Below are 232,050 nucleotides of genomic sequence, written 5' to 3'. Positions count from 1 at the left end.
CATATTTAAACAGGCAACTAATTTATGCTCATTTACAATGAAGCGTCCTCCAGGAATTTAAGGATATTCCTACAGAGTATTACTGTAGAACTTGTACAGAACAGGGGATAGAGCCTTAGGCTAAAAGTATGTCCACCTCTGCAACCAATTTAGGATTGCACCAATGCATCTAAAAGAATGAAGCAACTTTGCTTATAGCCTTGATCAGAGGCGTAACTTGAAGATTCGAGGCCCCGATGCAAAATCTGTAACAGCGCCTCCCAACTGTAATGCGTTATTCATATTACTAGGCTCCCTATATGGAGAAAGGGAGGCCTTATTGGCCACCTAAGGGTCCAGGGCCTGGGTGCAACCGCATCCCCTATAGTCACGCCCCTGGTCTTGATAAAAAAAAACTACTACTTTGTGTATCCAGTCCCTATGCAAACGTGGGTGTTACTATAATAACACATTACAAAAAATATATTTTTGTGTAATGTGGTCTTCTAGTCACGTGTTACTCTCTTCCATCTGTCTCTCTTCTTCTAACCAGCAGACAGCCTGAATAAACAAGCATTATATGAATGAGGTAATAAAAAATAAATTACAGTACTAATTTAGATATTAATTATTAAATGGGACACATCGGTCAATTAGAAATGGGCACATATAGCCTCAGTATTACAGCTGTTGTATAATATACCTGGTGCAACACCTTAAAGCTTGAAAGGCCTCTACACTTTGGGAAAAAAATGTCATGGTGCACAAAAAAAAAAAAGTTTCCTTCTCATTAGAGCTTCTTCACATCAGTGTCAGGATTCCGTTCGGAACCTTAATCGCTGAATTCCGCTAGAAAACAGGACAAAATAGCGCAGCAAGCTTTGCTATTTCATCATGTAAAATGCTGGACTGCAGGCTGGAAATCGAACAGACCCCATTATAATCAATGTGGTGTCCATTCAGTGTCTGTTGGGTCATAAGACGGTTCTATTTGGCCAGGGAGTGACGTTTTCATGCTCCCCGAACAGAGCAGGAAAACAGAACTCTCTAGCGCTAATGTGAACAAGCCCTTAGTTATGTTAGCTGAATGGTTAATACATCTGTCATTTTAAAACTTCATATGCTGATACTGAAATAATGTGGTGATTAGGGTAATAAATATGTTTACCCAACCACTTGGGTAAACAATTTTTCGCCATATTCCCTGACTTTGGAGCACAGAATTTGGACTTTTTTTGCTTCCTTCCGTGTTGTTTCCTGGGGGCCCTTTCAAACGAGCGTATATCGGCCGCCGTTTTCACAGCCACCTGAAATACACTACGATGTGAGGTGTAAAAACTCGTGAATGGGCGCACAAATCTAACTTTCAGACGGCATGGGCCACAGCGCATATACGCCAAGGCCACCATGCTGTTGCCCCTTCCCTCCTCCTTGCCGGCTCACCTCCTCTCTCCTCCCCTCCGGCTGATTGCAATGGGCAGGGGCAGAGCTAAGCAGCGCCCCATCCTGCCCCCTCCCATTGCTGGCTGTAGACAAAGGGCAGGAGCTTAGCTACACCCCTGTTCTGCCCCTTGTCCACAGCCAGCAATGCAAGGAGGCGGGATGGGGCACGGCTTAGCTCCGTCCCCATCACACGCCTTCTCATTGCAATCAGCCGGGGGAGAGGAGGGAAGGAGTTTAGCACCACCTCCCTTCTCCGGACGCTGTCATTGGCTCACATATGAGCCCATGCAGTGGCCGACGTATTCCGGCCCAAAAGATAGTTTCAGGACTATCTTTCAGGCCTGACGTAAAATCGCCCAGCACTATATAAGCCGGCCAGGCGCTTTTACGTCGCGGGAATACGGCCATTTGATCTGATGCTTTGTAATCCAATACATCAGATCATAGCATATATCGTCCGACCGTGAAAACAGCGGCCGATATACGCTCGTGTGAAAGAGCCCTCAAGGTGAGAAATGCACTTTATGTAACACACCAAGGCAACAGCTGCTCTAGTTACATTTTGGGCTCAGATTTGTTTTTTTTTACCATTGGCCTGATAAACTAAGTAGCACATATATTTTTACGCAGAAAGCTGTAAAAATTTGATTCAACATATAAAATGTACAATTAAAATGAGGCGAATTTGCAAGAGGTCTTGATTAGAAAGGTCTTCTATTGTTTATGTAGCTACTCTGCAGATCATGGAGGAGAATTATTAAGACTGGCGTTTAATTCAAAGTGAACTGAAGTAAAATGCGCCAAATTTGTTAAGAGGCATATTCCTATTAATACATTTTGGACATCTTTGGCTGTCATTGTGGCGAAAATTAAAATGTACACCTGCTGACATTTGCGCTATAATTTGCAATTGCTTGTACAAAACAATGCCACTCTGTCCTTGGGCTACAACTGGCATTTGACACTTTTGCCTATTTCTGGATAACCCTGTTTAACGTAAATATGTGATTAGCACTTCAAATAGGACCTGTACTTTAAAATTTCTTTATGAAATAATGCTGGAGCATCTTTTCTTATAACCCTGAATACTGTCATTCCTCTGTTATTCCTACTAGAAATTATTAAATAAATTAACATATGGGGGTTACCAGCTGGGGGGGGGGGGGTCTCCCACACAGGCTGACATTGCCCAGTCAGAGTTGCCAGTGTCAGACTGTGTAGGGAAACACCCATTTGAGAAGGGAATGGTAGCGCCTAGTTGTCAATTTATTCATATATCCAATATAGTAGAGTTTGACTTATGTTAACACATTATGATAACTTTCTGTGCCATAGTTTATTTACCTTTTCAGTTTGTTTTTCAATGGCTTTTCTTGTGCTAACAGAAAAATAGCATTTTTATGGCTTACGAAAAGATAACTTGTCAAAGAAAGTTAGAATACTCAATACAAACTTTGCTACATCAGTATATTCAGGAGAAATAGCAGGAATACCGTTAGGAGAAAAACATTCCAGCATTATAATTTTATAGGGAATCCAAATACACAGCCTGGCAGAGAAAATGCCACCCCGTTAAGATTGTGTCGCAACATTATGCAGTTTCTGGGGTCTGTACAGACAAGGAAAAAGAGAGTTGTTCAGCTCCACCTTTATGCAAATTGATGCTGTTTTGGGCCAATCACATGATCGGGCAAGATGATAAAAGGGGAAAACTAGTCTGTGAAGCTATGTTTGGAGACACTGTCAAGCCTATGGAAACTGTTCTTTGTCATTTTGTTTTAATATGGATTGAAGATTAAGGAGTGAAGATGTCTCTGACGGTACCCTTACATGATATGACTGTTGCGCGCATAAGCGTCGGACAGCCATCGAATGAACTACCGTCCGACTATTACTCTTTTACTCTTGTTCAAGTGATCGGAGGCGGATTGTGTCAGGGATCGATCCGGCCCACCTGCCTCCATTCACATTAAACAGTCGCTCATAGAATGTTCAACTTCTGTCTACACTGAGAGAGAAGCCACTCAGCAGTCATTCTGTTTTAGTGAGCTGAAACGGAACAACCAGGAACTACTCAGCAACGTCTCAGTCAGTGCCCTGTCGAGAGCCGTGTGTGCATGGGTCAGCACTCACCTAAAATGGCTCACTTGAATGATTAGTGGACGACAGCCTGTGTAAAGGTATCTTAAGATGCCATCAAGAGTGATTTCATCAAGTAGACAAGTTTACTAAAGGTTTCACCATAGGGCTGAGTACAGCTGTTTGGCCTTTGCAATGTACTGTGGCAGAAGCTTAATGGGATGCCACAAGCATGGGTCAAATTTGGTGATGGTGGTTAGAACGAAATTTGCATAATTGTAATGGGACTGCAGCACTGAGATGTACGTCACAATGCACAGATCAACACATCCAGAGTTATGTAGTTGTGGCTCCGATATCAACAATGACCATTCCTCAAAGATTGGCTGAGGCAGGCTTGCAGTAAAGCCGTCCATTGGAAAGATTCCATCTCACACCATCCCATTGACATGAATACTTGCAGAGGTGTTGCTCCAGAGCTGCCTGGCATGACAGGTGGCAAAGTGTGGTGTTAAGCGACAAATTAAGATTCTGTTTCAGCAATGATGATTGCCAAGTGAGGGTCTAGAGATGACATGGCAATCAGGCTGATACCTCTGCCGTTTTGAAGTACCACACAGCACATCAGTGTTGAGTGATGGTTGGAGGTACCATTAGCATCAACAGCCTTTAGTACACATCAGGAGCACATTAAAGGCACGCCGTTATGTTGATAAGGTGCTGCAGTCCGTTGAACTACCATATCTTCGGGGCCTACCCAACGCCATTTTCCAGCAGGATAACACATGGCTCCACACAGCAAGCATGCTTTTCAAGGTGTTCAGCCAGCATGATCGTCAAATCTCTCTCCAATCAAAAATCTGTGGGATACGATTGGACATCAAATGAATGCTGTCCCACAGCCTTCTAATGAAGTTGAACTGTGGTCTATGCTATGGCCAATTCGACATGGTCAACACTAGCCCAGGACAATATTCGAGCACTCATTGAAAAGATGCCATGTCGCATTAATGATTATCTCCCAACATGGTGGCCCCTCTACGTACTGATCTCTTAATTGGGCCACAGAAGACGTGTAATTGTTTGAAATTAAAATCAATTGTTCAGAACCTAATTCTCTTGTCTGTTGAGTTTTTGTCTCCTTTTGAATGTTTCTTCATGGTGTGGCATTTTCTCTCTGAGGCAATGTGTATATACTATAGCAGGCATGTCAGGACAGCTGAAAGATCCTCTTTAAACATAGCTTATTGCAAGTCTTCCACAAAAGAGCTTTCTCTACAATGATCACTGTGTATTGCTATTAAATGTACAAATCATAAATTATATCTCCTCCTGTGCATATCAGTCATAGGTGTGACTTGAAGCTCCTTGAACCCCAATGCAAAATCTGTAACCGAGCCCGTAACTATCACAGATCAAGTCCTAGTCTGGAGCAGTGGACCTTTTGGCCCCTCTCCGGTACCAGAGCCTAGGTACGACTGTAACCTCTGCACCACCTATAGTTATTCCCAAGAGGCCAGTTGTTTCTTTCTTTACTATCTTTCTCAGTGTTTAGCAGATAACATTAGAGATAGAAGTCGTATTGCTAAATGCTTGATGTGATGTTCCTGCTATAAGCACATTTTCTTTATTGCTACGAACTAGAATACTGAGCATCTCTGTGTTTATTTTAGACAACTGTTTCTTGAATAGTAGCGAACCCGAAGGACAGCTAATTGCCACAAGAATGGTTTCCCTAATCCCAATCGGTCAGATGTTATCACCCGGGGAAACCACATTTGGCCATACATATCAAATGTGTGTCCTACCTTGCATGGACGGGCCAGGTCTACCAGAGTGGAAGCTGCTCTCATAGATCCACTCTCGGCTCACAGAATGGGGTCCCAAGCAAAGGACATATGGATTAGGTTGTAATCCTAATCGGATCTCTTTAATGAGTAATTACTGTATATTCTGACAGCTAATTAAGAACCCAACAAATACTACAACAATAAATAATCCTGCTGTGTTCCTTGCTTGGCCGTTCTTAAATTTCTGACTCGCCTGATGCTGTAGGCTCCTAGTACTGGAAGAGCATTCTTAGAAAATGAATGCGATACAACATACATTGCATAATAGCATCACCAAAAGGAAATCCACAAAGCTGTGCATTATCCGGATCTTAGGTCAACTTGTATAGTAGGACATAGCCATTCTTAAGAACGCTTGACAGAGGGAGGAGACAACATATTTTATAGTATTAGACCTCATTCACACTTCAGTATTTGATCAGTATTTTTTATAGCCAAAACCAACTGAAAACACAAAAATCTAATGGAAAAATGTATTCTCTTTTTTTGAACCCACTCTTGGCTCTGATCTTGGCTTAAAGAAAACCTGTCATCATGTTTGAACCCTATAAACTACATCATGGGCTCAAAGGTGAGGAAACGAGGAGTCCTGGGAGCCGTGTTTCATACTCACCCGGTGCCCCTTTCCTACACTGTGTCCCCACAAAGTCGGAGCACCCATACAGCTTGACTCTTTTTTCAGATGGTTGTGTGCATGCGCTCTTTCATTCATCTCCTATGGGAGAGCATGCGCACAGAGCCGCCTGAAAAGAGTCATGTTGTGTGTGCATGCCAACTTCGCAGGGATAAGAGTGGGCAGGGACACAGCGCTGGAACGGCACCCAGTGAGTATGAAACACAGCTCCCTGGACTTCCCATTCCATCACCTTTGATGCCCATTATGTAGTTTATAGGGCACAACAGAGACAACAGGTTCATTTTTAAAAACAGGAGGAAAAATACTGATTAAATACTATAGTGTGATTGAGGTCTTACACAGCTGGCCATATCCATAATGCTTTTCTTCGAAGCGAAATAAAGGTGCAATATGGATATGTGTGATCGGTGATTTGATGCAGAATGTTTCATCAAAACTTAAAAGTACTTCTCTAAAGAAAGTGTTGCCAGGTCATTCTATTTTTATTGTACACATCATTTATGGTAACGCAGGAAAAAATAATTTTATATGAAAATAAAATTTCCGCAAATTTGTAATAAGTGTAATAAATACACTTCATATGCAATGTTCTCCTGGCACAATAATGTGCCGTCTAACATATAATATAAAAATATATTGATAAACTTGTGAGATATTACATATACTTTTTATGCTACTTTATAATACTTTTTTTTTTTTACTATGACCCGGTTCAAAGCAGGCCAGTTATAAATGTCACTCATGGTTCCATACAACCTGCAAGTTGTACAGAGCAGTAATAGGGTTCCTATAGAAATCTACTCCGTATGTCCCGTGTTACGGTGTAAAGGGTTAATTCATTTAATGGACACTGTACGCATTATTGAAAAAGTCGGCTGAAATTGTCATTTCCGACTCTTCCCTGACAGATGATATTGGGGGAAAGAATGATCAGACATTCAATTTCAATGCACAATCCTTTCCTTCTTCCTGGAATTAAGTCACTGTCAGAGGTGTTTGGCAACAGTTTAGTCCTCGTGGCTGAAGCAAGTGTATGGGAGAAATAGCTGTTGGCTGAACAGTTATAGAATGTGTATGAGCACTAGAGATGAGCGAGTACCCAAATGCTCAGGTCCTCGTTATTCGAGTCGAGCTTTTCGTAAAATATGAGAGCTCTATTCAAGTAACGAACCCCGTTGACTTCCATGGGAGACTCGAGCACTTTTGTATTTGACCTGACGGTTGCCGAGCTTTTTTTTTTTTTCCCCTCTCTCCCTCCCTCCCTCCTTCCATCTCTCTCTCTCTCCCCCTTCCTCTCCCTCCCTCCCTCTCTCTCCCTCTCCCTCTCCCTCCCTCTCTCTCTCCCTCCCCCTCTCTTCTTCCCTCTCTCTCCCTCCATCTCTCTTCTTCCCTCTCTCTCCCTCCATCTCTCTTCTTCCCTCTCTCTCCCTCCCTCTCTCTCCCGCCCTCTCTCCCTCCGTCTCTCTCTCCCTCTCTTCCTCCCTCTCTCCATCCCTCTCTCCCTCCCTCCTTCCCCCAAGCCAGCCACAAACTACCATTGACCTGCGCAGCGGGGAGGGGCCAAAACTGGAGCAGGGTCGAACACGTTGTGATGCTCGTTCGAGTAGCGAGCACGATCGATAATAAACAAATCGCATCTGCAAGAGATATGATATGTGGGTGCAAATACACACATTCATGCGATTTTTCTACACGCGGTGTACGATTTTTTTTAGTGTGGCTATTTACGCGCTAAAAAAACCCTCATCTGACCGAGCCCTAAAGGTATGTACACTGATGGATGGCATTTTCTTCCCCTTCATTGCATCTACTTTGGGCTGACAATTGTCTTTACAGTAAGGTTTAATGAAGCAGTTTGCAGTGTTTGTGTTTTGCAGTTTCTTCATATCACAGGATATAGAAACTGCAGTCTAAGTTTTAATAGGAGATCTGGACTGATGGCTTGGATTTCAGCCCTTATCTCTCCTCTCCTACTTTATGACCACAACAAAGATTATATATTTTGTTGTGGTCATAACTTAGCAGTGAGAAGGTCCAGGAAAGTTGTCAGTCCAACACACTGATGGATCTCCTCTTGGGTCTTAGACTGCAGTGTCCATATACAGTGATATGTAGAAGCTGCAGAAGACAAATATTGCAAATTTGTTTATTGCAAAAAATGCTTGTTAGCCCAAACTACATGCATTTAAGTAAAACAAAAAATGTCCTCCAAAAGGTATACATAGCCTTTAATTGTCCCTTCCAGAACTAATCTTCCTTTATTATACCAGCTATAAGAATATTGAGCATTTTGTGTGATTGACTAATATAACTGAGATTGGCACAAAATCTGGAAGTTGCATGCAAATGCTACTTAAATTCATAAGCACTGTTCATAGGCAAGTGCTTTGTGACGGGGCCAGTATCAGGGGATGTAATGAGTCTGATACTGTCAGTACTATTAATAAGAGAACTAATACAAAACTGGAATTATGGGTGTTACTTGCACGAGACACACTACTAAGAGTATTGTCAGTATTCTCTTGAAGGTGTGACTAGAAGTGGTTTGGAAGGTGTTTAACATCTTAAAAACTCCACTTATACCTGTCCCCTTTTCCCACCTGCAGTTTGGATAGTAGAAGGGTCAGGAGCACATCATGATAGGGTGCACTAAATACCTCAACATGCAAAAAATAAATTATAATACAGGTAGCCATCAACCTTAAAGGGGTTGTCCCACTTTTAGACGATTTGCTGCAGGAAGCATACAGCTGTATACATTATGTAGTGGCTCGGGTTGGTACTGCAGGCTGATTCCTACTGTGACTCAGCCTGCAGTACCAATCTTGACCACTGCACAATGTACGGAGCTGCCTGCTTCCTGCAGCAAAACAGCTAGTATTTGGACAACCCGTTTAAAGCTGAAGATGAGCAAACGTGCAAAAATAATAAAGCCACAGATCTATACAAAAAAAACCTTAATTAGATTTAGGAAATCAGTGGAATTAATCCAAGTAAAGGTTTCCAAAAGGGTTGGTACTTATCAAGGTGGTTATTTTAGAATGTAGCGGCAGCCCTTCAGGGCATATACAGAATAAGGGTCAACTTACAGTGGCCCCATGAATCTAAGACGCTAGACATACGGCTCCATTGATATGATTATCTCTGGCCTTATGACTTGGACACATTTCTATATAGAGCATATGGCTAGTAGCACATAAAGCTATCATATGTAAACATCATTAATGGTAAGTCCACCTTTCATTTGTGGTTTCATATTTTTTACAGATCTGCTTCTGTATTGTTTTGACTGGCTTTATCGAGCTTCATGGTTAGTTATCCGTTTTATTACTTCCGTGTACTTGTATTTCTATGTACTTTGTTGGAGTCTAGTATTGTGCTCCTGCCTTCAGTGCCACATGGAGCTCTGGCGTGTCTGTTCCTAATAAAAGGTCAGTGTTAATGATTAGTTTGATCTCATGTCAGAGAATATTGTGGCGACTATCAAAATTAAACCATGTTCTAAACATCATAAGACACATGCATACTGCCATTCAGTCATGGACATTTAGTATTCTCAAATCGGACCCTGTACTTGTCGGGGCAATAACTGTAGGGACGTAAGCTGTGCCCAGTCTGCCTCTCTGGCATGACCCAGAGGAGTGTGGGTAGTTGAACCATAGACAGTCTGAGGTTTAAAAAGTTTTCCTTAGGCACAGAATGGGGTGCGTTGCTTGCAAACAGGAAAGGACAATGTTTTGTTTCCAGGTTACACAGCATTCATGTGAATACCTCCCAGTGGCATTTCTGTTCTGGTTTCTGGGGTTATACTCTTGATGAAGCGCTATCAGGAGACAACAAGATAACAGATAACAATTAGCAGAATATTTGGATGTTTATTATTACATTAGTCAGACTATCGTTTTTGGGTATCTCAATGTTAGATAAAATAATTGCTTGACAAGTTTCATTATGTAATTAGCCCATCCACAGTATATATAAGTCAGCTAGTACTACCTTGTTTAGTTACTTCTTTCTATTTGAAACTTCCTGGAATCCTTATCTTCAGGTGGATCATGTGACCTCATGCTGACCACCTGAGAATTACTTGGCTTCATGTTCTTTCAAAGAGTCAGTTTTTAATCAGTATAATTCCTGTGTGATGGACCCTACCATACAAGCACTTTAGAGAGGAACACAAAAACCCCTCATCACAGTAACTGCTTATTACACTAGAGGCGCCTGTCACACAGTTATAATGAAGGAGATGATAGTTCAGCCTCCTGACTGTATACTTATGGTCTGTAGCTTATTTAGGTGAATATAGAAGATACAGTGTCCTCCCAGCAGGTAGAGATGGTACAGGCTCTATCCACACACGTGATGTGCTGACAGCACAGAATATTGAAAGAGAAAGTTGGGAGAAATCTCAGCATCAGGGCGCCTTCAGATGACCGTATCGGCCGGGTGACGATATACGGCGTCCCTCTCTGCAAGGGGAGTAGGCTGGAAGAGCCGAGAGCCCCTCGTCACTATTTGCAATGGGAGGAGGTGGGACAGGGGTGGAGCGAAGTTCCGGAACTTAGCTCTGCCCCCTCCTATTTCAAATATATATATATCGGCCGGGTATTCATGCTGGCCGATATACGGCATCCCTCTCTACAGAGGGAGGAGGCTGGAAGAGACGGGAGCAGTGCTCTGAGCTCTCACCCCCTCTCCGCCTCCTCTCCATCCCCTCTCCGCCCCTCTGCACTATTTGCAATGAGAGGAGGCTGGACGAGGTGGAGCTAAGGTTTTTAGGGGGGCTTAGCCCCGTCCCCATTACTAATAGCGTCGAGGGGCGGAGAGGGGGCGGGAGCTCATTGCACTGCTCCTGGCTCTTCCAGCCTTCTCCCACTGCAGAGAGGGACGCCGTATATAGACCGGCGTTAATACCCGGCCGATATATGGTTGTCTTAATAGGCCCTAAAGGTCAGCCTACAGCACTCCTATAAATCTAAGGCGCAGAACATACTGCCTCTTTTCGCATCTTGTTAATGATTCTGGCTGGGGGTTCTATCATGCTTTACATTTAAAATCCTGAAATCAGAACCCTTGGACACAACCTGGATGGAATCTATCTTTGCTAGAGATGAGCGAATATACTCCTTTCGAGTAATTACTCGATCGAGTGCTGCGATTTTCGAGTACTTCCGTACTCGGGTGAAAAGATTCGGGGGGCTCCGGGGGGCGGGGGGAGGCGTGGTGGAGCGGGGGTAGCAGCGGGGAACAGGGGGGGGAGCCCTCTCTCTCTCCCTCTCCCCCCCACTCCCCGCTGCAACCCCCCACTCACCCACGGCGCCCCCCCAAATCTTTTCACCCGAGTACGGAAGTACTCGAAAATCGCGGCGCTCGGGCGAAAAAGGGGCGTGGCCGAGTAGGTTCGCTCATCTCTAATCTTTACCATTTATAAAATGTACACACCAAAAGAGAAAAGTGATCCACAAAAAACTTTTATTAGTACAAAATAAATAAAAATATGACAGTTAAAATGTCGAGGACACAATCGTGATGACCACCAAACTGAGGACAAAAAAATGTAAATGCTTATATAAAATAAAGTTCCCACCAACCAAAAATAACCCCTGAATACAACATATTCATAGCTATTCATAACGCTAAAGGTGCCTCAATAGCAACTTAACATATACTGAGAACATGATCAATAATATATGTAAATCCAACATAGCTTCACGTCACTACCTTTCTAGGGGATGCAGAGGACTAGCCACACATAGTATTTAAGCCCTAGGCAACTACCTAATCAGGAACACCTGATGTAGAATAACCACCACCATGCAATGGGTAACTGATTAGGAAATTGCCTAGAGTGTAAACACCATGTGTGGCTAGTCCTCTGCATCCCTTGAGAAGGCAGTGAGGCGTAATATGTGTTGTTGGCTTGCCATTCTGAGGGTCTGTATGCACTATGCTGGATTTAGATCTCTACCCTTTAATGTTATATTATTAATTATGTTCCCTGCATATGTTAGTTGCCATTGTAGTACTTTTATAGTTTGCTGTATGTTATATTAAGGGGTGATTTGTTGGTGAGGACTTCTTTTTGTATAATTATTTACATTTTTTGCCCTCAGTTTGGCAACCATCATAAATGTGCCTTCGCAGTTTAACTTTAATATTTTTATCCATTTTCTACTAGTAAAATTATATTTTATTATACATTCATGCTTTATGTGGATCATTTTTCTTTTTTTGTGTGCGTTTCCCCATAAATAAGACCCTGTCTTCTTATAATCTTTGCCCTGAAAGAGGTGCTAGGTCTTATTTTCGGGGGAAGTCTTATTAAACTTACCTAGCAAGCTCAGTCCAGGTTTCTCCTGCTGATCTCCGGAGCTCCGACGCACTGAGCCATGGTATTGATTGACCAATTCATAACCCCTGCCTTCACAACACGATGGCTGTGATTAGTTCTTTGACTGCCGCTCAGCCAATCAATGATGAACCAATCACAGCCTTCACATTGGTTCATCGAGTGCTGCATTGATTGGCTGAGCAGTGTTTGAAAACCAGTCAGAACCATTACTTCCTGGAGGCGGGACATTGGGTACAGCCAACCGCCCCTTTTTCCCACCAATCTGCGCATGCAGTGATGGCAGCTGTTCTGTGTCAGTCTTGGACAATGCCTTTAAGCAACAGAAGCTATAGGAAGATTGCATAAGAATTCAATATTTAAGAGTATTCCCGGAGAAAGTAATCAATTGTGTCCATTCTTACCTCTTTTAATGTGCCAGGAGTGCTAGCCAGCTTATATACCATGTATGCTGGAACACAGATGAATGAAGATGTACCAATACAGTAACCAAGCACAACAGACCAGGTTGGGTATGTGTAGTTAAAAAGACGTAGCTCTGGAGGACTGGACATAAAGCTGCATATAATAAACTGGGGAGGAAAAAAACAAAATTAATTAAATGTAATTTTATGAAATTGGCCTTAGTATGAGAGTTGCATACAAAATATGAAAAAAGTGAATGGGTCTGAAGACTTTCCGGACCCTCTATATATGTCAACCAATAATGTTCTTAATTAAGGGCAATATCCTATGAAGACCAGACCTTCTAAAAAGTAGCCAACTATGCAAATCAACTATTCTTGACATGGAAGCCATGTTGAAATGTACTGTACATATAGAAATCTCTATTTAAGGGAAATAGTTGCTGCCTTTCGTACTTAAGTCTGGACATGGCACAATCTTGTATATGATGAACACTAAAATAAGAGTAAGAAATGTGATTAAGATCATAACTTGTGTACCTAATACTATTGCTCCTTCTATTCAGTTTAGTCTAATCTTCTACATCAATCTATTAACTGGACTGAAATGTGCCTTTTTGATGTTGCTTGTACTCAGATGAATCAATATCATCTATTTCCAACGACTGACCCATGAGATGTTCAACATATTGTAAAATAATTTCAACCGACATCTGCAATATCACGTATGGCCCTTAGGCTGCTCACAGCCTGGGATGATATTCTATCATGTTTGTTCCGAAGACTTATTTCAACAGTAAGCATTGAAAGGATATTCCAACTACTAATGTTTATGGCATATCAGGTGAATAGGAGTCCTGTTCCTCATGTTACTTCTCTAAAACTGGGGCAAAGAAACAATTTGAGCAATAGGGTTAAGGACCCTGCTCACAAGAGCCTACAAACTATGAAGAAACCAGGTTGACACAAGAGGTACAAGTACTTGTTCAGTACACTGGCGCAGCCATCTTTTATAGAAACAGGGTAGTCTACAAACATCTGTATGAGTGAATCACCAGCCAGTATGTACAGATGTAAAGTACTGTGGCATGAAGGGGTTGGGTTCCGAGGGGGAATGTAGATGGAGAAGAATTAGATTAGGGAGTGTGGTAGACTTCCATAAAGAGATGTGATTTTAGAGCACATTTGAACCCTTTCCAATCCAATTTGCATCCTGGTTTTCCTAGGGGGCTTAATCTCCTTTTGCTGTTATACAACGGCGCTGTATGCTGGCTAAAGCCAGTACTGCATGAGGTGACACGTTGGATAGGCTCCGACAGCAGAGAGGCTGGCAATATACAGTAAGAGAACCCCAACGGATGTCTTCCAACATCAAATCTGTACAGGCTTAAATCATAATGTCTTCAGACATCAGACAGTGGATTGGAAAGGGTTAAACTATGGACGTTGATGGCTAACCTAATTGCCTGGGGTAACACATTCAAGAGAACTGGTGAAGCTCTGCAAAAATCCTGGAGACAGGATTGGGAGGCTTGAATTAGGCAACAACTCAGTAAAAGGTCATTAGTATAATGAAGATCATGGGTAAGGTGATAGACAGATATGGGGAGGAGATATAGGGAGGTGCAGCACTGTGGAGAGCTGTATGGATGACCGTGATAAGTTTGAATTGCATTCCATAGTTGGAGGGCCAACCTGTGCAGTGACTGCATCATTGAAGCAGTTGGACAAAAAAGACGAGCGAACAGAGTTTAGTAAAGGGAAGACAGATCATTAGCGAGTTGTAGTAATCAAGGTGACAATGGATCAGGACAGCAATGACATTGTTTGATGTTTCCACAGAGGATAGGAACTGATATATATTTCAACTTCTTGTTCTTGACTTAACCCTTTTTCTTCACCTACCTATATCTTTAATTGTTTACCATTAGTTTCTATTGGTTTACTGCACTACTTTTTCCAAGTCCCTGTTAGTCCATATTATTTCTGCATTGCTGAATACAATATACGAGCTCGTACAAATCACAAGCTCCACCAGTCCTTCATGTCCACGAATATATTTATTATGAGTGAAAATAGTTAATGTCAATATAAAAAGATAATAAATGAAAGCAGAAATGAGTTTTTTTTTATTTAAAGAAACATTTATCAAATCAGAACAAAAAAACCCATAGAAAATGCACAGTGTCAGAGCCGTATCATATCACTACGACACATGGAAAGAAATGTTATAGCATTGTGCAAAACATTAAACTACTGTATTGGATTTTCTGAAAATAAATTCTCAATTTGTAGCAATCATTTCCATTACTGCTTTATATAATACAAAACAAAGGGAAAGTTCTTCCAACCAGAGATTCCAGGAGTCACCAGGAAAGAACAGAAGAAACCCTCACTGCGTAACTTAGGCTACCTCCACACGGGCAAGCACGATATCAGGCCGAGAAACCCGGTCTGATTTTGCGCTTTTCAACATGCGTTTTATCAGCGGACGCTAGGCGTTTTTCATGCAAAATTGGGTCGGGTTTCTGGCTCCGACACTGTGCAAAAACGCCTTGCATCTCTTCTGTGAAATTCTAATCCTCCGGCATTTGTTTCACACGCATCAGAGGATCGGTGAGTGTTTCCCATTGGTTTCAATGCGAAATATTACATCGCACTAGCGTGTACATTGCACGGCATGCAATGTATTTGACTGTCCCGGGATGTCCTTCACAAGCCCCCCCCCCCCCAAAAAAAAGACCTTGGGATGTATGAGTCTTGGGGCCCCTAAGTTGGATTCCATGAACGCAAGGACATCGTGCCAGTAATCCTGTAGAATACCACATTCCCAAAACATATGATCGTGGGCAAGTTGCTGAGGGAGACAAACCTGTGGCATGCAAACAAGGAGGAGTATAGTAGATTCTATATAAATATTTAACTTCTACTAGTTTATCTCTAAGACTGACCAGAGCTAGCCAGTATGTCTCCACCTTCCTCCAACTCCAGATTTGGAATATCATATATCGACTTCTGAAGGGCCTTCTCCTTTAACGGAGCAAAGTTTTGCACTAGCTGTAAATAGTAGAAAGGGATTTCACAATGTTAGACATTTGTGCCAAGCCCTCAGGGTGGGTTAAGAAAAGCGATATAGTCAGGCCATTGAACTGAGCTCTAACAGCATGACAAAGCTGACAGTATCGGAATTAGGAATTCTCTGCCATATTCTAAGTTTTTAAGCTCTAAGCAATAAGGGGTTGACACCAGAGGTAATGGAATGAGTAGTAGGTTTGTCAAGGTGAGGCAGTATTGGAATAGCAATAGAAGGAAGAGCTGGTCTGGTTGACTTGCTGGCAGATGTGAGGTTTTAGATTTTAGTGAGGACATTGTAAATAAATTAAGAAGAAAATTTTAGTCTTGGATATGGAGTGTGAGGAGGTCATGAAAGTAGTAGACAGGAGAGGAGGTAGACTCAGACGACTGGATGGAGGTGGTACCTGGAAATTACTGATGAAAAATGTGAACTCCTACAGAGTTTTGTAGGATGCGATTGGGACTTTGTATTGTACTTCCTGTGTAATGACAGATGAGGCAATATAGTCAATTATAGATAATCTAAAGAAATTGTGCCATTGTTGAAAGTTATTCTCTATTAGTTAGTGATAGTTGAGCGCTTAAACTCTGCCATCTCCAGAAGTGCGAATGAAATGAATGGAGTGGTGGTACGCCTCAGGGACCACCGCTGTCCTCACTTCAAGACACACTGGAACCTCATTCTCAGGATCGGTGGGTTTCACAGCAGTTGGACCCCACCAATCTGAAGGTTATCCCCTATCCTGAGAATAGGAGATAATTTTCAATAACTTATTGTTACGTGTGCTGCTGGGATCTGGAGTACTAAGGTTCCTAGCAGCACAGCTCCACAGGTGAGGGCTAATTGAGCTGGCTGGGCGTGGTATTCTCCAGCAGCCAATCCACTTTAGTATACAGCACATATAAACCCAGCTCCTTTCAGTAGCTGATGCTGGTCTTGTACTGTTTGGATGTATCTGTCTTGTTCCCACTCAGAGCCGTGTTTGCATGTAGGTTTGTTGTGTCTCTCTGCTTCCCAAAGACGGTTTGGACACCTGTAGTTCTAGTCTGTAGCACCTGCAGCTCCCCTTTTCCCTTCCCTTGAGAGGTGCGGCCTCCATACGTCTTATGTCTTGCTCTGTGTGTCAGTTGGTGGGCATTTGTATGTGTCCTGTTCTGGTGCGTGGTTCCTAGGATCAGTTAGGGCCCAGATCCGAAGACCGCTGGGCCGCCCTTTATCCGGGCGATGCCCCCGCTCAGATAGGACCTTGTCATTCTCCCTGTAGTTCAGGGCCAGTTGTCTGAAACCTGTGCGTACCCTTTGCTCACGATCGGGTGGGACCTGTGCTCAGTGTGCCCACACGATCATAACACTTATAGTTTTTTGTCAAAGGAGTTTACCAGAATTAATTTTTAGCATCTATCGATAAGATAGGTGATAAAAGTCTGATCGGTGGGGGTCTTACTACTGAAACTCCACCCAATCCTAAAAATGGGGGTCAAGTGTCCTCCCTCCCCCTCACTGCAGGCTTACTGCCCCCCCCCCTTGCAGTGAGAAGGAGACTGAATGGAGCAATAGCTATGCATGCCCAGTGCTGCTCCATTCTTTTTTAATGGGACTGCCGGAGATAGCCAGGTAGAAGCAGCCCCATTAAAAAGGAATGGAACAGAGTGGCCGTGCATGAGCAGCCAACACTCCATTCAGTGTGACATCATTGAGGATCAGAAAAGCACCCCAAAGTGACAAGAGCAGTTGTGCCTCCTGTTCTTCGGATTGGTGGAGGTCTCACTGGTGAGACACACTGATCAAACGTTTATCACCTATACTATGGATAAGTGATAAAAGTTCATTTCTGGTGTAATCCTTTTAATCTAGTGAGAATTGAACTATCTATAGCTGGTCCAATGTAAAGTTCATAGCACAAATTTGTCCAGTAGAGCCTTATATGACTTCCTGAATATAAAAATTATATATAACAAAGGTTGATGGCATCACAGCTCTGACATTTTCATTTCTATCTTTTCTCTGGAAGACCCTTATGCTTTTAGAATGGTTCCAGACTCCACAGATTGGGATCTCTTGAATATAATCCAAGTATGACCTACTTATTATTTCAATCATGAGCCCAGTATTTTTAATTATGATTAAATACATGTTGGTTTTGGATCATTGCTTGCTCCCAAAAATAATATCTATAAATTAAAATCTAAAGGTATCTTTGAAAAACTGACCAACAATACATCATTCACAATTTATAATCAGATGAAGTGCCTGACTAGTTTTTGGAAGGAGTCCATGTTTTTTTAATACAAAAACAGCAGCACCGGCCCCATTGAAAACATAGTGAGAACATCGTGATTCCTAAGGGAATTCCTTAACCTCCGCGGGAGTCCCCTCATCACTGAACACTGACAGCAGCGGCAGGGGATTCCTTCATCCCCGCGGGGATTCCCCTGATCACTGAACACCCTGCCGCAGAGTTAGGGGCCCCCACTGCACTTTATTAGCCACCTGAAGTAAAGTGCATGTGTATATGTTTGTTAAACTGTGTCTGGTTATGTGTATTGGCCTAGACAGGTCACCAAAAGGTCAATGTCTGCTATCTCTCTAGTTAACTTGTGAATGACTTTGCAGCATGTAACCTAACCTGCTCACTGTCTTGTCAGTTACTTCTAGCTAGCCCTGGGATTAGGTAGAGAGAATTTCCTCTAGCCCAGGATTGGTTAGTGGGGAGGTATAAAAGCTAGCACTTGGGTGTGGTTAGGCAGCCTAGTCCTGGAGCTCAGCTGTAGAGGAAGCTTAGTCTTGGAGATAGTGGAGAGAAGACTGGCAGAGATAGAGACTGGGTAGTTAAAAAGCGAACATCCACACAAAGTCTTCTAAGAAGTAGTCTAGTTCTGGAGCCTAGTCATGGAGTTACAAGCAGAACATCTAAGTGTGAGTACCTAACAAGAGAAGTGGTGCTGGAGTTTTAGCAGAGGAGAGAGACTGAGAGAGGAAAGACAGAGAAGAGGAGTACAGGTAAGGAACAAGTCAGCAAGTCAGTAATTTGTCTGCAAAGCATTAGTCAAATCCATGGATGAAAGCTGGAAGTGTTGTACTGCAACATCTTGCCACAGCCCCCCGAGAAAGTGTCTCAATGCAATGTCTACTAATGCAATGCCAAGTCGCCAAATATCTCAAGTCAATGTGATTTAACAGTTACTGAAAGTGAATGTAAATGCAAAGTCAAGTACCCTCTCTCACTGCCAATAAAAGGTTGAACTGTTTTCATCCGCTACAGTCTGTTTCCTGAAGTGTCTTCCCTTCATTGATACACTGCACTGAGGTACTACACTTAATGCTCCAGGGACAAGGACTACTACTCCCATTATTGTTGAGTTCTCCACTTTTTATATTTATGGCTTCTGCCTGGAATGGGTCCCTACCCGCAGACTGGCGTCATGACAAACTAACATCTTACTCTACCCGACTCCAGGGGTAGCAGGTTATAAGAACTGTTTGATTTTACCACTGTGTGCAGTCGAGCCAGGCCATGCTTTGCCTTCAGAGAGGAGCAGCAGAGCCACCATTGACTAACATTTTGTTTCTCTGCTCTCTCTCCCTCTAAGGTCTGTGCTTGGTCACCACATTGTCAACGTGTTCAGTGATGAGGGGACTCCTCAGGGGATGAATGAATCCCCTGCCGCTGCTGTCATGGCAGCTGCAGAGGATTGCGATGTGCTCACTACTTTTTCAATGCGGCCAGCGCTATATAAATTTGCTATCAATGTAATCTTACTGACCACAGGATACAGATAACGTCATTTTACTGTCCCTTGAACGCTGTAAAAATGTATCCCCCCAAAAAGGCATGGCTGCGTTTCTTTCCCATTTTGCCCCACTTAGAAATTTTTAGATTTTTTTCAATGGTACTTTAAATGGTACCATTAAAAAATACACCCGAACCTGTAAAAACAAATCCTCATGTAGCTATGTTGCTAGAAAAATAAAAGTTAGAATTTTTTTAAAGCGGGGAGGAAAAAATGAAAAAACAAAAGGGGCTGCAGCTCGAAATCAATGTTGTCCACTGTCATTGCAGCTGTAGTTCTACTATTTTGAATGTTTAGTGACCATAACATTGCAGTATTCGTCAGCCATACACCTTTCCACCCCAACTCTCTCTGGGAAGCGTATCTATATTTACATAGTCATAAAAGTGAAGAGAGTAAACAGGAGTCTCTGCAAAGTTTCACGTCATCATAAACTGGTTACCCTTGTTAATTAATCTGCGTTTACTGCAACCTGGGGAACACTCCAACACACGTCTTCCCCAAGGTTTACTAGGGTGAATAAGGCAAACTAGAGGTTAACAGTAATAATAAAACTGGCTAAAGAGGGTTAAGACACTATTTAAAGCCACAGATAGATGCCAGCTTTGTGTCAGCTTGCGGGATGATGTTGTTCAGACCGCTATATTTCAGCTCATGAGTTGAAGCTTTTATAACACATATATCTCTGGTGCCAAGTAGACTAAATGATCTTTGCGTTGTTATCGCAACCACTATGCGTAGTGAAGTTGTGCTGAAGTGAACTAGATGAATAAGATTTGGCTACAACTAACACAATCAGCGGTCTGTAGTGCAGAAAGCAATTAAACTGGTAGTAGTACGACTTAACTAGTCCCCAAAGCAGTCACTTCATCTCACAGGTGGAGTTATCTACATACAGATAGGACTCTAGGAAGCTGTTCTGCATTGCACTCACCTGAAGATCAACATAGATTTTAGAGCACAGGGCCGTGTGTTATCTATGTGTTCCACAGACAGAACACAGCCCCATTATACCTTATGAGACCATGTGCAGTGTCCGAGGCAAACTAATATGGGAGAGACCACAGGTAAACAAAATGGATGTCAAGGATCGCTCTGCAATCTCTCCCTGCAATGGCATCACAGGGCCTGGCACGGTTGCGCACCATGGCAAAAGGTTTACTACGGTTAGCAATTATCAATGGTGGTTTGTCACGTGACGCCAGTACCTCTTCCTTAATGGACTCAAGGATTAATGAAGAAATAAATGACACGAGTCCTTGTAGCTTTGCTTGCAAACTGGAGGTAGTCAGTTTACTTCAGCTTTTTGTAACATTTAGGAAAAAACATGTACAGTTCATCAGTAATGGCAGAGGTATTGCTTTGCCTTGACAATAACATAGCTCCAAGTTTCAATTTAGTACAATACAGTTTAAAGTTCAATGCTCTCTCTGTCTTTGAATTCAACGAATACTTGGTGAGAATTGCCACAGTCCTAGTTATCTGAGGGTTGATTTCTTGAAGATTACTAAGCAGTTAGTGAAGTTATTTGAGAAGTGGGCCTCTTTCACTTTTCCTGGCTTTACTTTTAACAGGGGCTTGTGCAACTCACTGTTGTGTAGATGGGTCCTAATCTTTCTCCTCCACACTGCGCTTGATTTGGAACCTTGTAGATGCTTGCTTCCTACTTTAGACAACGTTAGTCCTCTTTACACTGCTGTGCACCTCCTCCCACATCCTTCTCCGAAGACAACCTCCTCACTCCTCCCCCTAACTCCTCCTTCACTTCCTGTCTTCTCTTTACACTTTCTCTCCAAACTCCTCCCAACATCCTGAATCAGCACACCTAAAAATTGATAGGACATGTGAGTGCAAACTCGCATGTCGGCTCCAAGGTGCATGCAAAGATAGGACATGTCCTATCTTTACTGCGTGCTTTTCATAGGCTCTTATGGGAGCCTTGGAAGCATTCAGCATGCACCTCTGATCGTGTGAATGGGTAACTTCAAGTAGCTTGAAGTAGCCTGTTCATGTGATCTTTACAGCACTATAGCTGCAAGCTTTTCTCGCTGCTAACAGCTTTGAAACAGCACTCATCTGAACGAGGCCTAAGTGTGTATATGCACAATTACACACACGATACGGATTGATGCCCATTGGTCACACTATATTGCTACCACCATTTGCCCCTTTATTTTATAATAGGTTTTTTGATGTCCTTGTCTATATTTTTAAATATATAAAACAAATCTTGTTATTTGCATAGCGCCAATTTATTCCGCAGTGCTTTCAGGTAATTTATTTATTACCTTCCACATTTTACCGACCTCGGAAGGATGGAAGGCTGAGTCAACCTTGAGCTGGCTACCTGAACCATGGGGGAATTGAACTCGCAACCTTCAGGTCATGATCAAAAGCTTAGGACAACATTTCTGCTGTCTTAACACTCTGCACCACAAGAATATTGAATAAGAAACCATATATATTTTAGGGGATATTACCTATGGGCATTTTTTGCATTTGGAAATTAGAATTATATTTATATAACCCAGAGTATTCCTAGGGCAATCTTGCAATATATACACAGTAGCAATAATGTCCCCCATGGTGGCTCCAGTAGTAATAGTGTTCACCATTAGTTGCCCCAATAATAGTAGTGTCCCAGTAGACATAGGGAACCCTCTTTGTCAAAAAAGAGCTCAGCACCGTACGTGCAAAAACACACTTGTATGAAGGTCCATGCATTGCCTTCAAGGGAGCCGCGACTGCTGCTGGTGGCTCCATTAAAGACAATGGTCTACCAGCATCCCTGAACTGTTTTTCAGGGAAGAGCTTTACATATAAGCCCTTTCCTGAAAAATAAGAATTTTAGTGTAAAAAACAAAATACTTACCTGTCCGCCGCTGCCGTATCCCCGAGGTAATGAAGAACACATCTGCCGCATGCGGCAGATGTCTCCTTCATCTCCGCGAGGAGAAAGAATTCCCTGCTGCACCTGCCACATCTGTGACAGATGCAGCAGAGGAATTCTTCATCCCTGCGGGGAATAAAGAATTCCCTACCACAGCTGTCACAGATAACAGCTGCGTTAGGGGATTCAGCTGTTGGCATCCTGTAATTGTTTTTCAGGGAAGGGCTTTAAATATAAGCCCTTCCCTGAAAAACAAGAAGGCAATGCGTGCATTCCCTATGGTGCATGCATGTCCTATCTTTAAAGGCACACACCTGTAAAACATGGACATGTGAACACACCATAGGGAATGCATTGGTTCTAATAGAAGCGTGTTTTTGTGCACGCGTATGCATGCACAAAAACACGCCAGTGTGAAGCCACCCTAAAGCAGATGTCTCAAACTCGTTGCTCTCCAGCTTCTGCAAAACTACAACGCCTAGTCTTGTGGCTGTTGACATGCAGCAGCTAGAAACCACAGTTCTACAGTTAAGTGAGTATAGATGATACTGATTGACCAAGAAAACTTAGAAAATCATTAATTTATCAACTTTGCAGTGATGTTTTTTTAAAGTTAATCCCTTTTCTTTATTCATAATAATAAGGGCAGATACAAATCACCTATTCATATTATCCACTGTCCGGGTCTTCATTTTTAAGATTTAGACCTTTCTCACTTTGTAATTATAATTTCATTTTCTTCTTTATTTAATAAGACTATACAATATGAAAGGATCCTGTAAGGATGTGTACACCCATTGATTTGTAGCCAGAGGCCTAACTTGAAGCTCCTGGGCCCCAATGCAAAATCTGCAACGGGGACCCCAACTATAATGCTTTATTCATAGTACTGCGCTCCCTATATGGGAAAGAGAGGCCTTATGGGCCCCCTGAGGTTCCTGGGCTCGGGTGCAACTCAGAGGTGTACAGTTAGGGATAAATGTAGATGGTGGAGGGCAGGTTCAGACCCATTCACTTAGAGAAGACTCTACTATCCAGTGGGTGTTTCAGCTCTCACCCCCCCCCCCCCCCCCCAAACCCTACCCCTTGCCTGTTGCATGGAGACTTCTATCAATAGATAAGGGGTGAGCTTTGAGAGGAGTAAGAGGAGAAAGTCCGGACCAGTTTGAGCAAGCGGCATGCCCATCAGATGGTTTTCAGGCCACTAATATACAGTGTTCAGCGGTAAAACAGCTTCTCCGTGGCATGGTAATGTAGTATGAAGTGATAAATAAATATCTTTAGACTCCTCTTCTAAGAGCCAACCTAGGACAAGGTTCGGTTCATGTGCTTAGATTTTGATGACAGATCTTTATTTACAGCATACATTGCTACCACCTAAACTATAGAGAAACAGCTAACTTACCAGAAGGAAAAGTGGGCATATCGCCACCCAGCATATCTTCCAAAACCAGCCTGGAGTGAAACCCAACATTTCCCTTACATCACGACAGAACTGATTGATACCTGAAGCAAAACCAAAGAACATTATTCATGTTTGTTTCCAGTTAGCACTCCATGCTAACGATAATGCAGAAAAACAGCAATGTAAAAAAAATGGTACGTACCATAGAACCAAGACACTGCTATGGCTTCCAGGAATACCACAGTGAGTACCGCCGGGCCAGTGGCATACTCCTCAAACAACTTTACCATGTAAGCACCACCCTGGAATGACGAAAAACAGAAGTTCCAAAAAGTTAACTTGTAATGAAACCAGAAACATTATAAGAGAAAATAATAGATGGCGTAGTTATTCAACTATCAAGCTAAAATTACAACCTCACAAACGCGTTGTATTGCTCTCATCCATGACAACATGCTAATATTTTGTACAATATCAAGAGTGCTCTACCACGAGGGGTATTTGTCATCACCTTCTCATTCAGACGTGTACTTGTTGATATGTGTTGACTGCAACAAAAGTTTAAAAGTTTACGTTCTCCTGAAAGCACCCTGTAAATTATAGTTTGTGGTACATATACACACTGGTGGAAACTGAAAGTGTTACACACAGAATAAAGGTCCATTTACACACACAGATGATTGCTCAAAATTCATCAGAAACTGACAGTTTGAGTGATCATTTTGCATTAGCTACTTATGGGCTAATCAGCCCATTAGAAGCTAATTTGCTTCATTTGCATGTATTTAGAGAACAGCGGGTGGTCTGTTCTCTAAATATATCGCTATTGTTCTCCAGTGGGACAGCAGCTGAAAGAATGTTATCAGTCCCAATGGATTTCAAGCTGAATTAGACTTGGCCATGGACGAAAAGTGTTCGGTAAGTGCACAATGGGCACACATTTATACACAACTATTATTGCTCAAAAGATGGCTTTTGAGTAGAGATGAGTGAGCATACTCGTTAAGGCAAACTACTCGAGCGAGTAGTGCCTTATGCGAGTACCTGCCTGCTCATCTCTAAAGATTCGGGTGCCGGCGGGGGAGAGTGGTGAGTTGCAGACCTTACACAGATCCATGCAGAAGGACAATGCCATGTGACAACTGCCAAATTTTGCAAATAGCAGCTGCTAATAGACGTCCAACTGTAGCAAAGAGCTGAGCAGTAGTTGAAGTCATATTCACCCCATAAACAATTGCAAACCAATTGCTCGAAGCTGGGTTGCATTCTCAGACCCCCATGCAATGTGTTCCGTTAACCCAATTTCACTGCCAGCAATAATTAACCTGGTGTACTGCTAGATGTAACTGGACACATGAATGGAGAACAGTTAAGTGAAGAGTCCTAATTCTTTCTGAGGCAAAGTGATAATCGTCAGCAGATCCATTGGCATTTTGGAGCAAGGGCCACCCTTCTATGATTTCAGAGTGCCACACAGGTCCAATCCCTGGAGTCATGGTTGAGGGCAATCAATTATCACAGCAGGACTGGACTGAGTTGGTGGTTGTTAAAGACACAATGACTTCCTGCCAGCATGTGGACAGAGTGGTACACCCTGTTGTCATATCCTTCATGACCACCATCCAAAATGGTATCTTCCAACAGGATTATGCCTGTTCACAAAGTGCAGCCATCACAAGTCATGCCTTGCAAAAGGTGTCATGACCATGGATTGGTCCATGTGTTTCCCAGATTAATCCCAAATTTAGCATGTCTGGGATGCCATAGGTGGACGCATTACGTCACATTGCCAAGAGTCATGGAGGTATGGAGAGACCTACCTCAACAAGATCTCCAAATACTTATTGATTCAATGTCTGAAGGATCCAAGAATGTATGGGAGCTCATGGTGGGCACACGTCTTACTGCAACCTGTACCAAGCAGTTATAAACTTTGTCTGATTCATCTCAATTTTCTATTATTTATTCCGCATATGGCTATGTACATATCTACCAAATTTTTGGAAATTCCACCAATTCCTTCTGGGTGTAATACTTTTAATTTCCACCAGTGTATTTATTTACTAACCAAGAAACTAAATATGGGGTTAAGGATATACTTAAATCACCAACCTACAAACAAACCCAAGAAGGTTTTAGAAATTGTGTAATTGGTGTTGAGCAATACAAAACAATCAAACCTTGTTCCACATCAATCTTTGTTAAAGGTTTGGTTCAGCAAGAATCTGAACCATGGGTGGTTCATCTTGGCCAAACCCTCTGAAAGAAGAAGGAAAAAGTAGGACAAAGGAAGATGTAAAAAAAAAATTTTTCCTTTTTTCTCCTTTTTGCCACTTTTTCTTTTTTCCTTCTTCCCCTTTTACTTCCTCCTTTTCTTCCTTTTATCTTCTTTTTGTTCATTACATTGCCTTAAAAACAGCCCAAAGGTATGTGGATACACTCCTAGGTGATATAAGAGTGTAGTACAAGGCTTTTATGGCTCTTAGATAGTCTTACACACCAGTTTTAGGGTTATTGATGAAGTTCCAGTTTGGTTCAAACTAATTTGGTCCGAAGTTAACCTTATGCTGAAATTCGTGAAACCGGGCGAACTGAAGCTTTCAAAAGTTTGATCATCACTACTTGTAATATATCTTATTAGAAAGAAATTCTTCTTTGTCTACTTATAAGCCACCTCTTCTCCCCACCTTGCCTTCTGCACTGATCTCTCACACTGAATGTACTTTTAACATCTGTACACAGAAGTCTATACACAGAAGACTACATTGACAGGCCATAGAAGTCAAGAGAGGGGTGGAGGGAGCGGCTGGGGGTAGAGGGACACATATACAGACTTTTAGTTGCCTCCCCTCTCTTCTCATAGACTTCTATGAGCTTAAGCTGTAATCAGATGTGTTTGTGCATGGATGTCTGTATATGGATATTATCAGTACATGCAGAGTGTATGATCAGTGCAGTAAAGGGGAGGGGAAGAAGTTTCCTTTAAGTGAATATCTATTGCAAAGTTTCTGATATTCGTTTGTGCTATTGATTTATGGAAAAAAGTTTAAAAGTTTATTACCCTTTAAAGGGAACAAATATCTGCATCAATAACATAATGACAAGACAAAAACATCCATTCCTGTGGCCTCAAAAGTTTTCAAAAACAGGAATTAGAGAAAAAGGTATAAAGAGCAGAGTAGATTACCTGTTATGCTTTAGCCTAGGGCACTGAGCCATGTAGATTACACACTACCCCCCTAGCCTAGGACACTGAGCCACAGGCGAAACACATGTCAAGTGCGCACTCAGTCTGCTAGACCACGGGTAATATGTAATCCATCATGCTTTTATATCTTTTCTTTAGTTCTAGTTTATGCAAACACTTGGAGGGCACTAGGATACATTTTCTATCTTGTTTATCTGTTTATAGCCTTTATAGGTAGGTTGTATGTGGTAGATAGGGTCTTTCTACTAAGATAATAATAAACATATGTGCAAACAGCATTCAAAGTTTAACATTAGGTGAACAGGTCTGCTGAGATATTAGACCTGGGTCATTTTAAACTTCTGCTATTGGTGATGACAAGTTATCAATAGATGATCGGCGGGGACTTGCCACTCAGATCCCTGTCAATTAGCTGATTCTTGGGGGCTGCTATCGCTATGGTCAGCAGAGGAAGCCAAAATCACTGACCATAGCACAGCAGCCCATTTAATTAAATGGGAGCAGCACTTGCAATACCAATCCAGGCCAAAGCATTATGGTCAGCGCTTACTGCTTCCTCGCCTGCCCACTGAGCTCATTTCTGAAGGAAGCAGATGCTCTATTCTTACTGTAGTGGCCAAGCTTTGTATTGCAGGCTAAGTTCCCATTTAATTCAATGGGAACCTAGCCTGAAATACCAAACCTGGTCACGGCTATTAGAACAGAGCTGTCTGCTTCCTGCAGAAATCAGCTCAGTATATGAGTGCATCGGCCTGGCAAACAGCTGATTCCGACTGAGGGACCCCTGTCAATCTGCTATTGATGATGTGTTCAAGGATAGGCTGCCAATAGTTTGCAACTGAAAAAAAAAACTAAAGCTAAAAGGCCGATTAAATGTAATACAGCAAAGAACGCAGGTCACTATTTTGTAAGCCTGAGTTAAAATGAATGACCCCAATTTTTTTTTTCCTATCGCAGGTGAATATAAAGACAACTCCTCAATGTAAGCATAATCCTTTAATACAAAGACTCTATATGAAGCATAGGTGGACCTGGACCAATATATGACATAAAGGTCTTATGAGATGGCCCTAGCAGATGGCATCACTTTCGATCAGAAGGGCCTGAATGCTGGGATCTAACTCCACTGCACCTCAGCCAGTGGTATTATTTATGTGTATAGTATAGCAGTATTATTTATGTGTATGATATAACATTATTTTAATGCATACCATATAGTAATACCATTCATGTTTACGGTGTAACGGTACTACAGTATTTATGTATAAAGTTTAGCGTACCATTAACGTTTGAGAGATAGCCATTCGTTACAGCCATGTTCCTTTATTAGGGGGACACAAGGTCTGTGAGAACTAAAGTTGAATTGGTGGAACTCAAATGCTTGACCATCCCTGTTATACATAGAAACAATGGAACATATCTTGACACCATTATTATTCATTGAATGGTTAAACATAATATCGTATTGTTATGAATAACTCTGACTTTTGGCATCAAGCATGTGTGGGCATGAACGGGAACTTGGCAGTATTATACCAACCTAATCGGCTAAAATTGAATTTCAAGTGTTCTCTTTGAGAGAAAGTTCTCCGCAGTTATTTAAAAAAACCTAAAGTTCAGAAAGTTCATTTTCATTTCTCTAGTTATTGCAACAACTACATTGTTCTCGTCCCCCTGAGTAATCTAGGTTTAAAAATACACACTAATAAGTAGCAGAATCATATCTCTGTGGATCAGAGCATTTGTTATTCTTACTCACAAATGTCAGGGTGGATAGTGCCCCGAGGAAGCAGACGGAAATTAAAAGGAAGACAAAAAGTTCTCGTCTCTTGCCCCATGCATGTGGGAACTCATCCAGTACTGCAGTTATAACGCCTTCCAGTCCTGCAAACTACACAGAGAACATGAATATATCTAATACACAGTATTACATAAAAGTCATTCAACATTACTTGGTATTGCAGGAATCATAGAATGGTAGAGTTGGAAGGGACCTCCAGGGTCATCAGGTCCAACCCGCTGCCCAGTACTGGATTCACTAAGGCATCCCAGACAGATGTTTGTCAAGCCTTTGTTTGAACACTTCCATTGAAGGAGAACTCACCACCTCCTGTGGTAGTCTGTGCCCCATTGAAATGAACAGGAACTTGACCTGCAATACCAAGCTTGGTCACTGCAGTGAAAATGGAGCTGTATGCTTCCTGCAGAAATCTGCTCTGTACATGATCACACTGCTCTGGTAAAGAGCAGGTAGCGGGGGTTCTGGGTGATGAGGATAGGTTATAGTTTACAACTGGACAACCCCTTTAAGTAATAATTACTATTGAACAACTGCAATAACTTATTTTTTCTGAGGGTTCACTGAGGTGAGAGAAAAGGTCTTTTTTCTGGAAGCAGCACCACACTTCTTCATAGGCTTTAAGTGAATGAGCTGATAATACCAGGCACAGCTCATGGATAAGAGTGGTGCTGTTTCTTAGGCCCAGTGTCCACGGGCAGGCTTGAATTGCAGAATCTGCAGGGGGCACCTGCACGGACGATCTGCAGTGCAAGCTGCCCGTAAAGAAACATGAGGGTCCATAACTGAATTAAAGCATGCAGATTTGTTTTGTGGACTTTTTGAATTGCGGATGGGCCGCGGATTCCGCAGGAAAGCAGGAGTTTAAAGAAAAAACTCCACTGCGAATGTGCGGCGGCACGTCGGCCAGCGCTTCCGCACACATCCGCAGTGAAGCACGCTGCACTATTTTTTTTCCAGCAGGTATGACAGAATCTCCAACACAGAGATGAGTTTAGCTGCAGACAACCATTTTAAGCCCAATTCTTGTATCAATCCAAATTTTTAAGACCTCTAAATGTAGCATCTGTTGAAAAGTGCTACATTTTAACCTTTAAAGGGGTTGTCCAGTTGTAAATCATTGGTGGCCTATCCACAGGCCAGTGGGGGTCTGCAACGTGGGACCCCCACTGATAAGCTGTTTGCTGGGCAAATACACTTATGCACTGAGCTGAGCTGATTTTTGCAGGAAACACTCAGTTCCACTCCCACTCCAGTGGCCAGGCTTGGTATTACAGGTACTGAAGCCACTGGGAACTTTGCATGTAATACCAAGTCTGGCCACTGTACTGGGAGCGTAGCTGTTTGCTTCCTGCAGAAATCAAATCAATGCAGGAAGAACCGTTCTAGCAAACAGCTAATCAGCAGGAATCCCAGGTGGCAGACCATTGATCTACTATTGTTGGCGTATCCTAACTCCAGGCCATCAATACTTTACATTTGGACAGCCCCTTTAATAAAGCGGACAGAAGTGTACAAAGGAGCAAGGAAAAGCATCATTAAAAGGCAACTGGATCAAACGAGTTTACTGTGTTTGTAGCTTCATAAGCAAAATGTTCAAGTGCTGGTAGGTCTCTTACCGTACTGTCCAGTCCAAGTGTAATCAGCATTAAGAAAAAGACAATGGCGAAGAAGGTGGATGCTGGCATGTTAGCTATCGCCTCTGCATACGTGATGAATAGAAGACTGGGACCTAAAATAACAGATTTTACAAACTTACTAAGTTTAGCAAATAATAAATAGCTTTTCGTTTGAATTATTTTTTTCTAGGATGCTCCAATCCCCGTCAGTCTCCTAATACTTTGGCTATAGAACGTAATGTCCAGAGGTATGAGGAGAGCGGCAGGGACCAGAGTGGCCGGAAACTTGAAAAGATGTATATAGCTTATTATTTTATAGCTGTGCAAGGGAATAACTCCTCACCAGCATGGATTCATGAAGGGTCGCTCATGTCAGACAAATCTGATCAGTTTCTACGATGAAGTAAGCTCTAAGCTGGACCTGGGAAAGTCTATTGATCTTGTATATCTGGACTTCTCTAAAGCGTTTGACACTGTGCCACATAATAGGCTAATATACAAAATGAGGCAGATCGGATTGGGCGAAAACGTGCGTAAGTGGGTTAAAAACTGGCTCAATGATAGAAAGCAGAGGGTGGTAATAAATGGCTCATACTCCGATTGGGCCACAGTCACTAGTGGGGTGCCACAGGGTTCAGTATTGGGCCCCATTCTGTTCAATATATTTATCAACGACCTGATAGAAGGGCTGCACAGCAAAATATCAATATTTGCAGATGACACAAAATTATACAATATAATTAATGCAATGGAGGACAATGTGCGGCTACAAACGGACCTAAATAAGCTGGGGGCTTGGGCAGAAAAATGGCAAATGAAGTTCAATGTTGATAAATGTAAGGTTATGCACATGAGCAGCAAGAATGGTTGTTACCAATATTCACTTAATGGGGTACTGCTAGGGAAAAGTGATATGGAAAAAGACCTGGGGTACTAGTGGACTATAGACTAAACTGGAGTAACCAATGCCAATCAGCTGCTGCAAAGGCAAATACAGTTTTGGGATGCATTAAAAGAGGTATAGGGGTGAAGGACGAGAACATTATCCTTCCATTATATAAGGCACTTGTCAGGCCCCACATGGAATACTGCGCACAGTTCTGGTCACCGGTGCTCAGGAAAGATGCTACGGTATTGGAGGGGGTTCAAAGAAGAGCAACTAAACTAATACATGGAATGACGGGACTGGAATACCCAGAGAGGATATCCAAATTGGGACTATTTACTCTAGAAAAAAGAAGGTTAAGGGGCGACCAAATAACCATGTATAAGTACATGAGGGGACAATACAAGGATCTCTCCCAGGATCTGTTTATACCCAGGACTGCAACGGTAAAAAGAGGACATCCGCTACGTTTAGAGGAAAGTAGGTTTCATCACCAACATAGAAAGGGATTCTTTACTGTTAGAGCAGCTAGACTGAGGAACTCTCTGCCTGAGGACGTGGTGATGGCAAAATCCATAGAGGAGTTTAAAAGGGGACTTGATGTCTTTCTCGAGAGGAAGGATATTATAAGCTATAAATCTAAGATTATTTGTTAATCCGGGTATACAGGCAGGTAGGAACTATTAGGGGTTGATCCAGGGAACAGTCTAATTGCCATTAGGGAGTCGGGAAGGAATTTTTTCCCCAAAAGGGCTATTGGCTTCTGCTCTTGGGGTTTTTTGCCTTCCTCTGGATCAACAAAACAGGAGGCTAGACAGGCTGGACTAGATGGACATTGTCTTCATTCAGCCTTACGAACTATGTTACTATGTTACCTTGAAAAAAATAAAAAAAATCCACTAAAAAACGCCTTTAACAGAAGTATTTATATACAAATCTACACCTATTAGCCATAACGTTAAACGAGACCGGTGAAGTAAATAAGATTGCTTGATACAAGAAAGTGACTATATTAGGCAACAAGTAAACAGTCAGTTCTTGAAGTTGATGTGTTGGAAGCTGGAAAAATAAAGAAGTGTAAGGATATGAGTATCCTTGACGAAGGCCAAATGGATAGATCATTGGGTTAGAGGATCTCTAGAATGGTACACCTTTGGGGGGTTCCGAGTATGCAGCATTCACCACCTATCCAAAGTGACCCAAGGAAGGACAGCCAGTAAATGGGCAACACTGATGCACGTGTAAAGCAAAGGCTAGCCAGGTCTGATCCCACAGAAGAGCTATTGTAACACAAACTGCTGAAAAAGTTGATGTTGGCTATGATAGGAAGGTATCAGAGCACACACTCTATCACAGCTTGCTGTGTATGCAGCCAAAACCGGTCAGGGTGCCTATTACGAACCATGACTACTGGTGTAAGCACCTGCAGTGAACACATCAACATCAGAACTGGACCATGGAGCAATGGGAGAAGGTGGCCTGGTGTGATGAATTACAATTTTTTCTAATTCTTGCAGACCAGATATACCCCTTCATGGCAACCATATTGGCCAATTACAGTGGCCTCTTTAAGCAGGATAATGGACCCTGCCATACTGTAAAAATAGTTCAGGAATGAATGAGGAATAAGACTAATTCAAGGTAATGACTTGTCCTCCAATTCCCCCAGTTGTCGATCTGATTGAGCCTCTCCATGGATGCGCTGGAGTGAAAATTGGGATCCATTGAGACCTCAACTCTCAGCTTGCAGGACTTCAAGTATCTTGGCGCCCTTTGGGGGTCCTGAGGCGTTCATGCACTGACTAATTACATCTGTTTTAATGGCACCAGAGGAACCTTCTCAATATTAGACAGGTGGTTTAATATCATTGCCGATCGGTGTTTGTTGCAATAGGTTTTATAGACAAAGCTATCTATTCTCGTTAATTTGTTTATGATTGCATCACAGTTTATAATTGACTTTTTCTAGATATCTTGCCAGCCTTGTGGTGACGATACATGGTGATAAGATTATGGGAGCTCAGGAATGTTCTGCACATACATTGCATAGTAAATATCCTTCATACTGTCATGATTTCCTCTTCATAGAGACATAATCGCCTTCCCACGGAGGCTGCCTGACACGCTGTTTCTTTTCCGAACCAGAGCTTTGCAAAGGCGCCTTCAGCTGATAATATTGTCTGTTCACTAGAGGACACTTGGCAGATGTTCAGTGTCAAACAAGTTAATAGTATTTCCGCTTGAGGAAATGAAATTGTGATTTGAGCAATCGTAGTATTGGCTAACTAGAATACATTTCCATCACGTATACTTGGCCAACCTAGTATTCGTTGGACCCACTAAATGAAATCATTCTCAGGATCCACACTCCATCTATATAGAAAGTTCCCTTGTCCACCTATCACGTCCTATAGGCATACAAAGCAAAGTTGGGGCCGCTGTGGGGCGCACTATCATTGATGGGGGCCGCTATGTGGGGCGCTGTCACTGCTGGGGGCTGCTGTGGGAGGCACTGTCACTGCTAAGGGCTGCTGTGGTGGCCACTGACACTGCTGGGGGCCGTTGTTGGGGGCCACTGTCACTGCTGGGGGCCGCTGTGTGGGACGCTGTCACTGCTGGGGGCCGCTGTCACTGCTGGGGGCTGCTGTGGGGGGCGCTGTAACTGCTGGGGCCCGCTATGTGGGGCGCTGTCACTGCTAAGGGCTGCTGTGGGGGCCACTATCACTGCTGGGGGCCGTTGTGGGGGGCCACTGTCACTGCTGGGCGCCCTTGTGGGGGGCCACTGTCACTGCTAGGGGCCGCTGTGTGGGACGCTGTCACTGCTGGGGGCCGCTGTCACTGCTGGGGGCTGCTGTGGGGGGCGCTGTCACTGCTGGGGGCTTATCATTACTGAGATAAGTGAGGGGGAGGCTGGGAGGGGCGAGGGCCTGTGCTCTGGGTGTTTTGGGTTTATTAAATACAGTTATATATTACAATTTTACATTTTTGTTATTTAAACTATAAATATCATGAATTTATGTTTTTTTTCTCGAAGTGACACACCACCCCAGTTATGCTCGGTTTTTGGGCGAATTTTGACGCACCGAGCTCAAAAGGTTGCCTATCACCGGTCTAAGTTCACCTATTAGTATGTGTTTTTTTTGGAGAGGGGGGGAAACAAGAGTACCTGTACGGCAACAGTGCTAGCCACTGAGCCACCATGCTGCCCATGCAAATACACTTCTTTGGAGGTTGTGCCATGTGTCGGACCTTTTATCCAATGTTCTATAGTGCATCTTATGCCTTTAATTCTGGATGAGGTTGGCAGAACCTAACTTCCATCTTTCTGTACGCTCTCAACATTTGCTCCATCCATTTCTCTTTCTGGTTCTATAGGCACCATAAGTTAGTTTATGGTGCTTACAGGATGTGACTGATTCCCTTTAATTGCAGCATAAACGTGCTGCTATTATTTTACATACAGGACGCATCACCAATAAGGTCTACTAGGTTATTTGTAAGTGTTCCCATAAATAATAGACAAGTGGAAAGTGGCAAGCTCAAAGGTCACCCTCATATAAATTATTCTTCTATGGACCTTTGGGACCCATTGTTGTGTTAAAGCCTCGATGTTTGCAAGCAAAGTAAAATCTGATATAACATCTACAAGAAATTTTTCAAGAGAGTAAAGCATCCTGCACAATTTTCACATTTTGCCCTAAATTCTATGCTGATGTTTATTTCTGCTGCATATCGTCGGGGGTGGGGTGGGGTGGGGTGGGGGTGGGGGTGTTGGGGGGTGGCGGGCATAAATACCCAGCTGCCTTGTATTTATTGTACCTTTGGTGAAGAACACAACAAATAGACTGCTGAGATGTCTCAAATATAAAGGGTATAAAAAGGAAAGAAATAGATACAATTTGGGACAATGGACCGATTTCCAGATTAGCCTTACACTTATCCAGGACAAAAGGTTTGTTTTTTTCTTGATAAAGCAAAATATAGCGAGCCAGGATTGTTAAAAAAACACTTGTCTATCAAAAAGACACACGTCCATCAAGTTCTACCTTTCCCAGATCTAGCTTTTTGATACAGTGAGTGGTGAGCCACCAAAGGAGACAGACCATGTAGCTGCTACTGGACTAATGGGTAGCAGGCTTGTGGATACATGGCGCCACTACGCATTCCACCCAATGAACCACTAGCCGCTGCTCCTGTCACTAGTACAACAACCTTCATCATAAGTCACACACTACTGTAGCTTGATGACCTGAGAGCAGGAGATGCGAGAGGAGTCAGCTTTTGTGCAGAGCGTATGGCCAGCATCACAATATAGTAGTGTGACTTATGCTGAAGATAGCTGTGTGGTGGCTGGAGGTTCGTGAGCGGGTCTGATGGTTCATTGGTTGGGAGGAGGAGGCAGTATTACTAAGTGGAACTACAGAGTGGACACTATTACTAAGTAAGTGAACTGTTATTAAGTGGGTACTATTATTAATTAGGGTCAGAGAGGTGGTAGTGTTTCTTTGTAGGGTGACAGAGATGAACTAGTACTATGGGGCAGAACACTGAGAGGGGCAGTGGAAGGATAAAGAGAGTGTGCACGAACTGTGGCTGGAAGAAGTCTTCATGGTGGTCTGGACCCAGATAGAGAAGAAAAAGGAAGTCGTATGACTCCAATCAGAAAGGATGTTCCCTGTAGTCACTATTGCTCTGTAGACCTGGTGCTTATTATTTAGCGACAATGTTATTTAGAACAATACTAGATACAGAGCTGCTGTACCTGAGGCCCCTAGATACAGAAGAGGCAAAGCACCCCCTATCCTCTGCACACTCAGTACATGTGGTCAATTTTGTCTCATGAGGGAAACAAATCCCATCTTGACATAGAGGGGGTTACGTTTCTGGCTCTTAGGACTATGAATATATAGTTTGCTATTACAGTTAATCACTTGACAATAACTCTTCTAAGAAGACCAGAAGAGCAGATGGGAGGCAATTCCTTCTAGCACATAGTCCGGATTTTGGGTTGTGAAGTTACAGAACCAGGGGCATAACTATAGAGGATGCAGGGGATGCGGTTTCACCCGGGCCCAGGAGCCTTGGGGGGCCCATAAGGCCTCTCTTCTCCATATAGGGAGCCCAGTACTATGAATAAAGCATTATAGTTGGGGGCCCATTACAGATTTTGCATTGGGGCCCAGGAGCTTGAAGTTACGCCCCTGTACAGAACATAGAAGTTTTGGTGCACATTTTCATTTCTGTCATTTCCTACAATGTCAAAAGCAATCAACAAAGTGGTGCCTACAGACATACTGCATCTTACATACATACCCTACACCCCATACATCCTATAATATACACTGCTTCAGATTGCTGTTGGCTATGGAATTAGTTCAGTTGCATAGATGGAGAATGTGGATGTCCTCATTAAGGCGTGCTGGGTGTTTACACTGTCCTCCTAGATCAGTCAGATATCTGGAATAGTTTGCAGTTCACTGGATGATTTGATGGTCAACGACTCTGACAGTGAAATGTGCAGACTAAGCCATCGGTAATCTCTGTACTGACCAATGCCTTGGACCGGCTTAAATACTTTCCTTCTTTCAGAAAAGTGAAAAATCAGTAACATGTGACAATCTATCATGCAGGACTAATGTGGCAGCCTGTAAGTTCTCATGTATTACTGCTTGATGGTTTCATAGATTGACTGCCTTAAGAAAAAAATAAGGGGCTCACATCAGCCAAATTCAGTACATGCCCTTCCCTCGCAAGAGGAAATCATGTTATAAGTTACACAATGGCAACATGTTGATGATTATGGGGATTTAATGCAAGACAGATACCTATTGAAGGGTATGTTCACAAGCAGCAAATCTGTTGCAGAAACTTCTGTGACTGATCCGTTTCATGGGCCAAGAGGGGTATTGTCTCTCCTTAAGGAGAGCACCCAAAAAGTATGTGGAGACACCTGGGGGGGGAAATTGGTCAGGGGATGGCATTGTCTCTCCCCAAAGAGAGCACCCAGAAAGGGTGTGAGTACACCTAAAAGGTGAATGAGGAGACTTATATGGCCATTCATGCTCCTCTGAGTAATTTATGCAAATAAGGAAGATGGAACAATGCCTCTTCAGTGCCACCTACTGGATGGCAGCATTCCTTTAAATTAAGGGCGCCTACCCACTGGCGTTGCCGATTTTCGTGCGTGAAAAACGCCGCGTTTTTCACGCCTTTTTCGCGGCGTTTTTCGTTCATTTCCATTGACAATCATGGGTGCATTAAGAGAAAAATAAGGAGACATATGCAACTGACAGTTTCTATGTGAAAAATTGCAACGAAACAAAAAACCCCCCCAAATGGACAAGAACACATTCTATGCTAATTGCTCTTCAGAAAAAACGCAAAACGCAATTTAGCATCGCAGGAAAAAAAATCGCCAGTGGGTAGGCACCCTAATATACGACTTTTTAACAAGTCTGTAAAACAATGATTAGAAGTACAAAAACAAGTCAGAAAACCATATACAGACAACTGTGTCGGGGTGCTTGCCAATCATCAGTGTGCAGTAGGTTTCTGGCTTGGCACAGTTTCATACATCTGAATGGGGTTGTTTCTGCAGCATGTGCGTGGATTTCTTCAAATCCAACGTGGATTTATTGGACAGTCGCTATACTGTAACATGCAGGTGTGGCAATATTCCTAACTGATTAATGAGCCAGTGCACAAAAAGCTTCATTTATGGTACTAATGCAAATGGATGACTACAGCAAGATATACAAAGTTGGCTGATTATAACTAGCCTCATTAATGAAATAATTGTGACTAACCTCTTCATTGGAAGAATTATGGCTAAGGGTACTTTTACACGACTTTCAAGTGTTTAAGCACCTGGCAGTCTTCACAACGATCATCGCTGCTGTCCTTTCATACAGGATCGATAATTGTTCACTGAATGGAGGCAGAGAACGCTGGAGATCTTTTCCCGCCTCCATTGAGAGTAAACAGGCAGTCGTTCATAGATGAGCCACTGACAGCCTGTTTACTTGGGCCGACTATCTGCAGCTTTTTACCCCTGAATATACTGAGCGATAAGCAAACAAATTATCATTCGTCATTCAATCGTTGGCTGTGTTTATAGTGGATGATTATTATTCGTTTTGTAACAATTGCCTGAATGATAGTGGTTACGTGTAAAAGGGCCTTTACTTCTTCAAGGGAAATTTTAGGACTTCCCTCATCAGTAGAAGAATTATTGCTACCTGTAACAATGTACTTGTAATTATAAGTGTAACAGTCTATGACTTCGTCAGCAACTTCGAAAACATTTTTTACCTGTATCTTTGGCAACTTCTGAGACATCCAAGTTTCTCATTTCAGCCATATATCCCAAGACGGTGAATATGACAAAGCCGGACACAAAACTAGTCATGCAGTTGATTGTACTCGTCACCAACGCATCCCTGTAATGTACAGTGCACAGAGGTTAAAAGTTGGGAAAAGCAAAGTAATAATTATTACGGCCCATTGACAATAACTTATTTTCAGGCCATGTGTTGTCCATGTAGTCTATGGACAGCTCAAGGCCCCATTATAGCTTATAAGGCTATTCACATGAACCATTTTACACGCAGGACCATCAAAATCACTGCATGTCCTATTCTCATCTGTTTGCATAGGCGAGAATAAAACATGCAATGTGCAGGGTCCATAGAGATCAATTAGTAGACAGACCGATGTCCGTGTACTCACCAATGCAAGTCGCAACCAAGTTTCTTGGGTGCAACTTGTATGTAAATCTGGCCTAAATCACAAAGTTATAGTTCATGCACAAATTTGAATAAAGTCCAGTATCAAACATCCATGAAAGTCCATGAAACATGTAAAACTCCAAAACAGTCGACGGATGGCAGTATTTGGTTTGGTTGACAAGCCAAGTCATATTTTAAGGTCAGACGTTGACGTACAAGATAGCCATACATGACACTGGAGAGACAGTTACTTGCTCCTGGATGAGAGCTATTTTGCATACTTCTCCCAGCCAGCATTGTCTTAAAGGGGTTATCCAAGATAAAAAAAAAAAGCATAGCTGCTTTCTTAAAAAAATCAGCGCCACACCTGTCCATGTTTTGTATCTATTATTGCAGCTCAACTCCATTGCAGTGAGTGGGATTGCGCTACAGTACCACATACAACATGGGAACAGGTTTGGCGCTCTTTCTTGAAGAAAGAAGCCATGTTTTTCTACTTCTGCATGACCCCTTTAGAGATTGCCTACTAGCTAAAAGAGAATAAGTATCTTTTGTGTAGATGAAAAATCAAAATAGAGGATTGTTATTGGGTGGGTCATAGAAAGTAGTCACAGTCTGTTGCAGTTTAAAGCTTGTTCAGTCTATAGTAATATAGAAAACTCAAACATTAATCTTGTCGCTCAAGTCTAGACAGATCAGCCAGATAACTGGGTCTTTCTATGGATAGATGGCTAAACATAAGATTTGCTACAGTGTGAATATCAATCATATACCGGACTGTTTGTACAAACAAATCAGCCATCAACATGCAAGACTGGAATGGCAGGTCATGGTAAAAATAAAACCCTTCGCGCCAAGTGGCGATCCATTGAACATAATATGCTGATCACACCATACATCTACAGTTTTTATAAGAGGACCAGCTGAAAAAACTAATTTAATTTTTTTGTAGACATTAGTTGGTTGTCACCAATTATGTTTAAAAATGCTAAAGGGGTTCTCTCATCTCATAAAGAGATGGCTTTATGATCCTGAGAATGAAAGGGCACAGTGCTCGTTTCCCGCAAGATCTCCTTCATGATTTTCTTTGCACATTGGCCCCCAATCACCTGACTGTGCATGGCTCCTGTCAGGATCGGCGGCTCGGGGGTCCTCCGTGCCCTCACCGCCGCTACTGTCACTCAGGCGGCTGCCATGCAGCTCAGGGGAGCTTCAGTCCTCGTTACCTCCCCTTGTCTCCGGGCTCCTCCTCACCGTCAGGTTGCTAGAGACGTGGCAGGTGCCACCCCGTGTCTCGTCTTTGCTTGACCCTCTTGTACCGCGTACCCTCTCGTTGCCAACCCGGATAGTCTGACTTGCCTTGGTGTTGTTTGTTTCAGTGTCTGTCTGTTCGTTAGTCCCCCTGTCCCCCTTCCTTAGTCAGTGTAGGGACTGTCGCCCAGTTGTCGCCCTGGGCCTTAGCCCAGGGGGGCACGTAGGTAGGGACAGGGGTTGCGGGTTTTTCAGGGACCTCCAGTATCCCTGACCCCAGTCCTTACAGCTCCATTCAAATGGATATAGCCAGCCGAAGTTTCCTGAATGGACAGATGGCCGGGAGCTCCGCCATGCAGGAAAAAGTTAGAAGAGGACACCGTATTATACCAGAAATGCATCCCCCAGAATCAGTGGGGGTACCAGAAGTTGCCCTCCTCACCAATTATCACTTTATCAGATGGGAAATCCCCTTTAACCCCTTGAGTGGCACGACCGGAAATTTTCCGGTACGAGCTCCACTGCCCATAGCGATATAGCCCGGAAGATTTCCGGGCTATGTATCACTATGGGAGCTGCAGAGCACAATGCCATAAGCTGTGACAGTGTGCTCTGCCTGCACAGACCCACAGAGAACAAAGCAAGGGCTTTGAAAAACCAGCAGAAGATATTGCTGATATGCCGGCAATCTCCTGCTTCTAAGTCTCCTGCTTTGTTTATAGGTTGCCATAGAGACCATCGGCTTGTCAGAAGCAAGCCGATGGTCTCTGTGGCAGGGAGAGCTAGTGCTTGGCTGTCAGAGGACAGCTAGGTACTAGCTCTTACAGCAGAGATCAGAGAAAACCTCCGATCTCTGCTGTGTTAACCCTCTACATGCTGCAGTCTATGTGACTGCAGCATGTAAAGGGCTGTCACTGCAGCATGTAAAGGGCTGTCACCATCGGACCCCCTGAATGTGATCAGGGGGTCCTGATGCGTCCCTGTGGAAGTCCCTAAAGGGACAAAAAAAAAAACGTAAAAAAATTATTTAAAAAAATTATAAAAACACTTGTCTCCCTTTACTTGGTAAAAAATCAAAAATACAATCACATATGTGGTATCCATGCATCGTAAGGACCCAGAGAAGGAAGTTAATGCATTATTTAACCCCTTAATGACATGGCCCCTTTTTTTCTTTTTTCCCCATTTCTTTTTTTCCTCCCCCGTTTAAAAAATCACAACTTGTCCCGCAAAAAAACAAGCCCTTATATGGCCATGTCAATGGAAAAATGAAAAAGTTATGGCTCTTGAGACGCAACTGCAAAATTAGTTGAAATTCAATGATTGGACCATTTTAAAAAACCTGCCCTGGTGGGCACGACAGGGTGGTAGGAAACCCACCACTCAAGGGGTTAAATGATGAATGACTGAAATGGTCAAATTTGCTTATTTTGACCAACTTTCAATTTAATGCATATAGGCAGCCTTAGCAACAAGTAGGGACTTTGTACGGTTAGTTTTAGTCTTCTAAGAAAAAAACTTTTAAACTTTTTTTTATTGCCAGGTAACATTTGGAGTTGACATACTAGAAGCCAACAGGAAATGAAATCATCTGTTGACTGAGGAATAATGTAATTAAAATCAACAGTATAATTAACAGTGAATTTAATGAAAATGTTCATATAATACTAACTGGTAGCAGTTGTTGTGAAATTTATTGTAGCTCGCAAAGGCCAGTAAAACTCCAAACCCAGGGCCCAGGGAGAAGAAAATCTGCGCTGCTGCATCCACCCAGACCTGTAAGAACAAAGTACACGGATGAAAGGAGATTCAATTTCACAGTTGAAATCAAGTAATATTCATCTATGGATAGAAAAAAGTAATTAAATCACGGCGGGTCATAATTCATAGTCTAGTCAAGATGCTTGACATGTGCACCCAATATTGTTTTTTTCTGTTTCATACTGTACTGAAAACTTGATTTTAGCTGTTTTGCATGACTGACTGGGAGTCAGAGCTTCTCTTTCTAGAGAGCCCCAATTCTCAGTTCCAACAATCGTATAAAGCCGTATAAACTCATGAGATGGTCATCATGTCTTCGGAAAGGTGAAAAAAAAGTGGTGGAGCTACTCCGTGGGTGGATATACAACGTTCGTTAGTGAATAATGGTACAAGGCGGGGCGTAACTAAAGGCTCAGGGGGCCCTGATGCAAAAGGTGAGCTGGGGCCCCCCCTCTATCTGTATCTGTACCCGTACCCATACCTAAACCATGCTCCACGGAGGCATAACTTGAAGCTTCTGGGCCCCAATGCAAAACCTGTAACCGGGCCCCCAACTATAATGCTTTATTCATAGTACTGGGCTCCCTATATGGAGAAGAGAGGCCTTATGGGCCCCCTAAGGCTCCTGGGCCGGGGTGCAACCGCATCCCCTGCACCCTCTATAGTTACGCCCCTGGGTACAAGTGTATGTGGGAGGTGCAGCCAGCCAGACGTACACCTGTACAAGACGGGTCAAGGAGTGCACTGTGAAAGTTAAAAAAAGAAAACTGGCTCAAGACGCAACAACTCAAAAAATGGTGATGATGGTAGAATTTAATATGGAGTATAACACCCGCATTCTTCCTCCTGCATCTCAGTGACATCCCGGAGAATACCTACAGGCGCTCGGTGGTGAGACACCTGGTAAACTCAGCAAGGGCCTATGTCCCAAAACTTTGGAGACAAACACTACCACCCTCCATTTCATTGTGGTTTCATCTTATATGTGAGATCAGCGAGATGGAAGAGCTCACAGTATCACTCAAAGACGCTCATGAAAAATTTGTCAAAACGTGGCATCATTGGCTGGAGCTCCAAAACTCTGATGAATATAAGAATCTTTCTGGACAGAACGTTAGGTAGCTTCCCCAACAAGGGTTTTCAGCCAGTTATTAATTCCCTCACTTCCACGCCTTACATGTCTTCTTTTACGGAATATAGGGACCTGTATTTGTCTTTCTCCCCCCTCCCCTTTTTTTTGTCTTATCAGTCTTTGTTGTCTTTGTCTTGCTGCTTTTCCCTCCCCCTAAAACCTTCTATGTTCCCTTTCCTTACCCTTGCTGCAAGTCAAGGTACATATTGTCAGGACCTACCTGGTCCCATATAGTGACTGATACCTTGGAATGTTAAAGATGTATGTACACATATATTTTGTTTTTGTACTCGGTAAATGTTGAATTGCAGTTTTATATGGAAAACGTATAAATAAAGAATTAAAAAAATAATAATAATATGGAGTATGACCAGCAGAAAAACGCGTTTCAAGGATAGATCTGTTCTTCAGTAAATGCAGGGACATAACAAACTGGATGGATACGGTGAGTGTTTATGTTTCCATGCCAGCAACACATTTTAGGGATGATTTTCAGAGAAGGGCTTATATTTAAAGCCCTTTCCCGAAAATAACTGCAGCGCTTGCCGGCAGCCCATTGCTTTCAATGGAGCCGGCTGTAGCGCCGTCTCCATTGAATTCAATGGGAGAACATTGCGATCCTCTGCTACAGCTGTGACAGCTGTGGCAGAGGATTTCTTCATCTCCGCCGGGAGTCCCATTGTCACAGGACACTGTGACAATGCTGTCACAGTGTTCAGTACAAGGAGATGAAGAAATCCTCTGCCACAGCTGTCATAGCTGTAGCAGAGGATCGCAATGTTCTCTATATGTCAATGGGGCCGCTGCTGCTGCCACCGACCCCTGAGACAGCATCCAGGGGTTTCACATCCAAGGAATCCCCGCTGCAGCTGTCACAGCCGCAGCAGGGGATAGCGGGCAGTGCACTTCATGTGTGGAAAAACGCGGCCAAGTGCGTTTTTTCTGCGTGCCGCCCACTTCGGCCATGCGAATTTTTGTGCATTTGCGTTCTGTGCACAAAAAATTTGCTGGTTAAAACGCCCGTGTGACTGAGCTCTAAAAGGTAAATAAATGCACCAATCTATTAGTTATGATATGCCGATCTAGTATTGTTATATTCCAACTTCACAAATATCCTATAGTGATATACATACATTTCAAGCTAAAGCTGTTTATGGAATGATTATCTAAAAAGAAATATGCGTGTGCAGTTTGAGTTGGAGCTTCTTCACACTGGCGATCGCGATTTTGCCGCGAGAAAATCACGTCAAAATCGCGTCTTTTTTCCTATGATTTTTGAGCATCAGCACTGCTTTGTCTTGCTAAAATATCACTACCGCTCACGATTTTCTCAGATATTTTTAATCGCACGATTTTGTAGCGCGAAAGTCAATAGGACTTTCTAATGTTAAAAACGCATTGCATTAAAAATTCCAAGTTCGTGCTTTGCAAAGCAATAAAAAGGAGGCTCCATAGGGAAACATGGGAGATAAAAAAAAAAAAATCGCACATCGCAGAAAGAAAGGACATGCTGCAATTTTTTTTCTCGCAACATCGCGTGAGTGAAAACATCGCAAATGTGAAGAAAACCATTGAAAATCATTGGTTTCATAATTCCGCGTTTTTACTCACTATCGCATTTTGCGATTTTCTCGCCACTGTGAAGGCGCCCTTAATCAACTATTTGTCATTACAAAGCATGGCATAGAGCAGCAGACATGTTTGTAAACACACAAAAAAAACTTTGTGTTTTTTTTTTTGAATCACCTGAAGAAAAAAAAGTTTCATTTGTTCAGAACAAGAAAATACGAAATTATAGATAAGTCCAATTACTGTCAGGCTGCATTGTATCACTACTGAGAAGACTAAAGCAATCCTTTCATTAGGAGAACCTGAAAGAAAAGAGTTTCTAAGAAATACCCTCTATAGGTAAAGGATTTCTAACTAGGATTATAAGAATGACCATTATATCTTTTCCTGATAAGATTTTAACTAGATGTCTTTAATCAAAACACAAAATAATTGGCTGGTAAATTGCCCCTTGTATGTAAAGTCAATGTAAGGTCTGATAAAGGCCACAAAGGCCTTGGTAAGAAAGAGAACAGTCCTAAGAGGCAGCAGTGTGACAGAACTTATGATGGATTTTAAGCTCACCTTAAAATCATTGTTCAGCCGAAGAGTAAACAATGGCAGCGTTTACACGCAACGATTATTGCTCATATGTAGAGATGAGCAAGTATACTCGCTAAAGGCAATTGCTCAAGCGAGCATTGCCTTTAGCGAGTATCTCCCCGCTCGAGACTGAAGGTTCGGGTGCTGGCAGCAGGCAGGGAGCTGCGGGGGTGAGTGGGGCGGAACGGAGGGGAGATCTCTCTCTCCCTCTCCCCCCCCACGCTCCCTCCTGCTGACTGCTGCTACTCACCGCTCCCCCGTGTCGGCACCCAAACCTTCAGTCTCGAGTGGGGAGATACTGGCTAAAGGCAATGCTCGCTCGAGCAATTGCCTTTAGCGAGTATACTCGCTCATCTCTATTCATATGCCATAGTTTGAACGAATTTTGAGCAATAATCGTTGCGTGTAAATGGGGCTTTAAAGGCCATTCAATACTTCTCTGAGAAACCTTTATTTGCATACGATATAAAGCCCCATTTACACGCAACGATTACAGCTCAAAATTTGTTCAAACGATGGCATATGAGCGTTAATCATTGTGTGTAAACGCTGCCATCATTTACTCTTTGTCCGAACGATGATTTTAAGGTGAGCTTAAAATCCACGGTTCAGCCAGAAAGAGGATAACACAGACCGCACTCTCTGTTCTGCACCCGCGAGGACAATGGAACTGATTGCAGAGCTCAGACCACCTGCTGAGCTCTGTACACAGCTCCCAGAGGCTCATTTACACGCAAGTGAGCTGATAAAGTGCTAATAGACATTAGTGTCCATTAGCACTTTATGCAAAATGATCGCTAGAACTGTCAATCTTTCAATCGTTTGAGAGATTGTCTTTGCGGGTAAATGAGCCTTCGGTCTTCTCATACCTACTGGGTGATTATCCACAAGGAGAAACTGTACCCCTCACAACCCAGATCTCACATGTCCACATTTCAGACTTATAATGATTCCTAACCAAAGTTTCCCGAAACCAGTGCAGTTATATTAAATGGTGCATTGTGTCGTATCTTCTGTTTGTGACCAATGCCCGATATGGTCATACAGTATGAAAATACAACCCAAAGCAGTGCCTCATTATAAGCACCATAAAGTGCAGTGCCTGAATAACAGTGCTAATATGTTGGCCACTCCCAGTTGCTTAAATAGCATTGCTATAAATTGCCAGCATCATACACTGCAAAAATAATATACAAAATGGGGCCTAAGTAGCAGCGCTAAAGACTGTCACATAATGCACAAATACATGCAGAGTAAAGTAATCCAGTGTGAGTGTTATACACTTTGTAAATAATACTGTTGTATAATTAATAGATCCATGGTGGTCAAAAGCCTTGGATGTAAGGCCATCTGAGACAACCCCTTCAGTAGGAGCAGCTGATGCCGTATGTGTAAGTGCCTATAGTGTACATCCAAAGGCTGGCTTAACTAGAACCATTCGGTTCCATGGACGTTTGGCCAAAGTTGTGTATGATGTAATCTACATATTGTAGAGGTGCGCTACAGAGGATGGCCTGTAGGGGGCAACAGACAGTCAGTCTGGTGCTTGAGGCAAGAGAGAAAACACCCACAGCTGTGGTCAGTAAGATAAAAAGGCTTGTTCCTGCTGCAGTGGGAGAGTGTGTTGGCTGAGAGAGCCAGTGAGACAGCTCAGTGGAGCTGAGAGGGCTGCTCGCCCAGGGTCTGGTGCAGACCAAGAAGGCCAGAGGTTGACAGGGTGACGCCCCTAACCTCAACTTCCGAGAGGTGGGTGTGTGTCTGGCAGGACACTTGGAGGTCTCTGGCCCTGGAATACTCCTGTTGTAAGCAGAGAGAGACGCTGTCGCAGCAGGACGCTTGGAGAAGCCTGCCCTTGGACTAGGGTCTGGAGATACTACAGACTTAAGGACCAGCTGCGCTCTGGACATCCACAGGTCTGTGCAAAATCAACGGACGTATTATTGTCTCCTTAGCTGAGGATTTACTTGCTGTGTCCTTCAACCCTGTAGAGGATGATATTGAAGGGACTTTGAAAAGGACTGTGAAGGGACTTTGTGTTGAAAACGTTTATTGTTATTTCTCTGGAGACCCAGTCGTTTATGTTTCTGCTAAAGATTGTATGAATAAAGTAACCAAGAAGCGAAAGTGACCGTTCGGCGTGCTATTTAACCCCCGTGTTGTCACAATATGTATTATATTATATTCTTGTATCTCTTCAATTCAGTCCTACCTCAGTGGTCAACAACTTCTCGAAGTCAGGTTGCAGGTAGTATATAACTCCCCTCCAAGCACCAGGGAGTGTTGCCCCTCGGATTAACAGCATTGCAAGCACAACGTATGGGAATGTTGCAGTAACCCACACCACCTGTAAAGAAGATACAGAAACTCAATTATCTTTTTGCTAGATCATACAAAAAATTCAGTAATTGGCACAACAATGATTCCTTGAGTCACTCAAAAATCAGCTGAAATATGCAGAGAAATTTGATATAAAGAACATATAAAGAGTACACTAAAGTGTATTCACTTAACGTCTCCATTTATTTTAAAACCAACACATACACACGTTTCGAGGCTGCCAAGCCTCTTCCTCTGTATCTGCTAGGGGCATATGTCCATGGCAGAGAGTATTACTCTGAAGTCATGCCTGCAGAGAAGTTTAAACAATAAGATATACTAGCGTGACATGGGAGGCCTATGGGCTGCCCCTGGCTTAAGGGCCCGGTTGCAACTGCAACCCCTGCAAACCCTATAGCTACCCCACTGCATTACACATTTTCCAGAAAAATTAAAGGGCTGTTAGTGTAATATCTTAATTTCTGAACATGCCGCATCCTCCAAAGAGAGAGAGAGAGACTCTCTTTACAACCAGTTTCTAAACCAGCAAACTGATGGAGGTCTTAAAGCAGGAATCATCCTCTATTGACTTAGGCTGCCTTGTTGGGCTGTTTAAAAATGGCGCCAGACCATCTCTTTAACTGCAAATAAAAATATCTTGTTATCAATTAGAAAGAAAGGGGGAAAGTCTATAGTTGTATACTGACCTTTCCTGAAGTTTTGACCCCTTTCCATATGCTGAAGTACACAATAGTGAAGATGAGGAGTAGACAGAGACAAAGCTGCCAGCTGACGCCTCCAAGTTCCTGTAGACCTTTTGATTTGTGTATCTGCAGCACAAGTCGACTGGAAGCAAAAGTAAGACCATAAATCTAATCGTTTTCAGTAAGCTGTGAATAGCTGTGAAATGTAATAAATACTACAAACACAGATATGTGTCAAGAGATAAATGCTTGAAGTGGTTCTGTACTAATTATTCACGGAATATTACTAGGATATGCCATAAGTATATGACCATGGTGGGGTCTGACTGATGGGACCTCCACCAATCATCAAAGTAAATATGTTGGAATTGCACTGATTACATGTAAATATGTTTTTTACAGTATTTATACATTAAGTAATTGTAAGGGATTTTTTTAATTCTATACTCAAATATAATATGTCATATAATTATATTAGATTTAGACGGAGGCACATCCCAGGGGTCCTTTCAGGGCTCAAAACTGTATGAGAATACGTTATACCCACACGGATGACTTGGTTTTCTCTGTGAAATCAAAGCAGAAGTCCTCTATGATGTTAAAGGGGTTGTCCGGCCTTTTACTATTGATGTCCTGTCCTCAGGATAGATGGATTATTTGATCGTCAGAGGTATGCGTTATCTGCTATCAGACAGGCACAGATCCCATTGGTCATTAATAGTAGAAGGCCAGACAATTCCTGATAAATGTCCTGTTTTGCACTTTCATGTAATTTGTTTATTACCCCACAGCAAGCTGCATACTGAGTCAACCTTGAGCCAGCTACCTGAACCATGTGGGATTGAACTGGCAACTTTCAGGTCATAAGCGAGAGCTAACACTGCATTCTGCTGCCTTAACACTGCACCATTATTTCTGTTATCACCAGGAAAGCCACATCTAGTATTGCATGGAGGCTATTCAAATAAATGGCTGACCAGGCAACACATGAACATACCGCATTCACTATTGTGGAAAGTGCTCTTACAGAGGGGCTCTTCTTGTTGTTACATAGACACCAGTTTTAAGATAGGTCATCGATATCAGATTAATGAGGGTCCGCTGTTCAGGACCCTGTCGCTCAGCTTCTTCTCAGGCTCTTATCAGCAGTGAGGGGGAACGGACAAGCAGCTACTCACAGATGAGATAGCTGTGTAGTATTGAATGGGTGTGGTTATGTTACACAGCCTCTGAAAGAAGTGAGGGGGAGCTGAATTTGTCCACCTTCATGAGAGACCAGGTAATCAGTGCTGGGAAGACCCCCCCAGCCACAAACCTGCAAACCAAGTGTGAGGCTTCTAAATGCATGAGAACGAAAACTCAATTAAAAAAAACAGACAAGTACATAATTTTTTTCCCGGAGGAACTTAGTATATTATTTTTAATATACATATTTGTTGATGTTTCATGCACAAAGATTTCCATAGCCTTTAGCGATATTCTAACATCTGATCACTTTAAGAAAATGTCTCCTCATATTTTTCATGGTAAACATCTGTTATGTTGCAGTCAGTGATATTACTGCACGGCATGATATTAAGTCCTACTTAAGAGTGTACATACTATAGAGGCAAACCATGCAACTGCAATGGGGCCCTTGGAGAGAGGGGCCCCTAGTTATGAATGCATCATCCCTTTTGTGACTTGGTAGCGAGAACATATGCAGAATCCCCTCAACTGAAGAACCGTAAGTTGGAGAACTGGTCTAAGAGTCATTTTAAAGGGCAGAGGCGTAACTAGAAGCTCCTGGGCCCCAATGCAAAACCTGTAAAAGGGCCCCCAACTATAATGCTTTATTCATAGTACTGGGCTTCTTACATGAAGAAAAAAGGCCTTATGGGCCCCCTAAGGCTCCTGGACCCGGGTGCAACCGCATCCCCTGCATCACCTATAGTTACGCCAGTGTTAAAGGGTATGGAATGGGAAACAAACACCAGGCCATCCTGTCCTGGGTCGCCAAGCCTGACACCATAATGGGGGAAGTCATCCAAGCTTTTGCTATGTGGCCCTCTCTATTCTATGTACACCACTGGTCCTATTAAAGAAATAATATATTTTCTCTATTTATTCTTACAGTCTACTTACATCAGAACTGGAAAGCATAAAGTTGGTGTATCAATCATACTGACTCGTCATCCTGTCACTTATTTCCTGATACTTTTGATTGTGACACATTTTTAACTTTTTGGACTATTCCAATTCCCCTCATAGTCCCTTAGACTTCACCACACTTACATGCACTTACGTGTAAAACTCCTCTGCCGGTGATATAGAGCTGTTGATCCATGTCACACTACTATTGTGAAAATAGTTGGTGCAGTTTTCTGTGTTCCACTCATTTCGGCAGCTTGTCCAAGGCAACTCAGACCGGAATGAGAATATGAGGTAGTAGAGAGCCCAGGCCATTATGGTGTTATAATAAGATGCTACATAAAGTGCTATAATACAGATAGCATAGCCAATTCCTGGGGAGAGAAAAGACAGACTAGTTAACATTGTAAATCCAATAAGTCCAAACTTTCTTAGGTAACACTAATATATAACCATGTACACTGAATGGTCACTTTATTAGAGACACCCATGTAGAACCACGTTGGACCTCCTTTGGCCTTCTGCAATTTGTCATGGCATAGATCCCACAAATTTTTCTGCAGGAATATTGGCCAATGTGGACAGGATAGCTTCTGGCAGTTGCTACAAATTAGTTGGAGATACTGACATGCTCTTAACCCTTTCCAGTTCAGTGTCTGACGTCTAAAGACATTATGATTTAAGGCTGTACAGCTCCAAAGCTGGAAGACGTCCATCGGGGTTCTCTTACTGTATATTGCCAGCCTCTTTACTGTCGGAGCCTATTCAACGTGTCACCTCATGCAGTACCAGCTTTAGCCAGCATATAGCGCTGTTGTATAACAGCAGAAAAAGAGTAAGCTCCCTAGGAAAACCAGGATGCAAAATGGATTGGAAAGGGTTAACAGTTGATAAGAAGGGTTTATCAATTCATGCTGTTTGTGCCAAATGTTGACCTTCTCATCAGCATGATGCAACAGTAATCTGGATAAATCTGACCAGGTAATGTTTTTCCACTACTACTGTTCCGTTTTTTTGTGCTGCTTTGTCCAGTAGTCTTGCTTTCTCTTTCTTTTGGACAGCAGTGGCACACAAACTGGTCATCTGCATTTCAGCTCATCTGTGCTAATAAACGACAAACTGGGCATTTGGACTCACTAGTTGGACACCAACATTGTATTTGGTTGCAATTTCCTTGACCGTGTACCACCTGTTCGTTAGAATGATTCTTAACATTTTTCTGTTCCTCCTCTGACCTCTTTTGGCAATAGTAGTTTACATCCAAAGGATCCCCTTTTGCTGGATGTTTTTCCTCAATCACACCATTCTCAGTATAGTCTCCTCAACACAAGAAAAAAACACAAGGTTGACAGTGTATGAAATACTTGCCCCAGCTTGTCTAGCACCGATGACCAGGCCTGGTTCAAAGTCAATCAGATTGCTCCATTTTCCCATTCTAGTATAGATTCACACTGAAACTGTTTCCCGGAAAGCTTGTGCTCTTGATTATATGCTGCACTCCGGGGTAATGTGTCTAATTCTCATACAGTGAAGCTCCAATCGCGAAAGGGTCAATCAGTAACGTATCTATTCAGTGTATATCATGAAGGTTGTATTAGATACTACACTTCTAATGTCGGCACTAGGGAATAATCCTATAGAACTGTGCTCCTCCTGGTCCATAACAGGAGGCACTATAACGAAGATATAAATTGGTCCCTCCACTATGGTACCAGGTTTTGTCACCCATAACAAAGGTATAGTATTTGTCTCACCATTGCATTTCTATGAACCTTGGACCTATTGTCTTCTACCTTGTGTATGAACAATGTAGCTCTCCTGGAGAAAGTCCTATACCCAGGGAATGGGATGAGGTGAACCAGAGCTGGGCCCTCTCCTGAAGGGCTCCATAGCAGCCACATGGTCGACCCCAATGGTATGTACTCCCTTGGAACTAGACTATGGCCAAATCACTGTGATCGCTTTGCTTATTTTGTGCTTGTACTATACTATGCTAGAATAGTAATATTAGCATAAATGAAGAATAGATACTTCCTCCACATTCAGGCTTTAAATACAAAAATAGTGTATAAGGGATAAATTGTTGAACATGCTTGAGTACAAAAAACAAAAGTGTATTTGGCATTCATACTAGGTGATTGAGAAAAATATCTCTATCTGAGGTAAGACAAATAGATTCTTGGTCATTTATGACTCTACTTGGCTGTTACGTTACCATCTTACCTTTAAATAAGGGACATATTTTCCTCCATACAGAAATGCAGCCATTTCTGTGATATTGACCCAAGGCCAACTCCATATAGAAGAGAGGAATTCCACCAAACACAGCCATGATCACGTATGGGATGAGAAACGCTCCTAAAATTACAAAGGATTGTGGTCATTAAAATCTCAGATGGTACCAAGCTTACCATAATCAAGTTAAAAAAGAATTAATATTTGAAAGGGATTGTCTTATGAAGGCAAACCCTTTAAAACACAAGAGCAAGCACATTAATGGGAGTCTTTAGCAAGAGAAGCCCTCACTATGACATCTATATGAAACTCTGACAGGAAGAGGTCTGGCAGACCAAAGTACACTACAAAATCAGATGACAAGTTTTTGAAAGTCAACAGTTTGTGTGATCAACACCTTACAGCACAAAATCTTCAAGCAATACTCAAATATGGGAGGAAGCGTGATGATCTGGCCTTCTTTTGCTGGTTACAGAGTTGGCGACTTGCACAGGGTGATTGGTACACTGGCCAAAAAGGGCTAAAACAGCATTTTGATCCGCCATGCAATACCCTCTAGTATGCGCTTAGTTTGTCAGGTGTACATATTACAACAGCACAATAAACCAAAACGTACTTCTAGGTTATGTCAAAACTACTTAAGACAAGGAGAAGCTGGTAGACTTCAAAGAATGGAATGGCCTGCATAGTCTCCAGACTTAGGCAGCCTGCACACAACCAAGTTTGAATTGCGGACTCTGCGATCGTTGGCATTCCGCACCAATTCAAACCAATTTTTTTCTTTCTGATGATATTCGCAGGACGGGATAGATAATGTGTTACTTTGATAGATTGCACTTTTACGGACATGCAATACAAAATATGGTTTTGTTTAATTTTATTATTAATACGGGAAAATGTTTTTTTTTTACTTTTAGTATCCTATATTTTTTTCAACAATAAACTTTTTTTGTTACTTATCTTTACTTTTTTTTTTAGCCCCCTAAGTGAACTTGAACTTGCAATTGTTCCAGCATTCATACAGTGTAATGTAATACCTTAGTATTCTGACAAGCAGTCCATAAAGAAGTGCCACAGGGACGTCTTAATAGATGATCATTCATTGCAGCCCTGAGGGCCTTTAGAAGATCCCTGGCTACAATAACAACCAAACAGCACCTCAGGATCTCATCTCAAGGAGGCTGTTCTTGACCCCTGAACACTGATCAGGCATTTAAATGCTGCTGTCACAATTGGCAGTGACATTTTAAGGATTAAGAGCCACAATCAGCATGAACGCTGATCATGGCTGTTGCAGGAGGGTGTCAGCCGCTGTATACAAATCCTGTGCCCAGTACTGTAAATATATGTCCTTGGGTATTAAGGAATTAAGTGGGGCCACGCGGGGAAATGGGTCATTATTATTATTAAATGGTGCATTATTACTAAACGAGGTCATGAGGGGTATTATCACTTAATGAAGGCCATGAAAGGAATTATTACTTAATGGAGGCCATTAGGGGCCTTATTACTGAGTGAAGATACTAAAGAACTCATTATTACTAATTGGGTGTACTTTTACTGTGTGTGTTGGGGGCACTAAAATTGACACTTAATAGGTGGGGCCTACAGGGAGCAAAAAAAGGTGAATACTATCACTCTGTGGGGCACCATTGATGGCATTATTATTACCTTGAGCATTACGAATGGGGAGTTTGTGTAGAAGTTTGAAAAATGAAGGTAGATAGCTGAGAGGAGTCAAAGATGTGTGTGTGTCAAATTCTGCAGTGCCAAGTTGTGAACGGAAGAAGCTGTCATGCTGGTCTGTTCCGGATGGAGAAAAAAAGGGAAAGTGAATGACTCCAGTCAGGCAGGATGTCACCTGTAATCACCAGATAATAGTGGTATTTTAATCACTTATATGGTCTGCAGAGCATCTGCATAGAGCTGGTATCTACTGATATATGGTCACTGTATAGATAGTACATGAGGCAGTGCCACTGACATGCCATGCTTGATGTGAAACACACTATAATAGGTAAGATTAACACATGTGCATATGGGGCAGAATCAGTGAGACATAATGATAAATTGATGTTGCTAAGAGGATGGACTTACCAGCAAAATGCTGTGTGGGGAGAAGGGATAATAGCCTGTATTGAAAAGGTCCTCGGGCACCTGGAAATATGGGTAAAGACATGTGTATATCAGAGGAATGTCTACTGGGAGACAAGGAAACAGGGGGGAGCCGGCGGCGGGCAGGGAGCTGCAGGGGAGAGCAGGGAGGAACGGAGGGGAGATCTCTCTCTCCCTCTCTCCTCCCCGTTCCCCCCTGCTGACTGCCACTACTCACTGCTCCCCTGCGCCGTCACCCGAACCTTTTGTCTAGAGCGGACAGGTACTCGCTAAGGGCAATGCTTGCTTGAGCAATTGCCCTTAGCGAGTATGCTCGCTCATCTCTAATGCTAATCTATTCCATTCTGCCTAATTTTGACTCAGGGCTACTAATACATGCCAGTCAAATTGTGGTTTCTGTGTGGAGTTAATAAACACTTTGGTTTGAGCAATATAACTATGGTGTCTTGACTAATTACTTCCCCTCTTTACATCCCAGTGTTGATCCTCCTCTGTAACAGAGACTTTTTTTGGAGAAGAATCACACTGGGTCCTCAGTCCTGGGGATTTAATGTGAAAGATCTGGTGCTATCCCTTCAGTCCAGCTCAGCCCGAGAACCTGTAACAAATGGTGTCACGAACAGGATGAGCCCAATTCAGCAGGGGCTATTGAGGGCTAGCAGCCAGAACCAGAGGCTGGAAACAGCTGAAATAGACAAATCTGACCTGCGGAGAGTACATGGAGTTGGAAGTGGCGAACTGGTTGGTTAAGATGCAGCGGGTAGAGGTGCAGGCCATCAAGAGAGAGCGATTACAAACCTTCACCACAGTAGAACATAATTGCCTGAGAAGCTATGGCAAGGTGGTGTAGTTTGATATATCCTAACGTTTTGGATTTGCGTGTGATCTTAAAATTCGGAGTAGTATCAGGTTCAGGACTTTGTGGGCAATGATGTACTGTGGCTGTAAGAAGTCTTCATGGTGGTCTAGGTCCAGATTGAGAAGAAAAAAAAGCAGACTAACTAGAGAAGACATCACCCAAGTCATTGGTTGTAACTGTACTCTAGTCACTTTTCACTGTTTCAGAGAATAGCGTAAAAAGAGGGGCGTGGAGCAACCTACAGGAGGTTAATTTATTAGTTAATTTATGTACATGCACACGTCTATACATATATGCACACATTCACACACATGTGTCTTTTCCCAAGAGTATCTCTTAAGAGGTGCAGCAAACCCAATGAGCACTTCAACCCAAAAGGGAGACAAGTGTGAGGTATATCAGTGGAAAAAGAAGAGGGTAGGCGCGACCTTTTTGTAATAAATAGGCACAATACATCAAGATAGTAAGCTCAACTTCTCTGTTTTATTAAACCAGCATAAATAGATGCGCTTTGAGGCTTTTGCGGCACTTCCTCAGCATTTGCTATGAGCATGCCAGAACATATAAACTAGGAGATGGAGTAATATGCATATAAATTTTATGGAAATACAAGTAAAAAACTGATTAGAAAAAAAGAGGAAGAGAAAGTAAAAGGAAAATAGAAAAAAATGGAAATCAAAAGAGCATGTAAGTACATAAATCCATAAACAATGTTGCAGTAATGTCCATTATCTGGTGAAGGTGTGGCATCAGAGGCGTAACTATAGAGGGTGCAGGGGATGCGGTTGCACCCGGGCCCAGGAGCCTTAGGGAGCCCATAAGGCCTCTCTTCTCCATATAGGGAGCCCAGTACTATGAATAAAGCATTATAGTTGGGGGCCCTGTTACAGGTTTTGCATTGGGGCCCAGGAGCTTCACGTTATGTCTCTGTGCAGCATGGTTTAGGTATGGGTACGGGTACAGATACAGATAGAGGGGGGCCCCTAGCTCACCTTTTGCATCAGGGCTCCTGAGCCTTTAGTTACGCCCCTGTGTGGCATACTGCATGTTCAAAACAAAATGAACATGATATAGAGACCGTGGTTATATAAAAGCAGAGCGTAGTTGGCTAAAATAACATAAATAATAAAAAACATTTTATTAACTGAATTATTAAAAAAAGGAGACTAAGGGGTTCCACCCACGAGCGTTTTTTTTTACGCTTCGATATCGCAGCGTTTTTTTAATGGGATTTTCTAATGGTAAAATCACATCTCACAAAAATTGCAAGTTTGTGCTTTTGTGACTTTTGTGCGATGCGATTTTAACATTAAAAAGTCCCATTGAAAAAAATGCAGTGCTATCGCAGCGTTAAAAAAAGCGCTAGTGGGTAGAATCCCTAAAAGCTATAAAACACATTATCATAAAAGCAACTAAAACCAACGTTATTACCAAATATCACAATATAATGACCGCATAATCCATATATGAGTATGATAAAAAACATGTAGTTACTGAGCAAATCAAGGACAGAAGCCAAACAAATGAAAGTATGCAAATGGGGGTAGGCAAAGTTAGCAATTGTCCAGAGTTTACATTTATATGCTACGGTACAAATTAAGGCCTTAGTCAGACGGGCGTTTTTTCCCGTGATTTGCGGATCGCATGACGGATGCGCATCCGCAAATCGCGTGACTGGGGCCGAAAAATTGCCCGAAAATACTGCTCCTAGCCGCGTTTCAATAGAAACGGGCCGGAGCTGTCCAGCGCATTGAATTCAATGGAGCCGGCAATACAGCTGGCTCCATTGAAAGCAATGGGCTGCCGGCGAGCGCGGGATGAATTTTCGGGAAGGGCTTAAATATATAAGCCCTTCCCTGCAATTCATCCAGAAATGTGTAAAAAGCCCTGTGCTGAGCCAATCAGAGGCAGCACTCACTCACCCATTCATGAATTCATGAATGGGTGTGAGTGAGAGCTGCCTCTGATTGGTCAGGCTGTGACCAATCAGAGGAAGCTCATTCAGCAGGTGGGGATTTTAAATCCCCGGCTGCTGAATACTACAGAGAGCAGTTCAGGAGAACTGCCGCCGGCCGCGGCTGAACTCCGTCTGCCGGGACAAGGTGAGTATATATATATATTTTTTTTTTTACACATTTCTGGATGAATTGCAGGGAAGGGCTTATATATTTAAGCCCTTCCCGAAAATTCATCCCGCGCTCGCCGGCAGCCCATTGCTTTCAATGGAGCCGGCTGTATTGCCGGCTCCATTGAATTCAATGGGCAAACATCGTTCTTCTCTGCCACAGCTGTTACAGCTGTGGCAGAGGAGAATGATTTGTCTAGTATATGTTCTCAATGGGGTCGGCGCTGCTGCCGCCAGCCCCATTGAGCGCATGTAGAGAAGAGAACAGGAATCGCAGATCGCAGATAGGTGCGATCTGCGATTTCTGTTCTATAATTTATCGGACGAGCGCATAAACAGCGCTCATGTGTCCGATACCATTGCAAAGCAATGGTTTTATAAAATCGCCGGACGCATGCGCATGCGCAAATCGCGGGAAAGAACGCCCGTCTGACTAAGGCCTAAGGGGACCAGATTTTCCAAGGGTCAAAGCGGGACACGGGAGTGGTCAGGGGGCGAGGCTTATCACAACATATGATTTTACCTCCATTGTTATAAAAAGTACAAGGGCGGTTCAAAAAAAGACAGGGAGCAAATTTCGCAGCCTTTCTGCATCTAAAAAACAGTCAAAATGCATACCATTGCAGCAGATTTTGACTGGAAATCATCCACGTACCTGCAGCTAATTTCATACTATGCCCCTCACCTCCTCCGAAGGCATTGCACTGTCGGCACTCTCCGGCTTCGGGTTACCAGAGACCTGTAGTGGCCTTACCTGATCAGCATCACCTGACCAGAGGCACAGCACCTGACCAACATCACCTCAACAGCAGCGCCGCACCTGATCAGGCTGCGGGGAACAGGAAGCTATGGAGCGCTGACAATGGGAAGCCCTCGAGTGAGGTGAGGGGGAGCGCCGCATAGTATGAAATCAGCTGTGGATATGTGTACCAATGGTACAGATTTTGGCAGTTTTTTTAGATGATGAATTGTGTAAAATTAGAAATAAACACCATATAATAATAAAGTAATTCATTTACTTATTTTTTTATTTCCTATCAATTTTACACCGCCCTTCACTACCTGGATGAACACATTATTTTATAATCTCAAGATTATACATTCTATATCAGCTAATTTTTATTTAATATATCATATGTTATTTAATTACAGGTTATGCTTTTTATATCCATTCTCTTATTAATAAATATAATCAGGTCATTATATAACCTTGGTGATGTCATGCTGTACATTTTTTTAAATTATATATAATTATGTTTCATCCCTGCATTTCAATTTGTAATTTTATATCATTTTTATATGGTGTTTATTTCTCATTTTACACAATATTATTACCCAAATACACCCGTACCACTCCATGTTTAAATGTAAACTCTGGACAATCCCTAATTTTGTTTACATACATTATGCATACTTTAATTCTCTCCACTTCTGTCCTTGGTTTGTTCATTGGGCCGAATGCACATGGCTGGGATTCCGCATGTGCAGTACAGATGACGTCGTGCCATCGCTAGGCGATGACGCTGATTGCGCAGCCCGCCCACAGCTGTCACTGCGGAAGGGGCTGCGGATTGGACGGCTCCCATTGACTTCAATGGAAGGCGTCCGCACGGAATTCACGCTAAAATAGGATATGGTGCAATTTTCCCTCCTCGAGGGGAAAATCTCTATTGATTTCCGCTTGTGGATCTGGAAAAGCGTTTTTGCGTAGCATGTCTATGGGCAGTATTTGCTGTGGAATCTGGAGGTGGACGCCTGCTCTGGATTCCGCAATGCAAATATGTCTGTAATTACATATATTTTATCATACTCATATGGATTATGCGGTTATTATTTTTTATATTTTATCTTAATGTTGGTTTTAGTTGCTTTTTTAGAGATGAGCGAACCTACTCGTTTCGAGTAATTACTCGATCGAGCACCGCGATTTTCAAGTACTTCCGTACTCGGGTGAAAAGATTCGGGGGGCGGGGGGAGGCGTGGTGGAGCGGGGGGTAGCAGCGGGGAACAGGGGGGAGCCCTCTCTCTCTCCCTCTCCCCCCACTCCCCGCTGCAATCCCCCACTCACCCACGGCCCCCCCCGAATGTTTTTGCCCGAGTACGGAAGTACTCGAAAATCGCGGCGCTCGGGCGAAAAAGGGGCGTGGCCAAGTAGGTTCGCTCATCTCTAAGTGTGTTTTATAGCTTTTAGGGCGAGCACCCACTGGCGTTTGCGTTTTCCGCGGGAAAAAAACGCAGCGTTTTCGCCGCGTTTCCCGCGATGTTTCCGCGCGTTTTTCGCGGCGTTTTCGCGGCTTTTCCATTAATTTCCATGGAGAAAAATAAGGACACATATGCAACTGACAGTTCCTATGTTAAAAACGCAACGCAAAAAAAACGCCAGTGGACAGGAACACATGTTATCTCTATGCCTGTGCAGGAAAAACGCAAAACGCAAAACGCAGGTAAAAAAACGCCAGTGGGTGCTCGCCCTTAGTCTCCTTTTTTAATAATTCAGTTAATAACATGTTTTTTTATTATTTGTCATTTTAGTCATCTGTATATCATGTCCATTTAGTATGTCACAAAAGTTGTTTTAGAGATATCCAGTCTCCAATATTTATATATATTTTCTTGGGGGAGGGACAACAGCTTTTGGGGTCATGATCTTTTAAGACATTAACAATGCTCCTGGATTCTGGTGCTGCATTGATGGGTCACTTAAAAGTATTACTGTGTTGGGGGTACAAAGGCGAGCATTATTATTATGGGGCATACTATGAGACCTTTTTTTGTGGTAGACTCAATGTAGAAATCTTTACTGTGTGAGTGTACTATTACTATGTTGGTCACAAAAGCGGCCCCTACAGTGTGGGGCTCACTATTACTGTGTGGGGCAATGAGAGGAGCATTGGGAGTAGTAGCAGGATGAGGACTTTGTGGGCAAAGATGAGTTATGGCTGGAAGAAGTCTTCATGGTAGTCTGGGTTCAGATTGAGAAGAAAAAGCAAAGCAGAGGACAATTAGAGAAGACAGCACCTGAGTCGCTGTAACTGTACTCTGGTCACTTTTCACTGTGTAGAACTGGTATTCAACCATTATTTGGTGACTGTAATATTTAGGAGTTCTAGATCTGAGCTACTGTTATGAGACAATAGCAATGCCCTGGATTTTGGTGCTGCATCAATGGGTCACTTAAGAGACCCGATGATGCAGCTAAAAGTTACGGGCAGGCCCCGGCCGGCAGCCATGAAGTGAAGCTGTGTGTGGAGAAGAGTTGGAGAAGGGTTGATTTGGGTAGATAAGAGGCAAAACTGAACTTTTAAACCAGGGCCCATGAGCCTTCAAAAACACACCTGGATATCACTGAAGTCAGTCACAAGAAAACTCTTTGAAAGCCTTGTACCAGGGTCACAAGTTATTCCTTACCCACAGGATAGAGAATAACTTGCTGAGCAGTATGGGTCACCGCTGAGACCTCAATCGATCCCAAGAACCGTCATCCTGTATCCCCCGTCCTCCTCACTGTGCACTTACTGCACTCCCTCCACAACTGAGGACAAGACTAAATGGAGCACTGTTTGCCCAAAAGCGCTGATACTCCATTTATTTTCAATAGGACTCACTTCTGGATTTCTGTCAGCCCATTGAAATGAATGGAGCGCTGACCAAGCATGCTCACAATGATAAGCAGAGGGGAACATAGGACCCTGTTCTTGAGATTGGCAGTGAGAACCTCACCGATCGGCAAGTTATCCCCGTGTGGATAGGGGTAAACTTGTGATCCTAGTACAACCCCTTTAAGGGTGTATTCACACGGAGTAGTTGAGATGTAGTTAGAACTTCATCCCGAAAAGCAAAAAGGGAATATTACATACGCTTTAACTGCCTTATGTGAATACCGCCCAACTGTTTTCAAACTTTGGCACAGAAACACAAGTCGCGGTCTGCAAAGAGAAGTAGCACACCAATTACAGGCACTCTAAATCTAAAGCAAGGGTAATCGGACATGACAGCTGGGTTGGATGCTTATTACATGGCATAAAGTTATCCTCAACATGATCTGTTTTTCTATGAAATCCAGTCCTGCATTTCCTCAGCTTACTCACTATCGCAGCCCTCTAATCCTCCTCTTATTATTTATACAGCTCGTCTGTTGGTAAAAATAGATGCAGAAGTACAATGAGCAGGCAATCCCATCTCCAGTCACAGCACTACGCAACAGTCTATATTTACCTAGTTACCACGCGGTACCAAATGGCATCTGGCACTTGATCTCTGTAAACAACGAGTCGCTAGTCTTGCTGTCTTACACATTTAGGTAAGATAAACAGGAGAGATATTAGCAGCATGTTCCTGTAACTTAGGTCGTCACTAAAGTAAGTCTAAAATACAGTATTGCTTTCGAGTTTATAGGCGGAGTGCCCTAATCACAAGCGCAACCAGATGTAGAATACTTGAGCTGTGGCAGGACACCCAAGAATCCTCTCTATCTTGCCTCCAGCTGGGCTAGGGTGACTTGGAAACCTGCAGAACTGTCCTCCTCCACCATCGGGGAGCACTGCCGCTACAGCTTGCAGCCTGGTGGGGCCCTTGCATCCCCGGCTGCCCTCGTTGCCACCTACGTAGGGACTTTTGGGCTTACCTACTCACTTGCTTTGCTCAACGTCTCCTCCTTCCACTCTCCTCCTCACCTACGGCCCCTGGAGGTCTGCAATCATCAGCCAGGACACCACACTATGCATCTGTCCAGCACGACATCCTCTGCCCAGTGTGGACTCCCATCCTGTGGTGTGTGGTGCGCAGCTCGCCTGTGGGACCTAAGCCCCCAGATTTTTATCAGGTCTCCAACTTGGGGCCCTGTATCCTGATATGGGGTCTCACACCTCACCACAGCTTAAGCAGTACCTGAGGCTTGTTCCATCTGTGGCTGCCATCTTGGAAAGTGGCAGAGGGCACTGGATTGTACAACTGCCACCATATTTCTCTCGGAGGTCGGAGGGACATCAGGAGGAGAAGTTTCTCCCATATGCTCGTCAGAGGGGGCTACCATTGCTCTATTAATACTCCCATTACTTGCCCAAAGATCCCTGCAGCTAACATTGGATATAAATATTATCCTCCATTAAAACGTCAGCTCCAGACCCCACATCCGAATTGGAGCATTTTAAAGGATATCTTTACATTCTGGGGATTTATTTGCTCTTCTGTCTTAAAGGGACCTGCCCTACTTTTTTATAGACTGCCTGGTCCTCTACACCTCAATAAAAGAAAACTTTAGATTACATTGCAAATTTAAAGCTGCAAGAGAAAATACCCTACCTAAAATTCATACAATTTTTTTCTAAGGGTCCAATTTTTCTAAGGACCCTCAGTGTTGGGGGGCCTGCACTATTAATTTCATGACATGAACGAAGGAGCATAGCTCTCCATGGCTGTGATGTAACTGCTGAGTTGCATAACTCCTTACCATGCTACACGACTATTCTCAGCATCATCAACTACGCCCCTATTCCAGCCAGCATTTTAATGTAATTCAGATGTCAGCTGCAGGCAGATGGCCCGGAAGGCGGCAAGAGATCCAAGGTTTCTTTGGGTAGTGGTGAACAATCTGTCAAAGAACTCTTTGAAATGGCGCTAACCCATTCCCTAGCCCACGAGAAGATTCGACCTGCGGACAACCAGACTAGACCTTCTCTGCAGGGAGCCCCTCTTTCTCCGAACCATCATGCACCCGAACTGTCTCCTCAGCCTTCTGCCATTCCAGGTGTGGAATCCTTTTGCCAGAATTCCATATTCCCAGAGGGATATAGCATCCTGTCCAATGCTCTATTTACTTAGGACACTTCATCTTCTGGACCAGACATACCCCGCCAGGTTAATTATTCACCAGATGCCTTACTTTTATCTATATTTATACACTTGTACTAGCGAACTTTCAAAAACCACTGTGACTATAACAAATACCCCAAACAGGACTTCTCAGACATTGGCAGGCAATTGGACTCTCTGGACTCAAAAGTAGATAGCACAGTATCAAAAGTGAATCAGAACTCTCAAATGGTAGCTGACTTATAGGAAGGACTTGAAGCTGCTAATATGAAAATAGAGGACTTTGATTGATCTAGGAAGGAACATTTCAGGATCAGGGGGTTGCCTGAGAGTATAACAGACAGTCTGGGTTTGGTATTGGATCTTTTGCAACAGTTGATCCCAGATATTGATCCCCTCCATATGGAAATTAATTGAGTACACCGGGCCCTGGCAGCCCCTCGTAGCAAGCCTCTCAGATAGTCTTCAAACCATGTCTGTTGCAGATCGTGAGTTTAAAATATTCTAGGGCATCTCTCAGGGAACAATATAGAGGCGCAGGTCCCTGAAATCTCTATTGCAATGCCTGGCGAGCAAAAACATACACTATTGATGGTCTTTCTCCTGTTTCGTTTATGCTTTACTTTCAATTAGTAAGCAGCAGGATTGAGTTCTTTCGTGGAAGGTGAATCTCTACTACCATAGCCGAGCCTCTTTCCCTCCGTGCCTGGACCGGCAGGTTGTTCCAAGCCTATTTCACTTCTATGACATTTAGCAACTAATAATAAAGCCGACCCTCCAACCTGATGGATGATCTGCTAGGCCTCCCCTCTGGGGCGATCTTCCCGTTGGTATCAGTTTCTGATACCACCCTAAAGCCTCCACCCTTACGGCAGACATTATTTATTGTTTTCTATGCAATGGTATTTTCTTTCTTATAAATGCCTATAATTACCTTGTTATTTTACTGAATGGTTTATATTTCTATATAATAGGATTGTGTTGATGTCATGATGACATATGTGCTGATTGTGGGATGGCTAGTGCAGAAGCTCTTGCTCCCCACCCTAATAGAGTGGGAGTTTATATGTTTCTCTTCCGTCACTTTATTTAATGTCACTTATGTGACACTAGGTATGGGGCATTTTGCCCCCAATTTCCAGATTTGTTAATTTCTTCTTGTTACATCCCCTATCTCATGTCCTTTTCCAGTCCTCTTGTCCCATCACCCCTGAAAGGGTTGTCGGCAAAAAGCTGAGGGTTTTCTTCCAATATATTACCGATTGCCAAATTAGAGTATCAAGTCTGCTTGGAGAAATATCTTTATGACACAGCAATGAAGGCTGTATGATAGTAATTACTGGTTTATTGCAGAAGCTTTAGTCTTATATATTATTTCAAAGAAATGAAAGCGTTTTAGCAAAACAATGTACATGCGTTCTTGATAATCTAGACTTTCCCATACAGTCTTACCATAAGAATAGGTCCTTGAGTCTTACGGGAACCAGTGTTTAGCACAAGATACCACAAGATATAGATGTACATTGCTTGTAATCACAGACTAAACATTTTTTAGCTTCTACGCTGAATCATCATGTGAATGTTAGTTAAAATCAGGTTAGTATTGTCCATTAACTGTGTATATGAAAAGACAAGATGGAGGTACTTTGGTTCTTATAATCCCTCACAGAGTGCAAGGAGGGTCCTGTTTCCCAAAGAAAAATCTGAAGAGCTCCTTCCAGGGTGTTATTGCATTTATACTTTACTTTATAGATCAAACTTGCTTCCTAATTATTTATTGTGTAATGGTGGTTAAATCAGTATCCCTCACTCTCATAATGCCTAGGGTTTCAACTCCCCCATCAAGAGAAGAAAAGCCTTTGAATATTGTTATAAACTTCACACTGATGTGATTTTCCTCCAGGAGACACAATTTTTCCGTTCCTCTGTCCTGGCCTTCTTTCACCAAAATTACCCAACATATTTTCTGGCTTCTGCACAGGAGAAAAAAAGTGGTGTGGATATATGGATTTCCAGGCAAACATCATTTCTTCACAAGAGGTTCACCGAGATCCAGAGGGCAGGTTTTAGTAATTTCAGGTGTACTATATGGATTTCTGGTTATCTTTATTAACTTTATAACCTTTATTCTAGGCAACTTCCCTTTTCACATAACTTGTTATCCACATGGCTTCTGCGGTTTGAGGGCCCAGTGATAGGACTCCTTCACTTGATTGTGCAATGATAGCATATTACGTGCGTGTGTTTTGTGCACATAATATGCTGTACAAATCTGCCATAGGCTCCCATGTTGCCATTCACATACATTGCACAAAATACGTGAACAATAAAAATTGCAGCATGTTCTATCTTGGCGCGTATTACATAGTATGGCTTTGTGACACTTCTGCACACTTTCGACATAGTGGATATATGGTGAATTGTTACTCCATGGTTAGAGATTTTACATATTGTTCAGAGGCACATAATGTGCATACAAGAATTGATCAGGTATTTACTCCAACCAGATTAATTCATAAAGCACGCTCCCTCTGTGACATCATCGGACGCCTGCGATGTAATTGTGGAGACGGCATCTATGCTTGCCATCACCTATGATCGTTATTGTAAGAGGTAAGACATTGCAGTACAGAAGTCCTACAATGCACTATCATAGTGATAATCGCTGTTATGGTTCAAGTCCCCAACAGGGATATAAAAAATGTAAGAAAAAAAAAAAAGACAAACAGTGAAAAAAAAAAGGTAAAAATTGCGCTTTTCCCCCTATTTGCATAAAAAAATTTAAATGAAAACATCACACATATTTGGTATCATCATATCAGTAACAACCTGTGCGATAAATTGAACATGCTATTTAACCTGCACGCCAAAAACGTTAAAAAAAACTAAGGCAAAATGCTTATGTTGTTCATTTTGCTTCCACAAAAATGCAATAAAAGTTATAAAAAAGCTGTATATACCCCAAAATGATACAAATAAAAATGACAACTAATTACGCAAAAATCAAGTCCCACAGAGCTCCATCCATAGACAAAAAAGCTATGGGACGTTTAATGCAGCGATTTCCAATAAAGGGGTTTTATTGTGCAAAAGTGGAAAAACCTAAAAAAAAATTTTTTAATATTTTGGGTAATCGTACCGACCCACGGAAAAAAATGTATCATGTCATTTATGCTGCATGATAGACGCTGCAAAAAAAGACAAAAAACAATGGCAGAATTGATGTGTTTTCTCTCCCTGCTCTCAAAAAAAAATATTATAAAAGTTTTACAATACATTATATTCACCCAAAAAACAATTATATGTACTCAAAAAAACAAGCTCTCATATGGCCATGTTGACAGAAAAATAAAAAAGTTATGGCTTTTGAAAAGTTCAGAAGAAAATTCCCAAAAAATCGTTGAGTCCTCATGGCCAAAATAGGCAAGATTCGACAGAATCGAAACGCGTACTCTGTACTGCAAGCACATCGTGAATAAAGCAGGTTAAAATATACTGTTTGCGTCCATATTCCCTGAGAAACTTTTTACTAAAGACAAGTGTAACCATCCGGGCCGTATGGTAATGGACGTGAGTATATACCTGCAAACAAAAGTGTTATAACAAGCGCAGATAGAAGACAGCAAGGTGACAGTCTTTTTGTTTCATATTCATGTCCTTAAGGGTTTAATAACGAATCTATTCAGAGGTCCTTCATTCTATCAAGGATTTTTTCCCCATAATCATCCTGAGGATACCTCCTACTCAAATAACTGGGAGGCCCACAAGGTAGTAGTAAGAGGGAAACTCATTCAACTAGCCTCTAAAGCCAATACGTTAAGGGCCGTGGAACTAAAGGAAAAGGAAGCACTTTATATATCCTTACTGCAGCAATACAGGGCCAAACCGTCTATTGATCTTTTTTCATAAATTTCCAAAGCATGCACTTAATTAAACGTATGCCTTACCACTCAAGCTGAAAAACAATTGTGATGGTATAGATACTGGTTGTTTTCTCAGAGAGACAGACACGGTAAGCTCCTGGCACACTGCTTAACCCCTTTCCTCCCACGCCTTCCACAAAGCATAATCAGTACCTGAGGCCTGTTCCATGTGTGGCTGCCATCTTGGAGAGTGGCAGAGGGGACTGGATTCTACTACTGCCACCATCTTTCTCCCAGAGGGACATGAGGGGGAGAAGCTTCTCCTATATGCAAGTCAGTGGGGACTATCATTGCTCTATTAATACCGCCAAATACTTACCCAAAGCTCGTCTTCTGAATGGTATTTTGTATGCCAGGGAACACTTTTCCGACATTGGGATCTTCTGGAAAGGGAAATTACGCTAAGAAACCACAGGAAGCTAATAAGCTGGTCAAACCATCTATTGCACTCCAATATATACTATGAAAAGTTTTTTGTCTTTAGGTGAACCTCTGAATAGCTTTTTTTAAATTCCCTTTGTCAGGAATTGCGCCTCTCTCCCACAGCAGTTGCAGTTCCCTCAGGACATAGGCATCAGCCCACATCCTCAGCAATCGCGGGCATGAAGCAGACTTCAATGCTAGTTCAGCTGCGAAGGTCTCAGTAAATCAGTTACGTTTTCTTTCACCTCTCCAATGACTGGATTAGCCAGGAAAAAGTTCCACAGGCCCAACCTGGTGCAGTTGCAGTTCCCCCGGGACATAGGCCTCAGCCCACACCCTCAGCAATCGCGGGCATGAAGCGGACTTTGATGCTAGTTCAGCTGCGAAGGTCTCAGTAAATCAGTTACGTTTTCTTTCACCGCTCCAATGACTGTATTAGCCAGGAAAAAGTTCCACAGGCCCAACCTGGCGCAGTTACAGTTCCCCTGGGACATAGGCCTCAGCCCACACCCTTAGCAATCGAGGGCATGAAGCGGACTTCGATGCTAGTTCAGCTGCGAAGGTCTCAGTAAATCAGTTACGTTTTCTTTCACCGCTGCAATGACTGGATTAGCCAGGAAAAAGTTCTACAGGCCCAACCTGACGCAGTTGCAGTTCCCCCGGGACATAGGCCTCAGCCCACACCCTCAGCAATCGCGGGCATGAAGCGAACTTTGATGCTAGTACAGCATTGAACGTCTCATTAAAGGGGTTGTCCCGCGAAAGCAAGTGGGGTTCAGCACTTCTGTATGGCCATATTAATGCACTTTGTAATGTACATCGTGCATAAATTATGAGCCATACAGAAGTTATTCACTTACCTGTTCCGTTGCTAGCGTCCCCGTCGCCATGGAGCCGTCTAATTTCAGCGTCTAATCGCCCGATTAGACGCGCTTGCGCAGTCCGGTCTTCTCCCTTCTGAATGGGGCCGCTCGTGCCGGAGAGCTGCTCCTCATAGCTCCACCCCGTCACGTGTGCCGATTCCAGCCAATCAGGAGGCTGGAATCGGCAATGGAACGCACAGAGCCCACGGTGCACCATGGGAGAAGACCTGCGGTCCACCGTGGGTGAAGATCCCGGCGGCCATCTTCGCAAGGTAAGTAAGAAGTCACCGGAGCGCGGGGATTCGGGTAAGTACTATCCGTTTTTTTTTTAAACCCCTGCATCGGGTTTGTCTCGCGCCGAACGGGGGGGCTATTGAAAAAAAAAAACAGTTTCGGCGCGGGACAACCACTTTAATGCAGTAACGCTCCTCTTCTTTGGCCCAAACCAGTGTATCAGATAACTGTGGTAACACGAGAGCAAATACATGACGCCCAGTGCTGATCCCCTGACCCCAAGCAGGAGGAGGAGGTGGCCTTACAAGGCCAAGAAACCATGACCAGGACCCGCTGTAGCCTGTGTGGGAAGTATGCGAGCGGGCCCTTGGTCCGGCTCGGTCCCAGCAAACACGCTGTGGTACCCAAGGTGCCGCGAGTTACATAGCAATGGGGAATCCATGTGCCCACACACTATTAATTCTGTGTTGGTGTCGGATAGCTCAATCGACACCGCAAGGGGAAAGCCATCTGCAATCTGCACCCTACCCAAGTCAGTCAGTGACTTTGTGCCAGACAGGTAAAACACCGCTATGGGAAGTCTGTATGCACCCACAGCATAGGTGGGTCCTAGGCGACCCAAGACATGAACCATGAAGAAATCAGAGTGCCAAAACATGGCAGACTTTCACTGCGCCGAGGACACATGCTCTGCACAAACCTTCAGCAATCGGGGCATTAAGCAGACTTCGATGCTAGTTCAGCTGTGAACGTCTCATTAAGGCAGTAACGTTCCTCTTCTGTGGCCCAAACGAGTTTCTCAGATAACTGTGGTAAAATGAGAAAAAATACATATTGGCCTCGGCCCACAATTGATGCCCTAGTGAGTGAGTGTTTTGGGGCCAGATAGGTAAAACACCGCGATGGGAAGTCTGTGTCCACCCATAGTATAAACAGACCCCTGTAACATTCCAGTAGAAATGGTATAAGCAGACCCCAGTACCATTTCTGTAGTAGAAGTATAGGCAGACCCCTGTAACATTTTGGTAGCAGGAGTATAGGCAGACCCCTGTAACATTTCGGTAGCAGGAGTATAGGCAGACCCCAGTACCATTTCTGTTGTAGAAGTATAGGCAGACCCCTGTAACATTTAAGTGGCAGCAGTATAGGCAGACCCCTGTAACATTTATGTAGCAGCAGTATAGACAGACCCCTGGAAAAATTATGTGGCAGATGTATAGGCAGACCCCAGTAACATTTATGTAGCAGCAGTATAGGCAGACCCCAGTATCATTTCTGTAGCAGCAGTATAAGCAGACCCCAGCACCATTTCTGTAGTAGAAGTATAGGCAGACCCCAGTAACATTTCTGTAGCAGCAGTATAGGCAGACCCCTGTAACATTTACGTGGCAGCAGTATAGACAGACCCCTGTGTCATTTCTGTAGTAGCAGTATAGGCAGACCCCTGTAACATTAACGTGGCAGAAGTATAGGCCGACCCCTGTAATATTTATGTAGCAGCAGTATAGAGAGACCCCTGTAACATTTATGTGGCAGAAGTATAGGTAGACCCCTGTAACATTTTTGTAGCAGCAGTATAGGCAGACCCCTGCAACATTTACGTGGCAGAAGTATAGGCAGACCCCAGTAACATTCTTGTAGCAGAAGTATAGGCAGACCCCAGTAACATTCTTGTAGCAGAAGTATAGGCAGACCCCTGTAACATTTTTGTAGCAGCAGTATAGGCAGACCCCTGTAACATTTACGTGGCAGAAGTATAGGCAGACACCTGTAACATTTACGCGGCAGAAGTATAGGCAGACCCCTGTAACATTCTTGTAGCAGAAGTATAGGCAGACCCCTGTAACATTTCTGTAGGAGCAGTATAGGCAGACCCCTGTAACATTTACGTGGCAGAAGTATAGGCAGACCCCTGTAACATTTACGTAGCAGAAGTATAGGCAGACCCCTGTAACATTTACGGGGCAGAAGTATAGCCAGACCCCAGTAACATTCTTGTAGCAGAAGTATAGGCAGACCCCTGTAACATTTCTGTAGGAGCAGTATAGACAGACCCCTGTAACATTAACGTGACAGACATATAGGCAGACCCCTGTAACATTTCTGTAGGAGCAGTATAGACAGACCCCTGTAACATTAACGTGACAGACATATAGGCAGACCCCTGTAACATTTATGTAGCAGCAGTATAGGCAGACCCCTGTAACATTTATGTGGCAGAAGTATAGGCAGACCCCAGTAACAATTTTGTAGCAGAAGTATAGACAGACCCCAGTAACATTCCTGTAGCAGAAGTATAGGCAGACCCCTGTAATATTTACGTGGCAGAAGTATAGGCAGACCCCAGTAACAATTTTGTAGCAGAAGTATAGACAGACCCCAGTAACATTCCTGTAGCAGATGTATAGGCAGACCCCTGTAATATTTACATGGCAGAAGTATAGGCAGACCCCTGTAACATTTACGTGGCAGAAGTATAGGCAGACCCCAGTAACATTCTTGTAACAGAAGTATAGGCAGACCCCTGTAACATTTAAGTGGCAGCAGTATAAGCAGACCCCTGCACCATTTCTGTAGTAGAAGTATAGGCAGACCCCTGTAACATTTTTGTAGCAGCAGTATAGGCAGACCCCTGTAACATTTACGTGGCAGAAGTATAGGCAGACCCCCGTAACATTCTTTTAGCAGAAGTATAGGCAGACCCCTGTAACATTTAAGTGGCAGCAGTAAGGCAGACCCCTGTAACATTTATGTAGCAGCAGTATAGGCAGACCCCTGTAACATTTTTGTAGCAGCAGTATAGGCAGACCCCTGTAACATTTACGTGGCAGAAGTATAGGCAGACCCTGTAACATTTCGGTAGCAGGAGTATAGGCAGTCCCCAGTACCATTTCTGTTGTAGAAGTATAGGCAGACCCCTGTAACATTTATGTGGCAGAAGTATAGGCAGACCCCAGTAACAATCTTGTAGCAGAAGTATAGGCAGGCAGACCCCAGTAAAATTTCTGTAGTAATAGTATAGGCCAACCTCTGAAACATTGGGGTACCATGAGTGTAGGCGAAGGCCGGAAAAATTTGTTGGAAAAGAGTGTAGGCGTGGGCCCGAAATATTAGTGTACCAAGAGTACAAGTGTACCTCTGAAAAATTTATCAACCGAGAGGGCAGGTGAAACCCATAAATATTTTTTGAAAGATACAGTTGCTTAACTTGTAACAGAGCCCGGAGGCAGCCCTGTGAAAAAAATTGGTTCATGTTAAAGTATCAATACTTTTGAAACTTTAAAAAATTGTAAAAACATTGTTAGATGTAGATGAGCCTTTTGGTCCGCAGAAAAATTGGCAGTTCAGCGCAATGACATTCTGTTTCTGGAGGAGGAGTAGCAGGACTAATATCAGAGACGGATTGACAAAGCTAAATGCCCCGTTTTTCCGGAGATAGAGAAGAGGGCTTTTATCTGCAGTTGCAGCGAAAAGAATCTTTAGGTTCCGCTGCTCTCCGTCGGTGGAGAAGAGAAGTCTGGGGAAATCCAGGATTTGTTCATCTTTATGAGTGTAAGAATGTCGGCACTGGCAGATAACAGGCGGGTACGCTTATCCGTGATGATTCCCCCAGCTGCACTAAACACCCTCTCTGACAAGACGCTAGCGGCAGGGCAAGCCAGCACCTCCAGGGCATACAGTGCAAGTTCATGCCACGTGTCCAGCTTTGACACCCAATAGTTGTATGGAGCAGAGGCATCACGGAGGACGGTGGTATGATCGGCTACGTACTCCCTCACCATCTTTTTACAGTGCTCCCTCCGACTCAGCCTTGACTGGGGAGTGGTGACGCAGTCTTGCTGGGGAGCCATAAAACTGGCAAAGGCCTTGGAGAGTGTTCCCCTGCCTGTGCTGAAAATGCTGCCTGATCTCCGCACCTCCCCTGCTACTTGGCCCTCGGTACTGCGCCTTCTGCCGCTAGCACTGTCAGATGGGAAGTTTAGCATCACTCTCGTACCCCTTTCCTCTTCTGGAATGAGAGTGGAAAGGTTCTCCTTGTACCGTGGGTAATCAGTGTTGGCCAGAATGCATCTAACGCAAGGGTCACAAGAAAGGCAGCCTAACATGAAGTCAGCCATGTGTGCCAGGGTGCCAGTACGCAAGACATGGCTGTCCTCGCTAGGAAGATGACTTTCAGGATCCTCCTCCTCCACACCCCCTACACGCTGAACAGATGAGAGGCAAGCAGCATGGGTACCCTCTGCAGTGTACCCAGCTGTCTCTTTCCCCTCCTCCTGCTCCTCCTGCTGCTCCTCCCCCTCCTCCTCCTCCTCCAAAACGCACTGAGATATAGACATGAGGGTGGTCTGGCTATCAAGCAACATACTGTCATCCCCCGTCTCCTGTTCCAAGCGCAAAGCGTCAGCCTTTATGCCTTGCAGCGAACTTCTCAGCAGGCATAGCAGCGGGATGGTAACGCTAATGATTGCAGCGTCGCCGCTCACCATCTGGGTAGACTCCTCAAAGTTTCCGAGGACCTGGCAAATGTCTGCCATCCACGCCCACTCCTCGGTAAAGAATTGGGGAGGCTGACTACCACTACGCTGCCCATGTTGGAGTTGGTATTCCACTATTGCCCTACGTTGCTCATAGAGCCTGACCAACATGTGCAGCGTAGAATTCCACCATGTGGGCACGTCGCACAGCAGTCGGTGCTCTGGCAGATTAAACTGATGTTGCAGGGTCCTCAGGGTGGCAGCGTCTGTGGCGGACTTGCGGAAATGTGCGCAGACACCTTGCCAAGCAGGTCAGATAAGTTCGGATAGTTTTTCAGAAACCGCTGAACCACCAGATTGAAGATGTGGGCCAGGCATGGCACGTATGTGAGGCTGAGTAGTTTCAGCACGGCCTGCTGACGCTTGCCCACCGCTGTGCTGCCGCGCCGCGCCACACCGACTGCTGGCAACGTGCTGCTAACATTTCTTAATTGAGAGGTAGAGGTTGCGTAGGAGGAGGAGGAGGAGGGGGAAGGTTTAGAGGAGGTGGCATAGACCGCCACAGATACCAGAACCGAGGAAGGACCCGCTATTCTGGGTGTGGGTAGGACGTGTGCGGTCCCAGGCTCCACCAAATTCACCCAATGTGCCGTCAGGGAGATATAGTGGCCCTGCCCGCCAGTACTTGTCCACGTGTCCGTGGTTAAGTGAACCTTCCCAGTAACCGCGTTGGTGAAGGCACGATTGATGTTGCGGGAGACGTGCTGGTGTAGGGCTGGGACGGCACACCGGGAAAAATAGTGGCGACTGGGAACCGAGTAGCGTGGGACCGCCGCCGCCATCATGTTTTTGAAAGCCTCCGTTTCCACAAGCCTGTACGGCAGCATCTCCAGGCTGATTAATTTGGCAATGTGCACGTTTAAAGCTTGAGTGTGCGGGTGCGTGGCGGCGTATTCACGCTTTCGCTCCAACGCTTGTGCTAGCAACAGCTGGACGCTGCGCTGAGAGACATTGCTGGATGGGTTCGAGGACAGCAGAGGTGAGGGTGTGGGTGCCGGCCGGGAGGCGCTCGTGCCTGTGTGCTATGAGGGGGGTTGGATCTGAGTGGCAGGTTGGGGCACAGGGGAAGAGGCAGTGGTGCGACCCGGAGGCGGTGAATGGCCTTCGTCCCACCTTGTGGGGTGCTTGGCCATCATATGCTTGCGCATGCTGCTGGTGGTGAGGCTGATAGTGGTGGCTCCCCGGCTGATCTTGGCGCGACACAGGTTGCACACCACTGTTCGTCGGTCGTCCGCGCTCTCACTGAAAAACATCCACACTTTTGAACACCTAGGCTTCTGCATGGTGGCTTGACGCGAGGGGGTGTTTTGGGAAACAGTTGGGGGATTCTTCGCTCTGGCCCTGCCTCTACCCCTGGCCACCGCACTGCCTCTTCCAACCTGTCCTGCTGCTGCACTTGCCTCCCCCTCTGAAGACCTGTCCTCAGTTGGCTTAGCAAACCAGGTGGGGTCAGTCACCTCATCATCCAGCTGCTCTTCCTCCGAATCCTCTGTGAACTCCTCCCTCGGACTTACTGCCCTTACTACTACCTCACTGATAGACAACTGTGTCTCATCATCATCGTCCTCCTCACCCACTGAAAGGTCTTGAGACAGTTGCCAGAAGCCTTATCACCTGGACCCCAGGAACTTTTCAAAGGTTGGGCATCGGTCACGACAAACTCCTCCGGTGAGAGAGGAACCATTTTTTCCCAATCAAGGCAGGGACCGGAGAACAGTTCCTGGGAGTCTGCCTGCTCCTCAGAATGTGTCATTGTAATGGAGTGAGGAGGCTGGGAGGAAGGAGGCGCAGCCAGAGGATTCAGAGTTGCAGCAGTGGACTGTGTAGAAGACTGGGCGGTCGATACATTGCTGGATGCATTTTCTGCCATCAACAACAAGACCTGCTCACACTGCTCTGTTTGTAATAAAGGTCTACCACGTGGACCCATAAATTGTGATATGAAGCTGGGGACCCCAGAAACTTGCCTCTCTCCTAATCCCGCAGCAGCCGGCTGTGATTCACCTGGACCAGGAACTCGGCCTGTGCCCACACCCGCACTTGGACCTCTGCGTCCTCGCCTGCGTCCACGTCCACATTCTTAACCCCTACCCCTCAGCATGGTGGATTACGAATAGAGCAGACACAGAGCGGTGTAAATTATTATGGAATTATTTGCGTACACTTTCACGCTGACAGCGGTATTGTAATGCTAACTCCAGGCAGAAACAAAGAATACGGAAGGCTGCATTTTTTTGAAAAAGAATACAGGCTATATAGTGTGCAGATGACTTTCCCTCTATCAGTGGCTGTGCCCGTACGCTGAGCGTTAAGTTCACTGCAGACACAGACCGGTGTTAAAAATTATGGAATTATTGGCGTACAGTTTGACACTGAGAGCGGTATTGTAACGCAAACTGCAGCCAGAAAAAAATTATACGGAAGGCTGCAAAAAGGGCTAGCTGTGCAATAGTAATACACTACATCTCCCACCAGACACCCTGTAAAATGCAGACGGTCAAAGGTAGCCCTAACAAGGACCGTTGGGGTTCTTGTAGACAGGATCCTACACTACCACTGTCCCTATCTCAGCAGCACTTTCCCTATACTCTGTATAATAGCCTGCAGACTGAGAACGCTATAGCTGTAATAGCCTGCACAGCCCGAGATGAAAAAAAAAAAACATTGTGCAAAACCGCTCCCAGCCAGCCATACAATTATGCACACGGTCAGATGTGGCCCTAAGAAGGACCGTTGGGGTTCTTGAGGACAGGATCCTACACTAACACTATGCCTGAATAAGCAGCAGCACTTTCCCTAATCTCTCCTAGTGCGTGTCTGAGGCGAGCCACGGGCAGGATCGCTTTAAGTACTCGGCGGTCACTTGATCTTGCCAGCCACTCACTGCAGGGGAGTGGGATAGGGCTGGCACATCACAGGAGGAAGTGGTAATGCCTTCTCTGCATGTCTATTGGCTAAAAAATGCCGCTAAACATGCAGGGAAGGAAATGGAATTGACTCGAGTACCGCGTGGTGCTCGTCTTGAGTAACGAGCATCTCGTACACCCTAATGCTCGGACGAATGTGCTCGCTCATCTCTAATGGCTACCCAAAATTTTATATTTATTTTGTGTTCTACCTATTCCTGTCCCTGCCATAGTTTTGAAAAAGACTGAAAAAAGACATATGTCCATCCAGTTCAGTCTATTACCCCCCCATGTTGATCCAGAGCAAGAAAAAAAAAACTGTGAGGTAGAAGCCAATTTTCCCCATTTTAGGGAAAAAAATTCTTCCTGAATCCAATTTGGCAATCCAAGCTTTTGTCATTTATCTAACCAGTTTAGTTGCATTCAGCAATCTAAATTATATCCCCCCTCCCCGTAAGGAGGGTGGCTTGAGGGTCCCGACTCTTCTGAAGTACTACCATGAAGCCCAGCTGACACAATAAACCATTATATTTTTCCGTTATTATTGGCCTATGTGGTTTAATATCAAATCTCTCACAGTTATTCCTCGCCCCCTTAAACAAATTTTTTGGTGTGTGTCCAGGAACAGACTGGCAATTATGTGTCCTATCCCGTACTCTTCTTTGACACTGTAGGACAGACTGTCAAGGAAGTATGGCTTGTTTCCAAGCACCTACTCATGTGTTTGTTTGGTAATACCGCATTGATTGTTTGGTAAACTTTCCTATATGCGTAAATAAGAGGCACCTGGGTGAGGAGCTGCCAGTTTTGCAATGGCATAAAATGGACATTTTGACCACTAAGCTCAATGTCAATTATGGAAGAGGGCTACAGACTTTTAATGTACTGGTATTTGACCCCCAGAGATTGTCCTGTATGTTTCCTGGGGTATCTTTTCCTTAGGGGTTGTTGGGGTGAGGGCACCTTTTTACATATTTGGTGGAATTGCCCTAGACTTTGACACTTCCTCAATTCAAGTTTATTGTTTAATATTTACTATCAAAATTTTACATTTGCGTAAGTCTCCTTTGAAGTCACTCCTTAGTAGGCAGATTCCTGATATACCCAAAAAGTGGGTTTTCTTTCCGCTCGTTTAGCTATTGCTTGCTCCTGGAGGAAGTTATCCGTCAGCAATGATCTTATCAAAAAAATTTGTTCTTGATTATGATCAATGAGAAGCTGGCGGCCATTCTTCCAGACTTTTTGAGAGAACCTGGACATCCTGGTATCAATATTCCCTCACTATGCAGCTATGGAGTTCTTCAGTCCATCCCAGATTCTCCCGGTATATAGTAGTCAAGCTGTTAGTGTCTCTTCCACTCCCCCTATGTAATTTGTAGTCTGATGTTTTTAGGTTTCATTATCAGCGAAGGGGGAAGGGGGGCTAACAATCTCCCAATAACCATCTTTACTTAACTAGCCCATTACCTCGCCCCTCCCCCACATCTATCCTTTTCAGATCTGTTTTATCACCCTATGTATTTTTTTGTTAAGATAGTTACCTTTTAGGGAACCTTCTTCTACAATTTTTATAAGTTGCACCAGAATGGAACATTATATTTTGCAACTTATTATCTATTTAGTTTGATTGACTCGTATTGGTCCCTATCATTACTTTATGACATTAATATTCATACAGTTTTGTACTTGTTCTTTTAAAGAATGCTAGTGCTTGTGAGAACAGCACTTTTTAAATCCTTCAAGTAAATGGAGCATTGGCGCACTTGTGTGACCAATGCGCCACCATTCTTTAAAACTGATGGAGATGACTGTTGGATATCTCCATAAACATTGAATGTAACAGTGATCACGCATGCTCATTGCTGCTCCATTCATTTAAGGGGCTGCTATTCTTATAATCACTGGGAATCTCATGGATCAGCTATCCCATTGATAGGTAATACATTTATTTAGTAGGAAAACTCATTAAACTGTGGTCTGTTTGATTGCCTATTGTTATCACAGTCGCCCTTATGTTCAATGGCGCCTTGTGTGGTGCCTTTAGTTGGTGTTCCCATTATATGGCACTTTGTAACACAGTGTACAAATAACCATACAAAATAGTACCTAATTAAAAGTACCATACAGTGACATATAGTTGCTAGAAAAAGTAAGTGAATCCTTTGCAATTATCTGGATTTCTGCATTGATTACTAATAAAATGGGGTGTGATTATTATCTAAATCACATTTTCAGACAAATACAATCAATCTAAACTAGTAACACACAAGTAGTTGTACTGTTCATGTCTGTTAGAGAGCGTATTAAGGTCTCATGTCCATGGGCAAAATTGAATTGTGGAATCCGCGCAGATGATCCGCAGTTCAATGTGCTCATAGACATGCATTGGTCATCCGCAGGTAATTAAATACCTGCGGTTGTCATTTTATTCCGGCGTTTTTCCTGCACAGACTGCTTCCATGGCTTCCATTTGTGCCGCAGATCCGGGGGGAAGTAGAACATTTAAAAAAAAAAACAAATAACTCTAGCGTCCCAAACTCATCCCCCGTGCAGAAGAAAGAAGATCCAGACATCTGCTACGGGATTCTGCACTGTGCTCGTGGACATGAGGCCTAAAGGGTTTTCCGGGGTTAGAAAAACATGGATGCTTTCTTCCAAACGCAGTACCAATCTTGTCCGTGCGTTGTGTCTGGTTTTGGACCTCATCTCCTATTCACTTCATTGGAGCTGAGCTGCAATACCACACATAACCCTATGGACAAGGGTAGCACTGTGTTTGGAAGGAAGCAGCCATGTTTTTTTAACCTTGGACAACAATTTTAATTAAACAGTCTACAGAGAAAAAAAGTGAACTACTGAACTATTGATTTGAATAACCCTTTAAATCACCCTTTAGCAGCACTTAGCTTCACCAAATATTTCCTGTAACTGCAAATAATGTTGAGTAGGAATCTTGGACCATTCATCCTTAAGATATGCTTCAGTTCATCAATATTTCTGGGATACCTTGTGTGCACAGCCCTCTTCAGGTCATGCCACAGTATCTCAATAGGGTTAAGGGTTTTTACCCACTAGCGTTTTTTAACACTGCGATATTGCTGCGTTTTTTTTTTTTACTGCGAATGTCAATGGGACTTTCTAATGTTAAAATCGCATCGCACAAAAATCGCACGTTTGCGCTTCTGCGATTTTTGTGCAATGTAATTTTAACATTAGACAGTCCCATTGACATTTGCAGTAAAAAAAACGCAACGATTTTGCAGTGTTAAAAAAACGCTAGTGGGTAAAAGCCCTAGGGGGTTATTCAGACATGCGTATATTGGCTGGGTTTTCATGCCCGGCCAATATATGCTGTCCCTCCCACTCACCAGCTCTCTGCTTCTCTCCTCTCCAACGAGCGATTTGCAATGGGAGTGGGCAAGATGGGGCGGAGCTAAGCTCCCGCCCCCTTCCCTTGTCCATAGCCAGCAATGGGAGTGGGCAGGACAGAGTGGAGCCCCTGTCCCGCCCCCTCCCATTGCAAACGCAGGAGTGGAGGAGAGAGGCAGAGAGATTGTGAGGGGGAGGGAAGGGGGGGACTGCTTAGACAGAAGCGTAAATCGGGCGGCTGTGAAAACACCGGCCAATATACGCTCGTTGGAATAAGCCCTTAGGGTAAGGATTCTAACTTGACCATTCAAAAACATAATTCTTTTATTCTTAAGCCATTTTTATTTGATTTACTTGACGACTTTGGGTCATTGTCTTGTAGCAATTCTTTATTCTCTCGCAGCAGCCTTAATCTATGATGCTTTCTCCGTCATGCTTCGCAGTTGGGATGACGGTTTAGTGTTAGTGTGTAGTGTTTGTTTTCCTCCAAACAGTGGTTTTCATTTGTGCTAAAAAGTTTCACTTTTGTCTCATCTGTCCAAAGCATATTTTCCCAAATGCATTGTGGAATGTCCAGGTGGTTTCAGGCTGTAATCAGGGGCACAAATAATGTAGTCACCAAATAATAGATACCAGTTTTACACAGGTAATGTGTTCTTTGATTGAGTTATCCACTTTCCCTTTTCTTCTCTCAACCCAGATCGCTATGAATAAATAAAAATCTTGTTATTGTATAGCGCCAACTTATTCCGCAGCGCTGTCAGGTAATTATTATTTATTACCCCCCACCAAGCTGTGTTCTCATTTTACTCGGAAGGATGGAAGGCTGAGTCAACCTTAAGCCGGCTACCTGAATCATGCGGGGATTGCAACCTTCAGGTCGTAGGCGAGAGCTTACACTTAGCACCACATAAGGCTTTAAGTTAATAAGACTTCTTTCAACTTATCATTCAGCCAGGCTTTCCAAGCAACCTAAAGAACCTACCCCTCTTTGTGCCCCACACAAAATACTGTAGTGCCTAGTTTGTGCCACCTAAAATAATAGTGCCCCTCACACAATAAGACATTTTCCATTCTGCTAACCATAAAATAGTTTCTCCTTTGTGCCTTCACACAATAATTATTCCACCTTTGTGCCCCCATTCCCTTTTATGAGTCATTGCAAAGTAATAATGCCTCTTTAGTGTCCCACAGCAATAGCACCCTTCTTTGTGCCCTTGCAAATAGAAGTCCCTCAGTGTCCCTCAGAAATAGTGCCCCCCCTAAGTGCCTCCTGCAAAGTAATAATGCCCCTTTAGTCCTTTAGTTCCCTACAGTTGTAATGCCCTCTTTGTGCCTCCCATAAAGTAATAGTGCCTGCTGAGCGCCCCCCCCCCCCCCCCCCCCACAAAAATAGTGCTTCCTTAATGCTCTTACAAGCTAACAGTGCCTGATTCATGCCCCTACAAGTGGAGGTGTGGGCAGCAGGTTAGAGGAAACATGGCTGGGGATGTTGATTCATTAACATGCACTGTCATGAAGCTGCTGAAACTGTGTGGACAATGTAAGAGATTGGAGGATATGAAGCACATGTTAAAACCGAAACACTCTTGTCAGCTTTATTAGTGTGGCTTAGGGGCCCAGTCACAATTGCGACCCCTGCAACTCCTATAGCTATGCCATTGGTCGCAATGTTTTCTTCAACAGCAGTGGCTTCCTTTGTTGGGTGTCTTTCCATTACTACTATTCTTCTTCAGTGTTTTTGTAATAGAGCACACCTGAGCAGAGGTTTTTGCAGTTTGTAGAGTCTTCTGTAGTTTTCTTTATCCTTCAGTTCTTTCTCACCTCTTTCAGGATTGCTTGTTGTGCTCTTGGAATGAGATTAGTAGGACACCGACTGCTAGTGAGGGTAGCAACAGTACAGAATTTTCTCCATTTGCAGATAATTTAACTCACTGTGGATTGGTGTACACCCAGGTCTTTAGCAATGCTTCTGTAGTCTTTTCCAGCTTTATGCATCTCTATAACACGTCTTCTAACATTAGCTTACATCAAGGAACGGATCACACTAATGAATCTTTATTGAGAAGAACAGATTTGTCAGTAACCAGGCTTTGTGAGCCTTTATTTCAAGGGGTTGTCCAACACCAAAGTCATATTTCCAAATAGTCATAAATCATGACACAATACTATCGTAAATTTATCCAGTTGCTTTCCTCTTGAATTTCTGAAGTTTTCTTCATTTTGAACAATCCACTGTGCACTGTTTGTTTACATTTTGTATTTACTGTTCACGGACTTTCTGTCCTGCTCATACTATATTTTGCAAAATCCCCTCGGCTGCATCTTAGGCAGTTCAGTATTATCCTCCCACATCTCATAAATGCTAAATCCCATGCACTGCACCCACCATCATCTTATTCCCTTGACTGCTTCCCTAAGATGCCTTAGGGCTTAGTCACACGGGCGCATCCGGGCGCCGATACGCCCGTCTTCCTGCATGAAGATGACGGCCGCACTGCAGGTACAGATGACTCTCCGCAGCGCAGGCAATGGAGCCGGTCATGTGTTCTTTCTCCGCACCTACAGTGCGGCCGTCTTATCCTGCAGGAAGACGGGCGCATCGGCGCCCAGATGCGCCCATGTGACTAAGCCCTTAAAGTTGCAATTGGATCTCCAGATGCACTTGTTTGTTTGACTACAGTCTTCATTCGGTTGACATTTCTTTATGGTTCAAAATTGCAAGCTACGTACATGCTATCACGGGATCCAGAGACGTAACTGGAAGCTGCTGGACCCCAATGCAAAATTTGTAACAGGGCCCCCAAATATAATGTTTTATTCCTAGTACTGTGCTCACTATATGGAGAAGAGAGGTCTTATGGGCCCCCTAAGGCTCCCAGGCCTGGGTGCAACTGCATCCCTTATAGTTATGCCTCTGACGGCATCTATGTAATAGCTGATCCTTTTACACCATTACTTTAATAATACAGTATGGTATAATTCTACTTCCCCTGTATGACAGAAATAGTTGATTTGTTTTAGATCCTGCAAGAGGTTTTGTTTTCTATGATTTCTGTCATTGTATGGGAATCTTCAACTAGCCATTTAGTATCCTATATTTATTGTTCTGAGCCTAACGATTCATGAATATTAGTTAACTGATGGAGTACTGGTCTCCATTGTCTAACAAGAGCTTCGCCATCCTTGCTGCTGACCACCGCAATGGTTATTGATCATCTGAACCCAAGTTGACAAGATTGATCTGTTTTTTGGTTTAGAGGCTTCAGGGCTTTGTTACTGACTTTGCCACATGCCAAACATCACTTTGCTGGCCAATGTTAAAGTACTTTCACGCATAAGTTTGCAAATTGATGATTTGTGTCAAGTCCTTGATTTAGTAGGTATTCCACATTCTGTTCAGAACTAATTTTCCCAACAATCGTGTATTGTGGCAATACAGCCAACTCAACAGCAAAGGGACAAAAATTTTCTTCGAGGAATAATCCATTAAAGAACATACACAATAGTTTGGCAGGAAACCTGAACTGTCAGATTATCTGTCCCCTCTCAAGTAAGCAGGAGGTTTATTTAAGATCCTTGATTACCTGTAGTTGTTCTATTTTCCACTGGAGATCAATTGCTTGGGAAAGCTATTATTTTTTATTTGAATAGTATGTAGACATAAACAGCATCTTTCCCTAATAATTGCTGGTTTTTATGAAAGCTGAAATCGCAAGGATGAATTGTGCTATACAGCAAGACAATACCAAATTACGTATTGCCACGTTTTGGTTGCCTTTTTCCAGAGTTTCACTTGATGACAATTCTCACATTTTACATATTTCCCTTTTGTTTCTTTTGCATGCAAACAAGTTTGGCTATACAATTATGAACGTCTGAAATTTAATCAAGGCACCAATTATCAAATTGAACTGTCAAAAAAACTAATATTTTTGTCCTACGCAGGACTAACACAATTGGTTAATAAATCCTCAAATGCATCCTCATTGTTCTCAATTTCATCATCCCTGGGAACTAAAAAAAACTGTCATCCTCAACTTTCTCATCATTAAAGGACACATGAAAATGTGGAGGTCAGCCACTGGAGTCATAGATTTCTCAAACTGTGGAATGCCTAAAATTGGATTGATTTGCTCACATTCATCACTTTCAGGAATAGGAGATAACAACTGTACTCTGGCCTTGATTTCTGTAAGCAATGATAATTTGGATGCTTCCGGTTGTCTCACTGTCCTGTATTTTTGCATTGGTGACAAATAAATATAATCATGGTCAATCAAAAAATGTGGTCTCTTCTTTTTTGGATTTAATTGATGGGGGGGGGGGGGGGGGTGCAGCGTCCGAGGAGCAGGCCCACAGCCGAGGAGATGGCGGGGTAGATAAAGGTTTCTGTCATGGTAACTCTACCCTCTCCTCCCCTGAGGGTAGCTCGGGACCCGTCCAAGTTACTGCTGGAGGAGGTCACAGGGAAAAGGGTAACTAGTGGTTACCTTACAGTCAGTTGACACTCGTGACACCACCGTTCCATCCTTTGCGGTGAATCTTGAAGTGAGAATAAAGTAGTCCACGAGCAGGGATAACTTTCTGGGCAAGCAAGGAACGGTCAGTAATGCCCGTTTACTTAATTCCAATAAAGTTCCAACAAATAACAGTAACAGTTCGGCACAATCTACACTCTCAGAAGGTGGTGTGACAAGGAGGACTCTCGGGGTAATCCAGACAATCCACAGTCCCAGTTATTTGTGAGATCCTGCTCTTGGCAAACTCTCTTCTTCTATTGCTCTCTACTGGTCATCACTCACTCTTCTGGTGTCCTTCTCCTTCTCTCTCACTCTCAGTGCGGATAGCGGCACTGGCACATCCTGGGTAGTGTAAGCCCAGGCTAAGCCGAAGGATACCTCTCAGCCTCTTACATTCTGGACCATACAGACCAGACAGTGTCTGTGTGGCTTACTCACTGACTTCTCTCTTGCTGGCTAACTTCCACAGCCTCTAAACTGAAGTGCTCTCTCATGCATCCTCCCTAACATCTATATACGGGTATATATAAAACACAATCACATGACATAAAACAAGATACATTTCTCAGACATAACCCAGACGTTAAGCCATTCAGTTCTGCAGAGGTGCAATACACATCAAATGCATACAACATAGAAGACACCTCAATACCATCGCGCAAGACACACATTTAACATTATGGAGGGGCCCCGTTAACTCTGGGCCACTACAAGTGGACAAAGTGCGGTAATTGGAAGTTACTTTGGTTAGGGTTAAAGTTTTTTGAAACTGCATTTCCTCCACTGAATCAAACTGATAATGATGGGGTTCTTCAACATCGTTTGGCACAAAACATTCAAAGCTTATGGTAGAATCTTATCAATGGAGGAAATTTTGAAGGAAATGATACATAAAGCATGAAACTAGTCTACGATTTAATCAGTACTCACAAATCCAATTTTTTGCTTGAAATATGGATACAGTAGCTTTAAGGTCCAGTTGTTTCTGTGGTGTAGGTAGTAATTTACATAATATTCTGAAATGTTTTTTTAATATGCTTGTAATTTTTTTTTGTTCTTTTGCAAATGAACATATTCGGGGTTCATTGCGAATAAACATTGGTCTGGAATTACATCTGCTCTGTTTCCTGTAATTAATAACATCCCCACTAATGACCCCAACTCCTCATCTGCCTCTCAGCTTCTTTCGCTCACCTCCTCCCTTGGTCTCTCTCAACTCACAGCCTCTCCCACTCACAGGGATGGCAATACTCTTGATCTGGTCTTCCTCCGTCTCTGCTCTGCTTCCAACTTCACTAACTTCCCTCTCCCACTCTCGGATCATAACCTCCTCTCTTTCTCAGTCACGCTCCCTAACATCTCTCCAGACCCACCTACCTACAGTACTTACAGGAACTTTAAGGCCATTCACACCCAGAACTTTGCTGAATCCCTACAGTCCTCTCTGTCCCCCATCTCTCTCCTCGCCTGCCCCAACCTGGCTGCTGCTCACTACAACACCGCTCTCAAACATGCCCTGGATGAAGCGGCGCCCCCCAGGACCCGAGCCATCCGATGTAGAACGCGGCAACCCTGGCTCACGCCTCAAACGCGTTTCATCCGGCGGTGCTCTAGAAGTGCTGAACGGCTGTGGAGGAAATCGCAAACATCCGCAGACTTCCTCCACTACAAATTCATGCTCAGAACCTACAACCTCGCCCTCCACCATGCCAAACAAGTCTATTTCACCTCTCTAGTCTCATCACTATCGCACAACCCTAAACGGCTCTTTGATACTTTTCACTCCCTTCTCAGCCCTAAACCGCAGCCCCCGGTGACGGATCTCAGTGCCGAAGAGCTGGCTGCTTACTTCAAAAAGAAAATTGATGACATCCGTCAGGAAATAACTTCCCAATCCCAGACTAGCACTGACCCTAGTCTTGTCAGCACTGCATTTAGCTCCTGCTCACTGTCTGTACTCAGACCAACGACAGAGGAAGAAGTCTCCAAATTGCTCTTCTCTGCTCGCCCAACCACCTGCGCTAGCGACCCCTTCCCCTCTCACCTCCTCCGTTCCTTCTCCCCAGTGGTCATCTCCCATCTCACCACTATATTCAACCTCTCTCTGACCTCTGGCATCTTTCCCTCTTCCTTCAAACACGCCATCATATCCCCACTGCTAAAGAAGCCGACTCTGGACGCGACTGATGCTGCCAACTACCGACCCATCTCAAACCTCCCCTTCATCTCCAAACTACTAGAACGCCTGGTTTACTCCCGCCTTGTAAGCTACCTATCAGAGCACTCTCTCCTAGACCCCCTACAGTCTGGCTTTCGACCTCAACACTCAACAGAAACTGCCCTTACAAGGGTATCCAATGACCTACTGACAGCCAAATCGAGGGGCGATTACTCCCTACTGATCCTCCTCGACCTCTCCGCAGCATTTGACACTGTTGACCACAAACTCCTCCTCAGTATGCTTTGCTCCATCGGCCTAAAGGACATTGCTCTCTCCTGGTTCTCCTCCTACCTATCTGACGGCTCTTTCAGTGTCTCCTTTGCTGGCTCTACCTCCCCTCCTCTTCCCCTTGCTGTTGGGGTCCCCCAGGGCTCGGTCCTCGGCCCCCTCCTTTTCTCTATCTACACAGCCCCTATTGGACAAACCATCAGGAGATTTGGCCTCCAATACCACCTGTATGCTGACGACACCCAGCTATACACCTCTTCCAGTGACATCTCTGCACCTCTCCTCCAAAACATCACCAACTGTCTGTCTGCTGTCTCTAACACCATGTCCTCTCTCTACCTAAAACTAAACCTCTCCAAAACTTACTTACTGGTATTTCCACCCTCCACTAACTGACCTCATCCTAACATCTCCATCTCAGTGTGTGGCGCTACCATAACTCCTAGACAACATGCCCGCTGCCTTGGGGTGATATTTGATTCTGATTTCTCTTTTACCCCCTACATCCAATCTCTGGCCCGAACATGTCAGCTGCACCTCAAGAACATCGCAGAATCCGCTCTTTTCTCACTGTGGACACGTTAAAAACGCTTACTGTTGCCCTCATCCACTCCCGGCTCGATTATTGCAATTCGTTGCTGATCGGCCTCCCCTGCACCAGAGTCTACCCTCTCCAATCTGTCCTAAATGCGGCAGCCAGCCTCATCTTCCTGTCCAGCCGCTACTCGGACGCCTCTGCCCTGTGCCAGTCACTGCACTGGCTGCCCGTTAAATACAGAATTCAATTTAAACTCGCTACCTTCATCCACAAAGCCCTCCACAGCGCAGCGCCCCCCTATATCGCCTCCCTCATCTCAATCCATCAACCAGCCCGGGCTCTCCGCTCTGCTAACGAAACCAAACTGACCGCCCCGTTAATTCGAACTTCTCATTCCCGCCTCCAAGACTTCTCCAGAGCAGCACCGATCCTCTGGAACGCACTACGGAAGGCTACCCGAGCAATCCAGGACTCGCAGAACTTCAGGCGTGCTCTAAAAATGCACCTCTTCAGGGAGGCATACCGCATTTCCTAAACAAACCCCTCTGTACGCCACCTGATAACATGCTCCCTGACCTACTGACTGCAATCCCTGCTAGCCACCATATACCGCTCCTGCAGTCATACCGATTCTGCCGTCACACGGCTAAATGTCTGACCATTGTCTATGTATATAGCATCCCTCACTCCCCACCTCACCATACCGTGCAGATCTCCAGCCCCTTTACCTTCTGTATCAGCCCACTATTCGTAGTATGTAAGCTCGTTGGAGCAGGACCCTCACCCCTATTGTTTCCATCAATTGATTACTATGTAACCGTGGTTCTGTAATGTTTGTACTTTTGTCTTTCTGTATCCCCCCTGTCTATGTAAGCGCTGCGGAATATGTTGGCGCTATACAAATAAAGTTTATTATTATTATATATACATTTTTAATTCCTTATTTATAACTCTCCAACATCTATAAGAAACAAATGGGGTGGAATCTTGATTAGAAACATATGAATATGAGGATGAAAGTCCATTACTTGCATACACTAAAGTGCAATAAAAAAGCAGAGGATCTTGTACCATAGATAAACATTACAAACTTAAGAGCGGCTAGGATGGAGGCATCCCAAATATGGGAAATTTAGCCCCAAGACCGCAATATAATAAAACATTATAAGGAGGATAAAAAAGAGGCCTGAGTATCTCGTAGCAACGTGATTAGCTTCTCCATCCACATAATCTCATTACCTTATACAACCACTTCATGTAGATGTGGATTGAGATTTCCAGGGAGCTATGACACATGATCTAGCGGCATTAACTAAATGTTTCAAAATGGATTTCCGATGGATTTTGGCAGAAATATCTCAGAGGTGTAGGAAATATAGGGCAAGGGATAAAGCTAAAGTTTTATGTAGGATTTTACACGTGATTTGATGTACTTGACTCCAATATAAAATTACCATGTTTTTTGCTTTATAAGACACTTTTCTTGAAAAGTCGCTGTCTTATAAAGCGAATGTACCAAAATTTGTGGCATTGCCATTTGTTTGCGCAATCAAGAGTTTAAACTTGTGATCGCGCTAACTAAATCGCGGTCGCGCGAACAAATGTACGATCAGTTAACAGTTTTCTCTCCTGCCGCCCATACATGCCGCTGATTGGTGGTGAATGCCAGTGGGAACTGCTGCTGCTTCCCTGCTTCCCTGCCTCCACCAATCGACTACTTCTCTTCCTCCTGCTGAACAAGCGCCAGTATCACACGGAGCTCGGGTATTTCAGACCTCTGCTGCTCCGTCACCAGGCACTATCCCCTACACTGTCCATGGCTGAGTTAAAAATATTTTTTCCCTATTTTCCCCCTCTAAAACGGTGGCGCGTTATCATCCGGTGCGAAAAATACGTTAACTTCATACAATGCCAAAAGGGTGAAAATTAGTGACCTCTCCAATTACAGTGCTAGCCAAGGGGAGAGGCAGAAGGAAATGTCCTACATAGTTTGGAAGGAACATGATATGATCTAGTAAGCAGCTTATAACCGGCTTCCTGAAATTTGTTGGCAATAGAAGATTTATGGGTGAACTCTAAAATTCTGTCAACTTGCTGATCTAAGAAAGTGATACCTAGGTGTGATTTCCACGTAGTCAGAAAAGATGGATCTGGAGCACTCAGTAAATAGTAGAAATTGCAAAGATAATAGTGAAGAGAGTCTGATCTAAAGCAAGCTTGCTAAAAACCAGTTAGGGGTATGTTAAAACTAGAAGTAGAGGGCATGAAGGTAAGAACATGTGAAAGCTGGACAGCTCTCCAAAAACTTAGTGGTAGGGGTCTGTCAAGGAAGATAATTCTTAATGAATTGCCCAGAGAGGGTCTAGGCACTTACCAGCAGACCGCCAAGATCTGAAGGGACCAGAAGCCAAGCCTGGGGAAAGCGTGGATTGCCCAATATGGGAAACAGTGGGGATAGAGATGGAGAGATACAAGTTTTTGGAAAAAGATGTTTGCTAACCGTAAGAGTAGGGCCTACATTAGGGTGCTAGTTGAGATTGTTTAAAGGAAGGCGATTGTAAATATGGCAGCAAGTGCAGGGGCATAGTGCTGAAAGAGGTTTCCAAACCAACCCATTGTTTTGACGCTACGTGACAACACCAATCAATCACTCTCTGCAGGTGGGAGGCTCCATAGTTCCTTTTAACATTCGAGAGAGCTACATCCCCTCTGCTCCTGGTGAAAAGAGAAGAGGGCGGGCTAAACAAGAGGTTTATTGGCGCAAATGAAGTGCGTCATGGCTGTATTCAAGGAGAGGAAAATCATGAGAGAAATTTGGACCAGAAGCACCTGTAATACATAGAAGGCAGTACATTGTTTTTGAAGATAGCACACCGGCCAAACCATGTGCCCAGATTTTTTGACCATTAAATCAGATCAACCCTAATGGTTTGCAGGAAGGGTATATGACTATGTGAGTAAAGGGAGGCTAAGTTTCTAAAGATCCAGACTACTAAGTATTTTAAAGCCTCAGGGGCCGAATGGAAAAGATTGCATTAATAGGTTCTGCAGGGAAAAATGTAAGGTAACATTTAATTCCTCAGACTTCACAAAATTGATTTTGAAATCAGACATACGTTGGAAAGAATTTAATTCCGCCGGAAGGATGGGTCAATGGATCTAAGAGGAGATCAAGAAAATCAAGTGATCTGTGTAAACTGCGATTTTGAATTCCGTGCTTCCAACACAAAGGCCTCGTATATTCAGGTTGTCAATTTCATGTCTGAAGAAAGGTTTTAAGGTGAAGATGAAGACAAACGGGGATAAAGGCCATTCCTGCTGGGTGCCACTGCGAATCTTAAAGGAGAATGAGAGAACCCTGTTGAAACTCACTGACACCAAAGAAGAACTGTATGATGAAGCAATCTAAGGACACATCACAGGGCTTCCTGTAATTAATATTTCACTTTGAAATGTTGGTTGACTAAAATCATCAGTGGTTGATGTGATTGTGGATGAAGTTGAAGCAACGGTATCCAGTCCGGCTTTATGTGCAAGAACTCTCAATAATAGTTTCCTCTTCCATAAATACTGTATTTCCTTTTAGTGTAATTGGTGGGAAAGTGGATTTAGAAGAAAATATTAGTCTGGTTACAAAATTACAATAAGATGAAGTCAAAGTAGGGGATGCAACATATGGAGCATGAAACAATACTTGTACTACCATGTTTCCCCGAAAATAAGACCCATACCAATAATAAGCTCCATCCTGATTTTGAAGTGGGGGGCCTTGAAATATAAGCCCTCCTCCAAAAATAAACCCTAGCTACACTAGGTGAAAAATAAAAACAACAATACTCACCTAACCGGCGGCGTCTTGGTCCTTCTTGCTGCACTCCCCAGCTCATCAGCAGGCTGCAGTGTAGTCCTCAGCACTGATTGGATTAAGTGCCAACAAAATTACACACAAGGAAAAACAAAAATTTTAAAAAACTAATGTTGGTGGGCTAAATCATGCCGTGTTGGAATCTTGAAAAGTAAGACTAGGTTCGCTTCTGCATTGGAGGTTCTAACACAGATTTGGCAAAGGATCCCAGACTAAATAGTAACATGCTATGTTAGGCCAAAAAAATGTCATATGTCCATCTAGTTCAGCCTATTACACCCCCCCCCCCCCCAATGTTGATCCAGAGGAAGGCAAAAAACCCCCAATAAAGTAGAAGCCAATTTTCCTCATTAAGGGCAAAGTCAGATGAGCGTTTTTTGCACGCGCCTTCGTGCACGAAAAAAAAGTGAGTCTAATAGAACCATTGGTTCCCTATGTAGTGTTCACATGTCTATCTTTTAAAGGTGCAAAATACTGGCACCTGCAAAAGATAGGACATCCGTGCGCCGGGAAGGTCCGTGTTGCGCGTAAACTATCCCCGTGGGGAGTCTCCTCATCATTGAACACTGTGACAGCACTGTCACAGTGTTCAGTGATGATGGGACTCCCCGTGGGGATGAAGGAATCCCCTGCCACAACTGTCACAGGTGTGGCAGAGGATCGTGATCTTCTCTAATTGCGTTCGATGGGGCCAGCGCTGCAGCCGCCCCATTGAAAGCAATGGGATGCAGGCAAACCCACAGTGATTTTCGTGGAAGAGCTTGAAATATAAGCCCTTTCCTGAAAATCATCCCTAGCTGGTATAAAAAATAAAATATATACATCACCTTCCACCCCTGTTGGAGCTCCGGCGTGTCTTCTCTCTTCCATGTTGGGACTGCTCTGAAGCACTTTCTGATGACCGAGGATTTAAAAATCCCCACCTCCAGAAAGTGCTGGTCTGATTGGCTGAGCGCTCAGCCATTCATTGGCTCCGAGGATGAAGTTGATCAACAGAAATGAAAAATATTATTGTGAACCTAGCCATAGTGCAAACATTATATAAAAAATTACAAAATTTATTCTTATATCAAACAACTTCCTGACAGTTAACGCCAATGGCGACTACTCTCTACTGATACTCATGGATCTTTCTGCAGCATCTGACACCACAGACCACCAACTCCACCTCAGCATGCTCCTCTTGATAAGCCAGAAGCATATTGCCCTCTCCTGGTTCTTACCTCTCTGACCACTTGTTCAGAGTATTATTCTCTGGCTCTACTATTTCTCCCCTTCCTCTTACTGTTGGGGTTCCTCAGGGTTTGGTCTTAGGCTCTTTCCGTTTTTGCCCATTTAGACAGCCCCTATTGGACAAACGACCAGCAGGTTTGGATTTCAGTACCATCTCTACGCTTATGTCAACATAATTATATACCTCTTTTCGAAATGTCACACCCTCACTAATAGTCACTGGCGTTTTGTATCTGTCTGTGGTCTCTAACATCTTTTCTCTCTATCTAAAACTAAGTATTTCTAAGGCCAAACTTTATGTTTCCACCATATAACCTACTTTTTTCATCTCAGTCTGTGGTACCACCATAACTCCTGAGCAGCACACCTGCTGTCTTGGATCATATTGCACACCAATCCTTCCTTTGCTTATATTGAATCAACTACATGTTTATGTCGCCTACACCTCAAAATAAATCTTCACAATTTATCCTTATCTCATGGCAGAAACAGGTAAAACTCTTATTGTTGCACTGATCCATTCTGGGCTTGATTACAGCAACTCGTTACTAATCGGTCTTCTCCTCACTAAACTTCTTCCTCTTCAATCAATCCAGAACACAGCAGCTAGGCTCATATTTTTGTCCAACCACTACACCAATGTCTTGACCCTCTGCCAGTCACTGCACTGGTTGGCTGTCCACTATGGCAGGGGTCCCCAACTCCAGTCCTCAGGGACCACCAACAGGTCCCTGGATATCCTATGGTAAGAACACCTGTGGCAATGTGTGAGGCACTGACAATAATTACATCACCTGTGCAACACTGAGGAAATCCTGAAAACATGACCTTTTGGCGGTCCCAGTGGACTGGAGTTGGGGAACCCTGCACTATGGAATACAATTTATATTTCCTACGCTCATCCATAAAGCTCTCCAAGTGTTGCACCGCCCTATATCTCCTCCTTCATCTCTGTCTACCATCTTACCTCAGACTAAGTTCCGCTGTAGTCTTGTCTCCAAGACTTCTCTGGAGCTGATCCAGTTTTCTGGAATGCACTACCCCAGACAATCAGGGTAATCCCCAAACCCACAATTTTAATTGTGTGCCAAAAAAATCTCTTTAGGGAGGTCTACCACATCCCCTAATCTAACTCCTCCTAATCTACTATACCTTATTTCTTCACTCTTTATCCCAGCCTAATCACGGCATCCCCCTCACCTCATACATATGAATGCACTTATGTATATGTATACTATAAGTATTGTCTGGTGAATGGCTCACATAGGATTATTTATAGTGGTGTTATGTAAACAAGGCCCACCACCCCTTTTAATTCGTTTAATAAATCTAGATTAAATTCTGTAAACCCCTCCCAAACCTGTTTTAAAAACAATGAAATTGGTAACCTAATATGGGGACAAAATCCAGTCACCTCCGCAACCTGTAATATATCCAAAAACAAAAAGAAGTACCTCGTCCAAGATGAAAATGCACATACCAAGACCCTGATCCAAAATTACACAATTGCATGTACCTTCCAACCCCCCCCCCCCCCCAACGACCAGAGAAGGCTATCAAAAGGAGAAGGGGGAGAAGAGGGGGTAAAAAACTCAAAACAAATACCTTTAAAATTAAAAAATTTTAAACGACACTAGTACTTATAAAATTTAAAAAATAGATCCTACAAAAACGATAAAAAATAATAAAAAAATTTTAATCGAGGAAGGTATTACAGAGAATGGACTTACTAAAAATGAGGGTAAATACATAACATCTATAGAGCCAGATACACCATTTATGTATCATTTACCTAAAGTCCATAAGAACCAGATCGATCCACCGGGCAGACCTATTATAGCCGGTGTGAACTCGATTACGAGTCGACTTGCAGAATATGCAGACAGACTTCTGCAAAAATATGTTTTATCGCTCCCTGCCTATTTGCGGGATACGAGCCATTTATTAGAGTTGATCAGTAATTTTACGTGGAAAGAAAGCTATATTTTTTGTACTCTTGACGTCGAGTCACTATATTCAAGTATTCCACATGAATTGGGTCTTTTGGCTACAAAATATTTTTTAGATAATGACCCCCTTATGCCACCCAATCAAAAAACGTTTTTATTGAAAGCGATTGAATTTATATTAAAAAATAATTATTTTTTATATAAAAAAAACATTTTATTTGCAAACGCTTGGAACAGCGATGGGCTCAAAAGTCGCGCCGGCCATAGCAAATCTTTATATGGGTAATTTCGAACAAACGCGTTTTTTAGATCCTAATATTATATTTTTTTAAAGATTTATAGACGACATTTTAATTATATGGGATGGGTCTTTAGATAATCTTAATAGTTTTATTAATAATCTTAATCAAAATAATTTTAATTTGAAATGTACTAGTACTGTTAGTTATGATGATATAATATTTTTAGATTTAGTTTTAAGGCATGAGAACAGTAAGATTATAACGAAAACAAATTTTAAAAAAGTTGATAAAAATTCGTATTTAGATTTTAGAAAAAGTGCTAAAAAGTGGAAACAAAATATACCTTATGGACAACTACAGCGGATTAGACAGAATTGTACATTGGATTCTGATTATGAGGAGCAAGCTTTGGTTTTAAAAAATCGTTTTAAAGAAAAAAACTACCCAGTACAAATAATAGACGATGCTTACAATAAATTAGACAATAAGAAAACTGATAGAGTAGAAAGAATAAATAAAACACAAAATAGGACCACTTTTAAAAACTCAGCTTTTATCACCCGATACAATAGTGATCATGTGGCAATTAGGAATATTTTTAAAAAACATTGGCCAATAGTATTGAATGATCCTTTTTTAATGGATCGACTTGAAAAAAACCCTTTGTTAATATTTTGAAAAAATACATCGATACAAAATTTAATAGCACCTTCTGACCCTGAGAAGAAAAAGCAAAAACTAATAGCTATAGACTCTGAAAAATCGGGAAATTACAAATGCATGCGTAATAAATGTAAATGTTGTTTGGCTATCTCACACAAAAAACTCATATAGATCACAATAAAATAAAAATACCCATTTCTCAACATCTTACGTGTAGTTCTACACAAATTATTTATTTAGTAGAGTGCCCCTGTGAGCTTAAATACATAGGTAGAACCATAAATAGCCTAAAAAAACGGATCAGTAACCATAGACAAAATATAAAAAATAATTTAAGGATACATAGCTTATCCAAACATTTTAATGATGTCCATAATGGGGACTCGTCCTTAATGAGAGTTACAGCGCTAGAAAGGATTGAAGTAAAATCTATTACCGCATTGAGAAAAAAAGAAATGTTTTGGATACACCGTCTCAATACATTAATCCCCTTTGGACTGAATGAACTGTTAGAAAAAATTTAGCACATTTATTTTTCTTTTAACAATTTATTATTAATTAATCATTATTATATATAGCTTTGTTGTAACTTGTTTCCGTAGGGTCTTTATACGAATTATTAATTTATTATGATTATTGATGGTACATTAATATATTTTATTATAAATTTTATTCTATAAGTAGTGAGAATATTGATGCACAATGAGAATGTTTTTTAAAATACTATTTCGTATATAGCAAGATTAATACACTATAATTGAGTGTGGCTGGATGCATTTGAATTTGAATTTGACCATACTGTGTTTTCGGTCGTTTTAAATAAAGTTTTATTAAAGGGGTTGTCCCGCGAAAGCAAGTGGGGTTCAGCACTTCTGTATGGCCATATTAATGCACTTTGTAATATACATCGTGCATTAATTATGAGCCATACAGAAGTTATTCACCTACCTGTTCCGTTGCTAGCGTCCTCGTCTCCATGGTGCCGTCTAATTTCAGCGTCTAATCGCCCGATTAGACGCGCTTGCGCAGTCCGGTCTTCTCCCTGGTGAATGGGGCCGCTCGTGCCGGAGAGCTGGTCCTCCTAGCTCCGCCCCGTCACGTGTGCCGATTCCAGCCAATCAGGAGGCTGGAATCGGCAATGGACCGCACAGAGCCCACGGTGCACCATGGGAGAAGACCCGCGGTGCATCGTGGGTGAAGATCCCGGCGGCCATCTTAGTAAGGTAAGGAAGAAGTCTCCGCAGCGCGGGGATTCGGGTAAGTAGTAAACGTTGTTTTTTTTTAACACATGCATTGGGTTTGTCTCGCGCCGAACGGGGGGCCTATTGAATAAAAAAAAAAAACGTTTCGTCGCGAGACAACCCCTTTAATGAATATATGGAACGCTTAGAGCGTTCCATGTGATGTAGTTCTAATTGACACAACCAGTGACGTAATTGTGGGATGGGAGGGGTGTTTCCTACGCCTCCTACCTCTCCCTTTGGAGCAGCCTTGATTGCTGCTTTGAAAGCATATGGAAGCATGTGAGTAAACTATTTAAAGACCTGCTTTGTAGTACTTGTATGTATGTTTGTTTTTTGAGCTTGAAAAAGGCGATTGTATTTGCCGAAACGCGTCGCTCGTATTTATGTAAATAAATTTAATTATAGTTACATCCTTCGTCTTTTATCCCGACGAGCGCAGAAGCAGCTTTTTTTCTTTTATCATAGGAGTAGGTTCTGTGACTAGTACATTATCAGAGTACATAGACCACCTGCTACAGAGGTTTGTGATTGTACTACCAGCATATATAAGAGAAACTCTCTTAAAAACCTTTAAATGGCAACAGGAATATATTTTATGCACCTTGGATGTTAATTTACTAAACTCAAACCCACCCCACAATAAAGGACTAAATGCCATAGATTTTTTTTTTCACTAGAGATACATTAATGCCCGAGGTTCTGAAGAAATTTATTTTAGATGCGATTAAATTCATTTTAAACAATGACTATTTTATATATAAAAAACAATTAACAGAAAAGGGGTACAGCAATGGGTACGAAATCCGTGCCCGCGTATGCAAATTTATTTATTCGAAAAAGATATTCTAGACCCAAAGGTGTTTTTTTTACTGTCGTTTTATAGACACTATCTTTTTCGTTTGGAATAGTAGTAACGAAACTTTGGTACAGTTTATTGAGGAATTAAATAAAAATAGCTGGGGGTTGGAGTTCACGGGGTCTTTTGATTCATTGAAAGCGGTTTTTTTAGACATGGAACTTTTTATTGCGGAAGAAAATATACATACAAGAACTCATTTTAAGAATACGGATACGAAGAGTTAACTTGATTTCTTGAGCTGTCATGCGAGAGAATGGAAAACCAACATCCCGCATGGACAGTTTACAAGAATTTAAAGGAATTGTACCCAGGTTGAGGACTATAAAAAACAGGCACTAATTCTGAAAAGCAGATTTAAAGAGAGCAATTATCTGGCCCAATTGGTCAATGGAGCTTATCAGAAAGTTCTAGAGGAAAATCCTCTAGAAACTTTAGTGTAGGGAAATAAGGAGAAAAAGAAGAAAAAGTCCCCAGTTAATCCTTATTTATTACCAAGTACAGTACACAACATGTCAAAATTAAGAAAACTCTACAACAACATTGGGATATCCTTAAGGGAGATCCATTTTTGCCAAATGAAATACCCGAAAACCGTTAGTGGTTATAAAGAATAAAACACTTAAAAATATCATCGATCCCTTCTGCCCACATAAGAAGGTCCTTAATACATGCAAGAGAAATAATAAATTATTTCCACAGTCTAGACCCTTATGAGGTGCCTACAGATGCGGCCTGAACAGGTGCAAATGCTACAGAAATATTAATCATGGAAGAAAAGAAGTTTCCACAAAGAATGACCAATTTCCTTATAAATTTTTAAACTGTGGAATGGCTTATGTTACTTATTTAATAGAATGCCCATGCAGACTTCGATATGTAGGCCGTACGATAAATCCACTACGGACCTGTTTAAACAAACATCGTTCAAATATAATAAACTTTTTTTGAGTCATATTGTCGCGGCTTTTCGGTCGTGACAGCATCGTGGCATGGTGGCCTCAACGCAGGCCAAGACCTGTTGCATGGTTAGGCAGGTCAAGGGTTAATGCACTATGTGCAGAGACTGCTGGTTGCTGTCTTGCTATGCTGCATGGTGCATGCTGACTATTAGTCATTTCTGGGAGAAGGTTGGGAGTGTGGTTCACTAATTGCTCTGCCAGTCCTCAGGTGTGGAGAGCTTTATATTCTCACCCTTTCCTTTGCTCAACGCTGCTTATTCAGTTCCATAGAGGAGTTATTGGAGTGTGGTGTTCCTCTATGCTGCGTGTCTTGCTACTTATTCAGATAAGTGCTGCAGTTTCCTTTTCAGTTGTATTTCTGTTTTCCTTTGTATCGATTGCTGTTCGGTTCATCTCTCCAGGGGCTCCTATAGGGACAATCATGGCCCAGGAAGAAGACAGTGGGGCCACCTTTATCAAGGCGATGGCTCTGCTTTTAGGCAGGGACCCTCCACCTCCCTCCTAAGTTAGGGGCAAGCCCCCTCCCTCCTGGAGTGGTGCTACTGATCAGCATAGCGTGGTGTTTTCAGATTTCTGGTGCAGCGCACACTGTTCTACAGTGCATGGTGCTACAACTGCAGTAGTGTGAATGTCACCCTGCATCCGTGCAACGACGCTCGCGGTCTTGTGAATGGACGAGAAAACACTGGCCATGATCGCGGAAATAACACCCATTCAGGCACAAAATGTAAAAACGCCATCACCATATATCCGCTTGTGGAAAAGAGCTTATGATCTATGGTTAGTTCTCCAAGATGTTAGGAACAACCTCACTGCCGAGTTCCTTCAGAAACTATGTGCAAGTGTACCTAGGAGAATTGATGCTATTCTGAAAGTAAAGGGTGCTCACATCAAACACTGATTTCTCTTTTGTTCATTAACTTTGCATTTTGTTGTTTGACAAAAATAAACTATTAACCCTTGTATTTTTCAAAATATTCTTAATTTTTCCACACCTGCCTAAAACTTTTGCAGTTCTGTATACCTAGATGGATATTAGTTGATGATTGTATGCTGCTGTTACTGATAGTACAACGATAACTTGTTTTGTACAATAAATGGAATTTTAAAAAGCCAGTAATAAAATAGTTACCTTCAAATTTATTGTTATAAAACACGATCTGGCCGTGAATAAGCGGAGCGCCTGCCTGTACTTAAAGTCAAATACGCAGAAACCATGGAGCAATTAGTGTAAAATAGTTATTGCAGTACAATATATAGGCCCTCTGTCCACGGACGTTGCGGTGTCCCATGGCGGAGCTCTGCCGCGGGAGCCGCCACCTGGGAGCAGGAGCTCCAGATGAATCTCCGACGGTCAGCCTAATCTATTAGATAGGCTGACTGCGGAGAATGGGGGCAATTCGCATCATTGCGATTCTCCGCTCTCAGACAAGGGGCCGCCGCTTTCCATAGCAATGCTATGGAAAGCTTCAGACAGCGTGATTCACTGAAGGTTTACCACTGGTGAAATCACTGCCGTGGGCAGGGGGCCTTAGGGATGTGTAGTCATTACAAATAAAATACATCGTCCCATAATAAAAATCTAGGCAGCTAACTGTCTGTCTGACACAGTAATGGATGAGGTCTGTCTGTGCTGGAATGTAGCCACACACATGCACAGAAGAAGGAAGCCACTGTGTATGGGTGGAGAACGGAGTCAGAGGGCATCCGAGTCTCCTCCAGTGATGGCAATGCACATGATGCCACTGATGACATGCCATTCCCAGTCCGGACGCTGGGTACTCTGAAGGGAACGGCACATCAGAGAAAGTTTGAAAATCACAGACTGGAAGGGTAACATGACGGCGCTGGAAGCACAGGAATGTCACAACTTGAAAATGGCAAGTATATTAACAAGTAAATGGCAGGGGCAAAGAGGACAGTAGGCTTCTGTCATTAATACTCTGGCAAATCCATTGATGGGCAAAGCACATGTTAACCTCACACTTCCAATCTCCTAAAGGGCTTATTCATGGCCCTTTAGGAGATTCTAACATCTGATGTATTGGATTCCAATGCATCTGATCACACAGGCATATTCCCGCGGCGTAAAAGCGCCTGGCCGACCAATATAGCGCCTGGGCTCTCAGGAAAGATAGTCCTGGAACTATCTTTGTGGCCGCAATACAACCACTGCCATGGGAGCCTATGACAGCTCCTATGGGAGCCTATGACAGCTGCCGGAGAAGGGAGAAGGGAGGGAATTTAGCAGCGTGACTGCTAAACTTAAACCCCTTTTCTTCCTCCTCTCCACCACTTGCTGGCTGTTTGCAATGGGAGGGGGTGGGATGGGGGCGGAGCTAGCTCCTAAGCTCCTGTTCTGCCCCCTACCATTGCTGGCTGCTGAAAAGGGGCGGAGATATCTCCCCCTTCCCTCCCACCTTCTCCCTTTGCTGAGAGCTGACGAGGGGGAGGGAAGGGGGAGATATCTTAGCAGAGTTAAACTGCTTCCCCCGCCCAACGGCATTGCGGGCTCGCCATATAAGCGCTGGGCCAGGGCCATCTGAACGGGTGCACAAACATTAGCTTCATGCGTTTTTACAGTGCCATCCGGCGAACATGAAAACACCGACGCCCACATGAAAGAGCCCTAAATGAAACACCTTTTGCTAATTAGCTCTTGGAGAAGTCATTAACACAGGTGTTCACTTACTTTTTCCATCTGCACTGTGGATGTTTACTCAAGGTGCTCAATAAAAGACATGAATGGTACAACAGTTTGAGTGCTATTAATTTAATTAGATTGTGTCTGTCTATAATTGTGACTTAGATAGCAATCAGACCATATGTTATTAGTAATCAATGCAGAAACCAGATACTTCCAAAGGGTTCACTTACTTTTTCTAGCAACTGTATATTGGCTAAATATCACTTCCATATAGTTGCCTAAATAAAAACAACACAATGCCAGCGCCACCTTACAAACGATATATACTGTAAAGTGTGTAAGTAGCAGTGCCACATGATGCCTAAGTAAATGCAGCAATACAGTGATCAAATAATACCCACATACAGTGATCACAGCTCCATGGGTAATTTAATAATATGCACCACTGCTCAGCTGAGTTTGCACGCTGCTGCTTCATTCATTTCAATGTGACTGCCACAGATAGCAGAGCATGAACACTTGCCTACCTCCGACAGCCCCATTAATATGACTGGAGTATCAGCATGCATGTTCGGCCATCACTTCATTCCCACAAGGAGATGCAGGACTCTTGTTTTCACAATTATTAAGGGTTCAAGAAAAATGACCCCCACTGATCAGATAGTAATTCCTATCCTGCGGATGGGGAATACCCTTCAATCTTAGTGAACCCCCTTTAAGATATGTGGTGTCGACAATCATCCCTTCGGTAGGGGCATGTCTTAAATTGTAGACATTCTGGAACAGAGTAAGAGATTATCATGTCAGGTATCACCGATAATTGGTGACCCAGTGTTCAAATCTACCTGTCCTCTAGAATGTACACTTGTACCATTTCCAAGCCATAATAAAAAATTATCTTACACTCCATATTTGTACAATAATTTGTGCATTTTCACACCATTTTGTTATGCTCAAGCTGGATGCTAAAGAAAGACCTCATCCAGATCGGATGTAATTAATTATTCTAAGAGGACAGATAAAGATACAAGATGCTAATGCAGAGAAAACAAAATATGAGTAACAAAATCCAAAGTATGGCAACGGGAAATCTGACCCTAACAAACAAAGAGACCCTATCTAAAAGTGGACCACTTGCCCAAATAAGGGTAACCCCGTGTTAGGAACCTGGGGCAACCCTGACTCTCCCTAGTTGGAAACAGGGATTATGCTTGCTACAGAAAATAGCAAAGAATGTGATATAGATGGAAACAAACACGCAATGAACTAGATGAAAAAATACCAAAAATAGTCAGGAGATAGATATCACAACACCACAAAATATCCTTTACACAAAACAGGCTTATCTGACAATGGAGCAGGACAGGAACCACCAACTTGACCAGAAACACCTACAGATTAGAAGTATAACCAGCCTGCTCCACAAGGAGACACTGGAATAAATGTGTACAGGTACAAATGCCAATTGGCTGGCTAGGACACATACCTCCCAGCTAGGAAACATACCTTCCAGCCACCCAATCCATCCACACACCCAAAGGGAAGTGCTCCTGTTGGTGTCCATTGCCAAAATGACACTGAGCATGTGCCGGTGTGTAGATCATGCGGGCTTCCTGGACGTCACCCTGGTCTGAATCTGACAAGGCTGGCGAGCCGTGACACTTATCATAAGTGGTGTGAAAATGGGACATAGCTAGATGGGGCATGGTCTCCAGTAGACTGTCAGATTTATGGTCTGGTGATCTAAGTTCAGCTCAGAACAACCATGGTGTCCCAGGTATTGCAGCAACAATGTGGAGCAAAGATTGTGGAGATTTTATGGCTGTTTGATATAGGCAATGCAATACACCATACGAAAGACTAATTTTTTTGCAATGAATGTAGCTTACAATAAAAAATGCTCTATATCCTGCGCCTCCGACTGCACAAACATTCTGAATGGTAAGTATAAAAGATCATTTCTACCAGAAGCAAACTGTTGGCTTTGCATGAACTATGTTGCACTGATTTAGGAACCTTCACAGAAATAAACAATTTGAATACTGACCTCCTCCATTCTGGTAGCAAATATAAGGAAATCTCCATACATTGCCCAGGTCCACTGCATAACCAATAACCGATAGGAGAAAGTCTATTTTTTTGCTCCAAGTCTCTCTCTCGCCTAGATCTGTCTGCAGATGCTGCACTTCTGCTATGTGGGAGGGAATCACAGTGAGTGAAGGGGCTGAACCATCATCTAATCCATTCCTGGTTCCATTACATGGGGCATCAGGACTCTGAACTGCTAAGTATTTATTAGCTATATGCTCAGACTCAGCCCGCTCTCCAGGACTGGGGTGCACCTTATTAAGCTCTTCGGAAAGACGTAGTGAGGGTTTGCAGTTCCGTAGAAGTTGACCATCTTTTTTGCATTCTGACCGGGCTCTGCACGTCAGGGGCTCTTTTTCGGAACCCAAGGATGGGCTCTCAGTGCAAGTTGGTTTTCTTTCCATCCTCTGGGTTGTGTAGAAGTTTAGCGGAATCCCATTGGCACTTTGTATGAATTGTGTAGTCTTTAGTGATGACAGCTGCAGATGAGGTTGTATTGTTCCAGTGGTGGCCCTGCAACCATAGAAAACACGGAGTAAGCAAAAGTAGGAACCAGGTTTATGCTTTAAGTACCCAATTTGTTTTGTCATGTCAATTAGCATAACAGATAGAAAACAGGTCTTGACAAATATACATTTCATTTATTCTGATACCCTATAAATGATCAGTGTGATTCGAAATCAGGTAGCAGGGTATTTGCACCAAATGCTGTAAGCTAGGAGAGTGGAAGCACCGATAAAAGTCAGTCTACCTTGGCCACGGTATACAATGGATTGTGTCATAAAATGACCTATTGTTTAAATGTTTTTATGTTAAACATATTTTTTCAATTATTTTTGTTGATTTGTTTCTTAATTTTCGTTGTCATGATCTACATAAAAAATTTTTCCTAAAATCCTGACATTTTCACGCCGACTACTAAGCCTCATAATAGGCTGACATATCCTGTTCTCAAGAAGCAGAAACCAAAAAACGGTAACAGCACTCATAATACATTTACAATCAGAGGTATACATACCTATAACCAATACTCTAACCCCATTAAATAATGCAAGGTTCTTGGTATATAATTTGATCAAATTACATTGGCCCATCTACCAACGTCCAGGTGACCAAGCTTTCAGATGGGTCCTAATGCTAACATGAGGTGATTTAATCTTAACCTGGGAAAGATGAGTACCTACCTCTCAGAATGCTCCTCTCTTGGGACTAAGCCTACAAATAAAACCAGGAAAGGTAGGATACCATTTATATGGTGAAGTAGAAGGGACAGTAGGTAAATGGGCGGGGGGGGCGTGCACGACCAGGTGAAGGCAGCCGAAACTTCACAATATTTGTAGAAAAAAGAATAAAATAAGTCAGCACTTTCCAATAGAGATCTATAGGTGCATGTTAAACCATGGCTAGAGTATTGATTATAGGTATGTATACCTTTGATAGTAAATGTATTATGAGTGCTGTTGCCGTTTTTTGGCTTCTGCTTCTATTGTATGTTGCAGCCATAGTTTACCGTGTCCACCCCTTGTCCACAGCCAGCAATGGGAGGATGCGAGACGGGGCGGCGTTTAGCTCTGCCCCCGCCCCTCCCATTGCAAAGAGCGAGCAGGGAGGAGAGCAGAGGTGAGCCTGTGAGGGGGAGGGAGGGGAAAGGGGCGACGGCATGGTAGCCTCGGCGTATATGCGCGGGGGCCCATGCCGTGTGAACGGGCGCACAAACGTTAGATTTGTGCGCTAGTTCAGGAGCTTTAATGCCACAGATGGCAGCATATATTGACACTCGTGAAAAACAAGCCTAAGGAAGAATTTTAAAAACACAGAAACTGAGATGGAAGCGATTGTTGTTATTGTCATTAAAAGGGTTATCCATATCTGAATTATTAATGACCTATCCTCATGGTGAGTCATTAATAGTTGATCGTCAGGATCTGCACCCATGACCCCCGTTGATCAGCTGTAGGAAGGGTTGCTCTCAGTCGGGTCACTGTCAGTGTGTATACAGCCGGAAGTAGACAGCTCCATACATTCTGAAGTGGCCCATTTTAGTATTGCAGGCACTGTTTCCACTCAATTCAATTTAGTTTTTATAGCACCATCATCATGTGTAGAATGCAGGAAAACTACTGTAAATATTGAGGGTGATGAGGGAACATGCAAGCATTCCTGTGGGAAAAGGATTCCCTATACAACACATTACCAGAGCTTCCATAATGACATACCCTTAAAGGGATTTTCATATATCCTATTTGAAAAACAGGATTCACTCACTCCTGAGTAAGGAAGCTAGTGGTGGCTGAAATCAGGTGTGGAATTAATGGAGAGGTGAGAAGATCCCTTAATAGGCTTGTAAGCATGTAACCTCTGTGGGACGTCACTATTACTACTGGGGCTCCTGTGAGATGTCACTATTACCACTGGGTCAGCTGTGGGATGTCTCTATTACTACTGAGGCTGATATAGGGGATACTATTAGTAATAGTGCCCCCTATATTGGCCCCAGTAGTAATAGCATTACTACTGAAGCCACTGAAACCCCGCCCCCATATGACCAAAGCCCTGCCCCTGCCCCACCCTACCGGGCCATGAAAAAATGGTCCTGCTTAAAGCCGGTCCCTGGTGCAAAAAAGGTTGGAGACCACTGCCTTAGGGCACTAAAAAATAGCTAAAAGTAAGTGAAATAAAGTTTTTTTCAATTATATATAAAAAAAAATAATTACCCTTTTTTTTAAAACCCTTTCTGCATATTTATAATAAAAATATAGAAACAAAAAAATTAACATGGCAATAGTAATTATTTTTAGGTAATACATTATTTATCCTGCATGGTTAACACTGCCTGAAAAAAAAACATAATGCCAGAACTATACCTTTTTGGTCACCCTGCCTCCAAGAAAAAAAGTTTAATAAAAAAAGAGATGAAAAAGTCACGTGTTCCCCAAAATGGTACCAATAGAAACCACGGGTCACCTTGCAAAAAACAAGCCAGCCTTCACAGAGCTAACAGCAAAATAAAAAGTTATGGTGGCCAGAAGATGGTGACAGAAAGTCATTTTTTAAAGAGATCCTATTTTTTAAAAGCAGTACAACAAAACGAATTGTTCATTTCCATTTCACTGCACTTAGACATTTTTAAAAGTTTTTTAGTACACTATACAGTACATTAAATAGTACTATTGAAAAATATAACTCCTCCCGCAACAAAACAAACCCTCAGACATCTACGTCGAAGGAAAAATAAAAGTTATGATTTTGTGAAAGAAAGGAGGAAAAAAATAAAAGTTAGAAAACAAACAGTGAGTGTGTCCTCTAGGGGTTAATTAAACTAACATGAAATGCATGAGCCATTCCCTCCAAAGGGAATCCATTTCTCTATACACACTACTTGCAAGTTAGACTTAATAACATTGACTGTATTTAAAGCCTTGTAATAAAGGCTACATTTTACAATAGACTGCTTGATGTAATTGTTAGATTGATTAAATATAAGACAAGAGAATTCGTTATCCTATTAACTGTAATCGAATGCCGCTGTGTCTCCATTCTGGGATCTCCATGTGTCGTGTGGCATTACTGTATTCAGTTACTGTGATTCATACTGCTCTGTGACATGAGGAGGCAGACAGCAATTGCCATCAGGCCTTGTCATTTCTTCCTCATTGCTCCTTAGTGGCTTCCAACCAAATAGCTTGCACTCTATAACAGTTCATGTAGAATGGGCAGCTGTAATGTACTGAGCAAGAAAGGTGTCAAAGTTGGAAACTAATAGTCATTCAAAGTGACTGGATGAATCAATCAATCACTTTTTCAAAATATTACATGCACCCTTGCATCTATCTATCTATCTATCTATCTATCTATCTATCTATCTATCTATCTATCTATCTATCTCATATACCGTATGTATATATATATATATATATATATATATATATATATATATGTACATATATCATATCTATCTATCTATCTTCAATCAATTTTACTAAAACTGAAGTCAAAATAGTAGTTTTATAACAGAAATCTAAAAAATCGTGTAGATTTATAAAAGAATGACTATCCTACTAGAAAATGACATTTAGGGCTTATTTACACAAGCGTATATCGGACGGCGTTTTCACGCCTCTGCTCTCTGCCTCTCTCCTCCACTCAGGCATTTGTAATGGGAGGGGGTGGGATAGGGGTGGAGCTAGGCTCTGCTCTGTCCCGCCCACTACCATTGGTGGATATGGACGAGTGGCGGGAGCGGTGTCCCATTGCAAACCGCTCAGAGGGGAGGAGAGAGGCAGAGAGTCGGTGAGGGGGAGGGAACTGCTCAAATGGTAGCATATATCGGCCGGCCGTGAAAACGCAGGCCGATATACACTCGCGTAAATAAGCTGTTAGATACTTTTGTATATAAATCTGTAGTAACCAAATTATTCACACATTAAAAAAGTGATAACATGATTGAGGAGGGAAGAAGGCTGGTCTAAAATGTTAAAATGGGCAATAGAATACCTTGTGAGCCACGTAGAGAATTATAAGGAACCTCAACATAAACTGATGGTGCTTATATTTTAGGTGATGTGAAGTCCATGGAGCCTCTTTTCATACTCATCTGGTCCCCAATTCCTGTGGTGTCCCATGGTGAAGTCAGCAAGTACAGCCAGCTTGACTCTGTTCAGAAGACTGTGCATGCAGACTCCCATAGAGATCAATGGTAATGAGTGCATACAGCCTTCTGTAAAGAGTCACGGTGGCTATGTGCAAGCTGACTTTGCCGGGGACACTGCAGGAGTGGAGGACCGGGTGAGTAAGAAAAAAGGCTCCCCAGTCTCAAGACTACCTAAACTATAACCACCATAACTTAGCTTGTGGAACTTATTGATGATGACAGGTTCCCTTTAAGCAGTTTCTTTCAGGTAAGCAACACAGATGCACCTGGCCATCCACATACTGTGTAAGAAAACATGATTTATCAGATCGGTTCACATTCTTCCATGCTCCAGTTCTGATGTTCTCCTGCACATAGTAGGAGCTTTCGGCGGTAGACAGGGGTCAGCAGCCCTATGTCCATACACAGCGGGCTGTGACATACTAGGTGATCTGTTACCTTTCTACCATAGCCAGCAGTACGTTTTTTCAGCAATTTGTGCTACAGTAGCTCTTCTGTAGGTTTGGAGCACATGGGCTAGCCTTTGCACCCTAATGTATCAATGAATCTTGATTACTGTTTCATCAGTTGACCTTCCTTGGACCACTTTTGGTAGGTACTAACTACTGCATACCCGGAACAGCCCACAAGGCCTGCTGTTTTGGAGATGCCATGATCCAGTCATCTAACATTATTATATACTATTCGTTTGAAAGCTCCAGATTATTCCCGCTACCTTGGACACCATACTGGGGATTCTTCGTTATGGTGAGCTTCGATAAACTGACAATTTAGTACTCATCATTCAATTAAACGTTTGTGATGATTCTACAGTTTGGCCCTTACAATGGCTCAGATTCATACATTTGTCCATTTTTTTGGCTTCCAAATTCAAGAACCGACTGTTTACTTACTGCCCAATATATCCGACCCCTGGACAGGTACTATCGTCACAAGATAACCAATGTCACATGGTTTAAATCATGTGCATGTTCAACTGCTTCCACTACAAGCCAGTTTCCCATAGTTCCTACTATAAGAGCTCTCAGAGATTGCTCCTATTTCTTGCACCACCACCTTATCATGGATTGCTGGGACCATAACTACTCTTGAGATCAGTCTGGAATACATCACTCTGATACCCAGCAGTTATGGCATGCTATAAAACACTTTTAGTAATAAAATGTGCTAAAAACTGTAAAATCATCACAAATGTTTATTGAATGATGAGTATTAAATTGTGAATTTATCAAAGGTCACCTTAGTGAAGTATCTACAATGTTGTGTCCAAGGTAGCGGGAATAATCTGGAGCTTTCAGACAAATAGTATATACGAGGGGGTGCTGATAAGTCTTTGGCTTTGTGTTCTTTTTTTGTTTCTATGGTAACGAATGTTACATCACATGAAAGCCTTATGTGTCTAATGTATGTTTTCAAAATTTTGTGTTTGTAGCTTATGGCAACAGTGATCTAGGCACGCGGGAAAACAAAATGGTGGAGTCTAAGGCAATATTCAATGCAAATGAGAGCAGAGGAGTGATAAAATTCTTGTTTCTGCAAGGAAGGTCCACGAAGGATATTCATGGTGATATGTAGCAGACATTGGGGGAGCAATGCCCTTCATATTCTACAGTTAAGAACTGGGTTGCCAAATTTAAAACGGGCCACTTCAGCACCAATGATGAGGAACGTCCTGGACGACCGAGAGAGGTTGTTGTTTTGGAGATCGTTGATGCTGTGCACAACCTCATACTGGAGAATCTGCGAATTTCAGCTAAAAGAATAGCAGACATCATGGGGCTTTCTGGTGAACGTATTTGTGTCATTATCCATGAACATTTGAACATGAAGAAGCTATCTGCAAAGTGGGTCCCCAAATGTTTGACAACACATCAGAAAAGCATGCGAGTGAAAACGCCCTGGTCCATTTGTCAGCGTTTCCAGACTGATAAGAACTTCCTGGATAAACTGGTCACTATGGATGAGACCTGGATTTATTTGTATGACCCTGAAACCAAGGAGCAGTCAAAAGAGTTGAGGCACAGTGGTTCTCCTCGCCCAAAGAAGTTCGGGGTTCAAAAATCAGCCTTTAAGGTGATGGCGTCTGTGTTCTTGGATAAGGAGGGCATGCTGCTAGTGGACTATCTTCAAAATTGTTCCACCATCAATGCAAGGTATTACATTGAACTTTTGGACCAATTGAAGGCAGCTCTAAAGGCCAAAAGGCGCGGCAAGCTGTCCAAAGGAATCTTGTTCCTGCTCACACTGCACAAGTGACCACGGCAAAACTGGTAGAGCTAGGCTTCCAGCTGGTTGACCACCCACCTTATTCACCAGATCTAGCTCCCTTCGACTATCATCTGTTTCCAAACCTGAAGAAACACCTCAAGGGTACCAAATTTCCCACCATTTCTGATGCCATGGCTGCTATGGATGACTGGTTTGAGGCACAACCATAATCCTTCTTTTTGCAAGGCTTAAAGAACTTGGAATACTGATGTAAGAAGTGTGTTGACATCAGTGGAGAGGATGTGGAATAAATGTAAAGTTTCATCTTTCTATCTCGTTTCTTTCTGGGTAAAGCCAAAGACTTATCAGCAGCCCCTCATAATAATGTTAGAGACTCATAGTCTCCAGTTGGTCTATAATGAAACCCTCAGGACCTGTTACCAATTGGGCAAATAGGTTAGGAGTAGGTCATGTAGAGGTAGAAGTAGAGAAGAGCTGGAAGGATTTATTGTTGACAGCAATCATCCCTCCAAGCCAATTTGAAGCTATATTAGATTTATTCTACAACAAGGTCCTGACAGATTAGCATTCCTGTGCTTGCAGGAGCCATCATGCAATGTTGATGTTCATTCATTTGCAATGTGTGCAGTTCTGTATAATCACAAGGGAAATGCTGTAAGACATTTGAACCTTGGAGCAAATGCCCATGATAGTGCAAGCCTGATAATGCATGACATCTGTGCTACAAGTAACTGATGTGTAGTGGATGATTGATGCCTACAGAATTTCAAGGCATGTATAAATATTGTCAACTTGAACCTACTTTAATATTCTGTACTATTATTACCATTAAAGGTCATGCAAATACAAGAAAAAGTAAGTGAACCCTTTGGAATTACCTGGATTTCTGCATTGATTACTAATAAAAAGTGATCTGATTGTTATCCAAGTCTCAATTATAGACAAACACGATCCAACTAAACTACTAACATGTAAAGAGTTGTACTGTTCATGTCTTTTATTGAGCACAATCCATAGTGCAGGGAGAAAAAGTAAGTGAAGCTTTGCATTTAAAGGGGTTTTCCAGGTAAAGACTCTTTTTCGTAGTACTTAATATAATGTGGGCACTAGTTACATAGGCCTGACCGTTCCAGCATTCCCGTGCGCTTTTCCACTGTTTGTCCCACTGGTCAAGTGACCACAGTACTCCCATTCAAGGTAGTACAGTACTGTGAAAGGGGTGTCTGATTGCTTCATGTACATCACAGGGAGCTCCCCCTACCTATCCTCACAAATCACAGTCTTACCTTTCCCTCTCCATCTTACTTGCAGCTCAAACCCCTCTGACTGCTCTATCATCTCAGCATTACTTTTGTGTATCTGAGTATAATCAGTATATGTTCCACTCCTTCTTCCTAGAGTTCGCAGAATTACTATCCCAAACTCCTGGCATCATAGCACTCAGAATGTAAGCACTGATGCCAGGAGTGTTGATGGTAAGGCTGCGGCCTCTGATTGGCTCCAGCAGTCACCTGACTTCCATTGAGCCATCTACCCGGAAGACGGCACAGGCCCGTTGTAGACTGTCAGCTGCAGAATGTAAGCACTGATGCCAGGAGTGTTGACGGTAAGGCTGAGGCCTCTGATTGGCTCCAGCAGTCACCTGGCTTCCGTTGAGCCATCTACCCGGAAGACGGCACGGGCCGTTGGAGACTGTCAGCTGCATCCCAGGGCACCACGAGAGGCGAGTATGTACTCTTTTTTTTATCTTAGGCCAGGTCCAGCAAGTAGACAGGGTTTTGTTGTAATGGCAAAACCGCTTTAAGGTCGGGACTCCAAACTGACCATCTGAAAACAAAAAATCTATAATGATGATGGCTGGACATTAGACAATAGAAATTGAGGTCACCTATAGCAGTTCCTGTATAGCCTTTCCTGGGTACTAATAGTGTCTTTTAGTACTCAGATACCCCCACAACTTATAACACAGTAGTTTCAGGCAAGGATCCATTGTCAAAGGTCATTATGGTTTTATATATGTGTATATATAGATAGTATTTGTACTTTGTATGTATATTTACGCCCGTGTAAGCCACGTAGGATGATCCCTTCAGGCCTCATGTACATGGGCAGATTTTTGCTGCAGAATCCGAAGCAGGCATCCACCTCCTGGTTCCACAGCAATAGCCCTTCATAGCATGCTATGAAAAAATGATTCTTCATACACATGAGCGAAAACCAATTCCGGTTTCCGCTCGTGGATAAAAAGTCTCAGCATGCTCCATTTTCCTGCGGTTCCCATATGGACAGCTTCCATTGAAGTCAATGGAAGCTGCCCGATCTGTGGCCTGACCGCAACTGACATTGCGGATGGACTGTGGATTCCACAGGAAAAAAAATCTGTACTGGGCATGTCCAATGGCGAGCTGTGCGGATCATCTGTAGTACAGATTGAAGAAACAAAAGCAGGTACACTCTGCCATGTGCATGCGACCTCAAGGATATAGCACTCACACTTCCAATCCTATCACCTTAATTGCAATTAAAAACAAAGGCAGGGCAACCAGGTAAAAAAAAAGTATAGAAACCTAATCTACTAGCAGGAGATGGCTCACCTGGTACTATCAATCTACCCTAGATAGGCAGACCCTCACACCTCAATCCAGGGTCGCTTTATATATAAATAAAGTCTATCGGGTGGGAACCCCTCGTCTTCTCAGGACATCCACCAGAGAAGTCATTAACACAGAGGTTGACTTACTTCATCTCCTTGAACTGTGGATGTTTATTTAATACAAGGCATGAACTGTTTTAGTTTAGTTAAATTGTGTTTGCCTATAATAGTAACATAGTATGTTAGGCTGAAAAAAGACATATGTCCATCCATATCAGCCAATGTTGATCCAGAAGGCAAAAAAAACCCCAAAGAGGTAGAAGCCAATTTTCCAAATTTAAGGGAAAAAATTCCTTCCCGACTCCAATCTGGCAATCAGAATAATCCCAGTAAGTAACCCCAATTTTGACAACCACTTGTAATTAGCAATCAGACCACATACAGTAAGCAATGCAGAAGTTCAGGTAATTCCAGGGGGTTCACAAGCTTCATGTTGCAGCTGTATATTGATGTTAGGTTACATCTAAAGTGAATTAGCTACTCTCAGCAATAACACACTTTTATAAGGTCACTTTGAGCTGTCTAGCTGGTACTATAAACAGAGATGTTCAAGCACAGTTATACTCGCTCCTGTCAGATCAAGGTTCAGTACTGATGATTTACAATAATAGATTTATGGGCAAACTTTGTAAACATTTTCATCATGTAAGGTCAATTTAAAATGTTGCAATAAATAATTGTATCTATAAAACATTTTAACCCTTTGCAATCCAATTTTGGATTCAGTGTTTCCTAGGAGGCTTTCTCTCTCTGCCATTATGCAATGGTGCCATCTGTTGGCTAGAGCCAGTACTACGGTATGGGACATGCTGGAGAGGCCCCCCCGTCAACAGAGCGGCCAGTAATATACAGTAAGAATACCCTGCCAGATGTCTTCTGACATCCGAGCTGTATAGCCTTCAATCAGAATGTCTTCAGACGTCAGACAATGGATTAGAAAGGGTTAACTATGATCTCTTAAACTTCTCGCTGTATCCACATAAAGAAACACAAGTACAGTATACACCGCAGAGGTTTCATTCAAAAACAAAAGTCAGACAAGTATCCTGTATCTCAAACTAGAACTGCAAACCTTCCTTATCTTCTAACTAAAGACTAAACATTTTTTTAAGCTAGTAGGTATATGGCTCTAGGGCCATAGTCAGACAGCCATATGGGAGTTGCACCCGAAAGACTCGGGCCATGTGAGAAGACTCATAGGCTACTATGAGGTCCTGTGCTGTCGGTGGAAGGTACAGATAGCCCGAATATGTGGCTGTATGGCTGCCTTAATAAAGGAGGATTCACAGGTCAGGGCGCCCTCTAATAGTCGTGAGCTGCTATGAAGAATGGCTCTTAAACGGACAGCTGATTACATCTGCAAATCAATGTTGGGTGGGTAATCGCATTTCTGTAATGACAGCTGATTGGAGGGGTCACTGAACGAAGTAGTGACTGAACTGGAGTTGGCGCTAAGAAGTTATAATTTGCTTTTGTTTTAAATACATCTATCGCATATTATAATTAGAGATGAGCGAACTTACTCGTAATGAGTACTTACGCACCCGAGTACCGCCATTTTCGAGTACTTCAGTACTCGCGCGTAAAGATTCGGGGGGCGCCTGGGGGCGGGGAGAGGCGCGGCGGTGCGGGGGGTAGCAGCGGGGAACAGGGGGGAGCCCTCTCTCTCTCCCTCTCCCCCCCACTCCCCGCTGCAACCCCCCGCGCCGCCACGGCGCCCCCCGAATTTTTTCGCCCGAGTACGGAAGTACTCGAAAATCGCGGTATTCGGGCGAAAAAGGGGCGGGGCCGAGCACGTTCACTCATCTCTAATTATAATTAATAATTAATAGATACATCTGCTAACAACTTCCTTTTAAATATAACACTGGCTGTACTGATTTAGTGCCCTTTTACACGGGACAGTTCTCAGGCGCCGAAGCGCCCAACAGTCATCCCAGCTATAATCGCTCCTGTGCTTTTACACAGTAGCGATGATCTTTCAGTGAATGGAGACGGAGCGTACCTATTTACGCTGCGAATTTCAACCGTTGAAATACAAGGGTTAAAAACTGTAGCAGTTCCTTAACAATAGAGATGAGCGAGCATACTCGCTAAGGGCAATTACTTGAGTGAGCATTGTCCTTAGCGAGTACCTGCCCGCTCGGGAGCAAAGATTCGGGTGCCGGCGGGGGCGGGGAGATCTCTCTCTCCTTCTCCCCCCCTCCCCCCGCTCACTCCCGTAACTCACCGCTCACCCGCGCCGGCACCCAAATCTTTTCTTCCGAGCGGGCAGGTACTCGAGAAGGACAATGCTCGCTCAAGTAATTGCCCTTAGCGAGTATGCTCGCTCATCTCTACTTAACAATAATCGCAACCAAATCTGTACCATTTAGTCGTGGATTTGGCCACTGTGGCTTTTCAGCTTATTTGCTGTAGCTTGTGAAGGTTGCCTTAGTGAGCCAAGTACATGCATTCACTGCAAACTTTAGAGAGAAATTTCACAGCAGCAGAGCTATGTCGTGTTGGCAGAAGGAGAAGGACCAGCAACATTGGTAGTATTTCTCAAGTGGACTGCTGAAAGTTAGGGCGGTCAACCACATTTGAATTGCGGATTCTGTGATCGCCATCCACGTGGACTATAAGCATTGAAAGGCATGGGCCTTCGGCAGTTCCTGCAGACGTGCGGGTAGGAATTACAGATTCCGCGAGCGGAAGCAGTTTGCTGCATTTTAACATGGATTGGCTGCATTGATCTCTATGTATGCATGCGATCCACAGTACATATGCGATGAATATTGCGTATGGGCGCAGATTCGCTCACAAGTTGTGAGAAGACCAGATACAAAAACTGGAGAGAGAATATTATCATATGTATACAGCAGAGGTGTAACTTGAGGCTCCTGTGCCCCAATGCAAAACCTGTAACAGGGCCCCAACTATAATGCTTTATTCATAGTACTGGGCTCCCTATATGGATAAGAGGCCTTATGGGCCCCCTAAGGCTCCTGGGCCCAGGTGCAACCGCATCCCCTGCATCCTCTATAGTTACGCCAGTGGTATACAGTATATATTCCTACTTACTATCAGAGTTTTAAAAATAGCCAAGCACAGGAGAAGAGCCCAGTCAGCATCTCTTCATCTAGCTCACCTTGATTGACAAGTCACTGCTTGTTTGTGTATAGGAAAAAATGTGTCAATCAAGACAAGCCAGGTGGGGAGAAGCCGGAGGAGAGAGCTTTTCTGGAGACTTTTCTGAAACCCATGATTGCAGAGTAAAGCAAGGTACTTTGTAATGTGGGAGCATTACATAGTAAGGCAAGAATTCATAGACACCCAGATGCAAAAGAAGGTCAATACTGCTATGGCAACAGATCAATATGTCAAATCACAGAAAAATATAAAACATAACTTATTAACATGACATTAACAACACTCAACTAACTAAGCCCACTAGTATGCCATATTAGGCCCTATACTTTATACCTGTAATACGGAGCACCTGCCCTGAAAAGGGTGAACCAATGCTGAAACCTGACTCTGGTATGGCCCAGAAAACTCTATTGACTATCACCAGGTCAGGAAACAATTAGACACTTGGAAAAAAAAACAAAAAACCTCTGACAGAGTTAAAAATACAGACATAGGTTGTTTAATACTCTCAATTGATCAACTTTTACATTATCAAAATCAATTGGACTTTGACACCAGATCCCAAATTCCTCACCATATAAACTACCAATGCGTTTTGTATGCGTATCACAGCATATGGAGTACAATGCAGGCAAAGAATAAATCAAGATACACTCTTTGTAAAAAAAAATAAAATAATAAATTTAAAAAAAATCAAACACCTAGGAATTGTCATTTTGTTGCAAAACTAGGCATGCAGTTACATCTCAGGCAGATATGCAAATGATTACAGTTGTGGTTTGATTAGATGAACGGTCTTGCTGCTTGAGGACCTAACAGTGGTTCCCCCCTTGGCCTATAAAAGGCTCTCGAGGGCTCCTTGTGTGTAGTGACCTCTTCTTCAACTTCTGTAGAGCTTGTTGACCACTAGACGCCTCTACGACGCAGAGAAGAGATTTTGCCCAGTTAAGAGTTTAGAATGCGAGAAGCTGGATAGTCGTATTGACAAACTGCTGCCACCTGAGCTGTTCTGACCAGACTGTTAGGAGGTGTTGGGACTAGAGGATGCATGACGGATAGCATAAAAAAGGCGTCTGGGCTCAGGACACCATTGACAGACCACTAGTAGAGAGGATCATCTGATAATCCAACAGGCACGAGCAGCTCCAAGTGTTTCGTTGTCCTTCATCCAGAGACATGTGCCATCACTGTTTCCAGGCACTTGGCTGAAGGACGTTTGTTCTCACAGCATCCATTACATGTACTGCCTTTGACATCCACCCATCATCACTTCCTTTTGCAGTGGTGTTATGAATGACAAACGTTGACTGCTATGGAGTGGAACTGGGTTGTAGCCAGGTTCATGTCTGAAGACCTTCATCCTGCCTTTGCTGTGGAGCGGCAGACTGCCCCACTACTGGTGTGATGGTCTGTAGGGCATCGCATAGGACAGTCAGTCACCCTTAGTAACGGTACAAGGGACAATGACAGCTCGGCGATATGTTCAGGACATTTGTTGCCTCTAAAGGCAGGGCTTCCAAGAGGTATTTTCCAGCAGGATAATGCTCGGCGGCACACACAAGGGGTCAAAAGAATGCCTCCACAAAATCGTCACACTTTTGTGGCCTGCCCGATTGGAAAATTTATCACCAATAGAACATGTATGGGACCATCTGGGAAACAAAATTTGACAGCCTACGAGTTTGCATGATCTAGAGACTCAGTTACAGCAAATGTAGACTGATGTACAGAACCTGTATACCTCCAGGCCTGGCTCTATCACATCCTATATCCAAGCTAGAGGCGGTACAATACGGTACTGGAGTCTCCATGCCCCCCTATCACATCTTGTATCGAAGCTAGAGGCGGTACAACACGGTATTAAGCCTCCATGCCCGCCCGTATCACATCTTGTATCCAAGCTAGAGGCAGTACAACAGGGTACTAGAGCCTCCCTGCCCACCCATATCACATCTTGTATCCAAGCTAGAGGCGGTACAACAGGGTACTGGAGCCTCCCTTCAAGGGGTCTGTTTTCCCCAATAAATTCTCCTTTTGCTCTGATATCGTAATCACTTATATCAACATTTCAATCACACATAGAAAGTTTCATTTGATTCTGACAACTCCTTCTAGGGGAGGGATTTTTTTTGACAATGAGTGTATAAAGTTGTCTTAATAAGTGACAATTAACACAGTATCAAAGGTCCTCACAGTTCTTTAGTAACCTGATGCCTCTCAATTCATTTGATACCAACTATCCATTAACATTACATATTTATTAATTAGGCACTAATAAGTCTCATATCGTTAAATCGTCATGAAGTAGTTCCAGTACATTCAACATTAAACATATTAAAATAATAGAGAATATCAGAGCCTTAGGGCTCTTTCACACGAGCGCATAAAAAGCGCGTTTTTACGGCCGACCGCTATACGTGACCATCTGAGGCATTGGTTTCCAATGGATCAGTTCACACAGGCGAATATATGGCGGGTAAATACGTCGGACCATGAAAAAACGAACATACGCGACTGAAATACACGCCGACGCATATAGGCAGGCAAAAAGAAAAAGATCTGGAACTATCTTTTGCCCAATATATGGCGGTGGCTCCTATAGACTCCTATGGGAGCTGGAGAAAGAAAGGGAGGGGGAGGCATTTTAGCAGCGTCCAATGCTGCAAAATGCTTACAGGTGCCTCTATGTAGACATTAGAAGGCACCCGGAGGATTGTGGCAGAGCGAGGGCTTTTCTGGGCGCGATGTTTTTTTTTCCCGCTAAAATACGTCGCTCCCGGTCGTGTGATTGGGCAAGAAGACGCTGGCCATGATTGCGGAAAAATGGCCGTTCATGGAATTCTACGGCGCGGCTGAGAAAACATAAAAAAATACATACGGCTGTGTAAAAGAGCCCTGAGTCAAACGTCAGATAAGCTGCCATAGCTCTCATATGCAAATATCTTCTGATATATTTTTGGATACTGTAATTTTGAGCTTATCGAATGCACTGGGCTGGTAATTTTCGATCTGATACTCTCTATTATTTTTATACACTGTGTAATGTTAAATATATAGGAACAATTTGATGACGATTTAACGATATGAGACTTATTAGTGCCAAATTGATGACTATGGAATATAGTGATGGTTAAATGATATCAAATGAATTTGGTGGCAATGGGTTACTAATGTATTGGGAGGACCTTTAATATAGTTTTTCACTTAATAGAATGACTTTACACGTTGATCTATGCTTTGCCTGAATTGTACACCATACACTGTGATACAGCGCCATTTCTTCCTAATGAGCCAATAATTACTGATCAGCCAAATGAGTTGGATAATTTATATGGTGAGTAGAGATGAGCGAGCGTACTCGCTAAGGCAAGCTACTCGAGCGAGTAGTGCCTTATGCGAGTACATGCCTGCTCGTCTCAAAAGATTCGGGTGCCGGCGGGGGAGAGCGGTGAGTAGCGGGAGTGAGCAGGGGGTAGCGAGAGACTGAGAGAGAGATCTCCCCCCCGTTCCTCCATGCTCTCCCCCACCGCTCCCCGCCCCCCGCCGACACCCGAATCTTTAGAGACGAGCGGGCAGGTACTCGCAAAAGGCACTACTCGCTCGAGTAGTTTGCCTTAGCGAGTACGCTCGCTCATCTCTAATGGGGAGGAATTTGGGATTTGGTGTCACAGTTTAATTGATTTTGATAATGTAAGATTTGATCAGTTGACAATATTACAAACCTATACCTATATTTTTAACTCTGTGTCAGAGTTGTGTCCAATTGTTTCCTGACCTGGTGGTAATCAATAGGGTTTTCTAGGGCACACCAGGGTCAGGTTTCAGCATGGGGTTTGCCCTTTTCAGGGTGGGTGCTCTGTATTATAGGTGTAGTAGTGGTCTTAGTTGGTGGAGTGTTTTTTAATCTGATATTATTAAAGGTTCTGTTTTATATGTTTCTGGAACCAATACGCAATAATCGATGCCATGGTTTGGGCAGCATGAACCCACTGACAGGTTCCCTGTACCACACAATAGAATATTTCCACTATTTTAGTTTTTTAGTCTCTGTTCACGCTTGCTGTTAGCATATGCACAACAGAACTGCATATGTATTAAATACTTCTCATATAGATGAAGATTTTGAAGAAATGGAGAGTGTAGTGAAGACTTTTTAAAAATTAGTTTTGCCTTTATACTAGTGTTGATGGAACCTCTCATATACCTGCAAGTCTCATTTATATGTTTACATGTGCCTCCATGTATTTTTCAGGTTTTGGGGTCATCTATTGCCTTAAAATTCTTTGTAACCATTTTAGACCTGAACTAACAAAACTGTTTACTTGGCCATGGGAAAATACGTTTTTGAAAAACATATAAAATGTGGCTCGTGGTGAAGCCTCAGTCTCTCAGCCGAAAGGGAAAACCCTTCACGTCACTGTCATTCACTCTCCGATCAACAGTAGACGGCTCTGCATTAAGTTCCTCGAAGCATTGTTTTTCATCCCCCCGCGCAGGAGTCCCGATGACTAAGCAGCAATTGAATTTGCCATGTTGAGAGCTAAAGCAGAAGGCACATTATGGGCTTGTTCAAAATATCTTGCATATGTCATTTCACATAACTCGAAATACAAAATAGAGATATTACTTGGGATGAAATATGTTATTGGAAAGAGGATACCGGCCAGATCAAATGCAGCAAGCTGTTTTCATAATTCACGCTCTAAAATCAAACCTAGACGGATCTTTGAGGTTTATAATTTTTTTTTAATTAAAAATGAGGTGTGTGGTCATTAATTCTTTCCAATGCACTGTCTGACGTCTGAAGATATTATGATTTAATGCTGTATAGCTCTGATGTTGAAAGACGTCCGTCGGGGTTCTCTTACTGTATATTGCCAGCCTCTCTGCTGTTGGAGCCTATCCAATGTATCACCTCATGCAGTACTGGCTTTAGCCAGCAGATAGCGCCGTTGTATAATGGCAGAAAAAGAGTAAGCCCCCTAGGAAAACCAGGATACAAATTGGACTGGAAAGGGTTAAAGAGGTTTATCTGGGACTAGAAAAAATGGTCTGTTGTTTTTCCATTACCAGTGCAACAACTGTCCACATGGCTTGTGTCTAGAATTATACTTCAACTCCATTCATGTGTGCTTTCCTATAATGCTGGGAGTACAGTATGGGGCCAACGTAGCCATCTTGTAACTATAATTATCTTTCAGGGTATATTATCCATCTGTCAAAGTATAATGTGTGACATATGATTGTGACAAGCCATTGAGAAATGTGTTTACGCTTTGTTATGCAAGTAATTAGAATCATGAGATGTATTCTCCCACAGTTGTATTCAGCATCCCAAATATTGAGAATCAGTGCTGGGTTTCATTATTTCTGATGTAGTGTAGTCACACTGGCAAATAATATGTTAATAAAATGTATAAATGAAGAGAAAATTGAAAAATCTTTAAATTTAATGTGCACACATCTCTATCTCCATGTTCATCAAGAATAAGCCCCTACCCCCTGTCGAAAAACAAAGCCGTCACTTCCAACAAATAAATTAAATGTGAAGGTGTACATAAGCCACGGCTGCAACAAATACAGTAATAGTAACACACGCTTCAGCATGCATACACATTTATTATCTGAATGAAATTGTACAACTATGGCTTATACTAATGGCATAAAAATGCAAAGTTCTTAGTGCATAATTTGATCAAAACATGTGTACCCATCCGCCACGTCCAAGTAAACCTTATTAGATGGGTTCCTAACTCTAACGTCACCTTCACACATAGCGTAAATGCTGCAGAATTGTGGGCAGCTGATTTTTCCACAACATTTATAGTACAAGCCATGTGCAGGAGATTTAAAAACTCATCTGTCATATGGCATTTTAACTAGAGTATGTAGCCAGGTATCCTCTAATATGTGAATCCATTTAGAGGCTTTTGCCCAAAGAGAGATGACTTTTAGAATAAATGAGCCTACTGCATAATACATACTCATTGTAGAAAAAAGTCAAGCACCTAAAAGGAGTTGTCGGAATCAAATGAGACTTTATATGTGTGACTGTAACGTTCGATAATTTTTTGCGGAAAACTAAACACTTGAAGGGAGGCTCTAGTACCCTGTTGTGCCGCTTCTAGCTTGGATTAAAGATGTGATACATGCAGGCATGGAGGCTCCAGTACCCTGTTGTGCCGCTTCTAGCTTGGATACAAGATGTGATATGGGCAGGCATGGAGGCTCTAGTACCCTGTGGTACCGCCTCTAGCTTGGATTCAAGATGTGATACATGCAAGCATAGAGGCTCTAGTATCCTGTTGTACCGTCTTTAGCTTGGATACAAGATGTGATACGGGCAGGCATGGAGGCTCTAGTACCCTGTTGTACCGCCTCTAACTTGGATACAAGATGTAACATAGTAACATAGTAACATAGTATGTAAGGCCGAATGAAGACATTGTCCATCTAGTCCAGCCTGTCTATCCTACTGTGTTGATCCAGAGGAAGGCAAAAAACCCGAAGGCCAGAAGCCAATTAGCCCTTTTGGGGGAAAAATTCCTTCCCGACTCCCTAATGGCAATCAGACTGTTCCCTGGATCAACCCCTAATAGTTCCTACCTGCCTGTATACCAGGATTGACACTTAACCTAATATTTATATCCTGTAATATCCTTCTTCTCCAGAAAGACATCAAGTCCCCTTTTAAACTCCTCTATGGATTTTGCCATCACCACTTCCTCCGGTAGAGAGTTCCACAGTCTAACTGCTCTTACAGTAAAGAACCCCTTTCTGTGTTGGTGATGAAACCTACTTTCCTCTAATCGTAGCGGATGTCCTCTTGTTACCTTTGTGGTCCTGGGTGTAAACAGATCACGGGAGAGATCCATGTGTTGTCCCCTCATGTACTTATACATGGTTATTTGGTCGCCTCTTAACCTTCTTTTTTCTAGAGTAAATAGTCCCAATTTTGATGCCTCTCTGGGTATTCCAGTCCCGTCATTCCATGTATTAGTTTAGTTGCCCTTCTTTGAACCCCTTCAAGCACTGTGACATCTTTCCTGAGCACCGGTGTCCAGAATTGTACGCAGTATTCCATGTGAGGCCTGACAAGTGCCTTATATAGTGGAAGGATAATGTTCTCGTCCTTCGCCCCTATACCTCTTTTAATGCACCCCAAGACTTTATTTGCCTTTGCAGCAGCTGACTGGCATTGGTTACTCCAGTTTAGTCTATTATCCACTAATACCCCTAGATCCTTCTCCATATCACTTTTCCCCAGTGGTACCCCATTAAGTGAATATTTGTGACATCCGTTCCTCCTGCCCATGTGCATAGTCTTACATTTTTCAACATTGAACTTCATTTGCCATTTTTCTGCCCAAGCCCCCATCTTATCCAGGTCCGTTTGTAGCCGCACATTGTCTTCCGTTGCATTAATTATATTGTATAATTTTGTGTCATCTGCAAATATTGATATTTTGCTGTGCAGCCCCTCTATCAGGTCATTAATAAATATGTTGAACAGAGTGGGGCCTAATACTGAACCCTGTGGCACCCCGCTAGCGACTGTGGTCCAATCAGAGTACGAACCATTTATTACCACCCTCTGCTTTCTTTCGTTGAGCCAATTTTTTACCCACTTACACACGTTTTCGCCCAGTCCGAGCTGCCTCATTTTGTATATTAGCCTATTATGTGGCACGGTGTCAAAGGCTTTAGAGAAGTCCAGATATACAAGATCAATAGATTCTCCCTGGTCCAGCTTAGAGCTTACTTCATCGTAGAAACTGATCAGATTTGTCTGACATGAGCGACCCTTCATGAATCCATGCTGGTGAGGAGTTATTCCCTTAATCTCCTTGAGGTACTCATCGATGGCGTCTCTCAGAATCCCCTCGAAAATTTTTCCCGTTACTGAAGTGAGACTTACTGGCCTGTAGTTACCAGGCTCACTTTTGCTCCCTTTTTTGTAAATTGGAACCACGTTGGCAATGCGCCAGTCCAATGGTACTACTCCGGTCTTGATAGTGTCTAGAAATATTAGGTATAGTGGCCTAGCTATCTCGTCACTTAGTTCCTTTAGTATCCTTGGGTGTAATCCATCTGGGCCCGGTGATTTATCAATTTTAGTTTTCTTTAGACGCTTCCGCACCTCCTTCTGCGTTAGGTATGAGATATTTTGTGAGGGGTTCGTTTTATTCCCCTGCATCTCGTGTGGCATTTCCTTTTCTTTGGTGAACACACTTGAGAAGAAGCTGTTTAGTAGATTTGCTTTCCCTTCGTCATCATCAATGATTTCTCCTGCATTGTTTTTTAAAGGGCCAGCGCTCTCCCTGCAAATCCTTTTGCTGTTTATGTAGTTGAAAAATAGCTTCGGGTTGTTTCTGCTCTCTTTTGCGATCCGTCTTTCTGCTTCCTCCTTGGCAGTTTTGATCGTATCTTTGCATATTTTGTTTTTTTCCCTGTATGATTTTAGCGCTTCTTCGCTGCCTTGTTGCTTTAGTAGTTTGAACGCTTTTTTCTTTTCGTTTATTGCCCCTCGTACCGTCTTGTCGAGCCACATTGGTTTCCTTTTAGCTGAGTTTCTTTTATTTTTAAAGGGAATGAACTGCTCACATGAGGTGATTAGGATTAGAGATGAGCGAACATGTCCGTTACGGACACATCCGCACCCGGACACCGGCTTTGCCGAACACTGCAGTGTTCGCGCGTAAAGGTCCGGGTGCCGCCGGGGGGCGGGGAGATGCGCGGCGGCGCGGGCGGCAGTAGCGGGGAACAGGGGGGAGCCCTCTCTCCCTCTCCCCCCCACTCCCCGCCGCACTCCCCCGCGCTGCCACGGCGGCCCCCGAACTTTTTCGCCCGAACACTGAAGTGTTCGCAAAGTTCGGTGTTCGGGCGAAAAAGGGGCGGGGCCGAACGTGTTCGCTCATCTCTAATTAGGATCCTTTTGAACTTTTCCCATTTTTCCTCCGTACTGATATTTTTGAGGATGTTGTCCCAATTAATGTTACCGATAGTAGTTCTAAGCTCATCAAATTTTGCTTTACTAAAGTTTAGTTTCTTTGTCTCTCCCTGATAAGGCTTCCTATTGATTGACAGCTGGAAGTTGATTATATTGTGGTCGCTGTTCCCCAAGTGCCCCTCAACCTGCACCCCCCTTATACGTTCCGGTTTGTTAGTTAGTACTAGGTCCAGAATGGCTCTCCCTCTTGTTGGTTCCTGCACAAGCTGGTTCAGGTAATTGTCTTTAATTACTCTCAAGAACTTATCACCCCTGTGAGATTTGCAGGTTTCGTTCTCCCATGTTATATCTGGGTAATTAAAGTCCCCCATGATAATTACTTCGTTTCGTTTTGACACCTCATCTATCTGCCTTAGTAGTAAGTCTTCAGTTTCTTCTGTTGCTTTTGGTGGTCGATAGAAGACCCCTATCAGGATTTTGTTATTTTTTTCCTCCCTGTATTTCTACCCACAGAGATTCCACCTGTTCGTCTCCTACCCCTATATCCTCCCGTAGCCTCGGCTTCAAGTTCGATTTGACGTACAGACATACCCCTCCCCCTTTCTGGTTCCTTCGGTCTCTTCTGAAGAGATTGTACCCCTACAAATTCACCGCCCAATCGCACTTATCATCAAGCCATGTTTCAGTAATTCCGACTATATCATAACTTTCATCAGTCATTCTTGCTTCAAGCTCGCCCACTTTACCGATCAGACTTCGTGCATTCGTGATCATACAATTTATATCATTTTTTTGTTTTTTAAATTTGTTTTGTTGCTATTCGTACTTATGGCTGATCTATCAGTTCTAACTGTACTAACCCCACCCCCTGCTCGTCCCCCATTCCCTTTGCTTGGACCCAGATCGCTAATTACACTGGCTACTCCACTATTTCTCATTTTGCCCTCCCCCCCAGTCCCTGTGATACAGGTGGGCATGGAGGCTCTAGAACCCTGTTGTACCACCTCTAGCTTGGATACAAGATGTGATACAGGCAGGCATGGAGGCTCTAGTACCCTGTTGTACCGCCTCTAGCCTGGATGTAGAATGTGATATGGGTTGGCATAAAGGCTCTAGGACCCTGTTGGGCTGTCTCTAGCTTGGATACAAGATGTGACACGAGGGGGCATGGAGGCATACTGGTTCTGTATCGTATCTTGCAGTATAATGCTTCCATTTGCTGTACCTGAGCCTCTAGATTGGAAAATTTGTAGGCTGTTGAAGTTGGTGTCCTAGATGATCCCATACATGTTCTATGGGAAGGTTACAGAAGTGTGTCAATGTTGTTGGGACATTCCTGCTGGAAGCCTCTTAGAAGCCGCCATGAGAGGAAACACATGTGGCTGCATGATGTCCTGAACATATCACTGATCTGTTATTATCCCTCGTACCACTACTAGGGGTGAATGAGTGTCGTATGCGATGGCCCCACAGACCATCACACCAGCAGTGGAGGCAATGTGCGGCTCCACAGCAAAGGCAGGATTGAGATTCTCACCCAGAGGTCTCCAGGCACAAGCACAGCCATTGCCAGTGCCAAACTAAACATGGATTCATCGCTGAAGACAAGCCAGTTCCAACCCATAGTAGTCCAGTTTCATTGTTCACAACACCACTGCAAACAAAGGCGACAGTGGGTGTCAAAGGCAGTAAATACATGAAATGGGCTCCATGAGACCAAATGTCCTTAGTCAAGCGCCTGGAAATAGTTCAGACACATATGTGTGCTTGCAACGATAGTGCCACATGTGTCTGGATAGCAGACAATAAAATAGTGGGAGCTGCTCATGCTTGTCGGATGATCAGATGATCCTCTCTACTGGTGGTCTGTCGAGGGCATCTAAAGCCCAGTCACCCTGTTTACGTGCCCTAACGCATCCAATGGTTCCAACACCGCCTAACAGTTTAGTCGGAATGACTTAGGTGGTGGGCAGTTCGTTCAATACGACCACTCAGCTTTTCGCATTCTAACAATATGCCCCCTCTCAAACCCTGTTAACTGGGTGAAATCTCTTTGATTGCATTGTAGAGGCGTTCCGTGGTCAACAAGCTTCCGAGTCGCCTTGGAAACCTTTTTATAGGCCAAGGGTGGAACCACTTTTAGGGCTTCAGGCGGTGAGAACGTTCATCTAATCTTCTCACAAATCTAAACATTTGCATATCTATCTGAGATGTAACTGAATGCCGAGTTTTGCTTCTAGGTGCTTGTTTTTTGCTTTTTTTTTTACAGAGAATGTACATAAAAATAAGAAGTACCTTAAGTTCCTAAACTCCCCTATAGAGTATAGTGTATAGAGGTAGGCAGAATGTTTTAACGTAAAGATTATGTACAGAATCCCAACCTTTTTTTATTCTCCTAACTTGTGTCATCTGATCCTGCAGTCTTACTCCCTTCCATCTGTTCCCAATTTTATGCTAATATATATTTGAGAAATATATGGTAAAAATAGAAAAGAGCATTACTGGAGAATCAGACCACACAGAGTATCTTTGTTGTCTGTTACCATGGAGATGCATAGGTCTGCACAGGAGCTATAGAAACAAAACTATGGCAATTTTTTATTTACCCCTTAGTTACAGCCAATATGTGTTTTTACAGTGGTTATCAAAGCGGTTTTGTTATTTAAAAAAAATTCTACACTCATTATTCCTCCCCAGGCAGATTCCCTATAGTATCTTTTCCTTGCTGATCTTCTCCAGTCCCCCGGGTCACGTCTCCTCCAAGCAGCCAGATCCTCTTCTTCTTGTTATGAACCGTGCATTCCTCGTATTCTTCTTTCTGCCCGGCAATGTAGGCTACGTCACTGTGACGTAGCGTTCACTGGCTAGGAAGGAATGCTGATCTATTGCAGAGACAGCGCACATGCGCAGTCTCTGCAATAGCTCGGCGCTCCCTGCTAGGCTTTGAACTAGTGACATAGCGTACATTGCCAGGCAGGAAGCAGAATGCCCTTGAATGGACGCTTTGTTACAGGAAGCAGAAAAATCAGCTAGCTGGAGGTGAGGTGGCCTCCCCGGGACTGCAGGAGCCAGGAGAAGATCGGTGGGGAGAAGATGAGGTAAGTACACTGAAGGGGGAGGAATGGGGGAGTATAGAATTTTTTGTTAATGAAAGAATCCCTTTAAGGGGCTTTAGGCAAAGCTGCCATAAAAACACACTGGCCTAATCTATGACTGGCACAGAAGGCCCGTGCTATAAAGTGTCGTCACTCAGCTATCAACTGCCATTCGAACTCCTGCTGTAGCAGCCAAAAGCAGAGAAACCTCGGGTCCTAGTCATTTAACCCCTCATGTGCTGCAGTCAATAGCAACCATGGCATTTAAGTAGTTGACAGTGGAGGGGACTTCCTCTATCTCCTAAAAGGTACCCTGATGGAAACCCTCAAACACTTCTTCTCAAAACTGGTTTGTTCTCAGTTACTGCAACTCTTCTGCTAATTTAGGAGACTTTCCAATGAAAGTCTGTTTATTATCTCATGAAGGAGGTGCTCTACCTTAGATCCCATTCACATCTGAGTCCTGCAGTTCTGGCCTATTTCCATTGCTTGGCTCCGTCTTTGGAGATGAGCAATGAAAATCCTGGAACCACTAGATAGGGTGAATAGTTGATCCAAATGGGGTCCGGCAGGTTTCCAGTAATCCGACCAGCATTTTCCTGAATGAAACAGTGCAGTATGCACTACTTTGCCCTTTGAATGGAGCCTCTGACATGGATGTGAATGGGGCCTTGTGGGCAATAAGCTTGTGTCATATCTTGTTACAGATGACAATTAGCAGATAAATTGGTGCTTCCCAGCACGATACACTACAAAGCAGACAACACAAGCTTCAAACATAAGGATAGGTAGTGTAGTACATGGTTAGGTAATTCCTTGCATATCAAGAAAATACATCAAACTAATTGCTACTGATTGGATTAGTTTAAAGGATAGTTGCATAAGCAGTCTCTAATGTAGCAAAAAGAAAAAGATTATAACGTCCATTATGAGGGGAATTAGGGCAGCATTAACCAGCATCTGCTGTAAAGTTATAAGACTAATTGAGGCCTGGCACTATTCCATATACAGAGTGGAGTTTATGAGTCTCTAATATTACAACATTTAGTAACTTCTTATAAAGTATCTTTAGTGATCTCGTTAGGCTTATTAATTGAGCATTTTGAATGCAGTTATTGGAGTCACTTCTTTAGTCACTGCAGACCATCCTCTATAACAGTAACTTATGATTCGCATGGTATACATTACAGATACAAGGTCTATAAACATATAATAACAGTATTTCATTTGGTGTAAATTTCATTGGAATTGGTTATGATTAGAGATGAGCGAGTATACTCGCTAAAGGCAATTGCTCGAGCGAGCATTGCCTTTAGCAAGTATCTCCCCGCTCGAGACTGAAGGTTCGGGTGCCGGCGCGGGGGAGCGGTGAGTAGGGGCTGTCAGCAGGAGGGAGTAGGGGGGAGAGAGGGAGAGAGAGATCTCCCCTCCGTTCCGCCCCGCTCTCCCCCGCAGCTCCCTGCCCGCTGCCGGCACCCGAACCTTCCGTCTCGAGCGGGTGAGATACTCGCTAAAGGCAATGCTCGCTCGAGCAATTGCCTTTAGCGAGTATACTCGCTCATCTCTAGTTATGAGGCTTTTTGCTGGATTCACTTATCATTGTGAGAATTTAGACCACAATAAATGCCATAAAAAACTTATAAAATCATAACCCCATAATACAAACATGAAGGAGTAATACTGTATATTTTCATTCTCTCTGACCTAACTAGTTATAGGAGAGGCATTACAGATTTCCATATGGCACCTTTGGTCACTTTTTCATTATTGGCTGGAAGTGCCACTATAAATTCTGGGAATTGGTGGGGATCCAGTATACTATACAAGGCTCCCTTCACACAAGCGTACGCATATTTGTGGAATGAATGATACTTTTTTGAATGTGCATAGGCATATTTTACTGTATTTTTTGGAGCAGAAAGGAATGTTCATTTGCATATGGCAAAAAAATATGCACTGATTGAAATGGCTAATTAGTCTAAGGAGTTCCAGATGCGTTCTTTTTCCTGCGCAACTACAAAGTTTCATGCATCTCCTAGCGTATTGCGCACACATTTGCGCATCCCCATTTACTTCTATTGGGACTTTGGGTGTGCAAATGTGCTGGAAAATAATAATAATAATCATGCTACAAATAATGGGATGATACAGAAGGTAAATGGGCTGGAGATGTGCACGGTATGGCAAGGTGGAGAGTGAGGGATGCTATACACATAAACAATGGTCCAACATTAAGTTGTGTGGTGGCTGAATTTGTGACTGCAGGGGGGCGGTTGATGACGGCCGGCAGGGATTGCAGTCAGTAGGTCAGGGAGCATGTTATCAAGCGGGGAATAGGGGGGTTTGATTCAGGGAATATGGTATGCCTCCCTGAAGAGGTGCGTTTTTAAAGCTCGCCTGAAGTTTTGTGAGTTAGGGATTGCACGGATAGTTTTGGGTAGCGCATTCCAGAGGATTGGTGCTGCTCTGGAGAAGTCTTGGAGGCGGGAATGACAGGTTCTAATTAAAGTGGCACTCAGTCCAATTTCATTAGCGGAGTGAAGGGTGCGGACTGGGTGGTGGGTTGAGATAAGGAAGGCAATGTAGGGCGGCGTGGTGCTGTGGAGAGCTTCATGGATGAAGGTGGTGAGTTTGAATTGTTCTCTGTATTTGACGGGCAGCCAGTGCAGTGACTGGCACAGGGTACCCCAACAGTATGGGAAAGAGGAGGGGAGGTAGAGCCAGCAAAGAAGACACTAATTGAGCGGTCAAATAGGTAGGAGAAGAACCAGGAGAGAGCAGTGTCCTTTAGGCCGATGGAGTGAAGCATACTGAGGAGGAGTTTGTGGTCAACAGTGTCGAATGCTGTGAAGAGGTCAAGGTGGATCAGTAGGGAGTAGTTGTCTGTCGATTTGGCTATTAGGAGGTCGTTTGACACCTTTGTAAGGGCGGTTTCTGTCAAGTGTAGGGGGCGGAATCCGGACTGTAGGGGGATCGAGAAGAGAGTTTTCTGATAGATAGCTTATAAGGCGGGAGTAAACCAGGTGTGCTAGTATTTTAGGGATGAAGAGAAGGTTGGAGATTAAGGATGAGCGAGTATACTCGCTAAGGCACTACTCGTTCGAGTAATGTGCCTTAGGCGAGTATCTCCCTGCTCGTCCATAAAGATTCGGGGACCGCCGCGGCTGACAGGTGAGTCAGGGCGGGGAGCAGGGGAGAGCGGGCGGGAGAGAGGGAGAGAGCGATCTCCCCTCCGTTCCTCCCCGCTCTCCCCCGCAGCTCCTCGCCCCGCGGCGGCACCCGAATCTTTAAGGACGAGGAGGGAGATACTCGTCTAAGGCACATTACTCGAACAAGTAGTGCCTTAGCGAGTATACTCGCTCATCCTTATTGGAGATGGGTCGGTAGTTGGTAGCATCAGTCGAGTCCAGTCTATTTCTTTAGCAGTGGAATATGATGGCATGTTTGAAAGAGGCGGGAAAAATGCCAGAAGCCAGAGAGCTGTTGAAGATAGTGGTGCAATGGGAGAAACCCACTAGGGAGAGGGACCGGAGGAGGTGTGAAGGAAGAGGGTCGCTAGCGCAGGTGGTGGGGTGAGCACAGGAAAGCAATCTGGAGACTTTTTCCTCTGTTGTTGGTCTGAGTACAGAGAGTGAGCAGCAGCAGTTACTGACACGACTAGGGTCAGGGCTAGTCTGAGGTTGGGAAGTTTTTTCCTGACGGATGTCGTCGATTTTCTTTTTGAAGCAAGCAGCCAGCTTTTTAGAACTGAGATCCGTCATGGGGAGGCTGCGTTTTAGGGCTTAGAAGGGAGTGAAAAGTATCAAAGAGACGTTAAGGGTTGTGAGAGGAGAGAGATAGGGGACAGAGAGGACTGTAGGGACTCAGCAAAGTATTGGGTGTGAACTGCCTGAAGTTTCCTGTATGTACGGTAGGTAGGAGGGTCTGGGGAGACACTAGGAAGCTTGCCAGAGAAAGAGAGAAGGTTATGGTCAGAGAGTGGAAGAGGTAGTTAGTGAAGTGGGAAGCAGAACAGAGATGGAGGAAGACCAGATCCAGAGTATTGCCATCCTTATGAGTGGGAGAGGCTGGGAGTTGTCAAAGACCAAGGGAGGAGGTGAGCAATAGAAGCTGAGAGGCAGATGGGGAGATGGGGTAATTTATGGAGATGTTAAAGTCACCTAAGATGAGGGTTGGATTTTCTCAGGATAGGAAGTGGGGGAGCCAGGTGGCAAGGTGGTCCAGAAACAGGCGAGGAGCACCTGGGGGCAGTAGATAACTGCTACGCGCATGCACAGCGGACAGAAAAGTCGTAGCATATGTATCTCACACGATGGAAAAAGAGAGTGAGGGTATGGGGGGATGACCTGGTAGGTACATTTTAGGGACAGAATAACACCCACTTCTCCGCCATACTTGTTTTCTAGTCTTGGGGTGTAGGAGAACTGCAGGCTGTTATAAGACAATGCAGCAGGGGAGGCTGTGTCAGACTGTTGTATCCACTTTTCTGTGAGAGCTAGCAGGTTTAGAGATTTAGTAGTAAAAAAGTTGTGGATGGTGGGGCGTTCCAGAGTGCACATTTAAAAGAGTCAGCAGAGGGTATGCATGGCCTAGCAGTTGGGCTTGACGGGCGTCTCAGGAGTGAGTCAGGTAGGGGGTAATAGCTAAGAGCAGTGGAGGGTGGGCCAGGATTGTGAGAGATATCCCCAGCTGCTAGTAGAAGCAAGATAGCAAGGGTTAGCAGATGGCTAGGAGATTTTTGAGGGCGACTGTTATGTTTATTATTGGCATTAGGGGGTTTGAGGCTTAGTAAGAAGGTAAAGAGTACATGTGATCTGTGCATGGGTGAGGACAGGAGAGAGGGGCTGATGTGAACAGAGTGCCCCAGAGGTGGGCATTGGAAAGAGGTTCTGCAACTGACAGCAAAGATGAGAACAGAGGTGATAGCATTAGTGATAGCTTTGAAATGCAAGGCATTTAGGCAGAGTTTGTGGCCTACCTGTCCCCTGCCCTGTTGAACTGCCATAGTCAAACTGCGTAAACCACTTGACCCAGCTCACACTAAATACAGCTCATATGCGCGAAGCAGCCATTCGCGTGGCTATCATGCCCACACTGATTTTATAATGAAAGTTAGGGTACAACAAGGAAACAGATGGGAGTGACTACTCAAGTTGCTATTGACTAGGCAGCTGAGGTTAGCATTGCAAACCTAATGACCAAAAGGTGTGAGGGGGTGGTATTTATTGCTCTCCTTGCATAAGGCAAGCAACTCCAACAAGGTTGAGTGAAGATGCTATTGGGGGAGGTGATTGGTGATTTAGCCATGAAGACGTACCAAATACAGACAGTAAGAATGTAGTATACACAGGTCATAGCACAATCAGCACAGAGGTTTTAAGCAGAGGGGTATAACAGAGCGGGTTCAGCTTGGAATGGGATGATACAGGAAAACATACCAAATGCAGACAGTAAGAATGTAATATACACAAGTCAGTGCAATCAGCAGAGCATCATATACAGCATGATGTTGTTTTTTTTGTGCAACTTAAATGCGCAGGAAGAATACACACATGTGAATGAACCCATTTTAGTCCCAATAGCAGACATGAACATCAGTTACATTGATGATATGAAAGTATATAATATACAGCAATACTTTTCAATACTTTCTACAGTACTAAGATGAGGTAAGATAGCAGTCGAATTAGAGCTTCATTATGATTCATTGTAACACAACTTAACATTCAGTGCCCCATTTCTTGCCCCAATTTTGTTTTGTTCTTGACTTTCCAGAGACTTTATTCTTGAGTCTCAGGAAAATATATTACAACAATGCACTGTGCCCTGAATTACCACAAGGTAGGGAGAGCAAGCTCTTTCTTGAATAGTTAACAAAAGGTATACAAACCATTAGATATCTATTCCATGGCCCAGACCTCTGATGACTCACTAAAGACAAGCTCATCACCAAATATAGTTTACAACCAATCCAAAACCTATAGTATATGCACTGAACAAAGGCTTTTTTGTGTCATATATGAGAAATAGTCCAGACAGAAAACTAGTTCTCTAGGATAGAATGTGCCTCAATATCAAAGGCCTATAAACCAATTGAGGGACACCATCTGACCCAAAAAGTTTTTTATGCATGGGCCACTCAACTTAAAGGGAACCTGTCATCACCTTTGAGCCCCTTAAACTACATTATGGAGCTTAAATGTGAGGGAGCGGGGAGTCCAAAGAGCTGGGTCTCATACTGACCGGGTGCCCCATTCCAGTGCTGTATCCCATAGAAGTTGGCACATGCAAGCAGCTTGACTCTTTCTGTGTGTACATCTCAAATGGGACAAATGGCAGATGTGTGCGCAAAAATAGTCAAGCTGGTGGCAAGTGCTGACTTCGTGGGGACACAGCGCTGGAACGAGGCACCCGGTGAGTATGAAACACAGCTCTCTGGACTCCCTGTTCCCTCAGCTTTGAGCTCCATAATGTAGTTTAAGGGGCTCAAACACTGGCATAACTAAAGGGGATGCGGTTGCACCTGGGCCCAGGAGCCTTAAGGGAACCATAAGGCCTCCTTTCTCCATATAGTGATCCCAGTACTATGAATAAAGCATTATAGTTGGAGCCTTGTTACAGGTTTTGCATTGGGGCCCAGGAGCTTCAAGTTACGCCTCTGCATTAGGAGGGTTAAGAGAAGTTGGGGGACCCCAAGATAAACTTTTGCACCTGGGCCCATGAGCCTTTAGCTACGCTCCTGGGCTCAAAGCTGATGACAGGTTCCCTTTAAAGGCTATGGACACCTTTGTAAGAATGTTTTTGCTTAAATTAATGTATTCCGGGCTAAAAAACATTTTTGCAATAGGGTTTGATTTAAAATCTTGCACTATTTGGCTTCTGCAGCTTCTACAGTACATAACACTCTATATAGAAAGCATCTCCCTTCAGTGCTGGACTTCCTTAGCTCTTCCCTTCTGTATGTTTTTATTAGCTGATTTATGACCACAACAAAGATAAACTTTGTTGTGGTCATAAATAAGTTGATAAAAAAATGTGCAGAAGAAGAGAGAAAAACTGCTTTACACTGGCTGATAAATCATTCAGATTCCCACATTCAGCAAGAGTCTGGACGATTATTGTTCTGTGTAAATGCATGCCCCAACTAAATGACGAACAAGAACTCATTTGCTTCTTGTTCATTGTTCAGTTTTTGCATGTAGAAAACTGAACAACGAACCGGCCAATGAAAACAGGCAGTCGTACATTTATTAACGACTGCCTGTTAAATGTGAATGGAGGCGGATGGGCTGAACAATCCCCAACCCATTCCGCATCCATTCACAAGCAATGATCATTCCTGTGTAAAAGCACAGGAACGAATTGCTGGGGTGACCTGTTGCACATCCCCACCTAACAGGTCAACCTGCATAAAAGAGCCCTAAGCCATCAGTCCAGTACACTGATGGATCTGAAAGGAGATGCATTCTGAAGCTTGCTACATACAGTGATATAAAAAAGTTGCATAAGCCAAATAAAGCAAAACTTTTAATTAAACCCTATTACAAAAATGATCTTCAGCCCAAAATACATGCATTTAAATAAAGAAAATTGTCCCCAAAGGTGTCCACAGCCTTTAGTGAGTCAATGCAGCAGAAAAAAATTGTAGAGAGATGGAAAATGGTTCAGCCCACTAGAGACAACAATGGAGAAATATATACATTTTATCTTCTGGCAACCCCATAAAACCTGACAACTCATTGCTCTAAATGTAAAACAAACGAAACAGATTAATAATATGGCAATGTGGCATAGTTCAGTTCTTTTGGACTCAAATTAAAATAACAATCCATACTCTTTTGACGCAAGAGAAGGAAACAGATAATACTAGCCGCAGAAAGGGACTACCAATTTAAGTCCACATAATATATCTAATAGCCAATTTTTTCATTATTGGCTGCAATCCTCTATGTCCACGATCCAAACAGCTTATGGGACCCTTCAGACTTACAGGGTGGCATATGTTAGAGAACCTAAAGGGCAAATTGGAAGTTCTGAAAATCATTTGACCATTAAAACTTGAAAGGTGTTGTAGTTACTGTGAGGGAAATAATATCTTGTATGATTTAGTTAGTATTTCAGTCTAATTTCGGCTATCTCAATAAGTAGAATGTTCTGCAGAGTAGGATATTCTGCAGGGTAAATTCCTTACAATATGTCAATGATGTTTATGACCTGAGAAAGACAGCGTGTCTCCAAAAGACAAGAAAAACAACAAAGGATACCAGATTTCTATCCAAACATCTGGAGACAGCAGAGATGAGTCAACAGAAAGTGTTACTTACTTACACTTCAAAAAGGAAAACTAGTTTTGAACCAGATGAATGATGTAACTATGTTTGGCTTTGTAACACCCCTTTTCTGTTTCACCTGGAGACCTATTTGTTCTATAAAAAGCTGTGTGAATTTACAGTAAAGCAGAACTAGCATTTGCAACACTTTTTCATGATGTGTAGCCTTTGTTGTTCTCTCCGAGCTTGTAGCAACCACACTTAATATGGTGCCCACAGTATATTGAATAGCACCAATTGAACTAACATTACAACTATCCTCTGTTTATAAGGCTTGCAATACCTATAATTGTATGCATGAATCCTGGAAAATCTACACCAAAGTTGTGAGACTTTTTGCATGTCCTTGTTTGCCTTTGGAGACCCTTATTGCCTAATATAATAACGGTCTATGCTGCTATTAGCAAAACTACTTAAAACATACATTTATTTTTTTAAAATGCAATCTAAAGGGTGGACAGATATAATGGAAAGTATTATGGAGTGAATTTACTAAGAATGGAATTTCATACGTCAGTCTTAATCTGAAGTGTGGTGAAGTAATATGCACCAAATCTAATTGGCACATGACTGTTAATAAATATGATGCATCTTTGGCTGTCCATGTAAGGAGGGAGCCCAGGTTCGAGTTTATGCTGTAATGAGGTCTGTTGTGGTTTCCTTAGTTATGTAATTTGGATGGTATAAGGGAGACCTCCACTTGTCATCATACATTACTGCAGTTTGTGTATTTTTCTATGGAGTGTTGTATGTGACTTCCTGTTGGCTGCAGAGGTCAAGTGGGAGTTCTGAAGGACTTGAGATCATAGAGAACTGCAAGTTGGAGATCAATTTCAGTGGTACTGAAATTAAGAGAGACTGCATTGCTGGGAGAGAAAGCTGCCAAAGGAGTAAAGAGTCGGCTTGGGAAGCCATGGAAAATCTGTGCCTGTGAGAGAGGGACAGTGGCACAAGAAAGTAGGCAGCCTAAGTTTGAGAAGTGCAGTAGATCTGTCAAGTGGGTGGTCCCCTAAAACTGTCAATGGGTGACACTGGACTTGACTGATAACCCGATATCACTCATTGACAATAAAGTGGGGACTATCACTTAACAGATTCACTGCACTAGGAGACTGATTTAAGAGCCCCTACAAGGGGACTGAGGAAAACAGCATGGTAGATTCACACTCCTGAACACTGAAAAGCCGAGGGTCGATAGCAGTGGTGATTATCATCCTACTGAACTGTAAGTGAGGGCGAACTTAATGCAAATACTGGGTGTGCACACCTTTAGGGTCACAGTTAATCAACAGACCTGTTCTGTAGGAGGGTGCTATGCTGAAAGATTTGGATTGTGTTCTAAACCTCCATTACTGGGGATTATGGAATGAGATAAGGACATCGAAGCATGAACCTACGTAATAGAGACTTTAGTAGTGGAGTTCATGTGCTACATTTCCACTAGACCATACTGGTAATAGTAGAGTGTTAACCCTATAAAGGACTGATCTTTGTATAGCATTATTGATATTGTTCTTCTGGAGTTGTTATCCTAGCATATAGTTAGCATTTGCTAGCGTCAAGTTATTTAAAAGTAAAAGAAAGTAAAAGTCAAATTACTAAATCATTATTGTTATATTTGAGTTTTTCACATCTGCGTCAGGCGCCGGACGGACACCATTGACTATAATAGGGTCTACCTGCTTTCTTCCCACCTGCCTGGCTTTTGGGTAGAAGCATGCAGCGCTTTTTCTTTTGGTATTTTCATCCGGATCTGCGATGGACCCTCCGGACGCAGATGTGAAACCAGCCTTATTGTTCATTTTTAGTGCTTCGATAAATAGTGCACACATTGGTTACGCTATCTACCGCATCATTTTCCGAATCCTGCATCGCTATACCACATTGACATGAATCTCAGGACAGGGCGAAAGAGAAAATATAACTTGGCAGTAATGAAACCATACATAGAAATATCTCTTATTAATCAAATTCCTCTAATACCCCATTGATGTGCAATACCTTATGTATTTGCAATCACACATGGCAGATTTGCTACATTTTTTTAAACCCAAAACTTTTTGATTAAATCAAAAAAGAATTAGCATAAAGTTTTTGGGGTCCTTCTTGCCAAAACGGAAGTCAGCTCCAACACAACAGAGGTACAAAGTTTTTTCGGCTTGACACAAAAATAAGTTGGGCATCCCGATACGCTGCCATGATTAGGTGACATTCATGTAAAGTTATGGGTATTTATAAATGGCTTTTCAGGTTTCTGATGATTTTGAGGTTTAGAAGAGGGCTGCAGAATAGCCAATACAGATAGCAGAAGCATTGTAGGAAAGACTGTAGTGTGAATAGAAATTAAGTGCTGTCTGTCTTGATATAATTTCGCAGATTCCCCTGAACACGTGTTGAATCACCTGCTACAGATGGAGGAGAATGTATTACAGCACACTCTGCGAAGTGCAAATTATGCAGTGAATATCCACAATCTAATGAAAGATGACTATCATATTGGCTTTGAGAAATTTAATAATTTATAGCGCTAAGGAAATATTTGTTATCCATTCACTACAATAAACCACGTGACATTAGGAAATGCTAGCAGGAGAAAGGTGACAAACGTGGATTTATGAGCCAATTAGCTCCAGAGGAGATACTGATCTACTGTAAACGCTGAAAAATCTCACATGACTATGGCTAATAAATGATATCCAAATAGCAGATAAATGATGTAATACAAAGGTGGGGAGATAACAGCTTACTATATCTCTGCCTTATCTGTAATCATAGATCTAGACAACCTGTGACTTTCCAGCAATTGCTGAAGCAAGCAGCTGCCCCGCTGACTACCCTGGCATGCTGATATTTGTAGTTGCACAGCTACAGACTACATATATACTTTGTGATGGTGCTGTTGATAGTGCTGTAGATATTTTTATTGATTAAGGGGGTTTACCTGGCAAATACTATTGATGACCTACTCTCAGGATAGGTCACAAATAGTTGATCGTCCGGGGTCCGCTGCTTGGAACTCTGGCCGATCAGCTGATTACCGCAACAAACTAGGGAACGGAGCGGAAACAGTTAGCTCTGACCCCTGTGTATCAGCATGTGCTCATGATTACAGATGCATCTCTTATTAAAATTAATGGGAGCTGTATCTGCAATTACGAACGCTGACCACTACACAGGGGTTGGAGAATCAGTTTCTGCTCGGTACTTGTGGTTTTTGCCCGTGCTAGAACAGCAGATCACCTGGGATCATAAGCGTTAGACCATAGCCAATCAACTACTTATGATCTATCCTGAGGGTAGGTCATCAATAGTATTTGCCCAGAAAACCTCTTTAACTATAAGGCAACATTTTGGTCTTGCAACACAGTCCAAATCCGGCCACAGCCAACATTTGCATGGTTTTCCTCCCACACTCCAAAAACACAGTGACAGGTTAAATCGGCTTGATATGAAATTTAGCCTAGTATGCATGTGTTTGAGATACGGAATTTAAATTATGAGCCCAATAGTGGATAAGGAGTGATGAGTGGAATGTGTTGACGCTATACAAGCAAATGCAATAAAAAAAACTAGTCCTGAGACATTGCTATCATTATAAGGGAATCCCCTTCTTGCATCTCCTAGAGGTGGCAGGGAAACAGCCAAGCACCCTGTCCTTCCCATAGAAGTGAATGAGAGATACGTAAACAGTGTAACACATAGTTATGAATGTATTTACACATTTGGATATAGTACAGTACTTCTATTATAAAAAAAAGTAAAGGTCCTCCCTTATTTAACATATTTTGCAATGATTTCCCATTTAAAAATGGTATCTGGACGGTTAAAAAAAGGAAACATTTGGCATATTTCTGCCCCTATAGAAGACAAAGGGTAGTGTACAATACTGAATCCTTATTTTTGTCCGCGTGCATGCTGCCAAATATATGTGCAATGCGCATAGAGCCTAAATTTGCTGCAGAAAGTTCTGAGACTGTTCTTCTCATTTCAATGGACCTTGCAGAAATTCATACACATGCTGCAGAAACAACCCCATTAACATCTATGGGACGGACCTTTAGGTTTCTGCAACAAATCTGCCTTGTCTGAATATCCTCTAAGCACAATCACTCATTATTACATCCTAATCATAATCACAAGGGTCTATTAAGTGAAATCTATGCTACTGTTTGCTGAAGACCTTTCTCTGTGCTGTTGCGCGAACACAAAGGCAAATTCCTTTCACCCATGAACTTCTTTCACTAACATAGCTGTCGGGCATGGATAAAAAAAAAAAGAACTGATCTGCATGAATCAAAAACAACATAGATGTGACCATTTAATCCTATAGTATCACAACTTTGAAAGAAAATTACCAGTAGCTAATGAGTTAACTATAAGAAGATCTGCGGCAAAAGTCCAAAGCTTACACTCTGTTTACTGGTGCGGATGTGGCAGCAGATCCACATGGAGATTGGCCCCTTTCATTGAGACTAGTTCAAGTGGTGCTAATCCGTAGTTTTTCTGTGAGAATAAGGGTTCCCACGGCATAGGTATCCCAACATATTTTTCACGCGTGGGAAATACAGAGTACACAGCATATATGCACTTACAGACGTATTTGCTGCATATGTTAAATTACCATAACCTATACTGGTGGGTAATACGCACCAAAATAAGACATTTTTTTTCCATATGTGAGTGTGAGTAGCCCAATAGAAATCAATGTGTTTTTAGCACTGCGTAATAGTTGAACGGTGTGATTGTTCTCTGTAAGAGAAATCAAGTAATCTTGTAGATATGATACCTAAACAGAAATACATGATGTTGTAGCGAGCTTTCAGTTCTTCAATGGTACCAAATCTTTTTTTATATAGTTGGGCGGCATACGTCCGCTAATGAGCAGGGTCATTCTTCTTGCAGATTATTCTCTCATAGCATGTGCGTCGGGTATAAAATACTCAGTTTACTGCATTAGATGCAGAATTCTTGCAGATTTGTAACTTCTCCAACATGTATGATGAAAGTTCCAAACCCTTAAGCTACTCTAGCAATATCCATCTCATAGTTTCCTGTATCCCTGGGAGTATAAATAGGAGGAATGGGATACTAGGTTTCACAGCTCTCACACCGGAATTATTAGGTTTTAAGTAGAGCTAGACTTTAATGTGACGTTAGTTATGGAAATTATAACATTTTTATTGCAAGCATAGTAAATGCTTGGAACAAACTTGGGATAAGCAGAGATCTATCCTAAGAGAGAAGTAGAAAGGAAATGATATAGGGGCAGAACAGATGAACCGCGTTGTCTTTTTCTGCGGTCGATTTTCTATGTAAATATTCTGTTGTTTTATCTGTATTTTGACGCTCCGATATCTCTGGTGTAAAAACCTTTAAAATAAGGTACCCATCATTTCCAGTACAGTTAACTTTGACTCAAAGATTCAAAGATCTAGCCATTAATGGGGACCCACGCTCACATATTCCGCCAATGGTACTTGGAGGACCAGCACAATGTCCCTTCTCAGATTCAACGAGTATTATGAACGCCATTGAAAACAAACTGTGAACAAAGCGACATCCACAAGACAATGAGATATATACATATAATAAAAGCCTGTTCTCCAGTCTGGGGCACATATTACATCTGGTCATTGAACATCTGGGCAGATGTGTGGCTTTGCTACTGTACATCTACATAATGCAGCTCTCAATTTACCTATTATTACACCCTGCTTGCCACTGACCCATTACTGCATATTGGAAAAGCAGAGTACTAAAAGTTCAACCAAGTTGTAAAACTTTTCATGAAGCTTATAAAAATAGCAGTACTTTAATACAGGCGACAAAAGCTTCATAACAGGCATGGGTAGAGATTGTATTATATCATGTTCATCAAATTATGAATATATTGGGACCCTGTCACTTATGCACAAATGTACTGTAAAAGTTAATAGCCACTCAGGCTATTCCAGGAGCAAATTTTAAGTTTTTATGGACTAATCAATGTGTCATAGGCATCAACAAAAATAAAACAAGAGGTTAGTGCGCTGGCTGATATTTATCCAACTCTCCATATATCTATATACCTATATCTATCTATGTAGATAAATGTGTGTGTATGTATATACAGTATGTATAGTACCATGCAAACGTTTTCGGCAGGTATAGAATAGAAGACGCATGATTGACTCCAAATTTATTCTGCAGCAGGACAACGACCCTAAACATACAGCCAAGAACTATCTTCAGCGTAAAGAAGAACAAGGAGTCCTGCAAGTGATGATATGGCCCCACAGAGTCCGGATCTCAACATCAAGTCTGTCTAGGATTACATGGAGAGACAGAAGGATTTGAGCAAGTCTACATCCACAGAAGATTTGTGGTTACGTCTTCAAGATGTTTGGAACAACCTTTTTAAAAATGTGCGCAAGTGTACCTAGAAGAACTGATGCTGTTTTAAAGGCAAAGGGCGATCACACCAAATACTGATTTGCTTTAAATTTCTCTTTTATGCATTCATTTTTCATTTAGTTTTTTCGTAAAAAACTAGCTATGCTTCTATTATTGTAAGCAATCGTACTTTGCAGCATTTTTCTTACACCTGCCTAAAACTTTTGCACAGTACTGTAAGTATATGCCTATATCTATCTATGGTCATAAAGAGTATACATATATAAATTAATGTATCCCAAATAAGCAAACCCCTACAAGACCACAGAATTGCACTGTACAATATAATGCATGGATGTCTCCAAAGTTTTTAAGAGACCCAGCAAATTCATCATTCTTAGTACTAATATAATCTTAAATCATTACAGGCAACATGACTTTGTCCTTGAATCAAGTAATAATCCAGTAAAATGAATACTTTATGGGGTTTTGTCCTCTTTTCTTTACTTTTGTTACTTGATACTTTAACAATGTGTAAAGTACTGCAAAAGATGATATATAAATAGTAGAAGTAGTAATAATAACAACATGAAAAGCAACAATGTTTCTTCCTTGTACATAAAACATCTCATAGATCGGAGTGTCACAAAATATCTAACTATGTAAAAAGTACATTCAGTCTGGAAGCTCTATAATAAAACACACACAACTCCAAAGAATAAATATAAGGAGGATCTATCAATACTCTGAAGAGCTAATATCCAGAAAGTTGTAAGTACTGAAAAAGTCCACAGATAAGAGGAGATAGTACATGCAGAGGTCCATGGTAGGGCAGATGCAGTAAGTTACCTGAATAGTGGAGGAGTAGGAGTCTGGAGGTATCAAAGTCTTCTTGGGAGGAGATACCTTCTCCTGTTCTCACCTGCTTGCTGAGCTCTCAGCTGCTCAGTGCAGCACTCAGCATCCTGCACAGCTTTTGTACACCAAACCCCCCTCACATGGTCTGATTTGCAGATAAATCTACTGCCAAAGGGCTCTTTAAGACATCTTTGCGTCACTTTCAGGCAAGTAAACTTGTGTGTTCTCCAGTTATAACTCACAAGCGCCCTCTATGGGTGTCTCTTCATATTACACAAGACAGGTCAAAAGCAGGTTAGGTACATAAAAGATAAGCAACAAATCTATTGTTGGTCAGGTTAATGTACGGTTAAATAATATGGATGATATGGCAAAGTAAAGCATATGTCATATTACATGTAGACATAATAATAATAAATGCATCTGATGAAAAAGCAAATAAAAGGTTTTCGGTAGGTCTTTGCTGGTGACGCATTATTAACAATACTTAACTTAAACGATGAGAAGATAATTCCTTCTGTAATTGACATTCAGCTATTATTCCTGGGAGGATTTATAACACCATTCTGCAGGGAAAATATAGTAATATATGACTTTTAACTAAAAGACGGGGGTCCTGGGTGGGAGATCTTCCCATCTATATGGTCAATCCCTTAGAGCACACGGGTCAAACACAAGGCCCGCAGGTCGAATCCGACCCACCACCTCATTTTACGTGGCTGTGCAGCACACCTGTGCATCATTCCTCTCATCCAACCTGCAGTAGCGGTCCAGCGGCGGCAGTGCAGTTCGTTGACCTCTCACCTCTCTTCACCAGCATCTACTCGCGCTACCCTGTACGTAGCGCAGATGCCAAGGGGTGAGATCAGCAATCAAACTACACTGCCACCGGACCCGAAGCTGCAGGCTGGGTGAGTGGAATGCCTGTATGGATGCTGCCAGAGGTAAATAGGGAGGTTGCTGTTACTACTGGGACTACTATGGGGGTCACTAATTACAACTAGGGCCCAAGTAGGGGACACTATTACTACTGCAGCTACTTGGGGGGCTTATATAAGTGACACTTACTTCTGGGTCACTTCACTTGGGTCACTATTAATTCTGGGGCCACTATATGGGTCACTATTAGGGCTCGTTCACACAGGCATAAGTGCATTTCGGGTTGCGCAAATATGCCACTTATTTGCGCAAACCATAATTGCTTATACCCACATTTCTCAACTGGTCAATGCACTGCGTATTTGCGTACACAAAAAACTACGCAGATAGGCCAATTGAAAGGTACACAAATACCCAACGAGTACGCAGGTTTTCTGCAAATTTACTGCATATTTGTGCCGGCCAATTCATTTCAATGGCCTATTGCATTGGCACATCACGTGAAAAAATACACTCATGTTAACGAACCCATTGAAATCGATGGGTTCTATTCACTGTGTATTACGTACGTAAAAATTGCGCACTTAATACATTGAGCAAATAGGCTCATGTGAACAAGCCCTTACTTTACAGTCTTACAATTACAATTGGCTCTGTGAAGGCAACCGCAAGGCTGATGGGGCCCTTGGTGAATAGGAGTTTGACACCCCTGGGTGAAAGGCTGTCCTACCATTGTAGCTAGAGACAAGAGAATAAAGTTATTGTTAATCGTAGCAATCACTGTAACATAGACTACAGTGGGGAATCAGTACAATTCCTCCTAGGGTGCCATCTAACCTAAGGCCGGCACTAGCAGTAAATATACAAAAATTTCTAATAAGCAGTGAAGACCCCACTCACAGTCAAATCCACAATAGCCTTATAATTGCCATATAATCTTCATTAAGGTGACTGTCTCATGATGACGGCCCTATTTTAAGTAGAAGATGGCCTGTCAGTGGATTTCTGTGGATCCACCATAAGCAAGCCACTTGCAATCAGCTGTTACTGGGGAAGACCACCTCTGGCTACAGCTATTGAAGCATTAAATGCCTGTAATTCAAATAAATGCCCAACATTGTAATACCTGGACAGGGTCAACCATGGCAGAAGGCAATGTTACATAGCAGCTCAACATTTTGGCTAATTAATATGGATGAGCTTTTTTGTGGTGAGACAACAATAGGGACGTAAGAGGGGCAGGCAATGCACTAAGATCAGGTAGAAAGGAAGATGGGGTCTCTGGAAGTCCTGCCTTCCCCTTTCATCTTCTGTCTGTACTCCAAAAAGTTACAACAGCCAGAGCTTCTTACTGGATATCAGGGGCGTAACTATAGAGGATGCAGGGGATGCGGTTGCACCCGGGCCCAGGAGCCTTAGGGGGCCCATAAGACCTCTCTTCTCCATATAGAGAACCCAGTACTATGACTAAAGCATTATAGTTGGGGGCCCTGTTACAAGTTTTGCATCAGGGCCCAGGAGCTTCAAGTTACGCCTCTACTGGACATTGTAACTTGAGTCAGGAAGCAGTTCTGTCCAACCTGATAGAAGAGTAGAAAGTAGAAAAGGTGCTCAGGACTGTACCTTTGATAAATTAAGAATATAACTCACTTAGCGGAATAGGGGACTGGTCTGGGCTCCCAGAATATCCACTGGAGCCAGGAAGAACTTCACACATTAGATAGAGCTAAATCAATGCTCAAATACTTATCTTTTTTGTCTCAACATATTTTGGGGAAAAGAGCATGAAATCCCTATCCTCAGTATTACCTGTACAGTCTTAAGTGCACTTTCTAATTTCTACATGTTTCCTGCATGTATGATACAACCAATTGTAATGGGTCACTGAAAGAGGCTACAGCCCCTGATTGGGAAGGAATAGTCACTCTGATGTAATTTCAATTTCATCAGTAATCATTTAGTGTATGTTGGATGTCACTGGCGTAACTATAGAAGGTGCAGGGGATGCGGTTGCACCCGGGCCCAGGAGCCTTGGGGGGCCCATAAGGCCTCTCTTCTCCATATAGGGAGCCCAGTACTATGAATAAAGCATTATAGTTGGGGGCCCTGTTACAGGTTTTGCACTGGGGTCCAGGAGCTTTAAGTTACGGCTCTGTTGGATGTGATGGGGTACCAACAGGTGCCGCACACCCAGTGGGTAAATTTACATATCTAATCAATTCTCCATTACTGAAGCCATAGGGGAATTTTTTAATGTTGCCAACCTGAAAGAAGAGGGAGGGAAAGCAGAGTGCGGCTTAGGCAGGAAACAGACTCTGTTCATGACTTCTCTACACTGCTGGGATGTGATTACCCTGCAGGAGAGGTAAATGTGTATAACGTATGCTGTTGGATCAATACTGAAGTTTAATGGATGATGCACGCCGGTACTGTTTAAATAGGAACCGCTCAACATAACTGGTAACGGCAGTAATAACAGCAGAAGAGTTGTAACTTCATCATAGGTTAACTTTGTTTGTAAAACACAGAACACACTTGACCTTGTAATTTGTTACACAGGTGGAGGAAGGACTCTCTATCACTTGAACTTGTCTTCCCATAACCCAGTTGGAATATTACTGGTTCTCATCACACACCATTAACTCATTCAACTGGACTTGGGGTAACAGCCCACTATTTGCTGGTCGTTCAGTTCTCAGGACCCTACAGCCCACATCCACCCAGCAACTGCACCCAAAGTCTCACAATCTCTGTATCATCCCACCGTCCTGTCTTCCGGCAGCTACTCTCAAGCCTTAGGTCTCATTCACACAACCGTGATTTCAGCACGTATTACACACGCAATGCACGACCATGTGACACGTGTTTCTTTTTAACAACTCTCCTGGCCTCTCTTCTCAGTGTCCTGACCCAGCACTCAGCACCAGAATGCTTGATAGCTTCTCAGCATCCGGCTCTCTGTGGGTTCACACTGATGCTCGATACCTTGTCCTCCTGTGGGCATGTTTCCTGGTCTCCTGGGGCACTGATAGGCAGTGGTCTAAACCGTCCCAGACTTGGAGGGATAGTCCTAGATTCGGGCAGCTGCCCAACTGTCCTGGGAGGGCATGCAACAATCTCGCCCGCCTGCTGTAGTAACTGCGTGTCCCTCCACTAATTTTTTTGATCTGCTGTAAAGGCACCCTGTGATCCCTCTAACAGCACCTGATGGAACACACAGCACAGCTCCACTCCTCCACCCGGCTCTGGACTGACAGTCAGTGATGAGAGCAGGAGCCGGGGGTGTAAGAGGAGTGAAACTGCAAAGTTTGTGGCATCAGGTGCTGTCAGTGTGATCATGGCTGCCTTTACTGCTGAGAGATGAAATTAGCTAGTCAAGTGTGGGCTCTATAAGAGGGAGCACAAGGGTCACCATAATTAAAAGGGGCCACAGAGGCACTAAGTGGGGCCTCAGAGGTTACCATAAGAGGGGTCATAGGGTGCACCATAAATGGGGCCACAGGGGCTCGGTACAACTATGAGGGGCCACAGAGAATCCATACAACTCAGAGGGGCCATAGGGGGTGCTATAAGTAGGACCACGGGGGGTCAGTATAACTAATAAGGGCCATAGATGATCCATATAACTAAGTTGGCCACATGGGGTCACTATAAAAAGAGAGGCCACAAAGATGGCATTATAAATAAGATGGGCCACAGAGGCAGCACTGTAAGAGTGTCCACTACTACTATAAGGGGACACTGTAAGTAAGAGGGGACACAGAGGGAGCACTGCAACTAAGAGGGGTCACAGACAGAGTACTGTAACTGAGGGGCCACAGAGAAGGCACTGTACCTAAGAGGGGGCGTTATTGCTTTGTGTGGTCACAGTAGGGGCACTATAAGTGGTGCCACAAGGTGGGCACTGTAACTCGGGGTCACAGAGAGGGCACTAGACTTATGGGAGGATTACGGAGAGGGGCATTGGGGGTAACAGCAGGATGGTGAGAGTGTGCAGAGATGAGTCCAAGTTGAAAGCAGTTTTCATTGTAGTCTAGTTCCAGAGAGAAGAAAATCAGAAAAGGACATCACCAGTGATCAGTGAAGGTAACTGCACTGAATCACTATCACTGTGTAGAGGTAGTATCTGACAATTATTTTGAGGTACACCATTACCGTGAGGGGGTCACTGAGGGACAGTATTACTGTGAGGGGGTCACTGAGGGACAGTATTATTGTGAGGAGGTCACTGAGAGACAGTATTACAGTGAGTGGAGCACTAAGGGGCACTATAGCTGTAAGAAGGTAACTCAACTCAGGGACACTATTACTATGAAGGAACACAAAGGGCATGGCTAACCAGATATGGGGTGAGGCATAATTTAAAAATGTTGCCACAGTATGCTAACACCTGTCCCTCTTTTCAACATTCTCAACTGGGAGGTATGCCGATAGGGCTTGACAACAGTGGTGTGTACAATGGCCTATCAAGATTTTACAACATAAAGGCCACAGGAGCTGATATCAATATGGAGCACACAAACAGGGCAACGAAAAACTTTTTATTCACTGATCATCCGATTGAACACCAATCAAATACAGGTTTCTGCAGAACATTTAGAACGTTTCTACAGTACATTCACATTATGTCCGTGGTGTAAAATAATGCATATATGTTTCTCATTGAGATGTGAAATAATTCTTAGAGTGTTGAATACAGATAATGAGAATACATTTATTCACAGCACGGAAAGTGTTAATTAATTTCCTGTCAAGACAATGTAGGTATCACTATGGCAAGAATATCTCAGAGTGTAAAATTCTCCAGTATTGAGGTTTTTTATGGAAAACGAGCTGCATGCTTCCAAACTGCTGGTTGACCGTGACTCTTTCATCTTACCTGTGGCCCCAAAATCTGCTCTGTTACTATCATCTTATTATATGAGTCAGTAGTATAGTACATTGGTTACATGGAATATATGGCTGTATATAGCTGTATGCATTAAAGGGAAAGTGTCATCAGAAAATGACTTATTAGAGATGAGCGTGCGTACTTGGTAAGGACAGATACTTGAGCAAGTATCATCCTTACTGAGTACCTGCCTGCTCGCCCGCAAAGATTCGGGTGCCAGCGGGGGTGAAGGCTGTGTTGCGGGAATGAGCAGGAGGGAGCGGGGGGTGAGAGAGAGAGAAATCCCCCCCCCCACCCGTTCCCTCCCACTCTCCCCCGCAGCTCCCCGCCCCCCCCCCCCCCGCCAGCACCTGAATCTTTGTGGGCGGGCAGGCAGGTACTCGGTAAGGACGATACTCGCTCGAGTATCTGTCCTTACCGAGTACACTCACTCATCTCTACTTATTATATAAATCACATCTTTGTGTTACATATTTTTTTAAGGATTTTTGTTAATTTTTTTACATTATTGATTATAATCTATACTTTAAAAAGTCCTAAAATCTTGCATCTTCCACACTGAGCAGAGAACCTAATACTAGTCTGTCACTTCCTGATCTGTAGAGAATGTTTAGCATCTCACTAACATCACAGGTAGGATTACACTGAAAGGTAACACCTATATACACAGATAACACAGGACACCCTATTCATAATTACTATAAACTGTGACTAACTGCTCCCCCTCCCTGCACAATGACTTCCGTCACAGAGCATGCCTAGAACAGTTTCCTGTACAAGTCAATGGGTCCCCTCCTGTCCATTGTATGAATGGCCCATGAAGCTGCTGTAAAGCACATCTCTAAATGCTGTTTAATGTAGCTCAGGCCAGGTGGCGCACCCGTAGTCATGTACAGACAGCAGAAGAAAAATTCTATAATCAAAAAATTAAAACATATTAGAAAAATGGAAAATGTTTCTCTATCTGGTTTCATTAATGAAAAAAAATGGTGATATAGTCCCTTTAAACAGTCAGTCGAGGTGTAGAATAAAGCCTCATGTCCATGGGTGTACCGGTAAAGTGCTGCATTTTACTGGCGTTTGAGATGCTGGTTCTGCCGGCAGAGAGTTGGCAGAGACCGCATAGGGGCAGCAAGAGCATTGCACATGCCCATGCATTCGGTCATGCCTAGTGTGACCCTGTCTTTTTTTTTTTTTATTCCCTCCTCTGTTTCAGAGTGGGGTGCGAATGAATTGCTGCTCATTCTCATTGTATTCCGTACAGACAGTGTTGCATATGCTGCCTATACAAAAGTATAGGGCTCACGCTACATGGTACGCCGAGAAATAGAGCATGCTGTGATCGATTTCTCACGCGTATCTACACGCAGCGTCTATACGCACATGTGCATGGATCAATGAGAGCCCATGTACTTTCATTGACTCCATTCACTGCGTATCATGCGGCCGTGCATCGCAAGCATAATACGTGGTGAAAAAACACCCATGGACATGAGGCCTAACAGTTTATAGCTCCATAATTTCATCCACTTTCCAGTGTCTATAGGGTCATGTTATATACAGTACATGAAGATCTATCTAGACTCAAATGGTACTGTTGTACCTTGTCTCCACTGGAAGCTAGGGGTTTGACAGCCGGTAGCAGGAGGGAACGCCTCTGTCCGGCTCCTAGCTGCCGATTGTCTGTCTGTCTGGCTGGGAAGCTATTGTGGTTGAGAACACTAGCAGCACACTGTGGTGGGCTACAGGGAGACTGACTGGGTGGCTGGCAGCAATGCATCCCCGCTGCCATCTCCGCTGTCACTGTGCTCCTGCAACCTCTTCCCCCCCTGCCATCCTCTGCTCTCGCGGCCCCGCTGTCACTGTGTCAGCCAGCATCGTCCCATGTGACCGAGCCGCGCTCGCTCAGTGTTTCTTGGCGCTGTCCTCCTCTCTGTGCATTTGGCAGCGGTGTGTGTCCTCCCCGGCCGTTGTTTGTCTATGTCAGTCTCCTCTGCAGCTGCCCCCTGTCACTCAGTGTCCCCTAGCACTCTGGGCTCCCGGCTGCCGACTCCGGTCTGTGCTAAAACACAGTGTGTGTGTGTGTGTGGGAGGGGGGACTGCCTTCTGGGGCGCTGGCAGGGAAGCTGCTTCAAGCTGGGGGTATGCGCGACTGAAGTGGGGGCTACTCTCAGCATGGCTGGATGGAGTGCTGCGCCCCAGCTAACAGCTTAGCGGCTGCGGGGGAGATGAGGGGACATGGCCAGCAAGCTCCTAGCAGCGTGGAATTAGTATTGGCTGGGATGGAGGGTTAGGGTTAGTTTCAGTGTACCTGTAAATGCTTCCATGTTAATGCGGCCCTGCTTTCACATGGAAGCATTTATAGCTAATAATGTAAACCTAACACTGAAATTAACCCTAACCCTCCATCCCAGCCAAAACTACATCCCCATTGTGCTACGACCTTCCTGCAGGCAGCCAATCACGAGCTTGTGGGTTTACAGTGGGCAGATACAGCCATCAGTAGGTCTCCACCTACACTTGTGTTGAAGACAAGAAGCACCAGTACTGCCCATTACTAGGTCTCCACCCATTCTGGTGGTGGAGACAAAACACAATTGTACCGACTCAAATAACCACATTCTCTGTTTGCAGTTGTATCAACAAAGCATATGCATGGGGAGTGATCTGCAGATTAATTCACCCTTTTAATTTCAACGTGGTTTTAGATGCAGAAATGAGGATTTTGATGTGGATTATCTACTGTGTAAAATTGGCAGCACATCCGCTATGTGTGAATGTACCCTTAAGATGATTTCCACACAAATACAAAAATTGAGATATAAAGTTAGAAAATTACATTACAATTTTGAAAATTACAGTTTGAAGGAACAATATTACTGAGATTGGAAAGGGCTGTTACTTTGATATTGGGGAAGCCCAAAGGGAACACCATTTTTGGAAGGAACACTTTTACTTTGGAGAGGAACAGAAAGGGCACCATTAGTTTGGGGGGAAGGTGGCAATAGGAGGCACCATTACTTTGGGAGGAGCATTGAGGGACACTATTGCTTTGGGGGGGGGGGGGAGTAATACATAGTGGGCAGTAGTGCTGTATGGGGTACAAAGAGAGACACTTTTAATATGAAGACACCTTGAGGGACATCGGGTATAGTGACAAGATTAGGAGAGTGCACAGTTGTGAGTAGAAGTATAAATGGTGGCCCAGACCGGGATAGAGAAGAGAAATGAAGATAGATGTCACCATTTAGGATACAATTGTTGTCTTATATGCATGCTGTCTGCTATAATATATATATATATGTATAGTAGCAGGGTGAGAGGAGAAGTCAGGGATGGACGGTATGTGTCGCAGAGGTTGCTCAACTCAGTGATGTAGGCCTCGTATCCTCTCTCCAGTGCAGGTTTTCACCTGAGCCATGGGACCAGGTGGAGCTCAGGCACCTGCTAGATAAAAAGGAGTCAGTCTGCAGAGCAGTGTGTCTGTGTCTCTGTGTCTGTGTCTGTGTCCGTGTCCTTGTCCGTGTCCTTGTCCTTGTCCTTCAGACATCTGCACTGTGGAAGACTAAAACAGGAGTTTGTCTTCCCAGGAGGCTGATGAGATCCCGGTCCCTGCTACTACTGACTAGAGGAAGCTACTCACAAGTCTACTAAGAGGTTGCTACCAAGGAGGCTCCACTTCAAGCTGGTAAAATCTGCCTGAAACAGAACTACCACTGTTATATTGCTATGGATTAGTACTTACTGCATTGAACTTGAAGGACGTTTGATTTCTTCCACTTTTACTGGGATACCAGCTGTTTATGTTATAACCTCTCGTGTGAATAAACAAATGCGAACGGACTTTTGTTGTTTGCCTGGTGTTTAAACCCCCTAGAGCGTCACAATATATATTTATGAGATGATATAGATGACATCAGCAGTTATTCTCTGTAGTCACTGTATGGTCTGTAGAGTGATAGCATTCTCATTATTGAAGCAACTCTCAGCAAATCTGTACCACCATTAAGGATATCCTGAGTTGTAGTTTCATATGGTACAAACTTATATGGCATTAGGTTAAGGCATCCGTGTAGTGGGCAGACAAAAAGGTGATCCTGGCTGCTGCAGTCAGGATAGATTGGAGAGGGGAGAGTTTACAGAGGAAGTCCAATCAGTAGTCAGTTGTAGTATTCAAGCCAAGATGGGCCAGGGTAACAATAAGCATTTTTTATGCATCCACTGTAGGAAAAGATGGATTCCGGAGATGTTTTTGAGGTGTGGGTGACCTGAACAAGCAAGTGACTGAATATGGGCAGTGAAGGAAAGATCAGAGTCAAATATGACCCCCTAGACAGCGGGAATGCTGCCGAGGAGTTATGGCACATATTTCATTGAAAATGGGAGTGAATGGGCAATATATGCAACTGTATACGGTGTTTGCCCAAGAATCTGATCCTGTCTTATATTAAGTTTTACCTTAAAAGAGGCACAAGGTCTTATTTTTGGGGGGTTTCTTATACTCACTTAGCAGTTGCTGTTCGGGTCCCTCCCGCTGGGCTGCGGTGCTCTGGCAGGCTTCCGAGAATCCCTCGATGCCGACGGAACATCTGTTGCTGGTGACAGGGTTTGAATTCCATGTCACCAGCAAGCAATTGCTCTGATTGGTTCAGGAGCACCAGTTCATCTTAGTAAAGCCGGCACTCGATGAACCAATCACAGCCATTCAATAATGTAATTCATTAGCTCAGGCAGCGCTCCTAAACCAATCAAAGTAATCGCTTGCTGAAAGTGGGCAATTCAAGCCCCATCAACAAGAGATGCTCCATCGGCATTGAGGACTGCACCACAGCCCAGTGGGAATGACCTCAACTGCAACTGCTAGGTGAGTATATATATATATATATATATATATATATATATATTTTTTTTTTTTTTTTCTATGTAGTGTAGTTAAGGGCTTATATACACGAGCATATATTGGCCGGCCGATATACGCTACCGTGTGCTGCACGGGGTGGTGTATATGCCGTCGGACTGTCTTCCCCTTCCCTTCCCCTCGCCGACTCTCTGCAAGGGGAGGAGGCGGGATGGGGTGGGAGCTAGTGTGCTAAGCTATCGCCCCTCTCCGCCCCTTGCCGCTGTTGTCAAGGGCAGGATTTAGCTCTGCTCCCATCCTGGCCCTTCCATTGCAAACAGCGGCAAGTGGCGAAGGGGGAAAGAGTTCAGCAGTCACACTGCTAAACTCCCTCCAACCTTCCTTCTCCTGCAGCTGTCATTGGCTCTGATAGGAGTCAATGCAGCTGCCGCCGCCAACGCTGCGGAGATACGTCCCTATGCACTGATGCATTGTAAACCCAGCCGATATAGCCCCATGTGAATAAGCCCTTGGGCTTATTTTCGGGATAGGGCTTATATTTTAAGCCCCCTCCCCCCCCCCCAAAAAAAAATCGGTGTAGGTCTTATTTTCAGGGAAACACATTATCATGTTGATGTATATGTTGGAGCTTTACATTCAGAATATGTTGCTAAATTGTCGCAGCTTATATCCTGAACACAGTGTATACATGAGTTGTGAATAAGGGCTTATTCAGATGGGAGGGCGGGATGGAGGTGGAGCTAAGTTCCGCCCCTCCCACCCCTACCATTGCAAACAGTCACAGGGGCGGGGGGGAGCAGGGAGAGGGCGGGAGCTCAGTGCACTAGCTCCCGGCCAGGCCCGCCTCCTCCCCTTGCAGAGAGGGACAGCATATATTGGCCAGGCGTGAAAACCCGGCCGATATACGGTCGTCTGAATAAGCCCTTAAGCTGAGAATTGGTGATATATCTGCCCATTCAAATACCCTACCTTGAAGATTTGGCGGTGATCAGTGCTCCTTTGGGAAATCCATGTGAAGTGACTAAGGGCTCATTTACATAGGTGAATGCAATTTCAGTCTGTGAAAAACAAACCCATTTCACTGTATGTGTGTTGTATGTGCTTTTTTTATGTCCATCTGCTATCCGTTTTTCATGATCGTTAAAAATGATGGCCGGATTGCTGTCAACTTTTTCCTCAGTGTCTCTTAGCAGCATGAGCAAAACATGCTGCACACATGCCTGTAACATCTGTCTGTGCTGTGTTTTTATGGTCCCAGAGACTTTCATAGGCAATTTTAGTCCATGGACCAAAACAGGGCATGCTGCGATTTTTTTATTTTATTTAAAAAAATTTTTTTTTTTACAGGCAACATATTAAAACACTATTTAGCCTAATGAGATCCAGATGTGTTCTTTTTTTCACAAAATTGCATAGCATATTGTGCATTTGCACACCTCCCATTGACTTCTATGGGGACCCTTGCTGTGCAAATGCACAGGAAAATAGAAGATTCCGTATGTGCAGCGTTTATACACAAAGTTGTTAAGCAACAGAGCGGGAAATTAAAAAAAAAAAAGTCAGACTGTGCATGACAGCATGTGTGGCATACACTGTCATACAGAATGCAAAATCAGTGCCCTACGCAGCGATACGACTGCACACCTCCGGCTCACACAGCGGTAAAATGCTGCGTTATACACATACAATCACATTTACGTGGGCGAGCGTGATATCGGGCCGAGAAACTCAATCCGATATTACGCTTACTGATGTGTTTTTCACGCTGATTCAAAAACACCTTGCATCGCTTCTGTGTGATTGCGATCCTCAGGCTTCATTCACATGAGCACATATACGGCGCATTTTTACGGCCGACCGATATATGTGACCATCTGAGACATGGGTTTCCAATGTATTTGTTCACACAGGCGAATATACAGTGCGTAAAAACGTTGCACCGTAAAAAAAATGGAACATACGCGGCGTAATTACCCGCCGGTGATTATACGGTGGGCAAAAAGATAGTTCTGATATGGCAGTGGCTCCCATAGACTCTTATGGGAAGGGGTGGGAGAAGACACCTGAGAGGTGAGTGAGGAGACTTATAAGGCCATGCATGGTAAATTATGCAAATAAGGAAGATGGAACCTTCTGGGTGCGCTCCTTGGAGATGATGCCCCATGTCCCGACCCACTCCCCCTCTAGGTGTCTCCACACACTTTTTGGGTGCTCTCCTTAAGAGGAGATGACACCCCTCTTGACCCACGTCACAGACCTCTCAAGAACCAAGCCAGAAACCTACTGCACACAGAGGGGCAAACACCCCGAAACAGCTGTCTGTGTATGGATTCTGGCTTGGTTTCCTACTCCCAATCATCGTTTTACAAACTTGTTAACGTGTCGTACATTGATTTGCAGGAATGCTGCCATCCAATAGGTGGCGCTGAAGAGACATTGTTCCATCTTATTTGCATTATACTACAAAGTATGGGTAATACCAGTAAAGCCACCTTGTGTCTACTACAAGGACGTAGAATATTTATGTCACTACTATTAGGTATTATTGGGAATATTGACAGTAATATAGAAATTTAGAGCTCTGGGTCTGCACAGATGGGGTGGTATAGACATCATATCTGACAGCACCCGTGTTCGGTTAATGTGTTTCCCTGAAAATAAGACAGTGTCTTATATTAATTTTTCTTCAAAAAGGTTTAACTTTTTTACATGTGTAGCTGCCTGGACACTATTTAAATTGACTTTTTTAATTAACTGTTAGCAGGGCTTAATTTTGGAGTAGGGCTTATATTTCAAGCATCCTCAAAGAGCCTGAAAAATCATTTTGCATCCTCAAAAATTCTGGAAAATCATGCTATGTCTTATTTTCAGGGAAACAGGGTAGATCAGTGTTTCCCAGCTCCAGTCCTCACGGACCCCCAACTGGTCATGTTTTCAGGATTTCCTCAGTGTTGCACAGGTGATGTAATTATCATCAGTGCCTCAAAGATTGCCACAGGTGTTCTTATTATAGGCTATCCTGAAAACATGACCTGTTGGGGGACCCTGAGGACTGGAGTTGAGAAACACTGGGTTAGAGGGATGCCGGGTCAGCAGAATCCATGGAGGCTATAGTACTTGTCAGAAGGTGTTTGTGGATAAATAGAAAGTTCCTTAAACGCCTACAGTGTGTGATATAGGCTAAGATTGCAGATGAGTCTGTAAATGAGATTTACACTCATCCTGGCATTGATACATATGCTGAGACAGCAAACGATGCTCATATACAGTGTTCCTGGCTGCTTTACCATTTCTCGAGATAATCTGTATTTCTACTTGACATAAAGAGAGCAGCATACACAGTCTGTCTCACCTGTGATCTAACCACGACTGACACCCAAATCTAATCATTCCGCTTGGATGTTGGGAAATCCCATGGATGTTAAGGAAACTACCTGGAGCATAGCCATTCCGTAGAATTACATGCTGAAAGTAACAAGACAGACTACATGAGGATACAACTAGAAGGCCTGCAGTCCTGCATTATATCCATATGTCTGTCTAATATCATTTTTGAGGCTAGTTGGAATCTACCATGAACTGAGCCAATTAAGATTGTGCTTCTTCATCAAGCTGCAGCATGCAATCATTACACACTGCAGCGTATGCAACACAGCACATTGTATGGGGAGAAATCTGCAGCTCATTCCCAGGAGACGCCATCTGCTGGCAGAGAGGAAAATCAACATTTTTATCTGGAAGGATTTACAAAGTGATACATTTAGTAATTGTTTCCTGTTTCGCTATCAGTAGGTTTCTGTAAACAGTATATTTGTTTTGTTAACACTATCTGTACTAATGTAATCTGTATCCACAGTCTGCAATACCAGCCATGGAGACCAATAGATCTGCATGGCAGCTGTATATGAATTAGGGTAAGTTGACATTCTGCAAATAAACAGCGGTTTTTCCGCAGCCGACTTGGCTGCGCAAAATCCGCAGCGTATTACAGTACGACAAAGTGAATGGGATTTTGCAAAAATCCCATTCAGATGTTGCTCTGTCAAATGGGCATATGCAGATTTTCGTCTATGAATCTGTAGGGTGTTGACGGACTGGAATGATGTATATTTTGTGTGCGTTGCAGTTTTTTGCGCTCTTGAACATTGTTTTCACATGCACGCGAAAAAAAAAAAAATAGGCATCGTCGATTTCCAGCGCAAATATGCAATGAATAAGCATGCATCATGTATATTCAGGGTGCATTCAGACGACCGTATATCGGCTGGGTTTTCACGCCCAGCCGAAATACGGCGTCTCTCTCTGCAGGGGGAGGAGACTGGAAGAGCCGGGAGCAGTGCTCTGAGCTCCCGCTCCCTTTCTGCCTCCTCTCCACCCCACTATTTTCAAGGAGGAGAGGTGGGGTGGGGCGGAGCTAATTCTTGGAACTTAGCCCCGCCCCTGTTAAGCCGTTAATGTCAGATAAACACGGACATATTTGCATACGTATTTGTGCACGCAATATGCTGAAAACTGAACTCATCGATTTCAATGGGTTTGTTCATATGCACGCATTTGTTGTGTGGAATTCTGTTGCGCCAAAAAAAATAAACGCAGCATGTTCTATTTTTCTGCACAGTCGCCGAGGAAAAAAAAAGCACTTATTGAACTCATTAAACTAATTGGCCATCGGTGTGTGTTTCTTGCGCGTAGAGTACAGTAAAAAAACCGCGAATACGCTCGTGTGAATCTGGCCTACATGATTAAAGTGGCATCGGCATCCGATCAGTGGAAATTTATTGCCAGAGACCCCTGATAGGAGGCTGTAGCGCTAAAGTGCAGTGGCCTACTCACTGCATGTTATACACTGCGCCATATGTTTTGTAGCAGCTGCAGGCATGACAGCTCAGTCCCATGCGCAGCTGTTTCTAATAGAGGCCTAATTCCTGTTATTCAAAGCACATTAACATCTGAGATTCCCATTCTGTATGACCTAAGTAAAGACAGATTGTTACAAAAAAATAACATTACTAAAGGCTCCTTCACACGGACATATTTGCGCGCCTTTTTGCGCCTGAAAAATGTTCGTACGCAGGGAATAGAACTCATTGATGTCAATGGGTTCATCCTCATCTCTTTTTTTTTTTTGGACACACATTGTGGCAGCGCAAACAATTGGAATATCTTCTATTACTCTACATATTTGTGCACCAACGTCCCTAAAGAAGTCAAGGGGGGGGTGCACAAATATGCGCACAGTACGCAAGGAGATGTGTGAAACACTGCGTAACTCCACTTTAAGGGCTGCTTCACACTGACGAGAAAAATCGCACAATTTTTCCCGCGGGTTCAAGAGTGAGTAAAAATGCAGGACTATGAAAGAGCCGGCCCCATTGAAAATAGTAGGAGAAGATCCCCCTGCTGCGGCTGTGACAGCTGCGATGGGGAAGAAGGGAACCCCCGCAGTGGTACGAAGTTGTGTCCATGTGAAAACTCGCATCCAGGGGATTTCAGAAGGATTGCGAGGGCGATATCCGGCCATCATCACAGCCCAATATCGCCCTCAGCAGTGTGCAGGAGCCCTAAAAAAGAACTCATTAGACGAATTCGCCATTTCTTTTGGTGCACCTTCGTATCTCATGTGCAAATGAGCATGCCCTGAAAAATTTGCCGACACAAGCATAAAAACATTGCACTAAAATGTATGAAATAGCACATATGCTCACGTGAAGCCCGCCTTAGGCCTTCTTCACACGACCGTAAAATCCCATGAATGAAGATTTGATGCAATCGAGTCCCGATCTTTATTCACATATTTTCAGCCATTCGCTCAGACCGCTGCTGCGTATCGGTAAAAAAATATGCAGAAGAGATGAAAATTATCGATTGCTGTAAACTGCTCGGAACGACCAATAATGGTTAGTTAGGGCCAGCTGTGTTCTTTTCCCAGCATTGGACAACGCTAAACTCCCTCCCTTTTTCCAATTTCTATTGAAATCTATGGGAGCTTCCTGCGTATTTTGGCAAAAGATAGGGCAAGATGCGTCATATGAAATCAGTGACTGAAAACGGTGGCGTATGTGATGTTTCCCTTCGCGGTCAAAAATTGCTCATGTAAATGAATGCATTGGCATTAGACATGAGCGAGCACCAAAATGCTCGGGTGCTCGTTACTCGGGACGAAAATTTCGCGATGCTCAAGGGTTCGTTTCGAATAACGAGCCCCATTGAAGTCAATGGGCGACCCGAGCATTTTTGTATATCGCCGATGCTCGCTAAGGTTTCCATTTGTGAAAATCTGGGCAATTCAAGAAAGTGATGGGAACGACACAGCAACGGATAGGGCAGGCGAGGGGCTACATGTTGGGCTGCATCTCAAGTTCCCAGGTCCCACTATTAAGCCACAATAGCGGCAAAAGTGCCCCCCCCTCCCAACAATTTTTACTTCTGAAAAGCCCTCATTAGCAATGCATACCTTAGCTAAGCACCACACTACCTCCAACAAAGCACAATCACTTCCTGCATGACATTCCGCTGCCACTTCTCCTGGGTTACATGCTGTCCAAACCCCCCCCACCCCACCCCGCACGACCCAGTGTCCACAGCGCACACCAAATTGTCCCTGCGCAGCCTTCAGCTGCCCTCATGCCACACCACCCTCATGTCTATTTATAAGTGCGTCTGCCATGAGGAGGAACCGCAGGCACACACTGCAGAGGGTTGGCACAGCTAGGCAGCGACCCTCTTTAAAAGGGGCGGGGCGATAGCCCACAATACTGTACAGAAGCAATGAGAAATCCAATCCTGTGCCACCTCCATCAGGAGCTGCAAAAGTGGGCATAGCAATGGGGAACCTATGTGCCACACACTATTCATTCTGTCAAGGTGTCTGCATGCCCCAGTCAGACCGCAGTTTTTTATAAATAGTCACAGGCAGGTACAACTCCGCAATGGGAATTCCGTGTGCACCCACAGCATGGGTGGCTCCCTGGAACCCATCGGCGGTACATAAATATATCCCATTGCATTGCCCATCACAGCTGAGGTAATGTCATGTTTAATGCAGGTGGGCTTCGGCCCACACTGCATGCCCCAGTCAGACTGGAGTTCTTTAGAAGTGGACACATGCAGTTACAACTCCGTGTGGACCGACAGCATGGGTGAGTCTCAGGAAGCCACCGGCGGTACATAAATATATCCCATTGCAGTGCCCAGTACAGCTGAAGTAACGTCAGCTTTAATGCAGGTGGGCAAAAAATTAATTGGATTACACTGTAGGCGAGGGCCCCAAAAAATTGGTGTACCAACAGTACTAATGTATGTCAGAAAAATTGCCCATACCCAACCAAGAGGGCAGGTGAAACCCATTAATCGCTTTGGTTAATGTGACTTAATTTGTAACTAGGCCTGGAGGCAGCCCAGTTAAAATAAAAATTGGTTCAGGTGAAAGTTTCAACGCTTTAATGAGCATTGAAACGTATAAAAATTGTTTACAAAAATTATATGACTGAGCCTTGTGGGCCTAAGAAAAATTGCCCGTTCGGCGTGATTACGTGAGGTTTCAGGAGGAGGAGCAGGAGGAGGAGGATGAATAGAATACACAGATTGATGAAGCTAAAAGGTCCCCGTTTTTGATGGTGATAGAGAACGATGCTTCCATCCGCGGGTGCAGCCTACGTATTGTTTAGGTATCGCTGCTGTCCGCTGGTGGAGAAGAGAAGTCTGGGGAAATCCAGGCTTTGTTCATCTTGATGAGTGTAAGCCTGTCGGCACTGTCAGTTGACAGGCGGGTACGCTTATCCGTGATGATTCCCCCAGCCGCACTAAACACCCTCTCTGACAAGACGCTAGCCGCAGGACAAGCAAGCAACTCCAGGGCATACAGCGCGAGTTCAGGCCACGTGTCCAGCTTCGACACCCAGTAGTTGTAGGTGGCAGAGGCGTCACGGAGGACGGTCATGCGATCGGCTACGTACTCCCTCACCATCCTTTTACAGTGCTCCCGCCGACTCAGCCTTGACTGGGGAGCGGTGACACAGTCTTGCTGGGGAGCCAGAAAGCTGTCAAAGGCCTTAGAGAGTGTTCCCCTGCCTGTGCTGTACATGCTGCCTGATCTCCGCGCCTCCCCTGCTACCTGGCCCTCGGAACTGCGCCTTCGGCCACTAGCGCTGTCAGATGGGAATTTTGCCATCAGTTTGTCCGCCAGGGTCCTGTGGTATAGCATCACTCTCGAACCCCTTTCCTCTTCGGGTATGAGAGTGGAAAGGTTCTCCTTATACCGTGGGTCGAGCAGTGTGTACACCCAGTAATCCGTAGTGGCCAGAATGCGTGTAACGCGAGGGTCACGAGAAAGGCATCCTAACATGAAGTCAGCCATGTGTGCCAGGGTACCTGTACGCAACACATGGCTGTCCTCACTAGGAAGATCACTTTCAGGATCCTCCTGCTCCTCCTCAGGCCATACACGCTGAAAGGATGACAGGCAAGCAGCATGGGTACCCTCAGCAGTGGGCCAAGCTGTCTCTTCCCCCTCCTCCTCATCCTCCTCATGCTCCTCCTCCTCAACGCGCTGAGATATAGACAGGAGGGTGCTCTGACTATCCAGCGACATACTGTCTTCCCCCGCCTCCGTTTCCGAGCGCAAAGCGTCTGCCTTTATGCTTTGCAGGGAACTTCTCAAGAGGCATAGCAGAGGAATGGTGACGCTAATGATTGCAGCATCGCCGCTCACCATCTGGGTAGACTCCTCAAAGTTTCCAAGGACCTGGCAGATGTCTGCCAACCAGGCCCACTCTTCTGTAAAGAATTGAGGAGGCTGACTCCCACTGCGCCGCCCATGTTGGAGTTGGTATTCCACTATAGCTCTACGCTGCTCATAGAGCCTGGCCAACATGTGGAGCGTAGAGTTCCACCGTGTGGACACGTCGCACAGCAGTCGGTGCACTGGCAGATTAAACCGATGTTGCAGGGTGCGCAGGGTGGCAGCGTCTGTGTGGGACTTGCGGAAATGTGCGCAGAGCCGGCGCACCTTTTCGAGCAGGTCTGACAAGCGTGGGTAGCTTTTCAGAAAGCGCTGAACCACCAAATTAAAGACGTGGGCCAGGCATGGCACGTGCGTGAGGCTGCGGAGCTGCAGAGCCGCCACCAGGTTACGGCCGTTGTCACACACGACCATGCCCGGTTGGAGGCTCAGCGGCGCAAGCCAGCGGTCGGTCTGCTGTGTCAGACCCTGCAGCAGTTTGTAGGCCGTGTGCCTCTTCTCTCCTAAGCTGAGTAGTTTCAGCACGGCCTGCTGACGCTTGCACACCGCTGTGCTGCCGTGCCGCGCGATACCGACTGCTGGCGACGTGCTGCTGCTGACACATCTTGATTGCGAGACAGAGGTTGCATAGGAGGAGGAGGGTGGTTTAGTGGAGGAAGCATACACCGCCGCAGGTACCACCACCGAGCTGGGGCCCGCAATTCTGGAGGTGGGTAGGATGTGAGCGGTCCCAGGCTCTGACTCTGTCCCAGCCTCCACTAAATTCACCCAATGTGCCGTCAGGGAGATATAGTGGCCCTGCCCGCCTGTGCTTGTCCACGTGTCCGTTGTTAAGTGGACCTTGGCAGTAACCGCGTTGGTGAGGGCGCGTACAATGTTGCGGGAGACGTGGTCGTACAGGGCTGGGACGGCACATCGGGAAAAGTAGTGGCGACTGGGAACTGAATAGCGCGGGGCCACCGCCGCCATCATACCTTTGAAGGCCTCCGTTTCCACAACCCTATATGGCAGCATCTCCAGGCTGATAAATTTGGCTATGTGCACGTTTAACGCTTGAGTATGCGGGTGCGTGGCGGCGTACTTGCGCTTGCGCTCCAACACTTGCGCTAGCGACGGCTGGACGGTGCGCTGAGAGACATTGGTGGATGGGGCTGAGGACAGCGGAGGTGAGGGTGTGGGTGCAGGCCAGGAGACGGTAGTGCCTGTGTCCTGAGAGGGTGGTTGGATCTCAGTGGCAGGTTGGGGCACAGGGGGAGAGGCAGCGGTGCAAACCGGAGGCGGTGAACGGCCTTCGTCCCACCTTGTGGGGTGCTTGGCCATCATATGTCTGCGCATGCTGGTGGTGGTGAGGCTGGTGGTGGTGGCTCCCCGGCTGATCTTGGCGCGACAAAGGTTGCACACCACTGTTTGTCGGTCGTCTGCACTCTCAGTGAAAAACTGCCAGACCTTTGAGCACCTCGGCCTCTGCAGGGTGGCATGGCGCGAGGGGGCGCTTTGGGAAACAGTTGGTGGATTATTCGGTCTGGCCCTGCCTCTACCCCTGGCCACTGCACTGCCTCTTCCAACCTGCCCTGCTGCTGCACTTCCCCTCTGAAGACCTGTCCTCAAGTAGGCGTAGCAAACCAGGTGGGGTCAGTCACCTCATCGTCCTGCTGCTCTTCCTCCGAATCCTCTGTGCGCTCCTCCCTCGGACTTACTCCAGTAACTACTACCTGAGTGACAGACAACTGTGTCTCATCGTCACCGTCCTCCTCACCCACTGAAAGCTCTTGAGACAGTTGCCGGAAGTCCCCAGCCTCATCCCCCGGACCCAGGGAACTTTCCAAAGGTTGGGCATCGGTCACGACAAACTCCTGCAGTGGGAGAGGATTCGGAACCATTGCTGCCCATTCTGGGCAGGGGCCCGAGAACAGTTCCTGGGAGTCTGCCTGCTCCTCAGAATGTGTCATTGTAATGGAGTGAGGAGGCTGGGAGGAAGGAGGAGCAGCAGCCGGAGGATTCAGAGTTGCAGCAGTGGACGGCGCAGAACTCTGGGTGGTCGATAGATTGCTGGATGCACTTTCTGCCATCCACGACAGGACCTGCTCACACTGCTCATTTTCTAATAAAGGTCTACCGTGTGGACCCATTAATTGTGAGATGAATGTGGGGACGCCAGAAACGTGCCTCTCTCCTAATCCCGAAGCAGTCGGCTGCGATACACCTGGATCAGGAGCTCGGCCTGTGCCCACACCCTGACTTGGGCCTCCGCGTCCTCGCCCGCATCCACGTCCACGTCCTCTAGGCCTACCCCTACCCCTCAGCATGGTGTATTACCAGTAGTGCAGAAACAGAACGCTGTAATTTAATGTGCCGCTTATTGGCCTGTGGTTGGAGGCTGACTTCGCTTACGGAACGCACAGCAGAGCCAGGAAAGAATTTTGCGCAAGCCTGCTGTAACACTTAGCTGGCTGCGTATTAATTAGGACTACTACCCCCAGCAGAGACGCAGTACACTCAGGACGGTCACAGGCAGCCCAAATAGAATGTTTTTTCCAAAATTTTTTTGGAAAAGCCCACTGCCTATATAGACAGTATACGTCTTTCACCTTTTTCACTGTCCCTGCCTCAGCACTACTGGCCCTATACTATGTAAAATTACTGCAGACTGTTTCCCTCTGGACAGGATGACAGCGGTGATGTAACGGGCAACACAGAGCCAGGAAAGAATTTTGCGCAAGCCTGCTGTAACACTTAGCTGGCTGCGTATTAATTAGGACTACTACCCCTAGCAGAGATGCAGTACACTCAGGACAGTCACAGGCAGCCCAAATAGAATGTTTTTTCCCAAATTGTTTTGGAAAAGCCCACTGCCTATATAGACAGTATACGTCTTTCACCTTTTTCACTGTCCCTGCCTCAGCACTACTGGCCCTATACTATGTAAAATTACTGCAGACTGTTTCCCTCTGGACAGGATGACAGCGGTTATGTAACGGGCAACGCAGAGCCAGGAAAGACTTTTGCGCAAGCCTGCTGTAACACTTAGCTGGCTGCGTATTAATTAGGACTACTACCCCTAGCAGAGACGCAGTACACTCAGGACGGTCACAGGCAGCCCAAATAGAATGTTTTTTCCCAAATTTTTTTGGAAAAGCCCACTGCCTATATAGACAGTATACGTCTTTCACCTTTTTCACTGTCCCTGCCTCAGCACTACTGGCCCTATACTATGTAAAATTACTGCAGACTGTTTCCCTCTGGACAGGATGACAGCGGTGATGTAACGGGCAACACAGAGCCAGGAAAGAATTTTGCGCCAGCCTGCTGTAACACTTAGCTGGCTGCGTATTAATTAGGACTACTACCCCTAGCAGAGATGCAGTACACTCAGGACAGTCACAGGCAGCCCAAATAGAATGTTTTTTCCCAAATTGTTTTGGAAAAGCCCACTGCCTATATAGACAGTATACGTCTTTCACCTTTTTCACTGTCCCTGCCTCAGCACTACTGGCCCTATACTATGTAAAATTACTGCAGACTGTTTCCCTCTGGACAGGATGACAGCGGTTATGTAACGGGCAACGCAGAGCCAGGAAAGACTTTTGCGCAAGCCTGCTGTAACACTTAGCTGGCTGCGTATTAATTAGGACTACTACCCCTAGCAGAGACGCAGTACACTCAGGACGGTCACAGGCAGCCCAAATAGAATGTTTTTTCCCAAATTTTTTTGGAAAAGCCCACTGCCTATATAGACAGTATACGTCTTTCACCTTTTTCACTGTCCCTGCCTCACCACTACTTGCCCTATACTATGTAAAATTACTGCAGACTGAGGACGCAATGCTCTGCACGGCCGATATACAAAAAAAAAAAGTGCAACACTGCAAAAAGCAGCCTCAACAGTACTGTACACGGTCAGATGTGGCCCTAAGAAGGACCGTTGGGGTTCTTGAAGCCTAAAATAACTCCTAACGCTCTCCCTATAGCAGCTCCGGCACCAACAGCACTTTCCCTCCTCTATGTCAGAATACATCTGTGGCGAGCCGCAGGAGGGGCCGATTTATATACTCGGGTGACACCTGATCTCGCCAGCCAGTCACTGCAGGGGGGTGGTATAGGGCTTGAACGTCGCAGGGGGAAGTTGTAATGCCTTCCCTGTCTTTCTATTGGCCAGAAAAGCGCGCTAACGTCTCAGAGATGAAAGTGAAAGTAACTCGAACATCGCATGGTACTCGTCACGAGTAACGAGCATCTCGAACACGCTAATACTCGAACGAGTATCAAGCTTGGACGAGTACATTCGCTCATCTCTAATTGGCATCCAATGCTTCAGATGGTTGCGATTTTTGGGCATTTTTTTAATTTTAACCCCTTAACGCCACAGGACATAAGGCTACATCATAGTACTTAACGCAACAGGACGTAACCTTACATCATGTGGATGGAGCGGGATCATAAATGAGCCAGCGCCATCCGGCAGCAGGAGCTAGCAGTTACTGATAGCCAAACCCCACTGTTGATACCCTATATGCAGCAATCTACCTCTGTGACCTCATTGGACCCCCACAATGTAATTGCGGAGGGCTAACAGGATGCTAGATACTGGCTTTGCAATTGCCTATGATCGCTATTCTAAGCGATGAGGCATTGCAATACATAAGTCCTATGCCCCGGGCCAGGGCTGTCTGAACGGGCGCACAAACGTTAGATTTATGTAACCGTTCACGCGTTTTTACGTCACCGTTGGGTGAATGTAAAAACGCTGACGCCCGTGTGAATAAGCCCTAAGGCCTTATTCAGACAGACGTCCTTATATTAGCCGGGTTAGCTCCGCCCCCGCCCCGCCCTCCCATTGCAAACAGCGGCTAGAGGCAAAGTGAGGGGGCCGGAGCTCTGTGCACTGCTCCTGGCTTGCCTCCCCCCCCTGCAAAAAGGGACACCATATATCGGCTGGGCGTAAAAAGCCATTTTGGCCATTTTGCAAACATACGCCTAGCTGGTAGAGGCCGGGTATGGCTGCAAGTGTACTGTGCAAGCCCTCATATCACATGGACAAGCGCAATAGGACTCTTTTTTTTTTTTCTTTGAAATTCCCTGCTCTGTTTCATAACAGCGCTGTATATGAAAACGCCACCCATATGCAATATATTGTGTATGGACAGCGTATCATACGCAGCCTATAGTAATGTAGAGGGCTCACGCTGCGTGGTACTCTCGTGTGATCTATTTCTCGTGTGTATCTACACGCACATGTGCATGGATCAATGAAAGTTTACGGACTCCATTCACCGCGTGCAATGCATGCATGATGCCCGGTGAACATACAGTCATAGACATGAGCTCTTACCGTAAAGTAGTAAATTCTTAGTAGTCATTGATGAGTTCTGAAGCTACGGCCCAAGTACATTTTGTAGACGTTTTCAGAACTCTGCGGAATAAGTTGGCGCTATACAAATAACAGTGAATTAAAACACAAATGCATCTCTATTGAATTCGTACTTCATCAGTATCTGGCCGCTTCCAGACGAACATATAACAACCCCCATAACACAGATCCATATTACAAACGTCTTTCAATAGACATTACATCCGTACGTCCTCAGTTTTTTGCCTCTGTATTTTTATTGCTTTCTATTGGACAAATACTGATCTGTATTTGCCCATTTAATAACGTGTTTCCCCGAAAATAAGACAGTGTCTTATATTAATTTTTGTTCAAAAAGGGTTAACTTTTTTACATGTATAACTGCCTAGACACTATTTAAATTGACTTTTTAAATTAACTGTAAGCAGGCCTTAATTTTGGAGTAGGGCTTATATTTCAAGCATCCTCAAAAAGCCTGAAAAATCATTTTGCATCCTCAAAAATTCTGGAAAATCATGCTATGTCTTATTTTCAGGGAAAGAGGGTAAGAATACAATTACGGAAGTAAAAAATACGGTCATGTGATTAGCACTATAGATTTGCATTAGCTCCATATTATGACCCCATCAACACAGACCTAATATGGAGCAAAAGTATACTAGTCTGAAAGTGGCCTCTGATCTGTATTCTCCTCCATACTTGTATTCATTGGGAAGTCACATTAGGGTGAAACAAACGCAAAATGCGTGTCAAAAATTTGCATGACCGAAGTGGGCGGCACGTTCTAAAAATCTCACTTGTGTGCGTTCAAAATTTGCACATAGAGTGCGTCCCATCGCTATCCCCTGCTAAGGCTGTGACAGCTGCAGCAGGGAATTCCTTGGATGTGAAACCCCTGGATGCTGTTACATCCAGGGGTTTCACCTTGTGGTCAATGGAGCCGGTGGCAGCAGCGGCGGCCCCATTGACAACACACAAAGAAGATCGCGAGCTGTGGCAGAGGATTTCTTCATCTCCGCAGGGAGTCCCCTCATCACTGAACACTGTGACAGCATTGTCACAGTGTTCAGTGACTAGGAGACTCCCCGCGGGTTTTACGGGACTAAAATTAATAAAGCATAGTGCAGGCTGTGATGTCACTGGATAGACATAATATACGTGGCTGAGGAACACTTAAAGGAATTGTCTAATTTAGAAAGCCCATTTCATATACGCTATCACAATTGGGGTGGTAATGGGGTACCCTATTACTAATGGGGCAGCAATGGAGGACCCTATCACTATTGGGGTGGAAATGGGGCACACTATTACTACTGGGGCGGCAATGTGGGGGCCCTAATACTACTGGGGCCGTAATGGGGAAGCTTATTACTGAGGCTGCAATAGGGGACACTATTACTACTGGGGCCAATATAGGGCTGTCGGCAGAATATAATGTAATCTCTGACTCCCGTGCAGAACACAGTGTGCGGCCCCTGCTATCTCTCTCTGTCTGAACAATGGATTTTAAGCTCAGCCTAAAATCATAAAAACAATCACAGAAAATGGCCATATACTTACTGACTAAGGAGTGCATATAGCTGAATCCTCTCATCATGCAGGTAGCAGACTACCAAAATGAGGGAGCTAATTACACCTGTGAGGGACACCTATGAGACAGCCACTCACACAGCCTCTTAATATAGAGGGGGGTGGCTCCTTGGTGTATACTCCCACAGAGAGTGGATACAAAGTGGCAGACCATTCTGATACATGTGATTTTCGCATTCTATATGTGTTGTCCTGTGTACAGCCTTGACCAGCATGTTGTCACTGGGGAGAGGCTATGAGTAGTGGCACAGAGTAAGCTCTCTCTCGCCACCAACATCACCAGGTCTAACACCCCAGAGATGTCTGAGGAGCCAGGGACATCCTGTCAAACTACCACTGCTTGGGGGACACAACCCACCTGTGCTGCAACAAGAGCTAGTAGACTTTGAGGGGATGGCCCAGTGGCCAGACATGTGGACCAGCGAGTCCTCAAGTACCTGTAAGCTTGAAGACCTGCAGCCTGGGCCGATCACTTTGCCCAAACAGTGACAGACAGTCTCAGGACATTGTCGTCAGAGGTTCGGATCTCTATACAGTCCGCAATAATGACCCTCATAGAAATATCAGCCCCTACAACCTATGCATGTGTGTCTGCCCCCCTCCCCTCTCAAATCCAGCCACCACCTAAGCAACATGAGCCACAGAGAGCCTATGTGAATCTTGGGCCTGAACCCACCTTGCAACATGGCCATGACTGTTGATCAGTATTTTTCACCTGTCTGCTTAATGTTGGGAACTGGTACTTATATTTGCCCTTGTATGTTTGCATCAGTATATTGGTAATCACACAGAAGATAATTCAGTGCTTCCAATAACCACCAATCTCGTCATGATATGGTAATATCTATTCTACAGTTTGACTTGCTTTTAATTAGGGGAACATATGCTCCTCTGCTTATGAAACAGCATTATCATGGTGTCTGATAACTAGCAGCAGATGTTGGGTCTCAGATTGCAGAGCAATGATGTTGATTGTGGCCACACTGTAGGATGATGGGCAATACTGTATATCACTAAGTGGTCATGTAATGCTTTCACATAAAATATGACTGTTGTTTCATAATAATGATAATCAAAGTTTCAGAAAAAAATAATTCGGAAATAAACTGTGGTAGTTTGGAATGACCGGTACTTCCCATATCCTTCATGTGAATTTCCAGCTTTCAAGATTATTGGCAGTTAGAGAACATCATTGATGAATTACACAATATTTCTTTATAGCTGTCCAAAAAGTTCCAGCTCCTCTACATAGACATACCCATAAATCATAAGTCTGGCCCCTTACAGCTACCAAGACCTCCCCCTAGAGGCAGCCAGAATGATATTTAACTATGTCTATGCTTGGGAGTTGGAGCTTTGAGAATAGTATCCAGTGGTTCTCAAGGACAGTCCTTATCCATCTATAGAATGGTTTGGCACTGTTGTATCTTGTCTCCACCAGAAGAATGGGTGGAGACAAGCTGCACGCCCACAATTTGATTGGCTGGGCCAGAGAATGGGTGCCCATTATCTCCCCTCCCGCCTGGTGTCACTCACTCCTCTGCCGCTTTCTCTTGTCTCCTTCCTGGCTCCAGTGTCACTCACACCTTTACCGCTGTCCCTTGTCTCCTTCCCGACTCCAGCGCTGTGAGTCTCCTCGCTGCCGTCACATATTGCAACCATTATGCGAAGCCAGCGAGTAGACTGACAGCTGGTGACCGACTGCGGCGGAACAGGGGCAGTGACAGCAGGTAAATGCAGCAGAGGGAGGGGGGAATGACAGGGCCGACGTCAGCAGGGAAGAAGGTTGCCGGAGAAAGTATGAGCGGAGCAAGGAGGCTAAAGCGGTCCAGGCTTGAGGTGTTACCGGGCGGGGAGCGCCAATGCCGTCAGGGGAAAAGGTCGCCGGGGGAAAAGAATGAGAGTGAAGCTAGGAGGCCAGAGGGGTGCTGCCTTCAGGGGTTCCCGGGCGGGGATATTCACAGCAAGGGAATGCAGTGTGTGTGTGGGGGGGGGGGGGGGGGAGACAAGGATTCACAGCGCTGAAGCTGCAAGGGAAGAAGGTCGCTGGCGGTAGTATGAAAGCCGAGCTCCGAGTACGCAGCCTTGACCCATTCTCCGCCCCCCTAGCCAATCAAAATGTTGGCGTGCAGCTTGTATCCACCCATTCTTCTGGTGGAGACAAGATACAAAGTACCGAATGGTTTTAGCTTGTCCTCTAATAACGTCCTGACAATACTTACTGTATGTATATGGTTGATGGGCAGTTTCTTGTGTGTTTTCTCCACTCTTCAAAGAGTGTTCTCATCTTCAGCATAGGCATGTTTTTGCAGCTCCTTAATTATGGACGCAGTGTAGCTTGCTGTGCTATACAGTTTGCATGAACCAGTGTAGTATGGGGCGCTTGGCTATTTCCTTCCTCCCGACCACCACATTCAGGGTGGGTGAGGGCCCGAACTCAAGATAGGTGCAGGACTTATTGCTGGAACCTGCACCTGTCAGACTTTTATGGTATATCCTGTGGATATGCCATAAAAATTATGAGATGGGAATACCTTAAATATTTAAATATATTTTGCACAAATCCCATTTAATATTGTCTGCTATTCTTTTCGATTTTCACTACTGCATAGATAAAAAGTAAGAGATTTATTAACTTTCTGGGAGCAAAATGTGGAAAATAACCTGACAAAGAATTTGCAAGTTTTCTAGCAAACAGCTGGATATGTGACTTTATGTTGATTTGTATCAAACAGCTTTACATTTTTCACTTTTGGCAGATTTTAAAACAATGCAGCAAAGTTTAACCCAATGCTGATCACTTGCTGCAACAAGTTATCTTAAAAGGGATTTCCAGGCTCTAAATGAAAATTTTACAAATGCTGCTATATTGCCGCTACTGCAAAGGTACTACCAGTACCTTATAATCATCGCTCAGGACTCTTTTCTTTCTCTCCGTGAAGCGCAGGTATCCCAGGCAGAGCTACAGAACTGCCCACCCTCCGCTAGTCTTTTACCATAGTAGGATGCGCCACTCTCTGCACCTATTAGCACTGCTCCCATCCACCTCCTGGGATTACGGGCAAGATCTGCCATGTGTGCAAATAAGTATGGATACCTCCAATCCTGCATATTACAGCTGCAGAACACTGCATAATGGTACTATCACAGCTGAAGCTAGCATGTTATACGTGCTTGAAAAGGGCTATAGCGGATAGCCGAAACGCGTTGCACTTAACTTGGACTTTATACAGTGGGTCCTCTGTTTTTTGAGACCCACATTGTAGTGATTTTACCATTAATAAAACTGAACTTTCCAAATCTACAAATCTGGACGTGGATCCTATGTGATATAGTATACAAGGCCTTCTTGGACATCCAGAGGAGAGAGAGTTGCTTCGGCATTTGCCAATCACCCTCCCTTCTACCGGGTGAGTTCAGCTCTTCTGCCCTTTTAGCCAGGGGCGTAACTATAGGGGATGCGGTTGCACCCTGGCCCAGGAACCTTAGGGGGCCCATAAGACCTCTCTTTTTCATATAGGGATCCCAGTACTATGAATAAAGCATTATAGATGGTGGCCCTGTTAGTGATTTTGCATTGGGGCCCAGGAGCTTCAAGTTATGTCTCTACTTTTAGCACAACTAAAGTTACTAAAAGAGCAAGAAAAGTTGTGCTACGGTTTATTTAATGCATTAAGTGTCAAGTTAAACTTTGCTACATCTGTAGCTTGATGACGGAATACTGTTGCTTCTGCAGAAGTCAGTAAAATAGTTTGCGCATGTCTGGTTTGTGACATAAGACTGTTTTATTGAAGAACTAGTCCAGTAAATAAGTCCATGTTTCTGTGCAATTCTTTACATTTATAGTGCTGTGATACCGACTGTTCATCAGGACAATTTCAACTTTTTATTTTGTTACAGTGCATTAAAGGGGTTTTCCAGGTCAATACTATTGATGACCTATCCTCAGAATGGATCATCAGTAGTTGATCAGCTGAGGTCCACCACTTGGAACCCCAGCCAATCAACTGGTCGGATGCCTGCTGTCAACTCGGTAATACACAGGGGTCCGAGCAAAAGTCACTGCTCTGACCCTGATGCAGTGGTTGGTACTTGTACCTGCAGGCACAGCTCTCATTTGATTTTAATGAGAGCTGTGCCTGCAGTTACAAGCTCCAGCCACTACACAGGGGTCAGAGCAGCAGCTTCTGATTGGACTCCAGTATATTACTGTGCTGACAGCAGGCACCTGATCAGCTGAGGTCCCAAGCGATGGACCCTAGCTGATCAACTACTGATGATCTATCCTGAGAATAGGTCACTAGTATTGACCTGCAACATCCCTTTTGAAGTCAGGACTAATAGAAGAACAAAATCATAAACGTTTAATGTATTCAACAAAAAGCGGCCAGGCTGGGTTTCATGTTTTTATTAAAAAACACCATCTAAAATCAGAGAAAATGATAAAAAGAGAAAATAAGAACAAAATCTAAAAAAGCCACACTTGCTTTAACTCCTGCTTGTCTGGCCGAATATCAATTATGCCTAATTTCCATCCAAATTAGTAACCCAAAATATACTCTTTAATGAATATATTAACCATATGATGAAACTCTGTACATCTAAGTGTTCTGCACAATTTTCATATTTGTACTGGAACTAAACTCAAAAGTGGCCGTTACAACATCGCGTAACCAACCATAATGTATAAAAGTACATTATTTTGAATAAAAAGAATAATTTGATCTAAGGTCATGTTATCATTTTTTTCCCTCATATGTCTTCGGTGACTTGTAATATATTCAGGAAGTACATGGGTTGTAAGCTGATCACAGGGTATGATACCAATGGGCCTCTCAACAATCAACTATAATTTGTGGACAAGCCAAAACTAAAAATACTATTCTCCTACAGCTCCTCCGCAGGCTGAATAAAGTATTACATCATCAAATAAACATTGCTATGTAATAATGCATGGATGTTCAGGGTCCTCCAGAGTGTGAGAGACACTCTTTGTAAGAACGTTGGCTAATAATAAGTCTTGAAAACCAGACAACCCCTTTAAACTAAGGCTTATTTTTTTCTTAGACTAGATGCCATACTTAATAAATCTGTTTCGGCTTTAGGGCTTATTCACACGGGCGAGAATCTCACACAAATTTAGTTAGAGTTTCTCGACCCAATATCGCCTGTGTGAATGTAGGCTTCCATTAAAGTTTTGAAGATCCTTTTAGTTGATTGGAAGAAACAGCCGGGCGTTGGATGTGGCACTCTGAAGTTATCTAAATAGTTTCAAAATAAAAGCGTCACTAAAAAACATGAAAAAGATTACACAACACCATTTCACAAAAGACTATAGATTAGCAGGGCCCAGTAAATTATCGCTAAACCATAACACCTAATCCACTCAACTTGATGACTCCATGCCACAATATGCTGTACAAGAAATGGCAATAAGATATTCGCTTTTCACAGTCCACTTTTATGGCCAACGGCAGATTTTTGATTGATTCTTCTGCATGACGACACATTTGTCCCAAATCTAACTTTCTAGTTGTGTTTAATCTCCAGTTGCTCTCAAGTGTATGAGTAGCAGGCCAGACTGCCAACTTTATACTGGTATATAACCTATACAGAAGGGAAAAGTTCTAATTATTTTCAGCACTCCCGATGTCTCCAGAGTTTGTCGCCAAGAAAGTAAAATCTGTTGCACTTTGCTACAAAAAAAAAAAATGAAGACATAAAAATGAATATATCAGTGACTGAGCCAGACACATAGGTGTTCTTCCTGAGTGGTGGGTTCAAGGTACAGCAGACCCGAAGGGTATGATGCCTTTTTTCTTCTTCTACTTGGTTAAACATGCAATGCTTGATTGAATGTATTGTTTCAGTGCTAAACCAAGGAGGACATTTTTGTCTTGAAGGTGAGGGGAGTAACAATGGGAATAAATGAAATACTGTCTTCTCTACGCCAAAGCACCCATTGGGTCCCAGGCTGGTAGCACCACAGGGTCCTGCTTCAGCAGCTCCAAAACTTCCTCAGGTACATGTTTCTTGTCCACAACAACTTCGTAGACATACTCCGAGAACCATTCATCAGTCATGATGAGGTAACCTAAACAAGAACAAAAGTAGCTGAATTAGTCATAAGTCACCAAGACTCAAATGCTATTTATATACTTTATATGCACATTGGGGATAAAACCAAGAAACAACCAAAAGTACTAAATGGAGAACCCATCTGTGGTACTGGGACCTTGATCTTCATTATTCAGACACATGGGTTTCCAGAGATCTAACCACTCTCGAGCGTACAGACCAGGCAGCGTATATCTATATTACACTCAAGTTCGGCACTATGTAGCAATTCCAGCAAACGTATTGGTTCTGATTCACAATTCCAGCAACCTGATTGGTTGTTTGGCTTGTCTGATTCAACCTGATTGGTTGTTTGGGGTCCCTGATTCAACCTGATTGGTTGTTAGTACCGAACGTGAGTGTAATATAGATATATGTGACCAGGCACACTCATAGCCACTTTACGTCAAATTACTTTAATGATACAACAAAATAAACTGTGCTACAATCAGAGGGGATAAGCTCCTCTGACATGCAGAATGCCGGCTATTGTGGCAAGTTGCTTTTGTAAAAGACATTTCCTTCCAAAATCCCACCCAAATTCCTGAAAGGTTAATTATGCTGAAAATTAAATGTTCGGAATATGAACCAAGTCCAGCGACTGTTCGAGCATAACCAAAATTACAACTGCTGTCAATAGTCCAAAATAACCAGATTTGTGCTTATTTTTCCTAATTGACTACTTGCACCAGCAGCCTTCAACCTGTGATGCTACAGCTGTTGTAGTTTTACATTTCTTGGCATGCTGGGAGTTCGTTTCACATCAGCTAAAGAGCCACATGTTGCAAGGCCACTGATTTACTTTTTCACAGCACTGTATATTAGTTTTTGAATTTATCTCTCTCCCAATTTCTTCTATTTATGCTAATTTGTCACATTTAAAAAGTAACTAAATGTTTTCTAAACTTCTAGCATGTCAGAAGTTTTGATCCTTGGGGGTCCAGGTTCCAAAACTCATACCGGTCGTTAAAACAAATGGGCAGAAGCACCCAGCTGAGCGCTGTGCCCGTTCACCTGTCCCTATGAGCAGTGTACAGTGTTCATAGACTTTCTATGGAGCCCACACACTGCTCTTGGCAGAGACGGAAACAACCAAGTGGGCACCGCACTCAGATGAGAGCTTCTGTCAGTTTGTTTTAGTGATCAGTTGGGGTCTTGACACTCAGACGCTACCAATCAAAACTTCTGACGTCACTACGATATGTTAAAGGTTTTTGTAAAAAGATCAGTTGCCCTTTAAAGCAGGGGTGTCCAATCAATGGCCCAGGATAGTTATGAATACGGTCCACAGGGGCGGATTGGCCTTATACTGCACCAGGAAAATGTCAGGTGGGCTGACCACTGTGCTTCATTATACGCAAGTCTGGCCACTGTCAGTGACAACTTAACCACATGTGGCCGGTCCTGGGTATAAGAACTTCAGCGGCCACCTGCCCAACTACTACTTTGTGTCACTGTGAAGTAACATAGTAGGAAGACACTGGCACACAAGGTAGAGGAGCCCTGAGGTGGGCACTAATATTTCAGCTGCTACTGTTGTAGGAGAGTCACTGTGAAGAGGACAGCCAATAGGGAGTGCTGGGTGCGTGTGAGCCAGCGTGCGCCCTCATTGGTTCAGCTCTTAGTAGTCCTGCCTCCAGGTTATGCTGATCATGTGACAGGCAGCAGTACTGTGCGTGAGTATGTAATGAGCAGCAGTCCAGTGCAGACAGTAGTTAGTAGACTAGCCAGGTCAGCCACCCCAGCTGCATTTAATTTAGAAGCCATCAGTTCAGTACTGCCTGCCCCTGCAGCTCAGATTGGTTAATAATATATAAAATCAATGGTCTCATTGATTATTTGAACCTTAAGTGTACGCTCACATGGTTAAATTTTCACATATCTCAATTCAGTCTATAAAAACGGCAGAAAAATCCATGTGTGGTAACCCAACGCGTTTCGTTAGTGTTTGTGTATTTAATATATGGCCCAAGACAAATCATCATCCAATGTGACCCAGAGACGCCAAAAGGTTGGAAACCCCTGCTGTTAAGGGAACCTGTCATCAGTTTTTAGCAATGTAAAACAAAACCAGGGCTATAATAATGAGAACCCATTCTTTTCCACAATTATCTTGACATGTCTGCTGATAAAAGCCTATCTCAACCTCATGTTGCTCACGCGAGACTTGGGATCGCTGTATGGAGGAGGTCTACTACATAGAGGGAGGGACTTCGGCCAAATGTCCACAGGTGGATCTGAACTGAGAAATCTGGGGCACCTGTGCAGACCATCCGCAGTTCAAGCCGCCCATAGGGAAATATGGGCGTCCGCACATAAATGAAAGCATGCAGATTTGTTTTCCGGATTCCGCATGCTGCAAACAAATCACAGAATGCTCCGATTTAGTGCAGATTCCGTGCGGACCGCTTCCATTGAAGTCAATAGAAGCTGTCCAATCTGCGGCTCGTCTGCAATTGACATTGTGGACAGATTCCGCGGCAAAGCAGGAGTTTGAAAAAAAAACACAACTCTACTGTGCATGTGTGCTGGCCGGCACTCCCGCACACATCTGCAATAGATCACCCGGACAGGTACGTAGGGTCCTCGGCCACGGGCAGGGTCGGATTCCGTTGCGGGAGCCCTGAATGTATCTTAAAGGGGTTGTCCCGCGCCGAAACGGGTTTTTTTTTTTTTCAACCCCCCCCCCGTTCGGCGCGAGACAACCCCGATGCAGGGAGGTAAAGAAAGCTCACCGGAGCGCTTACCTTAATCCCCGCGCTCCGGTGACTTCTCTACTCACCGCTGAAGATGGCCTCTTCCTCCGTGGACCGCAGCTCTTCTGTGCGGTCCACTGCCGATTCCAGCCTCCTGATTGGCTGGAATCGGCACGTGACGGGGCGGAGCTACACGGAGCTACACGGAGCCCCATAGAAGACTGCAGAAGACCCGGACTGCGCAAGCGCGGCTAATTTGGCCATCGGAGGCCAAAAATTAGTCGGCTCCATGGAGACGAGGACGCCAGCAACGGAGCAGGTAAGTATAAAACTTTTTATAACTTCTGTATGGCTCATAATTAATGCACAATGTACATTACAAAGTGCATTATTATGGCCATACAGAAGTGTATAGACCCACTTGCTGCCTCGGGACATCTCCTTTAAGCCTTCTGCTAGAATTCCCTGGAAGATGCATGGCTTCGTTACTCGTACTGTTGTTCATGATCCTCTGCAACCACACCAATATGAGCAGCCTGTTGTTACACAACAGCCTTCTTACACAAGTATGTAACAATTTTAATGCAATTGAGAATTATAGGAAGTTCCTCTTGCCGTATAACATGCAGTAACTTACTATCCTATATACAGCATGTGTTGGCCAAGCTACAAAGAAACCTTCAGCTGTATGGAGCCGTATCCAATAATAAACTGTGGAATCTCTTCCTTTAATCTCTGCGGCGCTTTGCAGAGGTCCATTCCAGACAGTCTGTGCTACAGGCCTGGACACTCTACTAATTAATAAAGCTGTTAGCGATTGCAAGGATTTGAGGATTTAGCATTGATTAGAACTTTTTATCCAGGCCATGCTGGCTCTAACATATAAATGCAGAGGCAGTTTCAATTTACTCTGCCCAGACTCAGCTATTTGTTACATAGTTATTGGGACATTGTATCCTTGGTTTATAGAAATACAGCTAAGGGTATGGATAGCCGAAATGTTAAAGAAATCAGGTTACATGGGTATAATTTACATAAGAGAACTAGATGAAAACTATTATGTACTTCTATCACTAGAAAAATGACAAGACTAATTATTAGGAGAGGTTCCTTCAATTTATGTCCAAACCTCAGTGCATGGCCAGCCTTAACTATGTGCGACTCATGCAGTCACAGAGGGCACCAGCCACCAGCTTGTAGGAGGGTACTAGGAGGATGTAGGCTTGGGGCAATTGCCCCCTTTAGGTCCGCATGACGAGATGATCTTTTTTTCGTGCAGCAATAACTTTTGGAGCTACATGAATCGTCCTTCTTCTGGTTCTGACTCCTCCCCTCTGATGTTCCGAGGAGCCGCTGTGCTACTATATTTAAGAGCCTGGTTCTGGTATTGTATCTATTTATCAAGGTTGGTTTGTGCTGTACTTATGTTATGAGCTTGGTTCCGCTGCTGTATGTATGTACTGAGCTTAGTTCTGGAGTTGTATTTTTGTCCTCAGATTGGGTCTGGTACTGTATTTAAGTTTTGAGCTTGGTTATCTAGAATATTCACTGAGCTGTTCTGGTGTGGGTATGCTGCTATCCTGTTGGTTTCTGAACATGCAGAATACAGGCAGACTGCCTATTCGTGGAATATATGTAGTTCTTTTTCTTATGACAGGGAAGTGGGACTGGGAATTCCACACAGGTTACCATCTAGCCTAATGCTGGCACTGCCTCAGTGATCTTCACCATGTTTCCTAAATCCTGGACCAAAGAATTTTAGAAATCTTTTCCTATCATTGTTGATTTATTGAGTCCAGGACAAATTACCCAAAGGGGTAATACGCTGCCATCTCCTATTTTTTATGAAGTCTTGCATATTTGTTCGCTACTAGAATGTATATAAAAATCTCAATTTTCAAACCCAACAGGTCATTGGGTCAAAAACTACAGAAGGGTGAATTTTCCAAGGATCAGAGAATCATAATTTTTGATAATTCATATCTAGAGATGAGCGAGCGTACTCGCTAAGGCAAACTACTCAAGCGAGTAGTGCCTCATGCGAGTACCTGCCTCACTCGTCTCAAAAGATTCGGGCGCCGGCGGGGAGTGGCGGGGTAGAGCGGAGAGAAACGGGGGGGGGGGGGGGGGGGGGGGGGGAGGGTATTTCTCTGTATCACTGGCATCCATGTTTCTAATTGTGTAACACTTTAGCTTCTCCCAGTAGCATATGTAGAAAACAGAGCAAAGATCAAATTGGCCCCCTCATTATGGTGCAGTTTTACCACCATATACAATGACCTCCTTGATAACAATGCAATTCCCCCTGTATAGGAACTTGTCCCCCAATATAAAAGTGCATAGGTCAACCCAGTCTGGGCACCCTCTGTCCACTGGCCCCAAAGCAGCATCATGCTATGGCTCTATGGAGTGCATGCCTTGGCCCTCTCCACCATGACTTGCAACACAATGTGCTCACATTAACATTTCTGAAACTGCCTACTATGGCAGCCTTTAAGCAAAGTCAGGCTTACCTTTATTTCCACGATCATCTCCCCAGGAGTTTTCAACTCGCCATTTCTCATATTCCCCTTCATGACCGTCCTGGCAATGCAAAGTGGTATACAATGTTAGATGGTAATAAGGTAGTAGGAAATATTTGCATAAGTCTATACCTTTTATCTACTATATACTTGAAAGAAGCAAGTAGGAAATCAAAGACATTTGGGTTCTAATGCAAATTACATTAGTTTTAAGGGTTATTGGCGTTAACAACATGGTTTTCATTGCATGTGTTATATTAATGAAGACACAGCAGTACCTTTTTTTTAATCTCATAATTGTGGTTTGTTAGGAAAAAGGGGCACAACTTTTAACCCCTTCAGTGGCAGGTTTTTTAAATGAGTCAACAATGCAATAAAAACCCCAGAAGATTTCAGATGACAGCTCAGTGCTCTGCACATTTCAGCACTAGAGCTGTCCACGGAAATCTTCTGGGGTTTAACAGCATGGTCAGTGCAGCAAGAGATTTTCCGGGCGTGCCACTAAAGGGGTTAAGGCGCATGGATTTATGGTTTTCAAGTTGCTGCTGTTCAGCAACATTAATTTTCCTAAAGGTCGGTTCATACATTTAGCATTAAAACCATGTAGCTACATGGCTGAAATCCAAGGCAGACACTCAGATCACTGCCACAAATTTGCTGTGAATGTGCAGTAGATCCGCATGAAGATTAGCTCCATTGTCATTCAGTTGGGGTAATCCTTAACTTTCTTGTGTGGAAACCATGCAAATAATTAGCATGGTCCTTCTTCTTTCTTCAGTGGATTTTCTTCCACGTACAGACAGGAGTCTACACAGAAATTTTCCATAGCATGCAACTAGGTTGCAGAAACCTCATTCAAATGCATAGGATGTGGATTTTTATCAGAATTGACTAAATCCATGTCAAATCCAGCACTTGTGAATAGACCCCAACAGGTAGACATCGAATAATAATATATCATATATAACTGTGTCTCATGCAATCTGACCCATTGGCTCATATTTATCAATTATGTATTTCTTTTCGTTATGCAGATCCAATATATTCCACCAAGCTGTCCACCGCTCACGTGAGTCTCACAATCTAAATTTCAAATCTCAAACACATGGGGCAATTTCATATTAAACCAGTTTAACCTATTAGTATGTTTTTGAAGTGTTGGAGGAAACCAAATCACCCAGAAGAAAGCCATGCAAATACAGAGATAATATACAAACGGTATACAGAAGTTGCCTTCAGTCAGATTTGAACTCAGGGCCTCCAGCTGCAAGGCTAGACTGTAAACCATTAGGTCAATATGCAGCTCAATTGGCGCCCGTGTGACTGAGCCCTTAGGGGCTTCGAGGGTCGTGAACGACTAAACTGCTAACAACATTTTCATTCTCTCAAGTATATTTTTCACATTTTCTGTGTTTTTTTTTTGCACCAAAATGTCACACATAGTTTATTAAATTTGGTACAAATTGAGATTGAGGAATTAAAGAAATATATATATTTTTAGCCAACCCCTGATTAAGGCGATTTTGAGCAAAAATTTGCAATCTTTTTAAAAATCCACAATTCCTTTAAATAAAATGAAGACCTATCTGTCACCTAAGCCATACCCAATTAAAACTACACAAAATCAAAATTGATGTGTAAGTTACAAATGAAAACTGGTGCAATAAATAATAAATACAACACATATGAATATAGACAAGTAAAGTACAAATTGTGCTAAACCCCTCTGCAGAAACAAATATTGAATATGCCACTTTATCATTTGCGGAAGTGTACTATAAGTTTAAGCTTTTTACCTAATAATGTAACCTCACTTCTGAGTGTACTTTGCACCAATATAAAGGGATTTGCAGTCTAAAGGGAATTAATTACACAGTGATTTCCTGTTAAAGGGGTCGTCCAATTTCCAAATCAATTTTTATAAAAGGGTTCTTAGTGTCCCAAATACTTTGAATAAGGCTGGTATCACACGTATTGGTCGTATTCCGCATGCTGGAGCCCGCAGCAGAATCAAGCTCCAACCACGTCCGGCATCCACACGAAAATGTTTGAACCTGTATTGTGAATAGACCTGGCGGTTCGCCGTCGGACATGCACAATATTGTTTTTTCCCCACACCATCGCTAGGCGATGAAGCAGGTACCCGTGACCTATCCGCAATGTCAATTGGGGATGGGCCACAGGTCAAACGGCTTCTATTGACTTCAATGGAAGCCATCTGAGCGGAATCCGTACAAGAATAGGACATGCTGCGATTTTATTTCTGCTCTATTCTTGTTGATGAATGCGGAATACCCCAGATTGTCTGCGTGGGTGGCGATCGCAGATTCCACTATCCAAATCCGGTCGTGTGAGGCTGGTCTAAGGTTCCAAAGTACTTTCAATAATGCTTCTTTCCTCCTCTTTCTCGTCTCCAGTATTGCTGCAGTGTTTTATGTCCTGAAATTCCAGCTGCATTTTCATATCTGGCCAAGGTTAGCTACCGCCCAATGATGTAAGCACACATATTCAGACAGTCTGGGCATGCGTGGTTACGACAACAGTAGTTTGAACCATGCATGTGTGCAGTGAAACAGAATCCAGTCCTGTCCCTACACCCCTAGTGTGTACATAGTCACTGATGTCAACCTGAAGACGAACAGGACCAGAAAGCTATTGATTCATGGTGGATGTGATTTACGCAAAATCAGAGAAGTGGGGGTGTCGTCACATGATCAGGGGACACTGAGATAGAATCGTAGGGTTGGAAGGGACCTCCAGGGTCATCAGGTCCAACCCCCTGCTCAATGCAGAATTCACTAAATCATCCCAGACAGATATCTGCCCAGCCTTTCTTTGAAGACTTCCATTGAAGGAGAACTCCCCGCCTCCCATGGTAACCTGTTCCACTCATTGATCACCCTCTCTGTCTAATATCTAGTCTGTGTCTCCACCCTTTTAGTTTCATCCCATTGCTTCTAGTCTTTCCTTGTGTAAATGAGAATAGGGCTGATCCCTCTGCACTGTGACAACCCTATTGCATCGGTCGCAAAAGCGTAGCAAGTATACATGGCAAATAAGCTTCATTATCCAAGGCAGCCTTAAGAAAGAAAAGTTCTATGTGCTCCAGAATACCCTTTAGTAATACAGTAGGATTACTGAAAGTGCATCTCATGGAGTGATAGGACCAACACGGCTGATAAGAAAGGTCACAACTCCCAAAACTGCTCAACTGCTTTTCCTTCCAGTAATGATAGTGTATTACGGAACTGCTGCATAAGCAATTCCTTACATGATAGTACTAAATATACGGTAGTGGAAGTATGCTTGTTTTTCCTACTCGTGGCTATTCTGCACATTAAAGCTATGTCAGTCTAGACCAGTCAAGACTTGCAACAATCAGCTTCCAAAGAGACTGTTTCAAAACAAGAACACTTAACGTGGGAGAATGCATTACCCCTTCACGCAGAAGCGGCAGCTAATCCGATGCCTTTGATACTAATAGATGAAGTACGAGGGTTAACAAGGCAGAGTCACAAGTTAATCTCATCCCACCAGCTTGAACATGTTGTTCAAATGCAACTGCAGATTTAGCTTGGGCCAATCCTTTACCATCTCTATTAAGGCGGCACACATTCCCAGCTGGGCTTTCTTTCTTTAGCGCTTACACTTTTTTTTTTTTTTTGTAGAAAATCCAGATAAGAATCAGAGGAGTATTGCATTCTGTAAGCATCGGATTAGAAATAATAATAAGCCAGGAGGTCGGTGCATGAAATTTGTTTTTAATGAATCTCCCCCCCCAGTGCCTTGTCTCATTAGGTCACACATAGCTTCAGCGGTCTAATTTTCTTCTCTTTCGTAATACATAAAGTATTCTACAGATCAATGTGGGAGCAGAAGTGTAAATAGGGGGACAGGATTCAAAATAAGGGCTACTTAGGAGTTGTGCCAAATATTAGACTCATTGCCTAGCTGCAGGATAAGGGATACGCGCCTGACCAGTAGGGATCTGACCTGTGGCTCCCTTACTGATCACAAGAATGGGGTTCCCCCGCTAACTCCCGCCGACCCTCACCCCCCCACCCCTGAGCACGCTCGGAGGTGAAGGCAGTTACTCAAGATGAGCGAGGCTCGCTTGAGTAACTGCCCTTACCGAGCGTGCTCGCTCATCTCTAATTATGAACTATGGCGATTCTGCTATATTATAATCCATAGATAAGGTTGCTATATAAGCTATAGATAGGGTTGCTATAGAACCTCAGACTCTAATGCAATCATTTGTTTTTGCACATGTAAGCTGAAAAGACACATGACTAGAGATGAGTGAGCGTACTCGTTAAGGCAAATTACTCAAGTGAATATCACCATTTTCGAGTACATGCCTGCTTGCCCGAAAAGATTCGGGGGTGAACGGGGAGGGGGGGGGGGTATCTCTCTCCCCCCGCTTTCCCCTGCTCACTCCCGCAACTCACCACTCACCCCCGCCGGCCGCATGAAAATGGCAATACTCGCTCTACAAATCTACATATGACCCGTTTGGTTTCTATGCAACAACAGGTATTTAAGGGATCCAGCATCCACAGATAACAGAGAACCCTTAATGGCCAGAATTACCCGGGCGCCAATTTAAATTAACTTTCTTATTTGTACTATCCCGTTTAACTTAAAAACAAGAGACCTCTGTCCTAAAAATGTGTTTTTGTTATTGGAATCTGTAATGATCAACACTGGAGTCGGTGCCTTCTGTGTGCATTGGAACGCTACATCCATCATTTCTTTTCCCTGGACGAGGTTGGAACTCTGACAGCGATTCCTCATCATTACTACTTGACACTCAGCAATAAGGTTGTGCCTATTCTAGCTCAACAACACAAGATGAGCCTTTATGATCTTGGACAGGGCCTGATCTATTTGTACTATATCTACTTGCACCATGTAGTGCTGTTTTCCTATATATTTTCAAGCTAGTATGAATGGAATGGAGGTTGAACATGTACGCTCCATTCAGCTCTATGGGACTGCAAGGGATTGCACAGTACAATGCTCGGCTATCTCCGGCAGTCCTAAAGAGCTGAAGTGTTAGTGCACATGCTCGACCGCTGCTGCATTCATGCAGGAGGACACGGAACCCCTGTTCTTATGATTGGTGGGGTCCTAGAGTTTGAGATCATCTGATTATTTGCAGATGATAATCAAGCTGACCCTTCCACAGGCTGACAAAGGCAGCTGAACATGACTGAATTACATTTTCAAAAACTCATCAAAGACTTTCCCTATATAACTGCTATGGTATGCCCGAGTAAGCATTTGATTAACCCCTTCACGCCACAGGATGTAAGGTTACTAGAGATGAGCGAGCATACTCGCTAAGGACAATTGCTCGATCGAGCATTGTCCTTGGCGAGTATCTCCCCGCTCGGCAGAGAAGGTTCGGCTGCCGACGCGGGTGAGAGGTGAGTTGCGGCAGTGAGCAGGGGGGAGAGATCTCCCCTACGTTCCTCCCCTGCTCTCCCCCGCAGCTCCCCGCCTGCCGCCGGCAGCCGAATCTTTGCTCCCGGGTTGGCAGGTACTCGCTAAGGGCAATGCTCGATCGAGCAATTGTCCTTAGCGAGTATACTCGTTCATCTCTAAAGGTTACCTCATGGCAGGGTGGTATTTAACGCACCATAATGTGTCTATGGAAAAATAAAAAAGTTATAGGACTTTGAATGCAGGGATGTAGAAAAAATAATAATTTCCAAATAAGGGTTTTATTGTCAAAAACCTAAAAGAAAGAATAAGAGTTTTGGTAATGTTGTAATCTTACCGACCCGCAGAAAACAATGTATCATGTAAAAAAAATAAAAATATGCAATGGCAGAATTGATGTGTTTTCTCTCCCTGCAATCAAAAAATATTAATAAAAGTTTTGCAATATAGTATATTTACCCCAAAAATGGCACTGATAAAAACTACAGTTTGCCACGCAAAAAAACAAGCCCTCCTATCACCATGTTGATGGAAAAATAAAAAAAATTAGGGCTTTTGAATAGTGGAGATGAAAATCCCCCATAAATCATTGTGCCCTTATGCCCAAAATAGGCCATATCCTTAAGGGGTCAAAGAGGACCACTTCAATCAGTGTGTTAGGAAATCCTTTTTAATATATTTTCTATAATATAGAAAGGCAGGGCATATAGTGATAGCTGTATCACTATATAGATACTTATGCACTAAATATTGCTATGGTTTTGTGATGAGTCAGAGCGGTAACACTTTGGCTTCATACTCTACCTTCTCAGTGACAGCAGTCAGAGCCATGGCATGCGTCATCATAGAGTCTCCAAATATAAGTCTCTCTGACTTGTTCAAGTTCTTGACAGAAATACCAAACACAAGCTCATGGTCAAATCTGAAATGAAGAACCAGGAAATTAATCTTTCATAGTGATTTGGAACCCATATTGTCATGTGAACAGTAGAGTTTTCATTCACCATTACCATAACAAAAGAAAAAATAAATCTTGTTATTTGTAAAGCACCAACTTTATTACCCCCACAGCAGGCTGAGTACTTGTTTTACCAACCTCGGAAGGATGGAAGGCTGAGTCAAATTTGAGCAGGCTACCTAAACCAGACTCTTCTAACAAAAAGCAACACAATTCTCCCCTGACATTCAGGATTTGAGGGAGTCACATCGGCTGAATGACATCACTGAATGGCTGTGATTGGCTCATTGAGCGCCGGCTGTGACTGGCTGCCAGCTCTCAATGAGCCAATCACAGCGCTCGCTTTGCTGGAGGCAGGGTATTCAAAGCCCCGTCTCCACCAGGAGATCAGCTGTGAGACGAGGAGGACGGCGCGCTGCTGCAGCGCCGCCAGGGACCATCGGGACGCCGCGGACCAGGTGAGTGTTGGGTATTTTTTTTGTGGGGCACCGGAGATAGGTCCTATTTTCGGGGGAGCTTATATTTCCAGCCATCCCCGAAAACCCGATAGGTCTTACTATCGGAGTAGACTGGTGACTGTGATTGCTAGAGACTCTTGGACCCATTGCTGTATTTTATGATGAATCAAGCATGGTTTCATTTATCAGGTTACGTAAATTCACAGCATACGTGGTACTGGTCTACTGAAAATCCCCACTTGACTCACAAAACACTACTGCATAACCAGAAAATTGGTGTTTGATGCACAGTGTTAGGAACACAAATAGTAGGCTATATATTTTCTTTGAATCAACTGTGAATACCGCAGATTATCTAGACATGTTTGAACAGTTTTACAACCAGCTAACACCGGAAGAAAAGAATGTGGTGCTTTTTCCAACAAGATGGGGCAACATGCCACATCTCTTGCGTCTCACTGATACAAGTTCATGAGCTATTAACGGAAGAGCATGAATAGGAACCAATGGATTGTTGCTACTACATTCCCTGATAAGTTTAATGAATTATGGCCACCACATTCCCCCAAACTTGTCCACATGTAATTTCTATCTGTGGTGAAAATTAGAGTAGAAAATGTATGCCAATTCTCTGTGTACCCTGGATGAACTCAAAGAAAAAATCACGAACACTATCTGCATCACCATGGTTGAAGAGTTGCAGGCAGTATCAGCCAACAGGTTGTGATGTGCCCACAGGTGCCCACAAGTGAACAGGGACCATGTCCAGCATCTGGTACAACATCTGGGTAAATCAAAAAAGCTTTGGGGAAAAAAAATCTATGTACTTGTTCAGTCTTGCTGACATGTATTGTCGGAGATGGGCTACTGTTCTATGGCCCACCCTGTATTATCTGTCCTCCTTTCTCCCAGGTTTGCTTGCTCCTGGGGTCCCTCTAAGATATTTCAACATGGCTGCGGCGGTTCTTATACTACCCAATGTACACTTAGCACTGATAGTGAATCAGTAGTCGAACATACTGCATCAAGTAGTGACAGGAGTTTCATGGTCATCTTAGAAGACTTCAGAAGTGTCCCAGGAACAAAAGGATTGGTGGAGAAAGGAAGGCACCAGTTAATAATCCTTTGTTCTCGAAGAGTTGCTTAAGCGTAAGACAGGAAATATTTATCTATTTTATTCACACATAGCGTACTGAACACAGATCACTTACATTGGGGCTCACAATCTAATTTGAATGGTTTTGGAGTGTGGGAGCAAAGCCGTCCAAACATGGGTAGAACATATAAACTCCAAGCACATATTGTCCTTAGACAGATTTGAACCCAGGACCTCAACGCTGCAACCACCATGTTTCCCATATGAAAAATTATTGAGCAGACTTTAGAAATGTAATTAAAGGCTAATTAAGGCTATTTAAAGGAAAGAAAGTAAAGAAGGATGCAGAGGAAAATAATCAGCAGTAGATACAAAGATATATGTAACATTTATGAGGAATCTGAGGGATATGGAGAGATTTCTAATACGGTGGTGGAAGTCATGCATGTGGCATGCATACATATAACCTAACTGAAACCTTGAAGGCAAAGTGCAGTTTCCTACTCTTTTGCATATACAACTCCTATACAGACCTATGTGTCTCTACGGTTACAGACTACAAACACACCCTATTTGTAGTCTGATCTTGAAATCATGTGTTACTTTGCTCTCTCTACTTGCTAAGTATCAGATAATTTGGGTAGCAAGAACTTATAATGTTATTAGCAACCAACCACAATTTAGTTTCACCATAAAAAATATCACTGAACTGCGATTGGTTTTTTGTTGGTAAACTGAGTGCCTCTTTTCTAAGAAAGTGTAGCTACACATAGAGCAATGAATGCACAATATCCATTAGTTAAAACCTACAATAAGACTCCTTAGCATAGCTAAGAATTGACATTTGGACCGCTGACTGTAATGGCCCTAGAGTGTGTTTCCTGAGGAAAGTCGAGCTTTATGATGACAAGTCAAAAACAGGAATTTATGTGCAAAAAGTCACATTTAAATGCAACCTATATGTTCCTTTATGATCCCCAAGAAGAGACTGGCATATTCATGAAGGCAATTCTTCTGGAAGGCAATTCTACCTCCACTTAGTCGATTGACACTACCATCTCCACAATGCAGTTACGGAAATCCCGCATATGTGGTGCTAGGATGTACACCAACATAACTTCAAGGTCCTTCTGCACAAGATCCAATTTGCTTCTCACTTAGCTGCGGAGGTGTACTATTTCGGTACTTGCCGAGAACCTACTATACAGTGGTGTAGTTTGATGATGTCATGCACTAGTGACATAGGCGCATGTGCAGTAGATTGCTGATAGTGGCTCAGACTATTTTATTGTGCAGGCTTAGAGCCAGCTGACAGGAACTGGGATCAAAGAAGACTGTCCATCAAGGGGAGGAGTTGTGGGGCACATTTTTGAAAAGCAATCGCTACAGACAGACTATGTCTACATTAGGCTATGTGCCTGGCTCAGCTGTTTTGAGGGTAAAATGGTTATCACAGGTTCCCTTTTAGCAACATGTCCATCTGGATCTTGACTGTACGGACCCCATAAAGGACACTTTTTTTTCCCTCAAAGCGCAGAAAGTGTTTGTTAAAATCTAACTACACTTTATTTCACACAAACTATTTTGTATACATCCACATGATTAATTTCACATATATATATATAATTATCTTCTATCCAACTTACACGTTCATGTCATTGATTCCTAATTTTCCTTGAAAGTGCTTTCCAACATCACATCCAAACCACACTGCCTGTTATTAAAGATAGAGAATAATAGTAACGAGACACAAAACAACACAGAAGTGTAAAACATATAGTGATGTCACTGCTGATAGCTACACAAATAGCAAAGTGGATGAAGACTGCCTAATTCAGATTACATAGGTTGTGGATTAACTGTTGAATGCGCTCACGCACTATGTAATTCTTCCACGCAAGTGTGAGCGAGACAGCGTAAGGCAATGTATTTGATTGCCTGCGAATTACCGTGTATCACATGCATGAGCATCCTACACTCGTGTGAGCCCGGCCTTACTTTGAGAGTCTGGACTTTTATGGCTGCAGCCATATCAAATATGTTTCTGTTTGTTTTTTAAATTCAGATTATTTTATTATAAATATGGGAAAAGTTTTTTTTTTTTTAACCTTTTAATTTCCTTTTATTTTTAAGTAATTAATAACATTTTTAAACTAATTTTTACATATTTTTTTGAACCTGCGAACAGCACCCCCGTGATCTAATCCCAGAGGGCCGTTTGGGTACTCCTGAACTCCTATTGGAGCATTTAAATGCCGCTGTCAAAATTAAAGGGGTTAACATCTGCGATCAGTCCGAGTGCTGATCGCTGCTGTCGGTGGATGTCGGCTGTCTCTTACAGCTGCACCTGCATTGTATGGAGCGGTATCGACCCTCGATCCTCCTTCATATAAACCCTGAACTTCCACAATGTAACTGTACGTCATGGAGCGTTAAAGGGTTAAATGTTATTATATAGATTAAAAGTTATATTTTAAGGTTGCCACTATCACCCTTTCTGTATATTTGTACCTGGTTTGAGACTATTGAGAGGGATTGTGCACCTTCTGTGCTCTGTTTTTGGCATCAACTCCACCAAGATCAGCAGAGCGTAGAGGCTTTAGTTGCTTGTTGACACGCAGCCTCCCCATTGATTTTACCCGGATACAGTGACCCACCAGTATTTAGCATTACCACGGACAATCTACTGTACCCACCTCTCCGTCCTTTATTGAGGCAGCTGCCAGTTTTTTTAAGACTTCAATAGATTGGTTATTATACAGTGTTTTCCTGCCTTCCGTCATGTTCCCAAGATACTGCACCGTATACAGTTTCCCAAAAGGGTTTTGTGGCCGAGGATCATTCACAAGGCAGATCTGCAGAAAGAAAGAAGCCCAGAGTTAAAATATTCTATAAATATTCTATATTCTATTTTTGCCAGATTCTAAAGAAACCCCCCCCCCCCCCCCCTTACACATTGACCAAAGGTGCCCAAACCCGCTGATTTTGGCAGGACCAACTGACTGTTGGATCTGTAAGAGCCGTCTTGATTTGATGATGTTGCAGGAAAGTAGGATCAGGCACGTTGAACTTCCTCTTGTTTGCCCTGGGAATAAACAGCCGCCAGAGGTGTATAGCGGTAGCTTTCTCTGTTGTCCCCATGTGTATAGGGGAGTCGAGAGAAATATCTGTGAGTCGAAAGAGTGTTTGGGCGACAGCTACTGCAGGTATATGGCAGCTTGTGATTCTCTGGGTCGTCTTTCATATTACCATTTTACATCTAGTGCTGCTTCCATCTCGGGATTCTGTCTTTTATGCATGGAAACTTGGAAGGAACCGTAGTATTTAAGGTAAGATCGCACAGAATGAATCTGCAATAACAAACTCTGCACCTAATGGTGCAAAGTTTGCCCCGGATTTGTGGCGGATGTCACTGCCCGCACTGCGAAGAGTGAAATCCATGCTTATATCCACAGCAAAGAATTGACATGCTGTGGATTTAAAGTCGTCAACATATGGCAATTGTACATGGGGTTTATAAGCCCCATGTAGCTGAGGTTTGTTAGATGCCATCCAAATCGATTGTGCTGTAAATGCTGATATATTGCATGACCGACTTCCTAGTAGAATTCAATAGGTTTGAGTTCAAAATGGCCACCGAAAAAGTCTCCACCACCAAAATACAGCCTTCCTCTCAATTAATATTTTCACACATCAGAAGTCAATTTTCTCTTCACTACGAGTACAACGAGTGCAGCCAGACTTTTGCTTTAAACATATATACATACTCAGGATGGGTGGGCATAAAGGTGCATAAAGGCTCCAGGAGACTTGCAGTTTCTTGTCAATTTGGCTTCGACCAGCATTTATTCCATACACAGCACAGCAAACTTGTGGTACATACAACAGTCCAGGGTTCACAACCCACAGGGACTCTGTCACTATACCCTACCTGGGGCATCTAGAGAGCATCCTTCTCTGTCAAGACTGGTAACAGGCCCAAACCGGTCCACACGGACCTGAGGCTCAAAATGCCTGGTGGCTGCTCCTACAGCCTCTCACTCTGGCTTGCAGCCAGCTTGCACCCTGAGTGTGTGGCAGGAACTAATCCTTTTATCTCCCTTCCTGCCACACCCACAGGTGTTCTCGCTCATTTCCGATCCCAGAATGCCTATCCACTGCCCCCTACAAGCTATTCTGTGTACTACCCTTCTACTATATATATATATATATATATATATATATATACACATACATACACTATATTAACAAAAGTATTTGGACGCTGCAGAAAATCAGCAAATATGCAAATACTGAGTTTGCAGAACGGTATGCTGGGAAGGGCATGGGTAAAAGAAAAAGCTGCTCCTTTTGTAATAGCTATTCATTCTTCCGATCGAGCACTTGTGGATGAACTGAAGCGACGGGTACGACACCGCCACCCATGCCCATCTTCACAACAATCTCTTCTCACAGCCTTACATGAAGAATGGTGAGCTGTTCCTGCTCAGACTTACAGAGAACTTGTGAAAAGTACGCCTCGACATGTTGCCGCTGTAATACAAGCAAAAGGAGGGCCTATTGGCAGCGTATTGACCGAGTTACTAAATAAAATAATAAAGCACTTTTTCTGCAAAACATGCAGTGTCCAATTACTTGTGTCTATATAGTGTATAAACACACACACTCTGATTGTAGAAGGAGTAGTCATTTTCCTGCAAAACTAGGCACCCAGTTAGATCTCAGGCAGATATGCAAATGATTACAGTTGTGGTGTGATTAGGTGAATAATCTTGCCACCTGAGGCTCTAAAAGCAGTTTGACCCTTAGCCTATAAAAAGTCTCTCAGAGGCTCCTTGTGTGTAGTGGACCTCTTTTTTTCCGCTTGTGTAGAACTTGTGGACCACTAGATGCCTCTATAACGCAATCAAAGAGATTTTGGCTAGTTAACACAGTTTCAGAGGGGCATATTACTGGAATGCGAGAAGCTAATGGTCGTATCAACAAATGTGGACCAATATGCCGAAAGATACCATACATGCCATACCTCCATGTCTGACCGAATCACATCTTGTATCCAAGCTAGAAGTGGCCCAAGAGGGTACTAGAGCCTCCATGCCCGCCCGTATCACATCTTGTATCCAAGCTAGAGGCAGTACAACAGGGTACTAGAGCCTCCATGCCTGTACGTATCACATCTTGTATCCAAGCTAGAGGCAGTACAACAGAATACCAGAACCTCCATGCCCAACCATATCACATCTTGTATCCAAGCTAGAAGTGGCCCAAGAGGGTACTAGAGCCTCCATGCCTGCCCATATCACATCTTGTATCCAAGCTAGAGGCGGTACAACAGGGTACTAGAGCCTCCCTTGTGTTTTTCACAACAAATTATCCTTTTGCTTTTATATTGTAATAACTTACTTACCATATATACTCGAGTATTAGCCGACCCAAGTATAAGCCGAGTCAGTAAGTTTTACCACAAAAAACTGGTAAAACTTATTGACTCGAGTATAAGCCTAGCTATACTCGAGTATATACTAGGTAAAGAAAAAAATGCAATAATTACGTCCCAGCCGATGTCTGTGTCCCCGGCGCGATGGTCTCACCGCTGTGTAAGTAAGCGCTGTGATTGGATCGAGTACCAGCCAATCACAGCATTTCAGTGATGTCTTCCACTTAATGGCTGTGAATGATCGAGCGCCAGCTGTGATTGGCTGGCGCTCGATCCAATCACAGTGCTTACCTGCACAATGCTGACGGTGGGGCAATTGAAAGCTGAGCAGGGAGATGACAGCGGGGAGAATTCTCAAGCAGATTCCTGCACTGTTGAGGAGACCATCACTCGAGTATAAGCCGAGGGGGCTAATTTAGCATTAAAAAATGTGCTGAAAAACTAGGCTTATACTCGAGTATATACAGTATATCAACGTTACAATCACACAGAAAAAAGCTTCATTCGATTCCGACAACTCCTTCTAGGTGAGGGATTTTGTTTAATAATGAGTTTGTTTAATAGGCACACTGTATTTTATATTATATACATATAATTTGCACAGACAATGTGGGGACTTGTCACAGTAAATATACACTAAGTCTTTGTTCTAAATCACTTAAAAACCATTTTCTTGTTGCCGTCTATTATTTAGCATATCACGGTATGTTCCAGACAAGTACATTCTAAACGAAACGTGTCTCACATATTTTGAGACAAACCAGTGTCCCAATCTACGGGCCTGAGTGATGGCTCTGAGAGATATGCTGGAGAACAAACAACATAATGGGAAGAGGATGGGCGGCAGGGCTGCTTTCATAACCTCAGAGTCAGGAAAAACTGATAAAAACAAAGTGAGTGCTGAAAGCGGTGAAGCAGGATGCAGTTTTCTTTAATTTGTTCCAGCACGTGTTTTTTTTTTTAGGACAGAATATCAAATATCAGCTTTTAGAAACACATCCAAAAATAATAGCAACATGAAATGTAGAGAAGCCGCCGTAGTACAATCACTTACAATGCTGATTAACTCCAGCTACTTAGTATGCGACTTCTTTCTATTATACGGTGTAGCACTATACACATATGTATCAGCTTTCAACATTTGGATACTGCAATTCTTCCACATTCTTTATTGGATTAAGGGTAGATCCCGACCTGGCCACTCCATGAAAGAGGCTGAACTGTAACATGAGAGACAGTTGTGGTGCTGTTTTAAGGGAAAAAAACTAATTCCTTTCTCCAGTCCTTCACAATATTCTTTATAAGATTAAGATTGACTTTATAGGCCCATTTACACGCAAAGATAATCTTTCAAATGACTGAAAGATTATGCGATCTATTTGCATAAAATGTTAATGGCCATTAACACTTTATCATCTTCATTTGCAAGGGAAAGGGCCTTCAGGAGCTGTTTGCAGAGCACAGTGTGTGATTAATTACATGCCCAGCACACAGCTGCATTGTTCTGCTCATGGCTTCGGCAGATTACAATGTTATTTCCCGTGGTTGCTTTTCCTCTCAGTAGATGAACAATGGATTTTAAGTTCACCTTAAAAGCATCGTTCAAACAAGAAGTGCACGATGCCCGCGTTTACATGTAATGATTATCGCTCATTTTCGGTTGTTTCAATTAATTTTCAGCGATAATCATTACATGTAAATGGGCCTTATGACTAGATTTCTAGTAGTGTTGAAAATCAAATCACCTGTCAATACTCAGATTTCTTGCAGACTGCAGTCTCCCTGTGTTTTGCTGCATACATTTCACCTTCTACCTCAGCATGCTCTTCAGAAAGAACCCGCTGCAGAGAATCATCAACATACCAGTTCTATGTCCACTCTCTCCCCATCTCAGGCACAAAAGCTTGGCTGCTATTGCTAAAGCACATATACACTCATTGTAAAAAAAAATTAAATATCCCTCCCTTAGAAGGAGTTAACGGAATCAAATGAATCTTTTTCTGTGTGATTGTAACGTTGATATAGGTAAGATTATAATATCAGAACAAAAGAATTATTTGTTGCGGAAAACTAAATAGCGAAAGGGAGGCTCTAGTACCCTGTTGTACCGCCTCTAGCTTAGATACAAGATGTGATAGGGCGGGCATGGAGGCTCTAGTACCCTGTTGTACCACCTCTAGCTTAGATGTAAGATGTGATACAGATGGGCATGGAGGCTCTAGTACCCTGTTGTACCACCTCTAGCTTAGATGTAAGATGTGATACAGATGGGCATGGAGGCTCTAGTACCCTGTTGTACCGCCTCTAGCTTGGATACAAGATGTGATATGGGCAGGCATGGAGGCTCTAGTACCCTGCTGTATTGCCTCTAGCTTGGATACAAGATGTGATACAGGCAGGCATGGAGGCTCGAGTACCCTGTTGTACCACCTCTAGCTTGGATACAAGATGTGATATGGGTAGGCATGGTAGCTCTACTACCCAGTTGTACCGCCTCCAACTTGGATACAAGATGTGATATGGGCAGGCATGGAGACTCTAGTACCCTGTTGTACCTCCCCTATCTTGGATACAAGATGTGATACAGGGGGTATGGAGGCTCTAGTACCCTGTTGTACCGCCTCTAGCTTGGATACAAGATGTGATATGGGCAGACATGGAGGCTTTAGTACCCTGTTGTACCGCCTCTAGCCTGGATACAAGATGTGATATGGACAGGCATGGAGGCTCTATTACACTCATGGGCCGCCTCTAGCTTGGATGTAAAATGTGATACAGGTGGGCATGTAGGATCTAGTACCCTGTTGTACCGCCTCTAGCTTAGATAGAAGATGGAATATCGATGGGCATGGAAGCTCTAGTACCCTGTTGGGCCACCTCTAACTTGGGTACAAGAAGTGATATGGGCGGGTAAGGAGGCTCTAGTACCCTGTTGTACCGTTTCCTGCTTGGATAAGAGATATGATACAGGGGGGCATGAAGGCATACAGGTTCCATATGGTATCCTGCGGCATATTGGTCCACATTAGCTGTAATTGAGCCTCTAGATTGTGCAAATTCGTAGTCTGTTGAAGTTAGCACCCCAGATGGTCCCACACAACTCAATCAACCCACAACTCTAATCATATCTGCCTGAGATGTAACTGCATGCCGGGTTTTGCAGTAAAACAAAAACTACTTCCAGGTGTTTCATTTTTTTACGTGTATAACAGTACATTTCCACAGTCGCTCACCTTATCTTCTACATTATAAATTGGTTTAACATGTTCCTTATAAAATTCCTGGGGTGTCAGAGGTCCGATCTTGTGATAAGTCTTCTCCTTGTCCCTGAATTCCCAGGTGAAGGTTTCCGGTGGACTCCCTACACATATGCTAACCACCCGGTAAACCTGAAAAAGAAAGAAGGAATCAAAATCCAGCATATATACAGTATGTCAGTCAGTAAATGGGATTACCTATGATTGTAGAAGACAACATACATCCACGTTATACTGTACATTGACTTCTCAGCTCTATTATATACATGAGGTTTGTACTAACGCTTTGATCAAAGTGTAAAAGCTCACTAGCCACTTACGAATATGTGGGATGTGCGGTTCATGTCTTTTTTTCCTACTTTGGCACATTTGTATTCTGTCCTCTCTTTTCTGTCTTGCATTTTCATCAACTTTCCAACCCAGTTGGCCCAGGTGTCTTTGCAAGCAACGCTTAGGCCAACTTCACACAAGCATAAGCGCAATTGTGCGTGCCTTATTGCAATATTTTAGCGCTGTGAACAAGGATTTTTTGGTACATGTAGTGCATTCTACTGCACCTTTTGTGCCCGCAGGGCAAACAAACGCACCGACTGATCTGGTTAATTGTGTTCTTTTTCCAGCGCAATTACACAGTGTTTCCCGCATCTTCTATTGCGCGCACATTTGCGCACCCTCCAATTGACTTCTATGGGGACCCTTTTGTGCGCAAATATGCAGAAAGAGCATGTTCTATCTGTTTTTGCACGGCTGAAATACACACGCAAAATACGCGAAAGTGAACAAACTCATTGAGATCAATGGGTTCTATTCACTGCGTGTAGCACATGCGAATACGTCTGTGTGAAGCTGGCGATAAGGGTGCCTTCATAATGGCAGAATTAGCCCGCAAAACGCACAGCAACATGCAGTAAATTCCGCTTTTGAGGCTTGTTCACATGGTGCGGCTGGTGCTGTTGTGGTGCAGTGTCTGTGGGGTGCTGTGGCTCAGAACCGGGGAGCTCAGCCTGGCAGCACTGTTGGTGTTGGGCAATTGAGTCACACTCCTTATGGGCGTAAAATTATGGTGTCAGTGGTTGCTATGTAGTAGTGTAAGTGGCCACTATAAATAGGTTGGCATGGTAAGGGGCCACTATAAATCGGTCGCCATGAAACCTCTATTGGATTGTACAATTTAACCAAAATGTAATAAAGACTGGGCTGTCGGTAGCCTCGCACCATGTGCTAGGTGTAAGCGATGCGAGGTCTTCCATTGAAAACAATGGGAGAAACTCCACGATCCTGTCAGCCACGGCAGAGGATTGCTTCTTTCCCGTTCTGACATGAAAACACCTTGCATCCATGGAGAATTCACATGGCGGTGAGCGCGATATGGTGCCATGATTCACAGCCCCATATCGCATTCGCCAGTGTGAAGTTAGCCTTACACGTAGATTTTGATGCGGAACTACCAGCAGACTTAAACCATTTTCAATTCCGCATCAATATGCCCAAGGAGCATTTTCTGTGTGCTCCAGTGCGTCTTGGAACTAAGTTCCACCCATGTGAAAGATCTCTTAGGGTATGTTGCCTTAAAAAAAAAAAGCGTCAAAATCCGTATCTTTGACAAGTCACTTCTTTAGTTTCTGCGTTGGAATTCCGCATATGGAACCATTGACAGGGCAAATTCCGCATTCAGATCCGCAAAAACCACATAAAAAAGATGGGAATTTTGCCCGTTTTTTTTTTAGGCTGAATTCATGAGGAAGATTCTACGGTGAATTTCGCTGTGTGAACATACCCTCAAGGGTTTTATACGTGGATTCTGACTAAGAACCAGCTGAGCTATAGATTTCCGTCTTGGCTACGCAAATATTTGGCAGCAGATCCAACGCAATAATTTAGCCCTTTTCAATGCTTAAATCCGCATGCGGAATTCCTGATGTGGATTCCGCACTGAAAAGGCGTAAAAAAGTGACACATCACATCTTTTTTTCTCCCCGGACATGGATTTGAAATCCATGTACGAAAAAAAAAGAACTGTGCCGTATAGACGATGGCATGAATTCCCATTGATTGTAATGGGATGCAGAATTGTCACAAAATTCAGTGTGTAATCTGCGCAAATTCCACTGCACAAATCCGCTGTGTGACCATATTCTTACAGTTTAGGATAAACCATGATGCTTATTTATCCGCTGTATGAAAGCAGGTCACAGCCGATGTAGCCTTTTCCTTCATTGATACTTTATTATAATGTTACATAAAAAGTAATATACTCTAATATGAATACCAATCTCTTATACCTATAGTAGACATTGCGCAATTCACACATGGCGACGCTGGCAATATTATGTGCTCTAAATTACATAGTGCCATCATATTCTGCAGCACTCTATAGAGATTGCCATATTTCACATCTACCCTGTCCCCATGGGTGCTTGTAATCTAAAAACCAAATTATCATTATGTTTTTGTCATGTAGGAGGAAACCCATGCAAATACAGGGAGAACATACAAACTCCATGCTGATGTTACTCTTTGTCAGACTTGACTCCAAGACCCCAACATTGCAAGGCAATAGTGCCAACCATTGATCCAACATACTGCTATAGAGGATGAGGTTAACCCTTTCCAATCCAACGGAAAGGGCGCTATACAACGGCGCTATATGCTGGCTAAAGCCAGTATTGCATGAGGTGACACGTTGGATAGGCTCCGACAGCAGAGAGGCTGGCAATATACAGTAAGAGAACCCCGACGGACGTCTTCCAACATCGGAGCTGTACAGCCTTAAATCATAATGTCTTCAGACGTCAGACAGTGGATTGGAAAGGATTAATGGTGGCAACTGTAGATCTCCGATCACTTAACAGTGGTGAATTCCTAGGTCTACATATCCATGCACTATAGAACACACTATAGAATAGGTCTTGTGCTCTAACTGAGGCAAACCGAGCCATGATTGATGGGGATCCAATCTATGTTGGGATTGGCATGGGTCCCAGCCATCAGACTCCACCAAAACTAATATGACGTACGAAGGCTTGTTTCATACTTTTCTTTAGGCCATAAACAGATTAATTAGTTTTAGCAACGGTCACACATTCATTCTTTTCTTGTGAGAACTGGTGCCCGAACCCATGAAATATAAGTGTTCTCTTCCCCTGGACTCCTGGTTACATACACAAAGTGTTTTTAATCAAGTCCCATGCGGATTAGTAACTCCGAGCTCTACACATGATGTAATGATCTGTTCACCCTAGATTTGGGTATGAATGCTCCTAGTTGGCATACACGAGCCCGAAAGAGGAAATTGCATTAACCTTTCTGTAAACAGACAGAGCATAGCATATATATCCAGATATGAAAGAATGCCTGGGCTGTATTGAAGTGCCATAAAACAGGATGCTGGAGGACTGAGATTACAGCACATGAATATTGTGTTAGCAAGGGCATATGACTTGTTATGACATGATGGAAGGGCAGCAAAAGGGTGTTATAAACTCCATTGCGTCTATGGTAGCAACGAGCAATCAGCACTTTGCCAACTGCAAAAAGATATGGGGCGTAGAACGTGTATGTAAACACAGAAAGTAAAAAGGAAATGCCCAATCGTTATACAATCCATGTGCCTACTGGCGGAAGACATGAAATATTATCTATATGGATCAAACAAAGGTTCAGCGGCTGGTCTTTCTGCCATGAATGGTCCGAGGCCAATTTTTGCCTATTGTAGAACACGAATAGCAGGGTAAATTTAGTATACAATAAAACATATCCGGTGGAAAGATACTAGGTAGGATAAGAAAGTAATACTAGATATCACAATCCAACGCATTGTGACAAATATTGTTCTATTAGTTTTACCATCCATGTCCCCCATAATGTAATATAAGACTTATAGGGGACATGAACATGGTCTTTTTTTTTATTTTTATACTTTTCCACTGTAGCGGGGCATCCATATAAACCCAAGTTACAGGAAAAAATATTCCCTGTAGTAACAATAGTCACTAACAGAGCTGACCAGGGTCTGCTATGACCCTACAGCTCTTCTGTGACAGAGGGCACATGGTGGTCACATGGTGGCATAGTGTAAAAAATACTTCCAATTTCTAGTACATAACGCTCATTGAGTACTATGTAGCCAGGAAAGGAGAAGGCAGAAGCAGTTAAAAACCTCTTCTCCTCCGGGTCCTCAGCTGTGTCGGACAGCTGAGTACTCGATCTGCTTCTGCTTGATTGCAGAGAGGCTTTTATCCTGTGATATACTCCTGCTATTGGTCAGGATTAGAGATGAGCGAACGTACTCGTTTCGAGTACTTACGCGCCCGAGTACCGCCATTTTCGAGTACTTCAGTACTCGGGTGAAAAGATTCGGGGGGCGCCGGGGGGCGGGGAGAGGCGTGGCGGTGCGGGGGGTAGCAGCGGGGAACAGGGGGGAGCCCTCTCTCTCTCCCTCTCCCCCCCACTCCCCACTGCTACCCCCCGTGCCGCCCCCCGAATTTTTTCGCCCGAGTACGGAAGTACTCGGAAATCACGGTATTCGGGTGAAAAAGGGGCGTGGCCGAGCACGTTCGCTCATCTCTAGTCAGGATTAAAGCCCAGGACCAAGTGCCATATATTTACTGCATCGTTACTCTAAGACACTACACACTGCTTCGAATGGCTACTGTTGGCCAATCACAAGTGCATGAAGTGCCTGAGACTACAGATGCATAGGAAAGTCACAGCAGCAGAGCTGCCATCTTGGAAGATGGAAGAAGGATCATGGGATTGGGCAGATATGTGGGACAACAGCACAAAGGAAGAGTGCCAGGTAATATTACTCTTGTCCCAATCCAATCCTGAGAAAGGAGGATTGCCTTAACCCTTTCCAATCCACTGTCTGACGTCTGAAGACATTATGATTTAAGGCTGTACCGCTCCGATGTTGGAAGACGTCCGTTGAAGTTCTCTTACTGTATATTGCTAACATTTCTGCTGACGGAACCTAACCTCATGCAGTACTGGCTTTAGCCAGCATATAGCGCCGTTGTATAACGGCAGAAAAAGAGTAAGCCCCCTAGGAAAACCAGGATACAAATTGGATTGGAAAGGGTTAAAGGGAGAGTGGGCCTTTAATAATGTGGTTTGCAATATTACATAATGTGTTGCTTTACTACATGTATCTTCTTACTTGCCTGGCAACTTGTACATGCCTTTCTTAGTACATCTTCTAGGTAATAAACCCAGGGTGAAAAAAAAACAACTTATAAACTGCACTGCCAGAAAAAGGTTGATTACAAGTAGCTGGGAAAACAACTCCCATTACCAATTATTAAAAAGATCGATAAATACTGGTCTGAAAATTCTTGCCAAAAATGCAAACTGTGACATCAACTTTCTTAGAAGCAGAGCAATGACCTACAAGCCAGAGGAAGAACAAAGGATGTTTCTGAAGTCTTTGATATCAATGACACTGCCTGTGATGGGGACAGCTCTCCCGCATATCTCTACAAATGTCCTGCTGGAGGGAATATCAACTTTAATAGACTTTAAAGGGCTTGTCTAAGATTAGCTTTTTCATTTTCAAATCATTAGCGAATCCTATGCTGTACAATTTTGTAATTCATCCCTCCCCTCTTACTATTTTCTTACCAATGCCAAGACTAAGAATTTCGCCACTTGACCCTAAAAGCCTACTTGAACTCCTCTTTTTGATCATGTGAAATGTCACAATGAACGCTGTTTACATGGCACTGACATGGCCCGGGCATATTGCTTTTCCAACAGCGCAGGCACAAGAACTGCGCAGTCAGATGACACAATACTAGCAGCTTCAAAAACATGACATTCTCCAAGTATGTCCTTTAGGAAAGCACCCGCGTAGTGCAAGTGTGATCAAAAAGCTGCACTTGTAGGAGAAAGATAGGGCAGAAGAGATTACTGGGTGTTGTGCAAAACAGCTAGCGGGTGTAGTGGACAGATGCCAAGAAATGCTGACTACTGACCGGCTCCTAACCAGGCAGTGCCAGTTTAGAACAAAGGACGAACAGTAGAAGAATGAGAAATGGAAAGAAGACACAAAATGTAGGAATATCTTGAGATATCTTTATTCTTGATCATTCCTTTAACCACCTAATTGTTTTGCCCAAATGGCGCTTGAACAGCACAATAATCTTGGCTTTCAAACTGAGCGAATACTACAGCAGTAGCCCCGTTGTAGCTTGAGATAGAGCAGGTTGAAGTGGGAGCTGCATGAACTAAGTTCAGTTCAGCAGCGCAAAGGGAAGTCAAGCAGAGAGAGAAGGACGATCTGCCTTCTCTTGCCTGTGTTTATAAGGCTTCAGATCACCCCAGGAGAGAGGGTAACATGAGCTTTGGACCATGTTATCACCCACTCATCAATCAGAGAATAAACTTGAACTCTAATTGTCACACATATGGGTCTTTTTTTACAGAAGAGGAGTGATTAGTTGGGCATTTTCTCATCCAATCAATGTTTTGAGAGTAATTAGGCTTTTTATTGCCTTTACAACCTAGTTGTTTAACTCATCAAATGCTGTGGACGACAGAAAAAAAAAACTAAACTTTTTATTTGTTATAAAATGTTTTAGTAGTTACCAAATAAAAAATGACACATAATTTTTTTTATCTCTGTATCCCTAAAAACATGTACTATAAAATTAATTGTAAACATCCTAATGTAAAAATCGCCAGAATAGCTGTTTTTATATAATATTGCCTTCCAAAACAGGAATGAAAAGTAATTGTACCCCAAATTCATACCAATAAAAACGAAGAGTCAGCTCTAGAGATGAGCGAGCGTACTCGCTAAGGCAAACTACTCGGGCGAGTAGTGCCTTATGCGAGTACCTGCCCGCTCGTCTCTAAAGATTCGGGTGCCGGCAGAAGAGAGCGGTGAGTTGCGGAAGTGAGCAGGGGGGAGCGGGGGGGGGGGGGGGGGGGGAGAGAGTGAGATCTCCCCCCTGTTCCCCCCCCCCCGCTCTCCCCGCCCTGAATCTTTTGAGATGAGCGGGCAGGTACTCGCATAAGGCACTATTATCTCGAGTAGTTTGCCTTAGGCCTCGGTCACACGGGCGATTTTCCGTGCGATCTGCTGATGCACATGCGATGTGCGATTTTATAAAACCATTGCTTTGCAATGGTATCGGACACATGAGCGCTTTTTATGCGCTCGTCCGATAAATTATAGAACAGAAATCGCAGATCGCACCTATCTGCGATTCCTATTCTCTTCTCTATATGCGCTCAATGGGGCCGGCGGCAGCAGCGCCGACCCCATTGAGAACATATACTAGGCAAATGATTCTCCTCTGCCACAGCTGTAACAGCTGTGGCAGAGAAGAACGATGTTTGCCCATTGAATTCAATGGAGCCGGCAATACAGCCGGCTCAATTGAAAGCAATGGGCTGCGGGTGATCTCACGATGAATTTTCGGGAAGGGCTTAAAAATATAAGCCGTTCCCTGAAATTCATCCAGAAATGTGTAAAAAGTAAAAAAAAAATATACTCACCTTGTCCCGGCAGACGGAGTTCAGCCATGGCCGGCCGGCAGTTCTCCTGAACTGCTATGAGTAGTATTCAGCAGCCGGGGATTTAAAATCCCCGCCTGCTGAATGGGCTGCCTCTGATTGGTCACAACCCTCACCAATCAGAGGCAGCTCTCACTCACCCATTCATGAATTCATGAATGGGTGAGTGAGTGCTGCCTCTGATTGGCTCAGCGCAGGGACCAATCAGGGGCAGCTCTCAGCTGAATGACAGCCGGCCGGCCACGGCTGAACTCCGTCTGCTGGGACAAGGTGAGTATATATTTTTTTTTACTTTTTACACATTTCTGGATGAATTTCAGGGAAGGGCTTATATTTTTAAGCCCTTCCCGAAAATTCATTGTGAGATCGCCCGCAGCCCATTGCTTTCAATGGAGCCGGCTGTATTGCCGGCTCCATTGAATTCAATGCGCTGGACATCGCTGCACTGCTCCGTCCCGTTTCTAATGAAACGCGGCTAGGAGCAGATTTTTTGGGCGATTTTTCAGCCCCGGTCACGCGATTTGCGGATGCGCATCCATCATGCGATCCGCAAATCGCGGGAAAAAACGTCCGTGTGACCGAGGCCTTAGCGAGTATGCTTGCTCATCTCTAGTCAGCTCGCAGAAAAAAAGTTCTCATATAGCTACACAAATGGAACAGTAAGAACGCTAAAGATCTTGGAATGTGGCAACAAAAAAAGAAGTCCTAATTATAAAAATAAGTCTTTATTGTGCAAAAGCTGTATTAAAACATAGTATAAACTATATCAATTTGGTATCATCTTAATTGTAACAACCCACAAAATAAAAGTTATTTAAGATATGATATGTACCCCAAAATGGATCCTGCAAAACCTTCAAGTGCTCTCACAAAATACAAGGTTTCACACAGTTACATGAGCTGAAGAGAAAAAGTTATGACTGCTTGAACACAGAGGGGGAAAAATGTTATTGGTCCTAAAAACTAAAAGTAGTTATATCAACATGGGGTTAAAATGCATTAAGTGCAGCTGAGTTATGTGACAACTTTTTTATTTGCAGACACAAATTAAAAATCTACAATAAAAAAATGACATTTTCGGGAGGGTTTTTACATTTTTAAGGTGTCATCTGTATTATTAGGGCATATGAATGTCATAGAGTAGGGTCCTCCATTTGAGTCCCCCTCTATGTCCCAGACCAGAGGACCACTCATGCGAATGGCCATCCTGTAATACTACATTTCCCTTACAGTGGCAGCTGTAGGGGAAATGTTAGGCTGGCCGCAGCCTTCTCCGGCACAATCAACTGTTTGCTGGGGTAGAGGGTTGGATGCCAAGGGCAGAAGTGATCACCCAGAGCCTCACATTTTCAAAGGGGTTGTACATCTTGGCACAACCCCTTTAACCCCTTAGTGACAAAGTCTGTTTGCGCCTTAATGACAAGGCCACATTTTGGAAATCTGACATGTGTCACTTTAACATAGAATAACTCCGTAAAGGTTTTGCATATCCAAGTAGGGGTGGCTTCACACGCGCGCACAAAAACACGCTTCTATTAGAAACAATGCATTTCCTATGGTGTGTTCACATGTCCGTGTTTTACAGGTGCGCGCTTGTAAAGATAGTACATGCGTGCACCATAGGGAATTCACGCATTGTCATCAATGGAGCCGCGGCTGCTGCGGGCGGCTCCATTAAAGACAATGGTCTGCCGGCACCCCTGAATTGTTTTTTTAGGGAAGAGCTTTACATATAAGCTCTTCCCTGAAAAACAAGAATATTAGTGAAAAAAAAATTATTACTTTTTTTAAAATACTTACCTGTCCGCCGCTGCCGTGTCTCCGCTGGGATGAAGAACACATCTGTCGCATGTCCTGTGTTCAGAAACATACCCATTGTAGCCCCAATCTGCTTACAGGACACATAGCTAGGCTTGTAATGGAGGGAACACCCGTTGGATTTCAGGGCACAACTGAATAAATTCCAGGCAGAAAAAAAAATGACTTCCTAAAAATCCCCCCCCCCCCTCTTTGGCATTCCCTAAATCTTAGATAAAAGTAATAATGTAAACTGTGTGGTATGTCTGAAAACGGGTAATTATGGAGGCCTGGTTTGGATGGGCACACAGGGCAATAAAACTGAGTATCCCGGCCTCTACCCATGCTTTTTTGGGGGGGTATTTCTTGACCTCAGTGTCAAGGATGGGGTGTAAAAAGTGGCGCTCTGCGAGGCTTACTAAGCTTTCTGAGGGGCGGCGGTCTCTAACAGAAGGCGTTCAATAAGCTGCTCTTGGAACTGCACGAAGGCGGGCGTTCCCGGGGCTTTTTGTAGATTATGTAAATTACGTTTTACAGGTAGCGATTTAAATAACGCCGGGCTCACACGGCCATATGTGGAATCCGCTTGCGGAGGCCCACAGTGGATACCGGCTGTGAGGCCGTCTGTGGCGCTGCGTATGGCCGCATAATGTACTATGCATAACTGTGTACTCACACAGGCGATCATGCGCAGTACACCTTTTTTTTAGTCTGTATTTCCGGCGCCATCGCTTAGCACTGATGTGGGTACCAGCAGCCCGTACACAATGAAGTTGTGTATGGGCAGAGGGTATATCCGCGACCATAGAGAGTTCTGTTTCTGCATTCTGTTTTCTGCGAGTGGATTACGAATTGTGTAATCCAATGCATTTGATTGATCCGCGTATTACCACGAATCAAACGCATGCAGAATCCACAATTTCTATCCGGTCGTGTGAGACCGGCCTAAGGTAGATTGCTACCTTTTAATCACGTGAACGGGGACCACTCAACGAGGCCGCTGGTCACTGCGACATTTTCCTGACATCGTGGAGGACAGAGGTGAGTAGATTCAGCTCCCCTTATGGATCCGATCCTTGAGGGGAGTTGAAACTTTAACTTTTATTTAATTTTTTAGAACTTTGTTTAACCTTGCACAAGGTCGATATTATCACTATTAGGCGCACCGCAGGGAGACCGGACCTGGCAAAGAAAGAAGATGGCAGGGGACTGCGGCAGCCTCCAGGTAAGCCGTTTCAGCCCCCAAAGCGATTCGATCGCTGAGGGGAGCTGAAACGCTCACCCTTCTTGCGCCACCATTCACTTTCATTCAGTCGCCAATATTAGTTAGATATCGTTGATTGGATGACTGGGGACTGCAATCCGCAGCCCTCAGTGTGTGCTTCAGACTCTTACCTACCTCTGTCTGGAAATTATTCTAGTGAGTGCAAATAATGTTTGATGTGGAACAAGGCAGGAAAATATCATGGAGTGAACCATGGTAACGTTTAACGAGGAACAGTCATGTCCTCATTAGAGATGAGCAAGCGTCCCCACTAAGGCAAATTACTCGAGCGAGTACTGCCATTTTCGAGTACATGCCCACTCGTGCCAAGAGATTCGGGGGCCAGCGGGGGTGAGCGGTGAGTTGCGGGAGTGAGCATGGGGGAGCGGAGGGGGGTGAGAGAGAGATCTCCCCCCCCCCGTTCCCCCCCTCCCCGTTCCTCTCCCCCCCCCCCCCCCCACACACACACACCGGCCCCCGAATCTTTTGGGACGAGCGGGCATGTACTCGAAAATGGCAATACTCGCTCGAGTAATTTGCCTTAGCAAGTACGCTCGCTCATCTCTAGTCCTCATGTTAGTATTGCCTGCTGCATAGCTTTGCATCTGCGGCCACACTGACTCCAAAGAGGTCTCTCTTTTGAATTCATCCCTGTTCTCCTGTACAGGCTCTTAAGATTTGGCTCCTGGTACTGTGCATTTGTCAAGTGGGCGGTCCTCACTGCTCACTGTCAATCTACTCTGCTGTCACTCATTGGCACTGGACGTTGGGAACTACCCACCTAACACATTCACTTTTATTGCACTGAGAGCCAAATCTAATTGGATCAGTATAAAACACAAGAAAGACATAATTGAAATCAGTGGGGCGGCAGCTCCAAAGCTATGCAGCCGGCCCTGCGAATATGATAGGTTGTTCAGTTACAAACTGACATTTTAGAATTAGGCCCAAATGAGTTAAAACAATAAAACAAACAGTGTTTATCCATCCACAGCCTTGTTGAGCCAGCTCTGCAGCCCCGCGATTCTCCCGGAGTGTGCTTACATCAGAAGTCAGGTGACCATGGAGTCACCGCCCATTCTCCTGTCATCAACGCTCAGATCCTGGGCGCCATGATGCCTAGAGTTCAGAACAGTGACGCTGCAACATCCGATTGTCAATTTATAACCGGACAACCCCCCTAATTCGTACCTTCACTGCATAAAAGCATCAACTCCTTATAAAAATAGCTGATAGAAGCTGCTGAAAAATGTAATATTAAAGGAGTTGTCTAGTTGTAAACTACTGATGGCCTATCCTCAGGAAAGGCCACCAATAGTAACGTGGCAGGGGTCGCCGTTTGGAACCCTCATCGATCAACTGTTTGCCAGGCTGGTGTATTTGTGCACTGAACTGATTTCTGCAGGAAGCAGACAGCACCGTTCTAACTTTACTGGCCTGGCTTGGTATTGCAGGCCAAATTCTCATTGAAATGAATGGGAACTTTGCCTATAACACCAATCCTGGCCACTGCAGCGGGAATAGAGCTGTCTGCTAAGAATAGGCGTATACTAAGAATAGGCCATCGAAAGTTTACAACTGGACAACACTTTTAAGGACAGTGTCTATATACTGTAGCTTTAACTTTGCAAATCTTTTCAGCTTCACAATGGAACTCAATACTATGATCACATCTGTTTAAGACTAAAACCAGATGTTTCTAGATGTAACATGGGCTAAATTAAAAACATTCTCCATCAAATATAAAAATGTAATCTGGACTCTACACTATAACAGCATTACAATGGGTGAAGTTGTCTAGTACTCCAATGAGGCATAGCATATGACTGCATCATATGGGCAAAGGTGACTGTACACCCCCTGCAGCCGTAATCATTCCAGCTCTTATAATAGCCTGCTTGCACACAAATAGGATTGTTACATCAGGAGTCAAAATACATTTTGAGAACCTGTCGCCTCCAAACAGCACCATGATCTAAGTTATCAATATGCACTATGTTGACAAAAGTATTGGGACACACATAGAAGATGATGAAATTCACAGTTTTCAATACGCTGTTGGGCCGCCTTCGACCTCAATGACTGCATTAACCCTCCAAGGCATCTCCCTCACCAAATTCCAATACATGTGTGGATGTAGAAAATAGGTAAAAAAAGAAGTAAAGCGACCCCGATGTAAAAAGGTCTGAAATTGGAGCTTGCTAGCAGGGATAAGATGGAGAAGTCTAGTTTGTTGTTTTGGAAGGTGCAGCCCACCTTACGAAACGTTATACCCCCATAGTAAACATATGAAATCGCAGACAAAGAAGGAAAATACTTTCTTTTGGAGGTGTGAATATGACGCAAACTTTAGACAAAAATAACTATAATATATATTTGCCAAAAAGATCTTAGTTTATTGATAAAAAAATTTTTTTAAAATGTGTTTCGAGGTATATTAACCTCTTCTTCAGTACTCGTTAGGGATACACTTCCCTGACAGTGTCTCTTAGAAAAAATTATGTTGGCACTTGAGAGGGTCAGACAGTGATGGGTGTGTTGGGCACGTACAGATACAATGTTCGAGTTCGTCCCAAAGATACTCAATAGGAATGAGATCTGGACTTTGGGCTGGCCAAAAGAAATTTGCAGACATGCTCCTCAAACCAAGCCACAACACTGCCTGCTGTATGACATGGTGCTCGGTCATTTTGGTAGAGACACGGAGCTGGACCAAAGTGCTGCCATATGGTATTATCCAAAATGTCTCTGTACCCATTGGGGTGGACTTCACTATAACCAATGGCCCTAGTCCTTTCCAGCAGAAACACCCCCACGCCATAACAGAACCTCCTCCAAACTTCACTGTTAGGATGATGCAGTCGTATGGAACTGTTTGCCAAGCGACCATCACGCCCAAGTGTGGCCATCCAATCGGAAGATGGTGTATGGCGGTTCAGCTCTCCACAACACTTGCTTCCACTTATTTACAGTCTACAAATGACGCTCTAAGCACCATCGCAGACACCTATGTGCAGTCACTGCTGTGATATTGGGCTTGGGTGCTGCCACTCATCCACATTAACCCTTCACATGCAGTTGCCTATGGATGATTCTGGTACTAATGGTTGTTCCATGGGTGTGAGACCTCCTGATGAAACGTTTCGGCAGACAATATGCATGATGTCTTCCCAGCTCGTACAAGGCCTTGTTGTCCACGTTCTGTCATTTTACAAGATCTCCCCTAACGAGGCTGTATCACACACACACCAGATGGTTTCATTTATGGATAACATTGCTAATAGTTGACTTTGGAAGTCCAAAGGTTCTGCGATGTCCTGTACTGGTTGGCTGCTCAGGTGACATCCCAAGACCATAAGCCATTGAAAGTCTGTCAACTCTACACCTTGTGGCATTTTGATAGTTTATGTACTTGGATATGCCTGTGTGATACTCTCCTTCTATCTAATGCTCACTCATCTGATGTGCATATCCCCTTCACCTGACCGCACAGGATAGGTGGGTGGGCATCCCAGCGGATGGGTGGGTGGGCGTCCCAACATAGTGTTTGTCTAAGATCTGTGCGTATCTTGTTTGGGGGGGCAGAAGAAAAATTGTTCTAAATGAAAGTGATACCAAAGTTTGAGGAGAAATGTACAGATACCTACACAGCATTGTTAGACATGCGATCCTCCGTGTAAGAGAGAACAACATAAGGTCTTCTACTTAAAGTCTCAGTTAAAGGGAATATTACAGGATTGAAAATTTACTAAAGTTAACAGCTTCCAGCTTAAACTTACAAGCATTTCCAATGGCTTAGCTGTTATATCAGCATAATCTTAGAGGAAAAAGCCCCTCGCTCTAAAAAAAAAGTTTTTGCAAAGATTTCTACTGCTATACTGCCCTCTTGTGGTTGTGATAGTTAATCAAAACATTGGTTAAGAGGTGAATAGTAAGTGCACTCAATAATATTGTAATATACCATACCTGTATATTCTTACTAGGCTTACCCTGATATGGAGCTCCAATATCCTCTGTTAGTCCTCAGCCTTATACACAAGAATTCTACTGAATATGGATTTCTACTGCTCCTATTAACTTCCAAACTATGGGTGAAACAGTGCAAACTGGGGTTTCGGCATAATGTAGCAGAGAAATGGAGCTGCAATTGCCCTCTTGTGGTGACAATAGTTAACACATATGGTTGCAATCAAAATTATTCAACTCCTGTTGCAAATTAAAGTTTGCTTATTTTGCCAAATGTACAAACTTTCAGCTGTTTGCAAAAAAAACCCAAACAAACAAGAACTTAATTAGCTCAACACAACTAATGTAATGAGTGGTTTCTCCAAATTCCACACAAAATGCCACTTCTAATAACTACTGCAGTCTGAAAATAAGTCAATCTCCTGAATAGAATCCTCACAAGAGCACAGAACTATAAATAAGATGTTGGTCTCAAGCACACCTGATGCCACTAATCATTGCTCTATTAGTTGTATGAGGTGTGCTTGGACAGATGTCACAGCTCATAGGGTTTGGGGGCCCATTCAGATAAGCATAAGACTTTATTCACTTCTTGATTTTACACAATATTTGCTGGAAAAATCTCCTAACTTAGGCCTCATGTCCACGGGGAAAATCAGGCCCTCTACGGATTCTCCATGGAGAATCCGTAGCGGGTCTCTCCTGCCCCGCGGACATGAGGGCTGAAAATAAGAATAAACTTACCCGCAGGGTTCGTGCGTGTCTTCTCTTCTTCGCGGACGGATCGTCTTTCTTCGGCCGGCGTATGTGCTTGGCACGTCGGCGGTGTGCCGCATGCATGCGCTGGGCACATCCGCCGGGCCGAAGAAAGAAGATCCGGCCGCAAAGAAGGGAAGATCTGCACGGTCTGCTGCGGGTAAGTTTATTCTTATTTTAAGTCTCCCGCGGATACAGACGTCTTCCATAGGCTTCAATAGAAGCCTGCAGGAGCCGTCCCCGCGGGAGACCCGCACGAAAATGGAGCATGTCCATTTTTTTTCATGGTCCATATTTTTTTTTATTCACTTTTATTGACCATCCGCGGGTATTTATCTACCCGCGGGTGGTCAATGCATCCCTATGGGGTGCGGATTCGCGTGCGGGTGAAGAGTTAAAATCCGCGCGGATTTTAATTCTTCTTTTCCCCATGGATATAAGGCCTAATACAATGAAAGTCCCCTGGTGCCACCTGACTCCTAGAGTGACGTTACATCGTGAGGTTTTCTTGTCAGACTTTTTTTGTGGGTTGGTTTTCCATTGCCATCCCCAGTCATCTGGGTACTCATTTTACCGACCTCGGTAGGATGGAAGGCTGAGTCCTCAACCTTGAGCCTGAACCAAGCGGGGATTGAACTCGCAACCTTCAGGTCGTGAGTGAGAGCCTAGGACTGCATTTCTGCAGCCGTAGCACTCTATGCCACACGGGGCTCAAAGAACAGACTCCCACTTACAAATCCATGGGGTGGATAGTGGCCCGCTGTGACTGTCACCTGAGAGCGCACATACATTTGGAGCTGGCTCTGTGTAAAATGAGCTTACTGAATATGGATTCAAGACTGCAGCAGATAGCCGTTTTGAAATGTTTGTTCACTCCGTCATCTGATCATGTGAAGTTACCACTGATCATCCAAAACCAATGAGCTTGTCAGGTGATCGCATCGCTTTAGGCAGCCCTAATAATCATTGTTGTTGGCAGCACCTTATTCTGTAGAAGCATGGTTGTGCTGCCGACAACAATGGAAGCATATGGGCCTGAACAATCGCAATAACAATAGTAAATCATGGTGCTAATTGCTCCATGTAAATGAAGCTAAACGAGTTTCAAAAATGTTGCTGTAATTGCCAACAATCTGTAATATCAAGGAAACAATGCAGATAGGAAAAAACTGATGCTAATGGAGGAGCCGAGCCAGAGCGGACTCTAGTGGGTTGTGCTAACCACGACCCGAGAGAGAAACAGCTTCATATCATAGAGAGCTTGCCGGAATATTGCACTCACCTCTTCTATCATTGTGTCCAACTCTGTGGAGATTTCATCCTTAGTGCAGTCACTGGACACCATGTTTCTCAGTCTTAGACAATATTCCCTCATCTACACAAAACAGAAATCCAATATATTTCTAAAAATATGGTATAAAATTGTATTTCAGCTTCTATACCTACATAATCATAAATTAACAACTGGGTGTTACCATTTACTCATCAGTAGGGTGCATCCCTGTCAGTACTGTTTAGACATTGTCACAGTGTCTATGGACAAACACTATTGACAGGGGGAATAGTAACACCCAGGATTTAATGTTTGCAGGAGGAATAACAGAGGGAACAGTACAATGCAAAATTCTCAGAAGAAATGCTGCAGAATTGTTATCTCACGGGGAAAACAAGTATTTACTACCACAGACAGCTGACAGTTCTCCTCTTTAACTCCGTCACCCTCTGTGACATGCATGTACGTCACAGAGGTGCGGGTAGAGTATAAGGCAAGCTCAGGAGCTGAGCTCAATACATACCCGGCGGGTGCCAGCTCTATGAAACAGCTGATACCCACCACAAATGGCAGAGCAAGCTCTAACCATGACTTTTTGACAGCTTACATGTCTTTGCCAATGGTGACTGTGGGTATATAGTCAGCCAGAAGACCTCTCCTTTTTACCCCTAAGTGCAGCTGCAGAGTGCCAATGGTTGCCATGGCAGCTCTGGGTCTAGTGATGGCTCCCAAGGCCTGCCATGGGTTCAAGCGTATTCTGCAATATACTGCAAAATACAGGTATTGCCGTATATTGTGGAAGAGATCAAGCAATCATAAGTTCACGTTTTAAAAATATTTTTTTAAAAATTAGAAAAAAAAATGTAAACATTTAAAACAAAATAACAACTTTTCCCATTTTTCCAACTTAAAATTTAAACAATAAAAGATAAGTATCGCATTCTTTATCCAGCATGGTGAATGCCGTCGGAAAAAGAAAAAGGCAAAGTCAGAATTGCCTTATTTAATCACCTTGTCTCCCCCCAAAAAATTGAATGAAAAGATTAGAAAATTGCATGTACCCAAAAATGGTAACAATACAAACTACACTTCACCCTGCAGAAATCAAGTTCTCACACAGCCCCATCAACAGAAAAGTAAGAAGTTATGAGGCTCTAAATATGACAAATGAAAGCATTATTAGTTTTTTTTATTTGATATTTTTTAAAAACAAAAGGGTTTTCATTTTAAAAAAAGTAGTGCAACATAAAAAATACGTATATGGTCACATGGTATTGTCGCAGTCGTACTTGTTGAAGGTAACGTGTCATTTTTACTGCATCATGAGCACCATAAAAGCATCTCCTCCCCCTTGCGAAAAATGGCACAGTTGTATTTTTTTTTCTTTTCCTCCACTTAAAAATATTTACATGTTTTTCAGTATGTTATATGGTACATTAGATGGTACCATTAAAAAATATAACTTGTCCTGCAAAAAACAAGCCCTTAGAAGGCTATTCCTACAAAAAAAAAGAAACATTTATGGCTTTTGTAAAGCGAGAATGAAAAAAACAAATGAATACCTAAAAACTGGCTGGTAGTTAAGGGGTTAGGGACCAGAGTGAAAGAAATAACAGCTCTGGTATGTAAAAGACCTTCGTTGTAACATTTTGGCTAATTATGAAGTTTCTTTGGAGTTTCACTTTGAATTAGGGATACATTATTGAAGAAAAAAAGAGGCACATAAAATAGTCTGTTTACCTTGTGATTCAATATGTCGTTCATTCTACGAGTTGCTTCCGACGTGTGGGATTCTGGGAAACATTTTTTGGGGATAACACCATATTTTCCTACAAGAGTTCAAATGGACAAACAAAGAGATTTTGGTTATTGGTCCACTTTAGAGATGAGCGAGCCTACTCGCTAAGGCAAACTACTCGAGCGAGTAGTGCCTTATGCGAGTACCTGCCCGCTCGTCTCTAAAGATTCGGGTGCCGGCGGGGGGCGGGGAAAGCAGGGAGGAACGGGGAGGGAGATCTCTCTCCCCCCTGCTCACTCCCGCAACTCACCGCTCTCTCCCGCCAGCACCAGAATCTTTAGAGACAAGCGGGCAGGTACTCACATAAGGCACTACTCGCTCGAGTAGTTTGCCTTAACGAGTACGCTCGCTCATCTCTAGTCCACTCTTCACAATCAGACTGACAGATGTCATACAATTCTATCCCCTAAATGAAACGATGATGGGAAATATCTATTTTTTATCAAAACTCATAAGTCCCAGAGTATAATACATTAAAGGAGTGTACCAGAAAAATTACTTTTCCCCTATCTACAGGAGCAAATTTAGAAAAGTAAGCAGCGCCTCCTTCCTTCTGTAAATCCTTACCGATCAGATTGACAAGCATGTCCCACTGGCCTCCATCATTGCTGGGGTTGGAAAGTAGAAACTGCATAAGCCTTCCATCGATGGGTTCCTTCTGACGCGCCGTTTCAACAAAAGCATTTAGGAAATAATTGCAGCGTTCTACCTGTGGAGACCACAGATTATGCTGTTAAAGAGTCCTAAGGGTGACCCATAGGCGAAAATGGGAGATTTTCACAAACACTTGTGTGTAGTACACTATCCTACCAAAAGTAATTGGACATCTGAGCAAGAATCAGAAGTAGTATTTATTTCCATATACAGTAGTAATACATAGTGGGGCTCCTTTTGACCTAATGACACTGGATATCCTCCATAGCATACTTACTACTAACGTCCGATACACTTCAGAGGACATTTCTCTCCATTCATAATGCAAATGTTTGGGGAGTTCTCTCTGTTCTTATTTCCTGACCTGACGTTTCAGTTCATCCTTAAGATGTTCAGTAGGGTTCAGGTTCGAACTCTGTGCAGCCAGTCCAATCGTGAAACGTCCATCTCCTCAAACTAAAGTAACACAGTGTTGGATTTGTGACAAGGCACATTGTCTAGTTGGAAGTATTACTGATTATTTCCAGAGTATTACCACATTGTCAGCAGCACATTATTGTCTAGAATGTCAAGATATGCCTCCATGTTCATGGTTCCTGCCACTACAACCAACAGACCGAAACCATGCCACCTAAAACATCCCCAGACCATAATGGAACCTCTGCTGTACTTAACTCTTGTCACAACACAGTCGGACAAAAGACGTTCCCCAGGCTCCTCCACACCCAGGTACAGCCATCTGACTTGAAGATGAAGTAGTAGAATTCATCACTCCATAGAATGTTCTTCCATTGCTCAACTGTCCTTTCATCACTGTAGACAGGCCGATGTATCTATTTGAGAAAACTCGCCAGATGTTTGCAGGATGAATGGAGGGAAATACTGGCTGAAGTATATCAGACGTTAGTAGAAAGTATGCCACAGAGTATCCAATGTCATTAGAGCCAAAGGAACCCTACTATGTATTAAAGGGGTTTTGTCAGTTAAAAAAAAAATAATAATAATAATAATACTTACTAGAGTTGAGCGAACATACTCTGCCAAGCTTGATGCTCGTTACTCGAACGAGCATCAAGCCGTGTTCGACCCCGCCCCAGTTTTTGGCTCCTCCCCGCTGTGACGTGCCTGTTTTGGCCCCTGCCCGCCGCAGCGCGCGTCATTGGCAAATTTTTTGGCTGGCTGGCGATAGAGAGAACGAACCTAGGAAAAAAAAGCTCGGCACCCGGCGTCCCACATACAAAAATGCTCGAGTCTCCCATTGTAGTCAATGGGGTTCGTTACTCGAGTAGAGCTCTCGAATTTTACGAAAAGCTCGACTCGAATAACGCGGACCCGAGCATTTGGGTGCTCGCTCATCTCTAATACTTACCTATTTCTCCCCTGTCAGTCTTCTTACTGATCTTCTCCTTGCTGATCTTCTCCAGTCCCCCATGTCACCTCACTGCAAGCAGGCCGGATCCTCTTCTTCTTTGTTATGGAGCGTCTATTCTCTGCATTCTTCTTCCGGCAGGTCAGTGTAGGTTACGTCACTAGTGACGTAACATTCATTGCCTAGGAAGGAATGCCAATCTATTGCTGAGACTGAGCATGCGCGCTGTTTCACCACGAGAGTTCATATACTATTGCAGAGAGAGAGGGCGCATGCGCAGTCTCTGCAATAGCTCGCCACTCCCTGGTAGGATATGAACGCTATGAATTGCCCTGCAGGAAGGAGACTGCAGAGAATGGACGCTTCGTCAACAGAAGCAGAAGAATCAGCCAGCCGCAGGTGAGATGACCCAGGGGGACTGCATGAGACAGGAGAAGATCGGCAGGGAGAAGATACGGTAAGAAGACTGACGGGGGAGGAATAGGTAAGTATAAAATGTTTGTTTTCTAATGACAGACCCCCTTTAACCCTTTCCAATCCACTGTCTGACGTCTGAAGGCTGTATAGCTCCGATGTTGGAAGACGTCCGTTGGGGTTCTCTTACTGTATATTGCCAGCCTCTCTGCTGTCGGAGCCTATCCAACATGTCACCTCATGCAGTACTGGCTTTAGCCAGCAGATAGCACCATTGTATAATGGCAGAAAAAGAGTAAGCCCCCTAGGAAAACCAGGATACAAATTGGATTGGAAAGGGTTAACATATGTAAATAAATATTACTTTTGATCCTTACTCAGGTGTCCAATTACTTTGTTCTTAAGATAGGCGGGACCCTCATCAACCACGCTTTTATGGCATATCCTGTGCATATGCCATAAAAGTCCACATGGGAATACCCCTTTAAGCAAGATGCACATTACGATATCTAGTCAATAAGTATTTTTCTGACTAATTTGTTTCTACTTTACTTGGACTTTTGACACTTGATGAAAGTCTTTCCAAAAGCAGCTGTTTCTGTTAATACAATACTGGGGATAGCCGGTGGGCAGGGGCATTGTCCAACAGTTCATGACAAGACATCTGGAACTATGGACCTTTCAGGGAGTCACTTATATCACCGGAGGCAATGTTGCATTATAAGAACTGATAGTATGTCAACAAATCAGCGTTGCAGGCGTAGAAACTAAATCTCCCACACATACAATAAATCCTTGATTCGCACAACATTAGGGAAATCGCAGAGCTGATGGTGTAGAATGATTCGCTACTATGTAAATGCATATAAAAGTGAAAAGAATACATACATTCTACGAAGAACTGGACAGGGAACTTTATATATCAACTCTTCAGAAAAAAATTGGAATGCATATAATCTGTAAAGGGGCTTACTGGGAACTAAATTGCACAGGCTCAAAATGTATACTTATCTACTCCAACAGCTTTCCATCCAGCGCTGGGGCCAGGTTCCCACAACTAGGAGCCCGGAAGAAGCCATTGGGTGCTTATGTGCCCGCTCAGCCAATCACAGGTTTCAATGGCCGTGGAAGAATCATAGCTGAGGCCTGTGATTGCCTGAGTAGTCATGTGCGGGGTTCTTCCGGGTTCTGATCAGTGGGGATAGGGGCTCCAGCACTGGACATGGGGTACTGCTGGACAAGGTAAGTATGCATCTTTTTCTTTATTTTATACCCTTTTAAACATGTACGTTTTTTTTTAATCTCACAAAACTTTTTTTTGCTAGAAAACATGACTATGGTAACACATTCTGTTTGTTTTTTGCTTCCATGGTTAACATACCTTATCCCAGAAAAACAGATACGACTGACTAAATTCAAATTCTTCAAGATTAAATTTCTTTACAAAAGGTAATCTCATGACGTTCAGACAGGAGAATATCCAGCACCTTCCTGAAAGATCACACAGATAGAGAAGATATTGTGTTATACTGTTGGGAATTACTAACCAGTATGGTTTAAAGGTACAAAGGTGCACAAAACCCACTTTCTCTCAGCAAAAATCCCTTTAGAAGGGATAGGATAGGTCATCAATATCTGATCTGTGGAGGTCCGCTGCTTGGGATCTCTTCTGATCAGCTGTTTAAAGACACCGCAGCACTGTAGCCTCTTGAATGTATGGTGCAGTGCCATACATTTCATAATGGCTGTGCCTGGTATAGCAGGCCAATCCCATTGATTTTAATGGGACCAAGTTGCTCTCAGGTTCTGTAACGAATGAACGTGACATCAATGGCCTGAAGAGAGGCTGCAGTGCTCATCTGTACACCTTGGCCTCTTCAAACATCTGATTGGGGATAGTCCCGAGTGGTAGACCCTCTCTAATCAGATATTGATGAACTATCCTAATACTGAAATCCTGGAAAACTCATTTAAAGTGGCTATCAGTTCCTTCTTTCATTTATTATGTGTCAGTAAACCAGATGCAGTGATTACACTGTCGCATAGTCAGAAGTACAGACATACAGTAATGTGCAAAACATTTAGGCAGGTGTGGAAAAAAATGATGCAAAGTAAGCAGCAGCAGGACAACCCCAAATTTACAGCCAATATCACTAACAGCTATCTGCAGTATAAAGAAGAACAGGGGGGTCCTAGAAGTGATGATATGGCCCCCATAGAGCCCTGATCTCAACATTGAGTCTATCTGGGATTATAACAAGCCTACATCCACAGAACATCTCTGCTTAGTTCTCCAACATGTTCTTTCAAAAACTGTGTGCAATCTGTGTACCTAGGAGAATTGATGCTGTTTTGAAGTCAAAGGGCGGTCACATAAAAATATTAATTTGGCGGTCAATATATACAATATTGATTTGATTTAGATTTCTCTTTTGATTATTGACTTTGCATTTTAGGCTGCTTCCACAAGGGCTACAAAATCGCGTGATTTTGTAGCAATGCGACAGTGCTACAAGACGCATGTATGTGAAGCCCATGGTTTCCAATGGGTTCTTTCACATGAGCCGTGTTTTGTAGCTTGCGACATTGCTGGAATACAAAATCATGGCATGCTCTATACAGCCACGATTTGCGATGTTTTGTAGATCATGTTTCCCAATAGAGCTGTTGCATCGTGTTTTCGTGCGGTGCGATGCAACTTTTACAGTAGGAAATCCTACTGTAAAAGCCCTAAAATAAGACCTAGCTGCAATAAAAAAAAACAAAACAGATACATCACCTAACAGTTGCTGCCGAACTTCTCTGCAGCTCCCCGGCACTTGTCTTCAGGCAATTCTTCCTGGTTCGGGGTTTAAAAAAACTTCGCCTCCAGGAAGCACTGCCTCTGATTGGTTCTCGAGTGCCGCGGATCAGCCAATCAGAGGCAGCGCTGGATGAAGCAATCACAGGCATTCATTGAATGGCTGTGATTGCTTCATCGAGCGCTGGCTCTGAATGGCTGAGCGCCACACAGCCCAGCCAATCAGAGGCCGCGCTTCCTGGAGGAGGGGTTTTATCAAACCCCAGACCAGGAAGAATTTCCTAAAGGCAAGTGCCAGAGAGCTGCAGAGAAGTACGGCAGCAGCTATTAGGTGATGTATCTGTTTTTTTGCTTTACTTTATTGTAGCTAGGGCTTATTTTGCAGGTAGGGCTTATATTTCAAGCCCCCTAAAAATTCCGGCAATGAGTGCTAAGTGGACAGAACGGTCAATACCTTAATTCCAAGACCTCTACCATGCGTTAAAATATTACCTTTACAGGACCTATAATTCCTATATTGCAGTCACTGGGAGTGTTCCTGTGACCCATCTGACATATGTATAGAGGAGCAAGACAAAACTTTCCTCACCGTGTGGAAACTTGAGCTCAGCTAGGACAATACAGACCATGTCTCCATCAGCAGAGTTGTCATACCTGAGTTTTTTTGGTTGCTGACAGGTTTGCCCTCGGCAGGAATGGTGTGCTGGAAGACGTGGGCACTGTCCTGGACTGTCTGCCTCTGTAGGCACACCTCCAGCGGATCACTGCATGTCGCCACATTCTGGGCCAGCACAAAGCGGGGCTCAGCCTTCAGCTTTTTTCTGAAAGCAGCTGTTTTATCCAAACTCAAACCTAGCAGAAGCAAATAAATGCAAAAAACATTTTAGAGGAAATAGTACAATCAAGAAGTTACTTTATGATGAAAACCTGACACAATCGACTCTGAATAGTTATTAAGTGGACTTTACAGAGGTCCTCGGGCCAGAGGGTCAGACTGCATACATCTGAAGCCACATCCTTGCTGACTGTATAGATGGTTAACTCTTCCATCTACACCACCGGTTCACCTGCAATGGTTCCTAACACTACTTCTTCTGTCAAGTGGGTGGTCTGCACAGCCAGCGTTCAGATTATATATAATCTGTTATTATATATAGCTATTAATGGGCTTATCTGCAGAATAATTCAGCAATAGTGGGGGGATCAGGTCTTATTGTATCTTGATGCCACCAGGAAGTACTGGTGGAGCCAAGATTGACAAGGAATGGGTGACGCCCCCTGTACGTGATGGGCTGCACAGCTTGCTGGCCTGCAGGTCCTGGCAGCCCACTAAGGAAGGCTTTTTTGAAGCAGCATACAGCAGCCCCTGTTGCATCCACACAGCCCCAGCTTCAAGGCACTTCCCCGGCGGCATGACACAAGCATGTCCCCCTTCCCCCAGATGTTATTTTTTAAATTGTGGGCGGCAGCAAACCCAAGGCAGTCCCCCTCCACCAGATGTGATGTTCACCTCGCGACCTGAAGCAGGGAGCCCACAGTGCAGAGGGGAGACACTGTGAAAGGCGCCTGGCCACAGATGGCAGCACCACAGCTGGGATCCCACTGCGCCGCGGGACAGCAGCAGGAGCGTCTGCCGCGGTGGCACATGCCCAGTAACTGTGCGTGGGGGACTGGGTGTGACGCAGCAGAGAGGCGCCAACCTGCAGGCAGCCGGCAGGCGGAATGCAACACACAGCCACCAGCTGGGACTGAGGCCTCATCCTCCGGGCGGCCGGCATGCATCACAGAGAAGCGGCACAGGACCGAGCAGTGAGAGTCACAGGTGCAGCGTCTCCATTGCTCTTTGCCGACCCTGCAGGCTTAGGGTGAGAGCTAGTTTTCTTTTTAGGCTTAGATTATTAGCTGTAAAGGCTGCCATGTTCCAGCTGCACTCTGCCAGCATTTACAGCTTATAATCTAAGCCAAAGTGAAAAAGGTACCCTCACCCTAAGCCAGCAAGGCCCGCAAAAAGCAATGCACATTCTGCTAGGACCTTCAAGGCTTGACCCTATCAGGAGCTAGGGGTGTGAGAGGGGCGTTCCACCTGTTAAACCCCTAGCTTCCGGTGGCGTCAAGATACATAATACCCAGTGGGGTTCTGCTACCTGGAATCCCTGCTGACCAGCTGTTTTCTGGGCCAGTGTGTTCCTGCACTGAGCTGATTTCTGTGAGAAGCAGATATCTCTGTTTTCACTGCAGTGGCCAGGTTTAGTATTGCAGGCCAAGTTACCACTTAAAGGGGTTGTCCCGCGGCAGCAAGTGGGTCTATACACTTCTGTATGGCCATATTAATGCACTTTGTAATGTACATTGTGCATTAATTATGAGCCATACAGAAGTTATCAAAAGTTATTCACTTACCTGTTCCGTTGCTGGCGTCCTCATCTCCATGGTGCCCGTCTAATTTTCAGCGTCTAATGGCCAAATTAGACGCGCTTGCGCAGTCCGGGTCTTCTCCTTTTCTCAATGGGGCTCCGTGTAGCTCCGCCCCGTCATGTGCCGATTCCAGCCAATCAGGAGGCTGGAATCGGCAATGGACCGCACAGAAGCCCTGTGGTCCACCGAGGGAGAAGATCCCGGCGGCCATCTTCAGCATGTAAGTAAGAAGTCACCGGAGCGCGGGGATTCAGGTAAGCGCTGTGCGGTGTTCTTTTTTAACCCCTGCATCGGGGTTGTCTCGCGCCGAACGGGGGGGGGGGGGGGGGTTGAAAAAAAAAAAAACGTTTCGGCGCGGGACAACCCCTTTAAGAGAATGGACACTTTGCTTGTAATACCAAGTCTGGTCACTGCAGTGGAAAAGAAACTGTCTGCTTCCTTCAAAAATCAGCTCAGTTCGGAAAACAGCTGATCTGCGGTGGTCCTGGGTGGTGGACTCCCACCAATCTAACATTGATGGCCTGTCCTGCTGCAAATCTTTTTTTATAAACAGGAATCTTAAAGATTTGCAGAATAGAAATGAGTGGTAGATGCGGTCATGATCCAATATAGGCTTATCTGTTACAAAAATTGTGTTGCGCAGTGTAATCATTCCGATTCTCGCTGGATCGCAAGAATCCGAACATTATCAGCCTGTGTAAATGGGGCTTTTAGCTGCAGGTCAAAAGGGAGCTATTAAAGGGGCGCTGTCATCACCTTTTAGCCTTATAAACTATCTTACGGGGCTCAAAGGTGAGGGAAGGGGGAGTTTAGGCAGCTGTGTTTGATACTCACCAGGTAAGTGTACACAGGCCCCTGCAGTGTGTTACAGCGAAGTTGGCACGTGCTTGTAGCAACTTTGCGGGGATGCAGCACAGGAACGGGGCACCTGTTTTGTTTTTTCTGCTTACAATGGTTTCCTACGGCCTGACATAGCGTGCAGTAAACTGTATTACATAATACGTTTCCCTCTTCAGAAAACGTACACGTCTTTAACACAAAGAGCTTTTCCTTGTTTCTTCATAAATATACAGAGACTTTTTAAAGCAAAGACGTACGCAAATGTACACAAGCGTGTCACGGATACTCTTTTGATATGAAAATGCATACTGTAAATGTGTTTTTACACTTTTTGTGATATACGTTTTCCTACTTTACACCATAAGGCCGGGCTCACCCAAATGGATCTGAATTGCGGATTCCGCGATCGGCTTCTGTGGTAAAACACGGGCATTGAAAGGCACGTATTTTCTAGTTTTCCTTCACAATCGCGGATATGTATTGCGTATTTCGCGAGCGGAAGAAAAAAATTGCGGCGTGCTCTATTTTACCACAGATGTCGCACGGACGGCTTAACTGATATCAATGGAGGAGTCCGACCCGCAGCCCATACGCAATTAAAATTGCGTATGGGCTGCGGGTAACCGCGTCATCGCCACGTGACGGCACAGGAAATATAAACTAAGTAAATTACCTGTACTAGCATGACCGCCTGTGATCATCCGCAATACAGATTAGTGTCGTACGCAGGGTCAACGGCCGGGCTCACAGACGGAATTTAATGCGAGCCGCCTGCATGCAAAATCCGACCCGCACATGTGAGCCCGGCCTTAATCATATATGTTTAATGGATGCAAAAAGTGCAGTGTGAACACTCACTAATGCTAACCTCACACGGGCGAGCGCGATATTGGGCCGTGAATCACGTTGTGTCCCGCAAAAAAACGATATTCTTGTCTACGCTTTTTTTACAGTGGTTTCCTACGGCCTGCTGTACTGCGCAATGTGCGCTTCCCTCTGGAAACTGTATACGTCTTCAAGGCCGGCTTCACAAGAGCGTATACGTATTTGTCTATGCTCTTTTGCGTGCTCATTTGCGTATTTTACTGTACTTTATGTGCCCTTAAGGCGTGTTCATTTGCGCCCACCGATTTAGGTTGCTAATTAGTCTTCATGCATTCCAGATGAGTTCTTCTTTTTTTACACAATTACGCAGTGTTTGACGCATCGCCTTGCCTTTTGCGCACCCGCTATGGGGACCCGCGGTGTGCAAAAATGCAGAAAAATAAAACATGTCCTGTTTTGTTTTTTTTGTTTTTTGCAACACCGAAACATGCGCACAAAATACAGAAATGTGCACGAACCCTTTGTAATCAATGGGTTCTATTCTCTGCGTATTGCGCGCAAAATACGTCCGTGTGAAGCCGGCCTAAAACAGAGGACGCTTCTTAGAGTTTCCTCCTTTCTTCTTCATAAAAATATCCACGTTTTTTTTAACAAATACTTTTTCTTGAGTGAAAACCTATACTAGAAACGACCGCATGCCCGCATTCGCTTTTACACTTTTCGTGATGTATACGGTTTTATGCTTTACAGTACGTGTTTAACGGATACAGATGACGCCGTGTGCGAACGCTCCCTCGCACGTCACATATAAAGTCCGTAAACAAAGGTGGGAGAATTTAGTGCGGTGTCTCCAGGGTTTTGGCGGTGACTTCCGCGTTCCTCCTGATATACAGTAATGAGTCAGCAGGGAGGAGCGCAGGATCCCCTCAGGCTTCACAGCAGCTGCAGGTGCCTGTGGGGTCGCCATGGCGACACATTTATCTGTGTACATTGGGCTGTACCATGAAGCTGCGACATCTCCTGTCAAGCAGGAAATGTCCCAGGTAGGTATATACAGTATATGTATACAGTACATTATTATACGTGGGGCCTGTGTACTCTGTCATGAAGCCACATATACGGTACATAATTATACATGGGGCCTGTGTACACTGTCATGAAGCGACATATACGGTACATTATTCTACATGGGGCCTGTGTACACTGTCATGAAGCCACATATACAGTACATAATTATACATGGGGCCTGTGTACACTGTCATGAAGCCACACATACAGTACATTATTATACATGGGGCCTGTGTACACTGTCATGATGCCACATATACAGTACATTATTCTACATGGGGTCTGTGTACACTGTCATGAAGCCACATATACAGTACATTATTATACATGGGGCCTGTGTACACTGTCATGAAGCCACATATACAGTACATTATTATACATGGGGCCTGTGTACACTGTCATGAAGCCACATATACGGTACATTATTATACATGGGGCCTGTGTACACTGTCATTAAGCCACATCTATACAGCCCCTATTGGACAAACCATCAGGAGATTTGTCCTCCAATACCACCTGTACGCTGATGACACCCAGCTATACACCTCTTCCCGTGACATCTCTGCACCTTTCCTCCAAAACCTCACCGACTGTCTGTCCGCTGTCTCTAACACCATGTCCTCTCTCAACCTAAAACTAAACCTCTCTAAAACTGACTTACTGGTATTTCCACCCTCCACTAACCGACCTCATCCTGACATCTCCATCTCAGTGTGTGGCGCCACCATAACTCCTAGACAACATGCCCGCTGTCTTGGGGTCATATTTGATTCTGATCTCTCATTTACCCCCTACATCCAATCTCTCACAAGAACATGTCAGCTGCACCTCAAGAACATTGCAAGAATCTGGTCTTTTCTCACTGTGGACAAGTTAAAAACGCTTACTGTTGCCCTCATCCACTCCCGGCTCGATTATTGCAACTCGTTGCTGATCGGCCTCCCCTTCACCAGACTCTACCCTCTCCAATCCATCCTGAATGCGGCAGCCAGGCTCATCTTCCTGTCCAGCCGCTACTCGGACGCCTCTGCCCTGTGCCGGTCACTGCACTGGCTGCCCGTTAAATACAGAATTCAATTTAAACTCGCCACCTTCATCCACAAAGCCCTCCACAGTGCAGCGCCCCCCTATATCGCCTCCCTCATCTCAATCCAACACCCAGCCCGGGTTCTCCGCTCTGCTAACGAAACCAGACCGAGTGCCCCTTTAATTCGAACTTCTCATTCCCGCCTCCAAGACTTCTCCAGAGCAGCACCTGTCCTCTGGAACGCACTACCAAAGGCTACCCGAGCAATCCAGGACTCGCAGAACTTCAGGCGTGCTCTAAAAACGCACCTCTTCAGGGAGGCATACCGAATTCCCTAAACAAACCCCTCTGTACTCCGCCTGATAACATGCTCCCTGACCTACTGACTGCAATCCCTGCTAGCTGTCATAAACCGCTCCTGCAGTCATAGTGTTTCTGCCGTCACACGGCCAAATGTCTGACCATTGTCTGTGTATAGCATCCCTCACTCTCCACCTCGCCATACCGTGCACATCTCCAGCCCCTTTACCTTCTGTATCACCCCATTACTTGTAGTATGTAAGCTCGTTGGAGCAGGACCCGCACCCCTACTGTTTCCATCAATTGATTACTATGTAAAAGGTGGTTCTGTAATTTTTGTATTGTCTTTCTGTATTCCCCCATCTATGTAAGCGCTGCGGAATTTGTTGGCGCTATACAAATAAAGATTATTATTACATATACAGTACATTATTCTACATGGGGTCTGTGTACACTGTCATGAAGCGACATATACAGTACATTATTCTACATGGGGCCTGTGTACACTAGCATGAAGCCACATATACAGTGCATTATTATACATGGGGCCTGTGTACACTGTCATGAAGCCACATATACGGTACATTATTCTACATGGGGCCTGTGTACACTAGCATGAAGCTACATATACAGTACATTACTATACATGGGGGCTGTGTACACTGTCATGAAGCTACATATACAGTACATTATTCTACATGGTGGCCTGTGTACACTAGCATGAAGCCACACATACAGTACATTATTATACATGGGGCCTGTGTACACTAGCATGAAGCCACACATACAGTACATTATTATACATGGGGCCTGTGTACACTGTCATGAAGCTACATATACAGTACATTATTCTACATGGTGGCCTGTGTACACTGTCATGAAGCCACATATACAGTACATTATTATACATGGGGCCTGTGTACACTAGCATGAAGCCACACATACAGTACATTATTATACATGGGGCCTGTGTACACTGTCATGAAGCTACATATACAGTACATTATTCTACATGGTGGCCTGTGTACACTAGCATGAAGCCACACATACAGTACATTATTCTACATGGGGCCTGTGTACACTAGCATGAAGCCACATATACAGTGCATTATTATACATGGGGCCTGTGTACACTGTCATGAAGCCACATATACGGTACATTATTCTACATGGGGCCTGTGTACACTAGCATGAAGCTACATATACAGTACATTACTATACATGGGGGCTGTGTACACTGTCATGAAGCTACATATACAGTACATTATTCTACATGGTGGCCTGTGTACACTAGCATGAAGCCACACATACAGTACATTATTATACATGGGGCCTGTGTACACTAGCATGAAGCCACACATACAGTACATTATTATACATGGGGCCTGTGTACACTGTCATGAAGCTACATATACAGTACATTATTCTACATGGTGGCCTGTGTACACTGTCATGAAGCCACATATACAGTACATTATTATACATGGGGCCTGTGTACACTAGCATGAAGCCACACATACAGTACATTATTATACATGGGGCCTGTGTACACTGTCATGAAGCTACATATACAGTACATTATTCTACATGGTGGCCTGTGTACACTAGCATGAAGCCACACATACAGTACATTATTATACATGGGGCCTGTGTACACTGTCATGAAGCCACACATACAGTACATTATTATACATGGGGCCTGTGTACACTGTCATGAAGCCACATATACGGTACATAATTCTACATGGGGCCTGTGTACATTAGTATGAAGCCACATATACAGTGCATTATTATACATAGGGCCTGTGTACACTGTCATGAAGCCACATATACGGTACATAATTCTACATGGGGCCTGTGTTCACTAGTATGAAGCCACATATACAGTATATTATTATACATGGGGTCTGTGTACACTAGCATGAAGCCACATATACAGTACATTACTATACATGGGGGCTGTGTACACAGTCATGAAGCCACATACACTGTACATTATTCTACATGGGGCCTGTGTACACTAGCATGAAGCCACATATACAGTACATTATTGTACATGGGGGCTGTGTACACTTTCATGAAGCCACATATACAGTACATTATTCTACATGGGGCCTGTGTACACTGTCATGAAGCTACATTATTATACATGGGGCCTGTGTACACTAGCATGAAGCCACATATACAGTACATTATTATACATGGGGCCTGTGTACACTAGCATGAAGCCACATATACAGTACATTATTATACATGGGGCCTGTGTACACTAGCATGAAGCCACATATACAGTACATTATTATACATGGGGCCTGTGTATACTGTCCTGAAGCCACATATACAGTACATTATTATACATGGGGCCTGTGTACACTGTCATGAAGCCACATATACAGTACATTATTATACATGGGGCCTGTGTACACTAGCATGAAGCCATATATACAGTACATTATTATACATGGGGCCTGTGTACACTAGCATGAAGCCACATATACAGTACATTATTATACATGGGGCCTGTGTACACTAGCATGAAGCCACGTATACAGTACATTATTATACATGGGGCCTGTGTACACTAGCATGAAGCCACATATACAGTACATTATTATACATGGGGCCTGTGTATACTGTCCTGAAGCCACATATACAGTACATTATTATACATGGGGCCTGTGTACACTGTCATGAAGCCACATATACAGTACATTATTATACATGGGGCCTGTGTACACTAGCATGAAGCCATATATACAGTACATTATTATACATGGGGCCTGTGTACACTAGCATGAAGCCACATATACAGTACATTATTATACATGTGGCCTGTGTACACTGTCATGAAGCCGCATACACTGTACATTATTATACATGGGGCCTGTGTACACTGTCATGAAGCCACATATACAGTACATTATTATACATGGGGCCTGTGTACACTGTCATGAAGCCACATATACAGTACATTATTATACATGGGGCCTGTGTACACTAGCATGAAGCTACATATACAGTACATTACTATACATGGGGGCTGTGTACACTGTCATGAAGCTACATATACAGTACATTATTCTACATGGTGGCCTGTGTACACTAGCATGAAGCCACATATACAGTACATTATTATACATGGGGCCTGTGTACACTGTCATGAAGCCACATATACAGTACATTATTATACATGGGGCCTGTGTACACTAGCATGAAGCTACATATACAGTACATTATTATACATGGGGCCTGTGTACACTGTCATGAAGCCACATATACAGTACATTATCATACATGGGGCCTGTGTACACTAGCATGAAGCCACATATACAGTACATTATTATACATAGGGCCTGTGAACACTAGCATGAAGCCACACTGTGGCGACAAGCTTCTCCTGCAGCTCTACAGCCAAGATGTGCTGGCCAGAAAACCACTCCCACAGCACAGCACCGCCCACACCAAACCACGCCTCCTGAAATAACGCCCCGCCCATGACTCAGCATCAGCGTCTATGGCCCTAAACATAAGAGAGTCGGCGAGTGAGCGCGCCCATGTTGTGGCCCTGTCCTCTCCGCCGCCGTCTATCCCCCCCGCATTACCTGTGCTCATGGTATCTCCCTGCGTTTATACTAGCGGCGCCGTCCACAGAGCCTTCACTGGAGAGCCGGCAAGTCTCGTTGTCTCGGCGCGGCTTCCGGGGCTGGCGCAGGAAGTGGCCGACACTCGCCGTGCGGAGAATGAATCAGGCTCTACGGGGAGGGCGGCCACGTGATCCTATGCGATAAGTGAAAGGGAAAGTGAAGGGCTTTCTGAGGGATAGGAAGTGGCCGCTAGAGGGCGCTGCGCTCTTGGGCTGCACTGGCCGTTACCGCCGTCCTCGGTACAGGAGGATGTACAGCAGTACCTGCAGTGGGGTGTGGAGGCTGGTCGGTGGCTCCTGGCTGCAGAGTTACCAGCTTCCACCGCCACCACCTTCTTCAGGTAGCTTTAGGCTTTTCACTTGCTTGTAAAAACACTGAATCGCACTGATTTCATACGTAAATAAGTTACGGAAATCTGCCGCTGCGTCACGTTTTTATGGTTATCCGCAGGCCTATACATATATATATATATATACAGCAGATACGCAGGCGTCCTTCACATTTTGCATGTATTT

The 232,050-nt window shown here is 43.7% G+C and overlaps 2 protein-coding genes across 2 annotated transcripts; both read right to left on the bottom strand.

Moving 5' to 3' along the window:
- Positions 1-8,824: 8,824 nt before the first annotated feature.
- Positions 8,825-143,587, bottom strand: SLC6A4 (solute carrier family 6 member 4). The gene is made up of 14 exons (XM_066599589.1): positions 143,505-143,587; positions 103,203-103,756; positions 52,810-52,944; positions 50,741-50,960; positions 48,460-48,598; positions 47,646-47,780; positions 42,065-42,168; positions 38,726-38,853; positions 30,529-30,641; positions 28,871-29,002; positions 24,106-24,205; positions 23,904-24,004; positions 12,742-12,909; positions 8,825-9,811 (listed from the first exon to the last, which is right to left on the bottom strand). Exons 2-14 carry the CDS (start codon positions 103,645-103,647, stop codon positions 9,737-9,739), a joined length of 1,995 nt encoding a protein of 664 aa, XP_066455686.1. The 5' UTR covers positions 103,648-103,756; positions 143,505-143,587; the 3' UTR covers positions 8,825-9,736.
- Positions 143,588-174,211: 30,624 nt separating this feature from the next.
- On the bottom strand, positions 174,212-231,641 carry BLMH (bleomycin hydrolase). Its single transcript, XM_066599588.1, has 12 exons — positions 231,494-231,641; positions 222,071-222,268; positions 219,998-220,107; positions 216,747-216,888; positions 216,122-216,210; positions 214,391-214,483; positions 197,784-197,939; positions 191,810-191,968; positions 190,760-190,827; positions 187,406-187,523; positions 181,145-181,214; positions 174,212-175,912 (listed from the first exon to the last, which is right to left on the bottom strand). Exons 1-12 carry the CDS (start codon positions 231,501-231,503, stop codon positions 175,764-175,766), a joined length of 1,362 nt encoding a protein of 453 aa, XP_066455685.1. The 5' UTR covers positions 231,504-231,641; the 3' UTR covers positions 174,212-175,763.
- Between the last annotated feature and the right edge of the window lie 409 nt (positions 231,642-232,050).

This window comes from Eleutherodactylus coqui, chromosome 4 (assembly GCF_035609145.1).
Source record: "Eleutherodactylus coqui strain aEleCoq1 chromosome 4, aEleCoq1.hap1, whole genome shotgun sequence".
In the NCBI taxonomy this organism is placed as follows: Eukaryota; Metazoa; Chordata; class Amphibia; order Anura; family Eleutherodactylidae; genus Eleutherodactylus; species Eleutherodactylus coqui.
The sequence above is the reverse complement of the archived record's forward strand: the minus strand, read 5'-3'. Positions and strand labels throughout refer to the sequence as shown.

Coding starts and splice junctions, on each gene's coding strand:
- SLC6A4 (XM_066599589.1), bottom strand. CDS start 103,647: ATGGAAAGAAAACCAACTTGCACTGAGAGCCCATCCTTGGGTTCCGAA. Junction 24,005..24,105: donor AGCAGTGTCTTGGTTCTATG/GTACGTACCATT, acceptor GTTTTGCTTCAG/GTATCAATCAGTTCTGTCGT. Junction 9,812..12,741: donor CTCCTGGCACATTAAAAGAG/GTAAGAATGGAC, acceptor GTCTCCTGATAG/CGCTTCATCAAGAGTATAAC.
- BLMH (XM_066599588.1), bottom strand. Junction 187,524..190,759: donor GGAATCAATGACATGAACGT/GTAAGTTGGATA, acceptor TCTTCATTTCAG/ATTTGACCATGAGCTTGTGT. Junction 181,215..187,405: donor TGACTGCTGTCACTGAGAAG/GTAGAGTATGAA, acceptor TTGCATTGCCAG/GACGGTCATGAAGGGGAATA.